The sequence below is a fragment of the Macaca fascicularis genome, chromosome 10 (genome assembly GCF_037993035.2).
Source record: "Macaca fascicularis isolate 582-1 chromosome 10, T2T-MFA8v1.1".
Taxonomy (NCBI): Eukaryota; Metazoa; Chordata; class Mammalia; order Primates; family Cercopithecidae; genus Macaca; species Macaca fascicularis.
The window spans coordinates 69,447,481-69,682,399 of record NC_088384.1 but is presented as its reverse complement, the minus strand read 5'-3'; the positions used below and the strand labels follow the sequence as shown (position 1 = coordinate 69,682,399).

The window sequence follows — 234,919 nt, the reverse complement described above, 5'->3', positions numbered from 1 at the left end:
CTCAAAATGAGTACCCCTGCCCCACTCCTGTGCCTTCAAAGGGCATCAGCCCAGCATGGGGCGCTCAGTCTCGCGGTGTGGCAGGTCGATGGGCGATTCAGTGGCAGCCCTGCTTAGCACACAGGTCTGCCTGTTCCCCACACTCACCGGGGCCCACACCACTGACCTGACCTATGGCCACCCACGTGTAGGGTTCTGCCTCCTGCAGGCGGCCTCCCTCACCCAGAACCTGTGCTCCCACTCAGCCCCCTGTACTAGACGCATGGGGGTGCGGACGCAGAGGGCCCAGTGGCTGTTGCGGGGCACTCAGCCCCGGGTGCTCTTCCCCAGGCTCCCCACATTCCAGAGCCCAGCACTGCCCCGCAAGTACTAACCTCCCAGGCTGTGGGGCCTAGCCACGTGTCAGAGAGGTGGCTTTGAACCTGCCCAGCCTTTAGCCCGGGGAGGGGGGCGGGGTGCACCTCACCGGGAGGACCGAGGGCTCGCTGAGCGCCAGGCACAGGGCTGGGAACGGGCAGCCATCAGGTGTCCTTGCAGGCACTTCCTGCTACTCAGTCCCCCAGCCAGAAGCCAGGATGTCAATGTTCCAAGACCGCGGGATCCCTTTCTGCTTCAGCCTCCTCTAGAGTCTACAACGGGCAGGCTTGGCTCTCCCTACTCAGAAACCTCAATGGCTGTACTGCCTCCCCGGTCCAGCCCCCCTGGCCTTGGTAACCTGGCCCCCCTCCATGCCTCTATGCTGCTGCTGCCTGAGTGCCAGCCTCCCTCACCTCACACACATCTGCTTTTCCTGGGAGCTCAGCTTAAGCCCACTTCTCCAGGGACCTTCCCAGGATTCCCAGCACCAAGAACAGCCATGACACACAGTGCCACACACCACGGCTGGGTGGCCCACAGGCACTTCCTGAGAGCTGGCGCCAGGGCTGGGCCGAGCAGTTTGAGGCTAAGCAGTCCCAGGCTGCAGGCAGAGGCCGTGTGGGGGGCTGAGCAAGGGAGGCAGACAGATGCACACCACAGGGCCTCCCCAGGTCTTGAGGTTGTGAAAACCACCCCCGAGTCACTGCCATCAACTGAAAGGGCCACGTGTGACAGAGATCCCAGAGCAGGCCACCTGCCATGCTCGTAGGCTGTGGAGACCCCGGTTCTTGCTGCCACTGTCCCCGACAGCACCCTTCTCACAATGCCATCCTGCAGGACCTGCCATCCAAGAGCCCAGTTGTCCCCCAGCCAAGTTCGGCCAAGCAGACCCTCTCCCAAGATTCTGAGGCTTGGCAGGGAGATGCAAGTGAACAGTCCTTGGTCAAGGTAGACCCGCCTTCCATTCCGGACTTGGTTGGGGCCCTACTGTGACTGAGCCTCTGACGTCTCTTCGTGGACTAAGCTCCAGGTTCCTATTGCTTACACTCAAAGACACACACTTCTTGGGGCCAAGGACCACGCTGTCAGGGGCCGCTGAGGACACTGGGTCTGAGGGTCGTGGCAAACCTAAGCTGGCTTCTGCAGGTGAAACTCTGCCTCCCAGGGGCAGGCGGTGGGCTGCTCTAGCCCTGGCCCACCCTCTTGGAGTGTGGGTGTTTGTTCAAGCCCCAGCCAGGACAGAGACCCCTTGTGCATTCCCAGACCTCCGTCACACAGCAGCCCAGACCACCAGCCGCACTCACAAACCTCAGCCCCTCCGGGATGCGGGACAGCAGTCAATGTGTCTGGCTCTCAGGCGTAGCAGGCCCTGCTCCCTTATCCTGCCCGGAGGGCACTGAGGTCTGGGAGGTGACAGGGAAAACTGCTGGGGGCCCCAGAAGCAGCGAGTCTCAGCCCCACACTACGCGGAGCTGCAGACACCCTGCCTTCAAAGCAACTGAGGCCCACGCTTGCTCTCTCCCCGAGGACGCCCCCACCCCTTGGTTCTTCATCTTGGGCCCACCAGTGGGTGGGGGAGCCCCAGCAGATGACCAGACGAGACCACAGCACCGGGCACCAACGTTGGTTTTAATGGCATCAACACCCAGGAGGTCGCACGTCAGTTCTCGCTGGCAATGTCTAGGGGTGAGGGGCTGTGGCCTCCAGTCGGCCCCACAGCCTTCGAGAACTGGCTGCCCGGTCCCACCCGCTTCCCGTCCCGCCCCGCTGAAAAAACACGAAACGATTGCACTGACAGACAGACCCCAGAGTGCCCGGCCTCCCACACACCCACGGGGCTGTCAGAGCCAACCAGGACTTTGGCGTCACTCGGTGGTGGCCCAGGGCTGCGCCCAGGATAGTGTTTATCAAACGTGACACAGGTTCGTTTACAAACGGGGACTCTGGAAGGTCTACTTCTGTGGCTGTAAGAGACTCTCGTCTCTCATGGCTTCACTCGGAGCTACCGGAAGTTGGGCCTGGATAACGCTGTGTAGGTTGGTCGGTGTATTTGTAAGGAATGTGTAAGGCATTTTGGTAAGTTGAACAGTAACTTCTCTTTCCACAGAGGAGACTCAGACAGAGGTGCCCTCCTTTGAGCTGCTGCCGTCCTCCTGTGAACGAAGGCAGGTGGCGTGAAGGGGGGCTGGGCCACGAGCCACAGCAGAACCCCCTGCCCTCCCCCTGGGCCATCGGTCCCTCCCTGGACTGACCCCCTCAAGCCACTCCAGTCCCTCGGAGAACAGGAGCCACAGACCCCCGGGGCTGGGGGACAGGGAGGAGTTGGTGGGAGCCGAGGGGAAACCATCATCCTGCAGGGCAGGGGCTGGGGCGCTGGCTAAGGGGCCCACACAGGTACAAAGTGAAGACCTGGGCCAGCAGGGGGACCGGCAAGGGAACCCCAGAAGGGCGGGTGCTGGGCTGGGTGGGCTGAAGCACTCGTTAGGAAGCCTCTGTCCCCACTACCTCCGCCCAGCTCTGCCTCTCCCGGTCCTGCCTCTCCCGGTCCTGCCTCCCCCGGGGCTCCCAGCCCAGTGCTCCCAGCAGCTCGGGCTCCTCCCGCCCTGCTTTGGGGCCAGGCACGCACTGTCTTTTCCAGCTGTTCCTGCAGCTTCTTCACTGTGTCCTTCTCCCTTGCCAGCTGCTCCTGGGTCGTCTTCAGAAGCTCCTGCAGTTTGGTGGCAGCGCGTCCCAGGTCACTTGTTAACTTCTTCTCTTTTTCTAGTCTCTCCTGATGGTCAGAAGGTTGACGGGGGTCAGCCCTTGCACCAGCGAGAGGGCCACCCCAGCGATGCCCACAGGACCCTGATGCCAGGGGCTGGAGCCCTCTGGGGACACAAGGCAGGCAACTGCTGGTCACCCAGAGACAGGTGGTGACCACAGGGAGGAAACCGCCCATGCTGCCCGTCAAGGCTGTGTCCTGCGCTCTCAGCACCACCAGGAGACCTTCCTGGGGCAGGAGCCGTCTACTCTGCACTGTCCGAGGCAGCACAGGAGACACACCTGACTACTGAGCGCCAGACACGTGGCTGAGGAACGCACTTCACGTTCTCCATGATTCACATTTCAACAGCCACCCGGACTAATGGCTGCCATGTCACCATGTGACACTGCAGGGCTAGGAGCCCCCACCCCAGCCCCGGGGAGTGACAAGGGGAACCAGTGCCGAGGGCAGATCCCGGCGGGGTCGGCTCTCCCCTTCCTGGCCCCTTTCCGAGGCCAAGAGTGGCCCCAGCCCCAGAGCAGACCCCACAGGTGTGAGCCCCGCCCCAGCCCCTGCCTGCCTTCAGCTGGGAGGCCTCCTCTGTTTCTGAAGACTCCAGGGGGCCGGCTGTGCGGAGCTTCTCCAACTCTTCTTGTAACCGGCACGCCGAGGTCTGAGCCTTGCCAGAGAGGGAAGTGAGACGTCTTACAAATGGCTGTGCTGTCAAGACCCTACTGAGCACGCCTGGGGACCAGAGGACACCCCCAGCCTGAGGAGCAACAGCTCCATCCTGTAGCTGGAATGAGTGGGCCGGACTCACCAGTCCTGACCCCAGCCCCAGGCCCTCAAGACTCCTTAGGGACGCAGACCACCCACAGGGCTCCCAAGGTGCCTCCAGCCTGTGCTCCACCTGCCCGGGCCCCATCCACTGCTGCCTAGAAGGCCAAGGCCCAGGCCCAGCCAGGTGCTGCTGGGCACAGCCGAGGAGGGCAGGGCTGACCCACTTGTTCCCTGGAGATTCAGGGCCCAGGGACTGATGGGGGCTGAGAGTCACCAGGCAGGGCCTGACCTCCTCAAACTCGGCCGTGAGCTTCTGCCGCTGCGTCTGCTCATCCTCCAGGATGGCTTCTGTCCGCTCCAGTTGCGTCTTCAGCTGTGCAAACACCACAAACATAAGCCAGCAACCCGGTGAGGAACTTTCCGGGGCCCAGGGCTCCAGCACAGGCCCCGCTCTCTCGCTGCTTCTAGCTTCCCCTTTCCTGGCCCAGTGCTCCCCTCGCTGGGGAAATGGCACCTTAGCCCCTGGTACAGACTTGGGTGTGGCTCAGGAGCAGCCGATGGGGCCTCTGCAACCTCAGGGGCCTTTAATGAGACTCACAGGACAAGAAAGATGCCTCCGAGCCCCGGCCCCACGGCCACAACCCCAGCAGCCACACCGCGGCCACCCCAGGGACAGCCCTGCCTCTCGGTGAGGGCTCGTGGTGGCTATCGCCAGGCTCAAAACTCTGGAGGGTGAATATCCTGCTAGCGATGTCCCAGCCGGGGCTGCAGTGGGAGACAGTCCCCTTCGGTGGCTGCAGACCCTGCCCAGGGCTGCTCCCCCAGCCCAGTAGGTGCAGACCCCAAATCGCGGACTCCCTCTTCGAGTCCTACCTCCCCCCACTCCTCCAGCCTCTCCACCTGGCCACCTTCCTGTCCCGTGCTCTGCGGCATTCTCCGAACCTGGGTGACCCACACGGGGCAAAGCAGGTGGGATGGAGAAGCAGCGGAGGCCGGAGCAGCCGGTGTGGGGTTTAGTCAGAACAGGGGCAGCAGAACCTGCATTCTTCCTGGGGTTAGTGATGTGTCTGGGGACCAGCTCACCACCCTAACCTGAGCAGGGTCCTGCTGGGCTGGGGGGGCCTCTGGGGAGGAAGCTGGGGCCCCAGCTATGTCACCATCCTCTACGTGGCTCTTCATTTCACTCAACTGCTGCCTGACCTGGAACAGGAAGGGGTGGTTTGCAAATGCACGGCCAGTCGCACACCTACCATGCTCACTCCTGCAGGGACCCCCTCGGAGGACCGTGGCTGCTCTCGACAGCCAAAGTTCCTTCAGGGGACCTGGCTTGGTAACTGTGACTTAAGTCTGGGTCTCCCCCAGACCCCGCGCCAACCTGAGCCAAACCAAGGCCACCAAACCTCTGGGCTAATGAGACCCATGTGCTCTGCTCCAAGCCCAGCCAGAGGGGAGCCCTCCCTGGGAGTGAGGGGAGCCCTGACGAGCACGGCCCACAGAGCAAATGAATCCCAATGGAACGGGGGGGTGGCCGCCACGCTGTCTACACTCCCCGTTTCTCCTTCAAGGACGCAGTCCACTGCTCAGAGCCCTTTCTGGGGTCTAGAAAACATTGTGAGATGACATTCTTGCCTAACAAGGTCCCCCTATCCCTGAGCTCCATCACCGGGAGTGGGTGACATATCTGGTTGCCCCCAAACCACCGGGCCTGCAATTTGAAGGGCAGGTGTCACTCAAGAGGCTGGGGTAGAGGTTCCAACTGGAGACCTGGGTGGGGCCCTTGGCATAAGCTCCCCAGGGAACATGGGTGGTCTCAGGCCCTGCGCTGAGGGGCCACCCCAGGTACGTGGGAACCCCACACATTCTTCCCTCCCTCTGAACAGCCCCTCCTAACACAAATGCCAAACTGCACAGCTGGAAGACAACACAAACTCCAGGGGGGCTTCTCTGCACACCCCCGGCCTGGGCCACGCCCCCAGGGCCTGTCACCCAGACTTTGCTCAGCCAAGGCTTCAGTGAGTGGCCCCTAGACACAGGAGACCTGGCCTGGGCAGCACTGCCCTCTGGTGTTCTGGCCCGGGTAAGACCCGAATGACCAAGGGGGAGACCCAGGGTGTTGGGAGCGTGTGCCAGACTCACCGGCTGCTGCAGGGGGAATGCCAGCCCATTTTTATTTAAAATCTCCCAATTTCTCCCTGTTGACAACTAATTCAAGATTTAAAAAAACACTGCAGATCAAACAGAACATGTCTGCAGCCTCCCAGGGTGCTGCGCACAGCACCAGTCTTGGGGCGGTACCAGATCCGGTGAGGCTGGGTGGAATCTGCCAAGGAGCTGGGACTTGGCATCAGACACCTGAGCTGAATCCCAGGAGGGACTCAAGAGGCCGCCTGCACAGGCAGAGCTCCTGTGGTCTGCCAACGGGGCTGCTCTCTGCACCTGGCACCGGGCCGGGCGTGGAGCAGGTCTTCCCTGCATGCCTGTGACTTTCACTGAATTGATCTGAGCTGTCACTGAGAAAAACCCACAGAAGGCACGGGACTTGCTGAGAGCCCCAGGGCGATGGGTGGCCAGGTCAGGAGGAACCCCCAGGCTTCCTGGTCTTGTGACGCCAGGGACTGCAATGTCCCTGACGCCCCCAGCTGACTACAATGGGCTCACAGGGAGTGCGGACACCCAGAGCTCTCACTACCTTGAACAGGGGACCAGGTAGCCAGGGGACAGGAGATGGAGTGGGAGCACGCTGGTCCCAACAGCCACAGGCCCAGCTCAGAGTTCTGGGCGAATGTGCAAGAAGGCCCCCAGAAGCTGGCCCCATGCTGCTCAACGGGTGACACTGTCCCTTCCCCAGACTTTGTTTATCTTTGAGTGGACACAGACGCATGACTGGCAAATGCATCTCACACACGCAACACCCCAGGTCACACTCCTGGCATGGGGACATGGAGGCCACCTACCAGGGCAAGCTCATCACTCTGTTTCTGGGCTTCGCTCTTGGCTGCATCAAGCTGAGATTGAGATTCTAGGAGAAGTTGCCTCAGCTTGGGAAGAAAACAGAGGCAGGTGATGGGAAGAAAGGAGAGAAAAGGAGAAAACCAGTCCCCGTGAGTTAGCGCCGAAACATAAAACCTAATACATCCACTTAACCAGAGCCCTGAGGAGGGTCACAGAATCGGGAGGGCACAGGGCTCGCCAGGCTTCCTACAGCTACAATTTCTTTTCTGAGGACTTGCGAAGAATGGTGTTCACTGCACACCTCTTTCAGACCTTCACAAATGTTTATTGATTATCTCTTGCAAAAAAGGGCCAAAAGTTTGAGATTTCTGTTTTTCAGAGATGGTCTCAATCTGTCGTCCATGCTGTTCTTGAACTCTTGGGCTCAGGCAATCCTACTGCGTCAGCCTCCTAAGCAGCTGGGACTGGAGTTGCCCACCACTGTGCCTGGCTAATTTTTTTTTCTTTTTTTTTGGTAGAGATGGGGTCTTGCTATGTTGCCCAGACTGGTCTCAAATTTCTGGCCTCAAGCAATCCACCTGAGCCTTTCAAAGTGCTGGGATTACAGGCATGAGCCGCTGTACCTGGCCCGAAAGTTTGAGATTAAACCAGAATGGGATGCTGGATTTGTGCTTTCTGCTTCTGAAGAGCAGAAAACAGTATCAGATCAAAATCCACTTCCCACCAGATACGATATCAGCAAGCCAGGCAGAGAATCCCCTTGTGGAGGGATAACCTAAAATGCCAAATGCCTCCCTCAGGGCAGGGCTGCCTGGCTCTGCCCCTGCCCTGGCTGGGAGGCTGCCTTTTTGAAACCTGCCCTGAGACACACCTCAGGTCTGACAGCCCAACAAGGGGCCTGCGAGGCTTCGGGCAAATCCGTGAGGACTTGGACTTCAAGGCTTATGTCAACAAGAGCTGCTCCCACAGGGCTGAGGAGAAGCAGCTCAGGGAGGACCGTAGCTCTGCTGGGCAGGGGCTGCGCTCCTCAGGGGGCAGACTCACCCCTGCCACCTCCTTGGCGTAGTTCTGGCACTCGGCGCTGGCGGCTGCCATGTGCTTTTCCAGCTCTGCCTCCAAATGGGACGTGTGCTCCCTCACCTGGACAGACACACAGACAGGCACACACATGCGCCAGCAGCCTCTGCTCAAAGGGCACTAACCCCAGGGAGCAGACTGGCCCTGGGATAGGTGAGGGCTGTCGGGAGATCCCTGAGGCCCATCAGCTACCAAGCGAATGAGAAACTAGTCAGCGGCAAGAGAACCCCTTACTGCAAGTGGCAGGCTGCACCTGAGCACTCCTGGAGGCTGACATGCTCTTAGATTTACTCGCAAAGGTAGGTACCAAGGGTACCTTCTCCAGGGCTCCCTGTGGCGTCTGAAGGGGGCAGTGGGGTCACCTTGACCATAAAAGGCCGTGGCAGGAGCCCTGTTCACCAGGGCTGGGCAGGTCTGCACAGGGCCCGCGGCTGTCTCAGGGTCCTCTGAGGTAGTAAATGTCTCTCATTAAGGAAAAACAGGACGGACAAGATCCCTGGGCTTGAGAGAGAATGCCTCCCTTAAGGCACACGGTCCAAGCAAGTGAAGTGCCCGCTGCAATAATGTCACTTTCAAAGGGCTCTGGGGACAAGAGAAAGAGTTCTCTGAGCCCCCACATACCTGGTCCGAACTTTCAAGTTCTCCTTTTAGCTTCTCTACAATCTCTTCGAGATGTTTCACTGTAACCCGTGACTACAAAGCAAGGGAAAGGCTCCATCAGACATGAGCGCCCAGGGGTGTCTCCTTCCGAGGCCATCTTGGGACCCGAGCAGGACTGACCCGACTTAGGAAGCCCCAGGGGTGCCCACCCCACCCAGCTGGGACAGTCACCCTGGCACCATCTGGCAGCGCCTTCCTAGGCAGTGGCCTCCTGGAGGACGGGCTGAGCTGTCATCCCGCAACTGTGCTTCACAGAGTCGTGGAAAAGCCCCACCGAGACACACGAGTCTCGCAGGTGACAGACAACCCTGTCGACTCTCCCCCGGGCTTCATGTGCTCCACGGTGCCGGGAGGCAGGCAGGGCGGCACATACCTTCTGGAGCTCCTCCTCCGCGGCGCCCACCTTGGCCCTCCACACCTGCTCCTCCTCCTCCACGCTCTTCTGCAGGTCTCTGAGCATGCCCTCCTGGGGGAAACCGAGGTGAGGCAGGGCCCTCTCCCTCCCGGCACCCGCACCACACAACCACATCTTCCTGTCCCTGCAGCCCTGGTCACCTGCCGTGCTTCCCCTGCTGTGACTTCCTGAGCGCCAGCATTAGGTGGGGAGGGAAGGCAGCCACTGTCCTGGGAGGGAGGTCCTCTGGCCAGTGGGCCAGGGTGGCTGCAGTGCCACTCAAGGAAACAAGGTCTGTGACCTGCACGGGACCACTAGGACGCTTGTCACTGCCGGGCTTTGCCACCGGCACCAAGTGTGTCAGTGGCCCGGGATGAGGAGCACGGGACGGGCCAGCCAGAGAGTGGCAGGGCTGGACTTGGCATTGCTCTTGGAGTCACGAAGAAAGGGAGTTCAACCTGGCCGTCACAGCTGCTTACCCCATCCTTCCCCTTCCCCTGCTCAGAGACCGGCCCCAAACCTTCACCTCGGCCCTCTCCTCAGCTTAGAAACAATGACCTCAGAGGGCACCATCCATTCCCTTTGCCATGCAGCCAAAGAACGGGGCCCAGAGTCACAAGGCCAGTGGGCTTTTCCAACACACCAGGCCACCTCCTGCCCCGTAGGCCCTGAGGCTCTCCTTCCCGGCAGCCTCCCAGGGATGCCCAGCTGACAGGTTCCCAGCGCTCACCGTCTCCGCCAGGATGCTGCGGTACTGGTCACACTCGGCCTGCAGCGTGCTCTGTGCCTCCTCGGCCTCCCTCAACTTGGAGGCCAGGTCCTGAGAGGGGGAAGAACAGGTGTCGTTAGCCACACACTGAGGTTTTTCTCTTGGCTTCCCGTTGAAACAACTCGGGGCAGCCCCTCTTCCTGGGGACGGGGAGCCCGACAGAGGGCCCTTGCCAGGCGGCCACACATACTGAGGAGGGCTCCGCGGGAGCTGGCAGGTGCTTCAGCAGCGTGGGGCCTTTCTCTTTGAGATCCTGCAGCCACTCGGTGTAATTCTGCAACAAAACACATTCAGTGAGACCCAGGGACGTTCCCTGGGAACCGTGAGGTCCCCGGGAACCACCCTCCCCTCCTACCTGTTGTGCCAAGACAGAGAGTTCTGGGAGCAGAGTCAGCAGGGCCTCCATGGTCTGTGCCTCAATCAGGTGGAGCTGCTTCTCCGATTCCTCCTGGGGTGGGGGCGGGGAAGAGCAGAAGGTTCAGCTGCGGAGATGTGGGGCACCTCCCCAGGTCTTACTGATATGCCCGGGTCTCTGCCCCAGAAATGGCACATCCTCAGCTCTTCAGGGAAGTGACAAGAATCGAAGGAGCAGATGAGGCTCCACGAGGCTGACTGTAAGCAGAGGGTTACCCAGCCTGTGTCCGGCCCATTTCAAACACACTGAGCTCTGATGAAAGCAGCATACTGCGTCAGGCCAAGATGGCAAGTGCCAGCTCCCGGGACATCTCCCAGCAGGGACGGGGTCTCCACCAGCTCTCATCTCCTGAGCTCTCTGGGTGTGTGTGCATGTGTGTGGGAATTTGGGGGGGGGGCCTGGTTGATGTGTGGGAGCCAGGGCAGGAAAAGGGGATAGGAGGACACTCATGGCCTCCAATGTTCTGGAATCTAGAGCTGTGATGGGGATGGGGGGTGAAGGCAGGGAAGCGGTGCGTCTGCTGGCGGCACCATGGTTAAGCGTTAGTGGCAGCCAGGAAGGGGCAACCCAGAGAGGCTCATCTCCAGCCACCCTGGAGAGGGAGGATCAACATTCCCCCTCTGCAGAGGGAGAAGCCGACTCAGAGGAGGCAGGGACTTTGCACCCTGTGCCATGCTGGGTCGGACACCCCTTCAATCCTCCTGGACAAAGAGCCAGCGGCCCCCATTCTAAGCACAGCAAAGAAAGAAAACAAAGGGGGCCCGAGGGAACCACGAAGCAAAGCCTAGGACCACAGTGTCCCCAGGGAGAGAGGTGGGCCCTCCCACACCCCGAGGGGACAGCTGCTGGGGTCCAGCCTGTGTCTGGCCCTGCCACCACCTGGACAGGCCTGGCCTGAGACCCAGGGCAGCCTCAGGAACTCCACCTGGATCAGAGTCGATGGAGTGTAACTCCCCCGAGCAGAGTCCTGGAATGTGCACGGAGGATGCTGACCATCGGACACCCAGCCTGAGCGCAGCGCCCTCTGGCCTGACGCACACCTGAGAAGCGGGCCCTTCCTGGCTGGCCAAGTTATGCACAGGTATGGCCCGTGCCCCATGTGGACCCTTGCCCTCACCACCACCACCGAGGCCTCCAGTTGTGAGTCAAGGCAAGCTGGAGACCCAGAGGCCACCTTCTATCTGGCTGTGTGACCACAATCAAGTCAGGTGACATCTCTGGTCACAGCTTCATTTACCACATGGTAGCCAGACAGTTTCTGAGGTCACTGGAGGCTACAAGGCCAAGATTCTAGGAGGCTAACTATAGCTCTCACAGTGTGGCCTGAGGCCATCCTTCACCTCCTGCCCCAGCTAGTGGTCCTCATCTGACACAACCCTCGGGCTTCCTGGGAGTCGCTGCAAAGCTCCTGCCGTTGGGGCAGACATTCCCGTGAGGGAGGCTGGGAGGCCAGGCCCTTTCATTAGGTAGGAAAACGTGTGTGACCTCAAAGTGTGGGCGAGGCCTTTAGTTATGGCTGCGGCTGGCCATGTCCCCTGGCCAGAGCCTCCTCACTGGCTCCTGGACAGCCCTGCGCCCCAGAGGCAACCCGTGGGCTCAGACACTGGGAGACGCCTGCACACATCCCACCTGGACGGTGTAGAGCGCGGGGCCAACGTGGCCCCCGTTCCCCGAGTGCTCGCTACAAACAATGTCCTCCCCTCTGGGACTTAAAGACTCTTCATGGGACTGGGCACAGTGGCTCACGCCTGTAATCCCAACACTTTGGGAGGCCAAGGCAGGCAGATCACTTGAGGTCAGGAGTTGGAGACCAACCTGGCCAACATGGCAAAACCCCATCTCTGCAAAAAATGCAAAAATTAGCCGGGCGTGGTGGCGCCTGTAACCCCAGCTACTTGAAAGGCTGAGGCAGGAGAATCGCTTGAACCCAGGAGATAGAGGCTGGAGTGAGCTGAGATCTGGCCACTGTACTCCAGTCTGGGCGACAGAGCAAGACTCCGTCTCAAAAAAAAAAAAATACTCCTCCCGGAGCCCCTGGGCCACGACTCCAGAGGCCCAAGCAGCAGAATCACCCCGACAAAAGGACACACAACAGAAATAACACTACAACAGGTCACCAAGACAGTGCAGCCTCGGGCTCATGTCTCCAGTCCCACCCCAGCAGCTCTGCACCCTCAGCCAGAGGGATCAGCACGGAGAAGCCCATCAGCGGGGCACCCCCATCCCTCTCTCAGGGAAAGGAGCAAGTGAAGAAGGGAAGGAGGGCAGGGAAGGAGGTGGGAGGGGGGAGGCGGATGTAGAGCCGGGGTCTGGTGTGGACTCAGGAGCTCTGAGGCCAAGGCCACTCTGTGTGCACTTAGTGCATCCTAGTGCACCTGTGCGTCTGTGTGTCCTAGTGCATCTGTACGTCCTAGTGCCTGTGTCTGTCCTAGTGCATCTGCGCATCCTAGTGCCTGTGTGTCTGTCCTAGTGCGTCTGTCAGTCCTAGCGTGTCTGTACATCCTAGTGCCTCTGTGTGTCTGTCCTACTGCGTCTGTGAGTCCTAGCATGTCTGTGCGTCCTAGTGCGTCTATGCGTCCTAGTGCTTCTGTGCGTTCCTAATGCCTCTGTGTGACTGTCCTAGTGCATCTGTGTCCTAGGGTAGCTGTATGTCTTAGCGCATTTGTGTGCCTAGTGCACTTTGCATGGTGGGAGCCTGAGTGTGGCCGGGCTCTGACCTTGGCCTGGGTCAGGGAGTGAAGCTTCTCCTTGCAGGCCTGCTCGGCCGTGGCCAGCGCCTCCATGGCCTTCCAGTTCTTCTCCCGGAGGTCCTGGAGGGGACACAGGCGAAAGGTCAGCAGCCTGCGCTGGTCAGTCACTGACACACCCCCACGAGCTGCCTAAGCTGGTGTCAGACAGGACAGGGCCCAGAGACCCTCCCTGATGCCACTCTGGCCCATAGAGGACCTGCCACGGGACAAAATGCCCTTTCCTTGGCCCATGACCATGGCGCCTGAACACAAGGCCTGGGTGCCCCAGCCAGAGGTGGGTAGCATGGCACAGGGTGAAGAGGTGGCGCCTTTTCGATGATGACACCCCTAGCCAGAGGGAGGAGGGAGGGCCAGCCTGTGACCTCAGAGGGAAGAGGTTCCTGCCACCAAATGGTTAGTGCTGATCCCTCGGGCCAGCTCTGGCGGAGCCTGGCACAGGGAGGCCAAGGCCAGAGCCTGCCTTGGGAAGCTGCAGCCTCTGCAGGGAGCAACCGGGCCAGCCAGCAAACCCGGCTCTGTGAGAAGGGGGCAGGAGGGTGTGGCCAAGGCCACACCGGGACAGCAGGCATGCCACCCGCCCAGCTTCTACACCCCCTTCTCCTGGGACCAGGATCCCCACTTATGGCGACCACGTGACTCAGGCCAGGCCACCGGCACACCGTCCCCACCCCAGGGATGACTCCACACTTGAGCGAGTGGCGCAGGCTGATCCACAGGCGGTCAGCTCTGGGTCTCTGGTGGAACTCAGGGGTAAGCAGAAGCACCCCCCACATCCTGGATCCCCACAGCACAACAGGGTGTAGAAACACAACCTTGGCCCTCCTCTGAGTCCGGGGCGGGTGCCACACCGCAGAACCTTTCTCGGCCCTACTTGTGCTGCCCTGGCCCATCCATCCCCGCCTGTGCCTGCCGCACTCACATTGTTCTTCACTTTCTGCTGCTCGACGGCCTCCCTGAGCTCGGTGGCCTCCTTCTCCAGACCCGACACCTGGGACTCCAGCTCCTTGAGGCTGAAGGGACACAGCGAGGTCACCGCCCAGGCTCCAAGAGGCTACATCCCCCACAGATCCCACCTGAGGCCCCATCCAGGGAGGAGCACCTTCGAGGCTGAACCATCTGGCCAGAGATAGTCCCCTACGGCTGCCCCCACCTCACCCAGCATGAGCTCCCAGGGAAGCCTGAGCAGCTCCTTAAGCCCCCCACCCTCCACCCATCCAGACCACTGACCCCAGAGCTGTCACCAGAGCCCTAGTTGGTGACACCGGAGAGTTGGGTTATCAGGCGAGGCGGAATCATGACCCTGCCCTCAGAGCTCTCCTGGGGCCCTCACAGCTTTTCCCTCTAATCCCTGCATCATGTGACAGCCTCCTCCAGCAAACCACCCCAAGAGTGTCCCCAGAAGAATGAGACCCCGAGTAAGAGGCATCAGCAGGCCAGTGGCAAGGACACGTCGACAATCACCCCCTGGGCAGCCACTGCCCGAGTTCCAGAATATCTGGGGCTGAATCCCTCCTCTCTACTCCAGAGCAGGATAACCCAACCCACACACAGCTTTCACATCAGCTTTTTGAAGGAAATAAAACCACCAATTTCTGCCAGACACATCTGCATGATGCAAAAAAAATTCAAATTGATCCTAATGGCAACATGAGTTAATTATCCTAGTAATATGCTGTGTGGCCCAAGAATCTGATCTTAAAACACAAGAGCAAAACAACCACCTCTCTACCCCAACAAACACCATCAGGAGAAACAAAGTTTGCCCATGCATTTTGGGAAAGGAAGGTAGACAAGGTTTGGCTGTGGGTCTTTCTGGGCCCTCGGGGTGGCTGGCTCCCTTTCCCAGTCCCCAAGCTGCAGAGCCCAATGCCAGGGAACACGGGCTGTGGCCCGGGGATCTGCCTCTGCTCAGAGGCACTGGGGGAAGTGCTTCTTTGGTGATGAGGGCCAGGACAAGGGAACTTTGTGAGCTGATGGCCTAGGACACATCTGACCGCGTGTGAGGGAATGTAGGACATCCTCCACGCCTCCCCCACATGCTGCTTCATGGACCCCTAGCCACGGTGGCCAGGAGCTGCCTCCCGAGACTGTGGGCATGTGTTACAGGATGCGAGCCCCAGAAGTGATGGTCACAAGGACTCCGGCCCCTGGCTCGAGCCACCCCACCCAGGTGTTGGCTCCGGCCTTAGCAACAGCAAACACACACTCCCCGAGCATGGCCTGGCACTGGTGCTGCTGACATGGAGGGAAAACAAGGTCTGGCCAGCCGTGAAGTCAACTCATAGATGGAGGAAAACAACCCTGAGACGCTGCCAGCTCTACCCCAACGCCTCAAACCTGTGCTCTGGCAGCAAGCCTGAGTTCGCCATTCTGGGTTGTACAACCATTTTTCCTGTTACATTTCCTGACCTCAGCCCCTAAAATCCCTTGCTTGTAGACATAGAACCTCTGACGAGTCAGTCCCTTCCCACAAGCAATGGACGGGTAGATGGACGGACGGCAGGTGGCAGGGGGTGCTCCCACCCTGGCTGAGGCCAGTCCAGAACAATGAGATCTGGCTCCGTGAGTGTGATCATGGAGCTCTCCGCAAGGCTGCCTGCTTCCCCGCTCAGGCCTGCCCCGTCTTCTAAATCACCGGGAGGATGGGGAAGGGAAGGGAGCCTCTGCAAGGGGCTCTTCTGCAGAGGACCTGAGCACCCTTCTGAAAACCCTGGTCCCCAAGGGTCTTTGGTCCCCCACGCTGAGGCTCAAGTGAGCAGGCAGGGCGCTTCTCCAGCTTACCGAGTCTGCTGCTGGTCAGCCTCCGCCCGGCTGGCCTGGAATGAGAGACAAAAGCTCCTTGGTCTCCAGGAGACTCATCTCATGCAGCGGGACTAGTCCACCCACCTGCTGGATGGAGTTCCCTTTCCTCCCCGCAGCCCCAGGCAGGAGGCTGACCTGGGCGTCCTGGGCGTCCCGCGCCTGGCCTGCCTCCAGCAGGGCCTCAATGGAACGGATTCTCTCTGTGAGCTGGGAGTTCTCCGCCCTGGCCTCCTGGAGCTGCCCGTGGAGACCACTCAGCTCCTCGCATTTGCTGCGCACCTCCGCCTCAGAGGACTGTAACTTGCTGTGCAGCTCTGGTACAGAGGAAGGGAAACAAGAGAAGTTAAAAGGCTGGAAACCCCAGGGGTGGGGTGGGGTGGGTTGGGGGGATGCCCTCTTAGCACACGCGGGGCACAGAGGACTTCCTCCTGCCTCCTCTGTGGGTCTGGGGCTCTTAAGACATACAACTGACCACTGGGGCCTCTTGTGAGCTGTTGAAGAAAGTGCCACTCCGGCATCAATCCTGAGAACTGTCAGTGTACAATGCAACGCTCTCAGGCCACTCATGAGAAAATGATGGAGACTGGAAATGGACTGCTGCTGAGGCTGTTAAAGATTCATCTTCTAGAAGACTCTAGCTCATACTAACTGAGACCAGAAGTTCTTTAGAAAGTGGCTAAGTGGATCCCACTGCCACACCTCCCCCACCTTCCTGGCTGGGTCCCCCCCAACCCCCAAGATCTCTTCACAGTCAAGAAAGGCCAGGGGCTGACTTTTCTTTCCTGGGCCCCTTTCTCCCCTTGAGGTATCCTCCTCCCCAGGTGACCTCAGACAGTGCCGTGCGTCTAAGTGTCATCTTCGTGCCTCTGAGGCTGCACGCTCTCCAACCCCAGGCTGTGCCATCTGCCACTTCTAAATGAAGCTCTAGTAAGACAACGCAAACCCAGCATCCCGACCTCCCAGGACTCCTCATCTTCCTCCCTTGCCCACTGCTGAAGCCTACGAGGCCACACCGCCATCTGCCAAGTTGCCCTCCTCAGTAGCACCTCTGTGGCCACCTGGGCCCTGCCCTGTTGCCTTGGGCCTCAACAACTGCAAGGCTTCATCCCTGTCTCTTTGGGCCACTCCTGCCCCTCTGGTCTGTTCTCCGCTTGGTGCCAGTGTTCAGAAGCGCATATGAGACCGTTTCATCTCCTGCCCCAAGCACTTCTGTCACACTTTCCACAGTGCCCAAGCTCCTCAGAGGGAGGGTGACCTGGCCCTGCCCCGCCACCAGCCTTCTCCTTCCAGCCACACTTGCTGGCCCATTTCTCACACGGGCCGAGTCAGTTCATTCCCACCTCCGGGCCCTGTGCCGGCCTCTTGCCATGCATCCCCTCCTGCCTCAGAGTCTCCAGGACCACATAATCTAAAGCCACGCCCAGGCCTCTGGAGCAGGGGCCGGCAAGCTGGGGCCGTGCCTCCCAACCTCCGTTTTTCCAGGTGGTATCAATGAAGCTTTCTTTGAACACAGCCAGGCCCCTGTTCACCCAGTGTTAATGGGCACTTTTGCCCAGTCTAAACCACTGTGGCAGAGCTGAGCAGTTGTGACAGAGACTGGCCAGAAGCATTCACCATCCATCCCTCACAGAAACAGTTGCCAACCCTGCCCTGAATACAGTCCCTGTGTAGACGGCCCTGCTGTGTAACCCTGTACTTGCAGGTGACTCTGCCGTGTACCCCCTAGTCCAGCCCAGCCCGGCAGCCACGGTGGTGCTTGGCCCGGGGAGTGGCTCGGGAAGCATTGGTGAGCCAAGGGCTGTGGGGCCCCTCACTGGCACCTTCAGCTCCCTTTCTCCAGAGGCTCTTGGCCCTCCATTCCTGTCACCCTTTCCATGACCAACTGGAGCAAGGGAACCACAGGCTGGTAAATCCCACCTGGCCTCCAGAGCTGACTGAGTTGGGAGAGTAGAAAGGCCCAGAACACACATTTAGCTGAGATGCCTCAGGACCTCCTTGGCTCACCCACAGCCAATGGGGACCCAGGCGTGGGAGGGAAGCAGTGACTTCTGCCCCCACAGGCTCCACCCCCACGCACACCAGGCCCTCACAGGCCTTGCCCCCTCCACTTCTAGCCCCTGGAGGTCCCATCCTCGCAGCTCCACCTCTGCATCTCTGGACAGCACCTACAAGCCAACTGTGCCCCCCGCCAGCCCCTAGACTGGGCATAATCCCCTACTCTTTGACTTTCTGAGTGGCAGTCAAGATATCCGTGCTGCCCTCACCCAACAGGCCTAACCCACTGAGTTTTGGCACTGGAAGTGGGGCTGGGCCGGCATGCAGACCCCGCACCCTGCACTGACCCCCTGGCCCCACTGCTGCCGCCCTCACCGGCCATCTGCTGCTGTTGCTCCTGGGCCTTCTCTGCGTCCGCCCGGAGGCTGGCGTGGCTGCTCTGCGCGCGGCACAGCTCCCGGCTGACCTCATCCAGACGCTTCTGCAGGGCCTCCTCACTCTCCCTGTGGGATGCCTGGGACGGGCAGGGGAGTGGGGCGGTGAGGATGTGGAAGGACCAGGCCCTCATCGGCTCTGTGATGGAGGCAGACAGAGCTCTTTACCCCACCAAAGCCCCATGCAGTCTCTGGTCCATGCGGGAAGGAAATGCATCTCTCAAGGTCTAGAACCCGCACAGGCTTCACCTCAGCCAGCACCCTTTCAAGTAGAGAAGGTAGATGCCAGGGACCCACACTCATTTCCCAGTTCTTCTCTGAGTCCCTATTTTTGTATTCTCAAGTGATTCATGAAGACGTGGTTACTGCAAGAGCCCAAAGATACCGATTCAGAGTAAACTAGCAACATTTCCCAATCCAGTCCTCGATTCCTCTCCCAGAGGCGGACAGCTTGGTGGGTCTCCCACCTGCAGCTCCATGTGTTACACACACGCACGGTGCACCACTGCGATCACGCTATAGGGCAGTGCTCTTAGTTCTCAGTGGAACCACATGAAATTGTCAGTGTTTGACCATTTTTACCTACAAAAATGGCAATTTCACATGGTTCAAAAGTATCTCAGAGACATTTCCTCACTCAGGACAGACAGGCCCACTGCACCCTTATTTACGAGCCACACAGAGCTTCAATGTTTGCCAAGTTCCCGACTCAGCATCAGGCAGGCTCTGGCAGTCCCAATCAGTGCTCCACAGGACACCCTCATCCACTTGCAAAGGATTCCCACACACTGGGGCAGAAGTGCTGGCCAAGGCCTCCATTTAACCAACCCTTTGGAGAACTCAGTTCTCCAAAAAGTCCAACCACTGATTATTCATTACCAAGCTTGTCTAGGGGCAGAACCAGGTAAGAGGGGCATCAACAGACAGCTGCTGTTTGACGAAGAGGCTGGGAGTTATCCCTCGTCAATGGCTTTACCAAGCTGATCCCATCCACATGCGTTTTCATTTTCTTTTAGGGCAGTGGCTGCACAACCTGGAGCTAGGGGAACTGCTCAGATGAGCAGCATCCAGGCAGAGGCGCAGCTGGAGCCAGTGAGCCATCGCCAAGGATGTGGCACTAGGCCGTGGTTCACGTGTACTGTGCAGTGAAAACTGGGGGCAGCTTTAGGATGGGCAGTGCTTTCTGCATTAGAACGTAGCAGGGATGACTCAGTTCCAACTCCTAGAGAGGAAAGGAAAGAAAGGAGTGACTGCAAGCTGCTCCCAGAATGCACACCTGCTTCTCCTCTGCCAAGCGTCCCCGGCAGGAGCCTGCCTTGCACCCACTGGTTCCAACACCCTCACACCTCTGCCTCGACCAAGATACTCAGGGCAGGGTCACTGCACAACCGGAAGAAAACACACCAGCTGCTGCTGCTTCTTTTCTTTAAGAAAAGGGACTCCAGCTCAGTCTGCAGGGAGACGGACCGCACATGCTCTTCCGTTTGTTACCAACATTCATTAGAACTCTGATTCCAGCAACAAGCAAACAAAAACCCACGCACCTTCAGGAGCCCCAAGCTTCACATCTTTCATGGAAACCACGTGCCTCCATCTTAAGACCTGAGATGACAACTGTCTTTGCCTTGAAGAGAATGTCATTAGCACAGCCAATCACGCTGAACAATTTCAGAAGCAGGTCCCATGGCTGGGCGGGCCGGCTGGGGACTTTCATAAGACTCTCCCGGATTTCTAAAATTCAGTTCTTCTAGAAGGATGTCATCGGCACCTTCAATGGGTACTTTTTTCCAAGCAGACCCCAAGAGGTCGTCCGGGGAGAGACAGGCAATGGGGGGCAGGGCACCTCCCTGATGCCAGTGCTCCAGGACCCAAGGTCAGCACAGGCCCCCCCGCCCTCATTCCTGCAAAGCTGGCTGGCAGCGAAGGGGCCTCGGGCAAAGGAAGGACGGTCACAATATGGAAAGAGCTCCATTTTCACCTCAGCAAAAAGGAGACACTTTCTACAACCTCAACCGCCAGTCTGACTTGGAGATACCTTGAATGAAATTTTGTAGAGTCACATTGAGCTCTTTTTCTGAAAAGCACTGATCTAGTCCTAGACGCGCTGGGTGTAAGAGCATGGCTAATTCCCGCAGTCACCCTGTAGGACAGCTCCTACTGTCCTGCCCATAGTACAGATGAGGAAACTGAGGCTCTGAAATAACTTGCTAGCAGGTAGAAGAGCCAGGACCTGAACCTGACAGCTGGCGCCAAAGGCCTCACTGTCAATCACAGACTCGACAGGCACAGAATCTTTGGTGTCAGACTGGAGAGCAGGGAATCCTCTGCCCAGCCCCAGGCTGTGGACAAGGACTCTGAGGCTGGAGAGGACAGGAGATACCGGGAGCCTGTGCGCCCTGGCTAGATCCTTCGCAGGAATGACACGAGATGGTGACAAACCAAGCCCAGTTCCAGGCCCAGATGGACCACAACCATCCGGGAGCCTTTAAAACATAACCATAGGCAGGCCCACCCCACAGTTTCTCATCTCACTGTACTGAGTGGGTCTGCTTTACACGAACATCAGAAAACACCAAATTATCCATCTCAATTCCACCTCAATTCAAACTGTTTCTTCGTCCACGTTCTCTTTTAGTCTTTGTACACGCTCAAACATCACTCTTAAAATTTCGTGTCTGTTCTAGTTCCTTCCAAGAGGCAGCACTAATGCCCCCACGCACCACAGCCTGGTTTCAGTGATGGGACAGAAAAAGGGTCCTAAGCCCCTGGGGTCACTGGGGTCTCCTCGTTATCCAGAAAAGTTAAACCCAAAGTGGGCATGACATGAAGGTGCCTCGTGCCTTGGGTAACAGCCCTATGTGGGATCCACCTGCCCAACACAGGCCAGCAGAGGGACGGGAATTCATCAGACAAGGCCTGTGGGCTGTGAAAACACACTGCATGCTGCCTGTGTTCCCCTGGGGACAGGGGGACAATCGTCCTCCCTCTGAAGGAGGACAGGCACCCTCCTGGGAAAACAGGCCTCCAGGCCACACCCAGAGGCTGAGAAAGAAGAAACCCTAACTGGCCTTGAAGCCAGAGGCTGTGTCCACAGCCTGTGAGCTCAGCTGGCTGCTCCAGAGCTGCAGTACCACAGTGGGGACAAGCATGGGAGGAAAAACACGGCTCCAGAGTGAGACTCGGGGTTCAAATTCTGCTTCTGACATGTCCTGGCTGGGTGAACTTGAGGTAGTTGCTGAACTTCTCTGTGCCTCAAACTCCCTTATGGATAAAAATGCAGACACTACCAGTGCCTACCTCATAGGGTTACCAGGAAAAGTGGCTGAGTTAATGCTTGTAAAATGCTCAGAACAGTGCTTAACACACAGCAAGCTCCCACTTGCTACCAGCTATCACTACTACCAAGGAGACTAAGGTGAAGAGTTCGAGCCCCAGCCCTGCGGACACCGTCATCTGTCCCAGTCAAGGCTAGAAACGGGTGCCCAGTGCGGCAGGGCCAGTCTGGACCCATCCCTGCTATGCGGACAGGCTTGCTGGGCAGTGAACAGGGCACTGAGGTGGCCGCCGCCCTGGCTCACCTGCAGCTGCAGGACCTGCTTCTCGAAGGCAGCTGCCTTGGCTTCCAGAGCTTTTCGCTGCTGTTCATCTTGCCGCGCAGCCTCCGTCTTCTCCACCAGCTCTTTGCTGACCTTGCTGAGTTCCTGCCGGAGCTTGGCCAGCTCTGCGTTCTGCCTGCAAGACAGTCACCAGCCCGACTGATGGAAAGAAAAGAGTGATGGGATCGGTGGTCCAAGCCCTCCCTCCAGGACTTCAGCTCTCTTGTAAGTAAGCAATTGCCCACGTCGTGAAGCCATTACCAAAGCCACTTTTCCATTATCAGCTGCGTGGGGTTCAGCATGTGTTTTGTTGAAGACACTGTTTTACCCATATAGTGCATGAACTAGAGACAGCATAGAGCAAATGTGCACTAAAGCATCCCACGGGAGCCCCTGCCAGAAACAGCCAGAAATTCACAGAAAACGGCAACACACTGTTCTGGCTGCAAACCAGCCCCGAGACGAAGACCCACCCGCCTTGACCCCCTGGAGGCAGCAGCCCACAGAGTCCACGCGCCCTCTCACTGGCCAACTGGACCAGGCCCAGGCTGGGGAGGCTGCCTGAAACCAGGGCCTGAGGTGCTTACAAAACAGACCCTTCAGGACTGCACTTCAAAAGCTGGGTCTCAGGAGCTGGGAGGAATGTTCTGGACTTCCAGAAGGAGACTTAAAGGAAAAGGGGGCAGCTGGAGGCCTGCCTTTCCAGCGTGAAGCGTGTGATCAGGATGCCACTCCCTCGCTAGCAGACGCTGCCTCAATGCCAAGGACTGACCGTCCAGCCAAGGGACACCACCAGACAAGACTGTCCCAAACCCTGGGACGCAGCACCAGGCCAGGCGGAGCTGGGAAACCTGGCTGAGGCTAGCTGGGCTCTGCTGCCTGGCGGGTGGCAGGTTCCACCTCTCTGACTTCGGGCTGCCTCATCTGTACGGGGGAGGCCACACCAAAGCCTGCTGTGGGGTCATCAGTTCCATACTTCACAAGGCCAAGGTTCAAGCGACCTGGGAGGGAGGCGGGAGGCCGGGTGGTACCCTCAAGAGGGACTGGGAGCTCTGAAGTGGGCCTGGGAAAACACATCCCGCTGCTGACAGCCACCCACCAGCCAGAGCTTCTGGACTGGCAGGGCCACTGCCTCAGCGTGACAAGTCTCCTGGCTTTAGAGCCTTCCCCAGTAATGAGGCCACAGCAGATCCTATGTGGGGAGACACCAGAGCATTTCTCAGTCCCCACCCTTTGCCTTCTGCTGTGGCTTTTGAGGAAACAGCAGCCACAAACCTCCAACCAGCCGATGGCTCAGGAAGGGGACCCAGAGGGGACAGGCAGAGGGGAAGGTGGCTGCTGGATCTCACTCCACACCAGAGGGAGCCACAGTCAAAACAGACACTTGGCCCGGCTCCCCTCCCTCTCCAGCTCCCGCACTGGACTTCCCCTGACCCGACTCCCAGCATAAGGACTAAGGGTGCTGCCGGCGCACTCTGCTGTGGTCAGCCCCTGTCTTGGTGAGAGCAGAGGCTCTGGGGATAACACAGAGCTCTGCCAAGTCCCTGCAGGACACTTTGGGCCCAGAGAAGGCAAAGAAATGTGCAACAAAAGACGCTGCAGTGGGTTTCCTGAGGGCCGCCACTGGGGTGGTAACGCTCTAATCAGGGAAGCAGAAGTGTAGCTGTACTTAACTCTGGAGGGGAAGTGCACCCTCCGGCCCACTTGCTATGGGCTCCAGTGCTTCAGTGGCTCAGAGACAACACTGAAATGAGAACCCCGCTAGGCGGCTGGGGCCTGTGTGCTGGAAACCCTCCCTAGTACCAGCGCATCTGAAGCAAGGGTGCTGCAGAGCAGGAGGCCGTGCTCCAGGCACAGTCAAGGCCCACCACCAGCCACCGCAGGGACGCTGGGCCACCTGTTGGAAGACTCAGGGGCCCATAACCCAGACAGGAGATGGAGGGTCAGGACGGCTCTGCATACATGTAGGGCCCGTGCCTGGCTCTCGCGCCAGCTGCCCTGGCCGCAGCCTCATGAAGCCTTCCTCGTTCAAAGCCCTTGGGAAGGTGCTGAGGCAGGAAGCTCAGCTTACTTGCTCTCCACCTGGCTTGTGGCCTGGTTCAAGGCATCCCGCAGGATGGAGTTCTCCTGCTGCAGGCGGGCCAGCTGCGTGTTGGGGCCATTCTCCAGCTGCTCCTGAAGAGTCCGGATCTGGAAAGTCACGGGCAAGGGCATCAGAGGCAGCTCGGCCTCATACACAGAACTGACTTCTGAGTCGTGGTTAGTGAAGACACAGCCCACAAAAGAAAACCCCCAGAAGGCACCACCTTTTCCACCTGGAGGTTGAGAGGATCCCATAAAACAAGAGGCCTGAAAATGGCAAGGCTCCACCATCAGGGGCTCGAGGCCAAGCATGACCCCCCACACCCAGCGACACGCCTCTCTCCCTCCCCACTGCTCATGGCCTGCCCGAGGCTGAATACTCAGGCCAGGGTCTCTGACACGCGCCATCAACATCTGCCTCCAAGGTCACATGGTTGACTGTTCTTTTTTTTTTTTTTTAGGTAAAATATTTTTATTTTCTTCTTTGTCACATAATGTTATGCCAGGGTCAAATTGGAAAGTAACTCACGACATATAGGGTTAAATAAAACCCATCTGATGAGAATTTATGGTTGACTGTTCTAAGACAAAGTACATCGCCACAGCCTCTAACCCCCCTTAGGAAGCCTCGTTTCCTGCCCTCTGACCTCCGGCACGTCCTGAGACATGCAGCAGAGAGGAGGTTGAGCCCACTATGAGCAGGGGGTAGGTTTCAGAAGGCAGGGATCAGGCTTTGACTACAGGGCCAGTCTGGGAAGCCCCCCAGGGCTGGCCTGGAGCCCCACGCTAGAGCTGTACGATTTTCAGGCCGCTGGTATTAATGGGATCCTCCCAACCATGTGGAAAGAAGACAGAGCCAGCATTTCTCCAGGTTCATGTGAAAGGTGACAACTTCACAGGCACCCAGGAGGTAGGAAAACAGGGCTGGCCATTTGAGACGAGGCTCTTTGGAAAAGTGTTCTTTCAAATGTATTTCATACCTCCCTGGCTATTAACATTATAGACACACAGTGGACTGCCAGACGCTGTCCAGCCAAATGCAACAGCCCCTGGACCCCCAAACCTGACCAGACCTCACAGACCCCTGTGGGCAACCTCAACCCACTCCTCATGTCTCGCCCTTTGGGCCTCTCTGGTTCCCTCCGTCCTGGACCGGGACTGGGTCCTGTCCCATCCCATGCCCCCGCCAGCCACTGCCTACCTTGCCCTGCAGCTGCTGCACCTCCTTCACGTGCTCCCGGTAGCTGGCCTGCATGCGCGCCTGCACGGCCGTGATCTCCTGCTCCCGGGCCACCAGCTGCTTTTTCACTTTGGCCTCCCCGGCTGCCGCTTTGGCCTTTTCCGCTGCCATCTCCTGGGGGGAAAGTAGCAGAGAGAGGGGCCGGTGAGCCTTGCAGGGGCAGGAGCCTATCAGAAAGGAGCAAAAGCATCACCCGGGCTGGGAGGCTGGACAGCAGAGCACAGACCCCTCCTGCTGGCCGGGTTCTCAGACAGACTCAAGCCAGCGGCAGCGGGAGCACTGACAGACAAGGGATCCCTGGAAACCCTGCTGGCCCTGGCCGGTTGTGGGCTCCACGTCAGGCCTTGGCCACAGTGGAGGTGGCACACGCAGCAGGAACAGCAGAGACACGCGGTACTGTCCCTGGCTCTCCAGGGCACTGGCTCGGCCCTGCTGTGATGACAACACCCCGGCTTGACTCAGTCACCAACATCCAGTCCCCTGGGACACCTACTTCTCCTCAAGTGCCTTCGTCAGGACAGAAAGGCCAAGCCCTGATGGCTAGGGTGGGGGTGGGGCCAGCTGCCCATTCCGCCGTGGCTGGGGTAGGGCATGGGTCTCTGCAGGCAGTCGCTCTGTCCTCCACCCAGGGGGACATCGGCTCCGATCAGTGCCAGATACCCACAGATGAACATGGATGCCGAGTCTGGGGTGTCTGGTATCTCAGGCAGGGACACAGCAGGATGGGACGGCTGGCCATGGTCCATGTCATCCAGGAGGGATGGCTCAACCAGAAGTCACAGGGAGGCAAGATGACAACTGAAGGAAGGGGTTGACACAATGAGCCCCTGGTGAGGGGGTGTTCCCTGTCTAGCAGGCCTGGACAGTCCAGCACCGATGTGGTGTGAATACACATCGCAAACACAGCAGACCTGGGCCACCAGGGCACAAGCGTCCCACGAGCGTCAAGGCTGCTCCGACCAGGGCAGTGGGTCAGGAGTGAGGAAATCCGCCCCCTCCCCAGACCAGGGCTGTAGGGAGGCCCGTCCCAAAGGCCAGAGTGTCCCTCTTGCCTGAGATGGGAAAGAACCCTGAGGTGGAGCCACTGGGTGCTGGTGCTGTTCCATGCTCCTGGCACTCTCTGGGACCTCCTGGGACCCTTGGCCTCACTTTTCAAAGACAATCATCTTTTTGGCTCTGCCCGGGGTGAGAGGTCCACACGAGCCTGCAGGTCCGCTTCACTGATTAGCTACAGAAGTAGGGGGCGGGAGAAGCTGACACTGAGCCCCAGCACTGTCCCATTTAATTCTCTCTGGAAGACGAGGATTACAATCCCTATCCAAGCTGAGGTCACAGAGCCTTGGAGAGGACACACTTTTCCAAGGCTAGGGAGCAGCTCTAAGAGGCAGGGGTGGGGCCTGAACCTAGGACTGTACAAGAACAAGGGGTTCCCAGAAAGGGGAAAAATGAGGACGCCTGCCCCTCTGTGTGGGTCGGGAAGCCCCTGGGGAAAGGGAGGACAGCTCAGCAGTGATTCCAGGACCCCTCTGCACTTCCTCCTCTAACATGCACAGCCCCACCGGCCCACTGCTGGCAGATGGGTGTGGTGGGGATGGCTGGAAGCCTCCAAACACCAGCAGAGAGGAGGCCGCTGTCTTTGCTAGGTTTTCCACACAACAGCCCTTCCAAGTAGATGGTCCAGCCTCACGAAGAAACCAAAGCTCAGAGAGACCAGGCATTCCCACAGCCACATGGATGGCAGGTTGGGAAGCCACACTCGGGTCATCCTCAGCCCTCCTCTGCCACCTGGAGACACCCTTCCCAGCCCTAGGCAGGCCTCGTGCAGTTCCAAGGTCCACCCCGCTCAGGGTCTGCAGACCTCTATCTCCTAGGGGTCAGGGTCCCAAGGCCGCCGGGATTCAATGGCATTTTCCCCCTCCTTTGCCTCTGGCTTTTTAAAGAGCACAGAAAAGTCACTTGTCCTCAGTGCAGCTGTTGAGCTCTCTATGGTTTCTTTTCTCTTTTTCTTTTTTCTTTTTTTATGATTTCTTTTTCTTCAAAGAGCTCAGAATGCCAGGGTTCCTTCGGCTTGTCAAATTCTTAATTCAGTTGCAAGAGTCTGATTTATGTTCTTGAAAAGCATTCCTGATGGTGGTGGAAGGGTCCGGTGCACAAGAAGACAAGGCATGGCACCATCACTAGCATCGGCTAGTGACTCTGTCCCAGCTTCTTCCGGGCTCTGTTCCCTAGGAGTAGTGGGGCTCCTCACGGGGTAAGCTTTGAGGACTGCAGAGAGCCCTCCAACCTGCTTCCCCAGCCAAGCAAGGAAGCAACCTCCACCAAGAAGGCCTGGTAACAGGAACTCCTCCCATGACCCCACCCCCAGGTACACTCTGTGTGGGTCCCAGAGGGCCTTGGGGGCTCCTTCTGATTCACAGCCCCATCTCCTTCTGGGCCCTAAAGCCAGAACATGAGACCAAGCCCAGGATGGGGCCAGTCTGAGGCGTGGCTTCAGCATAGAGGTTCTGCTGCCCGGGAAGATGACAGCTGGAACGTTTTTCCAGAAAGCTGTGCCTTCTTGGCTACATCACTGGAGCTCTGCCTGGATTCCCCAAACCCCCCAAAGATTCTCAGATAGCCAGGACAGACTTCTCAGGGGCGTCTGAGCCCATCAACTCCTGCAGACAGTGTCTGGACTGGTCCTTGAACCCAATTCTGCTGGGATTTTGCACATTTAGGAGACCCGGATACGGCAGATGATCCAAACGTTCTTTCTCAGTATGTCCAGGTCATGCCTTCAGCATCAGAACCCAAGAAACAGATTAATGAAAACTCTTTTCAACTATAAAAACTTCTCTACAAGGACAAAGAAAACATGTCGAAGGGACTGGAACAAGAAATACAGGTTCCATCCGTCTCCCCAGCTCCAGAGGGGGATTAAGGTAAGAGGAACTGCCGTACTCTCAGGAATTTACTGCCTCGGATCATTTCCCTCAGCAGTGCTGGGCAGTTGCAGTGTTACCAGAAGAATGACGTAATCAGGCCAGCGACGGTGGTTCACAGTCCCAAAATCCCAGCACTTTGGGAGGCCGAGGCAGGCGGATCACCTGAGGTCGGGAGTTCGAGACCAGCCCAACCAACATGGAGAAACCCTGTCTCTACTAAAAATACAAAATTAGCTGGGTGTGGTGGTGCATGCCTATAATCTCAGCTACTCGGGAGGCTGAGGCAGGAGAATTGCTTGAACCCAGAAGGTGAAGGTTGCAGTGAGCCAAGATTGTGCTACTGCACTCCAGCCTGGGCAACAACAGTGAAACTCCGTCTCAAAAAAAAAAAAAGAATGAGGTAAACACATCGGCTCTGCTCAGGACTCTCAACGGAGAGCACGAGCATAGGGAAGAGAAACAGCCAAAGGCATCGACTACAAACATTTTACTATTTGCAAGAAGACAATGTAAAATACTCAGAAATGCTTCCAGGCTTCCCCTCAGCTGCGGCCCTCGGTGGCCACTTGTTCACTGGCGGTCTGCTAGGCTGAGCCAGGCAAGACCGCCAGAGAGCATCTGCCCTGCCAGGCTCGAGGGCTGACAGGAGCCAGATGCAGCCAGGTGATGCCTAACTGTACCAATGACCTCCGTGCAGAACAGAACACGGGAGCTCCAGAAGGCTCCTGAGGGAGGGAGACCAAATTGAGTCTGCCAGAGTAAGAAGACAATGTCCAGACATCTAAGCAGGGAAAGGGCATTAGAGGCCAAGGGAAGAGCAAGAGGAGAGCCCCAGAGGAGGCAAGAAAGGGCGCAGCACGTCGGGGCACAGGTAGGGAAAGGGAAGAGGTCAGGCTAGAGGCAGGGTGAGCGGCTGAGCCAGGGCTTGAGGGGCAGACTTAGGTCTGAAGATGAGGGGCCACTGGCAGAGCCTGATGGGGGTCCTCACAGATCAGCATTTGGGAGCCCAAGAGGATTTCTTCCGGCTTAGGGAGGAGGGCGTGGGTGGGAGGGAGGTCATGCACCGTTGACCTTTTCCTCACCTAAAAGCCAAGGCCAGTGGTCTCCGAGGAGGCTGGGTACTGAATGAGGATCCCAGGCTGCCCTGAGCATGCAGCCAGGGAGATACTCTACCACCCCAGCGGGTTTGGGAACAGCATCAAAGAGTGGCCATCTAAGGTGTGTCTTCTGGTCCTGCCCGTCCTCCACCCAGTGAACTTCCCATCTGGCTCAGAGCTGTGACCCTGAATTTGCGACAAAAAGTAAGGCTGCCTTACTTCCAATTCTCTGTGCTCGAGCAGACAAAGGCACCCAGAGGAAGGGCTGTAGCCCAGACACTGTCGGACAGTCCACCATCCAGGCCCTCTCTCTGCGCCCGCTGCCCGGGACGGAGAAGGCAGGGAGGCAGGGAGAGAGCAAGAGCACGCCTGCGGTGCTGCATGGGGCAAAGATGGCTTTCAACAGGGCCTGACCAGTCCCAGAGGGCTAGGAGGCCCCTCACCCTGCCCTTCCTCCAGGAAGGCTGGGGCACCAGGGCCCACCCTCAGAAGCAGAGAGGTGGGGAAAGACCCTGGTGAATTCTGCGGTGGGAAGAGCAGCCCCTATGCCATGGATCACAACACAATCTCAACGTGCCATCAGCCCCGTCCTACTACAGCACCAACCCATCACCGACTGCCATTCAGAGTGCAAATGCTACCTGCCACGCCATCCGCTGATGCGGGGAGCCAGGGTTTCCCTGCACATTCCTCCTCTGACATCAGCAAAAGGGAGAAGAGCAGCCCCTCCAGCTCCCTCCCCAAAAGGTTTTGCACAATTCTCAAGAAAACAACCTTGAATCTACTGTGGGCACCCTCCTTTCCAGGCACAGCCCCTAGAAAGCTGGCCTGTGACTGCAGGACCTGTCTAGTGAAAGCCAGGTCTGGTCCATCCCCATTACAAACTGACGCTGCTTAACTTCCAAGCCCTTGCTTCACTTCCCTGCGTTCTTACACCACCTCGTAGAGCCACGAGCACTGCCAAGGGTGAGCCACCGGCCCTTGGCTCTTTAGGCAGCAGATAAACAGCAGTCCCTACTCAATGGCCTTACAGCCAGCTACGTTCCAGGCAGGCCTGAGCATCTCAGAGCCCGGGATACACAGTGAATGGGGCGGGGGTCCTCAGAGGACGGGGGAGGACAAGCCATCTCTAAGCCCACTTGGGCTGTACCTTGTTGAGCTCCCTCAGTTTGCTCTTGGCGACAGCCGCGTCTTCCTGCTCTGTGGCCAGCAGTTTTTCCTTCTCTTCCAGCTGGCGTTTCAGAATCGCCACAGGGTCACCCTTCTGAGTGGCCTAGAAGTACCCAGAGATGTGTTAACAGAGGGGACAAATGGGACTTGGCTCGTCCCCCGACCCTGGATAAGAGCAGAGGCCCAAGGTCTTGATGATGCAGAGCAGGGGCTTTGAGTCAAGGGTTCCACTGGGACTCCAGATACTTGTGGGGAAAGGCGCCCTGCCTCAGCCATCAGCCTGCCGGGTCCCCAGGTCCAGTGTGTGTTGGGACTGTCAGGGCCAAAGGCTTTGGATCCCTGGAGTGGCGTTTAGGAGTGTGGTGTTGCCAGCTCCTCTGAGGGGTGGCTGGCCACTGTTTCTGGCCTGGAGCCTCCCTGAGCCGGGCGTGCAGCCTGTAGGCCTCTGGCTGTAGCATGGGGGCCGGGTACTCTGGGGACAGTGGCCTGAGCAGAGCCAGGCCTCTCCCTGGTCATCTTGATCTCCTATGGCCACTCATACCCAGTAGAGCCCCCAGTGACGAGTGACAAGCTCTCAGTGCCACTGAGACTATGCAGGATGTGTATGGCCAGGAAGGGAGCGACCCCGCTGGCCTCAGGACACACCTGAGCATCTCTAACCACTAAATTCTCCAGCAAAGTTACCCTGAACTCTGACTCCAGTGGAGGAATGTGCCACGCAGCACTTCTTGGGGACAGCTCTTGGCCAGAGGCACAAGACAGCTCAGAGCGCTTAGCCTCTGAACCAGCACGAGGGAAACCAGGGGCGCTTCTGGGCGGGGGAACCTCAGAGCCCCACACAGTGTGTCCCTATACCTTCCTTTCTACACTCTGAGCTGTGGCCACAAACTGGCTAGGCCCCAGCTCCCTAGATCCCCTGCAATACAGAGCCCTGCCCCGGCCCTAATCATCTCAGGAGCCGGGCCATGGGTGGCTTGACAGAAGACCAAGCACCTGCAAGCGATCCCTCAGGGTGGCAGAATTCTGCCAAGAAAAAGAAGCGGAGGCTGTTTTATGAATGTTCTCTCTGTGGCATGGCAGGGTGCGTGTGGCCATCCTGACAGGCATCTTGGGGTGGTGGGAGGCATGGGGCCCCAGAACCCACGTAACCACTGCAGCTCACTGGCCCCTGAAGGGGAGAGGCACGGGGAAGGGCAAAACCACCCTAGCCAGCTGCAGTGGCCTCTGAGTGTGGCCAGCAGGAGGGTGGGCCCACCTTGTGCCAGGTGTCCTGAATGATGCCAGCCTTCTCAGACAGGATCTCGATGAGCCGCTGGGCCTCGCCCTCGTTGAACACCATGCTCCCAACCGTGGAGACCAGCGTCTTGTAGGGGAGGTAGAGAGGGCCATCGGCATCTGGGGGCCCTGTGCAGCGAGAGGGAAGGAGCTGAGACTTAGGTGTATGCCACAACACACGCGGCCGCAAAGCCCATCACACCAAGAAGGTTCCGGTCACAGCCAAGAAGAGCTCTCCGACTGCCTGGGGTCGGCAGGCTGAGCATGGCGAGTCGGCTCCAGTGTCTCCCGCTCTTTCAGGACACTGAGAAACTGACTCAACGAGGGGTCCCTGCCCCGTCCTAACTCACCCATAGAAGTCCCAGGCTGGGGTGGAAGTAGAGCTCCTCTTTTTTTTATTTCTACCATCAAGATTGGCCTGGAACAAAATTAAGCAAGGCGTACTTTTCCCATGGGCTTTTCTCCCTTCCTTTTTTCTCACAAATGCACTGGTCCTGTTCTCGGCCTGCATGGCTCACCAGGGTTCTCCCCACTGGCCATGACTGAGCTCTGTGGCCTTGTGGGACCTGACTGGGCAGCGAATCCACTGTCCATCACACACAGACACCCAGAGCTACACTCCTGCAGCCACAGGAGGGGCACGGAAGGCAAGGAGAGGCTGATCCCACACATCGGTGCAAACCCTCTATTTCTAGCTCCCTGGATGAAGCTTAAGCAGCGACAGGTTTGGGAGAGGGAAGGCTGGCTGGGTTCCTATAGAATCGGGCCTGTCCACTCGCCAGTCCATGAGTGACTGCCTGGAGGACGGGAAGCCATCTGCCAACAACCAACCGTCACTTCTGAAAACTAAAACTGCCGAGCCCCTCCCACCCCTGCCACACACACACACACACACACACACACACACACACACACACAGAGCTTTGCTCTCACTGGGGCTTGAATGCAGCCTTGGAAGCAAGAAAGGGTGAACCAAGATGCCACGCCTGAGTGCCTGGACTCTTCCACAGCTGAATGACAGCACCAAAAACGAGCCAAATCAGAAAGCGGACCGGCCTACAGCAGTCCCCTCAGCTGAGCCCACCTCGGGAGGACAAAGGAGAGGGCTGGTTTCCATAGCAACCCTCAATTCTCTGGCTTGTCACAATGTTTTCACTTACTAGTCACAATATTTTCATTACAAGTCAAAGCATTTGGCACAATACCTTAATGAGGGGAACGTGGGATGTGGGCGAGCTGGTTGCTATGAGCACCTTTATTTCCTAACTTCTTACTCTGGTGAGGCTCAGGAGATTAAAAATAACCACGCTGACACCAAAGGCCTAAGAGCTCATGGGTGCCATGAAAACAGGTCCCGGCAGAAGCATGCCCCTTCAACCTTCTTTTTACCGAAATATGTGTACGTATATAAAGTAATTTTAATGCACACACACGAGAAAATTCTAACCCAAAAGCCAAAAGAAAATAAAAGCATGCATGGTGCACTCTCAGGAGAAACCCCCGTGTTAGTTCACATTTCGGTTCGCAGCCTTCCCGCCTTCCCCCTCAGCCTGCAGGTGCGTGTCTATTGCCAGCACTTTCCAGGAGACAGAGGCCACTTGTTTCAAAGACACCTCTGTAGTTACAGACTGGGCAGGGCAGCTGCTTCAGGCAGCGTCTAGCTGCTGGCTGCAAAGACATTTTCCCCTCCTGACTCAGAGGAGTCTCCTCCTGTGCCGTCCGATGTGCTGGGCACCTGCCGCGTGTGGCTGCTGGGCACCTGTAACGTGGCTGGCCTGACTCGAGATGTGCCACAAGTGGAAAGTACACATGGAATTTAGAAGATTTGGTATGAAAAAAAAGAATGTGAAGTATCTGTAATAATTTTATATATTGATTGTATGTTGAAACAACATTTTGGATAAACTGCGTCAAATAAAATATATCGTTAACATTCAGTCCATTTGTTTCTTGCTTGCCTTTTTAAATGTGGCTAAAAACATTCACGTCGCATCCATGGCTCACACGTGTGTCGCTAACACTCTATTTCTCCTGGACTGGCTGGCCTATTCCTTCCTTTCCAGACCCGGGGACTCCCAAAGTGCCCCCTGCTGAATTCCTGGCAGCCCCTGGTCCTACAGAGGTTCCAGAGTGACCCAAGAGCTCTGGCCTCTTTTGAACGCTCTCCTGAAAGACCACCCTTCCAGACCCCACGGCCCCTACTGCACTGCCGGGTGGGGAAACATCTGGAGAAGGCAGCTGGAGAGCCCGCGCTCTAGGACGCCGCTTCCTGCACGGGGGTCTGCGTGGCCACATGCTCACCCCTCGCAGGCTCCGTCCACAGAGTGCTCCCGAGACTGTTCTCGGAGTGGCATTCTCATTAAAACTTTCTAATGTAATTCCATTCTATTAGATATCTTAACAGAAAAAAACTTGTAACAAGTGAAACGAACGCAAAGCTGCGTACAGCAAAATTTTAACGCTCTCCTCTGCCATCCCTCATGGCCCCCCAGAAACTTCACAGCCTTTGCCACACTCATACAAACACTACCTTTCATATTATTTTTAGAGAGCTATAACTTCACAAAACATTTTTCACTAAGTATTTTAGGTAAAAACTGTGCTGTCTCAATTGTTCCCAAATCAAGGGCAGCACAACTGAAAGAAAAAAGGAAAGCCCTCAGAAGCAGAGGCAGGATTTCTGGGTCTTTAGATGAGTTGCATTTAAATAACAGACTAACGGGCGAGCCCAGCACATCACTTAGGGCTCCAGCAAATACTTGAAGACACCAGTAATCTTCTGAACTGTGAAATCTTAACACACTAAACTAAGTCTGTCAGACTCAACACCTAGTCTGTGAAATCACGGACTTCAAAAGGCCCAGGGTGCAGTGAATGCTGGAACAGCTCGGCTCACTGAGGACTTGCTCCTGTGGCTAATGCTTTGCCCATCTTGGTGGGTCTGAAATACCAGAGAGGGACAGGCCAGGAGGCCTGGGGAGAGACCAGGGAGCAGGAGACCCCAGAGTAGAGACACAGGCCAGTGTCTCACTTTGATGGATAATCCAGACCTCTGTCTGGCAGGGGACACAGCAACAACCCAGGGGTCAGGCCCTGCAGGAATGGGACAGGTAGTGTGACAAATAACCACATAGGCCTGGGCTCAGGGGGGTGGCCTCTCCTGAGCTGGGTGGCCCTGGGCATGGCACTTCACCTCCAGGTGATGGCTCCCGTGGGGGAATCTGAGCCAGAATCCTCAGAGCCACAGGCCTGCCTAAGAGCCTGGAAATGAGATTTTTAAGTGCTATCTTCTCACCTTTACTGCTGACAGCTAACTCAATAAAAAACAAATGAAAGAATGAATTCATTCATTTATGAATGCACAGATGAAGAAACACATCCGTAGGCCACGTCCAGTCTGCAGGTCACCTCTGTCCTTGGGCAGTGGGGCACCAAGGTCAGAGCAAGGCCTCTGGGACCAGGTGGCCTGGAGTCGAATCCCAGCTCAGCTCCTTCCCACCTGTGTCCTTGGACAAGCAGCTTAACCTTCCTTTGCCTCTGTTTCCTTGCCTACGAAATGGGGATGATCACTGTTCCTCTCACAGCTTGGCTGGAAAGATTAAGTTGCAACATGCTTGGAACCATGCCTGGCACAGGGTAACGCACAGCAAAATAAATCAGCATGGCCGGCCTTCAAGCAGCTCACAGCAGCTCAGCTAATGCACCTCACACTCCAAATTTCAAAACAACTCTCCCTTCTGCGCCCACGCTGGGAGGCTCAGGCACCTAAAATTAAACCCATCTGGCAAACAGACATGTAGTGTTCTCTCTGTCAACTGTGGCGTCCTTGGATGAGGCTTTTCTCTCTGTATAATTTCCAGGATCCCCCATGGCCAGGGCTCAGGCACAGGAGGAGGATCTCAGCCCTAAGGGGCCTCATGCGACTCGGCAGCCAGCCCCCCACATCAGCTGCTGGCGCACCCCTGCACTGTGCACACCCGGCTCTCTCAGTCCACGGAGAGGCTATCGGATCCACTCCAGGAACGGCCGCCTGAGCCCTGGCAACAGCTGGTGGTTAATAGGAGGGGATTATCGCCTCAGCCCTGGGATAGGCCCCACAAAAGGCTCCAGCTCAGCTCCAGCTGCTGCTACAGGTGCCCAGAAGCCCTGGCCAGGGCAGGCAGGGCCAGGTGGTCTCCAGACACAAAGTATGTACCACCTGTGTACCCAGCAGTCCGTAAATTGCTGGGCCTGGAAGGTTAAGTTACAGGTTGGGCTGTGGCCAAGAGAGGCAGCGGACACAGGGCCATAAAGCAGAAGAGTGACACAAGGCGGACCTGGAGAGCCACTGTGGCAGCAATGCCGAGAAAGGCTTTAAGGCTTTGGGCCAAGCATAGCTGGGTATGGACACGGTGAGGGCCTTTGGGCCCTAGCATGTCAGGTTTGCACCTGAGGTTGGACTAGGTCCAAGTTTTCATAGGCCCTCAGAATCTGGATTTTATTCTGTAGGCAATAAGCAATACCTAGAAAGGAATGTTTGAATTTGAGAAAAAGATTTCAGGATGCCCAGGGGGGATGCGGCTGGAAGCAGACAGACCAGCTGGCCCGGACCCTGGTCCTAAGAGCCTGAATCCCCGCTGGGTCCTAAGAGCCCAGGACCAGAGTCCAGGCCCAAGTATTCAGGAAGCTGAGCTGGCGGGAGAGAGGCCCAGGTGTCAACCCAGGGACTCCTGACAGTGGAACCTGAAACGGCGTGCACTTGAGGGCTTGGGGAAGAACTCCATTGGCAAAAACTCTCATTTCCTAAGAGACTGTCCAGATCAGGTTCTGAGGGCACCTCCCCCAGACACACAGATGCAGTCTGAATAGCTGCTGCCTCTGGGCCTGCACAGGCGTGACTCCAGACAGTGCAGACCAAGGGACCCAGCATGGCTGCCCCTGTGGGAAGAAAGCCAGATCGAAATCTTGGCATGCCTTCCACACCTTGCAATCCCCAATCACCCCACCCAAACTCAGGTCTGCTTTAAGAAGGTGAAGACCCTGGGGCCCCAGGAACGGGCTCCCCTGTGCCTCCTGGACGCCCAGCACTGCACAGGTAGTCATCAGCCTCTGCAGACCAAGATTAGGAGGCCGAGGACAAGCTCTCCATTCCTGCTGACCCAAAGTCCAGAGGGCGTCTCTCTCTCTCAACCTGAAGAGCTGGCTCCTTTCAGGGTCCCGCCCCAAGGTGGGACGCAAGACGCTCTCTAGGGAGGAGCTCCAGCCAACATCACTGCTGGCCTCTCCCTAACAGCTCGTTCCTGGACTGCGGCCATGAAGGCTCCTCCTGAGCCTGTGGGGGGAAGTGAGCTTTATGAGACCCTGGAGGAAATGAAGATGTACCAAATGCTCCCGGAGGCAAACTGCAACTCCTGCTCTCACTCACTGCTCATCTGCCCACAGCTGAGGCCGGCCCTGGACAGCACACGAACGGTGGACTCCAGGCCCAGCTCAGGCCACAGAGCCCGGCCTTGCCCAGGCACTGGTCAGCGCTCCTGACAGGAAGCAGGCCAAGGAGGCACAGCTGCACTTGGCTCCAAATGCCACGAACGGTCACACCTGCAGCTTTAAGGGCAATGGAGCTAAGTACAAATAATGTCAAGAACAACCCGATTCGGGCCCTTTTAATCAGTCCTTTTCCTTTGGTTGGAGAAGAAAGTAATCAGCTACCAACTTGGGGAGTTGTATATTTAATGGTATCTAATGGAATTTAAAATATCCTAAAGACTGAAGAACTCTTTTCCTCTTTTAAAGTTTTGGTTTTTCCTCCAAGTTTCAACAAAACTAATTTTATACCTGGAGTTAAAAAAAACCTACATCACAGTATTTTTAAAAGAAAGACAATTCCTGGAGGACCTCTGGGCAAGGCCCTTCCCAGGGCACACAGGCTGGCCCAAGGACGATACGGTTTAGACAGCAATGAAGACTCTACCTAATGCCTGCAGGAAACGGCAGGGGATTTTTAATCCCCGGCTGTCTGACCACAGCCGTCTGGGGCCAGTGACCGGAGTCCCAGCCTCACCATGTTTTCAAGTGACTGAAAAGAGATTTCTGGAAGAGTCTCATCTAGCAGCTTCTCACACTGATACTTGGCTCGCTTCCCTAGGGGATGTTTTTGTTCTTTTTTAGAAAAAGAAGAAAAAAAGAAAAAGTTGGGTTTGAAGAACTTACACAGAAAGTGAATAAAGGCTCCTAAGCCCCAAAGAGTTTTCTTCAGAGCTTCAGACTCTGGGAAACTGAGTTAAGTTCAAAAGAAAAAGTATCTGACTTGATCTCCGTGTACACCTCTCTGTGCATCCGCCAGCGAGAAGGGCACAGGGGCACCTACCGGGCAGGGCGGGGGCCTCGGGAGGGGCTGCCCACACCAGCCGCTCTGCCATCTGCTGGTCATCTGCATGACTTCTGGGAAGTCTGAGCTTTGGTTTCTGCCTTTATCAAACAGGTAAAAATTCAAATCCACCTTAGAGAATTGCACGAGGGAAACCAGCCTCCTAAACTGCACCTCTGAACAAACACCTGGCTGGGGATTGTAGCGGCGTCACACCGGCTGTGCTAAGCAGCGCTGGGCCTGGAGCACAGCAGGCACACGTGGGGAAGACAGGTGTGGGTGGGTGGGTGAGGAGCCGGGAGCAAGGGGTGTTCCCATCACCAAGTCAAATCGTTTAAGATGAGGGCCCTGCTACACTAGACACCTTGAATACTGTTTCCTGGGGGCTTGACAACTCTTCCCCATACCCTGTGACCTGTGACCCCAGCCCCATTAGATTACAGAACAAGACTTCGGATTTTAGGTTGCATTTCCTATTGTGGGGGTAGAATGGGGGCTAGGTGAGACTGCACACTAAACATGGAGCTCACAGGCCCCCTCCCACCAGGGCACTGCCAGGCTCCAGGATGTGGGAACCGCCTTTAACTTCCCACCTTGCCTCAGTTCATGAATGCGTCCCAGGTGCCTGTGTGCCAGGGCGGGGACAGGCACTGGCCTCCTCCTGGCCTCAGAAGAGCTGGCACTGCCTTTCCTCATTCCAGACCCAGACGGAGCAAGGCCCTCCTTGCTGCTCCTCAGAGGATGCAGGGCTGCCTCGAAACACCCAGAAGGATGAGAGTTCCATCAGTTTTGATATAACGAGGGCCTATTTGACTTAGAGACAAATAACGGAGTTTTTGTTTCTTCTCCATAAAAAAAAAAAAAAAAAAAAAAATTATAGAAAAACTGGAAAACGCAGAAGGCTGAAAGGGAGATACTAACATTTACCCAAAATCCTGCCTCCCAAAGGTGGCCTCTTTTTCCCACATGGACTTATCTAACGTGGCAAGAATGGGTCTCTGAAATGCCTGTTTCTGAGTGTTTGCCACCTCATGGAGGTTGGCTGGGTTCTCCTGGGCCAAGACACAAAGGTCCCTCTGGCCACAGAGTAAAACTGGCTTGCATCAGCAGGCTGGGGAAAGAGGGCCCCCGCAGAAAGCAGGCCCACAGGCAAGAGAGAAGTGCCATGCCCCTAGGGTTACCCACCCCCTTCCGTTAGGCAGAAAGGTCACAGGTCCTTGGGTGAGCTCCAGACTCCCCAAGAGTGTAACAAGTACCCTGCATCCCCACATCCCCTGAGTGACGTGCTAGCAGAGGTAAGGAGGAAACACCTGTTTCCACCCAGCAGCAACAATGAGTGAAGCAAGCCCCAGTTAAAAGCATACTGTTCTGGAGCTCACGCTAACTGTGGGGTCTTCAGAATGTACATATGTACTTCCTCAGTCTACGCCCACACTGTAGGATCCAGACTCGATTCCAGGTGCTGGGTGGGACAGCTCTCCTGCCAGTGTAACACCCAGATGGTGATTAGTATGAGATCAGTGCAGCCCAGGGTGGGAGGCAAACCAGCATAATCCTGCAAACAAAGACTCAATCTGGGGATAAAAATAGCTTTTTTAAAAACCAACACCACTGCATACACATACGTCTTGTGCTAGAAACTTGACTTTCCTAATAGACACTGTACATAAGTGCTCAGTTAACTATCAGAGAACAAACCAGCTAAAGCCTGGATGCGCGCGTCAGCTGACAGTACCCCAAACATGGGGAAGCCTCCGTTCTGGGGACTTTCCACTTCTCGAGGATGCCATCAATTTCCTCCTCTCCAAACATTTAATAAAGAATTTGTGCCTTTCTTTCCGAAGGAAGAGGTCTTCTCCTTATCCCACGTCTGGGTTTATAATGCTCCCTCCACCCCAAACTTCCTGAAGTTAGAATCATTTCCAGAGTAGCACAGCAGCATCGTGTGAGGAGCGCTGAGTCAGAAAACAATTGTGTGGGCCTCTCATCGTAAATTGTGGAAGTTTCTGGAGAGCAATGCAGCACTGTCTTCCTAAATTAAAAATGTACCCACCTTTTGACTTGGCAATCACTTATCTAGGAATTTACTTTGTAAAGACACACAACAGTGTATGTACGTCATTGCAGCATTAATTTTAGCTGCAAAATAGCTGCATACTACTTAAATGTCATTTAAATAAATTGCGATACATTCATGCCAGGGAATATTATGCAGCTGAATGTGGCAGTTTCGCAGGTGCAATATGGAAAGATGTCACCAACACACTGTTAAGTAGACAGCAGTGTGCACTGCAGCTCCCGTTTGTGGGTGCCCAGGTGAAGAGCACAGTGAATTTGAGGCCCCCCCCGGCAGGAAGTGGATGGTGACTGGGATGGAGCAAAAAGACTTTCTATTTTCACCTTCCATGCTTCCAGACTGTGAATTCTGTTTACTGGAAACACATATTTATATAATAATAAATTGTAAAAGGCAAGGATTAGGAAGGCAGGCGTTCTCTGTCAAATACAGCCATGGACAAGCGGTAAAACCTGCTGCAGGGCCCCCATCGGCTGTTGGAGGACAGTCAGAGCAGAAGTTCTGGAAGCGGCCCAGCCTGGGTCTGCAAAAGCATGTCCTGGGCCTACCACTCCTGCGGGGTCTCCCTCTGGGACACTTGTCAGGAGGGGGCCCTGCTGGACCAAACAGGTAACAGATAAGGCCAGGAAGACTGAAGAAGCCATTCAAGTCTCTGGTGGAGCCCAGCTCCAGATCTGGTTTTGCTGCTGATCTGTCATGTGCTATGGGCCAGTCACAGCCTCTGTGACCCCTCGCAGCATCCTACTGTGATGTGGAGGTCAGACAGCTCACCCCACCCTGTACTCAGGACACAGCAGCCAGAACAAAGCAGGCAGGAGCAGTGTGCAACAGCACACAGGGCTGCACAGATCTGCCAGTGATCTAAGAGGCCACCTCCTTTCCAACGGTCCTGTTTAGAGCACTGCTGTGGGAAACTTTCTGTTCTGGCCGAGATGATCTGCCTCTGCACTGTGTAAGGGGAGCCACTAGCCACGTGTGCCTAGTAGGCCTTGAAATGTGGCTAGTGTGACTGAGGAATGGAATCTTTTATTTACTTCTGACTAATTTAGGTGATAATTTAAATGCTCCCATGTGACCAGTGTCACCCATATGGGACAGCACAGCCCTAGACTCTAGCCCTTCCCTGCCCAAGTCAAGGCCTCCTGGACTCATGGGAGGAACTCCCGTCCCGGCCTGCTCCACACCGGTGATCCAGAACCCACTCCCAAGCACCTCCCGGATCCCTGCAGCACAGCCCTCATGCCACCTCACCCCTCCCACCCAACACACTCACACCGACAGGTCCCTGTGTTTCTAGACAACCAGGGCCAGTCAGCCCACCCGGAGTTCTGCCTACGGTTGCCTCAGGTTGGGCACACATGACCTCTAGAGAAGATGGCAGGCCCCAGACTGACAGGAAGCTCGGCCCCAGCAGAGGGGTAAGGAGGTACAGGGCAGCCAGTGGGGGCCGCCGCAGCCTTTCCAACAAAGCAAGGAACACGCAGTCTAACGTGTCTCATCCGGGCCTGCTCACCCGGCAACATGGTCACAGCCGCCAATGGTAAGCAGAAATCCGACTAATTCTGGAACACGAAACTCCACATGTAAGACGTAGCTGCAAGGGTGAAGCCAATTCCATGAGCCGCTGGTGAAAACCCATGTTGTGGACTCACAGATTTCTGCCTCATACCCTCGGGCACCACAGTTCACGGCAAACTGAAAACCAAGAAAATCGTCCGAGGGCACAGAGACAAGGTGGGAAATGACTGCGAGTGATGGAGCGAGCCCGGAGCAGAGAAGCGCCTATGCGAGGCAAAAAGGCCAAGCACCCAGAGAGCACCACCAATAACTGGCTCTGCCGTGGTGGGAATTCTGCCAGATGCAGCGACGTGCCCACCATGCCCAGCACGCCCTCGGCCTCTCCCCTGTGCTCGTGTTATTTGTGTGTGGGAAAAGCAGACTAACTGTGAGGAGAGGTGCACACTTCACTGAGCCCACCCAGGGCCTCTGTCCTTTACAGTCAGAGCTGCAAAGCAGCTGGAAGCTGGATGCTATGCAGACAGTCCTTCTTGCCCACGCCACCTGGCAGTGCTTCAGGGGTTGGGCCCCCCACCCATGCTCTTAGCAGGAAGATGGCAGCCACAAATGCATCAAGAAATGTCCCTGGAGTCCGTCAGCTGGAAACAGCAGAAAATACATGTGTGCTAAAGAATAAACAGATTGTGACAGAGTCCAGATGAGGCCAATACATACAGATACAGGCCAAGAACAGCCTGGCCCTGGTCAGGCATGGTGGCTCACGCCTGTAATCCCAGCACTTTGGGAGGCCTTGGCGGGTGGATCCCACCTGAGGTCAGGAGTTCGAGACCAGCTGCCAACATGGTGAAACCCCATCTCTACTAAAAACACAAAAATCAGCTGGGCGTGGTGGTGGGTGCCTACAATCCCAGCTACTTGGGAAGCTGAGGCAGGAGAATCGCTTGAACCCGGGAGGCGGAGGTTGCAGTGAGTCAAGATCACGCCATTACACTCCAACCTGGGTGACAGAGCGAAACTCCATCTCAAAAAAACAAACAAAAAAAAGAACAACCTGGTCCCAAGGTGGGCAGAAAGAGCCACACATGCACGCCTCACAACCCCCAGCCACCAAAGACCAATGCTGATTGGGACATTAATATTAGATACCCACCAGCACAGTCCACAGAAAAGCACACTGTATAGTTAAACAGTAATGCATGAACCGGTTTTTGTCTGTTTTGGTTTGATAATGGCCATGCAGGGTCTGACCACTGAACTAAAGGACACAACAAAAGGACAGGGCCCTCCACCCCAACTGCTACGCGTGCAGACTGGTGTGGGCTGTCCACGTAACACACACCCGACCTCCTCACATCCCAGGGCCAGCGCCCTCCCTTCACAGTCTCCATGCAGGAGGCACCAAGCCATTGCCGTTCCAGGACTCGAATGTCCCCCACATCCTGAGTGTAACCCCATCACGGAACTGGTGGCAGCAGGTGCTGAGTGTGAAGCATCTTAAGCCAGAGTTCTGAATGCTTTTTATTGTACAGATGCTGCTCCCCCAGTGAGAAGATCTCCACCTGGGACCACGAAACTCCAGACACATTAAAGACTTATGGGTTTTCTATGGATAAACTCGGAGCCTTACCAATATGCACTACAGATTCTGTGGAAAAGAAGACTGAATACATGTGCCTGTTAACTGGGATTTCAAATACCTTGAATTTCTGGCCTTACTACCCAATCACGTGTGTTTGCTAGTGACTCCCTTCCATGTTCATAAATGCCTCCTTTCATCTGTCCTGAGCTCTTGATGCTTGAGCATCACGGAATCATGGAGGGTCTCTCCACTGTGGCTGGAGCTCTGGACCTGGTCACCAAGTCCACACTCCCCTATCAACAATCCTGGGTGACTCTATAGCCTGTGCTGCTTTAAAAACCACCCTCAGCCCCTAAGGTCTGTCCACTGTGGCTCTCGGGTCCTTCTCTGCACTTCACCCCAGAACTACTGAGATGAACGCACAGGCAGAGGCCTGCGGTGCTGAGCTACGTCCAGAGACAGCACGCCGGAGCAGGAGTTCCAGCGGCCCCTGCCTTCCAGGGATCTTTCTCAGTTGTTTTAACATCTGGAATTAAGGAAGTATCATTATTCCTTTATTTTTTGCAATGGCAAAGAGAGTATTTTAGAAAATATATCAAGATCCAATTTTATCTCCCTAAAATAATTTCTAAAGGGCATTCTATCAGGAAGGTTTTAATAGGAAATTCTTTGCTTCATCAGTTCGTTGGAATTCCTGTCCCAGCAGCATTACTGAAGGCTTTCCGAAGGGTGTTCCCAGCTCCAGGGGGCGCTGTCACAAACACGAGATCTAGGGTCTTCAGCGTTGCTTTCTGACTTTCATTTTTTTCTTTCTTTTTAAAATTTCTTGTAGAAACCAGGTCTCACTATGTTGCCCAGGCTGGAACTCCTGAGCTCAAGTGATCTTCCTGCCTCGGTCTCCCAGGGTGTGAGGATTAACAGGAGTGAGCCACCACGCCCAGCTGCTTTTTGACTTTTGAAAACGACTACTACATTGAAGAAAAAAATTAGAAAGGAACTAGCGCTCTAATGGGGGTTCTTATATAGTGTATTTCCTACAGTTCTGGTTTATCTTGTTATCACTTATCTAATGTCTCTGCCTTCCATTGTTCTTGAGGCATCTAAAGAATTTGGCACCGGACTTTTCCAATGAAAAGTCACACTGTGACCATGTGACCAGTCTTTGCAGGCTATTATGGGATCTTCCCAGGCATCACTGTTAGTGGCTGCACTGTGTCTGGGTGAGCCGAATGCACCGAGCCCTCAGGGCGGCCCGAGGGATACCCCGGCCACTCACCCACAGACCTGGCTGCCACAGTTTACACTGTTTCCTGAAGGGAGTCTGGGAGAAGAAGAAAAACTACTGGCCCCTTTAAGCCTCTTGATACATTTTACAAAATTGCTTTTCAAAACGGTCACACAATTTACAATGCCAGCATTTAAAAATATATATTATATATTGATATGAACAGGTTTTAAATAAAGCTTATTTGCTTTAATGTGAGTTTTCAAAATTGCTAAATGACAAAGTCTCCCGGATCATGACTGGCCCCACGTGTGGGACCTGGGACCCACAGCATCAGCAGCTCCCAGGAGCTGCTTAGAAATACAGAATCTCAGGCCCCACTTGGGAGCTGCTGAGTCACCGTCTTTATCATAGCAAGATCCTGGGGGACTCATCTGCATACCAAAGTTTAAGAAGCACTTCAGAAGGGGATGTCTCCAGGATCCTCACGGTGTCTGGTGAGTGGCCCGAGTCCACCGCAGATGGCCCTGACGATGCCTTTGTACATCGATCATGGGAAAACAGGCCTGAGATTCCTCAGTGCGAATTCAAGAAACGAAAATGTAAAGTCCAAGAAAGAACTTTCCCCATGTTTTCCAGACTCCCGACACTGTGAAGAAGAAAGAAACCACCCTGCGGGCGGCGTGTCAGTGGCACACGTGGCCCTGCCTCTGCCTCTTCCTTGTGGTTGCGCAGCCCCGCGTGGCTGCGTGTCAAGCTTCCCCATGTCAGCCTTGGTGACTTCTTCTCATGACAATGTCAGAGTGGCCGTCTTCCACCATCTGGGCTAATCCATATTCATTTCTTTTCAAATTAAATCTATTTCATCCAAACTTTAAATTTTTATAGAGGCAAGTGCTTGGTGGGTCTAAGGAGACTTTTCCAAATGATGAATATATGAACACACTGCCCCAGATCATTTGCCGAACGTTTCCTCCCCTACTGCAATATGATGCTTCTCTCATTCAAGTTCTCAGTCAGTTTCTGCGCCTTCTATTCTCCTACTTGTAATTACAACAGTTGGGAGATGTTCACACAATGACAGGACTGGCCTTCTAAAATCCACTTTAAAAAAATCTGTTCAATTATTCTTACCTATTTTTCCCTCAGATGGGACTTTTCGAATAATCCATCAAGTTAGGGGGAAGATCTTATCAAGAAAGTTGGGCTGGAATAATGGTAGACCACTAAATTAACTTGGAAATTACTATCCTTTCATCGATAATATTTAATCTTCTTCTCCTAGAACATGGGGTTTATTTTCTTGGTTGCAACTTTATCACCTCATCAAGCTGTTGTGTTAGGTTGACAGAGGTTACACGTAGATCTCATCCCTAACAAGGTTCTTTATTACCTGCAAATTAGAACAATTTTGTCCTCCTTTCCAATATTATCATCACACTTCTATTTCATATCTTGTTTCAAATGTCTAAAGCCACACGAAGTAACAATGACCACGGGATGCAGGAAGTTGTGGACATCCCTGATGTAGAAGAACCAAGTAAAAGCCGACTCTCAGCAACATCGCCAGCTTTGAATCAAGTGGAACATCATGTTAAAGAAAGGGCAGTGTGTCGCCTGCCAGCCTCTGGAAGTAGGGCTGAGGCCAGAGCGTCTGGGTTTTCAAAGGGCTTTCGAGGCCACCTGATCTGGGCTGGGCAGCTGGTCCCTGGCTTCCCACAGGAGCCTACAGCCACTCACAGGGGACAGGGCCTCTCACACGGAGCAGGGGGCTGCTGTCCTAGCAAATGGCCCAACAAAAACAGCAGGAGAAGGAGGAAACCCCAGGAAGGTAATAGCCTGACAGAGGCAAGATAGGGAAGCCCAGCTAAAGACACAGGGCCTGTGCAACCCGACACCGGTCCAAACATTTCACACCTTCTAAGATACCTTTTGTCAACACAAATGCAATTATTTTTCCAAATCAGCTAGTGGCTATTTAAAAACAAGAAAAGAAAAGGAGAGAAGAGGAGAGGAGAGGAGAGGAGAGGAGAGGAGAGGAGAGGGGAGGAGAGAGAAGTAAAATTGAATGAATGACAAACATGAAACAGGAACTCCCTGGACCAATTTCTACAGTGATATACACGAAAAAGATAAAGGTAAATCAGTGCTCCATATGATCACATATGTATGTAATCCAGTGTCTACATTAATGCTCTATAATGCTATACTAAATGACTAGGGTGGGGCAGGAGAAGGGGAAGGCAGAGGGGGAAAGAATGCAACTGCTCCTTAAAAACACCTTCCTACCGTCATTCACTCAACAAGCACAGATACATGAGTCAGGCTGTACAAAAGCATCAGGTGAGGCAAGAACACGGAACAGGCTGACGGCACACAGCCAGACAGTTAAGAAAGACTTGTCAACACACAGAACTCTTCTAGACTGTGTGGTGGATGGAATTACTGTTCATAATTCCTCACCTCTCCTTGTGCTCCCATATGTTTAAGACATGCCAAGACATGGACCTACTGCTCACTCATCTCTCCTTTCTCACATCACCTTGCAGTCCCTTCTCCCTGGACACAGTGGACTCCCTGCCCCTTGACTCAGGCTCAGACACATCACTTGTTCTGGTCAATGAAACGCAGGCTTGAAATGCCCTTTTGTGCCTCTGCTGTAACCATGAAGGGCCTCTGCCCTAGAGGGCCCCAGAAGGACCACACATGGAACTGACCTGAGCTCAACCTGTAGCAGAGTCACCAACCCAGTTAAAACCAGATTGAGGCAGAGCCACCATCCGAGAAAGCTCACATCTGCTAACCTCCAGAAGCATGAGCAACAATAAATGACCGCTATTGAAAGCCACTCAATTTTTTTTGAATGTTTGTTATGCAGCCTTATTATGACAATTGCTGACTGATACAGGTGGTACTCCCCAAGAGAATCCACAAGTCATTTAAAAACAGCCTTTCCTTCTAAGTTCATAAAGAAATCAGTTACTTACCAGGCTCACCTTTTTTCTTTGAACCAGACTTCTTCTTGGCAGGAGCCTCTTGTTTTGGTGCCTCTGGGCTCTGGGCCACATCTGTATTTCTGCCCTGGACAGAAGCTGACTCTGTCTTTTTACCCTGATTGGCAGCTGCGTCTGCCTTTTTGCCCTGGTTGGGGGACCCTTCTGCCTTTTTGCCTTGACTGGGGGACCCTTCTGTTTTTTTCCCCTGGTTTGTAACACCCTCTACCTTTGCGCCCTGATTAGCAACCGAATCTGCCTTTTTGCCCTGGTTAGGAGCTCCGTCTCCTTTTTTGCCTTGGTTGGGACTCCCCTCTGCCTTTTTGCCCTGAGCCCCTTCTGTCTTTTTACCCTGGTTCTGGGCTCCCTCGGCCTTTTTGCCCTGGTTCTGGGCCCCCTCGGCCTTCTTGCCCTGGTTCTGGGCCCCTTCTGCTTTTTTGCCCTGGTTCTGAGCGCCTTCAGCCTTCTTGCCCTGGTTCTGGGCCCCCTCGGCCTTCTTGCCCTGGTTCTGGGCCCCCTCGGTCTTTTTGCCCTGATTCTGGGCCCCCTCGGTCTTTTTACCCTGGTTCTGGGCCCCTTCAGCCTTTTTGCCCTGGTTCTGGGCCCCCTCTGCTTTTCTGCCCTGGTTCTGAGCCCCCTCTGCCTTTTTGCCCTGGTTCTGGGCCCCCTCAGCCTTCTTGCCCTGGTTCTGGGCCCCCTCGGCCTTCTTGCCCTGGTTCTGGGCCCCCTCTGCCTTCTTGCCCTGGTTCTGGGCCCCCTCAGCCTTCTTGCCCTGACCCTGGGCCCCCTCTGCCTTCTTGCCCTGACTCTGGGCCCCCTCTGCCTTTTTGCCCTGATTCTGGGCCCCCTCTCCCTTTTTGCCCTGATTCTGGGCCCCCTCTCCCTTTTTGCCCTGATTCTGGGCCCCCTCTGCCTTTTTGTCCTGACTCTGGGCCCCCTCTGCCTTTTTGCCCTGGTTCTGGGCCCCCTCGGCCTTTTTGCCCTGGTTCTGGGCCCCCTCGGTCTTTTTGCCCTGGTTCTGGGCCCCTTCTACCTTTCTGGCCTGGTTCTGAGACCCCTCAGCCTTTTTGCCCTGTGTTGAGGTCCCCTCCGCCTTTTTCCCCTGGTTTGGGGTTGTATCTACCTTTTTACCCTGGTTCTGGGCCCCCTCCACCTTTTTGCCTTGGTTTGGAGTTCCTTCTGCCTTTTTGCCTTGGTTTGGGGTTCCCTCTGCCTTCTTCCCTTGGTTTGGGGTTCCCTCTGCCTTCTTCCCTTGGTTTGGGGTTCCCTCTGTCTTTTTGCCCTGGTTTGGGGTTCCCTCTGCCTTTCTGCCCTGATTTGGGGCTCCTTCTGTCTTTTTGCTTTGGTTCTGAGCCCCCTCCGCCTTTTTGCCCTGAGTAGTGCCAGTGGCTGGTGCATTGCCCTTGGCACCCACTGGGGGCACCACCACCATTGGCACCTCCTTGGGAGCAGTTTCTAAGATGGCAGCCTTCGAAGTGAGAACCTGGATGGAATTCACTACAGAGCTGACAGCTGGTTCCACTTTTGCCACTTTTTTCTCCTTCTTCTTTTTGTCCTTGGGAGAGGAGGCCAGCTTCTCCTGGGGCGTGGCTGGAACTGTGGCGACAGGAGCAATGATAATGGGGGGCTGGACTGGGGTTGGAGCCACAGCCACAGCAGGAGCCCGCACTGGTTCTCGGAGGAGGACAGTCACATTGGGCGCCGGATCGTGATCAGGTATCTTCCCATTAGGCTTCTCTTCCTTTTTCTTGGTCTTTCCTTTCTTCTCCACTGTTTTGTCCTTCTTTTTCTTCTCTACTTTCTGGTGGTGAGTTTTCGCCATCTCCTTGCGCTGGTTGGCTAGGGCTTCTTCATACGACGTTTCCTTCATGGAGAAAGTCGACACCAGGAAGATGCCAATGGCAGAAACAACCATGAATCCTCCAAAGACCACAACTCCCAAGGTTTGAGTGTCGTAAATATCCATCCTGGCTTGCTTTCCTTTCACCTGTCAAATACACACATGGAGGTTACTATTTGTAGAAATCGAGGCATTCAACAGTTTCCATCCCCACCAAACTTCAGGTTTCACTAATTCTTTCTTCAGACTAATAAATTCAGAGAAGAAACAAACCCAGGCATTCTCTGATGTCCCACATTCTCTCCTGCTCCTCTTTAGGAGTGAGCGATTCATACCTACGGCAGGAGCAGTCCCCACACAAAGCAGCAGTAGAGTCAGAGCAGAGTGCAGGTCTACCTCTGTAGCACACACGCCCAGGAGCCTCCGCAGCCAGGTCCCCCATGCAAGATGTTCCCCACCACAAAGTCAAAGATGCACAGGAGCACAAATGCAGGCCAGGTGTGAGACCACGGGCAGTGGTGGAGACCGGAGCAAAAACACCCGCCCCCACCTAAAATTAGGCAGTGACACTCCGTCATGGCCGACTGCCCTAGAAATGTGATTGCTGAGTTGGGAGATGTTTTGATTTTTCATGTTAGGCCAGATATCTTTTGAATATTTTTTCTCTCAATGTGAAATTGACTGATTTAAAAACCATGTGAACCAAACCAAACACATCTGCAGGCTTTCAGCCACATGCATTTTAGCCAGCAGGCCCACAGTGTGCCATCTCCACTCGGTTGCTTCCCTCTTCCCCAGTGCCAATAAATGCCGCTACCCAGGATCAGAGATAAAAACTTCTGCATTACAATCCTGAAACGTGTTCAAGAATTCAGTGAGGGAAAATAGCCTTTTGCCAGCAACAGCTCCTGAGGAGTTATGGAGCCTATAATTTGCATGTTGGGAAACAGGAAGAATCAGTCTTGGGAGGCCCAGAAGATGCCAGGTTTGGAATTTCACATCCAGAAGGTGCACAGAGGGTGAGGAGACAGTGTCACCAGGCGCTCTGTCAGACAACGCTCCCCAAACCACGAGGACGAACGCCACGATTCTCACTGCCTATGGACCAAAGTCCAATGGCTCAGAGGCAACCAGGTTCATACACCTTCCTGCCACAGCCCAGGCTAAGTTTCACTTCACTGAGGAACTCCAGGAGGTATATGTATTTGGATACATTCAACTGAGTCCCGAGTCCCTCTAACAAAGATCGATGGAATGAGCAAAGAGAACACAAGGGTAAGAAGGGGTGGGTAAGGGGAAGTAGAAAGAGGTGGAAGAGGAGAGGAGGGGAAGTGGACAGGCCTCCCCCAACATTACCCTGCAAAACCTCTAGATGCTGTGGGAGGCTGGGTCCAGGCTACTTAGTGGCTCAGATATTGAGATTCTTCTCGTAAGAAATTGAGATCCCCACTCCTCTTGAATGGATACAGAGAAGGGAAACAGAGCAGGAATCAAACGCAAATTTTGACATGAGGGCATTTTAAAGAAGGGACTGAGAAGGGAGACTGTTTTCAACGTCTTGGTGTCGTGTTCTAAGACAAACCACTCTCGGCCGGGCGCGGTGACTCACGCCTGTAATCCCAGCACTTTCGGAGGCCAAGGCTGGCAGATCACGAGGTCAGGAGATTGAGACCATCCTGGCTAACACGGTGAAACCCCGACTCTACTAAAAATACAAAAACTTAGCCGGGTGTGGCGGCTGGCGCCTGTAGTCCCAGCTACTTGAGAGGCTGAGGCAGGAGAATGGCGTGAACCTGGGAGGCGGAGCTTGCAGTGAGCCGAGATGGTGCCACTGCACTCCAGGCTGGGCAACAGAGTGAAGACTCCATCTTAAAAAAAAAAAAAAAAAAAAAATTCACTCTCACTCTCATCACAGAAGGAACACATTACTTTGGCCTTTCTAAGACTTTTGCAGGAAGAGGGTTTAAAACACTCATGACAAGAAAACTTCCCAGCATATGCTCTCCCTGGGGACAACTCTATCAGCCGCGTGGCAACACACTTCTCCCACGCTGTCACTCTGCACTGAGCGGGACCGAGTCACACTTTTCATTCCAGTCTTAACCTCTACAAACAAAGTCTTAGGGGAGCTCATGGAGGCCTTTGAATCCTGGGTCAGGCAGCATTTATGTTTCCAAATGGGTTCTGACCTCTGTCTGTGGGCAGTAGCAGTGTGATCCACAGCCAGGGCACTCTCACGTCTGATCATCGAGGGAAAGTACCAGGAACTGGCCTTCCGAGAACACATTCTCAAGTGGGGTGTTAAAAAGGAAATCACACCCTGCTCAGCTGTGCATGGATTCAGTGGGTAGGAGGATGGGGACAAGCAGGTCTGGAACATGGTACAGTCAATCCTCACTTTTTGGCAGGTACCCACCAACCAAAACTCCTCTGAGTACTTACAAGATTTCTCAGAACTCTGCCAAAATGGACATCACATTATAATCACTACATTCAAAAATCCTAAGGCCAGGCGTGGTGGTACAAGCCTGTGATCTCAGCACTTTGGGAAGCTGAGGCAGGAGGATCGCCTGAGCTCTGGAGTTCAAGGCCAACCCAGGCAACACAGGAGACCTCATCTCTATTAAAAAAAATAAAAAATCCTCTAAAACATTCCCCTTCTCTAGAGAAACGAACATTCAGGGCCTGGGTCACCCTCACCGAGGCTCCGTAAACCCCAAATGGTTTCCCAACAACCATGTGCTCGAGAGGTGGTCTCCACGGAGTCGCGGCTGGCACTGGTTGCAGACCGTGATGCAGTGAACGTCCATGCACAAAGCGGGGCCTGTTCACAGCTGAGGACTGTGGGGCTCTGTGCAGCCTTGTGGTTTCCAACTTCTAAACTCTGGCAGAAAAGCCAAGGCTGGAAAATGAACTTTTAATCTCACTCAACATAGGCAAACACAGAATACAAAAATATATTCTCTGTTGGGACCCAGAATCGAGAAAAGCAAACTCGGGAGAATATTTTTCCTTTACAACGCACACAAATATATGTTTTATAGCAGCACAAATGTGTCTTCCCAACTTTTGCAGAAAAAGAAATTACATCCCCACCACTAATTTCCAAGTTAGAATTTTTTAAAAGAAATCTTTCACAAGAAAATGAAAAGCCCTAGTCTTAAGTAGTAATACACTGAAACATTTAAGGCTAAGGCAATACCACCACGGACAGCAAAGAAATCGAAATGAAAAACAGCCTTTCTGCTGCTTTGCAGAGTCAGCTTTGGTGGGGCATAAACATCACGCTGGGAGATCCCTGATTCACAGAAATGATGAAGCCAGGGATGCCTCTCAAATTCGGTTCTCACAATCAGCATTCCGGGAGTTCTGCTCCTGAAATCCACACCATGATAAGAGGCCCCCAACAGAAACCTTTTCTAGGGGTTCCTCCATCGCACCAAAGAGTTAGGGCAGATGTGTGCCCACCCACATCTTGTAGGGTCTGACCACAGGGATCTATATTCTGTCAATTTCAGAAACTTCTGTCAAATATGTAAATATGTACTTTTACTCGCTGTAGTGGTCCTCCCTTATCTTCTGGGAAACATCCCAACAGCCCCAGTGGGTCTGAAACTGCAGTAATACTGAACCCTATATACACTATTTTTTTTTTCTTATACCTACATACCTATGATAAAATTTAATTTAGAAATTAGCCACAGTACGACATTAACAATAATAAAATAGAACAATTATAACCATATGCTAGCATCACCACTCCTGTACTTTGGGGCAATGATTAAGTAAAATAAGGGTGACTCAAACAAACGCACTGTGATACCAGACAGTGGATCTGAGAGCCCAGAGGGCCACCAAGTGACGCACAGGCAGGTAACATAGACGGCGTGAATCCACTGCACACGGGATGGTTCACACCCTGGGCAAGACGCTACTCAGAATGGCATGCAACTTAAAACTCAGGAAGAGTTTCTTTCTGAAATTTTCCATTCAATATTTTCAGACCACAGCTTTCTGCTGGTAACTGAAACCACAAAGTGAAACCATAGATAAAGGGGGACTACGATATTGCCAACACACTCAGACTGTAAGACAAAAAGATGAAGGCCCCAAGAGGGAAGGATGTAGGAGGCTGCCCAGAGTTCAACGCACTGAACTCTCTGGCCCACCTCTAAGGTCTCGAGAGAACGGCTCTTCTTCTGTTCTTAAGATTCGGGGAACAAAAGTAAGAGGAAGCCCCAAACTCTTTAGACACAGAAGCTATTTGCTAATTCGCATGGCCCGGCCAAGTCAGTTGGGTCCAATTTGGCAGCTGGGATTTTGGTAGGTTTTGTGAAAGGACCCTCAACAGCTCCCAGGGCTCTGTCTCATTACTAAGCAGCAGCTCCACGGGGGACCCTGTGTGGAAGCTTGGAGAAGCCGTGGGGTAGGGGTGGTCAAAGAAAACAAACCCCCAGATCCATTTCCTGGGCGTAGCATAAGGTGACCTGCTAGGAAGGTACAAAACTAAAACAGAATGACAATAAAAGAGACCCTAGTAGACATGGCTACATCAGAATCAACAGCTCCTAATTTTTAAAATATTATGAAATGACTCATACAAAAGACTAAGAAGAAAAATATGAACATCCATTAGCCTACCACCCAGGTTCACCAAACCCTAATTTTGCCATATGCACTTCAGATATTTATATATATGTATGTGTGTGTGTGTATATATATATGTGGGGGGGGACACACATGTGTATAAGTATATATATGCCATCTCCCTTCTAGAGGGGGACAACACTCTGAATGGGTCACTTACCACTTCCACCTGCTTATGCTTCTATTACATGTATCTCTACAAACAAAATACAGCCGTTGCTTTGTGTGTTGGTAATTGCTGTGTAAGTGACATTGTTCTAGGTGCTATTTGGTAACATTTTTTGACTAAACTTTGTGAGATTTGTTCATATAAATACACATAGCTTTGGTTTATTCTTTTTTTTTTTTTTTTTCTTTTTTGAGACAGTCTCTCTCTGTTGCCCAGGCTGGAGCTCAGTGGCACGATCCTAGCTCACTGCAACTTCTGCCTCTCAGGTTCAAGCCATTCTTGTGCCTCAGCCTCTTGAGTAGCTGGGATTACAGGCCTGCGCCACCACGCCCAGCTAATTTTTGTAGTTTTTAGTAGAGATGGGGTTTCACCATATTGGCCAAGGTGCGGTTTATTTATTTTCACTCCTATATTACATAGCTGAACCACAAATTATTATCCATACTTCTATGCTTTTAGGTTTTAAAAATGTATGCTATCACACAAAACTGTAGTGTGGCATGTCTACCATACAGAGTGAAAAATCTCCTTTATAGCCCTGATGCCAGCCACTCAGGGTTGCTTCCTGGAGACAACCATTGCGACAGAAGTCATTTCACTGTTCATATGTTATTTTCTTCAAAAGACTTTGGTACTGCATTTCAAAGTCAGGTTCTCAATCACCAGGAATTTACTTTGGTATGTGACAGGAAACAGTGATAAAACTTTCCCCATCAGTTTAATTACCCAGCACCATTTCCTGACTGGTCTTTTCCTTCCCCCACAGACTCAGATGGCCGTCTCTGTGCCATTCAGTGGATCTGCTTCTAGATTCTACATTTTGTTCCACTGTTATATTTATGCCCAACATCAATACCACACTTTCAGCTTAAGCATCCCCTACAAAACCTCTACTGGAATTTGTATTTGAATCACACTGAGTTTATACATGAATGTAGGAAAGACTGCTATTTCTAACTATAGAAGCTATCTGTCAATGAATATGGTATGCTAGAGCACTACATTGATTTAAATGTTTTCTTCGAAGCCAGGCAGTGGTTCACGTCTGTAGTCTGAGCTACTTGGGGCGGAGGCAGGAGATCACTTGAGCCTTGGAGTTGAACACCAGCCTGAGCATCATAGCAAGACCGTGTCTCTTAAAAAAAAAAAAAGTTTTCTTCCATACTTCTATAAGATTTTAATGATTTTCTCCATAAAAGTCTTACATGTTGTTTTGTTGATGGTTAGAACATCTTTTGTAAATTACTTCTTCTATTTCCCAGCTATAGACAACCAACAAAGTAATTCATTTCTGCATATGTATCAATTACCCAGCTATCATCTACGCTCTTGCAAAATCTAGGATTTTGTAGATTCTTTCTGATTTTTTTTTTAATAAGAAGCTGTGGAAAAAAAGACAGTATTGTTTCTTGCTTTCCAAACCATATGATCTCATTTCTTTTTCTTGGCTTAACAGAGCTGGCTGAGAACTCTGGTGCAGTACTGAGCAGAGTCTGTGCGATAAGCTGCCTTGTGGCATTCCCAAGTCACTGCTTCTAATGTTTTACTACCAGTGTTGTACCAACTGTAGGTTTCCAACAGAAATCTTTCTTCAGGTTAAGTAGCATGTCTTATATTCCTAGTTATCTTTTTAATATAATTGAGTATTGGATTTTACCAATTGCTTTGTCTTTACCAGTTGACATTTTCTCCTTTAATCTGAAATATATGGAATTAGAGTAATGCACAGTCTAATGCCAGTTCATAAAGTTTCTATGGTATAAATGTTTTCTTGAAGGAGATTCTAATATATCACTAGATTTGGTTTGTTCACATTTTTATGTGAGATTTCTATGTGTATTTTAAAATGAGAACAATCAGTGGTAATTCTCAGACTGTTCTCTGATCTTGGTATTAGAGTCACTTGAGTCTCATAGAATGACCTAAAAATCATTCCTTTTCCCTTATTCTTTGGGATAGTTTGTGTAAAGTTAGGGTTATCTATTCTTTGTAGATCTGGAAGAACTTGACCATAAAACTGTCAGGATTAGTGTTCTGAGATCTTTTCTTTAAAAGGGGGAAGGGTGGCTAGAGTGCTGATTTTTAACAATTTCTATACAATTTAACAACATCAATTTCATCGATGATTCTGGGACCAGCTGTTGGGTTTGTGATCCAATCTATAAAATTAATATTCATTATTCCTTCCTCCCTCCTTCCATTGGTTTATTCTGTCTTTTCTAACTTCCTGACATGGCCATTTATTAACTTTCAGTCGTTTCTCTTTTCTGGCAGCAAATATTTAAGGCAATAAATTTCTCCCTAAGTACTGCTATCGCTTCATCCTACAAGCTGTGATGCTAACACAGCTTCCTAACATCCATACATGACTGAATTTCACAAATGTCTCCAGCTGCCTCCCCAGTGGTCGAACCACCTACAAGGTCTTAGGTCTGCTGCCCTTCCCCGCGACATGAGCCCCCATCACACACACATATGGACTAGTCAGTGTTGTTTGGTTCCGGACAGCTGATACTTGCTTGTTTACCCAAACGCTGGCCATCTGCTCATCACTGCTTCTTGCATCTCATTCCTTTTTTTAGGGTCTTGCCAAAGTACATCCTTGAGTAGATCTTTCAGCAAGGATCTCTCCTTCATAAACTTTCTCAGTCCTTAAAGCCCTGAGAAAATTTACTTCACCTTCATGGATTAACTGAGAACAGAATTCCATGCTGACAGTTTTCTCTCACCACGTTGAAGATATTATTTCACTTGTCTTCCAGCCTTTTCTTGATGGTATGTTTAGAAACACACTGTCGGTCTATTTGTCATTCCCTTGTAATATCTTTTTAATCTCTCATTAGTTTTAAGACCCATTTCTGGGGTCCTAAGGACTCAGCAAAATGTTTTTAAGTGTGTATTTAACTTATTCAGGTTCACCGTACTGAGTGTGAAGAGTTATGTTTTTCTTCAATTCTGGAAAATCCTTGGCCACTCAGTTCTTGGAAAATGGTCTGGTCCCTATTCCTTCCTGGTAGAGCTAATTAGACCTCAATCTCTCTGTGCTACCATTTGGAGAACTCGTTAGACCTACACTCCAGTCTTCAGCCGAATCTCACCAGCTCTATAATCAGTCCTTTGAGTTATTCAATTTGTTTTTTAAGTCTGACTGGCTTTTCTATTTTCATTGTCTTCTTTTCTACCTTTAATAGTAATTTTATATTATATCTTTGGTGGGGCTTTATCACTGGCAACCCTTAATGGGCTGAGTTGTGGGCCTGCCTCTAATGAGTTGTTTTATCTTTGCTTCAACTAGGCCCTCAGGGAAGACCAGCCAGGGACTAACTTTTATAGGAGGCATGGTCTCCTCTTACAAATTATCAGGAGACCATGCCTCCCTTGCCCAGGACAAAACAGATAAATTCTTACCTGTCATCTCCCCTTGCTACTACTGGGTAGGTGTTCCTTCTAGTCTGCCCTCCCATTGAGGGTACAGCCCCCTTCAAGGGTTCAAGTCTTACAGGGGGATGTGAGAGAAGGCTCAGTTCCCATTCCCAATCTCAGACAAAATCCCATTCCCCCGGACGTTAAAGCCAAAGACTCAGATGACTTCGACTGATAATACCGCACCCCTACCCCTGTTCCAGGGTCAGCTCACTGCAGGCCCCAGTCACTCTCCGCAACCTTGGCTTGTCAACTCTGGTCATCTCTTTCCCTACCTTGTGAATGCACTACTATGCATTGTAAAGAGTGCTTACTAACTACGTAACGTTTCTAAGTGTTGGAGAAGTGGGTTTCAGATCAGTTGATCTAAAATTTTAAGTGTAATCTCTGATTTTTTTTTTTAACCCAAAGGAACTAAGAGAAAATGCAGTAACGAAGACAGAGTCTGAAAAAATTTATTTCATTTCTAAGAGGATACATATAATGGACTTCCTATTTTAAAGAAACAATGTTACTCATTTTAAAGAAGAGCTGAAACACTAAAAATAGAAATGTATTCTATTATAAGCCTTTGCTTATTCATCAGCCATTTCAGATTCAATTTCTATGCCTGAAGGGGAAAAAAATAAAGAATTGACAATTTTTGGTGTCTCTCCAAATAACAGTCTTTGGAAAGTAAGTACTTAAACAGACCTAAATCTTCTGCGAACTTCCAAGAAGCCTACAGGCTTCACCTTATTGAGGAAGACAGCATGCCTAGGTGGTAGGAATCAAGAACTGATGTCTCAAACTGGATATGAACAGTTAAGATGTGCTAGCCCACAAGGGAGTTCTTAGTGCGGTAAACATTTGTCTCCCCAAAGCAGGGGTCAATCTCATCTGTATTGTATCCAATCAAACCTCACCACATGAAATATGGTGATGAATCAATCGTCTACTCAATATCATATCAGGATCATATGTGCTAATGTATACCATTATAAGGATCAGATCTAAATAGAACACCCCAAGTATCCAGATGGAAAATAATACACCCCATGGAGTCTTACATGTTTTCAGAGTGACTTCTTAGTTTTTCATAGTTTTCACACTCTAAAGGTAGCTCTGAAGTTTCATTTTCTGCTTGTTGCTGGTATACGGAAACGTAACTGATTCCAGGAGGGTGATTTATTTCCCCCACAGCAACTTGCCTAATTCTAGTAATGTATCTGTTGATTAAAAAAAAAAAAAAAAAACTACACGTATAAGCATATGAATCTCAGTTTTGTTCCCTTCTTCCCAATTTCCTATTGCTTGCTTAATTTTTCTTGAATTTTTGCACAGGGGAGGACCTTCAACACAGTGCTGAAGAGAAGGAATGACAGCAAGTTTTTCTCATATCGAAGGGAAAGATTTAGGTGCCTCTCTCTTTAGTGTGAGGTTTGCTAAGCCTTTTTGTAGACATCCTTTATCAGGTTAAAGAGGTGGCTTTCTTATTCCTAGTTTACATAAGTACATGTTGAATTTTATCAAATGCTTTATCTGTACTTATTAAGATAATCATACTATTCTACTATAACCTGTAGGTGTGGAAGGTGAATATAAGCTTATTTTTAAACGTTAAACCAGGTTTGAACTCCTAGAATAAAACGATTTAGTCATACATACTGCTGGATTTGGTTTTTCTTTTCAGGTATTAGATCTGACTGACGGTTTTCTTTCCTCCTACTAGTCTTGTCAAGTTTTGTAACAAGGTTGGCTGGCATCAAAATCAGTACTGTAGGACTCCTTTTTTTTCCCCCCCATTGTTTCTACTCTTTAGCAATTACCTTTAAAAAAAAAACAAAAGTAACACACAGCACTCACAAAATTCAAAGTTAAATCTTTACCCTCCCCCCATTAATTCTATTATCCCTTCCAACTTAGATGTTACTGTTTTCATGTATTTAATCTGATCCTTGTTCCAGCCTCTCCAACATTATTCTTTTGAATGTATTTAGAATTGTCCAAATATTTACCACTTTCTTTACTCATCATTGCTTGTTATATCTCTCTTTTCCCCCTTTCCATCACTTTCCTTCCAAGAATACCCTTGAGAAGTTCCTTTAGCAAAGATCTGTCAGTAGCTATCTTGGGTTTTTATCTTAAAACGATCTTTTCACTCTCGCTGTTGAATTTTTCCCTCGAGTTGCTGTATCGCTAATGTCTACATGTGGATTTATTTTTATTTATCCTGCTTGGGTTTTGGTTTGGTGTCTTATGCATTCCGCAAAATTCTCAGTCATTAGCTCTTCAAGTACTGGCTCTGTCCTCGCTCCTCTCCTGGAACCCCAATTAGACACACTTCTGAATCTACTCTTTCTGAATCTTAATTGGTCTTACAAATTATTCATCTACGTGATTCTCTAAGATAAATTGTATATATTTCTTCTTCTCTACTTTCCAGTTCATTCACTCTCTTCAGTTTTATGTAATCTGCTAGTAAACCCAGCAGTTAGATTTTTACTACAAAGACATGAATTTTTCATGTCTACAAGTTGTTCCTGGTTCCTTTTTCAAATTTGTTAGGTCATTGTATAGTTTCCTCTTCTTCGTAGATATTTTCAATCTTGCCTATTAGTTTGAGTAAGGCCTTTAAAATCTCCGTCAACAAGTCCATTATCTTACGTTTTCCGAGATCTGTTCCTGCTGGTCCTCATTCAGTGCTTTCATTCTTTGCATTTAGTTGTTCCTAACTATGGACTGTTCTCTTTCATTTGATAATTACACCTGGGCATTTGGTGATCCCAGGATAAAGGTGCAGTCCTTCAAAGATCTGCTTGCCCCTGGACTGGCCCAGGAGTACTAGCTGTGCAGGTCCGCTCTCAAATAAAGAATCTTCAAATCAGCTTGGAGTTTCCCACTACTCAGGCCACGGGATCTGCATGAGGGACAACTTGTGATACCCACGTCTCAGAATGTGCCCCTCCCTACCCTGCCTGTAGGGTGAGAATGGGCTTACCTCTGACTCCCCTTCTCCCTGAAGGTGTCATGGCCCCTTGCGGTTCCAACTCAGGGAGCCCGTTTCCTATCACACTGCCAGCATGAATCTCTGCCCCCGTGCCTGGAGATGCTATCAGAACTTAAGAGTTTGCCCATTTCGCCAAAGGCCCTCAGGGTTGTCCTTATCCTCTTGGGTCACTCATTTCACCGCCTGCCTCAGTGTCTTCCATTCTAGGCTTGTCAGAAGGTATTTCTAATGTCATTTACCTCTTGTCCAGGCCATCCAGCAAATTAGAAGACTGGTTCAGGCCACCCAGCCTATCCTATCAGCAGAAACCCACTGTTGTCACCCCCAACAGCCAAACCAAATCCCAGCCAACCGTGCTCTTCAAAGAAAAGGGAGCACGTGGCTGCCATGTGCCAGGAGGCTGGCTGTGCCAGGGAGACTACTGCCAACTCTGGACCTGGATATACCATTCTTCATGACTAGGTGGACCAGGGAGGAAGGGCTCCTGCAGGAGTATCCCGACACCGCCAAACCCTGGAGGTTAGCAGAGCTTCTAATTAGAAACGCATGGGCCAGAGCTAAATGAGGTCTGGTACCCAACTGTTGGTTCTTTTGTTTTTAAGAAATTAACTCTGGGGGAAGAGTTCTGATGAAGAATTCAATCTCAAGATATGAGCTTCGCTGAATTCCCTTCCATTAACTCCTTTGAGAAGAGCTGCGTTTCCACTCAGGTTTATATTAGGAAGTATCACCTGCTCATCAGCAATAAAATCTGACCGTCTCACAAGCCCTTTGCAAAGGCCCACCTTTGATTAACGAATTCTGTCAGCCAAACATCCTATCTCCGTGACAGCGGAGAACTTCAGCCTGAGTGAGTCATTTCTTATTTATTATCAACGGTAACTCAAAATTCATTTTGGTTCCCTTTTAGAATCAATCACTTTATAATATATTCCAAGGTCTCATTCATATACTGTTGGTGGGAGTATAAATTAGTACAAGCACTTCAAACAAAAAGTCTGGCACTTTCTTTTAAAGCCGAGCACCTACCTCCTTCTGGTCCTGCAATTCCACTCCTAGGTGTACTGACCCAATGGAAATGTGTATAGACATTCACCAAAAGTCTGTGGCATGACTGTTCACGTAAGTATTATTTATAATAGCCCCAAACCGGAAACTCCCCAAGTAGCCACCTACAGTAACATGAATACACTCATATATTGACATGCTGGAATAATGAACAATGAGAACAAACAAACTACAATTACCCCAACAACCTGACAAGTCTTACACATAATGTTGAAAGACACGAAAGAGCATATGCCGTTCGAGTCCATTTACATCAAGTTCAAACACAGCAAAATCAATCACTGGTATTAAGAAGAGAGCAGGTATTCCCTGCCCAGGGATGGGCAGCAGCTGGAAGCTGGGCACAAAGGGAGGTTGGGGAGGTCGGGAATAATCTATTTCTTGATCTGCTGGTTAAACAGGCGTGTTTAGTTTGTGGATACTTATTGTGTAGACCCATGATAGTGCATTTTTCTGTATATATTTTACTTGAAAGAGTTTAAAACGTGTGTCATATTTCCTTGGAAAACGTGCCCCACAGATCCTGGAGGAGGAGCATCTTTAAGGCCCGAAGAATCTGTTAGGGAGCCCTGTTACTACTGCCACTTCCCAGCGCTCACACCCACACAGGATCGCTTCCTTCAGACAGGAAGCAACTGGAGCCAGGGTCAAGGCAGGCAGTCACCTCCTAACCTGACAGGGCAGTGACTCAGTGGGACCCACAGCCCTTTATGATCCTGTGGCCATGCCACCATGCTCTCCTGAAGTCTTTCTTTCTTTCGTTTTTTGAGATGGAGTCTCACTCTGTCGCCCAGGCTGGAGTGCAGTGGTGTGAACCTCCGCCTCCCTGGTTCAAGCGATTCTCCTGCCTCAGCCTCCCGAGTAGCTGGGATTACAGACATGTACCACCATGCCCAGCTAATTTTGTATTTTTAGTAGAGACGGGGTTTCACCATGTTGGCCAGGCTGGTCTCGAACTCCTGACCTCAGGTGATCCGCCCTCCTTAGCCTCCCAAAGTGCTGGGACTACAGGCTGAGCCACCATGCCCGGCCCACCTGCAGTCCTTTAAAAAATCAAACTGTACAGAATAAGTCTTCAGATCTTCCAACTTAAGAGGGATATGACTTAAGAAGGAAAAGACTAGCTGAGCTTCAGAGCAGTGACTAAAGTTGACCTTTTAAGAGTCCTTTGACACATCACCAATATGACTTTTCATTAAGAGTTTCAGTAACTCATTTATTCTTCAGCATTGACTCCCTCCTCTCCTCAATCACTGTGATTACTATTCTGAAAATTAAGACTTTCCTTTCTAATTACTACAAATACCTAGAACTACCAAGGAAATAAAAATGTATTCATAAAACTAAAGCTACATCTAATTCCTATTCAGGATCAGACTTAATTAAAAACCAATTTAATGCAGTTGAGCTGTATACTTTAATCACTGAATGAGAACTTCATAAAAACACACCACTTGAGTTTGAACAAGGGTCTTTCACCTTTCCAAGTAAAATGAGTAGGTCGGACATTCCCGTTAGAAAGGGCTAGAATCTAATATCTACTCTTCTTCACCTAAAATCAACAGGAGAGAAGAGGAGAAACGAAGGATGGGGCTGGACCTGGTATTGCCTCTTCCCAATCAGACCACCTGCCTCAGCCATTGCTCCTCCTGCTTAGCGGACTGCCACACAAAATTCCTCTGAGAAAAGAAAACCACCATGAGGTGAGGCAGAGACGAACCTTGTCCCCTCCCTCACTTCCTAGCATGATGAGGACTGACCAAGAGAAAAGAAAATGTAATGCCAACTATAAGAATTCTCCCTTCTCCCGCTAAGGAACACTTTTGCTCACTAAACACAAAATCTACCTCTTTTCAGAGCAAGCCAGCACACTGTTCACACCCAAAACACACGTTCTGTTTCCTGGTGAGTGTGTCGTCACTGAGATGCTCAGTTACTCTGCAAGGCCCACCTCACACTCGTTGGTTGTACAAGGAATTAAAGGATGCTCACAGCCAAGTCTCCTCCCCAGAACTGGTGCAAGCACCTGGGAAGGGCCCAGTCCTGTCAAGGTGCCACGCATGATGGACTCCCAGAGACACTGGGATGAATCTAACCAGGCTGGAGACTGAGGGCTCCCAGGAGAGAGCCAACATCCACATCACCTCCTAAGGCTCACTTCAAACCCCAGCCTCCACTGGCAGGGCAGGATGTCCACATTTAACAGTGCCTGCCGCATGTGACTGTCAATTTCTCAACTGGAGCCAGGCTGGAGGGAATCAAAACTTCACTTGCATTTGGCTCTGGAATATGTTTTTGTGTTTGTATTTGATGCTCTAGGAATCCAGACTCCTTCGGGCTACATGATATACTCACAGAACACCAGCGTTACAAAATCATCTCCATTAGCCAGCAAGAATGGGCACCTACTGCGTGCCAGTCACTGCCCTCGACACTGGGTATACCTCAGGAAACAAAAGCTACATCCCTGCACTGGTAAAGCTTACGCTTCAGAGGGGGAGATGACAAAGTCAGTCAAATACGGGACATGTCAGGTGGTGATGAAGAGAAAGTGATGCAGAGAAGCGGGGCAGGGAATGGGGGTAGGGGAGCATCAGAGGCTGTCACTCCACACAGGGTAGCCAACAGGCCTGAAGGAGACAAGAGAGCCAGCCATGTGCCATCTAAGGAAAAGCTCTCAGGGTTAGGCCAAAGTAGGCTCAAAGGCCCTGAGGCAGAAGCATGCCTGAGGAACAGAGGCCACCACGGCTGGAGCAGAGGGCAGGGAGACGATAGGAGTGAAGCCAGAGCAAAAATGGTGCCCTGAGAGGCCACTGGAGACCTTGACCAAGGAGGGTCTTGAACACAGGAGTGACATGGTCTGCTGTGGCAACAGACTAGCAGGCAGGGAGTTCATAGGCAAAGGCAGTGAGCCCACCAGAGGCTGGTGAAGTAGCCCAGGGCAGAGGTGAGAGCAGGCTGGGCATGCTGGCTCACGCCTACAATCCTGGCACTTTGGGAGGCCAAGGCAGGAGGACTGCTTTAGCCCAAGAGTTCAAGACTAGCCTGGGTAACATGGTGAGACACCATTTCTACCAAAAAAAAAAAAAAAAAACTTACAAAAATTCACTGGGTGTGGTAGCGTGCACTTATGGTACCAGCTACCTGGGAGGCTGAGGCAGGAGGATTAACTGAGCCCGCAATGTTGAAACTGCAGTGAGCAGTGGCTGAGGCAGGAGGATTAACTGAGTCTGCAATGTTGAAACTGCAGTGAGCAGTGATTGCGCCATTGTACTCCAGCCTGGGTGACAGAACAAGACCCTCTCAGAAACAAAAAATCAAAAGGTAAGAGCTGTTTGGACCAGGGAGAAGGCAGAAGTGGTGAGAACGGTCACTCTGGCTCTGTCCAGAAGGTAGAGCTGATGGGACCTGCTGTGTACAGGGTACGGGTATGAGACGGTGAGGAGTTAAGGATAAACCGAGGTTTGCGGCCTGAAAGGTGGAGCTAGCCGGCCTAGTTTCACTTTATAGGAGGAGAAAACTGAAGCCCAGGGAAGAGAAGTCGTGTCCAAAGTCACTCACTTATTCCAGGGATTAGAATACCCAACCAGTGCTTCTCCCACTGCTCCACACAGCAGCTCCATGGGACATGCTGATGACTAGTCCAGTCACACCGGACAGCCCCCAGCCCCTGAGGGACTGCCAATACCCAAGCACGTCACATAAATTGGGGTAGGATGCTGGGCACTGAGGGCGCAGGCCCCGCCCAGAGAGGACAACCACAGTCCACGGCTGCCACATAAGTCAACCTGGTATAGCCAGAAATTCCCATTTTCTCCCAGAGAACCCAAAAATCTAGATTTTGGTTTTTTTATTTTGAGACAGTCTCACTGTCGCCTAGGCTGGAGTGTAGTAGTGTGATCTTGGCTCACTGCAACATCCACCTTCCAGGTTCAAACGATCCTCCCGCCTCAGCCACCTGAGTAGCTGGGACTACAGGCACATGCCGCCATGCCTGGCTAATTTTTGTATTCTTTATAGAGATGGGGTTTTGCCATGTTGCCCAGGCTGGTCTCAAACTCCTGGGCTCAAATGATCCACCCGCCTTGGCCTTCCAAAGTGCTGGGATTACAGGGATGAGTCGCTGTGCCCAGCCCAAACAAATCTAGATTTTAATGAAAAAAAAAAACAAAACTAAAAATTTCCAGTTTTAAAAGGTGACTCAATTGCTTAATAACATGAGGTCAGTGAAACAAACTGCATATGGAGGCCAAGTTCAGTTCACACAGGGCACCAGTTTGGAATTCCTCTCAAGACAGCCTAACAGACCTTGTTTGCTTATACCTTGCCCAGGGTACAGAATTAAAGATTTGAATTCAAGACGGTCTTTTATTCCAACTTTTGAGTCAGCAGATGATATTCATTATCACTATAAATAGTCGGTAACTTCCAGTAGTCTCAGTGGGCCTCCTTTCTGACCAGAAAGAGATCAAGTGGCTGTCCATCATTCAGCTTCTTCCTTTAAAGTTAAACTTTGGTTTTATGTTATTCTTTACAGAGTACTAATACTAAGATGAGCCCAGAAGTACAACCAATAATTCAAAAATTCTTCCCCAATACTACCCAATTATCCTTTCAAAGTTATATGGAGGCCGGGCACGGTGGCTCACGCCTACAATCCCAGCACTTTGGGAGGCTGAGGAGGGCAGATCACCTGAGGTCAGGAGTTCTAGACTAGCCTGACCAACATGGCGAAACCCCGTCTCTACTAAAAATACAAAATGAGCCGGGCATGGTGGCGCATGCCTGTAATCCCAGCTACTCAGGAGGCTGAGGCAGGAGAATCGCTTGAACCCGGGGAGGGGGGAAGTTGCGGTAAATGGAGATCACGCCATTGGACTCCAGCCTGGGCAACAAGAGCGAAACTTCGTCTCAAAAAAAAGAAAAAAAAGTTAAATGGAGAATAACAGAGCTGTGTAAATAGTCACCAGTGTAGGAACCAATTTATGACACCCAAGAACACTGGAACTCCAACACTTTGGAACTGAAAAGGTTTTGGGACTGGACAGGTATTCTAGTCTTGCCAAAAAAAATCTAAGTTAGAAATCACAAAATGTTTTTGATAAGTTAAAGTTGCTGCCCACTGTTTACGGGTGGAACACATATGTTACTGAATGCACACAAAGGACACACAGATATGTCTGGTTTTGGCTTCAGGAGACTTGGGCAGAATTTGTCTGCCTAAGAAAACAGTCTCCTAGGAGGACCCTGAACTAATTTTCTATATGCTAAGTGAGAGTGCCTCCTTGCCTAGGCACTGTCACTTAGAATTAAATATTTACCTTCCCTTACAAGCCATCACTTTCTACCTAATATCTATGTATTTTCTGTCTTTGTTATAAGTCACCATTTTGATGCCGAGGGCATTGGGTAAAAAAATCTCTCCAGGGCAGGGCCACCATCTGTGCAGCCCCCATCCCACTCCTTTTTCTTGGAATGCAGTTTACAATGCACGCAAAGAGGTGGGACTAATGCTTTCTCAGGGTGAGATCTTATCAGATGAAGTGTATCAACTGCCACTAGTCAACTGGTTTTAACCTACAGAATGGGCAGTTTCGTGTGGTTCAACATATTACCACATGATCAAGAGGAACAGAGACATGAATGTTTAGAGAACACCAGCTACCTCTAGACCAGCGCTTGTCCAGTAGAACTTTCTGTGATGGTGGAAACCATCGACACCCACACTGACCGACTTGTGACTATCGAGCACCTGAAGTGTGGCTAATTTGACTCAGATATTGAATTTTTAATTTTACTTAATTTGAACTGTTTTAAACTTAAATTGCTACTTGTGGCGACTGTATTGGACAACACAGTTCTAGACAGCGGCTTTTTCAGGCAAGAACTAGGTCTCACTTGCAGTGTTTGAACGCCCACCACACAGGAGACCCTTGGTGAAAAAGATGAAATGAAAAACACCTTCTGCATTGCCAGATTTTCAAATGCCTCCCCACCTTCCTGCCACTGAAGCTCTTAATTTTGATCTTCAAGTTCTGTGTCTTCCCTTAGGTAATTACTGCCCCAGGAAGGTGGAGGTGTACAGCCAGGAGGGAACATGTGGAAGGCTGGGCCCGCACTGCCTAGCAACTAGGCAACAGGAACTGACCTGACAACCTCCTGACCGGCAGGGCCTCCACCTTCTCATCCACTGAATGGGTGACAACCATTCCTACCCTCTAGAACAGTTATTGTAAGGCCTAAATGTAAACCACAGTTGTGGAATCTGATTCTAAAAAGTGAACCTTAAAAACCAAGTTGGACTCAGCTTCATTTATCCAATGAGACAGTTGGGAATAGTTTAACATGTTACGGCTGTCACCTGAAGTGATAATATTTACGATGTTATAGGCCGGGTCTTAACCACTGCAGGCCCAGCATGCACAGATGGACATCACAGTCCCTGCCTTCATCATTCCGACTTGACCATTATTTTTGTTTCTCCTGAAACAAGGTTTTAGCAAAGAAAAACTTGCTGTCTCAACAGAACTGTTGATCCTCTATGTGTCATTCATCTATTAGTTAAAATTCCTAGGGCTAAAAAGACAAGAAGAGTCTGGGTCCCGACACTTTTAAAAGGTGTCCCTGCTACATAATAAACCAATACTCCAATCACTGGCATTCAACCATTTAAACTGAGTTTGGTGCCATGTAATTATTGCAGCCTGTTGAGTTAGGGCTCATTTCAGCAAAGAGCATAATTGCTCAAATGTGACTTGATTTAAGATTTACTTAAAACTCTACCATCACCAAAAAATATTCATACACCATACCACTGTAACTTCTTAATCTCTCTGTAAATGTTCAGAGACAGATTCCTAAGTATGAAAGGTAAGAGTTGTTACAGTGCCTAGAGCTCTAAACCTCTGCTTCTAAACCCCAAGATCCCTTTCTGGTCTCCCTTCCCCCAACCTTAGCCTCCTCCAGGCCTCCACTGGCCCAGGAGCCCTGCAAGCCGGCTTTGCGGTGCTCCATGCAAAAGGAAAACTTCACCTACTAGGAGGTCTGCCCCCGCCTTTGCTTCAACAGAGAGGGAAATGGCACCTCCAGGACCTCAGAACCGGAAGCTTCTTTCTGGAAGGGAAAGAGGTTGGCAGATCATAGTGGGAGTGACCTTTGGCAAGTTCATAAACGAGTCAAGACATCACACAGTAAGTGGCATGCTGCAGGGTCACAGATTTCTCTAGGTGTCAGATTAACAGGAAGTTAAATCAAACAAGGAGAGTGAGGAGGGAGGCAGGGGCAGTGGGAGAATGTCCCCCAGCTGCACAGGGCCGGGTAACATTCGCAGTTGTTCTTCCTGCGAGTGCCGGACAGACGTCCTGGGTCTCTGGGGACACCCAGTTCTGAAGAGGTATCTAATGTGACATGTGAGGCCCTACTAGATCTATTTCTCCAAATTCCTGAAAATGCCATCCGGATGGCCCCTACCCTGAAGGTTTCAGCACACAGAGTGAATAGCTGAGCAGTGACGTGAGAGGCTCCCCAGGTCCCTCAGAGTTTCATTTCCTTGGTGCTTCTCAGTCTCTCCTAAACTCTGACCTCCCAGAGTAATTGCCAAATTGCCTTCTGTTTGTACAAGGTCCCAGCACTTCCCGGCGTGGCTCCCTACCCTGTGAGTGGGTGGTGCTGTCTCCAGGCCACAGATAAGAAACTCGGGTTTATAGGGGCCATGGGACCTGCGAGTAGGCGGCCAGTACGTGGCCCCGGGTGTAGAACCCTGGCTGTGCTACTTCTGCAGCCCCGTGCCCGCCGCAGTGCCGGAGCCAGGCCCCACCTCCCTCCCGTGTCCCGCACTTCCCTACAAACGCATCCCAACTGAACAGCCAACACTTGTGGCTCCTTCCTACAAGTGCTGGGTCTCCACAGCTTTTCTCGCAAATCGAAGCCAACAGGAGCCCCGATTTGCAGACGGGGAAATGGAAACCCCGAACGAAACAACTTGGTCGGTGTCACCCTCGCAGGCCGGGACACTGTAGAGCTAAAACTCGCGACTTATCACCCGGGGATGGGGTTCCTGAAGCATCGCGGGCGCCCCACTGGAAGCGCAGACCCCGGCCTGCCTCCCCTACTCAGGGCGCCGCGGGGAAGCCGGGCGGGCCGGGGCGGGCGCCAGGCCGGGTGCCAGCGCGTTTGGCCGGCCCGGAGGTGTCCGCTTCCGCCCGGGGCTGGCACCGCCGGCCCATTCATCGTGGCCGCGGGCGGGGCGGGCCGGGCCCCGGATGCCCTCGTCCCCCCGCCGGGAGCCCTCGAGCCAGGCTCCGCGCCGCCTAGTCGGGGAAACGGTGGCCCCAGCCCCGCCACCAGGGGGAGCAGGGAGCCGCCTCCCGCACTCCGGGAAGTTGCCACCGCGGCCGCCCGGCGTCCGTGCCATGGACAGACCCCGGGTCCCGGCGCCGCGAGCCCTGCGACCCCGGCCCGCCCCGTCGGGGGCCGTCCCAGCTTCGCGAAGCACCAGCGGGCCGCGGCCCGGGACCGGCGCGCTCGGCCCGTGGGCCCCCATTCAATCCCGCCCTCCTCCCCTCGGCCGGCCTCAGCCGCCTTCCGCCCGCACCCCCACCCCTCCGGCCCGGACTCCAGCCCGGCAACGTCATCCGGCTGCTTCCCGAAACTTAACCCCTTCCTCCGCCAGCTGTGCGCCGCCCCGCCCCGCCGCCAACTTTTTTCGCCCAACTTCGCAGCGCGCTGGCCGGACCGACGGCCCTGCCGGGAGGGAGAGAGGCAGGGAGGGGTCGCCACGTAGCGCCCTCCGGCCGCCGCAAGTCCCCCGCCGGCGAGGGCCGCGGGGTCCACACCACGGGGCGCGCCCTGCCTACGCCCCTGCACGGCGCTCGCCCGGCACCCCCGCCCCGAGTTAGACCCCGACCCCGATGGTGCACGGCCGCGGCGGCGGGCGGCGGGCGGGCCGGGGGAGGGGCCGCCGAGAAGACGTGTCACTCGCGGCGCAGCGCGGCCGGCCCCGGCCCCTCGACGGCCCGGCCCGCGCGCGGCAGCTGCAGGGCCCGGCCAAGTTTTTTACCTGCAGCCAGAGACACGAGAGGGAGAGCGAGAGGGCAGGAGCCGCCGCCTTCGCCGCCGCCGCGGAGCCGGGAGAGAGGAGCCGGCCGAGCCTCCACCAAGAAACCGCCCCCGAGCAGCTGTAGACGCCGCGACCCTGACGCCGCCCGTCCTGTCCGCCGTCCGCTCCGGCCGCTCGCTGGCTGCGTGCGCGCGTGTGGAGTCGTGGCACTTTCTGCCTCGGAGCTGGCGAACGGCCCCCTCCGCCGGGATCGCCGCCTCCTGCCTTCCCCACCCGGGCCAGCCATTCATCGAGCCGCCTCTTCCTATTGGTCCGCACCCCGCCACTCTGTCTGTAGCTGGCCAGTCAGGACGCGGACGGCCGAGCCGCGGCGGCGGCCATTGGGCAGAGAGGAGGGTCTCCACCTCGGCCAATGGGAGAGAGGAGGAGCTGCAGGGAGGTGAAGGGGGCAGGGCCGGGGAGGGGCGGGGCCGAGCGGCGCGGCGCTCGGCTGTGCGCGGGGCGGGGCGGAGCAGGAACTCCCCGCCCACCGAGGGGGGGGGTCTGCGGCCAGCTCCGCCCACTCTGGGCCCGCGGCACTCCCAGCAGTCTATGAGCCGGCTTTGCCTAGGCGGGAAGCGGAAGGTTCGGGTCCCGTCGGCCCCGGGCCTGCGCCTCTGGATACCGCTGGGCTGACATGGTGGTGGCTGAACAGGGTTGCGCAACCGCGAACAGCCAAGGAAGCTGCGTTATTTAAACCCAACTAACTTCCCCCGAAGCAGCGCCCCCTCGGGCCGCGGGGTATGAGGACAAGCTCTGCTGGGGGTCAGCCCAGGGAGGACGAGTTCTTATCATCGAAGAGATTGCAATCAGCACCAGAAGGAATTTCCTTGAGTAAATGGAGGAATTGGGGTGGAAGAGCCAGAAGGTGCACAAGGAATTGTAGCGGATGTCATAGCCCTCGTTGTTAGGGAGGGTACAACTGAGGCACGGTCTGTTTAAGATACTCATCCAAACCACAGCCGGCAGAGCAATAATTACAGTTCCCTCTGTGGCCTTTGATTCCATGCGATGGGGAAGGTGAGAGGTTCTGACCTAAGAAAACTCACCCGTGTCACACAAAAGGGAGCAACTGGTTCTTCCTCATTCCCTAACTTTCTCCCCAATATCAGCCAACACTCAGTCTTCATAATCAATCTAGTCTTTAAATTAAAATAATTTGAGGCTTGATTTTTAACCATTATGTCAGCGTCTCTTAAAGCCAACCCTTTGAACATAAGCCAAAGACAGCTTCTTTGGAATTTTGGATTCTGAGAGACCAAAGGCTGCCTAGACTGCCCCCCATCACTTCCCCAGCTCCCGTTGCTGCAGAATACCGTACCTAACATCTATTTCTTGGATAATTTTCAATCTTCCCCGCCCCCATTTGTCACTAGTACTGTACTAGCTGTTGTTAGAAAGATGTGAAAAATACAAGCCTTCATGGGGAATAAAGAGGGATTGGGTTGAAATTAAACTGTTCATTCCTATTTTTAATCTTGGCGGTTCCTTAGCCCATTAATGATTAATCAACAGGAATTAACCTGGATTAACTCTGGAACACTCAGTCATTTTCCAGCAGTGAGACCCGGCTTCAAATGAAAGTTAACAATCCCAGCTTCTGGCTGGCAATTGCTACCAATGAGTCCTACTTGACCAGGGCTGGGCCATCTAACCTTTCTGAACATACCCTGGAGGGTATACTCCTCTGGACAATCACTCCTTCCTCTGGGTTTTAGGGAGGAAATTCATTCATTCATTCATTCATTCATTCACTGGTGTTTGTGGAGTGCCTGGTATACAGTGCTAAGCTGGGCAAGCAACCTAGAGTGACACATAGGTCCAGTGAAGACCCAGCTGCCCTCAAGGGCCTGTCCAGGGTCAGGGACCTCCTTTATCCTGTTCACTGTTTATCTTTTCCCAGAAGCAGATCTTGGCAGTGGGTTTTGTTCAATCATTCATTCGGGGGATAATCATAAGAAACACTGGTGGAGGAGTGGGATGAGAAAGAGCCAGTAAGAGGACCAACATCAAGCCTGTGACTGGCGTGGGCACACAGGGCTTGGCATCTCTGGGGATGCTGTGAAACTGTGTAGAACACACCCCAGAGATGTCCCAGCTGAGGGGTGAGGACCTGGTTATTTGTCCACCCACTCCCAGTCCTCACTGGTTAACAGCTCCTTCTGGGGGGACTTTAACCCCTGCGCCTACTCAAGCTGGAGAAAGCCTTGCAGCAAGAGGCCCTTGGCAGAATGGTGAGTGTCCAGAGGCACGTCAGGGGCCACAGCAGTGTCTCCCACACTGTGAGCCAGCATCTGACACAGCACCTGCACAGAATAGAGGCTCTGTGAATATACATGTTCTGTAAATATTGTCCCATGAGCGATAACATTACAAAGTCCTTAGGAGCGAGGAGTGTTTACAGAAAAGGGACTCCCTGTCTAGTCCCTCACATAACTTAACATTTGATTTGGCCTCAACACAATATTTGTTTCGGGATGGAAGAGCAGCCCTGTCTAAGCCTTTGCATTTCCTCTGTCCCTGCCCCTTGTCTGCCCACAGTCAGCCCCAACGTGCTGTGAAGACTTCCAGCCTCATCATCCTCATGCCCTTTGAGCAAAGAAATCAGTCCCGCTGTACCAGGCTCTGTCAGGGCTGATTTGCCCACCCTCAGGGTGGCCCGACTTTGACAGCCACTGATGTGCCTGCGGACACCCATCTTTAACTCCCTGTAGCCTCCTCAGCTCTTCCAAGGCATATCTGGGAAAAACCAGATTCATCCCCAGGACTAGAAGGACAGGGGTTGCCTGTGGCAGGAGTGAGAGGCATCCCCCCAGGCTCAAGTCTTCTGCTAAATCATGCAGCCCTCCAGCAGCGTGAGAAAGCCCATCCCACAGTCCAGCCTCCAGGCTCTAGCTGCCCAGTGCCAGATTCAGGCCACATCCTAGGAAACAGGTCCCTGCCATCCCCCAATGGCAGTGCAATGAGGGGCTCTCAGATGGGCACAGGTCATTTCAACTCAAAGTCAGCAGTTGGGAGCCCCTGGCCAGGGGAGTTACCCCACCCTGAGGGTAGCAGAGGGTGACAGCAGAGGCTTGAAGAAGTGGAAGGTAGTCAGGCCAAAAAGGGCACACTGGCGAGGAACAGCATGGGTAAAGTAAGGCATGATGTTAGCCAAGTGTGGTGGTGTGCCCCTGCAGCTCCAGCTAGCAGCAGGATTGCTTGAGCCCAGGAGTTCCAGGTTGGAAGAAGAAGGAGAAGGAGAAACAGGAGGAGGAGAGGGGGAGGGGGGGTGGGGGGGATGATCTGAAATCACATCATCTCAGTTTATCTATTGAACAACTCGGTTGTTGGCAAAGCCTGAACGGTGAAGGAGAGGCTGGGAAGAGCTGATTCTACACAGGTGATCATAAGGGAAACAGGGAACTTCCCTGGGGTGGTGCAGATGTTTCATATCTGGATTATAGTGATGGTTACATGGCTGTGGTAAAACTCATCAGATTGTACACTCTTAAAAAGGATACATTTGGTTTGGAAGCAAATTATGCTTCAATCAACCTGACTCAAAAAAAGGAAGCATTTGGTTTTAGTTGCATATTAAAAACAAAGCATTATTATTAGAAAAAATTAAACATACAAGAATAATTACCTAATATGGTCCATTAACTCATGACAATAAATTGCAAATATTATCTGAAAGCGTAGACAGAAAGATGAGAATCTATTATATCTTACAATTTAAAAAGAGATTTTGCTTTGTCAACAATGATGAAAAGATGACAAATGACAAGTACAATAAAATATGTGAAAATAAAAGCCACTGTGATAATATAGAACATGTTTAGGTCTCTTGTGCCAGGTACCATTTGAGACATGCTACAAATATGTAAGGTTATTTAACTCTCAGTATAACCGTATAAGGGAGGCAGAGTTATTATTTCCATTTTAGAGATGAGGAGACTGAGGCACAGAGCGATCAAGGAACCTGTCTGTGTCACAGGGCTCGTTGGAGGAGGAACATTGGGCCCCAGGGCTCATGGCATAACTCTTGCATTCAGCACCAGGTCGCCGAAGGTGTGCTGTGCCTGTAGAAGGGGCAAGGTTCGAGCCTAATACTTTGAGAGTGGCAACTCAAGGAAGGTTTGTGATTGATGACAGCTGCGATGACTCCTTTGCCATTCTATATTTTGGGTGGATGCTAGGTTTGGGGCCCACAGGGTTGGAAGACCCACAATAGCTCAGGTGAGAGGTGACAAGGGCTGGAATGGGGCAGTGGCAGGGGTAGGAGGTGCAAGGTCCTTCAGGAGGGGTATTAGGACATGAAGTGGTAGCAAGTGAGGCTTGGGGATCAGCAGGTGTGAAGGAGAGAGGGGTTACCTGTGAGCCCCTGCTTCTGGCCTGAGTGATAGGGAGCATGGTGGTGTCACTGCTGGAGCAGGGCACACAAAAGAATGAACAGGTCGAGTACAGAAGCTGGGGGAAACGTTGTATTGTATGTTGACATGTTGGATTTCAGGAGCCTGAGGAAAATCCAGGTGGAGACAGTGTTTCTGTAGGTCTGAGGCTCAGGGGTTGATGTCAGGGTCAGCGATGCAATTAGGAAACCTAAGCATACCCTTGGAGGTTCAGACCCCAAGAACAACAGAAATGACCATACCCAGCGGATAGCATGTGGATGGGAACAGGAGAAAATGCTTGAGTCCTGAACAGAGAAAGGAAAAAACCCACGAAAGAGTATGTAACAACCAGCTTTTGCTACGTAACAAGCTACTCCCAAACTCAGTGGTTTAAAACAAGTATGGTTTATTGTTAGAGCTCACACATCTGTGGGTCAGCTGAGGCTTGGCTGGTCTTGATTGGCTCACTTATAGGTCTGTGGATGGCCCGGGAGCTCACCTCCAGCCTGGGCTTGACTAGGGCACCTTATAAGCTCTGCTGCACCTGGCTCACCCCCTCTTCCTGTGATCAGCAAGCTACAAGGGGCATTCCCTTCTCGTGGTGATGGTTGAAGGAAAAGAAAATAAGCAGAAATACATATACAAGGTATATTGGATAGGTGAGCCCAGATTCAAGGGGTGGGAAATACAGGGAGGGGTAAAGCAATGGCACCAGTGATGTAATCAACTACTGAGTCCAAGGAGAGATGGAAAAGGTAAATCAGGTGAGGATGGCCTTAGTGAGGCAAGAGAGTTTCAAGAATTGGGGGATGGTAAGCGCTGTTAAATGTGAAAATCCAGCAAGATGAAGACCAGGGCACCTGGCAACCTAGGAGTCACCAGGGACCTTGGGGAAACAGCTTTAGAGGAGGGGTGTTTGATAAGGAGACCACCAGATCATGGAGGGCTAAGAAATGAATGGGAGTGGAGAAGGTAGAAGGAATGTACATCCATTCTTCCAACAGATGAATCCAGCTGAGGACCCACTATGTGTCAGTCACTGTTCTAGGCGCTGGGGAGGGAGCCACGAACAAAGGAAGGGTCTTCTCTCACGGAGCTCATTCTAGTGGGAAGAGAGACAGTAGACAAAGCAACCAATAAATAAGTAAGATTAATAGAAGTGGTGCAAAGGGCTACAAGGAAATGAGAATGGGCTCAGTTGATGGAGAGGGACAGGGATTTGGAGACGGTGAGTGCAGTGGATGTGAAGAAGATGGACAGAGAAAGCCTCTCTGAGGAGGTGATGGTTGAGTTGAAACTTAAACGATGAAAAGAAGCTGATCTTGTCTTGGGAAAAGGAAGGGTAAGTGCAAAAATCCTGGGTCAGGGAGGAGCTTGGCAGCTGGTTCAGGGAACAGAAAGAAGGTTGTGTAGCTGGAGCTCACGGACAAGTGGAAGGGAGAGAAAGGAAGGGGGTCTGCAGGCAGGAAGATACCAGACCACGGAGGCCTGAGGATACCATGGGATGCTGAGGTTGGGTGGGAGCTTTAAGCAGAAGAATGATGCAATCTGATGTGCATTTTCAAAGATCACTTTAGCAGCAATATGCAGGATAGACTGGACAGTGTAATGGAAGATTCAGGACTCAAATTAGGAGACTGTTCCAAGATTCCAGGCAAGACATGGTTGATGATGTGCTGGTAAATATTTAACAACTGGCTCTCAGAGGTGCAGATGGGGATGGGGGCACTCCCTGATTTACAGCATCTGCCAGTTTCTGTGGTGTAAATATTCCCATCAGAGCCAATTGATTTCAAGCTATGGAGTCATTGAAGGCAAAGATGGGAAGAAATTTGCAGTAGCACACCACTGTCTACTCTTTCTACCATAAAAATACAAGAGACACAAATCATTCCGAGAGTATAGATAACAGTAAAATGTAGTAATTAGGAAGTGATGATTTTGAGTATTTATTACCTTTGTTTTTAATATGATCTATTTCATTTTAAGTTTATATAATTTAATTTTTAATAATGACCATGTTTAACAAACTGCTGGAAAAATTCCTAAAAATGTAACAATCAGCTTTCATAAGCAGGCTGGCTCTACCATACCACTAAATACAATAGTCATGTGAATCAGAGTGGAGTGTGTGTGTGTATCTGTGTGTGTGTGTGCATGTGCACATGCACGCCTGAGTGCATGAGAAAGAGAGAGAGAGAGAGACCCAGCAGGATTTTTAAATATTAGAAGAATGAGATGTGCATGTTCATGTTGGCATTTCTGCACACATATCATCTCCCTGTCTGAACTGTGGATTCGTTAGGGTCAGTGGCTCTACCCAATGTCTAATTAAGAACACCTAGTCCCATGCCTTTGTCCTGGTAAGAATTCGCCCTAGGTTAGATCTCCCCAGAAGCAGACCCTGAAAAAAAGGGTTGGAGTGAAAGCAGTTGGAAGGTGAGCCCAGGAATCACCAGTAGAGAAGTGGGGAAGTGAGACAGGAAATGTAAGAGAGTCAGTGAACAGTGCATCAACAGCAAGTTACCACTGTGAGTAGCTGACATGTAATCCCATTGAGGAACTCCCTTCCAAACTGAGAAGCAAGGAAGCAGAGTACTTATTCACCAATTCCTATTCATCACTGGTTGAAGGCTGCTCCTGGAGGCATTAGCTCTCTGGTATTTCCAGCCCATACCCCAGAGAAAGCACTTAGGAAGAAGGTTGCTGGTGTTTGCAATTACAGGCTGTTGATATGCACAGGAATGGCAGAAGGGATGTGGGCAAGGTGCCAACAGTGTCTGCTCCAAAACTCATAAATATTTATTTAATGAATGAACAAATGAATGAATGAGTGTAGGACCATTTGAGCTTATTTAAAAACTGACTTAGAATTTTAATACAGAATGGAGGCTGGGCACGGTGACTCACTCCTGTAATTCCAGCACTTTGGGAGGCCGAGGTGGGCGGATCACCTGAGGTTAGGAGCTCGAGACTGGCCTGGCCAACATGGTGAAACCCCCTCTCTACTAAAAATACAAAAAATTAGCTGGGCATGGTGGCAGGTGCCTATAATCTCAGCTACTCAGGAGGCTGAGGCAGGAGAATCACTTAAACCCGGGAGGCAGAGGTTGCAGTGATCTGAGATCGCACCATTGAACTCCAGCCTGGGCAACAGAGCAAGACTCCGTCTAAAACAAACAAACAAACAAACAAACAAAAAACATAAAACAGAATGGAGAGCCTTCCATTTCATAGTCAGCACATGTATCATGCACTTTTGCAAAATTTAGATCGGAGGACATATGTGATATCCCAGACAATTAAAATTCTGCAATACTTTTACTCAAAACCAGAGCAATGTTGTTACATAAGAAAAATCTCTATAGACTATAGTAATTGTCTAAACAAAAATAAAATATACACAAAGGAAATAGACGTAAGTGTGAACCCAAGTTGCCAATTTTTGTGGCTGCAAGTGGTAGTAAAAGAGAACTTGGGAGAAGAATATTTGGTTTGTTCTGCAAGTGATGTTAGAAGTGAGCTTACAGATAGGAGTTTTTGCAAAAAATGACAATGATTGACTTAGTGGCTGGTGGTGAGTCCCCAAAGAAAACAAGAAAAACCAAAATAATTGATGTATCTGACACTTTTCTGTTTGTAAAGTGCTTTGTACTAATTCTTACTATAACCATTATTATTATCCTCAGTTCACAGGTGAGGAGCTGAGGTTTGGAGACGTACAGTTGCTTGCTGAAGGCTTCACATTTATAGATAACAAAGTTAAATAAGCCCTGAAGACTCCAGAAATGGCATATTTCTAGGATACATCTCTCTGCCTCTCACACAGAAATGCCAATGGAGAAATGAGCAGGTATAACAGACCCTACGTGAGTTAATGAAACCCTTCTCCTTTCTATTGTCCTTCTAGGATGCTACGCATCTTCCCTTCAGTGCACTCACTGGATAGTAGCAAGCACTTGATAAGCTGTCAAAAATGTTTTAATTGAACCAATGACACTGCCTAGCTGTGCTGTCCAGTTATGGTGTCTTAAGAATTTTGGATTCACAACTCCCCATCTCAGATGGGAAGTATCAGTTGGAAGAAACATTTCATGGCCCTGAGGTGTGCCTGGCATGACTAGATGCCTCACATTGGACATCTTGGGATAAAATCCAAGGTCCACTGGGTTGGAAGGCACAATGGGGCTTCATCTATCCATCCCTGAGCAGAAGGCGTTCTTAACTAGTCCAGCCAGTTAGACAACTTGGCTCTTCTCTAAGATTACCAGAGATGAAGAGCTCAGGACTTTGACCTGTAGTCTAGAACTTCATCTCCCATTCCTGGTTTAGTATACTCATTCATTCAATACATATTTATAGAGCACTGCTGCATGCTACAGTCTATATGAGCTGCTAAGAATTCAGCAGAGAACAAGACAAATAGGACACCTACCCTCAGTGGGTTGATAGTCTATTGGTGATGGGGGATGGGGGAAGCAATCAGCATTTCAACAGATGGATGCTTAATTTGTGGTCAGTACTCCAAAGTAAATTCACAGGGTGAAGTGGTATACAGAAACTGTGAAGGACCAAGCTGTCTTTTTTCCCCCCTGCTTTCTCTTTCCAATCCATCCTGCTCACATTTAGGAAACTTAACATTCCAAAACCGCTACTTCTATCTTTTCTTGTCTCCCCTTCAGGAGCCTAAAATGGTACCCACCATGGCAAGTCTCTGTTTCTCTGCCTGACTTTTGTGGACCTCCATATACCAGTGCCCCCCGACATTCACCAAGCTCCTCCTCTTCCCATTTGTACCCCATATGCCTCTGCCCAAAGCACACTCCGTATAGCCTTGCATGCTATTCTCGCCCTCTCATCTTTCAAGAGCTGTCTTTGGTCATTTATCCTGTAGTTGGTGCTAAGTTCGCCAGGCACCCTCTTGTTGATAGGGGTGCAAAGTTGGATTGAACTTGGTTATTCTCTGTCCTCGAAGAGCCTATGGAGCTGATTCCTCCACAGGACTCCTGAATACATAGCTACCACTCTTTTCCTCTGCCCCACCGACTCCCTTTGGAGACCACCACAACACAACTGGGCACCTGAGTTCACTGCTAGACTCTGTACATAGCAATCCTGACTCTTCAACCAAAAAAAGCTTATAAAAGGCCTGAGTCATACTTGTTTTTTCCTTCTGAACTCCCTGTGATTTCAGTTCTGCAATGAGTTGCTTTTAGCTTCAGGAAGTCCTTTCTTATGTCTACCTTAAATCACTTCTACATCACTGTGCACTTATTTCTTACAGTCTTATTCTTCATGGCTTTAGGGCAGAGCTTTGGCACTCTGCTCAATACTGGGTCTCTGCTAAGTGTTCACAAAGTGCCTGTCACTTGATTAGTAAGTGCCTGGTACTTAAAAATCATTATTTGATTCCCTCCTCCAGGTTCTTCCCTCCAGACTTAAAAACTGCAGCTTCTTAAACCTTTCTTCCCTAGTCACTTAATTATCACGTGACGCTTCTCAAATTCTGTTAATCAGCATTTTTTTCTTTATTTTTAAATGATTAGTGAGAGTTTTAAAGAAGGTCCTTAAACCAGAGGCAAAAAAAGAAAATATAAAATGGAATTCAGAAAGGGTCCGCCAGGGCAATTGAGTTCAGCTCCCTGTCTTTGGCCCTGCAGGCCCTTCTGCCAGCTAATAGATCAGGCCAACTGTCCCAGCTCAGCACAATCGCCCCAGCCTCTGATATGAATGTGCACTGCAGAAAAACTAGATTTGAAGGGATGAGAGCATAGCCCACAGCCACATTGGTACTCTTCTTCAGAATGCTACTCGTCACTGTGGTCAGAAAACCCCAGGCCAGGGCAAAATTTACTTAGGTGGTCGAATTTAGGCAACTTTTCATTCTTCCTTCCAGTGCCATTTCCTGGTGAATCCGCAGATTCTTATGAAATTTTAGGTGCCGTGTGTGTGTTTGTGTGTGTGTGTGTGTGTGTGTGTGTTTGTGTGAGAGAGAAAGAGAGAGAGAGAGATTACCTCAGATAGACTAATTTGCACTAAAGTTTTACTGACTTACCATGCAATGCCTTTCAAGCATTTTTGCCACAATACCTCTAATGTCAGACAAGAGTGAATGTGGACACCAAGGAGGGGCATGGCCTTTAAGCTATCTGTCCCAGAAGACATTAAAGTAACCATTAAACACTCATATGATTTTTTTCTCTTTTTCTGAGACACAGTTTCACTGTCGCCCAGTGTGGAGTGCAATGGTGTGATCTCAGTTCACTGCAACCTCTGCTTCCTGGGTTCAGGCAATTCTTGTGTCCCAGCCTCCTGAGTAGCTGGGATTATAGGTATGTGCCGCCACGCCCAGCTAACTTTTGCATTATCAGTAGAGGCGAGGTTTCACCATGTTGGCTGGGCTGGCCTCAAACTCCTGACTTCGAGGGATCCACCCGCCTCAGCCTCCCAAAGTGCCAGGATTACAGGTGTGAGCCACCGCGCCCGGCCCCATGTGATTGTTTATTCTTCCTCAAGCTATTTCCACATAAGCTGGTTTTCTAAAAATGGAAATAGTATCATTGTTATTTTTATGACATAAGAGTAATACATTTGAATGCATCATACAGATAATACAAGACAAGATATCAAAAATAATGTAAAAATCACAAGAAGTCCCAACCCCCTGATGTGATAGTTTAATTTTTTTTCCCTTCTACACTATTTTCTAAGACACATTCCTTGATTTAATATAAAAAAGTTTTAAATCACTTAATACTACACAAAGGGACTCTGGCTTATCTTTGTGGTAGCATCAGGTCCAGGCCCTGGGGAACTGGCCCAGCCTGATTTCCACTTTGAAAAGCTGGCACCCATGTGTGATCTCTCCAGGAACCGTAGACATTTCAGAAGAGAGGGGAAGAGGCAGGGCAGAAGAACTTTCTGGAAATGTACTGGATGGACACTTTTGAGAGGAGCGGGTACTTTCCTACCTTTGCTCAAGTCACCCACAGGCAGCGGGCAGCCATTGGCTTGGACAACGATTTTTGCAGTGTGCTGGTGTTTCCCTGAATGACCTACCTACAAACCTAGATTAATCTTCCTTGCAGGGAGGCTTCACCCTCCTTCAGCAGAGCGCTAAATACGCCAATTTCTAAAGAAGTGTTTTCTTTCTTTCAGGCACGAAAATTAATGAGCTCCATCTTTGGCATGGGCTAGAAAATTCCACTGTGGCATTGGCAGGGTTTATGCAGCACCAGAACTTTAAAGCAACCCTGCGCTGAACGCTGCGAGGAACAAAGGTAAGGCAGATTGGTCTGACTTCCTTGCCCACAGTGGGGAAGAGACAAAGAAAGGAGGCAAGGACAAATCACCTGGCCGGGAGAGGTGTGTCCAGTCGGAGGAGGTGCTCTCTCGAATTGTTTTCGGAACGTGTCTCTGCAGGCAGCACAATGCCCTCCTTATTCCTCCATCCTCACACCATGGTGGCTGACTTGGAGCCTGACGGGCAGTGGCAAGCGTTCAGATCTGTGGCCGACGGGCACGTCTTGGACGGATTCCTTCAGCCACTGGGGTGGGAACAAGCAGCGTTTGCCTCACAGTCTCGCCTTGTTCCAATGAGTTGGCAGATTGAACTGAATACATACAACGTGTGGCCTAATTGTCAATAAGTACTTGTTCGTTCATTCAGTAAATGATTTTTGAGCACCTACTGTGCTCCAGGGGCTGGACATACAGCAGTGAACAAAACTGATGCAAAGCCTCTCCACAAGGAGCTGTGGGATGGGAGGTGGACAGTCAGCACAAAACCAAGACAATTTCAAGTACTCATAAAACAGAGTGATGGGACAGAGTGGGAGGAAGCTATTTTGGGATGATTAGGTAAAGCCCCAAGAGACACTGGAGCTGAAATCTGAATCACCCGAGGGAACCAACTGTTGAAGATGCGGGAGCAGAGGTCTTCTAGGTGCAGGGATCAGCATGTGCAAAGGCCCTGAGGCAGGAGTGTATTAGAAAATCTTAGGAACTGAGTGGAAGCTGGTGAGGAAGTAGTACTCATAAGCAAGGGGTTAAGAGGTCAGAAACAAAGGCAAGGCCTGGATTTATTAATGTATTGTGTGAAACATTACATCTAACATTATAGTGCTTTATCGTTTGCAGAGGGCTTTCTTTCTTTCTTTCTTTCTTTCCTTTTTTCTTTTTTTTTTTTTTGAGACAGGGTCTTGCTTTGTTGCCCAGGCTGGAGTGCAGTCATGCCATCACAGCTCACTGTAGCCTTGACCTCCCAGGCTCAAGTGATTCTCCTCTCTTAGACTCCCAAATAGAAATAGAGGTTCATGCCACCAGGCCTGGATAAGTTTTAAAAATTTTTCTGTAGAGGCAGGGTCTCACTCTGTTGTCCAGGTTGGTCTTGAACTCCTGGACTCAAGCAATCTTCCTGCCTCATCCTCCCAAAGTGCTGGGCTTATAGGTGTGAGCCACCGCACCCTGCCCGCAGAGGGCTTTGAACATACATTATCCTAATTCAATCATTCCAACAAACCAATTATATAGATAAGAAAACTGAGGCTCATGAAATAACTTCCTTTAGGTCATAAAATGAGGAAGTAGTGGGACAGGGACTTTGACCAAGGACTCTGTTTGCACAACTCCAGATTGTTATGGACCACCATAAGCACTTGCCTTTAGCAGCTTGAAATTTTAAAAAATGAACATTTTTCATTCTATTATTTAAAAAGTAAGGCTGGGTGTGGTGGTGTAATCCTAGAACTTTGGGAGGCAGAGACTGGAGAACTGCTTGAGCCCAGGGGTTTGAGACCAGCCTGGTCAACATAGGGAAGACCCCATCTCTACAAACAATAATTAAAAAAAAAAAAGTTAGCTGGGTGTGGTGGTGCATGCCTGTAATTACTTGGGAGGCTGAAGCAGGAGGATTGCTTGAGCCTGGGAGGTCAAGAATACAGTAAGCCATGTTCACAGTCCTGCACTCCAACCTGGGGTACAGAGCAAGACCCTGTCTCAAAAAAAAAAAAAAAAAAAAGGTGGAATCGCATAGGTAAAATGTTGGTGAATTTAAGAAGAGAAAAAAATTATCTACAATCTCATCTGTGAAACATAACGACTTATGCATTTTAGCATATTCTTTCTAGTTTTTTCTCCTAGAAAAACCTGGGGGGGGGTGTGTGTGTATTACACATTACATATACACACACCACACATACATATATGTGTATATTGTCACCTTTATTGAGGTGTAATTTACATGCTCTAAAATTCACACATTAATTGTACAAGTTGATGAATTTTGACAAATGTATACACCTGAGTAATCATCGCCATGATAGAGATCTGGAATATTCCCTTCATCCCACGGAGTCACCTGTGCTGTTTAGCCTGTTCCCCCATCCCCCACTCCAGGCAATCTTTGACCTTATCTCTGTAGCTTCAGGTCAGTTTTGTTTATTCCCAGATTTCATATAATGGCAACCATGTGTGTACTCTTTTATGTCTGGCCTCTGTTGCTCAGCATAATGTTTTCAAGGTTTATCATGTTATCATATACGCATCAATAGTTTGTTCCTTTTGTTGCTGATTAATATTTCATTATAAGAATATACATTCACTTGTTAATGGACATTCACCTGTTAATGGACATTTGGGTGTTTTTGGTTTGGGGCTATGATGAGTAAAGCAGTTATGACCATTCTTGCACAAATCTTTTTGTGGACATGTTTTCTTTATTCTTATTTATTGTAGAGTTAGGGTCTTTCTATATTGCTCAGGCTGGTCTTGAGCTCCTGGCCTCAAATGATCCTCCTGCCTTGGCCTCCCAAAGTACCAAGATTACAGGCATGAGTCACCACACCCAGCTTGTAGACATGTTTTCATTTGTCTTGGGTAATTACACAGGAGTAGAATCCTTGGTCATGGGGTAGTTCTTTATGTTTAATTTTATAAGAAACTACCAGACAATTTTCCAAAGTGGTTATATTATATTACATTATATGAGAGTTCCAGTTGCCCCACATCTTTGTCAACACTTAGTATTGTTGCTCTTTTTAATATTAGCCATTCTGGTGAGCATGTAGAGGTTTTAATTTGCATTTCCCTTATTGCTAATAATGTTGAACATTTTTTCAGAGGTAAGTGTTTTTATGGTTGTAATTCTTTGTCTAGAGGCAGAGCTAAAGACTGTTTGAGGCAATTTTTTGAGTCCTGGGTATTACTGAAAATATCGATATTGTTATTGATGCAATGCTCTGGTACAGTAGGCTTCATTCTTCCTCTAGCCAAGTTGAAATGTGGAGGAAAAGAACGCTGGGTGCCATGTTGCCCAAGAATGATTTGTGTGAATGACCAGCCAAGCAGTGACTGGATCTTTTCAGCGGCGATTCCAGAATTTCAGTACATGCCGTGTCTGATTGGAAGAATGGGAACTGGACTTGAAGAGTGCTTTCTCCCCATATGGTGTTTTCATTGGGATTGTATGTGTGTTAGCAGGATCTCTAAGAGATCTGATGGTGGTGATAATGATGATGATGATGATGATGATGATGATGGGGAGGAGAATGTGGAAGGAGTTAGGGTAGAAACTAACGCCCACTGCAAAAGCAATGGCAGAGTTGGATTAATCCTACCATAGTGCAGGTGTGAGGCTGGGCATAGTATGGTATTGAGCAGAGCACCTAGGAAAGCATATTAATCCTAACAGGCCAGCAGATATCCCAAGCAAGCCTTCTGTAAGCACCCGAAACTCCCCAAAAAGCATGAACAAGAGCCATATTTAATATGGTGCTAGTTCCACCTCAATATTCTTATTCCAGGGGGAATTGTCCAGGGAGGTGGAAAACACGTGGAGTTTGTGTAGCAAATCAGTCCCCTGGGAGGTAGGGCATTCAGGACTCCCTGTACGGAAGAAAAGGCCTTTGGGCCAGGTTGCCAGGCCTCCCCCTGAGCATATCAGTTCATGTATTTCCTCAAGACATTCTTGATGATACTCCAAAGGCCAACCAGCAGAACACCTCCATCTGCCCTGAGACCTGACACTCACCAGTTCCCAGACATTCTGAATTGTGCCAAGCCAGTTTATATACTTTCTCCAAAGAACAGAAACCATTTCTTATTTATAAAGTCTTAGTTTGGGTTCCCGCTGAAGCAGACCCTGAAACAAGGATTTGAGTGGAAGTAGTTTATTTGCAAGTTGATCCCAGGAAACACAGGAAGGGGAGTGGGGAGGTAAGGCAGGGGATATGGGCAGCAATGTAGGGTATGTTAGCAAGCCAGCTGCCACTGTGGGCACTGATATGGTTTGAATATTTGTCCCCTCCAAATCTCACATTGAAATGTGATCGCAATGTTGGAGGTGGGGCCTGGTGGGTGGTGTTTGGGTCCTGGGGGCAGATCCCTCGTGAATGTCTTGGTGCTGTCCTCATGATAGTGAGTTATTGTGAGATCTGGTTGTTTAAAAGTGTGTGGTACCTGGCTGGCAGCGGTGGCTCATGCCTGTAATCCCAACACTTTGGGAGGCCGGGATGGGCGGATCACCTGAGGTCAGGAGTTTGAGACCAGCCTGGCCAAAGGTGAAACTCCATCTCTACTAAAAATACAAAAAAATTAGCTGGGAGTGGTGGTGGGTGCCTGTAATCCCAGCTACTTTGGAGGTTGAGGCAAGAGAATTGCTTGAACCTGGGAGGCGGAGGTTGCAGTGAGCCAAGATCGTGCCATTGCATTCCAGCCTGGGCAACAAGAGTGAGACTCTGCCTCAAAAAAAAATTTTTTTTTTTAATTGAAAAGTGTGTGGTACCTCCCATGCCTTGTTCCCACTCTTGCCATGTGATACACTGGCTCCCTGTTTGCCTTCAGACCTAATTGTCAGCTCCTTAAGGCCTCATTGGAAGCAAAGCAGGTGCTGGCGCCATGCTTCCTGAACAGCCTGCAGAACTGTGAGCCAATTAAACCTCTTTTCTTTGGAAATTACCCAGCCTCAGATATTTCTTTATAGCAACAGAATGACCTACCATAGGCACCTACAGGTGGGTCCTGTGGGTCCTCTGGGCCATGGTACAGAACATGACTCCAAGTTATTCCACCTGAGCAGGGAGGGAGCTGGGGTATTTATCTACCAACTCATAATAGTCATTGAATGAGTATTGCTGCCCGCTTGTAGGCAGGGTAGACTCCAGCAGCTGGTAAAAGCCCTCAAGTAAAGATTTGCAGGTGCTGGTAGCTGGGAGTCAGACTACCTTTGTACAGTGAAGTTGTAAGGCCAAGAGGCTATGGGCAGGGCACTGACAATGTCCATTGTGCTTCCCCAAAACATGGCTCAGTTCTGGCAATGAACAGATCCTCAGTAAAGCGTGCTGGTTGAACCCAGAGAGACCAGCCAGCATTGGTCCCAAAGCTACAGCTCCTGTTTATTCTCCAGCAACCCCTGAACACTGCCATCAGTTGGCAATACTATTTCAGGATCAAACCTAAGATACCAGCACCCTTACATGTTCTTAAAGTGTGTGGTCTCAGAGCAAGCAGCCTCAATGTCATGTGGGAATGTGTAAGAAATGTGAATTATTGGGTTCTCCACCAGACCTACTGAGTCAGAAACTCTGGGAGTGGGGCCCAGGAATCTGTATTTTAACAAGTCTTCCAGGTCATTCTAATGCAACCTAAAGTTTAAGATCCACTGTTTTGGACTCTAAAATTTAGGGCCACTCAACAGTTTCCAAAGCGAAGCCGTTTGCTCTTGGTTAGAACTCCTCCACCCCCAATCCCAAGCACCAGTGGCAAAAGGGGATGGAACCTCCAGAAACATTTTATACTTTGCCCCCTTTTTTGAGTTTTTCTTTTCTTTTTCGGCTTAGTAAATATACATTGTACCAAGTTATCAATTACCAACAACGGAAAGTAGGCCAGGCATATGTGCTATAGAAGATAACCTAGAGGACACCTGTGTTGAATTTAACTTGAAGGTGGGAGGATTTATATTTCTGCTTGTTTTCCTGAGCTAATATTTAAGTTACTTCTCTTTCCTTGAGTCCCTACCAGGTGGGCAGTAGGGGGAAAGTCACGGGTATACCAGTAGAAGAAAAAGCTGCCCTGGAATTTTAAGTCCATCACAGCAGATGTGCAAGGAGCAGGGGGTACCCACAGAAGTTGCTCTGTGCGGGAAAACTGTATGAAGGATGGATTTGGTTTTACTGAAGTGACCCAGGCCAGGTGAGAATAGAAACTGTGGCAGGAAGTGGCAGCGGATGGATTCATCAGCAGTCTTCCAGGCTGATGTTTTCTGTACAGCAGACATCCCTCACTCCTTCCCAGCAACCTCAGCTGAGAACAGCACCTAGATAGGCCGATTGCTTCTGGAGAGGCCTGAGGCTCTCGCTCCTGCCCTGCCCTGTGCCCTGATGCCAGCAGCCACAGCAGCCCTTCCTGTGCCCACCCCTGACCCGTGGAGTGACATCACAATGTAGTCCATTCAGGATCTTGGGACTGATTGCTCCGTGGGCCTGGGACATAAGCTGAACCTCTGGCCTGCAGTTCTAGATCCAAGGGGACTGAGACAAACTGCCGGCTGCCACTGGCTTGTCAGGAGCACCTGGTGAGTATTCAGAACTTCCCCCAGCAGCATGGAAGGAGATACAGACAACAGCTGGCTGTCTTAGCACTTTAGGGTCTCATTCTCACACAGGTTTAGATGGGCCAAACCGGTGGCTGGGGGTTTGCCAGGTAAGCCCCAAACTCTTCCTAGGAAAGCTGACTGACCTGATGCACACACCCCTTCCCAGCCTCTTCCTGCTGTGTCACCATCTGTGGGAGGTGGTACTCTCTTCTCCCCTAAGACTCAGCTTGCCACCTGCACCAGCTCCCTGGGCAAAGGTCACCTGTGTTCTGAATAGACAGAGCAGAGAGGCCAGGCTTTCGGATGGCAAATTCACTAGAGCATCACTTCTAGCCTGAATTGAGGTCAGGGACAGCCATTGGCCAAATGACACACCACATAGCAGGATAAGCAGAGGTAGCTGACGCAGCCACCTCCCATCCAAAATGTGTACGACGGCCCTTCCTTTCTGTAAAAGGCCTTCCTGCTTTGGCTGTTTTTAAATCTCCACCTCCCGGTGACCCGCTTGTATATCAAATCGCTTCCTTTCCTTTCAGGACAGCAAGAGAGCTTTGGGATGGTGACGGGAAATGAGTAGATGGATTAGAACACCAGGAAAGCGGGCAAAATCTAAGGTGGGGGGATGGGGACAGAGGCCAAAGCCATCTCTCAAAGAGGATGCTGGCTCTTTCCATATGGGCCACCTGCACTCGGTCGAGGGTGGTTTGAGGCCCAAGGTCTTCTACAGCAAACAGTGGGGACCCGTTCTGGGCCCCAGGAGGTACAGCTGCCTTCCCCACCATGGCCCATTCGTGTTTTCCCACAGTCTGTCCATGGTCCATTCACCATCTGTGAGTGCCAACACGTCCACACAGCTGCAGCTGAGTCCCTTCTCCCACGAAGGAGTGGCTTCTGTAGGGACCCCATGATTTTGAGAAGGCTCCTAGCTCTCCCTGACTGTAAGGTAGAAAGGGAGGTGGGGGTGGGGGAATCAGAGAAATATTTTACCTTTAGGGTTTGCCATTCCTCCTTAGTTTTATATGTGATGGGCTGAAGCCAACCTCTGCTTCACACACAAGTCTAAGATGCCAATGGTTCACCAAGCATGCTAAGAACATTTTAGCCCAGGTTAGGCCCCACTGGAAAAGGGAAAAAGACAGTAGAGGGGCCAGTGCTAGAGCAACCTGTGGTCCGCGTCCTGCAGCAGGTTTAATTTGGGGAGGAGAAAGGGAGCAAACGCTGAACCTCCCATACCAGACCCGCCACCTATGTTGTCGCTCTTAATTCCGACCTCTGTGAAGCAGGTGTTCTCAGGTTCATTCTACAGACACAGAAACTGAAGACTGTTCTGTGCTGGTGGCACGTCTAAAGAGGGCCATTAACCTGGAGCACGCATTCACTCTCTATCGACCATCCCCAACATTAGAGCTCTCTGAAAAGAGAATGGGCTGCTTTGCAAGGCAGCAAGAGTGTGCAGGCCCTGGTTCTTCAGTCAGCATGGAAGGGAACGGGATTCTTGTCATCACCTGGGAGCCGGACCAAAAGATCTTTAAAGGCCGTTTCCAAATCCAAGATTGTAGGATTCTGGGTCTTAGTACTTTGCCCAGCCTCTGCGATTGAACTCAGATGAGTCACGCCTTAAGGGCAGCTGCAAACTTTCTGTTAGGCAAGGAGAACTGCAAAGAACCACAGAGATCAGCTACGGGCCCCAGGTAGGAAAGAGGAACCTAGACTGGTTGAGGGAGTTTTCCAAGGCTCCAGAGCCAATCTGCAGAGTTAACCTGTGTCGACTGAACAAATGGAGGAGCCAGGTCTGAGTGCTGATCAAACGTCCCCATGCCCATCTCTCTCGTTCATCTGGTTCTTTCCTATCAAGATTATGATTCAGCCACTATTTACAGAATACCTGCTGCATGTCAAGTATGTTTCCAGAGATTATTTCACATACTCCTCCCCAACTCCATGAGGTGGGTGTCATCGGCCCCGTTTCTCAGATGAGCATGGTTAGGTAACCACCCCAGAGGTTCAGGTACTTGTGGAGATGTCATAAATACTACATGACAAAGCAGGTCTTTCCAACCCCAAGGAGAACTTCTGTCTCCATCTGCCGCCTCCTAGCTTGTGCAAGGAAGCAGGAAGCACTCTCCTTTCTTAGCTTTTTCCTAAGACAAACTGCCACTGACATGCCAAGTTCCACAGTGCCTATTTCCAGCCCCTCCTGGACATTGTCCTGATGGATGCTGAACTCCCTGTGGGCCCGCCTGGTTCACTGGCCCAGCCCCTCACTCTGACAGGGCAAGATGGAGCGATGTCTATACACGGACAGATGTTATACACCAAGGAAGAAAATCTGCTGATCGAAAGCAGCTTTGGCTAATTGTGGCACTCTCCCTTCTGCGTGGTGCCCTGAAATAGTAGCCATGCTCTGTTCTTTTTTCACATCAGGGAGCCCCAATTGGCAACTTAAATGAGGTTGCAAAGAAGTCAGTTACACAGACCTCTGCCGCCAGTTTCCATGGACGAGGCCTTGCTGATGATGTTCCTTGGGTAGGACCCGTGTGCAACTGTCTGTGGACTTGGCTTCTTGCTGTGGATAATTTGGACTCACTGTCAGGCTGCAAAAGCCTCATTTAACCCTGGGGAAAACTGGAACGTCCAGAAATTTAATGGAATACTAAGCCCAAGAGCACATGGTCTGACCTTGAACTCTGGTTCTGATCTGCTTCTGAGTTATTCTATAGCCATCTCAGCCAGCAGAACCGTCACAGGAATATTCTGTCTCTGTGTTGCCCAATATGATAGCCACTAGCCACACAGGGCCACTGGGCACTTGGGATGTGGCCAGTGGGGCTGAGGAGTTGCACTTGTTGTTTAAATGGAAGCTTAGATTACAGAGCCGTGGGTGGCTGGTGGCTGGTGTGCTAGACGCTGCTGCTCTGGCCCCTGCTGACTTTTGTGACTTCATCTCTGATCTCATTCCCCTCTCCTGGCTTTCCCTTTCCCTCTGCCTTCACTCCCAGACCTCCTGCACTTTTTGATTTTTGCATTTGCTGTTCTCTCTGCCAGCATCACTTTTTCCTCTGATCATTTCATGGCTTGCCCCTGTTCAACAGGAGGGCCTTGGATCAAGTGTGTGTCTTCAGAAAGACCTTCCCTATTCTATCTAACAGTGTCTCCAGCCCCATTCCAAATTTCTCCTTATCTCTCTGAAGTTATCGTGTTTGTCTGTTTTCTTGTCTACTGCCCTCTCCCTGGATACGAATCCCAGTTTCACCAGAGCAGGGATGCAGTCTGCCCTCTTCCACTCCATCTCTGTGCCTGGAACAGTGCCTGACAGGCAGAAAGTGCTCAGTATGGTTCTCAGAATGCAGGAACTTTCTGCAGGGCAGCCCCCTCCTTCAGTGAGGAGGAAAGACAGTCACAGCCCCAGTAACTTCTGCTGTGTGACAAAATAACACAAGCATAGTGGCCTGGAACAGCAAAGATTCGTATTTCTTCCACTTCTCTGGGTCTGGAATGTGAGCAGGACTCAGTTCCACATTGTGTCAGTGAGGGTCACTCAGCTGGGGGCTGGGCTGGACGGGGTGGCCCAAGAAGGCCTCACTCACACAGCTGGGACTTTTGGGCCCTCCAGGAAACATCTCTCTATGCGGTTCGTCTGGGTTTTCTTACAGCATGGAGGTCTCAGGGCAAGTGGCTGACTTTTTGTTGTATTTTGAGACGGTGTCTTGCTCTGTTGCCCAGGTTGGAGTGCAGTGGCATGATCTTAGCTCACTGCAACCTCTGCCTCCTGGGTTCAAGCGATTCTTCTGCTTCAGCCTCCCGAGTAGCTGGGATTGCAGGTGCCCACCACAATGCCCAGCTAATTTTTGTGTTTTTAGTAGAGATGGGGTTTCACCATGTTGGCCAGGCTGATCTTGAACTCCTGACCTCAAGCCTCTGCCTCAGCCTCACAAAGTGCTAGGATTACAGGTGTGAGCCACCGCACCCATCTGGCTTCTGAAAGAGGAAGCAGAGGCTACCAGGCGCAGAACTGGCAGCACCATTTTCATCACCTTCTACCCGGCTAACTAAGCCACAGGGTGAGAGCCCAGATAAAAGGGGAGGGGAAACTGTCCACCTCCCGGTGGGTTGGCAGCATGTTCATATCAGCAGGAAGGGATCTATGGACACACTACACAGTCACTTCAACAATGCTGTGGTGGTACTTCTCAGCTTTGATCATGCACATGGGCCATCTGGGGTCTGGTTAAGATGCAGATTCAGTAGGTCTGGAGTGGAGCCTGAGATTCTGCATTCCCAACAAACTCCAAGAGACATCAAAGCTGCAGGCCCACAGGCTGCACGTGGAGTAGCAAGGCTGTATTAGAACGCATCCTATCTGAACCTGTGCTTAGGTTTGACATTGCAGGGCCCCCAATTCCACTTCTAGAGTGGACATCACTTCTTCGCGTTAAGCGTTACCCATTGTTGCTGAGGTCTACATAATCGGTCCCTTCTTCCCTGGCATCTGGACTTGTGCCCACATGATGCCATGGGGTAACTGTCCCATTCTACCTCTCAAGCATTTCTCATGTCTTGCTTTATTTACCAGGCTTTAAGGCCCCTTCCTTCTTTAACATTTCGTTCTCATCGTGGTGGAATGGGGCTCTTTCAGTTAGGATTAGAAACTAAACTCAAACTAGTTAAAAGGCAAAGGATTGATTGGAGCATGTATGGCTTCAGGACTGGCTGTATCTAGGCCCTCAAATGATGTTGTTAAGAAACTATTTGTCACCATCTCCAGTTCTGCATCGCCAGGATCTCTCTGACAGGATCCCCCACAAGTGAAAGAAGAGACGAACACTCGCTTAGCAACCCCAGCAAGAAGGGGGCACCACTTCTTGCCTAATCTTTCTGGCAAAAGTGCCAGGATTCTCTCTGGCTGGCCCAGCTGAGGTCATGTGTCCACAATGATGCAGTCATTGTGGCCAGGAGGATGTGTTACCTCATTGGCCAGGCCTGGTCATGTGTGTATCCCTGGAGCTAAGTGGGAGACTGGCCCCACCCAAGCCACATTGGATGAAAGCAGGAAGAGGTGATTCTCCATGTAAAATTGGAGAGAAGAGAGAGCAGTTAGGAAGCTAAAAAATTGTCCCAGTTGATCATGAGAACAGGTGTTGGAGTCCTTGTGTGATGGCTGAGAAAGCAGAGGGAAGGAACCTCATAAATTCCAGAGGGCCCACAGCTAACCAGGCCTCCCGACCCCTAGCACAGACTTAAAGGGGCTGTCGAATTAAAGATCTTTAGCACCAGAAGAATCTTGGAAATTAGCCAACGCATGTTCCACAGGACATTGGTTCAAGGGAAGCTAACTGATGTTACTTAAAAGGCTGTCTGGTCTAGGAAAGGTAAAAGACAATGGGCTAGGCCAGGTCAGCAGTTTCCTTGCTTTATAGGACTTTTCAGAGCTGTAAATAGGCTGGTGTACATTGTGAATCCCCGAGAATGGGGGAGGCCTAGGGACCATTGTTTGGAAAATTAGTAACCTAACTCTGTTCCTCCCCATTTTATAGATGAAGCAACTAAGGCCAAGAAGGGAAAGTGATTTGGGCAAGGTTATGCAACTAGTTCATCCTGGGATTACCCCAAATGCTGTGCTGAGACATACTTCATGCCCTGCAGAAGCATCTCTTTGTACCTCAGGGTAGCCCTGTCCTCCTGGTTGTGCTCCTGCTGTCTGGAGTGTGTGCGTTTTCCTTTCTCCCACATATCCTTGCATAAGGGTTTGTGGGCTTCTACAGCACTGCTCCTGCGAGGGCCCATGGGCACCCAGAGTGCCCAACCCCTGCCTGGGACATGGCCCTCACTGCTGCATGCCTGAGGGAACTACTGAGAGGCACAGAAAACCACATGGGTCTGTACTTAGGAAAACACAGCCACCCAACTGGCAAGGTGACGGCATTGATGAGGTTGAAGGGGCTTGAAGGTTGGCCAAATCCGGAGAGTCAGCACAGACAGACACCAAGAGTGCCAGGCTGAAGGGTGGAGGGAAAGGAAGGTTCCTAGAGCCAAGCACACACTTTAAATATAGGGAGAGATTGTCGGTCAGGGCTGGGGTGTGCTGACGTGAGGGCGACTGTTATAGCAACATTACCTTTGAGACCCTTATTCATCTGGGCACTTCATATGAACTCATTCTAAGCCACTCAGTGACCCGGGCTGGGGATTATCATGACCCATATAGATCAAGAAGAGAAAAGTAGCTGTTGGTTAGTTGGCTGAACTCGTGGGTATGAGCTAAACACGAAGGATTCAAGCTCTGGCTCTTCTCCTCGCCAAGTACATGATCTTGGACATGTTACTAAACTGTCTGAGCCTCCATTTCCTTGTCTGGCAAATGAGACTCAGATACGTTCCCACATCATAGCTTTGTTTTGAGGATTAAATAAGATGTCTGTGAATTAGCAAGACACCTAGCACATCCGTGGTAGGGTATCCTTAGGTGATGGCAGGAATGGAGAGGTAGGAACAGATCCACCAAGTAAAGGGTAAAGCCAAGATCAAACACAGGTCCAGCCAGCTGTGGTTCCTTCTGCCTCTTCACTGCCACTAAGAGAGGCGGAGCATTCAATGAGCAGATGGCAGTGGCTCAGAGTGCAGATCAGTGCAAAGGGCTTTCTCATCTTCTCTGCAAAGAAGGAGGGATGGCATATGTGTATCTTTGGTCATTTCCAGGTGACTCTATCCAAAGTCCATGCAGAAAAGTAGACGCTGTGAGCAGGATGGAATATACATATCCAAACCTCTAGAGCAGAGCCCGGGCCAGGCATGACTTGATCAACATCTAAATGCCACCAACACCCAAGGGCCACGCAGAGGGCAGAGACCAGGGACCACATCTTGGCACTTTCAGATGGGTTTACAAGCACTGGAAATCAAAGCTTCACCAGGGATGCTTTAAGGATGAAAATCCTGGCCGGGCGTGGTGGCTCACACCTGCAATCCCAGCACTTTGTTTGGAGGCCAAGGCGGGTGGATCACAAGGTCAGGAGATCGAGACCATCCTGGCCAACATGGTGAAACCCCGTCTCTACTAAAAAAAAAAATACAAAAAGTTGGTCAGGCGTGGTGGCGGGCACCTGAAGTCCCAGCTACTTGGGAGGCTGAGGCAGGAGAATGGCGTGAACCTGGGAGGCGGAGCTTGCAGTGAGCTGAGATCACACCACTGTACTCCAGCCTAGGCGACAGAGCAAGACTCTGTCTCAAAAAAGAAAAGAAAAGAAAAGAAAATCCCAGCAGGGATTTAAGGGAAGATGCTGGGACCTGGGAGTAGCATGTGGCCCCTGAGTAGGAAGATGGAAGTACAGCAGAGGCAAGAATGGCAGTCCATGTTTGTAGATGTTTTTCACAGGGAAGGTCAGAACACGTCCCAGGGAAACCATGTCCAAGATTCAAGATGAGAACCACCTGACCACATATGACTCTCTCTCTCTCTCTCTCTCTCTCTATATATATATATATATATATTTTTTTTTTTTTGAGATGGAGTTTTGCTCTTATTGCCCAGGCTGGAGTGCAATGGCATGATCTCGGCTCACTGCCATATCCACCTCCTGGGTTCAAGTGATTCTCCTGCCTCAGCTTCTGGAATAGATGGGATTACAGGCATGTGCCACCACACCTGGCTACTTTCTTTGTATTTAGTAGAGATGAAGTTTCACCATGTTGGCCAGGTTGGTCTCAAACTTCTGACCTCAGATGATCCACCCACCTTGGCCTCCCAAAGTGTTGAGATTACAGGCATGAGCCACTGCACCCAGCCCCAGTCAAGATTGTTTTCTAAGAATCAAAACTTGACTACAGGCTGGACATGGTGTCTCACGCCTGTAATCCTAGCACTTTGGGAGGCCGAGGCAGGTGGATCACTTGAGGTCAGGAGTTTGAGACCAGCCTGGCCAACATGGTGAAACCTTGTCTCTACTAAAAATACAAAAAAAAAAAAGCAAAAAAAAAAAAAAAAAAAAAAAAAAAAGCCAGGTGTTGCGGTGCATGCCTGTAATCCCAGCTACTCGAGAGGTTGAGACAGAAGAATCACTTGAACCCAGGATGCAGAGGTTGTGGTGAGCTGAGATCATGCCACTGCACTCCAGCCTGGACAACAAAGTGATATGTCTGAAAAAAACAAAAACGAACAGAAAAAAACCTGAGATCCCTGATCCACAAAAGCCTGAAATATGATGTCAAATTGTATTTATATATGCAAGGGGACATTTTTCCTGAAGGAAGGTGCATAGCAGGAGAGGCAAACTGTGGCATGGCTTTGTTTTGTTGGGTCCACATAGCATTATGAATATTTGAATGATCTCCCAACATTTAAAAATTGGGTACTAGTACATAAAAATCTAAATGTTGGGCTCCTCTTGAAAAGACTCATAAGATCCAGTCACGTGGGACCCACATTCCAGAAATGGGTGGCCTCCTTTAGATGGGGTGTGTGGGACCACAGTCAGCTACACAGTCCATAGCACTTTTGTGACCTCCCCAGTGGATGGCCAATGTTGGTCCTCATTTGCCAGCACTCTTGCACTGTTTTCTTCACTGCTTTATTTTTTTAATTTGCCTGGTCCCTCTGGCTTTTTCATTTGCAACCCATGATTTGAACTTCTAATAGATGCTCAAAGGGTGGCTGATTTTAAGAAGATCATTGAAACTGAGATCTTTTTTCCAGCTTAAACTCTTTCCCCACAATCCAGTGTTGAAACCGACCCTTAGTAGAGGCAGAACACCACCTTTCCCAGGCCCAGAAACACAGATTCTTTTCCTCCTAAGGAATATGTATATGCTGTTTGTCCAAGGGCATGTTTACAAATGGCAAGCTTATCTTCTGATGTTATATAACACCAAAAGCTATTTAGAAATTACTGAAACTCCTATCTGTAGTCTCTGCAAGATACTGCTCAGGTGATAATGCAATCAATGAAAGCAATGACAATCTGGGAAATCCTTTCTTTATAACCTTGAGAATTTGGCTTTGAATGGAGACAAATCAGACAGATAGAACTCTTGCTCCGGCCCCTTTTCTAAAGCCAGAGCCAACAAGCCTAGCTTTCTTTTGAAAGGGTCTTAAGTAGGTCTTTGCATTTGGGAAGATCAGGCAAGTCACTTAGAGTCGATTTCTGAACTGAGACTCAGAGATGCGCATACTCACACCTGCGTATCCGGAGACATGTGGACCTGGAGGGCTGGAGGAACTCAGCTGCCTTGGTCCTTAGGAGGCTCCAGAACCACCGTGCTGAGGCCCAGCAGGCAAGGGCAGGACGCACAAAATGTGAGAGCAGAGGAATGAAGGAAAATTAAATCTTGGGCGAGGCATTCTGTCCAGCAAAGAACGGGAGGTGAATACATGGCACGTGGGCCTTCAGTATCCTATGAGTGGAATGAAGGCAATGCTTAAAACACTGCACCACCACACAGCTCCACCTGTACACAAGATGTCCCCTTGTTTTGGGGCAGCCGACTGCTGCGTCCCCTGTTTATATTTGCACCCAAGCAGAGGAAGTCAGTCCAAAGCTAGAAGGAGAGAAAATGATTGTCCAGAAGCTCAATGGAAGCCTTGATTAATACCTCAGTGGTTGAGAACACAGATAATAGGCTGATACCCACTCGGTTTGAGGCCTGGCAATGCCACAGGTCAGTTAATTTATCTTATCTGTGAAATGGGATAATCATAGAACCTATCTCATCCCAAGGGCAGGTGGGTGGATGAAATGAGATGATCTTGGTGCGGAGCTTAGCACGGTGCCTTGGTAAGCCTGGATAAGCATGAGCTGCTTTCTTAGGTGGATTTCCCGGTTGCTGACCTGATAATCTAACTGCAGTGCAAGTAGTTGATATGGAAAGGGTTCCTGGTCCCATGAGGGAGGGAGTGAGGATGTTAGACCGGAAAGGGAAGGTGGTCTTGAGCAGTTACTGCCATGAGCACTGGGGGCTCCCTCCCGCTGGGGATGTCTGGATATCACCTAATGTGGGACAGGCCACAGAGCTGTGCCACCTGAGGGGTGTGGGGCTGGATACTTACCCACCTACTCACATCCTGGCCGAGGGCTGCTCCCAGGGTGTCTTGTCCCCAGCCCTGCCCACTTGCAGGGCAAAGAGCCCCCCATGGAAACCGTGAGCCCTGGGGGGCATGGGCAGGGCAGGGACAGCATCTGCTAAAACTGTCCTTGTTGTTCTGACTCCTGTCCTGGAGAGGGAAGACCTGGGCTTTGGAACCACCCAGACCTCAGCCTGTAGCTTATCACCGCCTTTTACTAGATAGGTGGCCCCCTTTGCCTCTTTGGGCCTCCATTTTCACATCTCTTAAAATAGGACCAATTCTCTAACATTGCAGAACTGTTTTTGAGGACTCTGTGTGACAATGGCCATACAGACGCAGGCATGTAGTAGGTGCTCAGTTACCGTGAGCCCCCTTACTCGCCAGCTCAGTTTGGTTCCATTTCTCCTGCTTGCCTGTGATCCTTATTCTGTTTCTAGTCCCGGGGTGAGCCCAGGCCGGCACCAGACTTCTTTCCATGTGAGCAGGGACAAGCTGACATCGAGACTAGTGCTTGCCTCCCAGGTGACTTCTGAGTGACAGGCTGTTGCAGTGATCTCCCAAGCTGGGTATTATCATCCTGTTTCCACCTTAGCTTTGAGTCTCAACAGTCTGTGGCTTTCATCAGATCCAGAGTGGGTAGAATAACCGGCCGGCCTAACGGCGGCTGAGCCAGGAGTGGAATCCCAGCAGAAAGAACTTCGGACCCTTGCAGCTTCCCTGGCAGCCCAGGGCTGGGTGTGTGGGCAGATCTGGGGGCTTCTGCTGAGTCAGACTGTGTGGGAATGTTGTGGCGGGGGCAGGGGCGCCGCCAGATGAAATCAGGATGCCCAGTGAAATTTACATTTCAGATAAACAAGAAAAAACCCCTTTTGTATAAGTACAGTCTGGGAAATACTTGGGCCATACTTATACTAAAAAGTTATGTAGTGTTTATCTGAAATTCAAATTTCACTGGGCATCTGACATTTTTATGACCTAAATCTGGCAACACTACTCTGGTGGGAACGGAGAACAAACCTCCTGGGAGGTCTGGGTTAGAGATCAGCACAGCAACCGTCCTGCAGGCAAAGGCCAGTGTGGAGCCACTGCCTGCCCCCAGATGGCCTTCCTCGGGATCCCCTCCAGGGCCTGTAAAGCCCTCATGAGAGTCACTTTTGCCTGAAGACATTGTTTAACTACACAGTGGAGTCAGTTACAGATTCACTCTCACCACACTTACCCGTAGAAAGAAAATACGATTCTTTATTCTTAGGCACCTCCACACAATGTGGTAAGAACAGAGTAGCTGCAAATTGTGTATGTGTTGGGTGGGGTTCCCTGGAAGCAGAGCCTGAGACCTGGGTTCCAGTGCCCCTGATCTGGTGAAGGAAGCAGGAGAGGGCAGGGGAGGAGCTGAGAGGTGTGGACCGGGGCACTCAGCTTCTGTCTGACCCCCTGGGGGGCTCTGGAGCCGGAATGGTACCAGACAGTTGGCTCCACCTTGAGACAAGGGAGTTAGGGTTTTGTGCTTCTGCATCCACAGGCCATTAGCTGCCCTCAGGCAGGGGGCTGGGCCTTGCAACCTCCCAGGTGTCTCCAGGTGTAGCAGCTTCCACAGCAGAGGTGACAGTCCAGAGAAAGCCACGACCACACATTGAGGATCCCCGCAACACTGGTAGCAGCTGGGTGCACCAACTGGTCCAGTAGACCTGGGCATGGCACCGATGGCACCTACTAGGCTCTGTCTCCTTGCAATGTAATAGTCAGATTCTCTCCAGGCTGCGTTAAAGAGTCCCTATTGGGAGGTGCAGTCTCCTTAGGGACTGCTCTGCCCCTCCTCTGTCCTTCCTAAAGAGTGATGGCTGTGTGTGGAGACAGATGCTGACTGTGTCTTCAAGGCAGTGGGGAGAGGGGACTTTGAATACTCGTGAGATCTGCAGGATGATGGCCTGAGCCTGTGGCAGTGTGACTGCTGGAATCTGCTCCCTGCTGTGGAGGGGTGACCAGCCCCTTTTTGTCTTTTAGGGCTATCTTAGTTTCCACTGCTGCAGCCTGTGGCCTGGTCATTTGCCCATGGTGGTATGGTCCCCATGCATGGGACTTCTTCATCCTGACTCCAGGCTTCTGTTCATCCATCAGGGCTTAAAGCATCTTCTGCCCTATCATGCCCTGAACTTTTTGCTGCAAAAAGCCAAGGGCACTGGCTCAAGCTTATCTTCCCAGCCACTGTTTACTGCTGCTACACTGCTGCCCAAGACACTTCAGAAGTGACCGTTGTTGTCATCTCCTGCCAAGTCCCGGAAGGCAAGCCACCAAGTCCCATGCACCATTCCCACAGCCCAACAACCTTCCCGACTCTACCCACTGGAATCTAAAGAGTCTGCCCACTTCTGGATGTTTGTTCAGGTAGGGAAGTTCAAGCCCCATGCCCATGAACATTCATCTTTCTTTACTCTTCCACCTTCCCTGGGAGGGTAGTGTGGATACTGAGGTGAGCCTTCTTCCTCTTTCTAGAATCCATGGGGCGGAGAAGGTAGATTCTCCCTTCCTCTCTTCTGGGGAAACTCCTTCTCCCTCAAGCCAACATTGCTTTCTCCTTCTCTGTGGGGTTATAATGGCAGAGAAAGATGGGATCAAAATGCTCTAGTCATAAGGGGGTGTACATTGAGAGGTTTAGAAACATGTTAGAGTGCCCCTGTGTTTATAGCACCATTAGTCACAATGGCCAGAAGGTGGAAGTAACCCAGGTTCCCATGATGGATGAATGGAGGAGCAAAATGTGCTGTATACGGTGGAATGTTGTTTAGTCTTAGAAAGAGGAAAAATCCTGGCTGGGCACGGTGGCTCATGCCTGTAATCCTAGTATTTTGGGAGATCAAAGAGGGAGGATTGCTTGAGGCCAGGTGATCAAGACTAGCCTGGGCAACTTAGGGAGACCCCCAATCTCTACAAAAAAATTAAAAAATTAGCTGAGCATGGTGGTGCACATCTGTAGTCCCAGCTACTCGGGTGGCTGAGGCGGGAGGATGGAGGATCACATAACCCCGGAGTTCAAGGCTGCAGTGAGCTATGATTGCACTCCAGCCTGGTGATGGAGCAAGACTCCATCTTAAAAAGAAAGACTGAGAGAGACAGAGAGAGAGAGAGAGAGAGAGAGACAGAGAGACAGAGAGACAGAGAGAGATCCTGTTGCATGGATGCACCTTGAGGACATCAAGCTGAGTAAAATAGGCCAATCACCAAAAGACAACTCCTGTGTGATTCCACTTCCATGAGGCATCTAGAGTAGTCAGCTTCATAAAGACAGAAAGTAGAATGGTGTTTGTCGGGCTAGGAGGAGGGGGAAATGGTGAGCTGTTGTGTATTAGGTATGAGAATGTTCTGAAGATTAGCACAACATGAATACATTGAACACTACTGCACTGTGCACTTAAAGGTGACTAAGATAGTCCGGGCGCAGTGGCTCATGCCTGTAATCCCAGCACTTTGCAAGGCAGAGGCAGGAGGATCACTTGAGGCCAGGAGTTTGAGACCGGCCTGGGCAACATAGCAAGACCTCATCTTTACAGAAATATTAAAAAATTACCCAGGTGTGGTGGCTCGTGCCTATGGTCCCAGCTACTCATGAGGCCGAAACGAGAGGATTGCTTGAACCCAGGAGTTTGAGACTGCAGTGAGCTATAATCAGGCCACTGCACTCCAGCCTGGGTGACAGAGTGGGACTCCATCTCAAAAATAAAAAAATAAATAATAAATAATAAATAATATCAAATAAATAAATAAATAAATGTTAAGATGGTAAGAATTTAAGTTGTGTATTTTACCACAATTAAGAACAAAAAAGTGGTCTGAGTGCAGTGGCTCATGCCTGTAATCCCAACACTTTGGGAGGCTGAGGCAGGCAGATCACCTGTAGTCAGGAGTTCAAGACCCGCCTGGACAACATGGTGAAAACCCATCTCTACCAAAAATACAAAAATTAGCCGGGCATGGTGACAGGTGCCTATAATCCCAGCTACTCGGGAGGCTTACGTACAAGAGGCAGAAATTTTAGTGAGCCAAGATTGCACCACTGCACTCCAGCAGCCTGGGCGACAGAGTGAGACTCCGTCAAAACAAAAAAAGAAAGAAAGAAAGCAAAAAGAAAGAAAAAGAAGAATAAAAGGTGAAAAAAAATACATCTGTTACAAATGTAGATATTTCATCCATGGAAGGTGAACTAATAGGCTTGTCCATTCTTTATATGACTTACTCTATTTCATCAGCTCCTGATCCTTTGCAGATAACAGGGCCCCAAAGGGAAGGGAATATTTTCATGAAGGAAAAATGCAACCAGAAATAGTCTTAGCTAGAACCACTATCAGACAAGCATGTCCAGCCTAGATGGAATTTTATAGACAAGGGACAATGCTATTCACAAAGGTTGGGAGACAGAGTCCTGGGACAACAAAGGTGGAGGTTGGACAAGCTGGGAGACAAGCTGGCTTCTTCATGGATCCTTGCAGTTTACCTTGGCTGCAGGCACGGTGATCTTAGCACACATCCATAAAACCTTACTTAGAATTGCTGGGGCCAGAAGTTCTAGGGAACTCAAAAAAAATTTTTTTTTTTTTTAATGTGCAATGTGATGCCTCTTTTGTATATTACAGAACATTCCTAGTGGAGCCTGGCTCAGCACCCTGTAAACCCATTAATATTCCTGTGGTGGAGTGTATAAATATTCACACTAACTGGGATAATAAAGACTATAAATAGCCTCATGTCAGTTCAGGCCAGCGTTCGCTGCCAAGTAAGTCTCCCCCCGCCCTGTGCCCCCAAAAAGAATTTCTGGATTTCAGAGCATTTGGGATATGAAAATGGTAGCTTAGGGATTGTGGACCTGTATGAATTTTATATCATCTAGAGACTGTAAAAGAACAGAGACAGGCCGGGCGCGGTGGCTCAAGCCTGTAATCCCAGCACTTTGGGAGGCCGAGGCGGGTGGATCACGAGGTCAGGAGATCGAGACTATCCTGGCTAACATGGTGAAACCCCGTCTCTACTAAAAATACAAAAAACTAGCCGGGCGTGGTGGCGGGCGCCTGTAGTCTCAGCTACTTGGGAGGCTGAGGCGGGAGAATGGCGTGAACCCGGGAGGCGGAGCTTGCAGTGAGACGAGATCACGCCACTGCACTCCAGCCTGGGAGACACAGCGAGACTCCGTCTCAAAAAAAAAAAAAAAAAAAAAGAACAGAGACAAAATGTAGGAAGGAACCAGAAGGATGAGGTCAGTGAATTCAACGCTGATCTTATAAATAAGAAATGGAGGTGACTGGCCCAAGGTCGCTCTGCTGGACATTGGTGGAGCTAAGGTCAGACAAGGATCTCCTACCCTCAGCCTAGCTCCTCCAGCAGGAGTTAACGGGAACCTCCAGACCCGGAGTCCATGAAGCTGAGCCGCCCCCTCCATCCTAGTTCCCTGAAAAAGGGAGCCCTGCCTTTGGGAATGCCTCCTTATGGCTAGTACACCATGTATGGTGTGCCCCACCGTGGGCTGGTTCTGTTTTCTCTGGGAGTGGTATCTGCAGAAGACATTGTCCCGAGGGTTCATACACTTAGCTCAAGGCCTTGCATACAGATGGCACTCAGTGGACGTCTGAGGAACTGTGGAATGTATTTGGTTATTCATCACCTGTAGACCCATCAAGATAAGGATGTATCATCAAAGGGCCATATGTAAGACAGCCAACAAGGAGCAGAGAAAGAAAAGATCTTTTTTTTTTTTTTTTTTTGAGACGGAGTCTTGCTCCGTCGCCCAGGCTGGAGTGCAGTGGCGCAATCTCGGCTCACCGCAAGCTCCGCCTCCCGGGTTCACGCCATTCTCCTGCCTCAGCCTCCTGAGTAGCTGGGACCACAGGCGCCCACAACCGCGCCCGGCTAATTTTTTGTATTTTTAGTAGAGACGGGGTTTCACCGTGGTCTCGATCTCCTGACCTTGTGATCCGCCCGCCTCGGCCTCCCAAAGTGCTGGGACTACAGGCGTGAGCCACCGCGCCCGGAAAGAAAAGATCTTGTTTCCCACTGCGGAATCGGAGCTAACGGCGAGGAAGGCAAATATTGCTTTATTTTTGAACAACGAGCATTAACGGTCTTTGGAAAGTGGTTTGTTTCATTCCTGATGCCTAAGCCATGGGCCTGACCCCGCCCCATCCCTCTGGGTGGAATGGGGAAGCCTTTGTGCCCAGCACAGTGCTCGGTACACAAAGGGTGCGCCCAGAACACTTGTTGGATGAGTGAGTGAGAGATGAGTATTAGGGGTCATTAGTTAGAACTCTGTTATAAAAGGCACAATCCTAACTTAAACTGAAGTAAGCAAAAATGCCTATTTTGTGTATTTTGCCTGACATAATTGAAAAGTCCAAGGGTAGGCGCCTTCAGGCATGTCTAAATCCAGGCCTGCAGATGATTACTGGGGAATCTGTCTCTTCCCTTCTCTCAGAGCTGCTTTCCTCCACACGGGCTTCTTTCTCAGCTGAGCTCTCCACAGGTGTGGCAACCATGGCCACAGCAGGCTCAGGCCAAGCAGCCCTCACAGGAAGTGATTCATGGCCCAAGAAAGTGAGGGGTGGTCACTTGCCCACCCCAGGATACTGTGGTGAGCGTGGTACACCCTGAAAAGTAGTTCCTGAGTGGATTGTACAAAATGGAGCCCTGTGGAAGCTCTTGAGGCCATCCAAAATGGGGGGCATTTCTCCCTCCAATGCATGAGTGCAGCCTGACAGGGTCTCCTCAGACCCTTAACAGCCTAGGTGGGAGAGGGCCCTTCAGAGTCCGACCCTCAGTGTTATAGGAAGGTTACCCCTGTTCTTTTCTTTTTCTTTTTCTTCTTCTTCTTCTTCTTTTTTTTTTTTTTTTTTTGAGACAGGGTCTCCCTCTTATGCCCAGGCTGGAGTGCAGTGGTGAGACCACGGCTCACTGCAGCCTCTACCTCCCCAGGCCCAGGCAATTCTCCCACCTTAGCTGCCCAAGTAGCTGGGACCACAGGTGTGTGCCACCACGCCTGGCTAATTTTTGTAATTTTCGTAAAGACAAGGTTGTGGCATGTTGCCCAGGTTCACCCATCTTTCCTTTCTATTTTTTTTTTTTTTTAAAAGAAAGAGACAGGTCAGGTGCAGTGGCTCACACCTGTAATCCCGGCACTTTGGGAGGCCGAGGAGAGTGGATCACTGGAGCTCAGGAGGTCAAGACCAGGCTGGCCAACATGGTGAAACCCTGTCTCTACCAAAAATTAGCCAGGTGGGGTGGCGTGCATCTGTGGTCCCAGCTACTCGGGAGGCTGAGGCAGGAGAATCTCTTGAGCCCAGGAGGCAGATGTTGCGGTGAGCCAAGATTGCACCACTGCACTTCAGCCAGAGCAACAGAGCAAGACCCCGTCTCAAAAAAAAAAAAAAAAAAGAAAAAAGAAAAAGAAAAGAAAAAAAAGAAAGAAAGAAAGAAAAAAGAAAAAGAGAGACAGGGTCTTGCTCGGTTGCCCAGGCTGGTCTTGAACTCCTGGGCTCAAGTGATGATCCTCCTGCCTTGGCCTCCCAAATTGTTGGGATTACAGGAGTGAGTGACGGCACCAGGCCAGCCACCCTCATTTTCATTCTTTCTCAGGTCATTTGAAGGGAGAACATTGGTCATTTGAAGGGAGAAACTGCAATTCTGGGGAGTGTGGGTAGAGGTACAGGGAGCCAGGAAGCAGCATTGACAGACAGTATTCCTTCAGATTCTGAGGGGTGAGCATCTGGGCTCCCTTGGGCTCTACTCCATCAGTGCAGAGGTCCCTTTGTCCTCTCACTGCAGACTGAAGGCACAGCAGGCCTCCAAGGAACAACCCTGGGGTCATTCTTACCCTCATGCTCTCCCTGCCGCTTGGTGCTACAAGACTGGAGTGTTCCCAGGGCATAGGGGTAGATGCTCTGTTTTCTTATAAATCTGCTTGGTTTGGGAGATACTTATATTCTCCATATCTTTGAGGTGTTAACTATGTAATAAAGTAGCTTTTAATAATGGATGTCAGTGCTTTGAATATATGAATCTACATTTTAAAATAAAAGCAGAAAGAGAAAATGAAGGCACTGAGCAAAAGAAGCAAATTTAACTACAAAGTGAAAGAGCTGTTCATCTAGGCTAGTTTCCCTATGCCGTCATTAGGGTTAGCTCAGAGCTTCCTAGTAGGCCAAGTAAAAAGGGAAATAAGATCTTTACAAATTACTTTTTATCATAAAGGTAGAAATATACCAATTTTGAAAGGCATGCTTTTTTCTTGGTATTAAGTTCCAAAAGAAATATGTCATGTGGGATAATTTATAAAACAAAATGTGAGTAGCAACAGTCTCAACCATGTTCCCACAGGTGCAGATTCCCCTACCCAACCCCTGTAATATACCTTGTGACTACCCTCTATAATAGGTGAGGGAAAAACACTAATTTTAAGTATTAACATCCCACTTTCCTGGGGTGGGCAATACCATATGTGTCTAAATATAAAGCAAACATGGAAAATAAGATAATCTCACAGTTTCTCAGCAAGAAAATCTCCAAAAATGCTTTTTGGCCACTTGAATATATAAATTTTAGGGATACAGAAAAAAAAGGCTTACATCTACCGTTTGATTTCATAATTTAATTACACACATTTGAAATCACATATTACATAAAATAATATTTAGAAATGTTCATGCAGCAATCTGTTAATGGCAAAATAATATATGAAAATATTGCACTTTTCCCATTGACCTTTTGCAAAAACAATGGTATTCTAATGGGAGTCACTTTCTGTGTTGTAGAATTTTTTTGTTTTTTGCGATGGAGTCTCGCTCTGTTGCCCAGGCTGAAGTGCAATGGCGAGATCTCAGCTCACTGCAACCTCTGCCTCCCGGGTTCAAGCAATTCTCCTACCTCAGCCTCCCAGGTAGCTGGGATTACAGGCAGCCGCCATCACGCCTGGCTAATTTTTGTATTTTTAGTGGAGACAGGGCTCCTGACCTCAGGTGATCCACCCGCCTCGGCCTCCCAAAGTACTGGGATTACAGGCGTGAGCTACCACGCATTGTAGAATTTTTAGAGAATAACAACTTCACTTCCAGCCAGTGGTGGAAGAGATGTCCCTTTTTGAATCCATGTATAATGTCCCCACTGGAAATTGTATCTCAAGCCCCAAATAGCCATTTGTATGGCATTAGAGCAGTTCCCCCATCCTCACCCCATTTATCTGATAGAGGGGGAATATTTGTGATCACCTCCTTATGAAGACCTGTCACACAGCTTTTAAAAATAACCTTAAAGGATGTCAAACATTTGCAACTGGGAGATCATTCCTTTGGGAATTGAGATTAAATTCGACTGATTCCTTTACTCCTTTTTTAAAAAGGTGACTCTCTAAGCATCTAAAACCGGAATTGATTGTGGTCATTCCCTGCCATTGTGTTCTCCCCAAACAGGACTTTGTGGTTCAAAATGCAGTAGGGTCATTGACAGAACACCCTGTAATACAAGAACTTTTACAGGGCAGGATTATGTTGAGGCATCTGCTTAGTTCTGTTGTATGATGGCCAAGTGCTTAAGCTGTCCATAATGCACCCAACCCTGCAGCTCACCCAGGGTTACAAGAGGGATGCCTTAGAAGAGGGGCGCTCCCCTGGAAGACGGAGAGCTAGTGTGCTTTGCCAGGTGCATGGTTGTTGTTTTGTTTTGTTTTGTTTTTGAGATGGAGTTTCACTCTTGTCACCCAGGCTGGAGTGCAATGGCTTGATCTCGGCTCACTGCAACCTCCGCCTCCCGGGTTCAAGTGAGTCTCCCGTCTCAGCCTCTCAAGTAGCTGGAATTACGGGTGTCTGCCACCACACCCAGCTAATTTTCTTTTGTAGTTTTAGTAGAGACGAGATTTCACCATGTTGGCCAGGCTGATCTCGAACCCCTGACCTCAGGTGATCCACCTCAGCCTCCCAAAGTGCTGGGATTATAGGCGTGAGCCACCACACCCGGCCCGGGTGCATTGTCTTGAACAGGTCATTTACTTTCTTGGGCCTTGGTTTTCTTATGGGAGAAATGAGGGGTTTAGGCTAGATTAGAGAAGGATTTTGGGGAGCACAAAGGGGGCATGGGGAGGGCATCATGTATTGGGGGGCTCTAGTGCCCTCTTCTCATTCCCAAGTCAACAGAGAGTAATTCTGCTTTGATCTATTTTATATCAAGGAATTCCAGGTAAAATTTCCTTTGAAGTAAAGATCTTTTTTTTTTAATTAAAAAAAAAAAAAAAAAGAGGAGCAGCTTGTTATTGAGGTCTGTCTTCTCTGAAGTTCTCTGACTTCAAAGCCATTGGGGTCATAGTTGTCTTCCTATTGATGGCTAATGAGGACATGATGCGCCTGGTGATTTGGGGGTAGATGCAGCCTGGGAGCTGCGAGCGTGCACCATATGGCAGCACAGACGCTGCAGATCCCACCACTAAGGCCCATTTAGCTGGAACCCCATCATCCCAGCAAATCTGCTTGGAATTTTATCAGATAGAAGCAAAGGACAAGACATGGTCCTCCAATTTTGCAACATACTTGAGTCACTTGGGGAGTTTTTTAAACTTCTGATGTCCAGGGCATACCCTATGCTAATGAAATCAAACTCTGGAGGTGGGATCCAAGCATCAGTAATTTGTAACTCTCCCCATGTGAGGCCTAATGTGCTGTCAAGTTTAAGAATAAGTGCCACTGGTACAGTCGCTTGGAAAACAGTATGGCAATTCCTCGAAAAATTAAAAATAGAACTACCATATGATCCAGCAATTTCACTTCTGGGTATATACCCAAAAGAATTGAATACAGGTTCTCAAAGAGATATTTGTGTACCCATGTTCGTAGCAGTATTATTCACAATAGCCATAAGGTGGGAGCAACGCAAACATCTAGCAATAGATGAAGAATAAACAAAATGTGTTGTGCACATACAATGGAATATAGTTCAGCCTTAAAAAGGCAAGACATTCCGAGACATGCTGCAGCATGGATGAATCTTGAGAACATTATGCTAAGTGAAATAAGCCAGACACAAAACGACAGATATTATATAATTCCACTTAAATTTTTTTTTTCTTTTCAAATTACCTGCAGGGCAAGTTCTACACAGTTCCACTTATATGTAAGTTCCACTTATATGAGGTATCTAGAGTAGTCATTTTAACAGAAACAGAAAGTAGAATAGTGGTTGCCAGGGGTTGCAGGGAGAGATGGAGACTTGCTGTTCAATGGGTATGGAGTTTCAATTTTGCAAGTTGAAAAGAGTTCTGGAGATCGGTTGCACAACAATGTGAATGCACTTCACATTACTGAACCGTGCACTTAAAAATAATTGAAATGGGACATTTTATGTTAGATATATTTTACCACAATTCACGCAATAACATACAAAGAGTAAGTGGCATCATGAATGTCTTGCCGGTGAAAGTGAGGTCTGCGGGCAGCAGCGTCACCTCTCCTCGGAGCTGGTCACACACACAGTATCTGAGGCCTGTCCCAGACCTGCTGAGTCAGCACCTGCATTTTTAAACAAAAAACCCCCAGGTGGTTCGTGCACTCACTCCACTTTGAGAAGTGCTAGAGTTGTAATGAACCAAATATTAGACCAGGGTTTAGGAGATCAGAAGATGTAGCAGACATTGTTGTTTGCCTACCCAGCATTCATTTCCTTCCTTCCTTCCTTCCTTCCTTCCTTCCTTCCTTCCTTCCTTCCTTCCTCCCTCTCTCCCTCCCTCCCTCCCTCCCTCCCTCCCTCCCTCCTTCCTTCCTTCCTTCCTTCCTTCCTTCTTACAGAAACTGACATTCTCTGAGTAGCCTCATGTTTCAGAGGGGGCTCACCTCATCCACCCCCATAGCGGTCCCACTCCCCTGACCAGTGGCTGCTTTACAGGTGGGCATGTTGCCTGGTTCTGGCCAATGAAACTAAAGGAAGTTCCACTGGAGAGTTTCTGGGAGAGGTTGCCTCTCCTTCCTTTGGAAGTTTTTTTTTTTTTTTTTGAGACGGAGTCTCACTCTGTTTTCCAGGCTGGAGTGCAGTGGCGTGATCTTGGCTCACTGCAACCTCCACCTCCCAGGTTCAAGTGATTCTCCTGCCTCAGCCTCCCGAGTAGTTGGGATTGCAGGCGCATGCCACTATGTCTGGCTAATTTTTGTGTTTTTAGTAGAGATGGGGTTTCACCATGTTGGCCAGGCTGGTCTCCAATTCCTGACCTCAAGTGATCTGCTTGCCTCAGCCTCCCAAAGTGCTGAGATTACAGGTGTGAGCCACCACGCCCAGCCTCTTTGGAAGTTTGCACATTGGAATGGGACCCAAGCAAATTCTGGAGGCATCTTGGGACCTTGGGAGCAGCTATCCTGGCCCTTGTTCACACAGAGTTATTGACTGATAAGATCCTGGGTCCACCTCATCAAAGGATTTCTTGTCATATGAGATTAGAAATGCATTTATTGTTTCAGACCACATGAGGCAGGATTTTTCATTACTTGCAGCCCAGGGTTTCTTAACCTCTAGGCTATTGACACTTAGAGCCAGATAATTCTTTGTTGTGGGGTGGTTGTGTACCTAGGGCCAGATAATTCTTTGTTGTGGGGTGGTTGTGTACCTAGGGCCAGATAATTCTTTGTTGTGTGTTGGTTGTGTGCATGGCAGGATGCCATGCCCTGGCCTCTGCCCCCTAGAGCCAATAGTCCTTCCCCCTCTCCCAGGCGTGACAACTTGAATGTCTCTGGACATTACCAATGTTCCCTGGGGATGGGGGCCAATGGCCCCCAGTTGAGCACGACTGTTGCAGCCAAAGGAGTGGTAAAGAATGTGAAGACCTTTTTATTCTGACCTCCGACGTTGCTGGAGAGCCCCAGGAGGGCAAAAATCACTGCCTATGTCCCCGCCCCAGAGGTGTTGCAAGGATCAAAGTGAGATCAGGTGTGTGAGAAAAGCAAACACACACAAGGTGTTACTAACCATTACCCGTCTTTGATGCTGCTGATGCATTGATAGCAATGTTGTAGTTTCCATTTATTCTTAGATTTCATAGGCAGAGATGTTTAACTTAACAGATGGCCAGCATGGATAGTGAATGGAATTTTCCCTCAGCAAAGGCAGAGCGGCTCATGAGACTTTCAGGCTTTTACTTGCTCAGAAATTCTGGATTCTCACCCAATTCATCAACCCCAATTCTCAATCCCAATTCATCATCCCATAAAGCCATGGGTGCCGAGGCGTTCTCCTGTTAACACCTGTGTTAAACACCATCTTGTACTTACGAAACATATTTTCACAGATGAAGAGACAGATTCCTATTTAGCTGCTGAAGAGAGGTCGATGCCCTCGGCTCACACATCTGTGGATTTAAGACCCACAGAGTCAGGGGACCCTGAACAACCTCTCATTGTCTTTTCTCCCCTTCCTAGAATCTGCTGACACATCAAGGCCACTTTTCTTAGGAGCCCCCTGACTACCAAAATCAGTGCCTTTGGATTCATCTCTTCTGGGAGAGTTCAGTGTCTTCTGAAGTGTTACAAAACGTACTTCGGGGCAAGAAGGCATACACGAGGAGCTCGACTTTATAGAAAGGTCTGGAGGAGAATGGGGAGGGTGGGGACAGGAGAGGGGACGGGGCTGTGAAAGGGAGGCGTTGGATGCACCTGATCATTTACGTCATCGAATACTTGCCATGTGCTCGGCAGAGGGCTGGTGTTGGAGTGGGGAGCAAAGGCCATTAGGAGGCAGCTGCAGCCCTTGGGGGCCTCATGATCTACTGGGGAATGTGTGGAGGACATTGGGTCATTCCTGTAACATAGTCCCAGATGGTGTGGGGTAACTATCCCCAGGAACAGGAGAACTATCTTGATTTTGGTTCCCCCAGCCCCACCTCTGCAACCCATGGGCTTTGAGGGGCACCGACTGCCTTGCTGAGCCCAGAGGTAGAACACACAGACCATAATTTTTGTTTTAGGGGTTGGCATATTACGGTTTGAACCAGAGAGGGCATTTGTTGGGGGCCTCTAGGAAAAGACAGCTTTGTGTTTCTTTTGGGGAGAAGGCTGTGGCTTGCAAAAGCGATGCTGCAGCCCAGTTACTTCCGCGAAGGAGTTAAGCTGAGGACTGAGCCCATTCACAAAGAAAGACTGAGTCGAGAGAGCTGCCGGGAAATCAAGTTGGAGCCTTGCTCAAGCCACATCTGATCTACCTCTGGACTTTTTGGTAGTATGTGCTAATAACACCTCCTTATTATGTAAACTGATTTACACTGAGTTTTCTGATACTTTCATCATAAACTGTCCAAACTGGCACAGAATTTTGTACCAGGAAGGGGATGCTACAATGAACAAACCTTAAACGTGGATTGGTTAAGAGACATTCAGGCGGAGAGCAGCAAAGATGTCTCTATCCAACTAGGAAGATGGCGGCCGGGCGCGGTAGCTCATGCCTGTAATGCACTTTGGGAGACCGAGGTGGGCGGATCACCTGAGATCAGGAGTTCAAGACCAGCCCGGTCAACACGGTGAAACCTTGTCTCTACTAAAAATACAAAAATTACCCAGGCGCGGTGGCGCACACCGGTAATCCCAGCTACTTGGGAGGCTGAGGCAAGAGAATCGCTTGAACCCAGGAGGCAGTGGTTGCGGTGAGCCAAGATCATGCCATTGCATTCCAGCCTGGGCAACAAGAGTGAAACTTCATCACAAAAACAAAACAAAACAAAAAACTAGGAAGATGGTAACCCTCATTTAACAAAATGGCCAGTTTTGCCGGCATGCAGACCTAATGCTTATGGAGCCCATGATATTTTGAGATCTTCCAGGAAATATTCAGGATGTTGGCTACCTCTGGCAGTCTTCATTAAGGTCCTAGGAAACTCAACTTCTGGGAGATGGTGGTCCATTTAAAAGTGGAGAGGGATGAAAATAGTTCTGCTAAGAGAGAGAGTCTTTTTGCCTGGGGCCTGCAATCTGCAGTTGCAGGAAATTGATGAGCAAGTCCTGCTGTTTGGGAAAGCTGATTTATCTGGCTAAAGTTGGAGCACAGGCAACAAATGAGGCGACTTAAGCAAAAGCCATCTTCTCTTCCTTCTTTCGGGGTGGAGTTGGTGAGGCCGATGAGTGCTGGAGCAGCTCTTTCACCAGTGTGAGGGGAGCCAAGCAAGAATAAAGCCAACACAAGGAGGGAAAGCTGGAGAATCCCCAAGGAATGAAGCTGCGACCCGTTGCCACCTGCAGGCTTTGGATTTCTAGAATGTGTTCTTTACGATTTGAGCCAGTGTGAAGAGTTTCTAGCGAGTTTACACTATTATAGAGTGTGATGAACACTGAAATAAAAGTATGACTAAAGTGTTGGGTGGTTAAGAGAGAAGGTGGGTTAATTAGCTAAGAGAAGCAAGTTGTTGCTTTAGGCATTTAGAATGGAGTGAGTTGGAAAAAACCCACCGCAGTTCTTAATATTAAGCACACTATTTTCATGGAAATTTATTCAACTCATCTGTGGCCATCATTAGGCCTCTCTTGGTCCATCCAGGTAGGAATGGATGTGTGAAGGTGCACCTGCATTTAGCAGACCCCAGGAAATGCTGGATGACGGAAAGAATTCTGCCATCTGTTGCCCCAGTCCCTGGTGGGCTGAGGGAGTTCCCCAGTGTCCATGCACACTGGGAGCAGTCAGGTATCTGCTAATCCTCCTCTCTCCCCACTGCTGTCGCAGGAGATGGACCACATGTCTCCCAGGCTGAGAGCCTTCCTCTCTGAACCCATTGGAGAAAAGGATGTCTGCTGGGTGGATGGCATCAGCCATGAGCTCGCAATCAATTTGGTCACCAAAGGTATCAACAAGGTAATTCATTCTTTCTTACTTCTCTGACTTCTCTTCCTTACCTTTCTTCCCCTAGTCCTGCCAGATGGCAGTTCCTGCCACGTGTCCCTGTGAAGGGCCATCAGAGAGCAAAGCTGCCGCTTGGCGGGGTGCCACATGCTTTCATGCTATTGACCCCACATGCTCAGGCAGCCTCAAGGGCCTGCAGATGATGGGCACATACACACAGAATGGTTTCAGCTCAGAGCAGCTGGGCTGGGCATGATTCACTTGGTGTTCAAACACTCAGGGGTCAACAGAAGTAGGTCAGCCGCCGGGGTCTGAGGCGAACTGTCAGAATGGGTGATTTAGGTGCACTCCACACCCCCATGAAGGGACCCATGGCATCTCGCTTGCCCCTGCCAGGGCACCAGCCTGGCAATAGCAAGTGAAGAAACAGGAGCCTGTGGTCTACACCAGAGTGAGTTATTCTATGATGTCACTCTCAGCCCAAGAATGACCTCAAGGATATCCAGTGGAATTGGAATATCCTTTTCTATGTCATTGTTTGTTGGTTTTTTTTTTTTTTTGGGGGGGGGGTTTGTTTTTGTTTTTTTTTTTTTTTTTTTTGAGACGGAGTCTCGCTCTGTCGCCCAGGCTGGAGTGCAGGGGCGTGATCTCGGCTCACTGCAAGCTCTGCCTCCCGGGTTCACGCCATTCTCCTGCCTCAGCCTCCGGAGTAGCTGGGACTACAGGCACCCGCCATCATGCCCGGCTAGTTGTTTTTTTTTTTTTTTTGTATTTTTAGTAGAGACGGGGTTTCACTGTGTGAGGCGGGATGGGATGGTCTCGATCTCCTGACCTCGTGATCCGCCCGCCTCGGCCTCCCAAGGTGCTGGGATTACAGGCGTGAGCCACCGCGCCCGGCCATCATTGTTTGTTTTTATGGGGCTTTTAAAAAGCTGCTTAGGGCCTCAGGAGAGGAAGAGACAGTCCCAAAGAAAACGCAAAGAGAGTGAGCATAGACAAGGCAGGCTGTGAACTCACAGAACATGGCACGCCCGGTCAGGAGAGGCACCAACTAGAGCTGTTGCTATTCATTCTCCTCTGTGCCCCAGTCAGTCTACCAGGCAGGACAGTGTTACAGAAACACCCAAAGAGGCTGGGAACTACTGCACACATGACCGATGACGAGTTTGGTTTGCATCTAAATCTGAACCATGAGAGCTGTGGTTTTCTGATTACCCCACAGCTCTGCACTAGCTGGTAAATATTCGGAATAACGCCCCAATCTGCGAGCCAGTTTAATGTCCAGTAGATGCTATCGTCAGAAACGGAAGCGCCCTATTGGATAGATTGGATTCTTTCCTTCCAGATGGAGGAGGGAGAACTATTCCCTAGGGAACAAATTTTAAATGAAAAAAATTTGTGTACTTTTATTATTTATTTATTTATTTAAGACAGGGTCTCACTCTGTTGCTCAGGCTGGAGTGCAGTGGTGCCATCTAGGCTGACTGCAACCTCTGCCTCCCAGGCTCAAGTGATCCTCTCACCTCAGCCTCCCATGTAGCTGGGACTACAGGTGTGTGCCACCACGCCTGGTTAATTTTTTGTATTTCTTGTACAGACAGGGTTTTGGCATGTTGCTCGGGTTGGTCTCAAACTCCTGGACTCAAGTGATCCATGCACCTCGGCCTCCCAAAGTGCTAGAATTATAGGTGCGAGCCATCAGGCCCAGCAAAAATTCCTTTTTTAGAAAAAGAAATAATTGTTCTTTTTACTTTCCTGTTGTGATGTAACATACCTAGGAGAATATGTGTTGATAAAAAGGGTACAGATCAATGAATTTTTACACATATATGTACACCCATGTACCCACTACCCAGATCTAGCAATCAGATGTCTCCAAAATTCCAGATGGTTCTCTTGTGCCTCTTCTTGGCCAAGGCTATCCCCTATCCTTAGAGGTAACCACTCTTCTGATGTCGAACACCATTGATTAAACGTGTCCATAATTGTGGGGTTTTGTTGTTGTTGTTCAGCTGTACTCATTATTTTAAAAATGTTTTTATTAAGGTATAATGGACATACATACAGTAAATTTCACCCTTTGTAGTACATAGTTCTACGAGTTTTGACACATGCATGCAGTGATGCAGCTGCTACCATAGTCAAGACACAGAGCAATCCCGTTACTCAAAATACTCATTCCCTTGTGCTCTTCATATTCACCAGCCTCAGTCCCTGGCAACCACTGGTTTATTTTCTGTCTCTGTAGTGTTGCCTTTTCCAGTTTAAGTCTGTGTGTACGAATAGCTTAACTGTGTTTTAAATGAGGATTATAGGTGGGTGGGTTTTAGAACAAAAAATGAATGAATAATGGAAAAATGTCAGGCATCTGAAAACTTGCCTGTAGAGCCAGGGCTGTGGGGACGGTTTGTCTGTGTGCAGCCGGGTCCCTGGAGATGTGCTCCTCTTGTGTCCATGACCTCCTGGCCAGTGCAGTGAGCACTTTCCTAGAGCTGCTAATTTTAGGCACTGGCACTGGGGCTGTCACCTGCATTCTTTGCTTTGAGGCACCCACACCTGTGATTGAGATGAGGGTCCCTCTCTCCACTTTACCCATGAGGAGACAAGGGCTCCGAGGAGTAGTGCCTTGTCCGCTCCCAGGTGAGGACTGGAGCAACCGTGGATTGTACCATCACAAATTGCACAAGAAGATCCATGGCCAGGTGGTCATGCCCAGCAGGGAGGAGGCTTAGACTAAATTTGGCGGTGAGACCCCGTATCAGGGTCTGGAGTCTGGCGGGGCCTGTAGTGAGACCCAGGAGGAGACCCAGATGTGGCCCCTCCAAGATGGGCAAGTGCTTCAGGGTGAGGACCCATCTGAAGTCAGGGCCAGCAATGACAGCATCCCGGGCGGGCAGATCCTGGCAAGACAGGGTTCTCAGATTCAGCCAATAAAGATGCCGGCTCTTGGTGGTTTTTATTTAGTTTTGTTTTTTTGGTTTTGTTTTTGTTTTGAGACAGTCTCATTGTATTGTCCAGGCTGGGGTGCAGTGATGTGATCTCAGTTCACTGCAACCTCCTCATCCTGGGCGCAACCACCTCAGCTTGCCAAGTAGCTAGGACTAGAGGCATGCACTACCATGCCCAGCTAATTTTTTGTGTTTTTTTGTTTGTTTGTTTGTTTGTTTGTTTTTGTTTTATTTTTTTGTAGAGACACAGTTTCGCCATGTTGTCCAGGCTGGTCTCAGCTCCTGGGCTCAGGTGATCCTCCCAAAGTGGTGGGATTACAGGCATGAGCCAGCACGCCCGGCCTCTTGTATTTTCATACCTTGCCTGCAGGAGACCTAATCCTGGCACAGAGAGGGGTATCTTTCTCGGCCTCACGCGACCTCCTGTCTTTGCTGGCTTCTGCCAAGGTGCAGCCATCACCCTCCCCTTCTCCCCGTCCCACCCCAGGCTGGGGCTCAGCCTCAGTTTCTTTGCTGTGCACAAAGCCACCTTGGGTTCCACCCTTGCTTATGACAGCGTTCCTGGCCTCATCCCATGGGCTCTGCTCTCTCAGCCCTTTCTGCACCCTCTCTGTGCACCTGCTGGAATGCAGACCTGTGGGCCACCCTCACACTTACCTCCCTGGGCTCCTCACTCAGCCATCGGCTCTCTCCAGAGACCCCAGGGTGCTAGATGCCCTGGGGGAGATGAGACACTGCCACCCCCCCACCACCACCAATTTATCTGGCTGTCCTGTCACCTCTCTGGGAGCCCCCTTCTCAAATTCTTACCAACCCCTACATCGAGTACCTTCTCCATTCCTCCTCTCGCACAGGTCTTTCAGCTTTTTTAAATGGAAGATGTGGGGTGCTGGGAGGGGACTGTTCTTACTGCCTGTCCCCATTTTCCCCAGAGCTTTAGTTTATGGCATGAACTGGTCTCCGGCTCCTGGTTTAAGTCAGGACTTTCAAAACTATTGATTCTGCCATGGATCTACCTAAGCCTCTTCAGGAGCTTAAAAGCCATATGTGATGGCCTTCTTCTGGGTGTTTTGTATCTGCCCTTCCCAGGGGCAATCGGCTGTGGCCTGAGGATCTAGATCCAGACAGCGGCCGCAGGTGCCTGTGCCCTCGTCCAAACTGAGATGTACTAGAAATATAAAACATACCCTGCAGTGTTAAAGACTGAGCCCGAAAAAGGAACATAAAATAGCTCATCCGTAATTATTTTATTGATTACATGTTGAAATGATAGTATTTTGGAAATATGAGAGAAAATATGTTATTAGAATGAATTTCACCTGTTTCCTTCCCCTTTTTTACTGTGGCTACTAGGAAAATCAAAATCACATATGTGGCTAACTCACTTATTTCTGCTGGACAGCACTGCTCTAGATGTAAGAGTGAAAGAGCTGTAAGGGAGAAAGGAACTATGGAAACAGAAAATTAATGGTGCACATGGCAATGAGGCTTGCTGTGCCTGGCTCTAGCTCTGTCTTATATTCTCTGTCCCCCTACCCCATCCCTGACCCCTATACTACAGCCAGACTGTCCACGAACCACCCTCCTGCTAACCTGGAGCCTCTCTTGAAACAGGTTTTGATCCCCTTCAAGACCCTACTCACAGCCCACCTCCCCTGGGAAGCCTTCTTTCTGCCACCCCACCCAACAGGGTCCTTTTTCTGAGCAGTTTGGGTTTTTGGTGGGAGCCCCTTATTGTGACATCCGACAAAAGGTCTACTCTGGCTGGGCATGGTGACTCACGCCTGTAATCCCAGCACTTTGGGAGGCCAAGTCAGGCAGATCACTTGAGGTTAGGAGTTCGAAACCAGCCTGGCCAACGTGGTGAAACCCCGTCTCTACTAAAACTACAGAAATTAACTGGGTGTGATGGCGCGTGCCTGTAGTCCCAGCTACTTGGGAAGCTGAGGTGGGAGGATCACTTGAACCCAGGACACAGAGGTTGCAGTGACCTGAGATTGCACCACTGCACTCCAGTCTGGGTGACAGAGGGAGACTCCATCTCAAAATAAAATAAAATAAAATAAAATAAAATAAAATAATAAAGGTTGACTCTAGTTTTTCTGCACATGCCCCAAGAGTCCACAAAATGTTAGAGGCACAACTTGCCTCTGCTTTTCTCCTTAAGTTCCTTGGAGGCAGAGGATGGGTCTGTGTTCTTTGTACTTCTCCCTGTGAAAACCCCATTTAGGGGTAGGTGAACTTCCAGACATCCCCTGAATGCGGAACTGTGGGGCAGGGCCCTGTGCTTGAGTTCTCCCACAGTGCAGAAGTAAGTTTAGCATCGCAGAGAATCTGGTTTGGTTCAATGCTCTTTGCAGACGCTATAAAGCCATATCCTTGAGCCTAAATCTTCCTCCTAAGAGCTGCCTGGAGGATGAGACTGGAGGAGAAGCAACACTTGGCATTTGCTTCATGTCAAGCACCTCTAAGTGCATTACGTATATTTATCTCATTTAATTGTAAAAAACAATCCTACAAAGTACACTATTTCATTTCCATTTTCCTGATTAGAAAGTGGAGGCACATAGAGACCACATGTGGATTGCTCAAGATCACATGGGGTGAAAGAGATGAAATTTGAATCTGGGCGGATAGGCTGCAGGGTCTGGACACTAAGCCATTGTGCCGTCTGCCCCTGAAACTGAAACTGAGGAAGGTGTTTCTCGCCTGGCTGCTCTTACCTCCTTACCGGCAATGCTCTGCTCTCCCTCGCCCTCACCTCCTTGCCTGCGAGGCTTTGCTGTCCCTCGCCTTCTTCTCTTTACCTGCGAGGCTCTGCTCTCCCTCGCCCTCACCTCCTTACTGGCGTAGCTTGCTCTGCTCTCTCTCGCCCTCACCTCCTTATCAGCGAGGCTCTAGTCTCCCTCCCCCTCACCTCCTTACCTGCAAGGCTCGCTCTGCTGTCTCTCGCCCTCACCTCCTTACTGCGAGGTTCTGCTCCCTCTCGCCCTCACCTCCTTACAGGAGGGGCTCTGCTCTGTCTGGCATGTCTGCCTGCAGCCAATCGTAGCCCCACCTGTAGACTCTCCATGCGCAGGGACTTCCCATCTCCTCCCTCCGTTGCTTCGTGGCCATTGGTGGACAGGAGCGAGACTGAGTTCAGGACCAGAAGGCCCCAGCGTGGCCAGGCCCTGCCTCCATCATGTCCCCAGGTCTCCACAGCGAAGCCTCTGAAGGCTCCAACTCCTTTCTGTCCACTCTGCTGGGTGAGCGGTGAGGCGCTGCGCTCCACTGACTGATGTCTGAGCCCCACAAGGGGCCAGTCACGTAAGTTTGGGGTTTTTCTGCCTAGGGGTGCCAGATCAAATACAAGGTGTGCAGTTAAATTTAAATTTCAGATAAGCAAATAATTTTCTTAGTGTAAAATTAAAAGACAGGGAGGAGGAAGAAGGAGTAAACATTCCCTGAAGTGAGGGTTCACACTAAAGACACAGAGTTTAAGCCGGGCGGGGTAGCTCATGTCTATAATCCCAGCACTTTGGGAGGATCACTTGAGGTCAGGAGTTCAAGACCAGCCTGGCCAACATGGTGAAATCCTGTCTCTACAGAAAATACAAAAATTAGCCAGGCATGGTCATGGTGGCGCATGCCTGTAATCCCAGCTACTTGGGAGGCTGAGGCAGGAGAATCACTTGAACCTGGAAGGTGGAGGTTGCAGTGAGCTGCAATCGTGCCACTGCACTCCAGCCTGGGCAATAGAGTGAGACTCCATCTCAAAAAAGACGGAGAAGAAGGAGGAGGAGGAGGAGGAGGAGGAGGAGGAGGAGGAGAAGAAGAAGAAGAAGAAGAAGAAGAAGAAGAAGAAGAAGAAGAAGAAGAAGAAGAAGAAGAAGAAGAAGAAGAAGAAGAAGAAGAGTTTAAACCTGAAATGACATGAAGACCTAGGCGAAGGAGAAGAAGGAGAAGAAGGAGAAGGAGGAGGAGGAGGAGGAGGAGGAGGAGGAGGAGGAGGAGAGAGTTTAAACCTGAAATGACGTGAAGACCTAGGCGACTGGCGAGAGAGAATCAGAGAAAGTTGTGTCACTGCACCATGGAGTCTTATGGTGATTGAAGTCCGTTCAGCACAGGTGCTCAGGACCTGCGGACTTGGGCAGAGGGCATTGTAAGCAGCTAGAGAACACGAGAAGGCCGAGACAGCTTATCTCTGTTTGACAAGGCCCGGCATTATGGTGAGGACTGAGCATTTTAATGAGTGTGGATCTCAGCCAGCTATTTAATTTTTAGGGCCCACTGTAAAATGAACATGCGAGACCTCTAGTTCAAATTTATTAGGAGGTGTGGTGGCACGTGCTTGTAGTCCCAGCTACTCGGGAGGCTGAGGTGGGAGGATCATTTAAGCCCAGGAATTTATAGTTGCAAAGAGCTACTGCACGCTACTGAACTCTAGCCTGGGTGATGGAATGAGATCCCGTCTCTTAGGAAAAAAAAAAAAAAAAGTAGGCTGGGCGCAGTAGCTCATGCCTGTAATCCCAGCACTTTCGGAGGCCGAGGCAGGCGGATCATGAGGTCAGGGGATCGAGACCATCGTGGCTAACATGGTGAAACCCCGTCTCTACTAAAAATACTAGAAATGAACCAAGTGTGGTGGCACACACCCGTAGTCCCAGCTACTTGGGAGGCTGAGGCAGGAGAGTCGCTTGAACCTGGGAGGCAGAGGTTGCAGTGAGCCAAGATCGTGCCACTGCACTCCAGCCTGGGCGACAGAGGGAGACTCCATTTAAAAAAAAGAAAGAAAGAAAGAAAGAAAAGTATTTAATAAAAAAAAAAAGAAATTTAGTAAAAATTTCAAGATGCCAAGAGCCGAGTGTTAAACCAGGTGGGGGGGGGGCTTTTAGCACCAGGTGCTGTGTGAAAACATGGCTCAGAAGCAAGGGAACCCAACCCTGGCATAGGCTCAAACTGCTGCTGTTTAGCAAGGAGTGGGCACTGCAAACTGGAGGGTAATTCCTCCCCTGCTTGGGGGCCGGCCTCTGGAGGAACCTCACTGTTTGCACTTGGAGTTGAGGGGCATCCTGCCCTTGAGCCCTCATCCTTTATTTTGTTTGTTTGTTTCGAGACAGAGTCTCACTCTGCTGCCCAGGCTGGAGTGCAGTGGCACAATCTCGGCTCACTGCAACCTCCGCCTCCCGGGTTCTCCTGCCCCAGCCTCCCAAGTAGCTGGGATTACAGGCGCCTGCCGCCATACCAGCCTAATTTTTATATTTTTAGTAGAGACGGGGTTTCACTATGTTGGCCAGGCTGGTCTTGAACTCCTGACCTCAGGTGATCTGCCCGCTCAGCCTCCCACAGTGCTGGGATTATAGGCATGAGCCCCTGCGCCTAACTGAGCCCCTCATCTTACTGCTGCAGGAAGGAATGTAATTCCCTGGCTTGGCCATGGCCACGGCCACTGTACAGGGTGGCAGGACAGGGACATCTGCTCAGGGTTTCTGTGTTTCTATGTCACCCCTCCCACCCCAGTAACTGAATTCTGGGGAGCTGTGGCCCAAGGAGGGAAAGGGGCAGCATCTTTTCTCCTTGATTAGGGGGCTTTCTGGAGCCGGGGGAGAAAGCAGGCGGGCATCTGGCAGGGCCGTGATGGGAGCCCACGACTCCAGCTTCCCTGGGGAGCAGGGTGAAGTGCTCAGGGATGCAGGGAGAAGGGAAGTCAACTTTCCCTCCTGGACGATGGAGACAGGAGACAGGAGGGAAAACTGAGGAGGGAGTGTCAGGTGGCCACTTGGCTCCAGAGGCTGCAAGATGGGGGCCTTTCTTCCTGTAGCATTCCTGGAAGGTTTGCCCAGGGTCCACATGTTCCCAGGCATCCTGGCTGCTGAGCCTGTGGGTACGTGGAGGCTCTCACTAACAGGCCAGCTGATGCCGGCAGTGCCACTTCTAAGATGGGCAGGGGATGCATTAGCCTCCAGGCCAGACTGCAGACAGTTGGGACATGCAAGAACAGTGCAGAAGAAAATAGGAGACTTAGTGCCTCTACCTGGGGAATGAGGGGGGTGAGTGCATGTGAGGATCAGGTGGATTAAAACATGTCAGGTGTCTAGCAGCATGTGGCCGACAGAAGTGCTAAAAAGTGCTACTTAGCGTTCATCATTATTATTAAGTATTATCATGAACGTTTCTCCTTATGGAGAAAGCTTTGTGTAAACCACTTACTATTAATTATTGTTAATTATTATCAATGTTCTCTCTCCTTGGACACGGCTCTATGTCTCTTGTTTCTGTTACCTTCACCTTGGCATCTCCCACACCTACATCTACTGGCTCAATTAACACTTAATAAATGTTATTTTTCAAAAACATTCATTTAAATACATCTCAGTAAAATGAACCATTCAAAATGGGAGGATACTGATAAAGTAAAATGAGATCACGCCAAGCAACTAAATTGCTTTTTTAAAAAAAAGATTAAAGTAGCAGTTCAAAATCATCACAAAAACCTGGCTTTTTTCTCTTGTCAACAACTGGACCGTGACTAAAAATAAAACCCCCCAAATTCAATGCTTGGGTATATTTTATGACTGGGATTCAGCTTTTATTTAATTTCTCTTCTTAAAAAATATGTTGTTTTTGGTTAAGATGAGCATAACTTAGTTTTACATAACTAAAAGTAAACAGACACCAGTGGGTTTTCCTGGAAAGGGCCCAGAACTCGGGCATGGCTAGACGCTGGTTCTCGTTGGTTCCAGGCTGGAGAGCCCCCAAAATCAGCCCTGAGAGATGGGTGTGTTTTTTTTTTTTTTTTGAGACGGAGTCTCACTCTGTCGCCCAGGCTGGAGTGCAGTGGCCGGATCTCAGCTCACTGCAAGCTCCGCCTCCCGGGTTCACGCCATTCTCCTGCCTCAGCCTCCCGAGTAGCTGGGACTACAGGCGCCCGCCGCCTCGCCCGGCTAGTTTTTTGTATTTTTTAGTAGAGACGGGGTTTCACCGTGTTAGCCAGGATGGTCTCGATCTCCTGACCTCGTGATCCGCCCGTCTCGGCCTCCCAAAGTGCTGGGATTACAGGCTTGAGCCACCGCGCCCGGCCGAGATGGGTGTTTAATGTGACCTGAGATCTCCAGCCTCCACCATTTAGTGGCTTGGCTCGTTCCTGGCTACGTGGCCTTGGGAATTCCCTTCCTCCATGTGGTCCTTGTGCCTTGTCAATAATGGTGTAATAAAACTATAAAAAATGAATTAGAAGCCTCGGGGGCAAGTATTAATAGCTAGAAAGCTTGAGAATGCCACAGAAATATAAATCATGGTGCATTGAGTGTGTATCTTCCATGTATTTTTCATCCACAGAGACTCAGGAAGGGGAAGGTGGACAAGGTTTAGCATGTTTTAAACCTTCTATGCTCCTCCTACAGGGCTATGGCTCCCAGTATGAGAGAGGAATTTACATTTTTTGAATGCCTTCCCATTTAATTCACTTAATTTAATTTGCAGAGCACACCATGTGCCTTAGGAAGGTGCAGAAACTGAGATCCAGGTTCTGTGGGTTCTTACTTCAGGTTACATGTGTTGCCTGAGATCACACAGGTGGTTTGTAAAAACAAATCGATGCTAAGATGCCATTCATCTGTCAGCCCCATGTGCAGTGGTTCTCAGCCCAGGGAGATTTTGCCCCCAAGGGGACGTTTGGCAATGTTTGGAGATGGTTATGATTGTCACTGCTTGGGTGGGGGAGGGAGGGTGTCACTGACATGGGTAGAGATCAGGGGTGCTGCTGAACATCCTGCAATGCACAGGACAGCCTCCCCTAACATTTCAAGCATTGTCCAAAATACGAATAGTGCCGAGGTTTAGAAACCCTGTGCTATGGGCGCAGTGGCTCATGCCTATAATCCCAGCACTTTGGGAGGCCAAGGCAAGTGGATCATCTGAGGTCAGGAGTTCGAGACCAGCCTGGCCAACATAGCAAAACCCTGTCTCTACTAAAAATATGAAAATTAGCTGGGCATGGTGGCCGGCACCTGTAATCCCAGCTACTTGGGAGGCTGAGGCAGGAGAATCGCTTGAAACCGGAAGGCAGAGGTTGCAGTGTGCTGAGATGGCGCCATTGCATTCCAGCCTGGTGACAGAGCAAGACTCTGTCTTAAAAAAGAAAAGAAAAGAAAAGAAAAGAAAAGAAAAGAAAAGAAAAGAAACCCCGCACTAAACAATTGCAGAAGTAGTGGGGCGGGAACGTCTCTTACTCTGTCTGAGCTGTGTATGTGTTTCTAAGAGAAATGCTTCACTGGAGGTCTGAGTGTGCTAGGCCCCGGTTACTCAAACTGTTGTCCCTGGATCAGCAGCAGCCTGGAGCATGTTAGAAACGCAGGCCTCTCCCTGGACTTAGACTTCCAGAGCCTGCATTTTAACAAGCTCCCACATGATTCATGTGCTTGTTAAAGTTCGAGGAGGGCAGGGTCTGATTCATTCCAGGCTGAACGGCCCGCAAACCAGCCCTGAGAGATGGGCATTTAACTTGTCCTTAGCTCTCACCGGGGCTAAGACCCATGCCAGGGCTTCAGGGACTGACAGGCTCCCTTGAATCTGCCCTGCTCCCCCTCCTTTGATTGTCACGTGAGCCCTGGTGGTTGGGGAGGAAGAGCGCATCTGAACTGGCTTATGCTAACCTTTCCCGCTTTCCTCCCTGCCTCATCCCCTCCCCAGGCCTACATCCTGCTGGGACAATTCCTTCTGATGCACAAGAATGAAGCCGAGTTTCAGAGGTGGCTCATCTGCTGTTGTGGTGCCACTGAGTGTGAGGCCCAGCAGAGTTCTAACTGCCTCAAGGAGTGGTGCGCCTGCTTCCTGTAGACACAAACCTCATCGCTGCCCCCCACCCCCTGGGGAAAATGACGCCCTCTCCACCTATGCCCAGGCTCTGAGTCCTCATTTGTGTTTTTAATTGTAATGATACACTCCCATTATAAACAGTGGGTCAAGAACAGAACACAGGACAAATGCAAGAGATATGACTCTCAAACCCACCACCCCAGAAACCGTAGTCACACCCTTTAGATGAATATCGTGTCAAATATCTTTCAGCAAAAAATCTGTATGAAAAAATGGATAATTTTATTTAAAAACAGGAATTGAATTTTAAGTCAGTGTATTAGTGATCTATTGCTGCATAACAAATAATCCCAACATATAGCAGCTTCTCAAAACAAACAATGATGCTATCTCACAGGGTTTCTGAGGGTCAGGAATCTGAGAGTTGTCAGGAACCTGCCAGCTGGTTCTGTCTCAGGGTCTCTCATGAGGTTACTCACTGTTGGCCCAGCAGCAGTCTGAAGGCTGGACCAGGGCTGGAAGACCCACCTCCAAGATGGCTGCCTCGCATGGCTGCTGGCAAGATATCTTGGTTCCTCACCACGTGGGCCTTCCCATCGGGCTGCTCGTGGCATGGCATCTGGCTTCCCCCAAAGCTGGTAACTTAAGAGAGAGAGAGAGAGCAAGCAGGAAGCCACGGTGCCTTTTATGACCTTGTCTCTGACACATGCAGTATACTCACTTCTGCCTTATTCTATTTGTTAGAAGCAAGTCACTAAGTCCTCAAGGGAGGATAATGAAACATTCTTCAAATAATATGCATGCACATTTGTAAAATCACAGTTTCTTGAGGCCTCATTTACATATAGTAAAACTTACCCTTTTCAGGTGTGCATTCTATAAATTTTGACAAATTCACCACCATAATCAAGATGTAAGACACTGTCATTACCCCAGGAAGTTCCCTCGTGCCTCTCTGTAGTCATCGCTTCTCCCTTCCCAGCCCCTGGCAACCATGAATCTGTTTTCCATCCTTACAGCTTAGATTTTTCCAGGAAGTCATATAAATGGAATCGTATAATATGTAACCTTTTCAGGTGGGCTTCTCTCACTTAGCATAATTCATCTGAGATTAGTCTATTATATAGGCTTTTTAAACTCAAAAAAGGTTTATTAGATGCTATCGGTGCCCGGCCCACATCCTTTTGGTATTTGTGTTCTGGTAGAGTCCAGTGACTTCCCCTAGCAAACACCTGAATGTCTTCTGCCTGAGGGTCTCTCTGGCTACAAAAGCGGGATCAGCCCACACATAGGGCAGAGGGAAAGTGGCAAGCAGTTGATGCCCAGTAGAGCCCACAGTGATGGGTGAACAATGATGGATAAATGTGCTAGCTTACCCTGCAGATAGGACAAACTCTGAGACAGTCTGTTTGAGCTCCCTAGTGGTATTGAGCCCTAGTTTCCCACAGTGGTCACCTGCTCTTGAATAGCTCATACTTCTTTCCTTCCTTGTCTTATTTCCCCACTCCACTACCAGTGTTTCCTGGGATCATCCCCCTACTCCTACTCCCTAGAAAATACTCAAATTTTAGATTCAGGTTCTGTTTCTGGGAGAACCCAACCTAAGACAAAAGTGTTGGAATTTAGTTTTATTTTAATGAGAGAAAAAATTGAAACTGAAAGAATTGTTGAAATTTGATGAATTTTTTCTTCATCTCTGAGTGTAGTCATAAATTATTCAATTTCCTTTGAATTTCAGAATAATATTGAGGAAAACAGAGGTTCATATCATTAGGTTTATTTTAAACTCTGGTTTTCAGTGAAAGATCACGTGATGGCTAATACTGAGTGTCAACTTGATTGGACTGAAGGGTGCAAAGTATTGATCCTGTGTGTGTCTGTGAGGGCATTGCCAAAGGAAATGAACATTTGAGTCAGTGGGCTGGGAAAGGCAGGCCCACCCTTAATTTGAGTGGACACCATCTAATCAGCTGCCAGTGAGGCTAGAATATAAAGCAGGCAGAAAAATGTGAACAGACTAGATTGGCCTAGCCTCCCAGCCTACATCCCATGCTGGCTTCGTGCCCTCGAACATCAGATTCCAAGTTCTTCAGTTTTGGGACTCAGACTGGCTCTCCTTGCTCCTCAGCTTGCAGACAGTCTATTGTGGGACCTTGTGATGATATGAGTTAATAAACTCCCCTTTCTGTCCCTCTAGAGAACGCTGACTAATACAGCTGGTATGAATTCCTGCTATAAAAGTAAAAAGAAATTGATATTCATGATTCTTCTCTACTTTCCTCCTACTTTTATTGGCTTTATTATTACTTTTAATTTGTCAAGGTTTATAGCATTTACATTCTTCCCACAATTGTTTAGTCCTAGTTGTATATCTAAGAGCTTATCACCAATCCTTGTTAGTATCCTTATTTTAAAGATCATATCTTTGTCATTCCTGAATTATTTATTTTGATAATGTCTTTATTGGTTGACTTGCATCAGTGTATCTATCTGTCAGAATAGGCCAGGTTCTGCTTCTGTAACAAACTTTCCCCACGTCTCAGTGATTTATCCAACACAGGTTGACTTCTCTCTCATGCTATGTGTCCAGTACATGTCATCAGGGAGCTCTGTCTCTTGTAGTCACTCTGAGGCTTTGGTTAATGGAGATACCCTCTCAACACACACTTCCATGATTACCACGGTGGTGGGAAGGAGCCATGCTGAATGACATACTTACTGTCTGTAAAAGCCTCTGTCTCAAAGTAATACATTCTATTTGCACTCACATTTCATTGACCAAAGGAAATCATATGGCCACACCTAACTCCAAAGGGTCAAGGTCCCTTCTGAATGCAGGAGAAGGCGGAACATTTAGTGGCAGCACTAATCAAGATCACTGTCATCAATTAAGTTTATAACTTTTTTGCTTGCTAATGTTTTCTTGAAAAAACAGAAACCAACCAAAGGTTATTATTTTTCTCCTGAAAGCCTTGCAGGTGTTATGTTTAAGGTGATAAATATTTCCTAAATTTGTAAAGTGACTGGAATATTTCTACTGGAGTCTGTTAGCTCTTTCTAGCTCTGCTTTTCTTGCTCTCTCCAAGGAGAAACCAAAGAATCAAGAATTCCAGGAGAGCCAGTGTGGCCCAAAGATTAAAATAGCTTCATCTTCTGAGAGCTCTGGGTCTCAACAGCCAGAAGCTTTCCTTTGCTACTTCTTGCATGGCCCACCCTTGGACTAATTCTTCACTGAAATAGTCATGGTATTTAGAGGTCACTAATTTTCTAAGACATAAGCTGGATGGCTCCAGGGAAAGGAAAGAGAGAGGTACCTTCATCTCTCAGTCTATTTCCACATGCCTCCAACATTGCTGAAATTCATCCTTCTAGCCGAGTTGATGTCCAGGATCACGTAGGAGGACCAGGGAGCTGAGAAACCTGGAAGAGATGGGGCCCCCAAGACTGAAAAGCCTTTATAAGATGGACCCTATCACAGATAATGAAGACGAGTAGCTGTTCCCTATTTAGTGTAAACATCTTCCCAAAGGCACTAGGAACTTTCCCCATCAGTCTTTCATTCCCTGTGTTGATTTTTGTCATCTTTGTAGATAATTATGGTCTAAATTCTTCCCTTCTCCCTGCATTCCCCATGTTTGTCATGTGACTTTGCAGTTCCTCCCACTAGAGGTAGAGTGTAACTCCCAGCTCCTTGACTTAGACTTGGCCATATGACTTGCTTTGGACAATGGTATGTGGCCAAAGTGGAAGTGTGCCAGTTCTGAGCCCCATCACTCATTTCTACTTGCTCTCTTGTGCCTCCAAGAGGAGAGCTACTCCCTTGTATAACTGCTGCCCCTTCAGCCTGGGCTTCGGAATGAAACCAGGTGAAGCTGACCGGAGCCAACCTGCTGCCGGGACCCAAGTCCAGCCAGCCCTGCAGCTTGATGCAAAGCCGCCCAACTGAGCCCAGCCTCCATCAGCCAACCCTCAGCCAACTCATAGGTTTGCGAAGGAGAACAAAGGATTGCTATTTAAAGCCAGTGATGTTTGGGACAGTTGGTTATGCAGCAATAGCTAACGGATACATTCTTTATAGTCTAAAATGTCCTTACCCTGCCAAAGTGTGCCACATCGAAGGCCAACACAACCTTTAGATGGAGAAGTAGCCTAGGGTGGGGTGAAAAACTTTGCTTCTGGAGCCAGCCAGGCGTGAGTGTGAATTCCAGTTCTACCAATCCCTACCTTATCCTGTGTGAGCTACTTCAACCTTGCTGAGCCTCTGTCTCTTCATCTGTAAAATGGGTCAAGAAGGTAACAACCCTGCCCTGCAAGGTGGATCAACAAAAATGCACATGTAGACCAGGCACAGTGGCTCACGCCTGTAATCCCAGCACTTTAGGAGGCCGAGGTGGGTGAATCACTTGAGGCCAGGAGTTCGAGACCAGCCTGGCCTGTCTCTACTAAAAATACAAAAATTAGCTGAGTGTGGTGGTACATGCCTGTAATCCCAGCTACTCAGGAGGCTGAGGCAGGAGAATCACTTGAACCCAGGAGGTGGAGGTTGCAGGGAGCCAAGGTCACGCCACTGCACTCCAGCCTGGGTGACAAAGCGAGACTCTGTTTCAAAAAAAAAAAAAAAAAAAAAAAGAAAGCACATAAAAGATAAGGTGAATAGGAACATCATGAATGACCACTAACGGCTGTTTTCTTAGAGCTCTCCTTCCAGTCCTTGCCTCTTGCACTCTTGGTCCTCTCATGGCCCTTGGGAGAGAATTCACAGCTGTGAGTTGAAAGGGAGCCGAGATATCAACTTATCCAAACTACTCCAATTTTGTCCCACCATGTGAGTACTGGACACTGTATAGCTTAAGGACTAGACACTCTTTAATGGGCAGGTAAGAAATAGCAACAGATGAAAATCAAGTTACCTCAGATTTTGACTGTGGTCTCGTAGGGTCCCACTAGCCCACTGATCCCCAAATACATTTTGCAGTGTGCACAAGAGGAGTGGGCTTGCACACACCCCCCCAGTCCTGCCAGTGGCACCTCTTCTGCTTCTCGGGGCCATTGATTATTTGGGAAAGGGTTAGTGCCTGAGAACATTTCTTGATTGTCACAGATTTGACCAGCTTCTTAAACTATAGATGAAATGTCTTCAAGGAAGAGGGATTGGATGCCTCTTCCTGGCCTAATATCTGTAGTTTGGAGGTATCCATGAATCAATCAATGATTTTGATTAGGATTTACAGAATGTGTGAGTATCCACAGGCGCTGTGGGAGAGGGAGGGGTAGTAAGTGTGAGTCTCTGGCTTCCAGGGGTGACTGATTGTGAGAATGCAGGGCCACGTGGCCAAGGGGTTGAGAGGTGTGTCTTCCTTTGGGCTTTCCCAGAAGCAGACCCTGAGACAAAGATCTGAGTGAAGGTGGTGGATTTGGGAGCTGCTACCAGGAAAGGGCAGGCAGGGGAGTAAGGCAGAGAGGGGAGGCAGCCAAAAAAAGGTGATATCACCACTTATCACAGCGGGCAACTGGTGTCCAGTCCTGCTGGCTGTTCTGGGAACCAGTGTAGAACAAGCATTGGAAGCTACCCCACCCTCGGATGTCTAAGCACCACTCTTGCCAGTCATTTGTGGAAGGCTGCTCCTGCAGGAAGTTCATTCCTCAGCTCCTGGAGCCTGCTACCTGGGAAATGAACCTGTGAACAAGTGCTCAGGCAAAGAAATGCAGACCTTGGCAGTGGAAGGTGGGCTGGCCCCTGTCCTGAAGTAGCAAGGGGCTCTGAGGGACTGCCAGCCCCTGCCACAGGTGGGTTTTGGAATAGGACAGGCCTGGCTTTGAAAACAGAACCCATCCCTTCCCTCCCATTATGAGACCTTTGGAAAACCACCCTCTCAGCCCAGCTGCCCAACTGTAGAATGGTGATAATAGTATCTGCTCAAGTGTTAGGAAGATTAAAATCCTTGCGCCCAGTAAAAGCTTTATGCACAGTATATCTAAAAACCTATGTATTAAAAGGTGCCGCACTACTTTTAGCCAAATATGGGACCAACCTTAGTGCCCACTAGTGGATGAATGAATAGAGAAAACGTGGTATAGATACACCACGAAATATTATTCAGTCATCAAAAAGAATGAAATCCTGTCACTGCCGCAACACGGATGGAAACGGAGGTCATTATGCTAAGTGAAATAAGCCAAGCATAGAATGACAAATACTGCATGTTCTCACTCACACATGTGGGAGCTAAGAACATGGATCTCATGGAAGGGGAGAATAGAACAATGGTTACCAGAGGCTGGGAAAGGGATGGGGGAGGTGGGGATGAGAAGATGTTGATGTATGGGTACAAAAATACAATTAGAAGGAATGAGACCTAAGTCAGTAGAGTGAATACAGTAAACAGTAATCTTCTGTATATTTCAAAGTAGCTAGTAGTGAATAATTCAAATGTTCCCAGCATAGCAAAAGACAAACGTTTAAGGTGATGGATATTTCAATTAAGGGTTATCAATCGGGGATTTGATTATTATACGTTATATGAATGTATCAAAATATCACATATGCCCTGAAAATATGTATATTATGTGTCAATAAAAAATAATCTTTAAAAATGTGCGGCACTGATTGTGTATTGTTATTTAAAGAAAGGAGAAATTGGTGCAGACCAGAGTGGTCAGGGGAGGCTCCTTGTTGGAAATGACATTTAAGCTTCTGTTAAAAGGGGAGCTCTGGGGCTGGGTGACGGCTGGTGCCTGTAATCCCAGCACTGTGGGAGGCCAAGGCAGGGTTATTGCTTAAGGCCAGGAATTTGACACCAGCCTAGGCAACACAGCAAGGAGAGGTGAGGGTTGAATAAGCTGCGGACAGAGAAGAGGGAGGAGGAGAAGGGACAGAGAAAGGTCTGTGACAGGGAAGACAAACCCAATTGGCCTAGAGGGAGTGAGCTGTGGGAACCAAGGAACAGGTTAGGGGTGGGGCTGAATCCTGTAGGGCCAAGAGGCTTCTTCCCACTTCCCCTCCCAGTGGCAGGTGAGCTGGTAGTCGGCGCAGTCTGATAAGCCAGTCATTGCAGGATTGCCATCCTGGGGAAAGGTTTGTGTTCTGCAGCTGTCAGTGGGGATCAGGGACTCCGTCTGTGCTGACAACCCAGAACATGGCAGGCCTGCTCCTCATGCCTGAGAAAGATCCTGTAGTAACGGATCCTAAAAATACTCACAATCCTTCAATCTTCCTTGTACCCACACCCTTTACCCAACTTCTCAGCTCCTCAAGCCAAGAAGTAGAGTCTAACTCCCTACCATTGAACTAGGAGTCTAACTCCCTATTATTGAATCTGGACTAACCTTGCAACTTGCTTTGGCCAAAAGAATATGGTGGGTGAGACGCTGTGAGAGCTGTCAGCCTGGGCTCCTGCTTGTGCCTTGTACCCTTGTAACAACCATGTGAACAAGCCAGGGCCAGCTTGCTGGAGGATGGGAGACACACAGCCCGGTTGTCTCCATGGCCTCAGCCAGCAGTTATCCAACCTCCAGATATGTGAGTGGGGACATTCTAGACCAGCCAACACATCAGCTGACCTCAGATCCATGAGAGAACCCAGCCAAGATCAGCCAAACCTGGCACAGACCAGAAAAACCATCTAACTAACCCACACACTCATATACATGAACCAATGTTTTAAGCCACTACATTTTGGGGGTGTTTTGTTGTACAGCTAGAGCTAACTGATACAAGTCCCATGTGAAGCCTTAGAGTGTGGAGTATCTCCTGCTATCAATGGGAACCTCCTATTTTATCTTTTAGAGAGCACCCTGGGTGGTGTCCAGGCATATGATAATAGAAGGATCACCACTACTCACAGGCAGAAACCAAGCGACTGCAGTGGGCATGGAGTGGACGGAGCAATAAAAGCTAACCACTGAACAGAGTCATTTTCAAAAAGCGTGACTCCCAGAAGAAGGAGGTAGGACAAAACCGTGACTGAATCTCAGAAGGTGAAATAAGAGTTATCGATGGTGTGACCAGCTGTGGGTGGCCTGGGTGATTTATTCCTGGAAACCTCGGAAAGAAAGCTGACTCATGGAGATAAACCCTTAGCAAGTGTGTCTGGAAATGTATGTATAAGTTTTGAATATTTGGTGTTCTACATGAAGGTGAAGGTTTTATTCAGCACCACGCTTTATTCACTTTAGCCCCAGGAGGCTTTGGGGATGCTGACACTTTACTAACACCCCCAAAGCCTCCCAGGACTGAGATGAGGGGTATTTTTTCCGTCTCAAAGGCAGAGAAACTTAACCAAAGAGGTTAACACAGCTACGATGATTTGGTTGGTGATTTCACTCTAGGTCTGCCTGGCATTGAAGCTGTGCCTGCTGTCTGCAGAGTCCCCATTGGTGGTGGGGAGCAATCTGGTGATTCCGAGACGCTCTTGGGATCTCGAAGGGAGCACTGACCAAGGACAGACAGGCATTGCAAGGAATGAGAAAGACTCGTTGCAATGGTGATGGAAAGAGGACCATTAATGCATTAAGGGGGAAGCAGTTAACTAAAAATCACTCCACAAATGTTTACTGAGCACCTACTACGTGCCTGGAACAGTTCTAGGTGCAACTGAGAATAGGGCAGACAAAATCATCATTCCTTAGGAGCTGACATTCTATGGATGAGGCAGAAAAGAAGGGTTAAATAAAATAAATATTAATATGAATCATGAAATTGGCACTTTTTTGGTTGAAAGTAGCTGAATAGGGCCGGGTGCAGTGGCTCATGCCTGTAATCCCAACACTTTGGGATGCCAAGGCGGGCAAATCACCTGAGGTCGGGAGTTCAAGACCAGCCCAACCAACATGGAGAAACCCCGTCTCTACTAAAAATACAAAATTAGTTGGGTGTGGTGGCACATGCCTGTAATCTCAGCTACTCGGGAGGCTGAAGCAGGAGAATCACTTGAACCCGGGAGGCAGAGGTTGTGGTGAGCCAAGATCGCGCCATTGCACTCTAGCCTGGGCAACAAGACTGAAACTCTATCTCAAAAAAAAAAAAAAAAAAAAAGGAAAGTAGCTGAATATAGGCCATTTCATATGGTTCAACATGATACTATGTTAGTTTCATGATGGGTCCTATGAGGAAAATAAAGCAAAGGAAGGAGGTCAAGAAGGTGAAGGAGAGTGGGGGTTTTAAGTAGAGTAGTCACAGGAGGCCTCACTGCAAAGGTTAGAGTCAAGTAAGCAGTGAGGCTGAGAGCAGTGGGGTAGTTGGGAGAAGACCATTCCAGGCTGAGGGAACAGCCCACACGAAGGCTCTGGGATGGGATGGGCCCAAGGAGTGGAGGGAGCCAGTTGAAAAGAAAATGGGTGGGATGAGATTGCATGGGGCCTTGAGGGTCATCGACAAGACATTGGCTTTTACTCCAGCTGAGCCTGAAATTCACTGGAGGGCCACAAGATCAGACATAGATTTTTGAAGGATCACTTTATGTTGTTTAGAACACTCTGGAGGAGCAAGCACGAGAAGAGAGACCAGTTAGGAGGCTACGGCATGAACCCAGGGGGGAAGTGACGGTGGGTTAGGCCAGGATGAGAGCTGTGTCCTGGTGAAAGTGATCAGATTCTGCATCTATTTTGAAGGTAGGGCTCCTGGAGTGAGTGTGGGAAGAAAAAAGTAGAGGTCAAGGCCTGAGCCCTGCACATACCAATGTTTAAAAGGCAGAGAGATGACCAAGGAGGAGCGGGGGTTCCTGAATGCCGTGCGAAGAAGGTGTTTCCAGGAGGAGGGAGCGAGCAACTGTGCCAAATGCTGCCGATGGGTCAGACAAGGGGAGGACTGGGAATCGATGAAGGACAGTGTTTTTGCAGGCTGTGCAAGAGATCCCGGGGCATGCAAGAGATCCTCGGGTTGAGGTGGGGGGAGTGAAGCGGGGAACTTTGGGGATGCGGGAGAGAGGGAAGAGCTGCTGCAGCATGTCCTCGAGTAGACAATAGGTTTGGGATCCAGGACACAGAAGGAAAGACTGGCCTTGGCTCGGAGGACACCCACAGTGGGCCACAGGAGGGAAGGCAGAGCAGGCAGCCCTGATGCAGAGAAGAAGGTGTGGTAGTGTGAGTTTAAGGAATTTCTCTTCAGGTAGCTTCCATTTTCTCAGTGCAACAGGCAGCAAGATGGCAGGTTATGAATGCGAATGGGGAGTAAAGATTAAGTGTGAGCTACTTGTCTAGGACAGTGGAAAGGTGGATGCATTTTTATAAAGAGCTAGCCAGATAGATAGATAGATAGATAGATAGATAGATAGATAGATAGACAGACAGATATAGATGGATTGGATGATAGATAGATAGACAGATAGACAAATAGATAGATAGATAGATAGATAGATAGATAGATAGATAGATAGATAGATAGATAGATAGATATCCATTATCCATAGCATAGATACTGGCTGTACTATGATACATGCATAGAAAAAACTGTGGAAAGAAAGATGCTGAACTGTCAGCAGTGGTTATCCTTGAGGGATGTGATTAAAAGACCCTTTCACTCTCCACTCTATGCAATAGTCCAGCATTTAAATTTTTGCAATAAGTATTACTTTTACAAATCAGAAAAAAGCAAGACAGACAGTTCGATTTTGGAACACAAAGCATTAGAACTGTAGAGAGCAGGGGGATGAGGCCCTGGGACAGCTTTCTGTGGCCCGCACCCATCCTTCTCCCTCTGTGTTGCTGTTTCGCATCAGGAGCTCTCTTTCTAAGCCGAAGCGAGCTCCTCCTATAATTCTGTGTCTTGGAGACTTTTGGATCACCTTACACCTTCCAATTTTAATTCTCTGCTTACTTTCCCAAGACCAATGTAACCTTGGAGAAATGGAGAGTGGCTGTCTTCCTTGACTCATTTCTTTATGCCTGTTTCTAGAAGATTCTTCACAGCTGTACATGGTGCCCCCTCGATAGTAAAGTCTCTGGTTTATTTTAAGGATAATCTTTAACTGCACAAACTATGCTGCTTTGGTGCTTGGCCTGGTGATTGATTCTTCTTGGACCAGATTGAGAAGCCACTGTAGCCAGGACACTGGGCAGAGAGTTAGAGGGCCGGATAATGCCACGAAGTGGGTGGGGGATCAATGACAAAACACTTAATTTGTCTCATTGCTGTTTGTTGGACTGTTAAATGAGAAAAATATCTGATTTTCTTACCTCCTAGCTTTGTTTTGAAGAAAGCTCAAAAGTAGACATGAAGGCATTTTAAATAGAAAAGGAGGTGAGGTGGCTGAGTCTGGTGGCTCACACCTGTAATCCCAGCACTTTGAGAGGCTGAGGTGGGTGGATCACAAGGTCAAGAGTTCAAGACCAGCCTGGCCAACATGGTGAAACCCCATGTCTACTAAAAATACAAATATTAGCAGGGTGTGGTGGCACGTTCCTGTAATCCCAGCTATTCAGAAGGCTAAGGCAGAATTGCTTGAACCCAGAAGGAAGAGGCTGTAGTGAGCCAAGATCGCACCACCGCTCTCCAGCCTAGGTGACAGAGCAAGACTCTGTCTCAAAACAAAACAAAACAACAACGAAAAAAAGCAAAGGAGGTGAGGTGCTGTGCAGCAATGGAACATGCAGTTATCGATATATTTCACTTTGGACAGCAGCTGCAGATGACTAACATTGGTGGCAGCTCTTCAGACCTCACCGTCTGTGTGCACGAGTCAGTGCAGGCTACACTGTGCTGTCATAACAACAACCACTTCCAGGTGCTCAGTGGCTTAGGACTGCAAAGCTTTCTATCTCATGCCCATTCCGTGCCCATCTCAGGTCCGCTGGGACAGCTCTGTGTTGTCCTGCCTCCATGACCTGAGCTGACACAGCAACCTCATCTTGAATGCATGCAGGATACTTTAGCAGAAAGAAGAGTCTCACGTTATCCATTAAATGCTCTCGCTCGAAAGTGACATGTCACTTTCATTAACAAACCACCGGTCAGCACCAGTCACATGGCCCCACCCAACCCCAAGGGGACAAGGTAGTGCTGTCTACTGGGAGAGGAGAGAATGGAAAATTGGGGTGAACATCACAAATCACTACCATGCGAACCTATCTTGGGAGTGGGGGTGACAGTCACAGGAAGTCCCCGAGAAGGCTCTGTTATAGGCAATGTTTGCCCCTTTTCTTCATTTTTTACAGATTTACAACAGTAACTGAGTTTCTTAACCAATGTGTGTGGGTATGATGAATAAATAGTGGATTTACATTGTGAAAACTTTGGAAAATATAGAGGAATGTATAGAAGAAAATGAACAAATTAGGAAAAAACCCTACCATCTAATATTTTGTCAGATTTCTTTCGAGTCTCTTTTCAATTGCATATAGGTACATTTTTAAATAATAGCTTTATTTCAATAAAATTTGTATACCATAACATTTATTCTTTTAAAGTGTACAAGTTGGTGGTTTTTAGTATATTCACAGAGTTGATACAACCCTCACCACTATTTGATTTTAGAATATTTTCATCACCCCAAAAAGACATCCCCCTAGCAGTTGCCCCACTCCCCCAGCCCAACCCAGCCCCTGGCGATCACAAATGGACTCTGTGTTTCTATGGATTTGCCTGTCCTGGACCTTTCATGTAAATGGAATCCCATGCTCTGTAGTCTTTTGTGACTGGTTTCTTTCACTTAGCATCATGTTTTCAAGGCAAATCAATGTCACATGTATGCTGTATATTTCCAAAAACAAATTGAGAGTCTGGGCGCGGTGGCTCATGCCTATAATCCCAACACTTTGGGAGGCCAAGGCGGGTGGATCACGTGAAGCGATGAGTTCGAGACCAGCCTGGCCAACATGGTGAAATCCTGTCTCTACTAAAAATGCAAAAAAAAAAAAAAATTAGCTGGGCTTGGTGGCGCACACCTGTAATCCCAGCTACTTAGGAGGCTGAGGTAGGAGAATCACTTGAACCCAGGAGGCAGAGGATGCAGTGAGCCGAGATCTCACCACTGCACTCCGGCTTTGGGGACAGAGATATCTCAAAAAATAATTTAATAAATAAATAGGCCGGGCGCGGTGGCTCACGCCTGTAATCCCAGCACTTTGGGAGGCCAAGGCGGGCGGATCACAAGGTCAGGAGATCGAGACCACGGTGAAACCCCGTCTCTACTAAAAATACAAAAAATTAGCCGGGCGCGGTGGCGGGCACCTGTAGTCCCAGCTACTCGGGAGGCTGAGGCAGGAGAATGGCGTGAACCCGGGAGGCGGAGCTTGCGGTGAGCTGAGATCCGGCCACTGCACTCCAGCCTGGGCTACAGAGCAAGACTCTGTCTCAAAAAAAATAAATAAATAAATAAATAAATAAATAAATAAAATAAAATAAAGTTTTAAATGATCATATCAAACATAAGTTATCCTGTTTCTTTCATTTGTATGCTTTAAACATTTTCCCTCCTCATTAAATCTTTCTGGAAAAATGGTTGTTGTTGTTGTTTTTTTTAAGACAGAGTCCTGCTGTGCAGCCCAGGCTGGAGTGCACTGGCCCGATCTCGGCTCACTGCAACTTCTGCCTCCCGGGTTCAAGTGATTCTCCTGCCTCAGCTTCCCGAGTAGCTGGGACTTCAGGCACACACCACCACACCAGGCTTATTTTTGTATTTTTAGTATACACGGGGTTTCACCATGTTGGCCAGGCTGGTCTCAAACTCCTGACATCAGGTGATTCACCCACCTCGGCCTCCCAAAGTGCTGGGATTACAGGCGTGAGCCACCGTGCCCAGCCTGAAAAATGGCTTTTAACAGCTATGTGATTAACAGTCCATCAAATGTGTGTGCAATAATGTGTTGATTTGTGCCTTCTATTTTTGACTTTTAGGCTTTCAGTTTTTTTCACCATTACAAAGCTTTTATGAGCAGCTACATATGTGTTTTTTAAAAATGAATGAATGTATTCTTAAATAGAAATCTTTGCAATATTTCCCATTCTTTTTTTAAGGAAGATGCCTAAGAATACATTTAACTACATAAAAAAGCACAGACATTTTTAAGGCTTTTGATTCTTACTGCAGCTGGTTTTTCTAGTCACCAACCTGGCAACTGGCTTCACGTTAGTCTGATGACATCCTACCCCATCTCAGAGTAAAACCAAATTTCTTAAGATGGCCTGGAAGACCCTGCACAATCTGGGCCTGTTCCTTCTCTCATCTCCTCTCCACCCTGGCCATACTGGCCCCTTGTTTGTCCTCAAACACACCAGACCTGCTTTTCGGCATGGAGGCCTCCCAGCCTCTGCACGGCTCCTCCTGGGCCTGGAACAGCCTTCCCCAGCCTCCACCCAGCTCACTCACCTCTTTAAGACTCTGCTTACACTTTCTCAGGAGGTCCTGTCATTAAAAACACCACCCCTATCTCCGCCACCAGCTGTATTTTTGTTGTTTCTTCACAGCAGCCCTTATCATCTTCTAATATAATTTTAAAATGTACTTATTTTATTATGTCAACCCATTCAAATTAATCACTAGGGCCTGGCCCTGTGCCTAGTATGAGTAGGCACGCAATAAGTCAGTGTTGAATCAAGCCAATGGCCAGCACTGAGAGCTGGGGGCCTCTCCCGCCCAGCCATCGACCCTCTTCCCCCGCCATCAGTAGGAGCTCTGGCCTTCCACCGAGTCCTGTCAGCTGTTCTTTCTTGACTCAACTCTGGAGCAAACTAGAAAGACAACTGCCTCAAGGGTTGTTTGTTCTGCCTTGTGGTGAAACCTGGAAGAGGTTGATCCTGACAGAAAAATGCGCTGGTGACTGGGGTGAGCAAAGGTTTGTTTCTGGGAGGCGTGCAAAGCCTCCCAGGGCTCACACAGAGCAGAGTCCTCCAGGGAACCCCAGTGGCCCACCCACCTTCCAGACCCTGACTGCCCATGGGGCAGACTCAGGTGCTGTGACCTCACCAGGACCTGCCAGGGATCAAACTCCCATGCCCAAACAAGAGCCGACAGCCCCCCGGTGCTCCTGAAAGCAGGCAGTTTCCTGAACAGCCACAGTGTGACCCAGGCAACCGGGCGGGAGAGGAAAACCTGAGGGAAGCAGGGAAATCCCTTGGCTGGCTGAGTCTGGCAAAGCTGCGGGGAACTCTCGGGAACTTCCCCATTGTGTAACACTTCCGGCCAGGCTCCTTGGGCTTCCAGGGCAGGCACAGGATCAAAATTCCCAAACCTAATACAGTTATGTTTTTAAAGTGTCCATAAGTCAATGGACAAACAATGCCCCATAATTAATGGCCTCAGGGTTGGGCCCTCAGCAAAGGAAGCAAATTCAGAGCTGCTCTGGGTCACCCATAGGCAAGCAGGCCCCTCCTTAGAGCCAAAGGGCTTCTCTCTCATTCCCCATAAGAATGTTGTCCACCTAGGCCCCTGGGTTACCCAGCCACTGCTGAGGCTACCCACTCCCGGCTCAGAACATTCTGGAATTCCTCCTTTGGAATGGCCACTAGAGCCCCAAAGTGATTCTCTATACTAGTCTCAACATGGTGACGACCGATTTGATCTATTCTCAACATGTCTTCTGAAGAACAGTTAAGTGACTGCGTTATGGAATATGGTCTCTTACAAAACTCTGTTGAAGTGTAATACCCACAGAAAGACGTACAAATTATCAGCAAACAGTGCAATGAATTTTCAGAAGTGAACACAGCCACTTAACTACCACCCAGGTCAAGAACAGGACATTACTGGCAGGCCCCTGGGGCCCTGTCTCAGACAGGTCTACCTTCCCACAGCTGACATCTAGCAACAGAGATCGTTTAGTCTATTTTCAAACTTTATATAAATGGGTGCGTAAAACATGTGCAGTTCTGTGCCTGGCTCCTTTCAATGTTATGTTGGTGTGATTCATCCATGATATTGTGTGCAGTAATAATTCACTCTTTTTCATGGCTGTATAGTATTCCATTGTATGAATAGACTACTTATTGGCTATGATAGACAGTGCTACTAAGCATATTCTTGTGTGTCTCTTTTGGTAAACATATGCTCCCGTTTTTCTTGGGCGTACTTCAAAGTGGAATTGCTGGGTAACAAAGCGTAGGTATGTTAATTTTATTGGACACTGCCAAACAGATGCCCAACATGGTTGGACCAATTTATACTCCTGTCAGCCATGTACGGGAAGTCTGCTTGCCCCAAATCCTTATCAACACTTGGTGGGTCGGTCTTTTTAGTCTTGTCAATTCTCGGGGAGGTGTAGTAGCAACAAATTTTTCAGGATTTTTAAAGTTAAATTTAAATTTTTTTAGAGGGAGAGTCTTGCTCTGTGACCCAGGCTGGAGTTCAGTGATGCAATTATAGCTCACTGCAGCTTCAAATTCCTGGGCTCAAGTGATTCTTCCGCCTCAGCCTCCGGAGTAGCTGGGATTATAGGTGTGTGCCACCACAGCCACAGTTTTCAGTTTTAATTTGCATTTAGAAATATGGTCTTCATTGTTAAAAATCTTAACGTGTGGTTGTAAAAGAAGGAAAGGGACACCCGCATTGTAACCAAAAGGCTGGTGGGTCAGTCACTTGCTACCTGCAGAGTCCAGTGAACAAGAGCGAGGTCCACTATAAAGAAATTGATTACTGTTCAAAGCTAGATTACAGGACGAAGCACAGGTGTCCACCTTGTCTTTGAATGTATCACTTCATTTTTGGAGCAGAAAGTGGGCACTTTTAAAAGGCAGGGAAGGGGCTGGGCATGGTGGCTCACACCTGTAATCCCAGCACTTTGGGATGCTGAGGCAGGCGGATTGCTTGAGTCTGAGACCAGCCTGGGCAACATGATGAAACCCCATCTCTACAAAAAATACAAAAAAAGTTAGCTGGGTGTGGTGGCGTGCACCTGTAGTCCCAGCTATTTGCAAGGCTGAGGTTGTAAGATTGCTTGAGCCTAGGAGGTGGAGGTTGCAGTAAGTGGAGATCGCACCATGGCACTCCAGCCTGGGTGACAGAGTGAGACCCCATCTCCAAAAAAAAAAAAAAAAAAAGAAAAATAATTTAAAAGGCAGAGGAGGAAGCAGGCAGGCAAAGTGAGGGGTCCGAGTGTTAGCTTGGTGTCTAGGTGGTTGAGCTGGTGGTGGTACCAGGTGGTTGAGCTGGTGACTGCTGGTGCCCGAATGGGCAGGCTGTTCTCTTTTGAGGCAACCTCCTAGAGGGTGAGAGTTCCTTAAGGGGCACGCTTTGGTTTATAAATTGACTGTTAACTCTCAAGAGTTCTGTCTTGCAGCGTGTAGGTGAATTTGCCCTGTAGGGAGTCTGGTGAAGGGGAGGAAAAGGATATATTTGCATTTCTAAAGGGCTAAGTAGGAAGTGGGAAACCAGAGGAATGGGAAAAGAAGACATAGAAACAAAAAATACTTAAACCATCTCTTAGGAAAATGGGGGTACTTACTTACAGTGCTGGGTTTGTAATGGGGCTCTAAAGACATCCCCAGTACCTGGAATCAGGGCAGCACCATGGCAGTAAGTGCCCAACAGGTCCACGCACCAGGAGCAGAAGGTCTGATATCACTACTACTACATCAGTCCTGTACCATCTAAGCTTGCTTCAAAAATTCCAATCTTCCAGGGGCTTTCAGAGACAAACAAAAAAAGGACAGTTCTGAGGTCTGTTAAAGTTCCCTTTCCCAGGATTTGCAGACACTTGGGCTGCAGAATGCAGTGCTTTTCCAGGGGCTGGGGGCTGGAGAGGGACCATGGAGTACTCTGCTCATGCAGGCACTCAGAATCCCTAGAAATAGTCTCTCACACTACCTATCTCTCCCTCAGCCTCAAGAATCTGGAATGCCCGTGGAGAGAAGCTTGGCCCCTGTTCCAAAAAGTCTGTGTGATGGTGAGGGTGCCGCCTCCCCAGGAGGGTCTCCAGGCACTGTCCTAATATCCCAGGCAGGCCATTGAGGATGAAGGGGTGACAAGTAACAGCCCCTTTTTGGGGAATTACCAGTGGCTCAGCCCAGAAGTGATTATGTTTGTCAACCTTAAAGGTGTAGTCTCCCCTCCTCTCCCACCCATGTCCTGTTCAACATTAGTCCTGTCCACTCCCACTCCAGAATGTACCGCCCATCTTCCCACTTCCATAGCTCATGCCACACACTACTTTTAGCTGGAAGATGTCAACTTTTCTCCACCAGCCCTGTTTTCACACCTTCCCTTCTATTCCCCTCCCTACCCCAGGCCTTTGATCCGCTGCCCAGCAGCCAGAAGAATTATTTAAAAACCAAATTAGATGATGCAGTCACATCTTTAAAACTGCAATGCCCTTTCATTGCACTTGGAGTAAAATCGAAGTTCTCTGGGGCTTCCCTGGGTCCCATGTGACCTGTGCCTGTCTCTTTCTCAGACCTTGTCTTGGCCTCTCCCCTTATCTTCATCAAGACTTCTTTCTGATCCTTGAGGTAGACCAGTTAGTTCCTGCCTCAGTGTCTTTGCATATTCTGTTCTCTCCACCTGCAATGCCTTTTCCACTGGTATCTGCATAAAGTACAAATGTTGTCTCTTCAAAAAGGCCTTTCCTAACCACTCACCTTCCAGTCATCTCCTCCTGTGGCTACTCTGTCATATCACCCTCTTTATTTTCTTAATAGTGCTTATCACCCTCTAAAAAGATCTCGATTTGCTTCTAAAATGTCTGTCTCCCCATCTCCAGAATGTAAGGTGGTATATCCCCAGCACCCTTAAGTGTGGCCAGCATTCTGCAGAAAACCCATAGGTATTTGCTGGATGAATTCTAACATGCTTCCAGTAGTGGCAGGAGCTGATCCTATGGGTCTCCTCCCTTTCTCTGGTTCCAACAACTTGCGGTTGAATCCGTACCATGGCTCACAAGCCACTGGCTTTTCCTACCTCAGCTATAGCAGTACCAGGAAGGTGAGCTGTCCCTACTCACATATTTGGGAGGCAAATTGAGAGGATCTGCTCCACTCCTGCAGAGTGCGTCTGTGTCCATCACAGAGCTGGAACTGCCTTTGTGTTGATATAAGCAAACTGAGGGACACACACTTTTTTAAAAAGTTGAGTACTTGCATGCCAGGCACAGTGCTAGGCACCAGAGTTAAAGCAAGAAAGTTCACAGTCCCTATTCTGAAGATGCTCACAGTTTAGGGTTGGGGAAGAAAAATAACCAGATAAGGGCAACGCTATTGGGTTCAGAGGTTGCAAACGTGAGTGTCTGTGGGGGCCAGGCAGATGCTGTGTCCCCTCGCCCACCTCGGGGCTCGCCGGTGATGCAGTGAACACCCTCAGATGCACTGCAGCTCCCTGCTTCTCTAAGGGCTTGCTGTGCTTTGCATACTTGGCAAGCTGAGAGGACCAGGGATGGATCACCCCAGGGGTGGCCTACAGTCAACAAGAGATGACAGCTGGCAATAAATACCCCAGCCACCGCACCCCTAGTAGGACCATTCTGAAGCATGTTCTATGATGTTTCTCAGAGGTGCCCAGTAGCATTGAGCCCCATTTTCCTATGGGATAACTGGTCCATTAGCACCCTGTTTACAGGCTTTCTCTCCTCCCTGTCTCCCTTCTCCAATCCCTCCCCTGTGCTTCCTGGATTCACCTCCTAAATAAACTACTTGTACCCAAGTTCTCATCTCAGGGTCTGGTTTGGGGGGAATTCACACTAAGGCAGTGTGAAGCAGCTGGGTGTCATACAATAGGGAATGGTGGGGACTGTGGTGAACTTCTGTGCTCCCTGAAAGGTAGCAGTTGACACTCAGCTCCTGGCTGGTGGTGGCCAGGTTGCCATCTCCTTCCGTTTTTCAAGAGTTGCATCCAGATTTTCACGTGATATCTCTCAACTTTTTAAAGTCATAATAAATTCAGAATAAATGTAAAATACTATACAGGGCAAATAAAGCACATCAATAGCTATAATCTGCCATATAGACCATAAATTTGCTGCCCCTGGTGAGCTCAATTGAGATGTGTAGAGGGATCATGGTGACTCCAACCTAGCCCTGCCCAGCCGGAGAGTAGGTAAGGGAAGCTTCCTGAAGGGTGTGATCTTTGAGTGGGGTCTTGAGAAGGAGACAGCTAGGGGAAGAAGATGGGAAAGGGCAGGAAGGGAACGTCAGGCAGGGAAGAGAAAATGGCATGAGCAATGTGGGGAGAATTAAAAAGGGGCTTGGAGCACTGGGGGATGGGGAGAGAGACCATGGATTGTTCAGAAAGATGAGAGAGATGAGTAACAGTCCACTAGATGCCAGGCATGGTATTAAGCACTTGTGTGCATTTTTCATTGCATCTTCCTAACAGAAGTTGAAATTATTATTGTTCACTTTACATATGGAGAAATTGAGACATAGAGAGGTTATTTGCTCAAGGTCACACAGTCAGTCAATGGAGGAACCTGGGCTGGATCAGAGCCTTCTTATGCTTAGGTGGAATGGGGCCAGCTCATTCAACACCTCACGTATTACTCTCAGATCTTTACATTTTATTCCAACCATGGTGGGGAGACCTCGCAGAATTTAAGCAGGGAGGGTAACGTCACTATGACCACAGCAGGGGGAAGGCAGAGGGTGGGAGGCAGAATTGGGGGGCGATTGCATGAATCAAAGTCAGAAATGGTGGGGTCTCAGCTAAGTCGGTGTTGGGGCGTGAAATAAAGGAGAGAGATTCAGGTGCAGGGGACACTAATATGTTCTATTTTGGACACATAGAGCTGGAGGTACCTCTGCAGCATCTCAGGGTCAGCACTCTGTAAGCAGATGGTTCTATGGGTCTGGAAGGCAGGAAGAGACTTGGAGTCATTAGGACACAGGCAGAAGACATGGCTGTGGGTGATGTTTCCATCAGGGAAGGTGGGAAGCGGAAAGTCACTGAGACAGAATCCTGGGGACCTCCAAGGTTTCAGGGCGAAAGGATGTAGAAGAAGGCACAAAGAACACCAAAAAGTAAGAGCCAGAGAAGCAGAAGGGGACCAGAAGAGAGCAGTTCCATGGGCCACTGAGAGAGGAGAGTTCCCAAAAGGCAGCATCAAATTCTTCCGAGGTCAAGCAAGAAAATGACTGAAAGTGTCCATGAGATTTGGCAACAAGGAAGCCATTGGTGACCTTAGCAAGCATTACTTCAGTGGGGACAGAGGCAGATTGGGGTGGGGTAAGGAGTGAACAGGAGGCGGGGCTGGGGAGACGGTGAAAGTAGAAATGATTCTATAGGCTGCCTCACCCAGGGAGAGACCTAGGTAGGCTCCAAAGCGAGAGGCTGTTCAGCCTTCAGTTCACTTGTGCAATGCTGCGTGTGCAATGGGTATTTAAAAACGTGTATTTCTGCTTTCTAATTCCAGCAGGTAAACAAAAAAAAAAAAAAAAAAGGGAAAAGAAAATTTGTGTTTGTGTGTCAACAACTTCCTCTGCTTGGCTAAGTTTTGGGAGAACACCTTCTCTCCTTCTTTTACTCTTTTACTCTTCTTTTACTTTTTCTCTCTTGGAAAGTGCTTACACCTGCTTACGAAGTGAGTGTCTGCTCTTGATCCCTTTGAGTCCTTAGATGATTTTAAACCTTCATTAGAGGTGAGGGGGTGGGCAGGATCCATATCTTTCTGCTTCTCCCTTCAGATAAGTAACCTAGAGTGGCACGTGCGCACTGATCATCAGTACCCACCTGCTAGAGTCATGGAGCCTTGCCTTGCCGTCCTCTATCGTAGACTGCATCACAAGATTGACAGGAGACCTCCACATCCGGTCTGGGAGAGGTCACCACCACCTGCTGCACTGCTCACGTGTGACCCAGCAGCCACTGTCATTGGCTTGAGAAGGAAGCTAAGGTGTTAGAAAATGTAATGCAGTGACTCCTGTCATTCGCTATTTTGTTCCTGCGTATAGGAAAAACAAGAAGTAGAGCCTATGACAGGCAGGACCCTCTAATCAGGCTGGTATAGGAGGAAAGTGGATTTATCTAAGTCCGTCCTTTTGGGATAGTCCTCAGTACTTTAGTAGCTGATACTTGAAACCAATTATCTAGGGATATCTTCACACAGATTCATTCATTCATCCAACAAATCTTTGTGAGATCTATTGCAGACTTTTTTCAGTGGCTACAAATTATTTGACAGTCTTTCCATCAGTAACTGAGGTGTAGATTCCCTAGTAACTACTGTGGCCAACAGAGGATTGTGGAAGTTCTGCTTTGTGTTCAGGGCTACATAGCTTTAGCCTAGTTCCCTGAGAGGTAAGCCATCTGACTGTCGTGAGGTTGCCAGGCTGGGGCCACCTGCAGGTCCCAGTCCACATTCCCAACTGAGCCCAGTGTCTCAGCCATTCCAGCCCAGGGCCCAGCCAAGAGAGGGAGGTAGACCTCTTGGAAGTAGACCCTCCAGTCCCAGCTCTTCAAGTCACCCCCAGCCAGTCCAGTTTTCATGAGGTCTCAGACATCATGAAACAGAAACACGCTATTCCTCCTGGGCCCTGCCCGAATCTGCAGGCACAATAAAATGCTTGTTGTTTTAGACCTCTACATTTGAAAAGGCCGTTATGCATAATAGATGGCTGAAATAAGAACCTACTGTCATTAGGTGCTGCTCCAGGCCCTGCAGATAAGCAATAAGCAAGGTAGAACAGTCCCTCGCTTTGTGGGGCTAACACTGTCACTGAGGAAGACAGATAATGAAAACAAGCACTGAAGCAGTGAGTCAATGCTTTAGAAAAATAAAACCAGGGACCATGAGAGTGACTGTTGGACAACTTGGGGAGTGGTAGAATCAAGGAAGTCTATCTCAGGAGGTGATATTTGGGCTGAAACCTTAACAAGAGCAGGAGGATCAGACAGAACAGCAAGAACAAAGGTGCTAAGGAGGCTGGAGGAGCAGACAGCAGTTGGGGAAAGTAGAGAGTGGTGAGGAAGGGCCTGAGTGAAATGAGATGAAGCTGGGGAGGAAGGTGGGCTACCCTGCAGGGCCTGTGGGCCAGGGAAGGAAGCCTGTACTTTAAAGAGACGGCCCTGGCTGATGTGCGGGGGATGAGTGAGGGTGGAAGCAGGGTCACTGGTAAGGAGCCTCCTATAGTAATCCAGGTCACAGACAGTGGTGGCTGGACAAAAGGTCATAGTAGAGACAGGAAGAAGATGAAGTGACGCTGTGTATTGAGGTTGAACTGACAGCTCTCATGAATGGATTGACTGCAGAAAGCAAGAGACAGAGAAGAATCAAGGAGAGCTCCTAGGTTTTCCCATGTCTAATAATTTTGAATTGTATTCTAGGCATTGTGGATGTTATTTAGCAGTGACTCTGGATTCTATCATATTTCTGAAGAGCATTGATGCTTGTTTGTCTGCTTACTTGTTTTATAAAGCTGTACACTTGGCTCTCTCCACTCCAGCTGCCAACTCTGCCTCTCGGGCAGTAAGTTGAACCTCAGCTCAGTTCTCTTAGTCTTGACTGGGCTGTTGGAAGTCTTCCACACACATACACAGTTGAGGGATCAGCCAGAGATTTGTACAGAGAAAACACACAGAATTCAGGGCTTCTCCTCACTGGTCCTCACCTTTCTGGGGCTCCCCTCTTACTTTCTAGCAGCTGGGTTTGCCCAGACTCTAACTTTTGGCTGTCCAAGCCAGAAAGATGGCAAGTTTTCTTTTTTTTCTTTTCTTTTCTTTTCTTTTCTTTTTTTTTTTTTTTAAGACGGAGTTCCGTTCTTGTTGCTCAGGTTGGAGTGCAATGGTGTGGTCTTGGCTCACTGTAACCTCCACCTCCTGGGTTTAAGCAATTTTCCTGCCTCAGCCTCCCATGTAGCTGGAATTACAAGCACCTGCCACCACGCCCAGCTAATTTTCATATTTTTAGTAGAGACAGGGTTTCGCCATGTTGGCCAGGCTGGTCTCGAACACCTGACCTCAAGTGGTCTGCTGGCCTCAGCATCCCAAAGTACTGGGATTACATATGAGAGCCACTGAGCCCAGCAGACGGCAGGTTTTCTATAGGAATTTTGACCACCCTGCATAGTTCAGGCTGAGAACTGCTTTTAGGCTAAAAGTCATAAAAACAAAACCAGCAACCTCTTTCTACGCCATTCCTTTCTTCCAAGTGCAGAGCCTCCTCCTGTTTCTGCCTGCTTTTGTTCACTCTGTAATGCCTTTGGGCAGTTGTTATTTTTATTTTGAGATAATTACATAATCACATGCAATTGTAAGAAGTAACACAGAGATACTCCCTGTACTCTTCACTCGTTTCGCCCATTGGCAACATCTTGCCAAACTATAGTACGACATCACCACAGGATATTGACACTGACACAGTCCAGATACAGAACACTTCCATCTCCACAGGGACCCCTCATGTTGCCCTTCCACAGCCACACCCTCTTTCCTTCCACATTACTCTTCCTTTAACTCCTTGTAACCACTAATAAGTTATCCATTTATAAAACTTTATTATTTCAAAAATGTTATGTAAATGGAATCATACAGTATGTAACCTTTGGGGGAATTTCTGTTGTTGCTTTTTTCTTAGCATGATTTCCTGGAGATTCATTGAAGTTGCATGTATCAATGGTTCTTTCCTTTATTTCATGGCATGGATGTGCCACAGTTTAACCACTCACTGGATGAGGTCCCTCTGGGCTGATTTCAGCTTTTGGCTACTATAAATAAAGCTGCTATGAACATTCGTGTCCAGGTTTTTGTGTGAGCATAAGTTTCCATTTCTCTGGAATAAATGCCTAGGAGTGCAATTGCTGAGTCACATGGTAGTTGCATGTTTGGTTTTCTAAAGAAATTGCCAACTTATTTTCCACAGTGGTTGTACCATTGTAAAGACTACTAATCATGAGTGAGTGATCAAGGTTTTTGCATCCTCACCAGCATTTGGTGTTTGTCACTAATTTCTGTTTTAGCCTTTCTGATAGGTGTATAATATCTTCTCGTGACTTTAATTTGCATTTGTCTAATAGCTAAAAATATTGAGCATTTTGTCATGTGCTCATTTGCCATCTGTATATCCTCTTTGGTTAAATATCTGTTCGTTTCTGAGCTTTGTTTTTATAAAGCAAAACAACATACACAATTCTAATAGATACGTATCCTACAAACCTTCACATTTCTAGTCTCTCTGTCTTCTTCCAGTGAGGCTGCCACAGTCAGGACATTTTGCCCTAGGGTTCAGGAGATGATTGTGAGTCTAAATCACCCTCAGGTCAGTGAGGATGGCCAGGAAGAGAGGAGGGAGCAGGAAGACTTTCTGGTGTCCTTAAGCAGAGGCCTGTGGATAAGATTTATCCTCTCTCTCTCTATTCCATTCCCCATTTTCTGATGGTAAACAGAGGCTCCTAGCCCAGTTGTCAGTTCCCATCCCTTCAATATCTTCCTTGGGCATCCTTTCCCACAGCCCCTCTCAAAGTCACAAAAGCTGACCCCATTGTATTGTACATAGTAGATACTCCAAAAATATTTGGGTTTGGTGGATAGAGTTTAGTTGGAATTCTTGGTGTGGTATCACAGAAATGCGTTTGGAGCTTGCCTGGTCCAGAGGGGGCATTTGTCAGAAACAGTCATTTCTGAGATATATTAAGTCAGTGTGGGAAGGATGGGAACAAGCCTGGGTCTCAGGCAGCTGGAATCTGCAGTCCAACCCAGTCACTACTCTGTTTCTCATCTCTGTCCTCTGCTCATCAGCTTTTATGCTCTGTGACTACAGATTGCCACTTCCACAATGCAAGCAACATGGTGCCACCAGCCCTGGAGCCTCCCAGAAACAGAGGGCCTGACCCTGTTCCAGTATTTAAAGTCCTGGAGAGAGCAAGGACAGGCTCAGTAGTGGCAAAGGGGTGGGGCACCATGATGGACAGTTTATCAAATTGTGGGGGTGGGAGAGCAAGAGGTCCTCAAAGTGGGCAGGCCTTGCAACCATAGCTGTTCGCTCTGAGTTTACTGCAAACATTGAATGTTCCAGTGAGACCCTTGGAAGGCACATGAAGCTCACTCTCCCAGTCGGGAAAGTCTGCTTGACTCCAGCCCAAATCTGACCCAAGTTTTGAGGGGCCATTCAGGTCAGCCTCCTCTGTGACCTACTTCCTGGGGTCTAACTCTCCACAGCATCCTCTGTGAGTCAGGATAACACTATCTGCTGTAACAAATAAGCCCCTCCCTTGCAGTGGGTTAACGCAATGCAAGTATTTTCTTGACTCACTTAAAAGTCTAACAGGTGTGTTTGAAGTTGATCCAGGGATGGAAATTTTCCTCTGATCTTGTGGCTCCACATTTCCCCATCTCAGAGTCCTCTGCATTTAGCCAGGAAAATGGGGAAAGATAATGGAGAAGACCCTTTCTTAACCACCTCACTCCCATTCACATTCTATTGGTGGGAGCTGGTCACATGGCCCTGCAAGGTGCAAGGGGTGATGGGAAATGTAGTTCATGGTGCACAACTGCTTCCCAGCCATGACGTTATACCACGTAAGGAGGAATGTATGTTTTGGTGGATTGTTGGCTGACTTGCCACCCCACCTCTTGCCCACACAGTCAGCTATCCATGGACGAGTGCCTCGACCTCTCTCCCTGCCTGCTATTCTCAGTGTCCAAAACACCTGGAGTCTTTGCCTCTTGTTACACCCAGACACCCAGCAGGCCAATGGAATCAAGAAAGAAGATGATTGGTCTAATCCAATAGCTTTTAAAAATCAAATTGGCAAGCTACAGCCTGCAGGCCAGCTGCTTAGTTTTGTAAATTAGGATTTATTGGAACCAGGTGAGGATGAGGGTGAGGTGAGTGAGGCAGTGTCAGGCCAGTGCAGGATTCAATCCTGTCTTTATTTAAAATTTTGACATTTTGCTCATTATGGATTTATTTTTTGCATTCATTTTCATTTTTAAAAATATTACTAAAAATATTATTTGTCTTATTTACCAAGTTTCTTGGTGCCCCCTTCAATGCTGCACCAAGGCCTCTTGCCTAACCTAGCCCCGGCTTCACCTTCCCATCACAGTTTCCTACTCTGAATGCCTGGCATTTGAGAGTGTGCCCAGCTCTGTCTGAGTGAGGCTGGCGCAGCAAGAAGAGGCTGCTGCTTTACAAGCAGGAGGAGAGCACAGGCTGCCATAGGTGCAGGGCTGGTGCCTGAGGGGAGGGGCTGGGCCAGAGGCTGCTGAGAAACCCACCATGGGCCTGTTGCTTGTCCTAGAGAAGAATTACTCTCCTGTCCTGGAGAAGAATTACTCTCCTGTAGCCTCCTTTCACCCAGTCCCTTCACTGCGCTTGGCCTGCAGGACCAGAAGGCCTTGGCTATCTAAGGACTGTGGTGGAAAGGTCCTGGCTGGCTCCTAGGAGGCCTCCCTCCACCTTCCAAGGCTCCTGCTGCCTCTGAAGTAGCCAGAGGCCTCGCTTATCTCATTTCCTTGAAGTTATGTTGAGTTGAGCTCTGTGAGCCTTTCAAATTGAAGTCACATCTCACAATTATTTGGTAGAAAAACACAATTGTCCCCTGTTTGAAGATACAGATTTTTTTCCCAGAGTTATTTGGTTTCACGTCACAGGCCCCAGGTTTCATTCCTTTTTGCTTTGTAGCTAAATTCGTCTTTGTGGTTCTTTCTCTGTCTTTCCCTCTTTCTGTCTTCGTCTCTCTCAGTGTGTCTCCTTCTCTCTTAATCTCTCTCCCAGTCTTTACTCTCCTCTCTCCCTCTTTTTCTTTCTCCCTCCCTCCTTCTCTTTCTCTTGCCTTTCTTTCTCTCATTCTGTATTTCTATCAGCCGTTATCTCTCTCCACCTTCTCAGTCTTTTGTCTCTGTCTTGGCCTCTCACTCTCGCTCTTTCTCAGTCTCTGTCTCTGAATTTCTCTGTCTATCTCTCTTGCTAAGTTTGGGTGGTGCAGACAACAAGGCACTAAGTAGGACCTCAGGGTTCTGTCTCCTCCCAACACCATAATCCCATTTCCTTCCCCTCCCTCCAGCGCTGGGGAGGAGGAAGGAATGTGGTCCTGCAGGATCCAGGCTCTGGCAGTCCTTTCTGTGAAGGTCACGGGGAGAAGAGGAAGTGGCAACTTTCTTTAATATGAAAACAAGAACATTTTCCAACTAAACCATACACCTTGTACCCCAAATGGGAAGGACTGAAAGCCTTAGAAAACCACAGGCTGCCCTTTCCCCCAAAGAAAACAAACCACGTTCCATGAGTTAATGGAAGTTGACCTGCCACATACACTCACCCCATGCCCCTGCAATTCTCTCCTGGACATACCTAAGAGGAAAGCATTTTGACCAGGCACAGTGGCTCATGCCTGTAATCCTAGCACTTTGGGAGGCCAAGGCGGGTGGATGATGTGGTCAGGAGTTCAAGACCAGCCTGGCCAAGATGGTAAAACCCAGTCTCTACTAAAAATACAAAAATTAGCCAGGTGCAGTGGCAGGTGCCTGTAATCCCAGCTACTCAAGAGGCTGAGGCAGGAGAATCTCTTGAACCCGGGGGGGTGGAGGTTTCAGTGAGCCAACATCGCACCACTGCACTCCAGCCTGGGTGACAGAGTGAGACTCCGTCTCAAAAAAAAAAAAAAATTAGAAAGCATTTATATGGTCATCAAAACATCAAAAGACATAATCAAGAAGGCTCACAGGGGCATTACTCACAATCGCCTCAAATCAGAAACTACTCAAATGTCCATGAACGATAAGATGAATAAATGCATTGAATAAATAATAATCATAGTAAACAGATCAATCAATCCTATTTGATGGAATATTCTCCAGTAATGAGAATAAGCAGCCTAAAACTTTACACAAATACTTCTGCCATTAAAGCCACGAGCCCTACTCCTGCCCTCCCAGCCATGAGGCTGGGTCGTCTGGGTAGAGTTAGGGTCTCAGGTCTCCAGGCTGTGACCAGATGGAGCATGAGCTCTGGGTGAAAATCTCCCGTCAGCCCCATTTGTTCCTTCCCTGGTGGGGAAGGGACTACCTGGGGGAGAAGAAGTGCCAGGTAGGTGCCAGCTATGCAAAGACCCAGAGGGAGAACATTCAGAGAAGATGGAATGGCAGGTGCCAAGACCCTGAGGTAGGATGGAGTTTACAGAAAGAAGGCCAGTGTGGCTGGAGCAGAGTGGGGTAAGCAGGGAAGATTATGCAGTTCTTAGAGAAATGAAGGCTTTATTTTCAGAGAAGTGGGGACCTACTGGATGGGTTTTGGTTTCTTCTGTATTGAGGTATGATTAACAGACAATAAAATGCACCAGTCTTAAGTGTACAGATCAACACATTTTACACATATCTACACTCATGAAAGCACCACCAGAGCGAGACAGAACATCTTCAGCCCCCTCAAGGGCTCCCTATGCCCCCTCTTAGTCAAAAGCCCCCTCTAGTATGACCACTATTCCAATATCTATCATCGAAGGTTTGCTCTGCCTGTTTTTGAACTTCCTATAAATGGAAACATGTGGCTATGTGCTCTCTTACATCTGGCTTCTTCCTTTCAACATTGTATCTGTAAGTCACCCATTTTACCACATGTAGCAGCATGTACATCATGGAAGTGTGCATGTCATATCTTTTAATTGCTATGTAAATATCCCGTTGTGTGAATATATCCCAATGTATTTATCCAATCTCCTGTTGATAGGCAGTTGGGTTGTTCCCAGTTGGGGGCCATAGTGAAAGACGTGGCTACGAGTATTCTTGGATAAGTCTGCTGGTGGTCACGGTGCCGTCTCTGTGGGGTATATAGCCAGGAGTGGAACTGCTAGATCATAGAGTAGATTTATGGTGACCTTAGTAGATTCCGCCAAAGAGTATTCCTGGGTGGTTTGAGAATTTGATGGAGAGTTCCCAGTGGGAGCCTGGTATGACCTGATTTATATTTAGGGAAGATCAGCTTGGCGCTTTGTAGAGAAGAGCTGTAAGGGGGTCAGAGTGGAGGTGAGGAGACCAGCTAGGAAGTGATGAAAGGGTCTGGGTAAGCCATGACGGAGCCACAGCTGTGGTTGGTAGCAATGAAAGGAAGAAAAGATGTCACCTGCCCTTCAGTGGGAAGGACCCAGGGATAAGCTGACTTGTCCACAAGGTCGAGCACAAAACCAGTCCTTGAACCCAGGGATTCTAGCATAACCAAGCATTCCTCCCCACAGATCTCTCTTGGGTTCAGGGCCCTGTCTCCTCTCTAAAACTCTTTTAACTATGGGATGGCAGCCCCCATGGCTCACAGAGCTGGTATAGGAAGCTTCAGGGAGAATAAAAGACCTACTGAAGACAAGCAAACCTCTCTTTCCCCCGAAGCCTGGAAGTCACTTGAATGTCCACTTGTTTTTACACATTTTTTTCTTTTGAGACAAAATCTCGCTCCCTCACCCAGAATGGAATACAGTGGCGCTATCTTGGCTCACTGCAGCCTCGACCTCCTGGATTCAAGAAATTCTCCCACCTCAGCCTCCTGAGTAGCTGAGATTACAGGTGCCTGCCACTACACCTGGCTAATTTTTGTATTTTCAGTAGAGATAGGATTTCGCCATGTTGGCCAGGCTGGTTTTGAACTCCTGATCTCAGGTGATCCACCTGCCTCAGCCTCCATAAGTGCTGCAATTACAGGCACGAGGCACTGCACCCAGCTTTACATATTTATTGATAGCCCCTGCTCTGTTCCCAAAATGCCCCATCTCCTCTTGGCTGCCCTGGGCTCTCTCTGGGGTTGGGATCCCAGTAGCAAACACCCATAGTTTCCTTAAGTGCTGTTCACACTCCGCACCAAGGGCACGTGCTGCACACTGGGAAGGGAGGCCATCTCCTGGGCTCTCTTCTGGCACCTGTGAGCAGCCAGGTATAGTGTAGGCAGCGTAGTCCTCCTCCACCCTTAATGCACAGAGCCTGGGAGTCCAACAACATGTGGGCTTCCTCTAGGGCCTGGTCAAAATCCTCCTAACATTGGGACCGATCTGGAAATGAACTGCCCTTACTGCTCACTATGTAGTAGTGATGTCTTTCTATGTAGCTTTGTTCTTTCTTATCCTTTGGGGGTCCTCTGGAGGTGTCAGTGCAGGGTATGACCAGGGCTTTCTATGATAGGGCCAGAAATCCCATTCTAACTGGTGTAAACAGTAACACAATAAATGTGTTGGTTTATATACCCGGGAAACCGGGGTGTTGACTTCAGGAATAGCAGGCTCCAGGTCCTCAGAAATATCAGAAAGCTCCTACTCTCTCCATTTTCCTCTCTTCTTTTATCTCTTTAGGCTGCACTTTCAAGCTACTTTTCTCCATGTGATAAAAGGCATGGCCACCAACAGTACAAGCATGTCTTGCCTGCTTATTAATACCGTTGAAAAGGGAAGGGCTTCTTTCCCAAGCAGTTCCCAGGAGTAGCTTCCCTTAGTCTAACCTGGGTTGTGTGCTCAGCCTGAGCCAATCACTGTGGCCAAGGGCACCGATGTGCTGAGTTGCCACCCGGGAGCCAGAGGGTGCACTAAGAGAGAAGGAGGGGTTCCCCCAAAGGAAACTGGAGGCTGTTTCCAGACAAAGGAGAAGTGGCAAATGAACAGCCCCACACAACAGATTTTAAAAATTAAAAAAAAATAAAAATAAAAATATGGTGTGAAATGATGTGGTTAGAAAAATATAAAATAAAATAATATCGAGTGGTCTTATGCTTTCCTTTCGGGAAAGTTGCTGGTAAATCATTCGAGGCAGCTTAAGAAGAATGGATGGATCAATAAATAGATGAAAAAGGGAACAAATATGTATTGGTCAGAATATTTTAAGCTACTTGAGAGCCAGAGGGATACATTTTCCAGGGCCTAGCCCAGGGCTTGGCACAGTATTAGATCTGGGGCAACTAATGCCTGCCATTCACATGGAAGACAAGATCAGGAGATAGCGGTTCTCTGTCCTGCTGAGTCCAGACCAGCCTCAGAATCCTTCTCAACACAACACTCCAGATGAAATTAATTGCCATCCTTTTCACATGCATCACCTCCCCTCAGAACCTGCCGCAGTCCCCTAGCAAGAGGTCAACAAAAGCTTATTGATATGGACGAGGTATCCACCGTGGTCCACACCCTGTGACAGGCACATTTGAACACTAACAGCTTTATAATGGAAAGCTATCTGCCGCTGCATCCCTTTCCCTGTCAATCTTATCTTTGCCTAAGTTCTGATAAGTGTTGACAGCATCTATTTCCACAGTGTGTTTGCACACGTTTAAAATGGCAACTGTCTCTGTATCCTCAGAGTCCTAGGGAAGACCTTACAGCCATGGTGTGGTGGTACATGTGCAACAACCAGCTCTCAAAAAAAAATTTTAATAAAAAGTCCTATTTATAGCATCTGCCAATTTCCATGATGTACATGCTCCTACCATGGTCAGTTTCAGGCTATCAACCTGATCTCGCTAAAAGCAGAGTTGAGAAAAGATGCACACAATTGGCTCTTGAGACCTGGCATGAGCTGGCTCCAGCGTGACACAGTCTTCGAGTCCATTTTGTTTGCCACACGACTCTAGAACCACATCAGAATTTTCTTCGAGGTTGTGTTACCAACAGTCACTCAGGAACACTTGCTGACAATCCAAGACAGAAACCTAAATTCTCTTGTAGAACTTAGAGCCACTTCCAAAATCAAGATAAATGCTACTTTAGGCTCTAGAGTGAAATGTGCAGAACGAGATGTCACCTGACATTGTAAAATTTACTCCCAGGTATTGCCTGCCTTCAGCACGCCACTTGGTTCCGCTCTTATTCTGTCATGCACATTCAATCCGCTCATTGACAAAAGCAACTTTCAAAGCTTTCCCTCAACATTTTATTACAGAAAAGGTTTAGCATTTATAAAAAGAGTGTACAACTAGGCTGGACACGGTGGCTCACACCTGTAATCCCGGCACTTTGGGAGGCTAAGGTGGGTGGATGACTTGAGGTCAGGAGTTTGAGACCAGCCTGCCTAACATGGTGAAATCTTGTCTCTACAAAAAATACAAAAATTAGCCGGATGTGGTGGCCCACGCCTGTAATCCCAGCTACTCGGGAGGCTGAGGCACAAGAATTGCTTGAACCCAGGAGGCGGAGGTTGCACTGAGCCAAGGTCGTGCCACTACACTCCAGCCGGGGCGACACAGTGATACTCCGTCTCAAAAAATAAAATAAATAAAATAAAATAAAATAAAACAAAATAAAAAGTAGTGTACGACTATTGTGACCCAATTTAATTCTTATCAATCCATGACCAATCTTTCTGTATCTATACTTGACCCACTTTTCACCTCCTATATTACCTTAAAACAAATCCCAAACATCATTCATCTGTAAAGATTTCACTAAAAAGCAATAATATTTTAATCTGAAAAACTCACATAAACTGAGGTATTTTGCAACTTTTCAGTATAATAAAAAAAAGAAAAAAGTAAGCTGAGGTATAATCAACTGAGGAGGAGTAAATTGTCAGCTCTCTCTGACTTCGTGGAATTTTTATTTTTATTTTTGAGACACAGTCTCACTCTGTCACCTAGGCTGGAATGCAGTGACGTGATTTCTGCTCACTGCAACCTCTGCCTCCTGGTTTCAAGCAACTCTTATGCCTCAGTCTCCCGAGTAGCTGGGATTACAGGTATGCGCCACCACACCTAGTTAATTTTTTTGTATCTTTAGTAGATAAGGAACTTTGACATGTTGTATAGGCTAGTCTCGAACTCCTGGCCTCAAGTGATCTGCCCACGTTGGCCAAGGCAGGAGGATTGTTTGATTGAGTCCAGGAATGAGAGATCAGCCTAGGCAACATACGGAGACCCCATCTCAACAAAAATTTTAAAAATTAGCTGGGTGCGGTGGTGTATGCCTGTGGTCCCAGCTACTTAGGAGGCTGAGGCAGGAGGATCGCTTGGGCCCAGGAAGGTGAGGCTGCAGTGAGCCATGATCACACCACTGCACTCCAGCCTGGGCGAGAGAGTGAGACCTTGTTTCCAAAAAAAAAAAAAGGGAAAAGAAAACTGGGGATCATTTGTCAATACTTAGTACTTGGGAGATTTTTCTATAAAAATCCTGTGGAGGCCAACCCAACAGATTCTCTCCCCAGCTTTAAGCAGGGCTGACTGGAGACTCAACCCCCTACTCCCTCCCAAGACACCTCTGGCCAATGAGGAACGGATGTTGGTGGAATAAATACTCCAGGTTCCTTGCCCCTCAGGCAGGCTGCTGTGAAGAATGTCCCTGCTGTCTCCCAGGGCCCCTGCAGTACTGAGTCCTGCTTGTCCACGGTGCTAACTGCCCATCAATACTCTGAACAGGTTTGTCTCCCTTCCCCACTCCCCAGGGCGGGGCTTCCAGTAATGAGTTTCCAAACAGTCTTCTGAACTCCATCCTTCTCTACTTCTGGGAGAATTCAACCCAAGATCTGGTCCGCCAGCTCTCAGCCCAGGTCCTCCCAGTTACCAGCTCTACCCTTGGTGGGGCACGTTCATCCGGAGCGCTGCTGTGAGCCAGTCATTGTGCAAGGGCGCCGTGCTGCAAAGATCAAAGAAGCCTCTGCATTCTGGAAAATATTGGGTCAAATAGCATGTCATTTTAGAAAAGCTCTCAAGTATGGCATTTCCTGAGCACTGCAATTACAGCCTCTTTCTATGTTGGCTTTAAATGCCCGTGTAAGCAGCTATTTACTCCCTGGCTCAGGGCACCACTAAAGGGTTCGTTCTAAATATATCATGGCAAACTCATAACCCTCAGGCTGCCTGAATGTACATTTGTGAGAGTCAGCCACCGTGCTTGTGGTTGAGTGCGTCTACATAAAACTGTGCCCCGAGTGCAGTTCAAAGCCAAGCAGGGCCTCTTCCCTACTTTCCCCTTTGCAGCCCCCCTTCCCAGGAGAAGTCATGAGGAATTTCTATGGAGAGAAAAAAGCAGCAGGACTTTGAGATTCATTGTTAGACTGGCTCCAAGGGCAAGAGCTTCCTAGAGTTTAACAACAGGCCTGGCACTTAAAATATGTGCCAACAAATATTTGTCAAATTCTGAACTATATTGGTGGATTGCTTTCCCTACTTCCCTTCCTCCTCCCTTTTCTTTCTCTTTTTTTGTTCCTTCTTTTTCTCTTTCTTCTACTTTCTTCCTTCCTGTCTTTCTTCCCTTCTCTTTGCCTTCCCTCCTTCCTTCCTTTCAAAAGTATGCACATGTCATTGCTTGTAATAGACAAAAAACTGGATTGAACCTTCGCGCCCACAGACAATGGCAGGTTAAGTCCTGTATATCCACCTAATGGAATATTCTGTGGCCTTTTCAAAGAGGGCTCTTTACACTGTGAGGTGGAGGTGCCTCCCAGACATATTGTTAAGTGAAAGAAGCCGCATGCTGAAGAGCATGTCCGGTGCGTTATCACCTGTGAAAAGAGAAAAAAATGCCTGTGAATGCATGAAATACCTCAGGAAAGCTAAAAAAGAAACTAACAAAGCTTGCTCCTGGGGAGAAGTGGAATGTAGGGGTTCGAGGTGAGAAGGAAACTTTACTTTGTATATTTTATTGATTGTACGTATGTATTTTTCAAATGCAACATCGATAAAAAGAAAGATGAAAGAGACTGTTTTCCAGTCTGAGTGCACTCACTGGGGTGTGCATTTTCACAATGGGTTTTGGAATCCTGTGTGCACCCCCAGCAAAGTGCCTGCCTCAGCGTACGTAACAGATAGATCTGCCTTGAGTGAAGCAGGTGGTGTTCTCACCAGTGGTTCCCATCTACCAAGTTCAGGCTGGCAACTTGACCTTCTTTAGGCAGAAACATCACAAATTAGAAGAAAGCATTCTCACAAGAGCACAGTGGACACACCTTCATTCACTCTGGACACATCTGCTAAGCACCTACCATGTGCCGCACAGTGTTCCAGGCTCTAGGGTATAGCAGAGCCAGATGGGTAAAAACCCTGCCCTTCTTGCTTTCTAGCTGGAGGTAAAAACCTTGCCCTTCTTGCCTTCTAGCTTGCCTTCTAGCTGGAGGAGGAGGGGATGTAAACAATCAACAAGTTAAGTACATCGATGGAGGCTGGGCATGGTGGCTCATGCCTGTAATCCCAGCACTTTGGGAGGCCAAGGCGGGTGGATGTCTTGAGCCCAGGAGTTTGAGATCAGCCTGGGCAACATGGCAAAACCCCATCTCTACAAAAAATACAAAACTTAGCTGGGCGTGGTGGCGGGCACCTGTAGTCCTAGCCACTCACTGAGCCTGGGAGGTCGAGGCTGTGGTGAGCCGTGATCATGCCACTGCATGCCAGCCTGAGTGAGAGTGAGACCCTATCTCAAGTAAATAAATAAACAAATAAATAAATAAGAAAGTAAGTAAGTAGATGGAGTATATTAAATCCAGGTGCGGGCTCAGGAGGGGAAACAGCAGGAAAAGTGAATACGAGATGGTGGGGGTGGGGGCAAGGCTGTGACTTCAAGGTGATCAGGGAAGTCCTCACAGAGAAGGCCAAGGCCTGAGGAGGGGTGGCAGTGGCTCTGGAGATATCTGGGGGAGGAGCTGGAAGGATCCGCATGTGCAGGGACGAAGCTCCTCCACCGTTGGTAGCGGGGTCTGGGTGCCCAGGAGCTCCCGGGAACCCCCCTGAGGCCTGGTTTTGTAGGAACTTGGTTTCTTTGAACTTGGATCCATCAGCCCTGTGCTCAGAATTAGGTGGAGTCAAATGCAAAAAGAGATCCAGGGCTGCGTGGCTCACGCTGAGAACGATGCCCCACCGGCCCGACCTCCACTGCAGGCTCAGATTTGGAGGAAATAGGCTCCGGAGACTAAAACAATAATACGTGTTCCAAGAATACTTCAAAATAGTCCTCCTCACAGACTTTCCCAGTGTGGGTTCTCCAGCCCACAAAACACTGTGCCGAGAGAAAGTGGCTTCTAGGGGGCCTTTTGGAGACTGACCGAGGCTCCAACAAGTCCTGAGTAAGAAAACCTAACTCACTCTGTTCATTTGGGTGTTTCCTAAACTTCGTTGATGAAAGAAGCTTTTTTTTTTTTTTTTTTTCTAAGTTACTGCTATTAATATTCCTGGACACAAATGTCCATGGACTCCTCTGAGCGACATTGAATTAGGAGGTTTCGGAGGATTTATCCCGGGATAAATCATTTTATGAATCAAAAACAGAAGTCTTTGCTTTCTGTTATTTTCCCTGTAAGAGTCTCTTTCAAGACTGTTACCCAAAAAAGAAAAAAGGAAAAACCAAAAAGAAGGTAAGCCTTAAAAGAACAAGAGCGTGCTATTTCCAGTTCAGTGGGATGCCTGTGTCCATTTACGGACAGTGAGTGGGCATCTCGGCTGTGGACAGACCCCGTGCCCGGCAAGTGGGCAACTGTCCAGCTGTGAGATCACATTCAGCGTAAGGATGTCCCATTCCCCATTGCCCCTAAATCTTCCCTGTTGCCTAAGAATGGGGGAAGGTGGAAGAGAACTTCCTAGAAATGAAGCCTGGAAATTCTTTTCCTAGGTATATGCCTACCAGAAACCAGTGCTTGTGCTGCATGCAAGCTTCCTAAGACACGTACGAGAATACACACAGCAGCACTACTCATCATGTCCCCAAACAGGAAACAACCCAAACGCCCATCAGCAGGAGGAGATGTAAATTATGTGTGTGTGTTCATACGACGGAACGCAACACAATGAGAAAAAGCATAAACTACCGCCACGCACAGCAGCATGAGGAACCTCTGGAAGCTTGCTGTGGGATTCCTTTGTTTGAAGGTCAAGGACGGGCGAGACTGCCCTATGATGACAAAGGTCAGAACCATGGCTACAGGGGGCAGCGCGAGAGACCCTGCTGGAAGCTGAAACTATGCAAAAATCCAGTAAGTTGCCCACTTATAATTCATGCCCTTTACCCTAAGTTATATGCCAATAAAGAAGTCAACAAGTTGAGAAGTAAAAACATAAAAGTAAAGGCTGGAAAAGGGGAAGAGGTAGCCCACAGCTGCCTGCTTTTCTCGCCCTATTAGGGATCCCCTAAATGCCATCGAGAAGCAAAGGTTGTTTTTTCTCCGGCCTCTGCTACTGTCCCCAATCCAAGCCACCATCACCTTCAGCCCCAGGTAGGTCTCCCCACTACCCCTGCTGCACCCATCCCCCTCCACGTCAGTGTTTACACAGCCATTAGAGAAATCTTTCCAATACACGAATCTGGGGGAATCTGAGGAAGCCACTCGCATGATACATTCTTCAGCATCTTACCTTTGTTCTCAAGCTAAACATCTCAATGCCTTAATAGGGTTTACAGGACCTCTCCAGAGCTGACTGCAGCCTCCTCTGTCACCACCCTTCCTCTTCTTTTCCACACCTCACTCTTCCCTATAGAATCCACTTCAGGTCCCTAAATGGGTCACGTGGGCTCCCTCTCACCTTTGCATAGATCATTTCCCCTGCCAGGAACAGTACTCTTCCCAATGCACCAGCCCACCCCTGCAGCTGCCCATCACTTCTCCCAGGTCACCCTTCACCTCTCAGCTGCAACATCTCTTCCTCCAAGAAGGCTTCCCTGTTTCCACCTGGGTGCTCCTCTAGCAACCTCCTCAGAGCATCCACGGTGCTGTTGTGCAATCACCTGTGTAAGTATCTTCATCTCCTGCCAGATCTAGCCCCAAGAGGGCAGGGGCTGCCTGTCTTGCCCACCATCAGAGCCCCAGCCACTAGCACTCGGTCCAACACAGGGATATGACCAGCATGAGGTAAATGGATGGGTGTGTAGAGCTCCTTGGAAGGTGGCTATGGCAGGTGTGGCAGACTCCATCTACTGGGGTCTGTGTCTTTTTACATTAAAGCTTTCTCTGAAGCCTCAGAAGGCTGCTCTGCCCATGCCCAGGGCACAGTGGAAGGGCCAGGGGAATCAACCTCTGCCCCCCACAACCTTCAGCCCATGACTGATGGGAGTTGGTGTATAAACACCTCAGTTCCCTCTCCTTGGGGGTAATTCTGAGGGAGGGCTCCACTGCTTCCCTGAGTTTCCCCCGCAGTTGAGCTCCCTTTGACTACAGTGGTAACCTGTGTGGGGGCCACGACCCTGGGCCCCCTAAAGGCTTGCTGAAAAATTTTTTGCTGAAAAATCACTGACACGAGGCAGATTGATTAACAATAGAACAGGGGCCAGGTGCTGTGACTCATGCCTGTAATCCCAACACTTTGGGAGGGTAAGGTGGGCTGATCACTTGAGGCCAGGAGTTTGAGACCAGCCTGGCCAACATGGCGGAACCCTGTTTTTACAAAAAATACAAAAAAATTAGCCAGGCGTGGTGGTGTGTGCCTGAAATCCCAGCTACTCAGGAGAGGATCACTTGAACCCAGGTGGCAGAGGCTGCAGTGAGCCGAGATCACACCACTGCACTTCAGCCTGGGCAACAGAGTGAGACTCTGTTTCAAAAAAAAAAAAAAAAAGAAGAAAAAATTATTTAACACATATACATGAGAGCCTTCAGAATGAGACCCCAAGCCCATGGCAGCTCAGACGCTTATATACTGGATATACCATCCTGCCAAAGTGGGAGGGGCAATGAGAAATGCTTCTGAGGGGATTTCTAGGGAGAATGACAAGTCTTACAGGGAGGGTAAGGAAAAAACAATTATTCTCATTGGTGGGTCTGGGTCTTAGGCAGATAAAGGGACTTCAGTTTCTTTGAGAGAGACAGTGGGGGTGGGGGGAAGGTCAGAGAGACCTGGAGGCCTCTTCATGTTGTTTCAAATGTTCAATTTCCCAAAAATTTTAAACATTATTTCCAACATTCAGTTGAGCATGTCAAAATGCCGTATTTTGGGGTATAGGTTTCTAAGCCCCAGAACCTACTTCCTAAGACACCTCTTTCCCTTCCTTGTCTCACTCCTATCAATATCTCCGAGGGCCACGTCCCAAATAAACATCTTGCCCTTGAATCCTTGCCTCAGGGACCACTTCTGGGGCCCTGTATTCAATAGCAGGACTTCCCTTGTCCATTCCCTATCTGGCCCCAAGCTGCATGTGGGCCTCTTGGCCCAGGCCCCTTGCCAGGACACCCTCTACAGCACACACAGGGCGGGGATCAGATGGACACAGGCCAGTAAGGACCTGGGAAAGGAAAGGCAGTGCCTGCCAAACTGAGAGGAGCAGCCAGGATGCTGGGGATAAAGGAAAATATGTGGCCACAGGGACGTGGTAAAGAGTGGTTGACATAGAAATTAAGGTTGGAAATGCAACACCTTCAACAGAGGCTCGATGTGTGCCTGGAAGGGGCTGGGCTTCTGCCTTGGGTTCTGTAGGTTGAATGAAGCTCACTGCCCGAACTTATGAAATGCAGCAGAAGCCCATGTACCTCCCTCCAGTCCAGCCTCTGAAGGCCCAGGAGTCCTACAAGGTGCCAGTAAAGCATGAAGCAACGCCCTGGAAAGCACTAGGAGCCCTGAGAGACTTGATAAAGATGTCTAAGAGATAAGGGACCCTGGGTGGACCTTCCCAGGTTCCCAGCTGGAGGATCCAAGCCTCAGACAGCCAGGGGACCACAGCCTCTATTTGAAGATGGGACCAAGGTCTGAACTTGCACATATGGGATCCCAAGTTAAAGATGGTCCCTGGCATCAGAGGTGGATGGGTGGACATGCACGGCTGATAAGGATGAGAGGTGGGCACCAGGAATACCAGCAATGGAGGCTGCGAGTCTGAGAAGCATGAGTCCTTCTAGGATGCCTTCCCCACACCCACAGGCTATGGGATTTGGGCCCAAACCCTGAATGAGGCCGTAGGAGACCAGAGTGGGATCTGTGCTCACCCCACTGGCTCAGCGTCCCTGGTTCAGTCACAGGTCTGCTGACCCTTCAGTTGGGCTACTAGACATCTATTTAAACAACTACAAGTCACATTGAATTAGCCAGATATTTACACTGCCCGGGACCCCAAAAGATATCCCTAAGTATGGAGAAGAGGTGGGCAGAGAAACTCCCGAGGAGAGTAGAGGGGTGCCTAGGGTGAAAGATTTGAAATGTCTACTTTGAGGTAGCTCTTTGGGCTGCTCTTAACTGGTCTTAGCTTGCACCGATTTGCATGGCTATATTAACTCCATCGATACCGGTGCTGTCCAATACACACGTGACCAGTGGGCATGTGAAATGCAGCTAGTCCAACTGCCATGTGCAGTGAGGGTGGAGCACACACTGACTTCAAGACCTGGAAGGAAAAAAAAGATACAGTATCCTATTAATAGTCTTATATCAATTGCACATTGAAAGGATAATATTTCAGACAGATTGGGTAAAATGAAATATATTATTAAAATTTATCTCATTGTCTTATGTGTTGAATTGCGGTCCCCAAAAAGATATGTTGGAGTGCTGATCCCTAGTATCTCAGAATGCTACCTTATTTGAAAATAGAGTTGTTGCAGATGTAATTAGTTGAGATAAGGTTGATACGGTTTGGTCTGTGTTCCTGCCCAAATATCATGTCTAATTGGCATTCCCAATGTTGGAGGTCAGGCCTGGTGGGAGGTGACTGGATCATGGGGGTGGTTTCTTATGAATGGTTTAGCATCATCCCCTTGGTGCTGTTCTTGTGAGAGTGAGTGAATGAGTTATCACGAGATCTGGCTGTTTAAAAGTGTGTAGCACCTCTCCCCTTCTTCTCTTCCCTCTGGCCACATAAGATGTGCCTGCTTCCCCTTCACTTTCTGCTATAATTGTAAGTTTTCTGAGGCCTCCCCAGAAGCAGAAGCCACCATGCTTCCTCTCCAGCCTGCTGAACTGTGAGCCAATGAGACATCTTGTCTTTATAAATTACCCTCAGGTATTTCTTTACAGCAGTGTGAAGACGGACTCATACAAAGGTCATACTGAAATAGGGTGGGCCCTCAATCCAATATGATTGGTGTTCTTATAAAAAGAAAAGACACAGACACAGCAAAAACATAACCATGTGACGACGGAGACAGAGACTGGAGTGAGGCAGCTGCCAGCCAAGGAATCCCACGATTGCCAGCAAGCACCGTGTGTTCGGGGAGAGGAAGGAAAGGATTCTCCCCTACAGGCATCACACAGGCCACGGCTCTGCGGGCACCCTGATTTTGTCCTTCTGGTCTCCAGAGCTGCGAGACCATAAATGTCTGTTGTCTTAGGCCACCCGCTTTGTGGCATATTGTGACAGCAGCCCTAGGAAAGGAACATACCCTGTTTCGTTTTACTTATTTAACATGGATACTAGAACCTTGTGAAGTACGCACACCATGATTTCCTCTTTCCAGAGGAGGAAGCCGAGACTCAGAGAGGCCAAATGGTGTGTGTAAAGGTGACAAAGCCCCCAGGCGACAGATACAAATTCAGACACCCCCCTTCAGACCTCAGTGTTCTTTCTGGAACTGCATCCAACCTATTGGTTTCACTTTTATGTAACAAAGTTGTGAGGTGTTTTTCAGTAGCCAAGGACCCTCAGGTCAAGTAACATAAGCATGCCCAGATGGCTTCAGTGTGCAACCTGGGAGAGAAGGGATCCTAAGTTCTGGGATGGAGGATCCAATCAGATCGAGCTCTGGCGTCACCCCGTGGCAGGATCCAGTCATATTACGCCTCCTGGCATCACCTGTTTGCAGGATCCAATCAGATCTCACCTCATTACCCTATGCTTATAAAACCTTCCCCAGCCCCCAACTCGGGGAGATGCTGCTTTGGGAACTATCCCTGGTGGTCTCCTTACTTCTTACAAGTAATAACATCCCCTTGCTAAGTCCTCCTTGGTTGTAGTCATTGGACTGATATCTCTCAAGTGACTGAACCTGCTGGTTGTGTGGGTGACACTTCCATTGCTCATTTGTTTGTTTAACATGATTTATTAAGCACCTACAATTTGCCAGGCACTGCTCTCAGCATTTCAGTTAGACAGATAAACCAAACACAGATCCCTGCCTTGTGGAGCTTACATCGCAGCAGGAAACGACAGACGTTAAATAATAAACATAAGGAATAAGTACTTTTTTTGGTATGTTAGAAAGGCTTCATGCTATAAGAAAATAAGTAGAACAGGGTAAGGGGGATTGGGAGTGAAGGGTGGTCAGTTTGCAGTATGACATAGGGGGATCGGGGTCAGCCCCGTGAGGTGGTGAAGCTCAGCAAAGATGTGAAGGAGCTGAGGGAGTGACCCCTGCTGAAATCTGGGGGGAAAGTGTCCCAGACATAGGGAACAGTCAGTGCTAAGTGGCAGCATGAAGATCTAAGACATGTCCAAGGGAAAACAAAGCAGCTTTTCAGGTGGGTTTTTGTTACTTGTTGGAATTTCTGCATCTAAGTGCTTTCTTCACGTCCCTTCATGAGGCTTGACCAAAGGCCTTTCCCAGAGAAGGGTCCTAGAAGGGTCATGTGGGTTGTCTTGCCTGGGCAGATGTCTCAGCAGCAGTGGAAACCTCTCATCTGTGGCAGAGATTCTGGGGCCCCCACCAAGCCAGGCTTCCCTGGTGGATCACCAGCCTAGTGCATGAGGAGGTCAGGACCAGCCCCACTGAATGGCATTAAACACGCGGCAGCTCTTAAATCTGGAAATGGGCTGAGCAGGGTGGGAGCCAGGGAGAGAGGGGACCATGTTCCTTAACCTGAATAACCTGGAAGTGTAATGACAAGTGTGTTATTATCAGTGGTTAGGGTGACAATAAGAGAAGATGATTTGTTTAAGGCAGTTCCAACCCCAAGTGTGTCAAGTAGGTATGATGTGGGGAGTATTTCTAAAAGATATCCCAACAAGAAAAGTCTGAGATCAAGTTAAATGTTCCTTCTCTCACAGAACAGGATGTAAATCCGATAGTCCCTGGGCTTTAGAGAAAATGATACTGCTGGATATTAAATTGTATAGCGTCACTATTTATTATTTATTCCTGTAAGAATGCTATCACCCTTATCAGACGCCTACGTTTTATATTCACAAACTTCCCTGACCAGGGCCAAGAACAGAAACTCAACAGTTAGAGACTCCGCCAAGTGCAGGGGACAGGGCAGTGTTACACGGCGGTCCTCACAGGCATAGGCAGTGTAGTGGGGCATTGGCAAGATTAACTAATTATGACTTCTGGACTTGATAAATAAGATGATCTCCAATTGTCCTGGCCAGAGTGGGCAAGGCCAAGAGGTGGTTTCATTTCTAAGCAGTCAGAGAAGGGAAAAATAGCCTCTCCTCCCACCTCTGCACCACACCTGCATTCTGTTTGCTACTCATCCCTGTCCTTTTTCTGGTCCAGCTTTGCTAGACAAGATGGTGGCTGTGGAGATGACAAGATGGAGTCTTTCTCATGGCTGGATGAAACGAGGTATGGGATGGGGGTCTAGAGTCAGCGTCTTCAACTTCTCACCCCATCCCTAGGGTTCCCCACATGAGTCTAGTTTAATGCAACCCTCACTTTGCACATAGGGAGATGGAGACCCAAAGGGAGCCAGAACCTGCCCATGTCATGCTTAGGTCAAGGCAACCTGACCTCCAAGCTCATGTCCTCCCATTGCCTCACACTCCCTCACTCACTGAGCTCTGTCTCCTTAGGATGGGAAACAACTTTCAGGAAAATAAAACTCATCCAGGCCTCAAAACTTGAGAGAGGCTGGAGAACAGCCCACTTTTTTCATAAGTGGCTAGACCAAGGGACTTCAACTACATTCCAAGGAATCCCCTGAATGCCTTATAGTGGTTTCTGGAGCTGTGACATGGGGCTGTGTTTCCCCACCCCACCTCTACTCCTCCTGGCCTCACCAGATCTCAGTCCTCATCTGTTTTATGTTTTGAGGTTCTACACTGGATATCATTGCTTTTCCATATCTGAAAAGCAAGCTTGGGATAAATGCATGGTTCAGAATGCATGGAATACTCCTCAGCAACAGCACGGATGAATCCAAAATGGGTTATGCTAAATGAAAGATGCCAGGCCTGAAAGACTACATACTGTATGATTCCATCGACACAACATTCTAGCAAAGACAAAACTAATGGGGACAAAAAGCAGCTCAGCAGTTGCCAGGATTTGGGAAGGAAGGGCTGACCACAAAGCGTCGCGGGGTTCTGTCTTAACAGGGATGTTTCATATCCTGATAGTGGCAGTGGTTACATGACTGTCAGCATTTGTCAAAACTCATAGAACTATGCACTTACCGTGTATAAATTACACCTCAATAAAACTCGACTTTAACGAAAAAGCTTGGAGATCACTTCTCGAACATATTTTTATTCTAAGATCTTTATGAACAGTTAAAAAAGGAAGCAAAAGCTATCGGCCTTTGGGTGTGTAGGGTGGGAAGGAGATGGCCACCCTCTGGGGCCTCCTGCATGTCAGACAACCAGCTCATCACTTTAGCTCATCTTTTAAAATGCACACGTTCACACGTACATATAATCATCACAGTAATTCTATGGAGAAGCTGAAACCTGACAGGCTCAGTGTGGCGGATAATATTTTCCAGAACAGCAGAAGATAATATTAAAAATAAATAAAATAACACAATGCAGTGTTTTAAGCCACCAGGTTTTGGGGATGATTTGCTGCACAGCAATAGATAAATGGAACACCAGGTAACCCACCCGAGGCATCTCCGCAGCCAGATAGACGCGGTTCTCTATCCCAGGTCTGCCCCTTCTCTCTGCTCTGCCTTGTTCCTGAATCAGGTAGCGCAATCCAAGCCCCACACACAGCTACAGAAAGAAACTCTAAATGCATCCCTTTCCAGAGCAGTGGGACCCAGCCCCTCTCTGGGAGCCAGGTGCCCGGCCTACAATAGGACAGTCTAAGGAAGATTCTAAAATGCTGAGACCCCCAGGCCTGGGGTAGTGCCTGTCATACAATAGGTGCTCAATAGATCTTTGGGAAATAAAGGAAGCAATTCCAGGCCTGTCCTAGGAGCTGACAGGACAATGAAGCAGACATAGTTCCTTGTTCATGGTGGGGTTGGTGGGGGGTGGGGAGGAGATTGCTCTTTAGGGAGGAGACGGCAATAAGCAAGCAATTCAGATGACTTTAGACACTAAGTGTGGTGAATGAACAGGGCTCTGTGATGGGGAGTGGCTGGATGTATAGGGAGGCCAGGGAAGTCCTCTTTAGGAGATGATACGGGAATGTGTGAATGAGACCTGAAAGACAGAAAGATGCCAGCTTTGGGCAGATGAGAACGTGTCCTCCTGACAAAGGGGTGGCCAAATGAAAAGCTAAAAGAGGTACAAACACACATGTGCACGTGTTCATATTCTAGAGCAGAGCAAATAAAACAAACAATATGAGAACATGGAATAAACTGTAGGGCATCAGTTAGGAGTTCAACTTTGCCACCAGTTCCCCAAGTGACCTTGGAGCGGCTGTTTTCTCTCCCTGGGCTTCTGTGTTTCCTGCTATAGGACGACGAGGTTGGGTGTAATCAATGACAAGCTAGACCGGCACACCCCCGCCTGTGACAGCAGACTGTGCGCGTCTCCTCCCAGCTCCATATTCCGTAGTGTCACCTTGGTAGGTGGAAACTGGCCATAGTGGAAGCAGTTATACCATGGCAATTGGCAAATGCCACCAATCTGATTTTTTTTCTTTTTTTGAGAGTTAGTTGATAAATATTTACCAGCACACCACTAGACTAGATGGGTGCTTCTCAAACTCTTTTGCTAATGTTTCCTAGTGGCAGAGAACAGCTGATACATAACCCCAGAGGCCTGGGGTCTCAGCATTTTAGAATCTTCCTTAGACTGTCCTATTGTAGGCCGGGCACAGTGACTGATGCCTGTAATCCCAACTGAGGCAGGCAGATCACTTGAGGTCAGAAGTTCAAGACCAGCCTGGCTGACATGGTGAAATCCCATCTCTACTAAAAATACAAAAATTAGCCAGATGTGGTGGCACACGCTTGTAATCTCAGCTACTCAGGAGGCTGAGGCACGAGAATCCCCTGAACCCGGGAGGCGGAGGTTGCAGTGAGCCAAGATTAGATCACTGCACTTCAGCCTGGGCGACAGAGCGAGACTCTGTCTCAAAAACAAAAAAGAAAGAATCTCCTGTTGTAGTTTTTAAAGCTACAGTTAATTTAACCTTCTGCACCTCAATGTGCCTGCGTATCAAAATATAAAATTTTACTTTCGTAACTTCTGGAAGATGTATCTTGTTGGTCCTATGGGTTTTTTAAATCATGCTCACACACACACACACACACACACACACACACACACACGCAGCCCTTCTCAGGTCAGTGTGGCCCTGTGTCATTAGTCCTCTAGGTGGAAGGCCTCCTCCTCTCCCATCCCTCTTCTTTCCTTTCCCCTTCTCCTTTCAAACCCATGGCCCGCCCTGACTTGGAATTGAAATGGGCATTGGGTGAGGAGAAAACCAGAGCTTGCAGCTGATTCATGAGGCCCTGGGACCCGGAATAGAGGTTCACAGGGCCTGCTCTTGACGGTGGGCCCAGGCCTGGTCAGAGATACTTCCCACCCTCTCATGACAGAGCAGCTGCTGGCTCCTTGCAGGTGTCTCCACCGGCCCTGCCAGCACCCAAGGGCGATTTCCCTGCAGACAGAAAGGAATGAGAGTTTCCTTTTCCTGCTCCTTGTCTGAAAGCGAGTGGGCTTAGATCATCACACTGGGAGACTTGAAGCTACCACAGACTTCCTGGCTGACCTTGGACAAACAGTTCTGTTTTTTTTCTGTGCCTCTTTTTCCACCACCAGCTGCTGCAAACTTCACTGCTGGGGATGGCTGAGTGGATGTCTGAGACCGCCTTGGGAAGGGGCCAACAGTGTTTCCAAACACAGAGCTGGGCCCATGGCCCGTGGTTCCACAGCACTGAGAGAAGGGCAGAGACCCAGCCTCTCCAGGATGCCAGACTCTGGGGTGCTAGAACACTCATTGTGGAAAATTCCAGAAAAAAGTACAAAGCAACAGCATCCCCCAAAGGAGACTTGAGAGCTCTGTGGAGGGGAGGAGGCAGTGTGTGATGGGAACCGGTATGGGGACATGGGGGAGGGGACAATCTGATATTGAAGGGACCCTCTCCTCCGCTTCTCCTCTAAGGTTCTCAAAACACCTCCTGGGTCTGCACTGGCACCTTGGCCCTTTGGGACTGCCCACCCCGCAAGTATTCCACCAAATTTCCACTGAGGGCCTCTTCAACACTCAATTCAATGACGATTTTCCAGAACTGAGCTCACTGTCTGCTCCGTCCTGTGTGAAACAACCTCTCACTCTCTTTCACTTAAAACCCTCTAATCTCACGGTGTATTTGTATTTGTATTGTATTCTCCCAAAGCAGAGACCTGAGACAAAGCCCTGCATGCAGCCAGTGTATGTAGGGGGTGATCCTGGGAAGCGGTGGGGAGATGCCAGGAAAGCAAGCCCAGGAAAAAGTGTGTGTTACTGGGCTGGGCACTGCTGTGGACACCCGGGGCTGGAAGCCTGCTGGGACCCTCCGAGGGGCTGTGTAGAATGCACCTGAGAACTGTCCCTCCAAAGGCTGCAGGGCAGGAGCATTGGTCTGGACCCCATGAGTTGAAGGTCACTTCCCAGGGATATTAACTCCTGAGGCAGAAAAACAGAGAGCCACGGGGATGCGTAAGGTGGGAAGCCCTTCGCATGCACAGGAACTGTCCACACCGCATCTGCGGCCAGTGTGGCCCTGAGGATGAGACCAGCCTGTCTTCCGGACATGGCCTCCATGACAGCCAGCTCCTGGGCTTCTCCTCCTGCTCATGGGGCCACACTCTCCACCTGCTTCCAGGGCCTCTTCCCTCCACCCCGCGGCACCGAGCCTCCCTTAACCTGCGACGCTTCTCACTGACACCTGCTTGCCTCCCTCCACACCCAATGTCTTTGGCTTCTCTCCATCACTGCACAGAACACACTGGGTTCACATTTCTTTATGTTTTTTCTCCTCTAGGAAACTTCTTGTCGGCAGGAACAAGTATTGTTCTGTGGGCCTGTGGCCTAACACCGTGTCTGATACATAGCAGGAGCTCAGAAAGCTCAGGAGGAGGGAGGAAGCTCCTCTCTCTGGCCTGTATAATGCCTGTCAATGGTGGCCTTAGGAATCCACCTTCATGGCCCTTAAGAGCCCACATGAAGGCTGCCTACTGGTTTCTACTCTCCCCTGATTTCTGAAGAACACAGGACCCTGGGATGGTGCAAGCTGCCACTTTTTCTCTCAGGAATTCCAACCCGGCAGGTGATCTCCATCTGGCTGGGACATTGCCCCCCGAAAATCCCCCATTCCAGAACTCCACCACCCTGCCCCTCCCCACCCCTTACATTTTCATAAGGCTTGGCAAATGTGCAATTCCGTGTGCCTTCCCAGCAAGTTAGGGCTAGCTGGAACCCTGTACCCCATAAAGCAGTTCTTCCCCATCCCCCCTCTCCCAGCCCCTGGAACCCACCAATCTGCCTTCTGTCTCTATGAATTTTACCTATTCTGGATTTTTTTTTTTTTTTTTTGGAAATAAAGTTGTATGATATGTGACTGGCTTCTTTCACTGAGCATAATGTTTCCAAGGTTCATCCATGTTAGCACGTATCAGTACTTCATTTCTTTTTCATGACTGAATAATGTTCTAGATATACCACAATTAGTTTATCCAATCATCCACTGAGGTACATTTGGGTTATTTCTACCTTTTAGCTATTGTGAATAGTCCTGCTATAAGCACACATGTGGGTGTATTTGTTTGAGCACCAGTTTTCAATTCTTTTGAGTATACAGGCAAGGGTGGAATCACTGGGTCGTATGATAATTCCATGTTTAACTTTTGAGGAACCATCAAACCATTTTCCACTGAGGCTGACCCATGAGGCTGGGTTCCAACCAGCCCTAACCTATATTCCCCCCAGCGATATACAAAGGGTCCAATTTTTCCAAACCCTTGCTAACACTTCTTATTTTCCATTTTTTTTTAAACATCATTCTACTGGATGTGAAGTGCTAACTTACTGTGGTTTTGATTTGGATTTCCCTAATAATGAATAATCTTAAGCATCTTTTCACGCGCTTGCTGGCCATTTGTATATCTTCTCTGGAGGAATGTCTATTTGATTAGTTTACCCAAGTCCTTTTCAAAATCAGGCTGTTTGTCCTTTTGTTATTGAGTTGTAAGAGTTCTTTACATATTCTGGGATGGGAGCGGTGGCTCACGCCTGTAATCCCAGCACTTTGGGAGGCCAAGGCAGGCGGATCACGAGATCGGGAGATCAAGACCATCCTGGCTAACATGGTGAAACCCTGTCTCTACTAAAAATACAAAAAAAAAAAAAAAAAAAATTAGCCGGGCATGGTGGTGGGCACCTGTAGTCCCAGCTACTTGGGAGGCTGAGGCAGGAGAATGGCATGAACCTGGGAGGCGGAGGTTGCAGTGAGCCAAGATTGCACCACTGCACTCCAGCCTGGGCGACAGAGCAAGAGAGACTCCATCTCAAAAGAAAAAAGGAAAAAGAAAAAAGATTCTTTATGTATTCTGAATACCAGACTCTTACCAAAAATACGACTTGCAAATACTCTCTCTCATGTTGTTAGCTGTCTTTACAATTTCTAGAAAATGTCCTTTGGTGCACAAAAGTGTTTAATTTTGAAGCCCATTTATCTAGCTTTTCTTTTGTCACACATGTTTTGGTGTCATATCTAAGAATTTATTGCTAAATCCAAGGTCAAAGATTTCCCATGTTTTCTTCTAAGAGTCTTATGGTTGGTTCATTTTGAGTAAATTTTTTGCACATGGTGTGAGGTAGGGGTGCAACTTTATTCTTTTGCATGTAGATATACAACTGAATATTCTCTTTGACTTCCCACATCAACCCACGAGAGAAGCAGTGTTATTAACTCCATTTTACAGATGGGAAAACTGAGGTTTTCCAAGGTAAAAAAGCTACCCAAAACAGCAGAGATAGCACATGGTACCACTGAGATCTGGTCTTGGGCCTAAGTAAGAACCAGCACATCTGACCATTTTGACTGATGCTCTGGAACCTGGCCCTGGCCCTTTCACACCCTGATTTTGGCCTGGCTGTAGGGGGTCAGTGCATGTGCACAGCCGACATCCCTTCTCAGCTGTGCTGCAGCATCTCTCTGCTCTCCCATTGCGGGGTTTTTCCTGAAGCCTTGAGAGGCAGCAAAGTCCACATACAGGCACAGTTCTGGGAGGTGACACCCTTCCAGTGGGAGAATTCTACATGCTTTCTCTGTGGATGGAGCTGCCACGCCCACCTCATGAAGCCTCTCAATGAAGCATCCTCCCCCTCTCAGCCTCTCCACACTGCACCCTTGCCTGCTGGGATCCCCACCCAGATAAACCACCTGCATCTAAGTCCTTGCTCAGCTCTGCTTTTGAGGAATCCAACTAAGGTATCCACCCAAATTTGCGGGAAAGGCCTCTGACACTTGCCAACTCCCCTTCCATCAGAGCACTCCAAGCCTCAGCCTGGCCACAAAACAGAAGTCCTCTGTCGCCCAGCCCAGGCCACAGCTCCTGCTGACCCCATATCTGACCTGGAGGCCAGAAGGAGTAATTTTACCACAGCTCTGAGCTCATCTACAAGAAAGGATGCAAATCCTGTTTGGGCTGATGTTGCCAAAACCCAAACAAGAATTCTGCCTCAAGGCGCTTCTTTTTTCAAGAACACATGCACAGCTGGGCTTCCCCGCAAAATCATAGCTCTCAGCACTCAACATTCGTCCACCCGGCACCCTCCCCGGAAAGGCCTCCTGGCAAAAAGGAAGCCACTAGGAAGGAATAGGGATAAGACAAGTGTCCAGGAGCCTGCATAACTTTTGTTCCAGAGTTTCATTGCCTCACAGTTTTTCCAGATATAAATGACCTTTCCTAATAGAGGGGCTTGGACCAAGAGACTACTCTGAGCTCTGCCTCCAGAAATCAGGAGAGTCCCACAGCAGCCTTCTGATAGCCTGGAGATATGAGTGGTCACCCACTGTGCTCCCCTCTCTGCCAGTAGCACAGGGTACAGGGGCTTCCCCTCTAGTGGGCAGGAGAGCAAATTCCTGACATATCTCCCAGGCCCTAACTCCCAACTCTTAAAAGTGTGCTCAGCCTGCAAGGGGTCGGGGACAGTGTGATTGTGGGTTATGAACCAGAGAGCCACATTCAGGTTTATGATTTGGGGTTATCCAAATAGTTACTGGACCCATCCTAAGCACTCAGGGTCAGGCTGACATCCTGCATTCCCAAATGGGAAGGCAGGATATGAGGATGCTGACCTCTCGGAAGCTGCAACTTCCTCAACTTTTTTTTTTTTTAAGATGGAGTCTCACTCTGTCACCCAAGCTGGAGTGCAGTGGTGCAATCTCAGCTCACTGCAACCTCCGCCTCCCGAGTTCAAGCGATTCTCCTGCCTCAGCCTCTTGAGTAGCTGGTATTACAGGTGTGCGACACCACACCCGGCTAATTTTTTGTATTTTTATTAGAGATAGGGTTTCACTACGTTGGTCAGGCTAGTCTCGAACTCCTGACCTCTTGATCCACCTGCCTCGGCCTCCCAAACTGCTGGGAATACAGGCATGAGCCACTGCGCCCAGCCCAACTTCCTCAACTTTTAATGGCTTCTCTTTAAAGCCTGTCTTGGGTGTTGTTCTCCTCCCATACCTTTTCTCCCTCTGCACAGATGGCAACACACACAGAGCTGTAGTCCCTTGTCCACATGCCAAAACCCCTGGGAGACACAGCTCTGCATTCGCATGGCCCACCCGACTCCGTGTGGAACATGTTGTCAGGGCTCGATGGATGTCTGTGGAATGGATTGTGTGCCAGCCACACACACAGGCCACTCGCCACAGATACAGCAGCTCTCAATCTTGGCTGCACATCTGAATCACTTGAGAAGCTCAAAAAAGCACTGAAGCCCGGTCCTACCCCAGAGATCCTGATTTGATCGGTCTGGGTTGGGACCCAGGTAATGAGATTTTCAAAAGAATTACCCAGATGATTCCAGGGTGTGTACAACAGGAGTTCTCAAACTTGAGCCACATCAGGATCCCTTGGTCCCAGGGGGGCTTGTTAAAACACAAATTGCTGCTCCTCCAACCTCCGCCCAGAGATTCAGTAGATCAGCAGTGGGATTCCAGAATCCATGCTTTGGATTTGTGTGTGTGTGTGTGTGTTTTAAAAGGCAATGTCCCACTCTGTTGCCCAGGCTGGAATGCAGTGGTACGGTGACAGCTCACTGCAGTCTCCAACTCCTGGGCTAAGTGATTCTCCCACCTCAGCTTCTGGAGTAGGGGAAGCTACAGGTATGCCCCACCATACCTGGCTAACAGAATCTGCACTTCTAACAAGTGATGCAGGAGAGTTCCTGAAAACAGGGGCAATCTGTTCTTTGGGGAGAGAGCTGGGAATAGAAATGCAGAGTACGGAGGGATTTGGGGAGATGCCAGGGCAGGGTGTGCCTCAGGTAAAGCATGAAGGACATGGTCAAGGGGGAAGGACATGGGAAAGGAGGTGGGCAGGGGAGGAAACGGTGGACCCTGTGGGATTTGAGAACCCAGGAGGTGAGGTGGGCAGCTGAGCTGAGGTCTCTGCTCTGCTCGCTGAGAGCATTCCTTCTGGGATCCTGAGAACATGAGTGGTGCAGGCCCACCCACTACCTTTACCTGTCCCCTGGACGATGGCTTAGCCTCCCCTCTGGCCTTCCTGTCCCCTCTCAGGCCCCACCACATCCATTCTATCCTCTGCAACCAGAGTGACCATTCAATATGGTCAATCTGGCCGTGTCATGTTGTCCCTCTGCTTAAATCCTCCTAGGAGTTTCCCAGCCTACCAGTGATGAAGTTCAAATTCTATGTCCTGTTTACCCCACCATTCTGTAGGGGCCATAAGGCTTCCGAGTTCAGGGAGCGTACCACATTTGCACAGAGGCTGTGCCACAGGCTGCACCTGCCAATGACCAAACATGGTGGGGATACTGGGGCAGGCTCACTTCTCAGAGACATGGGGCTCCCAAAAAGCCCTGCTGAGTCTTCCTTAGACTGCATAGGGGTCTGGGGCACTTCCACTCAACCTCTCCTCTCTCAGAGGCAGCCTTACCTAAAACCTCTGAAATTTCTTCCAGGCTTCTCCGTAACTAAGGGAGGAGCTGGACTCACAGCCTGCAATCCTAGGTAAGGGGTTCAGAGGAAGCACCAGCCACTTAAGTGATCCTTTCTTGCACATGGGGACCCCCACTGTCTCAGGGCAGGTTCCTAAGAGTCCATGCAGATGTTTGTGAAGGAAATACCCTCAAGGGAAACCAGTTTGGGCAGGAGACAAGCAGGACAGGGAAAGGGAAGGGGTTAAAGAGGCGTCTGTTTCCACTGAGGTCTGCATGGGAACGACTCCTCTGTGGTGCCCTGGATATCTCACATGTGTCCGAATAGGCCATGGAGGCAAAAGTTTGACCCACGGCCAATCTGAATGTGGTGGGTGAAATAATGCCCCATGCCCCTACATCTGTGTCTTAATCCATGGAATCTGTGAATATGTTACCTTATATGCAAAAAGGATGTGAGTAAATTAAAGATATTGAGATGGGGAGATTATCCTGGATTTCCCAGAGGGGCCCAATGTAATCACAAGCGGCAGTGAGAGGGAGATGTGAGGACAGAAGCAGAGTTTGGAGGGATGTGCTTGCTGGGGCCATGAGCCAAGGAATGCAGGCGTCCTCTAGAAACTGGAAAAGGCAAGAAAAAGGATTCTTCCCTAGATCCTTCAGAAGGAACCAGCCTTGCTGACACCTTGATTTTAGCCCAGGGAAGCTCATTTTGGGCTTCTGACCTCCAGCACTATAAGATAACTTTGTGTTAAGCCACTAATCTGTGACAGCTTGTTGGAGCAGCAACAAGAATTGAACACACTGAGTGCTGGCTGAATGTTTCATGGTCCTCCTGGAACAGAAGTGGGTGGGAGGCAGAGGTTGCAGAGTTCCAGGCCATCTCCCCATCACCTCCCAGTCCCTGGAGAGCTGCCATGGGTCTGTTTGTCATCCCTCCTGGGTTCTGCTGAGTGATGGGGCTCCCTGTCCCACCTCCACTCAGCCTCAGTCTAGAATTGGCATCTCAGCCAAGGGGCGGCCCCAGCTCACATGACAGTCACCCGGCCTCTCTTGTTTGGGTGCCCTCCTTTTTGGTGTGCCAAATGAGGACCCGGGGCACTGGCACCTTTGGCTTACTCTTCATTGTCTGTGTAGGTAATAAACAGTCTGAATCGATTATAAAAGCCCTGAATCAGGGCTTGGGGTTGCCCTGAATTATATGCACCTGAGCTTGACAAAGCCCCAGTGCATAATCCTGCAGGGAGCCTTGGAGTCGGGGTGACAGCAAAGGAGCTTGGCTTTTGTCCTCATGACCGCCAGTCATGGCCATGGGCTGCCCGGGAGCCCCAGTGCCCACGGGCAGGTCCCTGAAGGTTTTAGGGGTGAGCCATTCACAGCAAAGCACACAAACTTTGGAAAAGGATCCCAGTGGACCTGGAAGTGGGAGAGGAGATGAGGGCATACAGTTCATTGCATTCACCAATAATTCATATAAGATGCTGCAGCATTCATTGCTGGGGCACTGGATTTTGACCCCACAGAGAGAAAATGGATATGGTAGCCCAGCATACATAGCTGTAGGGACATTGCCTAGACCCCAGCTTCTAGGGCAGCCAACAAGGGTGCAATTTAACATTCCTGCCAATGTCCAGGCAGGCAGCAGTGGTTGTCCATGGACCAGGAAAAGGCAATTGTTTTCTTCATGAAAAATGCAAGGCCCCAAGCCAGCACTTTTCATGCCAAACTACGGGCAGAAGCCAGCGGGCAGCCAGCCATGCCAGGGTTCTTGGAGCACAGAACCAAGCAAGGTGGCTCAGCCCCCAGCTGGATGCCAGGATAGGCTGGCTGGCGGAGGTCTCTAAGTACCACCATGGCCATTCAGTGACAGCACAAAAGGATGCCTCGGTCCTCTCCTCTGGGTGCCCCTTGACCTTTTCTTTGAGAACCCCGGTTCCCCACTCGTCTGCCTCCTCCCACCTCTACCTCTGTCACGATGTCTTCATTCCTTGTATTTTCCTCCTGGCTTTTCTCCTGCTCTTCTCCCGCCTTAGGGATGCAGAAGGCCCACCGGCAGTTGGAGCATTGCTCAGCCACACAGGCCCCTCAGGGACAAAGAGAAATTTCTCTCATGACCTGGAAGACAAGATGGAGGGAAGGAGGGAAATTTAATCACAAGGTGGCAAGAATGTTTTTCTATTAAGAACCTGACAGAAAATATTTTAGACTTTGCAGGCCATATGGTCTCTATTACAACTACCCAGTTCCACCATTGTAGCATGAAAGCAGCCATAGACAATGCATAAATGAACAGGCCTTTGAATGGCAGTGTTCTAATAAAACTTCATTGACACAAACAGGCAGAGGGCCAGCTTTGACCTTTGGATGTAGTTTGCAGGCACTTGGTTTACATGTTCTCAGAATCTGACATGTTAGAATTAAAAGGAACTTTAGAGCTCGTCCAGGCCAGGGACAGCAGACAGGTTTCAAACCCATGTGCCAACTCTGAGTGCTCAGTGATGATTCCCTGGTTTGCTGTATTGAGGATTCTGAGGCCAACATCTAGCTTGGAGGGAAAGTGCCATAATAGTACCCTATGCGTGCCGTGGGCAGGGAGAGAGGAGTGGCAGCACCAGTGCCCCAGATTAGCTGCTTGATTAACCAAACCCTTTCGTTTCACATACAAACAGCTGGATCCCAGAGACGTTAAGCGACTTGCCCAAGGCCACGGAACTGGCCAGGGAGTTGCTTGTCAACCGGCTTCTTCATGTTACTCTAGAGCAAAATGGAAAGTTGCATTTATTCCATTGCCTCATCACCACACATCTAAGCCAAATAATTTGCCCTGGTCCCTTGAGAGCAAAGGGCCAGAAGCCAGGGCCCCAGTCAGTCCTTGATTTGCAAGAATTGATGTTTTGGGGGCTTTCACAACTGTAAAAAAAAAAAAAAGTCGCATTTGTGATGTCTGAAAAATTAGGAGACTGGCTTCAGAGAGTGCTGCCTGACAGATCCTGGTCATGGTCGGGCATGAAGTAGCCCCAGCATAAAGCTGTCGCTTCCCTTTTCAGCAAGAAATGCTTTGCAAGCACCACAGTCACTGTCTTATGAACCCCGTAAGGCTAATGCCAATCAGGCATCACGTTCTGGTATTTCTCACCCATGTGTCTATTTCCTAAGATTCGCAACAGTTGTGACTATCAGATAATAACTGCCATGGTCTTTATTAACCTTGATTAATAAGCAACTGTAGTAACAACTCTGAAAACAGGATGCAGGTTGAGGTTTTGGAAGAAACTTTGAAAACCCTGGACTCTGTAAACTAGGTCATTTTTTAAAAATCAGACTGTCTACTGTTAGAGTACGTCTGGTGGCAGAGCTTTGAAATTGTTTGGGCGTCAGTTACTTGGCTCTTACATGGAGTAATGCTTACCTCATGGGCTGTTGCAACGTTCAATTAAATAACAGATGACAGCCAAAGCCCACGGGCCCAGGCCCCCTCTGGAGGTCACTTACAGCTGCTGTTGGCAGTCCAGACCATGCCAAGGGCTGTTTCCAGCACCTGCATCTATCTCTTCAGGTGTTCTCTACGCCCCTGCCTCAGTACCTCCCACCCCACAGTGTTCAGCTCACACTCAGCACAGGCTAGAGAAACAGGACAAGACTGCTCCCAGGCGCAGCCTCCAAGCAAGGAGGGCTGCTAGGAGGTGGTGAAAAGGACTCTAGTGTCCTTGCCTCTCTGGGTACAGTTTTGAGGGATAGTTTGGTTTGATAAAACTTTATACAGCGTCTTAGAAGGTCCACAGGGATACCTGAGCCCTATTTCCTTCTCTTACACACCGCTTTCTTGATTTTCTTTCCTTCCCTGCCTCACTTCTTCCCTCCCAGTGCATCCTGAGGTCATCTCTCAGATAAATGATCTAAGCTCAAGTATTTGTGTCAGGGGCATCCTGAGATACATTTAATTGTAATTTTGATTTTTTAGAGATGGGGCCTCACTGTGTTGTCCTGTCTGGTCTTGAACTCCTAGCCTCCAGTGATCTTCCTGCATCAGCCTCTCAAGTTGCTGGGATCACAGGCATGTACCACTGCATCTAGGTCGGAGATACATTTACATTTAGGAAAGGGAGTGGCTGGAAAGGAAGCAAGAACATGCGTGTGTCCCCCACCCCAACACTGTGGAAGAGGATGAGAGGGTTAAAGCTGCCAGCAGCTACAGGGCATCTGATAATGCAATACAGGAACTATCCCTGTCAATGAGCCAGGAAGCTGACAGGGCTAATAGCAGCCAAGCAACTGTCTTTCCAGGCTGCTTTTCTATTCCTCTTCTGCTGGTTCCTCTGGGTAGCTCCCATTCATAACACAGTCCTGGTGGGTTTGAAAATCACGACACCCAACTCCACCACATCAAACACTCTGAAGCTGATATGGCAGAGACCGTAAAGGAAGCTTGTACACCTGGGTTATACACTGGGAGGGTGGAGCTGCAAATGCCCGGCATTTTGTCTGCCATGTGAACAGAGCTTGCATGCAGAATGAAGGTAAATAGAGATAAGATGAGACCAGAGAGAGAGCCCATATCATCAGAGCCACTGAATCCAGCTGTGACTTTGGAATCTGGTGGTTACTAGAGTCAACACAAACACATTCCCTTTACGTTTATTTGAGTTGCATTTCTGTCACTTGCAACCGAAAGTGTCCTGACCAAAGAAAGACATTTCAGTTGTGCCTACCTGGAATTATTTCTTTTCCTGAAAAAGCCACGTTGTTCGGCATAACTGCTTTCCTCCTGCACCAGCTCTCTACTGATGGGTAGTAAAGGAAAACAATGTCACTTAATTTCCAGGACTGCACAGAGCTAAGCAGAAGCTAGTAGAAGCCAAAATAGCTACAACTATTAATAAATTAGCCCAGACTTTATTAGTGACCTTTGAACAATTACAGAATAGCAGACGGAAGAGCTGAGAAGTCAACAATTAGTGTGAAGTGGCTTTCTAATGTGGAGTCAGAAGGTAAAAGAAGAGAATCTAGGAAAACCCAAAATAGATATTAGCCACAAGGGATAAGAATTTAATCAATTACTTAACATGGAGAGATTGAAGCTTTACCCATCCACGTTTCCATTCAGTGACCCATCCATCTGTTTCTTATTTAAAGGTCTTATCAAGCGTGTGTTTTAATTTGTGTTCTCTCAAAACAAACCCTGGTGCAAGGATTCAGTTCTGAGAGTAGTGAACTGCTCAGGCAGACTTGCCTGGGACCTCCTCATCCACTCATCCTGTAGTGCTGTACCAGATGAAATTTACTTAACTACAAAGAACAGGACATCTCAGTAACACTGGCTGAAAAAAAATGAAAACACAATTATTTCATAAAATAAGAAGGCTGTGCAAGGAGATTTTGCAGTAGCAGCCCAATGACAAGGAAAAGGACCCTGGGTTTTTCCATCATTTCTCCACTGCTGACCTCAGTGTGCTGGTTTGTCAGCCTCTTGCTTATCACCTTCTGGTCACAAGATGGCTGCTGCAGCCCCAGACATCACAACCACATACAAGGTCAGGAAGCATAGTGGGGCAGGGGCATTATAGCAGATATTGTTGGAGTTCCTCCCCTATCCCTCCATTGTATTATTTCAGTAGGCTCCACTCAATTCCAAATTGCCTTAACCTGAGGGCTGTTCCCTAAAACCTCAGAAAACTGCTCTGCCCGTGAACATCAGGTCAAAAATGCCCCCAAAAAATTCATATCCCTCCAGAGAAAGTCCTAACCAATGATTGAGAGGGAGTAGCTATATAAGTACCTTAGTTCCCTCATTGCTCCAAGGGATAACCCCAAGGCATGTGACTTACACCTTTTCCAAAAATGTCCCTGCATGATTAAGCTTAGTTCTCCACAGTAAAACCTGCTCTATAATGCACACTTTGTTAAATATTTTTCCTTCTCTGTCTCACTTCCCTACTCCCTTGCTAGTGTTTCCTGGGATTATGTTCCCAGAAAACCACTTACCCTATAATTCTTGTTTCAGGGAATGCTGTGGTGAGGGTTTGGGGATGGAGACAAAGTAACGCAGCTCTTCCTTTTATCAAGGAGGGAAAATGTTGCCAGAAATTCCCCAGTAGACTTCCTCTTGACCATACCTGAGTTACCTGCCCCACCCCTGTCTCCAGCTGTCCTGGAGGAGCTGAAACAATGAGCATTTGCAAAGTGCAGCAGCGCAGTTACCTCTTCGGAAGTTGAGCTCACTCTCCAGTCCCCCGCCCCCAAATCAGGGTTTAGTCAGCAAAATGAACGAAATGGGCAATGACTGTTGAGTGGGCAACTTATGGAATGCCAGGTTCTGTTCAATCATTTTAAATCAGTGACTGAGATAATAAGGTAAAGTTCATTCTTGGCAAGTATGCAGTAGTCAGGAAACCATGGGGAGTAGCAAGTGTGCTGAGCAACAGAGTGAGGAGCCTCAATAAACTCTGCAGAGCAGTGGACTGAAGGATCCTGCTGCAGGCCAGTGGAAGTTAGTGTAACAGCCTGCAGCTAGGGCCCAAAAGGAAAACAAAAACAACACAAGCACAAGATGGACAAGTGAAGGCTTATCAAGAACACACTGATGGGCTGGGCACAGTGGCTAAAACCTGTAATCCCAGCACTCCGGGAAGCCGAGGCAGGCGGATTGCTTGAGGTCAAGAGTCTGAGACCAGCCTGGCCAACATGGTGAAACGCCGTCTCTACTGAAAATACAAAAATTAGCCAAGCGTGATGTCTTGCACCTGTAATCCCAACTACTCATGAGCCGAGATGGCACCACGGCACTCCAACTTGGGTGTATTTTGAGAAGAGTAAGACTCCTTCTCAAAATACAAAAACAAAACAAAACAAAACACTGACAAAGACATATGGGGTAGCTTCAAGTGTCTGCAATGTGGTGTACCTGCTGACTTCCAGCAGCATCACAGGTGCTGTGAACTAAATATCTGTATCCCTCCAAATTCATGTGTTGATCCCTAATCCCCAATGCAATGATGCTTGGAGGTAAGGCCTTTGGGAGGTCCTTTGGGTTAGATTAGGTCGTGAGAGTAGGTCCCTTATAATGGAATTAATATTAATACCATTATAAAAAGAGGAGGCGACAAGAGATATCTCTCTCTCCACCATGTGAGGACAATGCAAGAAGGTGGTCCCTCTGTAAACTAAGTGAGCCCTCAACCAAATTGACTGGCAGCTTGATTTTGAACTTCCCATCCTCCAGAACCATGAAAGATAAATGTCTGTGGTTTAAGCCACCTAGTCCATGGCATGGAGTCCCAGATGAACTAAGACAATAGGTTAATCCCATGAAGGCTGGTGTGAAGGTGGAGGAAGGTGAAAGTTCCCTTGTGCTTGTCCTTGTCCTGGATGGATCACAGCTGGGGCCCATCCAACTGTGGGTGCCACTTGAAACAAGCAGTAGCCAAATGAAGTGTGCTCAGAGGAAAGTAGCTAGGATGGAGGCAGACCTGGAAGCCACAAGATAAGAGAAGAGGCATTTGATGCAGGGCTGAGGAAATGTGACATGATAAAGATAAAACTGGAAGAGAACAGTATAGCCATGCTCAAATATTTGCTGTTACCTGGAAGATACGTAAATCTTTATACAACTCTAGTAATTCCCTAATAGTGTGTCAATCAGTGTCCAGTCAGGGAAATAGGAACCTTTTAGATATCTCAAACAGAAGGAATTGAATATAGGGAACTGGATACAAAAGTATTGAGAGAGTTGGAAAGGTAAAGATAGCCAAAGATTAATAACTGGAGGAAGTCACAGTCAACCTTGGGGCTAGAAGAGCAACAGGAAAAATAGAATACCCAGAGCTATCAGTTCAGTAGACTGCTGGAGCTGCCAGAGCAGGAACCCAGGGATTTGTGTTCATTGCTGCTTCTGCTGGAGGGTCAGTCTGAAACAGAGAGAACAACATTAGCTTCCCCTTCTTCTGCCTTCCAGTATCTCTCCAGTGCCTCCCATTGACTAAGCCGAGGCCGAAGCCAGCTGGCAAGATAATCTGGGAAATGCAGGGTTCCAGCCCCTTTGGCAGAGAGCAGAGCACAGAGGACAGGAATGGAGCCAAAAGCCAATGAGTGAGTGCTTCACGGTACAGGGTGGCAGGTGTAGAGAGAGTATGTGGATGAATGTAAGGAAGGCCTATCAAACCACCAGACTGGACAAAGATGAGAGAGAGGAAACAGTTCCCCTCTTCTGAGCCATTTCAGCAGAAGTGTAACAGGGAAGTTCCAATGTATGATAGGTCACTAGACAAGATATCTTATAGGGTTCCTTTAATACCCGAGAGCCTTAGATGCCAATTATCTACTGCCCACATTCACATTTCTGCAACTGTCTTCTGTTGCACGGTTTTATGCATTTCACAGGGGGGTTGATTATGTGGTCCCCATTAGACATGAATCTCCCTGGGAACTGGGCTCACAGCTAACTTCTCATCCTCTTGCCTCCCAACCACTTTGTGCAGCCTTGGTTAATGTTATCACCAGGCTGGTGGGCTTCTCTGTGTGGGAAATTATTTACAATTCCACTCGGCTCTTGAAATGTGCCCAGAGTTTTAAAGGAAAGAGCCCTTCCAGAAAATGGACAGACACCGAAAATAAACTACCCAGAAAAATAAAACCTCTATCCTCAGCACAAAGGAAATTTAAAAGCTCATTAGCCTTAGGAATAAATGGTATTTTCTAATGTGTGAAACCACCAGCAGGCAGAACATGAATATTCATAAGCATGCTCCTGAAATGAAGGTATTTGAAACTTTCCTTTAGGTACTGCCCATTTGGGGGAAAGTATGTTTACTATTCATAGTCTGATTGATTCAAAATGCTCTTAAAATAGGACTTCTGGCATTTTTGTTGGAACTTGTGTTCTGACACAAAATTCCTAGTGAAAGCAATGGGAAAAACTGGCCAAACTACCAACTATGGATCAAAAGTCTGGGATTAAGGAGACATCCAGGCAGTTTTATGAACTCTACTCTCCCTAACCACATTTAATAACTCTTTCCACCTTGGCTTCCACACTGTTCTATTCCCCGACCACAGGAGCTAACTAGATGCAGAAAGTCCCATGGGACCAAACCAGCAAGGGGACGGGGTGCAGCAGAGCATACTGAATGTCTGATTAAGAACCTCCTGGGTCTCATTGACTAAGCCTTGAGTTATTTCCCTTCCTGGGTCTGGGTCTTTTTTTTTTAGGAGGTGGGCAGGGTGGAGTTGGAGTAAGCCAATGGTTCTAAACCTTGACAGCACATTAGAATCACCTTTGGAGCTTTGAAATATCATAATAACCAGGCCACACTCCAGATCATCAATTGCTGCAGTCTCTGGGGATGCACCTGGCCTCTGTTTTATCACTCAGGTGAAATCACTCAGGGAATTTCAATGTTCAGCCGAGGTAGATGTGGTAGCCAGTCTCTAAGACAATGCCATCAGTTCCCACCCTTCCTGACAGGCATGCTATTCTCCCATAAAGAAAGGGAGTGCGTTTTCTACCTTCTTGAATCTGGGCAGACATGACACATGCCAGTTCTAGTCTAGCTTGTAAGAGAAGTGACACTTTCTGCTCTCTTCCTTTTGAAAGATTTGCTCTTGGAATATTCCTTCTCAGATGCCAGCTGTTATGCTTTGAGGCCCAAGCCATGTGCAGAGACCACATGAAGAGGGGTTGAGTGTATAGCTCAGCTACACTCCCAGCATTAACTGCTGACCATGTTGGGGGGCCCTCCTGGAGGTCCGGCCCAGTTGAGCCTTCAGATGACTGCAACCCCCATTGACATCCGACAGTAACTATATGAGAGACTCTAAGTGAAAACTGCCCTGCTGAGCCCAGTCAACTGGAAAGATGACAAATTATTGTTTTAAGCCAGTAGGCTTTGAGGTTAGTGTCTATTATACAGCATAGTCAACTGGAGCAGTTGGAAACCACTGGATCAAGACTAACCATCCACAAGTAAACATTCTCCTAAGGTACTTACTGTCCATAAGGAACTAAGATACAATCTGCCTCAACAGGGTCAACTCCATCCACATACTTAGTCTTGCACCACTCCTACCCTCCAGCTATGCACTGTGAGAGCACAACAGCCTGCTTGGTAGGGACAGCAGTGGGCCAAAGGGCCCTTCTAGTCCAAACTGGAATCTATTATTAATTTTTAAATATCAGGTTAAAATTCATAGAGTTCTTGGTCTTATTTGGTTATTTTGATAACACTGGAAAGAAAGATGATAAATGGTACCTTTTGCAGAAGAGGAACCTGAAGCCTCAGAGAGATTATACGACTTTGCCCTGTTGATGTATCCAGTAATAGAGAAATAGGAAAATAAGTCTATGGGTCTTAAGTTTAATACAGGATTCTTTCTGCTAAATTCTGTCCCTCCGAGGGAACACACACACACACACATGCACTTAGAGGGCGTGGTAGAAACTACTGGTTGCTCCTTAATATTTATTTTCCCTTTGTGGCTTGATAACAGAATGTTGATTTTACTCAGGGAAGCAATGTATCTAGCCAAAACCAAATTTCCCAATCTCTCTTGCAGCTAGTGTGGGCATGTGACTAGTGAGATGTAAACCTTTATGTTGTGTGGGGTTTCCAGGAAGCCTGCTTTAGAGAAACCTGTCTCAATTGAGAAAAATACCCCTTTTTCCTTACCTCGTTCTCGCCTATATCTCATCGAATGGCTGGAGCTCCAGCAGCTATATTGGACCATGAGGTCAGCCTGAGGATAGAAGCTACATGTTGCAGACAATGGAGCAGAAAGACATAACAAGCTTGGGTCCTGCCCTGGATTGCCTATCTCCAAACTTCCTAACAAATTAGAGAATAAATACTTGGGGATTTAAGCCACTATTTTTCAGGTCTCTATTTTAGCCAACTACAATTTTAAATTCATAAAGTGTACATAATTGATTATTCTGAAATTCCCGTGGAAATTATATTTGATGGTACAACTAACCCTTAGGACACCAGAAACCTATTTTCCATGACACAGCTTTAAACTTAGGCCTTGATTCCAGCCGCCATGCCTAACCTCACAGGAGGAAATGGTCCATCTGGTGTGTAGTGGATGTACATCCAATATTTATTGGAGGGACAAAGACTTTTATTGTACCTATTTCTGATAACCACATGCCTGTTCCCTGGCATCCTTTTAAAGACTTGAGAAATACATCACAACTTTGACCTCGGTTGGCCCAAGGATAAGAGGAAGCTCAGACAGATATTCCAGCCAGCAGCCCCAGCCCTCAGTCCCTAGTGACCTTATCTCCTCTTTCCTCTGGTGGCCTTGATTTACCTCTGCACTGGATGTGATGCAAGATGAGATTTTAAAGATGCTTGTGTGATCTCCCTCCCATGATTTTCCACCAGATAGTTACTGCCCTTTGGCTTAGGCTCCAGAATGAGGTCATGTAGAACATCCTGAACCCAATCAGAAGTCTGACCCAGACAAGCCCAGATAAGCCCATTCAAGATCAGCCAACGGCAGCCAGCCTTCAGTCTCATGGATGTGAAATAGAATCTTCGTTGATGTAAACCACTGAGACTGTGGGCTTACTGGTTATGCAGCATTATCACAGAGGTAACTGACAGAACACCATCATTGAGAGGACCACACTAGAAACTGGATGTCATCCTTTACTCATCATGACTTTCCCTCATGCCTCACTTCCAAGCCCCAAATCCTAAATATCCCTTGAAGCCGCTCCCTCCTCTCCAGCCCAAATTCAGGCCTGCCTCATCTCTCTGGATTAGAATGGCCTTCCTCCCTTTAGACTGGTACCCCACCATTCTACTTTCCCCACTGTAGCCAGGATGAGTTTTCTGAAGTATAAATCTGATCATGAGCCTCCCTTACTTAAGACCATGTTGTGGGTTTTAGTGAGGGGAGCATCCATGGGTCTTAAGAAGGGGCATGTCCACAGCTTCCGTGGGCAGATGCCACTCTCCACCCTGAACATGACTTAGTGCCAGCATTCCCTGCACTGAGTTGATCACTTTTCCCCCTTACATAACACACAGCCAGGATAGGCTCTTGCTGGGTGCTACCTGACCAAGTGCCCCGTTCTTAGCCCTAGGCCGCCCTTTAGGGCGCTATTTAAATAGCCTATGGTTCTGTTGGTGGGAATTGAATTAGGACAGTCACACGAAGGTTGCTTTAAAAACTGATAGAGTTACCGTATCCGGCAGTCCCGTCACTGAGCATAAAGCCAAAGGAAATGAAGTCAGTGTGTCTGAGATGTTTGGTTCCCATGCTCATCGAGCGCTATTCTCAGTAGCCAATATATGGAACCAACCTGTGTCTATCGACAGAGGAAGAGATAGGGAAAAGGTGATTATATGCACAATGGAGCACTATTAACCCTTTAAAAAGAATAATATCCTGTCATTTGTGACAACATGGGTGAACCTGGAAGGCACTGTGCTTAGTGAAATAAGCCAGGCACAGGGAGACAAATAGCACAAGATTTCACTAATCTGAGTATCTAAAACGGTTGAATTTATAACAGCAGAGCATGGAATGGTGGTTAGCAGGAGCTGGGGGAAGGGGAGGAGGGGTTGACCAAATAATATGAATTTCCAGTTAGACTGAAGGAATAAGTTTTTAAGAGCTATTGCACAGCATGAAGACCACAGTTAATAATAAAGGACTGTGTATTTCAAAATTACTAAAATAATAGATTTTAAATGTTTTCACTACAAAAATAATGATATTATGTGATGTGATAGATATGCTAATTAGCTTGATATAATCATTGCACAATGTATACGCATAGCAAAACATCACATCATAACCCATACATATATACAATTATTGTTTTTAAATTAAAGAAAAAATTTAAAAGCAACACATGGTCGGGTGCAGTGGCTCACACCTGTAATCCTAGCACTATGGGAGGCTGAAGCAGGGAGACTGCTTGATGCCAAGAGTTTAAAACCTGCCTGGGCAACATAGCGAGACCCTATCTCAACAAAAAAAAATTAAAAATTAGCCCGGTGTGGCGGGGTGTGCCTGTTGTCCCCGCTACTTGGGAGGCTGAAGCAGGAGAATTGCTTTAGCCCAGGAAGTTGAGGCTGCAGTGAGCCAAGAGTGCCACTGCACTCCAGCCTGAGCCACAGAGCAAGACCATGTCTCAAACAAACAATCAAACAAATAGCACATATGTACACATAAAATTGCTTGTGGCTTGTCTGGCTCTCTCATAAACCGTGAGCTCTCTGAGAACAGCACCTGAACACATTTTCCCTGAATAAAGTGAGCACATTTCCAGCCCCAAAACCTGAGCCACTGTTCCACATCCCATTCAGGAAGAGGGGGTTGGCCTAGAAGTAGCAGATCTGACTCAAAAACTCAAGGCAGGAGGGACAAGAATGCCAGAGAGAGAAGTAGTAGGGTAAGGAGGAGAAAGAAAGAGAGAAGGAGAGGGAATGGAGCGAGAAGGAAAGGAATGAGAAATGTAAAAATGGAGGAGTGAGGAAGGAATTCAGGAAAGACAAGGAATCGGCACAGGCAGACGTGGCTTTATCAGCTCTCTCCCTTCCAGCTCACTCCTCTCCACTCCCCCACAGAACTGCTCAGGCCATGTGTGCATTTGGCTCAGGACTCCAGTTCTGGTGCCAGAATCATAAACCAGAGGGTGGGAGCTGCGTGGGGCCCAGACGAGGCGAGCCCTGTGGCCGGGCCCTCAGGACATGGGGCCAGGCTGTTCCTCCCAGCCGCCCCGGGGTGCAGACCAAGAATTCTAGAAACCCTCTGCGGGGGAGAGCCCGAGGAGGCCCTGGCTGGGGTGACATCCCGAAAGCCCAGAGGGCCTGCTGCAGGCAGCGAGGAAGAAGGAGGCCGAGGTCAAGGTTGTGGTGCAGAGGGCTGAGGAGGAAGTGAACCCCAGCTACAGGGTGCCTGGGGAAGGGCTGGAGACACGGGGAATGTTGTGGCGGGGACTACATTTGAAGCAGCTCAGAACACAAGGGGTTTTGTCCCAAAGGAGTCTCTGAACAGAGCTGCAGGCCCCGTCCTGGGAAAGCTGCTTGAGGGCACACCTGGCTGCTGTGTCCCAGAGCTGCTGACGTCACCGTCACCTGGGGCAGAGAGGGGACTGACGAGCTGTACTGTTTTTTTTAAGTTTCCAATGATTATAAAAAGCAGCAAATGTGGGAACCATTGAACTGGATCAGGGTCAGCAAAACTTTTCTGTAAAGAGCCAGATGGTAAATATTTCAGGCTTTGCAGGCCAGGATGGTCGGTCCCTGTCTCGGCGACTTGATTCCGTCGTTGCACTGAGAAAGCAGTCACATATGTGCAAAGTAATGAGCATGGCTCTATCTCGAAGAAACTTTTCAAAGTTGAATTTCGTTGATTTTTGAGATTTGAATTTCATGGAATTTTCATGTCATGAAACATTGTTCTGATTTTTTCTCCCATCCATTTAAAACATAAAAACCATCCTTAGCTCACATCTAGTGGTAGGCAGGATTTGGCCCAAGGGCTGTAGTTTGGTGATCATGATCAGGCCAGTTCTGCTATAAAGAAATCAGTGTGGAAGCAGAGTAATTGCTTAGAAACTTTTAGAGCCATCTGACATTGCTCTGGCACCCAAGCAAGTGTCTGCTGGACTCGACATGACCCAGGTGGGGTGACAGTGAACCCACAAGGTCAGTGACGCTGCTTCATATGTGGTCAGGGATGGGTTGGAAATTTTAAAAACCAGGTCCTTTACTCCAGAAGATTTGAAAAGTAGGGATCTCAAATCATTCCTTTGACCCCAGGGAGAGTTTGAATCTTCCCACCCTGATCATACAATCACCCTAAAATACATAGTTATAACTATAGCAGGCAAACAAAAATATACATTTTTTGTGCATAGGAAAAAAGAATTGAAAAGGACTATAGCAAACGTTTAGTGAAGATTCTTTGAGTAGAATGACAATGCATTTTTCCTTCTTTATATTCATCTGTGTTTTCCAAGTTTTCTTTAAGGAATATGTGTGAATTTTATAATTAAGAGTTTTATGTGTTTTCTTAAAAATAAGTGGCTTTTAAGAAATTCTCTGGAGAATAATTTCTCCATTGGACAATCCTTCCCAGTGTCTCCCAAGCGTTCAGGAAGTGTTTTTTCATATTTAATCCACTTTTAGAGAAGCAGGGAAGAGAAGGAAGAAAATGGAAAACATATGTTGTCCTTCTGACTGCAGAGCCCCAGTTCTTGTCGTTCATTGTTATTTTTAACATGAGACTCATGGGCAGTAGTGGGGGTGGGGGATCAAGGCTGGAGATGTCATGAATGGTCATGAGTCCATCGTCACGGGACCAGAGCGAGCAGAGCCTCCTACGCTGACCTCTCAACTCCGGTGTCCCAGCAACCAGAGCCCAGTGTATGTCCGGTTACTCAGGAACTGCGAGAAAAAGTGTGGGAGAAAGTTCACGGCCGCAGCACTTACTTCCAAGGAAAAAGCTCAACTCTGAGTGCTGGGGATCATGGGCCTCAGTGGACCTGAGTTCGAATCCTGACTTGACCACTTTTTCACTGAGAAGCCCAGGCAGAGCACTGACATTTGCTGAGCCTCAGTTTCCTCCCCAAGATAAGGCCAGGCGGGGGGTAAATACACAGCCCCCAAGCCGAGTGTCCCAGAAGAGAAGACTGCTTGCATGAAAGCTCTTGACACTAGCAGACATTAAATCGTGAGCTCTTCCTGGCTGCTCTGATGACCAGGGTCAAGGTCATCACCCCAGGCCAAGGGCAGGGCATAAACCTCTGCAACTTGGGCTCAATCCTAGAAAAGACTTCAGCCAGAGGAGAAGCCACTGCTGCTTTCTTTCTGGACTCCAGCCGTGTGTGACACACACCTGGGCACCCATGTAACAGTGCATATACCTACGTCCCAAACTCAACCCCATCCAGAGGCAGCCCAAGTTCAGGGTGTCCTTTGCTCATAAGCTGCACTGCCCAAGTCAGTACCCATATGTGGCTTCGTGTAAAGATTTACATTAATTTGATTTAAATGAAATTAAACATTTAATTTCTCGGTCACAGTACCCACATGTTGCGTGCTCAGCGACCACACGTGGCTGCTGTAGTGAACAGTGTAGATGTGCAAGAACATTGCCATCATTGCAGAAGGTTCTATCAGACGGCGCTGCTCGGTGGCTCAGTGCGGCCCCGGAAGACACCCCTAGGAAGTGCAGACTTCTGGCCATTTGCAAAAGTGTCCTCTCATTTCTGCAATAACAACTTCGCTATATAGGGAAACAGAAACCTATAAAAATGTCATCTAGTGTCTGGAGTGTTTGCAGGATGTGCCTATGAGAAAGCAGCTCCCTGGGTGGGTGAGGTCTGAGGGTCCCCCTGCAAGTCTCAGGCCCTGAAGCTGAAAGAAGCTTCTGCTCACTGGCTGACTGCTGTTAAAATATAGTCGATAAAGAGATGGTACTTCTTGTTTCTTTAAACAAAAACTATTTTAAGGAATTCTTGTTTCAAAATGGCTTGGTGCTATTCACAGGAAGGAAAGAAAAAGGGCAGCCTTATGCAGTGAGGCTCTCTGGGATCCACAGCCAGGACAGCTCTGTGGGGGCTGAAACAAACTCAGGAGTCCCAGGTCCTACAGAGTGGGGCTCCACATCCTCTAAGCTCCAGCCCAGGCTCTTGGTGCCCAGAGGCCTGCTGTGGCTTGGCCGCGTGGCAGGACAACCTGTCTCCACAGGGTGGATTTGCCTGGAATGTGGATGGGATGGGCTTGTGCTGAGTTATAATAAACCTTCTCTCACTTTGCATCCAGCTTTGCTTGCCCAGCCTTCTCTCGAGAGCCTTTTGGAATCTTCTTTTCAATTGCAGCCCTGGCTCCTGCCACATGGAACAGTTTGAACAATCTATTCCAGCCTTAGATAGGCTGTGTTCCTCCCCCAGGACGTGTAGCGGCTGCTGCAGTGCCTACCCATGCCCTCAGGCCATGCCACATCAGGGAGTATGAACTCACCTTGGCTGCCACCACCTGTGTCTCTTCTCCTGAGCTCTCCTCACCCACATGCAGATACGGCCGGCCAGTGGTGTCCAAATTGTGTGCAACAACGGATGATAACACATGTGGCTACCCCCTCGCTCCTTAGGGGAATAACTCAGGCATTGCCCCAGAGTCCCCAGCGCTGGAGCCTCAGTTGTCCACGGTGGTCATGTGATCAATCCCGGTCTTTATACCATTACTTCCTGGGATCACCTCCCGAATCAAATGTTTATCTTCAACATTCTTGTTACAGGGCCTGCTTCTGGGAAAATCCCACCGACCACTAAAGCTCCAAACAATTAACCTTAGGTTGGGTTCTGGGAGAAGCTAAGACTGAAGTGCACCAGAAAGTTCTAGAATCAAGTGAGAAATGTGTGATTGAAATGGGAGGAGATGGCATGTCTTTTGAAATCCACAGAGAAGAGGATCTGAGGGATTTCTCAGTGAAGGAGACCAGCTGCTTCTCTGTGGAGTTTGGAGTCGCTTATTCGGGGGTCCCCAAGACTCAAGAGGATCCCCAAGTTTCAAATATGCTCTTCCAGACACTCAGACTGGTAATCATGTAGTGGAATCTGCCTATTTCTTCCAAATAATAGTCCTGGGGGGTTGAAAGGAACAAGAAAGAGGCACAAACTTCTCCCCGGTGAGGTCAATTTCAAGTCCTCACCTAAGCGGGGCCTGGACTCCTAGCAGAGGCTCAGCCCACAGTGGTGCCGAGCCCAGGGTGGTGCCGAGCTCACAGGGGTGCCCAGTCGACAGGGGTGCCCGGCCCAGGGGGGTGCCCAGCCCTTGGGCCCCAGGTCCAATCATTGCTCCTCTGCCGTATGTCAAGCAAGGGAGGCCCCTCAGGAGGCCTGGCGAGCACCAGAACTCACTGGAAACCAGAAGGCTTGGGTGCCTGAACACTGTGGTCCCAGGTGGGGATGGGGGGATGGGGGTCACAGGGAGGGAAGAGGCAGGCATATCAAGTCCATCGCTAGTGCCTGTGCAGGAGGAGACAGCAGGCTGCCATTACCCCATCTCTTCGCCACAGAGAGATGATCCTCTTTCTGCCTTCCTCCTCTTTTTGGCGAGGCTGACACCCTCCCTGGGCTCAGTCAGAGCGCCCCCCATCCTTTCATCCCTCCAGCACACCAGGAAGGCAACTCACAAAGAGGCCACAGCGCCTGGGCACGTTCACACCCCAGCCCAGTGCCCTCCTGAAACCAGGGAGCGCAGCCGTCCTCTGGTGGGAGAGTGAGAACTTAAAAATGTCCTCATTGGCTGCAATTCAATGTCTCTGGAAAAGCATTCACAACCAGCCCATTCCTGTGTGGAAGCTTTCATCCATAAATGCTAATAACAGCCTGAAGGCTGAATCCCAGGACCAAGGGTTTCCTCTCCCTGCAGAACCAAATTGTTATGTCTAATTCTCGGTTGACTTTTCCAGGCGGCTCCGCGGGTCCTTCAGTGTGGTGGCACTGGTGGCCCATGGGAGGCAGCTGGCTGACAGCACAGACTGTCTTTGAGCTGGAAGAGTCAGATGAGTTGCTTGGTGTCTGGGAAAGGGGCTAGGTCTGTTCAGAGAAGCAAGTCCTACCTGTGTTTACCTGCCTGGCCCAGGATCACGCTCCCTCCTTTCCAGGGTCCACTGAGCACAGAGGAAAAGGAGCCAGGTAGCTCACTGCCTGGCTTATTGGGTTGTTTTGGCTTTTAACTTTTAATTTTAAATTAGTTTAATTCTAGATTTAGAGAAAAGCTACAAAAAATAGTACAGAGAGTTCCCTTATATTCTTCAGCCTGCTTCCCCTAGCATCTGACATAAACACAGCACGATTACAAGAACATTATCACGGGGGAATTTAAGTTAATGTTAGTTAACTAAATAGCAGGCCTTACTTAAATTTCACCAATTTTTCTAAAAATGTCCTTTTTCTGTTGCAGAATTTTATTCATGATCCCATACTGCATTTGTAGTTAGTTTTTCTTTGTCTCCTGTGGTCTGTGACAGTTCCTCAGTCTTTTCTTGTCTCTAATGACTTTGACACTTTTGAAGAGTACTGGTCAGTAATTTTGTAGAATATCCCTCAGTTTGGGTTTGTTCAGTGTTTTCTCATGATTGGAGTGAGAGTATGCATTTTCGGCAAGAATGCCATTAAAATGACGTATGTCCTTATATCAAAGAGCTCGCGATGTTGATATGTCTTATTACTAATGATGTTAACCTGATCATGTGGCTAACTTGGTGTCTACCAGGTTTCTCCACTATAAATGGAGTAATACAATATGTACTCTTTGGTGCCTTTTTTCTCAATAATAGTTTTTAGATTCATTCATCCATAATGTTGTGTGTATTGTTTGTTCCTTTTTATTGCTGTAAAGTGTCCCATTGTGTGACTATACCAGCACCTCTCTCTACCTCCCGGACAGGTGAGGAACATCAGCTATCTTTCTCTCCATTGCCTACAGCAGTATTTACAATGGTACCACTGAGTACAATTGTATGGTGCACAAGTAGTGCAGCTAAACATGGCAAGCTGAAATCCAAGGACTGCCTGAATCACCATGCAAGTTCTCAGATTTCTTTACCCCCAGAGGATTGATTCTATTGCATGCTGTCATTTGGGAAACTCAGGGTAAAGTCCATACTCCAGTATGGCAGTATGGTAAAGTGGTTCATGAACATGAGCCCTGGCTCTGGGTTCAAATCTTGTTCTTGCCACTCATGAGCTAGGTGACCTTGAGCAAGTTACTTCCTCTCTGTGATTGTTCCATCAGTAAAACAGGTTTAATGACGATAGTACCTGTGCCATAAGGCTACTCCAAGGATTAAATTTAATTTAATTTTTAAAAAGCCTTGGCCAGGTGTGGTGGCTCACATCTGTAATTCCAGCACTTTGGGAGGCCGAGGTGGGCGGATCACCCAAGGTCAGGAGTTTGAGACCAGCCTGGCCAACATGGTGAAACCCCATCTCTACTAAAAATACAAAAATAGCTGGGAGTGGTGGCGAGCACCTGTAATCCTAGCTACTCAGGAGGCTGAGGCAAGAGAATCACTTGAACCTGGGAGGTGGAGGTTGCAATGAGTCGAGATTGTGCCACTGCACTCCAGCCTGGGTGGCAGAGCAAGACTCCATCTCAAAAAAAAAAAAAAAGAAACAAAGAAAAAAAGAAAAAAAAGCATTTAGTATGGTGTCTGGCATAGAATAAACACTCAACGAACAGCATTATTGTTAATAAACATTATTGTTGGCCGGGCGTGGTGGCTTACAGCTGTAATCTCAGCACTTTGGGAGGCCGAGGTGGGCAGATCACCTGAGGTCGGCGGTTCGAGATCACTCTGACCAACAGGGAGAAACTCCATCTGTACTAAAAATATAAAATTAGCCAGGCATGGTGGCACATGCCTATAATCCCAGCTACTCAGGAGTCTGAGGCAGGAGAATCACTTGAACCTGGGAGGCAGAGGTTGCAGTGAGCCGAGATTGCGCCATTGCACTCCAGCCTGGGCAACAAGAGCAAAACTCGATCTCAAAAATAAATAAATAAATAAATAAATAAATAAATAAACAAACAAACATCATTGTTGATTTTTATGGATTATTTATTTCTTGTTATTAATATTATACTACTACTCATTAGCTTTGCAGCTTCCATCTCTGACGGCATGGTTTGAATAAGAATGTATCCCTAAGAGCTGCCAGCAAACAGAAGAAGAGTTCCTCTACCTCTTGGTACCTGAATGGTCCAGGGTCACCAACAAATAATAATACTCACAGTGTGGGGTGTTCATCAGGGTTCTACAGAGACATAGAACCATTGGGGTGTGTGTGTCTGCGTGTGTGTGCGCGCACATATGCATGTGTGGAGAGAGGAGGAAAGAGAGAGACAGGGGCTTATGTTAAGGAATTGGCTCATGTGACTGTGGAGGCTGGTGGAACTCCCTCCTCCTGCAGGGAGTTAGTTAGTCTTTGTTCTCTGAAGACCTTCAACTGATTGGATGAGGCCCACCCACATTATGGAGGGCGATCTGCTTTCATCAAAGTCCACTGACATAGCTGTTACTCTCACCTAAAAGAAATTAACTTCACAACATCTAGACTAGTGTTTGACCAAATATTTGGATGCCGTGGCCTAGCCAAGCTGACGTATAACATTAACTATCACAGCAGGCTACAGTTTGTGATGTAGTGGTGAAGTGGCCCCCCTTCACATATAGAGGTTGACAACTCGAAAGCCCTACAGCAGTCAGTGCAGATAAAAATGGGGGGGCTCACCAGGCGGACTTGCCTTGGGGCATGGGGGGACTTGGGCTGCCTGGCAGTCCCTGCATTGAATCATGGTGGCCCATGCTTGGACCCAGGCCAAGACATATCAGGAGTGCCAGACAGTATTATTTCAAATAATAACAAAATCTGAATTTCTAGGTGGTATTTTCTATTTCTTTAATACTGACAACTAGTTAAATGTTTTTAAATGTGTGCAGGACAAATGTACAAACCCAAGGGAAAGACGCGCCCTTGGGCAGCCCATTTGCAATCATGTCCTGCACGATCTTACCAAGTCTGTCAGCTTCCTTGTTTTAGGTATTCATAGAGCTTCTAGTCATAAAAATTGTAGTTTTATAGGGGTGTTAGTGAGTTCTTTGAAAGCAGGGTTTCTCTGCAGATCCGGAGCAGTGCTTCCCACGCTTTAGCATAGAATCCCGGGAGGGCTGTGAAACAGCCACCACACCTCACCCTCATTTCTGATTCAGTGGGTAGGGGGTGGGCACAGAAAATCTGCTTTTCTAACAAGCTCCCAGGAGGTACTGATGTTGCTCGTCCAGGGACCAGGCTTTAAGAACTGCTGGTCTAGAGGGGAAAAAAGAACATGGGTGGACTGCATGGAGAAGACATGGTGACAAGACAGGGCAGATCCTGCAAGAGGAGGAGCTGGGAGTATTGCTTTGGATTCATCACCGTTCTCAGTCCTGTCTGCCTCCTTTTCTGACATCCTGATCCTCACATCTCCACCAGGATAGTGAACTCTGTGGTAGAGGTATCTTCCGTAAGACGCTTTACCCGTGAAGGACACTCTGAGGCCCGAGGGGCCTAAGAATGAGTCTTCTTGTTTCGTTTTCGTGAAAGATGATACGGATAACGCACAACCATCTGAGTGTGCTTAACGCCACTGAATTCCACATTTAAAAATGGCTAAAGTGGGGCCAGGCACGGTGGCTCACACCTGTCATCCCACTTTGGGAGGCTGAGGCAGGTGGATTGCTTGAGCCCAGGAGTTTGAGACCAACCTGGGCAACATAATGAGACTCCATCTCTACAAAAAAAATACAAGACTCAGCTGGGTGTGGTGGCGCACACCTGTGGTCCTAGCTTCTCAGGAGGCTGAGGCGGGTTGAGGCTGCAGTGAGCCGTGATGATGCCGCTGCAGTGAGCCTGGGTGACAGAGAGAGAGACCCTGGCTCAAAACAAAACAAAAAGGTTAAAATATTGAATTTTATGTTATGTGTATTTTACTACAATAAAATATGTGTTCTATGCATAGAGATATGTATATTTGTAAAGCCCTGGAGTAGACCCAAATCAGCAGCATAGATGCTGAGGGACCGACAGGATTTGCGCTGGGAATGTGCCAGAAGGAAGAAACCCTTGAGCTCACCTAGCCATTCTGCAGAGGAGCTGACAGGTCCAGGGTGGTCACCTTTGCTGTCAGGACTGGAACCTCAGGTGCATCCTCACTGAGCATCTGAGGACATTGCCAGGTACCTGTTCGTAAGAACCCTCCAGAAAGCGCTAAATAGTGCTCCCTTCCCAAACACAAGGGATATGTTCATGTTCTAAAGCCCAGAACCTGTGAGTGTGACCCTATTTGCAAAACAAGGACTCTGCAGATATAATTCAGTGAAGGTGCCAGGATGAGATCATCTTGGATTATCCAGGTGGGCCCTAAATCTAACAACAAATGTCCTCATTAGAGCTACGCAGTGGAGAGACTCATAAGTGAGAGGGGAGAGGCCTTGGGAAGATGGAGGCAGAGAACAGACTGATGCAGCGACAAGCCAAGGAGCACCCGGGGCCACTGGAAGCTGGAAGAGAAAAGGAAGATCCTCCCCGGAGTCCTGTGGAGCGGCACGGCCTAGCCAACACCTTGATGCTGGACTCCTGGCGCCCAGAGCCGTGAGGGGATGAATTTCTCTGTTGTTGGCCACGTGACTTGTGGTGGTTTGTCACAGCAGTCCTGGAAAACAAACGACCTCCATAAATGGCTGAAAACTGAAGGGAGGAGAAGGGGAAGGTGCTGGTGGAGGTGGCAAGTACTGTGGAAATAGATTCATCCTGTCTGGGCTTCTCAAACCTGAGCTGGCCTCTCCAACAACGGCAAGGTAGTCACTGTATTCCCAGGGAGTCATCTCGACACTCCTTCAAGCCCTCGCCCCCAAGTCACTTGACTCAACCTCCACGTGGCTCGCTGGAAAGCCAGCTGGGAGCAGAACTCTTACCTCCAAGCAGCTACCTCATACATACCACCCCAGGCCCTCAAGAGGCTGAAGCCGGAATCCCCAAGTCACCCTGGGTGGGCTCCGTGACACCCATAGGAAAAAGAGTGGAAAATCCTACAGAATTCCTGTGCGATCACAGTGGGGTGAAGTCCTGCCTCCACTGGCCCACCCAACCCAAAAGGAAGTCAAGTGATGGCAGTAAGGGACACCCCAGCTCGCCTGCAGGAAACAGGATTTGCCCTGCTGAAATGCCCGGCCCTGCCCTGCCCGGCTGGGGTCTACCAGAGGCTTTCCTGCAAGGCCGAGAGTCAGAAGTCCAGCACTGCTCTCTGCCACTCTTGGCTGTGGTGCCAGCAGGTCTCCCCAGCATCCTGCCGAGTCTCTGCCCTCCTCCAGGCACAAACCAGGGTCTCCACAGCTAAGCCAACGTGGGATTGGTCCTCTCCAGCCTAATCCAGCTGAACCGCCCCCTCTGAATTAGAAAGGGCCCCAGGGCCCACATCTAATTGGACACTCACAGTGACCAGAAAATCAGGAAGAATGGACCCCAAACTGCTCACAAATGCCCCATTCTCCACTCTCAAGGAGGCCCTGTCCACAAACAAATGGACAAGCAGCAGGCCCTTTCCCCAACCTCCTGGTGGGATGATGCCCTGGCGACGCCACACATTCCTTCTTGCCCAGACGCAGTTACCTCATGTGCCCAGCATTTCCTATGAAGAGGAAAAAGCCATCCCAAGCCCATCTCAGGAAACATGATCTCTGGCCAGAGAGGCAACAGTCTGAGAGGACCAGCCTCCTGCCACGTGGCCCCCAGAAGGCCAGGGAAACTCTGGGCTCTCAATCCACAGCCCTCACCTGAAAACAAAAGTCAAAACCCACTGATTTCAAAAAGAATTTCATATCCTCAGAGTTTCTGTCTCTGTTTGATTCTTTACACTTTAACCAAATATCTTTTGCATTTATCCTTTGACTGGGAGACACATGCTTCCCAGGGAAGCACTCACCAATATCCGGTCTCCTGGCCTGTGCGCCAGCCGGTGCCATCCACACCCTTTGCCAGCCAGCAAGGGGGCAAACAGATCGCCCAGGCGTGGACTTGAAGCTGCCGCCTGCGGTGTGAGATGTGGTTCTTGGATCCAGAGAAAGCCACGGATGCGCCCAAGGCAGGCATCTGGTCTCCTCCTCCTGCCACTTGTCTCAGCCTGTCAGTGGCTTGTCATGAAGGGGGTCAGGAGGGGGCCCTAAAGGCATGCTCTCTCCCACGTGGATGGTCCCACGAGCAGCTGGAGTCCCTAAATCCAGCATCCTAGTGGTCACCAGGTTCTGCAGCCACTTGTCTTTGGTCCAAGTTAGAAATGAGTTTGAGATGCTACAGTACTGGTAGCAGAACTCTTATTTTTTTATTTTTATTTTTTGTTTTGAGACAGGGTCTCACTCTGCAGTGGTGCAATCATAGCTCACTGGAGCCTGGAACTCCTGGATTCAAGTGATCCCCTTGCTTTAGCCTCCCAAGTAGCTGGGACTATAGGTGTACACCACCACACCTGGTTAATAGTGTACTTAAAAGCACTAATATCTACATCTCCTCTTAGCCCATCCACCCCACTATCTCCACTCTTCTCTGGGCAATAAGCTTGGAGGGATCCCGTGTGGTGGCCCTGGGCTCCAGCCCTGGCTCAGTCATGGTAGCTGTGCAGGGAGGCCTGGGTCACGGGTCCAAACGGCGGCCCATGTACCATATGTCTGAGTGTTTAAACACTATAAATCAAGCAAACAAACTGTTCAATAAATTATGTTCCGTGCTCCTACTTTGACATATATGACCCGTGAGGCTGGATTTGAGTTCAGGATTCTAGGGCTCTGCACAGTTCTACTCCAGAGTGTGGCAGTCTAAGAAGAGTTCACCCTGGCCACGGCCTGGCCTCTTGCCTGTCCCACAACAATTCTGTCTGGTATTGCAGGGGGTCTTGTGTGCATGCACACAGACACTCAGCCTGAAATCCAAGGCCCATCCACACGTCCACAAAGAGCTACCATTTGATAGCTCCTGCACCTACATGCTCTATAGGTCTCAGTTCACTTTTGGGGAGACACACCTAGAAAGGAGACCAACATGGGTCCTGGGAGGAGGCTCCATGCCATGTGGGCAGAAAATCCAGGGTCGGGCTGGGCGTGGTGGCTCCTGACTATAATCCCAGAACTTTGTGAGGCCAAGGCGGGAGGATTGCTTCAGCCCAGGAGTTCCAGACCAGTCTGGGCAACATAATGGGACTTAGCTCTGCAAAAAAAAAAATTTTTAATTAGCTGGGCATGGTGACACGTGTCTGTGGTCCCAGCTACTCAGAAGGTTGAAGTGGGAGGATCGCTTGAGCCCAGGAGGTCAAGGCTGAAGTGAGCTATGATCACACCACTGCACTCCAGCCCAGGCAACAGAACAAGATTGTATCTTAAAAAACAAACAAACAAAAAATCCAGGGCCCCAGGTACACGAAATATGGCCCAGAAGGTCTCAGGCCCTGAGTAGACATGATCCCACAGCTCCAGACTCCTCAGTCTACGGGTAGGGGCAAGGCCAGAGCAGGGCCAGAGAAGGGCCCTCTACAATACTGGGCGCAGGGTAGGGCCCCCTACTTGTGAGGGTCTCGGGCTGTATTGGTATGACCTTGGGATGCTCTCAATGTGTGAGTCTGCTCAGGCTGCCATCACAAACATCACGGACTGGGTGGCTTAAACAGAAACGTATTCTTATAGTTCTGGAGGCTGGAAGTTCAAGATCAAGGTGTCAGCAGGGCTGGTTTATCCTATGCCTCCCTCTTTGGCTTGGCTTCTTACTGTGTCTTCGTGGCTTTTTCTCTGTGCATATGAATCCCACATCCCAACAAGAAGAGTAGCAAAGAATGTGTGGCCATTTTTAACCTACCACAGCACCCAGGAAATATTAACTATTATCATTTTTCAAACATGGAAGGTAAAAAGCAGGAGGCCACAAGAGTGGCCTTGGAGTCCTTGGTGGTCTTTGACACCTGGAATAGAAAAGGGTTAGTTTTTGGTACATTTAGTGTTCAGAGCCTCTCTCCTCTCTCATGACTCCACTACCTTACCCATCTCATGTCCAGTTTCAGGGACCCTTGCATCACACGAGTTAAACTTCAGCTTAAAGTTCCTGTTGAGTGTGGTGCTTGTCAAGAGCTGTTGGTGGGAGACACATGGGCTTGCAGAGCAGCCCCGCCCTCCCTCATGAAGCTCGCGTCCAGCCCAGGGAATAGGAAGATAAGCAGTGCTGTGCTGGTAGCCAGCTTTCTGGGGGATGGGAGGACCCCGATTTGTAACATTTGCTGATTTTCCCGGCATAAGTAAACCAGGACTGATTTCAAACTGCCAAAATGACTTCAATGAACCCAGAGTTGAGAAGAGATGCCCAAAACTGGCTCTTGCAAGCTGATGCGTGCTTGTTCCAAAGACGGAAACAAGGCAGGGTCTGGTGAATGCCAAGCATAAACTGCAGGAGAGAGCGGGTCCAATTGGGGGTAGGATGATGGGGAGGAGGCATTCGGGATGAGGCTTGGAGGATGGGTAGAAATTACTGAAGGAGGACGTTGCAAACAGGAGGAACAGCTTTAAAAAAGACCTAAAGGGCCAGGTGCGGTAGCTCACGCCTGTAATCTCAACACTTTGGGAGGCCAACGCAGGTGGATCACGAGGTCAGATCGAGAACATCCTGGCTAACACGGTGAAACCTCGTCTCTACTAAAAATACAAAAAATTAGCCAGGTGTGGTGGCGGGCACCAGCTACTTGGGAGGCTGAGGCAGGAGAATTGCTTGAACCTGGGAGGCAGAGGTTGCAGTGAGCCAAGATTGCACCACTGCACTCCAGCCTGGGCAACAGAGCAAGACTCTGTCTCAAAAAAACAAAACAAAACAAAACAAAAAACCCAGAGGCAGGAAAACCCAAGGTACACCAAAGAACATCGAGAGGCAGGGTTTGGAGTGTACAGCACATGAAGGAAGGTTAAAGATCTGGGTAGAAGGCCAGGTGTGGTGGCTCATGCCTGTAATCCCAGCACTGTGGGAAGCCAAGGCGTGTGAATCACTTGAGGCCAGGAGTTCTAGACCAGCCTGGCCAACATGGCAAAACCTGGCTCCACTAAAAATACAAAAAATCTGCTGGGCGTGGTGGCGGGCACCTGTAATCTCAGCTACTCAGGAGGCTGAGGCAGGAGAATCACTTGAACCCAAGAGGCAGAGGTTGCAGTGAGCTGAGATCTTGCCACTACACTCCAGCCTGGGTGATAAAGTGGGGGAAAAAAAAGATCTTGCTGGAAAAGGTGAGGTGGGCTCTAATGATGAAGGGACTTGAGAGCAAAGCCGGGGGTTTAATATTGTTAAAAGAAAAACTTTAGACACGTTTAATAAAGTTTAATTGAGCAAGGAAGAATTCTTGAATCAGGCAGCCCCCCAAACCAGAGTAGGTTCAGAGAGACTCCAGTGCTGCCACACGGTCAGTGAGGATTTATGGACAGAAAAAAAGAAAGCTGCAGCCAGAAGAAGGAAGTGTGGTGCAGAAACAGCTGGACTGGTTACAACTGGGAGTTTGCCTTATTTAACAGTTGGCTGCTTGTGATTGGCTGAAGCTGGGTGATTGGCACAAGAGTAGGGTACAGTCTGTTTACACATCCAGCTAGGTTACGGTTCACTGTGTCTGGAGAAACCTTTAGGCTCAACTTAAGAGATGCAGCTTTAGGCCTAACCTAGCATACTTAATTTACTAGGAAGGGCGTCAGAAGGCTTTTGAGCAGGGATTGACATGATCTAGAAAGATGAAGCAGGCGGCTGGCTGGAGGCTGCATTGGAAGTGGGGTGAACTTGGAAAGGGGGACCCCCTGAAAGGAGATGAGAAGATGGGACTGCGGGTGGAGCAGAGGAGAGAGGGCCCAGCTGCATAGACTGGCTCTACCATGAAGATGCCAAAGGCCATGGGCTGCGAGGCTGAAAGCCAGGATGGGGGATGATTTGCCCCAAGGAGCTGTTCTCCAGGGAAATCAGAAATCTTCATGGTCAAGTCTTGAAAAGTTTTGGTCTCCAGACAAAGGTTTCCAGTGGCAGCTCCTGGGGAAAATCTGGAAGCTGGGGACTTCCCCAAGGCTGTAAGCAGCCCCCTGCAGCCACCACACAGCCCCCCTCAGGCCTCAGGTCCCTCTTGGGCCCGTCTCCACTGTGACAAGGGGAAGCCAGGACAGGGAAAGCTCAGGGCGAGTTTGAACTTGAGGTGCCTGGGGCTGGCAGGTCAGTGCTTTGTTTCTCTGTCCTGTAGTATTCCACTACCCCCAGCACTGTCCTGAATGACACGTGTGTTCCTTACATGTGTGCCATGCTCTACAGCCCACCTAATGCCTCTGGAGGCAGCATCCCATTTAATCCGTGCACATCCTGTCTGACAGCCAATATTTATAAGCCCATTTCATAGGTGAAGGAGCTGAGGCCCAAAGAGGTGAGGGGCTTCAACAGGCAGTATGTGGCAGAACGAGGGCTCACAGGGCCTAACGCTTGTGCCTCGGAAGGTTCAGCCTATCCAGGGACACAAAACTTGCACTCACGAAATAACTGGAGAGAAATAAAGAAGAGCTCTTTCCAACTCAGCAACTCTGACAACCCTGGCTCTAAAAGCCCCTTGGGGAACCCTGCCAGGACACCCTGTTTCATCGATAAGTGTTTATTACACAAACAGATCTCTTATCCTTGATCCAAATGAAATCACTGCCATTCATATGTAACCAGGATATAACTGGGCCGTGCTGGGGCCCATCTAAACACAGTGGCCTTTGAATAAACACAGACCTCTCCCAAAGCCCCGAAAACCTTTTTTTTTTCCTCAAGTCCCTTGAGCAGGCAAACATAGGAGGAGAGGAAAGAGTTGGGGGTGGGGAGCCATGTGCCAAACCCAACGCTGCCCACTGCAAACTTCTCACAGAGTCCCTTTGTCTGTCTCTGTCTCCAAAGCCCATGCCACAGGGCAGGGGCCCGCCTGGCCCTGTCACCCTCAAACTCTCTGCCCTGCTAGCGTCCTGTCTCACTCCCCCTTCTCCCTCCTCCCACTCCTACAAGCCCTCTTCCAGAGCTTTCCCTTCTGAGAGCAGTTCTAGGGGCTTTTTTTTTTTGAAAAATCGAGGTAACCTGTTACCCCAGTTAGCACAACGAAGGGCTGGGTTAGGAAGCGGGTGCAGAGCCCTCCAGAGGCCAAGGGAGAGGGGAAGTGTCTGTGAAAGTCCCTTCTTTTACCAGGTGTGGTGAAAAAGATGCTCAGTGGCAGCTAAGGGTACCTGGACTTAGCTCAGTCATTAAGTGTGCGACCTTGAGTAGGTGATTTCACCCTTGGACCTAAGAATAGAAACTGGGTATAGTGGCTCCTCCCTGAGGAGGGTAGAGGGAAGAGAGACGCTGTGAACTTTGAACCCGCTAGGTTTGGAGATGAAGAGTGGTTCCTGCCAGTGGCACAGCTTTAATCTGATCATAAGGAAACAGACAGACCGGAACTCGAGAGCATTTCCCAAAGCAATGGGTCCTTTAAAATGCGAGGGTCATGAAGGACAAAGAAAAAAGACCAAAAGACAAGCCAGTGGAGGGCAAGGTGTAATCCGGGATCGAATCCTTGACTTGGGGAGGGAGTTTCTATAAGGGACTGCACATGAGATAGCAGCTATGAGTCAGTGTGCTATCTCTTGAATTTGATAAATTGCACCACGGGTATGTAAAAAGATGCCTTAGTGTTTAGGAGATAGACGCTGAAATATTTAAGGATAGAGGGGCAGGAGGTCTCCAACTTTCTAAAGTAGTTTCAGAAATTAATAACAGTTTGAGTATATATATGTGAGTGTGCGTATATATACACATATATGAGAGAGAGAGGCAAATGTTAACAGTTGGGAAATCTGGATGATTTTTGTCTCATTTTTATAAGTTTTTTCTAAGCGTGAAAGTATTTCAAAACAAAAAGTTAAAAACTAAAAATTGAAAAAAGCAGCCATACATAAGTGCTCTGAGTTTTATGAATTTTAATCAATTAAGGAAGCTTGTTGTTACTCCATTCATTCATTCAACAAATATTGACTGAGCTCCTACTCTGTGTGGGATACTGTGCTAGGTGTCAGGATGCAGGAACAAAAGGCCTGGCCTAGCAACCAGACCAAGGTTGGGTCTGCAGTGCATTCCAGGGGCCTCCGCATAATCCCCAACCCCTCCCGCTTTGAGACCCAGGCTCTCCTTGCCCTAGAGGCCAGGCTTTCACTGCTGCCAGGGAGCCCTTCCTGAGAACTGCCCTCACCTGAAGAGACCCACTTTGACCAAGCTTATGTCCCCTCTTGGCTTCCAATGTCTGGTCATTTGGGCCCCCTTGCCTGGACAGGAATAACTCCAAAGACTATCTCAGCTTCAGATCTCCCACAGGGCCAGCTCCAGCCCTCATGGTGACACCATCACAGTTCAACTCCTCCCTTTGCCCAAGAGCACTGTCCGAAAACTTCCTGCACATAACCTCTGTCTCAGAGTTTGTGTCCGAGGAACACGGTCATTACAGAGTCCCAACAGGAAACAAATGTCACAATCAAATTAAGAGAATTCCAGATGACGTATTAAAAGGACTGTTTACAAAGGTATGGGCAGGGTGTAGTAGGACCACCAAGAATGATGCAGTGACCTGGGTCTAGGAACAATTAAGCCTTTACCAAAGGAGACAGCCACCGTCAGGGGAGTAAGGTCCTTCAGCTGAGACTCAGCCAGCCTGAGATGACCCAGCAGAGATGGAGCCACGGGAATAAACAAATGCCCTTCCTCACTGTCCTCTTCCCCCTCCCGCTACTCCTGCCAGGGCCCCGCATTGGCCACACCCAGCCAGAAGTCTGAAGAAGGATGAGGGTGGCTCTGGTGGAGGACGGAAGACCTCAGTACGGAGTCCCTTACAGCACCCAAGCTTGACCCCTCTGGGAGTATCTGATGAAAGCTCTGGACTCGCCCCAGGAAATGGATCATAAATACACACACGCAATTTTACACTTAATTTTAAGGAATTCATGGCTGCTTTCCCAGGAAGCCCAGGCACCTGAGATTAAACACCACAGTGCTATGAAGTGGTAGAAGCAGAGCCACAAAACATGGGTGATTGAAGGGAAGAGAAAAGCAGAAAGAAAAGGAGGGGCACTGATATCCTCATCTTACAGAGCTGGGGATCAGCAACTGCTGTCAGAAGAGGAAATGCTCATGCAGGAGTCAAAAATAGTCATGAAAGTTCAGACATTGGGAGTAGTGAGCTAAATGCTCATCTTAGATATTGGGGAGTGAATAGCTGTTGTCTAAAGATGGTAACTGAGGGATGGAGGTATAAGTATGTGATTTGGAGTCTGGAGAAAATCCATAAACAGCAACTGGCAAAAGATGTTGTCTTGGAGGAGTAGGACTGGGAGGCAACAGGGGCAAGTAGAGCAGGAGAGACATGATTGCTTTTCATTGTAAGCCTTTCTGATGTAACTGAGTTGTTGCCACTATATATATATAAAACTTTGATAAATATATTTTTTGTAAGGAAACCTTTCCCTATTAGGATCTTCCAGCATGTCTAACCTTACAAGGCCTCAGAGCCAGGTCAACCCACATACCCTTCCAACAGACTGGCCTGTGCCCACCTGCAGAGCAGAAGTGGCCCTGCTTCAGCCACCTATTTCTGAGTCACAAAATACCCTGAAACTTGGTGACTCAAAACAACAAAAATGTATCATTTCTCTCCATTCTGTGGGTTGACCAGGTGGTTCCTCTGCTTCACCTAGTGTCAGCTGGGACCCTGGATGACTAGAAGGTGCAGAATGGCCTCACTCACATGGCTCCACCAGGCTACTGGCTGGGGATCTGTGGAATTGTTGACTGGCAGCCTTGGTTCCTCTCCGTGTGGGCCTCTCCACTTGGCTGCTTGGGCTTCCTCACAGAATGGCAGTGAGGGTCCAAGAAGGAGCCGTTAAAGAAGCAAAGGCAGAGGCTGAAAATGACTGAAACCATGGTACTTACATAGCATCCCTTGCACTGCATTGTAGTCATCAAAAGAAGTCAAAGACCTCCTTAGGTCCAAGAGCACGGAATTAGATTCAATCTCTGAATGACAGCAGTGGCAGAAACAGGAAGGCTTCATGGCAGAGGAAAAAGACTCCACATGACCCTCCCATTGCTCCAACGATTCTCCCACCAGCCACACCTCCACGAACTGCCTGCTGGAGGCTTCCCATCCAAACTTGTGCTTCTGCACACATCCCAGCCCTCTTAGACGCATCCTCTCAGTCTTCTCTGTCCAGTGCAACCCATGGTTCCAGACTGACATGATCACCTTGGCTTTTGGTGTTTTTATTGTTATCTTAGTCTTCATCAGATTTTATTTATTTATTTTTTAAATTTATAATCATCCTTTTGAGAATGATTCGCCAGATTTTAAAATCCCAGGTGATATAAACTAAGTCTTCTAAAACACTCTGTATATCCTAGTGAACATCATTTCCATCCCTCCCACTGAGAATTATAGTGAACAGATGCAATCAATGTTTAAAGTATGTATCTATGAATATGTAACGTATATATCCATACTTACAAGGCTGCCACATTGCATAACTCCAGGGAGGCACTTCTGTGTTATAGGCTATGCCAATGGTGTCCCCTGGAGGTATGCAGTGTGCAGCTCATACAACCAAATATGGCCTTCCTAGATATGGATGTTTGGGAAGAGTATGTCTTTTATTCGACCTCTCTAGTGCATACTCATTTTAGGGTAGTGGCTCTCAATCTGCACATTATAATCACCTGGGCAGGTCACACTGCCAAGCACTTAAATCTGAATCACCTCATGGTGGGACCCAGGCATTTGGTGTGTTTAAAGTTCCCTAGGTGATTTTAACATGTAGTCAAGGTTTAGAACCGGTACTCTCAGGGGATGCATACAGAATCCTTGAAAAGGATTTTGTCTTTGGTAAAAGTGTAAAAATAATTGGCATTCATGTATAGAAAAAAATAGAAAGTTGCAGGAAACTAAAAAACAAAATAAAACAAAACCAGTTCCATGCACTGAAGAAAAACCCTGTTGTGGTTTTTCTTTCTTTTCTCCATGAATAGCCTTTGCCCCCTGCAGTCACACAGTACAGAAAGCTTTGCTGGGCTTCACCCTGCCTCTCACTTCAGGTGAGAAGTGGGGAGGGAGCTTGGGGCTTTTGTCAGTGAACTTTGCTTTTCCCTCTGGACTTAGGCCAAAAATGTGAAACTTTTTTGTTTGCAGAGATTGTCCTGTTCCTCCCTTAAACAACCTTTCCTGGCCCAACGGACACTGTAGGACTTAGCTGGGTCAATGTCATGGTCTATACTTTCTGCGGCCTGAGCTGGCTCCAGACATTGGAGAGAGAATTGTATTAGTTTTGCTGGGCCTCGGCCCTGCCCTCTCCGTGGGGCATCTCCAGTGCAGGACCCTGGCTGATGGCCAGGCCTCTACACATCCATTCTGTCATTATCCAGAGCAACCGCCCGCACCCCAGCCCCAGGTCTCCCTCCTCATTTGGTTGGGTCCCTTGTTCCTGACCGGATGCCTGGTCTGGTTCTCCTCTTCCTCTCCTAGGAACTCGCTTGCTCCTTTAGGAACTCTGAGCCTCAGACCTGGCAGAGCAGGAGCGTTACCCACTGGCAACATCCAGCTGGCCCCATCGCAGACCACCTACCACCTTTGGGACATTTGGCTCCTTATCTTGACCCTGGGTTTGACCTGCTAGTGCTGCACCATCAGAGAGAACCTTCCTCAGCAGCCAGCCCTGGGGTTCCTCTACTCCCACCTCCAACCCTGGCTCCGGCCCCGCCTTCTGTGATGCAAGGGATTCATGAGCGCATTTGCTTTCTCCACAAATGTTCACTGAAAGCCAATTATGCACCAGGCACAGCACTTGGTGCCCACATTAGAAAAAGTTCCTCCCTCCTACAGCAGAGAGGGAATACAGTGTCCCTGAGAGGGACACTACCGGGTGATAGGACCCTGCCTGGGATTTGGAGACCACTTCCCAGAGGAAAAGGGGCTGGGAGCCGAGACATGCAGGATGATGATAAGCTGATGGGGTAAGGGAGCAAAAGCCTTCCAGAGAGAGAGAATGGCATATCCTAGGGTCTGTGCGGAGGCTGGAGGGAGGCCATCGTGGTAGGGTCTCTCCAAGCTCTCCAAGCCAGAGAGTAGAACCGAATGAGGCTGTGAGGTGGGCCGGGCCAGAGCACCAGATTCTGCGGGCCAAGCAAGATCTTAGCCGGCCTTCCAAGACCCTTCCACGGTTTCTAGGCAAGAGAGTGACACAATCAGACACACCCACCCATCAAAATATCCAGCTGCAGATGCAGGAACCACCATTAAACACTCCCCTTGTGTCATCTGTGGAAGGAGACAGACACTGGGAATGTGATTTGCCTGCCAAGATGGGAACTGGGTCACCCACTGGGGGGCAAGAGAAGAAGAAAGACTCTAGTATGTGTATGTTTGTACACCTTCTTGGCCAGGCATGGTGGCTTACTCCTGTAATTCCACTGCTTTGGGAGGCTGAGATGGGAGGATTGCTTGAGGCCAGGAGTTCAAAACTAGCCTGGGCAACATAGTGAGACCCCACCTCTAAAAAAATAAAAAGTAATTAGCTGAGTGCATTGGCAGACATCTGTAGTCCCAGGTACTCAGGAAGCTGAGGTAGGAGGATCACTTGAGCCCAGCAGTTCAAGGCTGCAGTGAACTATGACTAGTCATAGTTCAGTCAACTATGACTGAGTGACTGAGCCACTGCACTCCAGCCTAGAGGACAGAGTGAGACCCACCTCTAAAAAGGATACACACGCACACAAATAGAACAAAAATTATGGCTAATCCTGTCCCTTCAAAAAGCTTAACTTTGCTATGGTTTGAAGGTTTGTCTCCTTTGATATTCATTTTAAAACTTAATTCCTAATATGGCAGCATTGAGAGGTGGGGCCTTTAAAAAGGGACTGGATCGTCAGGGCCATTCATGTATTTAATAGGTTCTTGGGTTATCACGGCAGTCGGTCATTAAAAAGCCAGCTTGACTCTTGCTCCTACCTCTGCCACAAGATCCCCTGCAGCACCTCAGGACTCAGCAGAGAGGCCCCACCAGCAAGAAGGCCCTCACCAGATGCAGCTCCTCAGCCTTGAACTTCCCAGCTCCAGAACTGTAAGAAATAAATTTCATTTCTTTACAAATTACCCAGGCCCAGATATTCAGTTATAGCAAGAGAAAACAGACTAACACAAGCCCGAATCTCTCCCTGAAGACCAATCAGTCAAATCCAAATTGAGGCACAGTCTGCCAAACAAATGACCAAATGCTTTGAAATATCAGGGTCATGAAAGACAAGACAGGCCCAGAGGTGGCTCCAGGTGAGAGAAGCTTGAGCGGAGGCACAACATAGGGAGGCGGGTCCTGGCTGGGTCCTGGATAAAGAGGGACACAGGCATGACAAGGACAACTTGCAACATTTGGACGTGGGCCATGTAAAGAGACCAGGCTTGTATCCACATTAAATTCATTGAGGGTGGTCATGGTTTCGTTGTTACGTGAGAAAATGCCTACTATCTTAGAAGAGACATGTGGAAATATCTGGATAAAATCTCAAAGTATCTGCAACTATTCTCAAATATATGAAGAAACTAAAAGGCCTGGTGCAGTGGCTCACACATGTCATCCCACCATTTTGCTAGGCCAAGACAGGGCGATTGCTTGAGGCCAGGAGTTTGAGACCAGCATAGGCAACATAGTGAGATCCCATCTCTATAAAGAATAAAAAAATTAGCCAGCTGTGGTAGTGCACATCTGTAGTCCTGGCTACTCAGGAGGCTGAGGCAGGAGGATCGCTTGAACCAGGAGTTCAAAGTTGCAGTGAGCTATGATCATGCCACTGTACTCCAGCCTGGGAAACAGGGTGAGACCCTGTCTCTAAAAATATAAGTAAATAAAAAGAAGAGGAAAGGATAAAAAAGGAAACAAAGAAGGTGGGGTAGGAGGCGAAAGAGAAAGGTGATGGGGGAGAGGAGAGAAGGGAAGGAAAGATACTTATTTTTTTTTTTTTTTGACCAATGACTATGTTTATAGAGAGAGAGAGATAGCAAATGTGGCAAAATATTAACTGCCGGTAAATTTCATAGTTACTATTCTTGCAAATTTTCTATGGCTTAAAATTTTTCAAGATGAAAAGTCTGGGAATATTAAGATGAACACAAAATAAAAACACTTTTTAAACAATTGTTCATGATTGGAAAAAAAAAAAAAAAAAGAATCTGACTGTTGACAGATTCCAGGACCACTGCAACTCTTCATATTTTAAGAAAAAACAAATCTCTCCCATTAAGCCTGGTGGCTGGGCGATCTATCCCAACCCCTACGGATGACAGGATGTAAAAATCACTCACTTTGGACTCCATGAAATGGGTGAAACACCCTACTGTGAAGAGGTTGGGGAAGCTACAGATTCAGAGGACTCTTGGTTCTTTTCACGCACGTAGACGTTTCCAGCAGTGTAATGTCCTGACCTTTCTCACATGCCAAGCTAAAGTCATTTTTCTTTGAATAAGCTGAGATTTAGAAAAAGAAAACAATGATCCAGGTGGCCTTTAAAGAGTGAATGTTGTAAAGGGCATTCCCCGCACTGGGGCTGGAGGCCAGGGTGAGGGCTGGTGGTCTGGGTCACATGGGTTCCAATGACGCTGCTCCCATCACGTGCAGCAGCAGTTGGCCTCACCCGGGAGCCTGGGACTGGCCACTGTGTTGCCTTCACTCGTAGAACTGGAGATAATGAAAACTAGAACTCATTACATCTGTAGGTGCCCAACATCAAGTGTGCCATGTGGGCATGGGTCTGGGGAGAGGAGCATGTTGACAGTGCTCCTAAGAACCCAAAGGAAGACAGTGGCCCAGGGAGTGGCGTTCTGGTTGGCTGGTAGGGCCTGCGGTGGGTGTGCACACAGCCATGGCTTCTAGGGGAGCCCTGAGATGCAATGAGAACGGGGGACACTGACAACAATACTCTTGTTCCTGCCCTCTCAGGCCACCCGACTGCTCTTAGTGCTGCCGGAGCATCTGAGACACGTGCAGGTTCTGCTTTCTGATGACAGCATCCTAGGGAGCCAAGAGTTCAGGCTCTGGAATTGAGAGCTAGTTCAAATACTGCACTTGTTACCCGTAGGCTGGGACTTGGGAAGGCTGAACCTCTCCAAGCCTGTCTTCGTCATCCCTGAGATGGGGTAGAATGAGGAGTGCGCTGATGATTAAACGAGACGAAGCCTCTTACTCTCACACACGATGCAGATCAGAGCCCCCAGCGGGCGCCCCATAGGTGGTAGCCCAGCCAGGAAGCTGACCAGGGCAGCAACCCAGAAATATGACAAGATGGAGCAAATCACACTCTCCAGAGATTGGAAGGAGCGCTTCGTCCAACTGTGGGGATGAAGCACCAAGCATCCCCACAGTGCGGGGGATGTGGGACAGAGCAGTACCAAGCATCACTAGGCTGCCTTCTGGGGAGAGAAGGACTCTGCAACTGGAGGGCCTTTCCTTTTCTGAATAGAGTTTCCAAGTTTGGCTTCTGAACTGAACCATCTGAGAAGATAATGCTGAGGCAAAGGCACATTCAGCCATTCTCCTCTTCTCCGCCTCCCTTCTAAATACCATCAGGTGCTGCATACGCTATGGTGGTCCCACAAGATGACCACGGAGCTGGAAAAGTTCCTGCCAAGGAAGTCGAGGCTGCAATCAGCCATGTTTGCATCTCTGCACTCCAGCTTGAGCAACAGGGCGAGACCCTGTCTCAAAAAAAAAATTCCTGTCCCCTAATGACGTCATAGCTGTCATCATGTTGTAGTACAATGCGTTACTCGTGTTTTTGTGGGGATGCTGGTGTAAACAAATCTACCGCAGTGCCAGTCATATAAAAGTCCAGCATATATAAATACTGTATGTGCAGTGCATATTTGATAATGATGATAAACTATGTTACTGGTTTATGTATTTGCTATAATTTTAATCACTATTTAGAGTGTATACCTTCTACTAATTTAAAAAAAATCGTTAATTGTAAAACAGCCTCAGGCAGGTCCTTTGGGAGGTGTTCCAGAAGAAGGAAGGCATTGTTATCCTAGGAGATGACAGCTCCATGCATGTTACTGCACCAGAAGCCCTTCCAGTGGGACAAGATGTGGAGGTGGAAGACAGTGATATTGATGACCCTGACCCTAGATCTAGGCTAATGTGTGAGTCTGTGTCTTTGTTTTTAACAAAAAAGTTCAAACTGTTAAAAAAATTAAAAATGAGAAAAACTCATAGACTAAGGATGTAAAGAAAGTATTTTTGTACAGATGTACGAATGCACTTGTGTTTTAAGATAAGGGTTATTACGAAAGAGTCAAAAGTTAAAACAAATTAAAAAGTTTATAAGATGGAAAAGTTATAATAAGCTAAGGTTAATTTATTATTGACAAAAGAAAAACATATTTTCCAAATTAGCCTCAGTGTACAGTGTTTCTGAAGTCTACCGTAGTGTACAGTAATGTCCGAGGACTTCACATTCACTCACCACTCAGCCACATACTCACCCAGAGCAACTTCCAGTCCTGCAAGCTCCATTCACGGCCAGTGCTCCACAGAAGTGGACACTTTTCATCTTTTATACCATATTCTCACCGTACTTTTTCTCTGTGTAGATATATAAACACTTACATTGTGTTACAACTGCTTGCAGTATTCAGGACAAAGACATACTGTGCAGGTCTGTAACCTGGGAGCAACAGACTATACCACATAGCCTAGGTGTGTAGCAGGCTGTACAGTCCAGGTTTGTGTAAGTCAGTCTGTGATATTCACACAAGGAAATTGCCTAATAATGCATTTCCCAGAACATATCCCCCCAGTAAAGGGACACATGACTGTACATGCTAAGGAAACATTTAAGGAGCATCCGTTTCAAAATTTACATCAGTGGAGAAAAGAAAGATTATTCAAAAGATGCCAATTCAGCTGGGCGCAGTGGCTCATGCCTGTAATCCCAGCACTTTAGGAGGCCAAGGCAGGCAAATTACTTGAGGCCAAGAGTTCAAGACCAGCCTGACCAACATGGTGAAATCCCATCTCTACTAAAAATACAAACATTAGCTGGACGTGGAGGCGGGTGCCTGTAATCACAGCTACTTGGGAGGGAGAGGGAGGAGAATCACTTGAACCCAGGAGGTGGAGGTTGCCATGAGCCGAGATCGCACCACTGCACTCCAGCCTGGGCAACAGAGTGAGACTCCAACTCAAAACAAACACACAAACAAACAAATAAAAGATCCCAATTCGATGGGACAACCAGTGGTCAACTGCGAAAAATTAAAGCTGAATCCCTACCTTACTCCTCACACCAAAATGAATTCCAGATGGATCAGAAATTTAATCCCTGAAACTAAAACCAAAAAAGCATTAAAAATCGAATACTTAAAAAAAAAATCTCAGAGTAAGAAAGATCTTTCTTAACGTAACACAAAATCTGGAACACATTTTAAAAAATAATAATACATTTGATTACATTTAAAAAATGTAATTCAAATGTCAAATGAAAGTCGAAACACAATCAACAAAGCAAAAAAGGTGTTTACAACACATGCAGTTGGCAAAGGTCAATTTCCTTAATATATAAAGCACTTCTAGAATCAGTAAGAAAAAGAACAACCACCCAACAGGAAAGAAATGGCAAAGGATGGAGCAAAGCTCATAGAAATGGACCCACAAGTGACCTTTTTTTTTTTTTGGAGACCAAGTCTCACTCTGTTGCCCAGGCTGGAGTGCAGTGGTGCAATCTTGGCTCATTGCAACCTCCACCTCCCGGGCTCAAGCAATTCTCCTGCCTCAGCCTCCAGAGTAGCTGGGATTAGAGGTGCACGCCACCACACTCGGTTAATTTTTATATTTTAGTAGAGACGGGTTTCATCATGTTGGCCAGGCTGGTCTCGAACTCTTGACCTCAGGTGATCCACCCCCCCTGGGCCTCTCAAAGTGCTGGGATTACAGGAGTGAGCCACCTTACCCGGCCTCACAACTGACTTTTCAACGTAGGAGAAGATGCTTGACCACACTTGTATTAAAAGCAAAAATTAGAAATATGATTGTGTCCCAATTGCTTTTAGCTAATAGACTGGCAAAAAGTTTCATAGCACCATGTGTTGATGAGAGTATAGAGAGACAGACATTCTCAAATATTATTACCGGGAGTAAAAAATCAGTACTATTACTCTAGAGGGCATTTTGACAACATTTATAAAAATTTAAAATGAACGTATCTTTTGGCTAAGCAATCCTGCTTCTGGGATTTATCCTACAGACACATGGGCACACATGCCAAACAATCTAGTTACAAAGCTTTCTGAGAGAGCAACACTGGAAGCAATCCAAGTCCTTGGCAATAAGAAATTGGTTAAATAAATGTACCATCCTGCAAGGGAATACTAGCAACCATTTTTTGAACGAAGCAGTACTTTATGTGCTGATATGAAATTATCTTCAAAATATATTAACATATATATATGCTCTTGCTTGCATAAAATATCTCTGGAAAATGCACAGGGCACTGGTTGCCTCTGCAGGGGGGAAATGGAAGCAGGGAGAGAGGCCACTTATGTTCATGTTTGATTGCATTAACATGCACATGTATTACCTATTTTTAAAAATAACATTTCTATAGCTATTGCACTTGGGTAGGTCAGCCATGGCTTCCCTAAGGATAAGGTTAGTCTCTTGATTCAGGAGCCAAATGCCAAAAGGACTCCAACAGTGATTCAGGTTTGGAAACAGGGAGCCCGTGGGAGTCTGTGCTGACCCATCAGAGAGCCCAGTGGAACATGGCAGCTCCAAGGCAGAGCCAGCCTGAAACCCTGTGAATGTGCTTTAGGCCAACCAGACGGGTAGAGCGATTTGGGGTGGGGGTGGGGGGCACCTTGAGCCAAGGAGCCAGTGACTTCCAGGAGAAGAGTGAGGAGAAAATTCAAGGCTTTCCTCAGGAAAGGAGGCAGAGCCGGGACAACATTCAAGGAGGCCAGGGGGATGCTGAGGGGGCCTGGCCGGGGTCCTGGCAGGAGCATGGAGAGCCCCTTCCCAGACAAAGACCTGGGCCCAGTCTCTGAGAAGCACTGAGGTACCCACCAGGCTGGAAGCAGAGCCCTTCCTGCCTCTGCCCCGGCCACATGCACAGTTTGGGGGCATTTGCTGGCCTCCAGCATAGGCCCAGCTGAGTCAAGGAATTCCAGGGAACAGCCACCTCTTCCCACGCCCACCAAGCCGACCTTCCATGGTTTCCATGGGACGTTTGGTCACACTGGGCTCAGAAATCTGCACTCTGTAAACTCACCGGTTTCTCCGTGACTGGGGTTTCCCTTCGTGCCTAAGTGTTCCTTTGGGAAATGTTCAACCTTTTTTTGGCCTAGTTAAGGAGAAAGGAATTTTTCCAGACTCAGTCAAAGATGTTGGCTCAGCTTGATTGGGAGGGAAAGGTGATTTTAATAAGGCTGGGGGTGGTGGTGGGGACAATGTGTGACCCCCCCCCCCCAGAAAGTGGGACCGCACACGGCCCTGGGGTGGGCAGTTCTGGCTCCTCCTGACCTGGTCGTCCCTCCCCAGTGCCATGAGTGCTGAGCCTGGTTGCCTTGGTGACCCGTTGTCAGTCCTTGCTCACCCCCTAACCACCTCATGTTCTCTCGAGCCTCCTTCCATCCCCAGCACAGTTCACACACAGTGTAAGTGCTCAAAAGCCTGTAGCACTGAGTTGAGGGGCCCTCGGCCGCCGCGGTGAGCCCTGGTGTCTCATCACCGTTTCCCCACGGCTGTCTCCACCCCTCTTCCAGAAAAGCTATTGAGAAATAGAACTCTTTGACATCACCTCTAGCTAAAGTAGCTGAAACAGCTCAAAGGAGTGAATTCCATAGAGTCCTATGCCCCGCCTAGATTCCTGGGGCTTCTTGTCTCATGGGGTCTGCAGAGCCAGCGTCCAGACCCCTCATCCTGGACCCCTACCCGGCATCGGCCTCCTCCACGTAGTCTTCTTGCTCCCACTGCACGCTGACTTTCTGCCAAACCATCTCCCTCCTGGCTTCAAACTTTTGTCGGGAAAGAGATGAAATCAGCACTTGGAGAGCTGGAAAGGGAAAAAACAGCTGCTTTTCACAAAATGGGCTGGGGCAGGGAAGGGGGAGCAGCACAGCTGGATCTTGGTGGGAAAGCCAGAGTCTGGTGGGAACGTACAGCTCACAGCAGGAGAGACAAACACACACACCTAGAGGGGCCCAGCGGCACCAGCTCAGGGGCTTGCTCGCCAATGGCACCTTGTGCCGTATTCTTCAGATACAGACACATCTCATATCCACATTAACCGTCCTAGGGCTGTAGAGATTTTCTCCATTTTGGAGACGTAGGCACACACAAAAAAGATTTCTCTTTCCCTTAGTTCTCCTATAAGGATAATTACAGTGCACGTGCTTGGAACACAACAGAGAGTGGTTGGGGCCTGTGGCATCAAGGCTGCCAGGTAAAATTGCTCAGGTTGGGCAGACTCTGTGGCATCTTGCAACTGTGGCCGTGTGACTTTGTGGGCCTCTGATAACAACTATGATTTTTCAAGAGGAGCCAGGTATCTGGATTTCTGTGTAAAAATCACCTGAGATTCAAACATTGGCAACTAATTCAGAAGCTTTACGGTATTAAGCAGTCATTAATACAGTAGTACATTGTGGGCCAAGCAAAGCATGTCTGTGGGTAGAGTTGGGGTTGAGGGCTAGAGTTTGAGGCCTCATTTATGGACGAGAACTGACACGTGTACCCCAGCCAGGAGCAGGCATTGTCGACACTCTACCCATCCCCCAAATCCCTTCCTCCCCTTTTTGTGTCCGTGACCCCTCCAGCTCCTAAGTGCTTTCGCTTCCTGCAGTGTGCACCTCACTTAGCTCATGGTATAACCTGTTTCTTACCATTCCACTTTTCACCTGCCTTCCTCAATGATAACTCTAATATAATAGTTGTTTTCTGGGGTTTTTTTGTTTTGTTTTGTTTTGAGACAGAGTCTCACTGTCGCCCAGGCTGGAGTGCAGTGGTACAATCTCAGCTTACTGCAATTCTCCTGCCTCAGCCTCCCGAGTAACTGGGACTAAGGTGCCCGCCACTCCATCCAGCTAATTTTTTGTATTTTTAGTAGAAATGGGGTTTTGCCATGTTGGCCAGGCCGGTCTTGAACTCCTGACCTCAAGTGATTCGCCCACCTCGGCCTCTCAAAGTGCTGGGATTATAGATGTGAGCCACTGTGCCTGGTCTAATATAAGAGTATTTTAAAATATCAGTGGCTTATCACGCATGATGCTAGGTGCTTGACATAAATATTTGTTTAAAATCAACATATCTAAGGGAGATCACATTAATGCTTCATTTACTAAATGTCTAATGGCTTTTGAGTTGTAAGGCAAGGTTTCAAAAGCCTAATCTATATATATATATATTTATGTTTTTTATATATATAAATATAAATATAAAGTTAACATATCCACATCCTTATGATGCAGGTAATGGGATTATTCACTTTTTTTTTCTTTTTTTCCAGACGGGGTCTGGCACTATCACCCGGGCTGGAGGGCAATGGCGCAATCTTGCCTCACTGCAACCTACACCTTCCAGGTTCACGCAATTCTCCTGCCTCAGCCTCCCAAGTAGCTAGGATTTCAGGTGCCCGCCACCACACTCAGCTAATTGTTTTTATTTTTAGTAGAGACTGGGTTTCACTATGTTGGCCAGGCTGGTCTTGAACTCCTGATCTCGTGATCTGCCTGCCTCAGCCTCCCAAAGTGCTGGGATTACAGGCGTGAGCCACCATGCCCGGCCTATTCACATTTTATGTATAAGGAAAGTGAGGCCCAAAGAGATCTGAACACAGCTTATAAGCAGCATTTCCTGGGGGCCTTCTTCAGAGGGCTCCCTTCACCTTGCTTGGAGGGACAGAGAGCCCAAGGTGCCTAGAAATTTGCATTCTCCTCCCACACCTGCAACCCTTGTCCAATGACTAATGGGCACAAGAATTTGAAAGTCCAGCTCCCTTTCTTTGGGTTAAGATAACTGAAGTGTCCCCTGCACTCAGAGTTCCCCCTCAGGATCAGGCTGAAGCCGTCATCTGTAGGACGTCATCTGTAGGCCAGCCCTGTGATCACCCTTGGCTTGGTTTCCTCTCTACCCCATCCTGCTTCCTTCAGCCCCTTCCCAGTTTGCCCTGGGAGCACTACCTTAATAAATCACAGGTACACGAGTCCTTGTCCCAGATCTGTTCTGGAAGAATCAACACTTAGGCACAGCCAAGGCTAGTGGGCAACTCCTCTTACAGTAGAAAAAGAATCACTCTGCCAGGGGCTGGTACAATTGTTTGAGAGCCTCAGAGGACACAGGCTATAAAAGGACATTGCTTTCTCTGAGAACCAAGTAGCATGCTGGGACCCCTCCTGCAGCCTCTCTGCTCTGCCACCCCACCCCTTCCTCCACACATCACCCCTCCATATAGATGTATGGTTGCTGCCAAGCATCCTTCCACCCCTCCCCCTGCCCTGGCAACCATGAAGATGGTGTGTGTCTGACCCTGCCCCAGCCCCAGAGTCCTGACTGGAGTAAGTCCTAGCTACCTTGTCATAGTGGTTGGTACAAATAACCCAGACTGAAGTCACTTCGCATATGAGATTCCCATGGAACACCACAGGGAGTGGCCCAGAGGCTGGGAACACAAATTCAATCTCGAGGGTGTACAGGCTTGGAACGTGGGGAACGCCAGCAGAAAATCAAGTGGATCTACAGAAATGGGCAGACGAGAAGAGTAAAAGGAAAGGACACCAGAGCGCAAATCTGGCTTCTGTTGCTTGCCGACAAAAGCATTGTGACAATTCCCAGGACTCCCAGCGATCTGTTGTATGTTTCGGAAATTCACAGAGCACCTAAGACTGAGCAGAAATACAGAAGAGGTAGACACTGGTCCAGTGTGGTTGGTAGATGCTGACAGTGGGAAGCACAGGATCTGCCCAGGGTGTTGGGTGCTTCTGCAGAAGGGCCAGTCCTGCCACCAACATGAAAACCCCTTGCCTGATCCCTGCAGCTCCAGTCAGCCACGAAATGACAGCCATGTGACTACTGTGCGTGATGGGCTCACCAAGTGCATCCGATACAGCGTGCGAACTCAAGGACCTTGCAATCCGGTTAAAGGGACCACATTGGCTGCATAAGGTGGGGGTAAGGGCATGGATTGGGGATCAGATGGACTTGGGTCTGGGTAGCACCAAATCTCTGTGGGCCTCAAGTTCCTTATATGTAAATGAGAGATAATATCATTATCTACACCATAAGGATGTGTTGACTTTAAAAATATATGTTTTTATAATTAATCAGGCTTTGAAACCTTGACTTGCATATAATTCAAAATCATTAGACATTTTGTAAATGAAACATTCATATGATCTTCGTTAGATGTGCTGACTTTTAAACAATATTTATGTCAAGTACCCAGCATCATGCCTGATGAGCAATTAATGTTTTAAAATATTGACTATTATATTAGAGTTATCATTAATGAAGGCAGGGGAAAAGTGAAATGGTAAGAAACAGCTTATTCTGTGCCCTAAGCAAGAGACACAGACAAGTGGGGAGGTCTTTGCGATTGTTGGTCTAGGAAAGCTTAGGAAGAGAGAGGCTTGTGCCTCCTTTAAAAGAGGGGGTGAGGGGGAACTAATGCTGTTACAAGGGCCTCCACCTCTGATCAGAGAAGTGCTGGGAGCCACATGAGGAAAGAGGGTTTGCATGGGCAGGACTCCATTACCAATTGGAGCTTCAAGCCCAACATGGCTTTCGTTCCAAGGTCTTCATCCAGAAGTCTGGTTTGAGGGATAAGAATCAGGGAAATGTCTTGGCTCCCACATTAGTGTATGTGACGAAAAGAGACAGGAACTGGCATTTACTGGACCTCTACAATGTACCAGGCCCTGTGTCGGTGTTTTTATAAATAGTGTATCTGTCAGCTATTCCCACAATAAAGCTGTGTAACAAAATTCACAGCATACAACATGGAATTTGGCTGGCCTAAGCGGGGCTCAGCTGGGCCTAACTCCAGGCCATGGGATGGGTTCAATTCTGCTTAGCATGTTTCTTATACTTCTGGAACCAGCAGCTATCTAAAAAATTATTTTCTGCAATGACGGTAAAAAAAGTGCAGGAGCCAGCTCAACAGCACAAGCCCACTCAAGCCTTCACTTACATCATGTCTGTCAACATCATTGACCATAGCAAGTCACGTGGCTAAGACCAAAGCTAAGGGACATTAAGTACACTCTGCCACCCAAGGCCATAGCAAGAGTGTGGACATCTAATATTAATGCTACTACAGGGAAGTAAAAATAGGAAATTATTATTCTACCTTCTACAGAAGCTGTTTTATTCTATCCTCTTCAACAACCCCAACAGGCAGCCATTATTAACCCCAATGTAGAGATTTTAAAAACCCAGGCTCGGAAAATGCCACAGTAATTTAGAATGTCTAAGCCACCAAACTAAGATTTGTGCCTTGTCTGCCTGGCTCCAAAAACTGGGGTCTTCTACCATTCTGGTAGCCTGTTAAATTGAGAGTTTGCATTTTAAACCATCCATCTGTGGGCAACAGTGACCTCTCATAAACCACCGTCAAAACCAGAGAGAAGGATTTGAGTACAAGTAGGTGATTTGGGAGGTGATCTCAGGAAGCACCATAGAGAAATGTGGAAGAGAAACAGGGAAGGGAAGCCAAGAAAGGGGCTTTCTGGAGCCAGTTACTGCTATGGGAAGATGGACTACCAAGGACAGGGGTGACCAATACGAGAGGGTCACACACTTCAGAGTTGTTGCAACCAACAGGCGGGGAGCTGGGGTCCTTGTCCATCAACTTCCAGGAGCCATTGAGAAGCACCACCCTGGTTCACTGGGTCTCAATCTAAAATCATCTGGGAGTTTGTTGTTGTTGTTGAGACAGAGTCTCACTCTGTCACCCAGGCTGGAGTGCAGTGGTGCGATCTCGGCTCACTGCAACCTACCTCCACCTCCCCGGTTCAAGCGATTCTCCTGCCTCTGCCTCCAGAGTAGTGCGTGCCACCACGCTCGGTTAAATTTTATACTTTTAGTAGAGATGGGAGTTCACCATATTGGCCAGGCTGATCTTGAACTCCTGACCTCAAGTGATCCATCTGCCTCGGCCTCTCAAAGTTCTGGGATTATGAGCCACCACACCTGGCCAAGTTTTTTTGGTGGTTGTTGTTGGTTTTTTGTTGTTGTTGTTGTTGTTGTTGTTGTTGTTTTTTGTGTGTGTGTGTGTGTGTGTGTGTGTGTGTGAGATGCCTGGGTCTCACCTCCAGTGATTTTGAGCTAATGAGGCTGTGTCAGTGTGAGCATGGGACTGGTGAAAGCTCCACTGGTGACCTGTTGGACATGGTAGTTTGGGAAGCTCTGGTCTTGCTCGTTCCTCAGATCCTTCTGAGCCTACAAGTTCGAGGCCTCTTTGAACAAGCTCAGCTGAGGATGGAAACCCTGAGAAAGTGGCCAGTGCAGCTGGAGATAAATCATTCATTGGCCAGGGCTGCAGCTGGTGGCGGCTTGAGAAATGAGCTTTTTGGCTTTAACTCCGCTGTTTGTGCTCCCGTGACCATAAGGGAACTCGACGCACAGATTTTCTTTTTAGAAAGAAAAAATAATGTCAAGCATATTTTCCAAGGTTTAATTTCCCTCCAATGTCCTGAAGAAACCTTTCGAAAAGCTTAGACTGCCTCAACCCCAGTCTCTAGTAATAACATCAAAGACTTTGAAATGGAGACCCAGTGTGACTTTGCTTAAGTAAATAAAACCCAGGAAAGGAGATAAATTAAAAAGAGCATGGGTTTAAGAGAAGTCAAATTTCCACCAAAAAGGTGGAAGACGGAAGCTGGTTGGTGGGGTAGGATGGGAGGCAGATGCTGAATTCCAAGCGTTTAAAATTCAGGAAAAGAAGAGAGATGCACTGTCTTTGCCAGATTTAGCAAATAAAAATATGGGATGCCTAGTTCAATTTGAATTTCAGATAAACAATGAATTTTTTTTAGTGTGTGTCCTGTGCAATATTTGGGACATACTTATACTAAAAATATTATGCATTGCCCATCTGAAATTCAAATTGAACTGGGCATCCTGGATTTTATCTGGCAACCCTAAAACATACAAAAATTGGTCTCAACTGGTCAGGACACCCCTAGCCAGGTGTCTCTGAGTTAAATTGGGTGCCTCTGTGCTAAACGAGATGTCTCTGGTCTTAACTGGGCATCCCCGGCCTTCTCCCATTTGTAACTGGAGTGCAAATACCCATAAAGGAAGATGAGGAAATAAATGGATGGAAACGGGAGGAGACAGAGGAAAAGGGGGTCTTCATGGGAAGGGCAGAGGCGCCAGCATCCCTCTGCCTGCTTTCTCCTGCCCCTGAGCTCTCAGCACAGCTGAGGGACGTGAGGTCAGAGTCCCCGTCCGGAGTGAGAATCGCCTTTCCCTCTGTGAGCTGAGGATTTGGAGGAGGGTCTGCAGAAATCAGGAGGGCTGTCTGCCCCAGCCCCAGAGAAATGAGATGGGGCACTGGAGGTTTAACCCCCATGCATGTACTTGGGACCACCCCTTCCCCATCGCCTGCCCTCCTTTGCCCAATCCTTTCCTCCACGTGCTGCCTCCATCCACCCTCTTCTCTTCTCCTCCCTCCTCATCTCTTACCCTCCAAATAAGGAAGCCAAAGGCAGTGGTGTGGTCAGGGAGGATGCCTGCAGGTCTGGTCCCCGCCCCCAGGCAGAATCCAGTTGCCAACGAGGCAGCTGGGGAGGGTTTGGAGGAGGGGCTGTGGGTGCTGGGTGGTGCTGGAGATCCTAGCTCGCTGACCGCACAGGGCCCCACCGCTGGCTCCAAAGGACTCAGTGCAGCTGTCCCAGGCCTGCCAAGGTGCCTGCATTGGAGCCACGTCAAGGTGAGAAGAGGGCCTGGCCTGCAAGGCAGCAAAGAACAGCTTCACTCCTTCACTGCCAGCGGCTCTGGGAGGTGCAAGATGACGTGGCCCAGTCATTCCACTCCCAGGAACTGAACCAAAGAAAATAATCCAGCCCAAGAAAAGAGATCTGTGCTCAGAAATATTCACAGCAACGTAAGGGAAGTGGTTTCACAAACACTGGCATGTCAGCACCGTGGAATGTTCCTTTATTTCAGCCGACATTTAAGTGACCACTTGGTGACAGGCATCCTGCCGGCTACTGGGTACACAAAGGGAGGGTATAAGCAGATCCTTTTCCTCTGGGGTTCACTAGCAAAATGAGGGACGTTGAGAATGCAGCCTCCAGAGTCAGGTAGCGATGGGTCTGCCCACCTGTCTGTCCCCTCATCTGTAAAGTGGTAACATCCCAGAGGAAGTGGTAAGGGCCAGTGGGGTGACACGCATCATGCACGCAGCACAGTGCCTGACACGCAGTGAGTGCTCAGCAGTTACCAAGTACCCTCATGGCTCCTCCTACTCCTGCAGGGGTGTGACAGGCATGGTGGCGGGAGGATGTGTGAGCCGTTAGGAGTGCACAGAAGAGGATGTGTAGGCGCCACCACTGAAGCATGCGCAAGTGCTGAGAGCACAGGGAATGAGGGGTTTCATTCTACTGGAGATGTCACCAAAGGTCACCATAAGCCTTAACTCAGCTGGATCTTGAAGGATGTATAGAAGTTTGTTGGATGCACAAGAAACGAAAAGACATGCCAGGTAGAAGCAAACCTGTGGGCCCAATACGGGCAAATTCCATTCAGCCAGGCTCAGCTCTCCATCATGGTCCCCAGCCTTTTGGTGATGATCTCAGTCTGCTCAAGACATTTTCAGGCCAACATTGAAAGGGAAGGTTCTGGGTCTCTACCCTTTTCTTCCCATGATTCTTAGCTCCTGTGCAAATGTTCCCACCTTTCCTAGCAGTCTTTGCACTCTTCATATCAAGAGATATTAGAAAGACCAGGAGTGAGCCATTTCGATGTCCACTCACCCACAAACAGGTGAAAAGATCCCACGTTCTTGAAGGAAGGGTCTGTGGTGATAATATTGATCACAACAGTCAACAAACACAACATCTGACTTTTTTTTCTTTTCCTTTTTTTCTTTTTTGAGAACAGGGTCTCTTGCCCACCTGGAGTGCAATTGCACAATCACAGCTCACTGCAGCCTCCAACTTCTAGGCTACAGCCATCTTCCCACCTCAACCTCGGAAGTAGCTGGGATTACTGGGCTCTGGAGTAGGGCAGCCCTGGGTTTGAACCTAGATTCACTATTACTAGTTGGGTGACCTTGAGTAGGTTAAGCATGCACCACCACACCTGGCTAATTGTCTATCTGTCTCTTTCTTTCTTTCTTTCTTGTTTCTTTCTCTCTTTCTCTCTCTCTCTCTCTGTCTCTTTCTTTCTTTCCTTCTTTCTTTTTTTAAGAGATGGGATCTTGCTATGTTGCCCAGGCTGGTCTATAACTCCTGGGCTTGCTCTTTCTTTCTTTCTTTCTTTCTTTCTTTCTTTCTTTCTTTCTTTCTTTCTTTCTTTCTTTCTTTCTTTCTTTCTTTCTTCCTTCCTTCTTTCTTTCTTTCTTTCTTCTTTCTCTCTCTCTTTCTTTCTTTCTTTTCTTTTTTTAGAGATGGGATCTTGCTATGTTTCCCAGGCTGGTCTGTAACTCCTAGGCTTGGTCTTTCTCTCTCTCTCTCTCTCTTTCTTTCTTTTCTTTTTTTAGATATGGAATCTTGCTATGTTGCCCAGGCTGGTCTCTAACTTCTGGGCTCAAGCAATCTTCCCACTTCAGTCTCCCAAAGTGTTAGGATTACAGGCGTGAGCCCTCACACCTGACAGTTTACTCTCTATCAAGTACTTTACAAACCCCATCTTTGTGTATTAGGTATTCTTATCCCCTGAGCTTAGATAATGCAGCTGAGTTGACATGACCTGCTGAAGGTCACCAGCTACTAATAGTGAATCTAGGTTCAAATCCAGGGCTGCCAGAGCCCATTCCCTTACACTGGGTAATGTTACTAAAAATACCAAAAGAGGCCGGGGGCGGTGGCTTACACATGTAATCCCAGCACTTTGGGAGGCCGAGCAGGGTGGATCACAAGGTCAGGAGATCAAGACCATCCTGGCCAATATGGTGAAACCCCGTCTCTACTAAAAATACAAAAAATTAGCCGGGCATGGTAGCAGGCACCTGTAGTCCCAGCTACTCAGGAGGCTGAGGCAGGAGAATGGTGTGAACCCGGGAGGTGGAGCTTGCAGTGAGCCAAGATCGCACCACTGCACTCCAGCCTGGGAGACAGAGCGAGACTCCGTCTGAAAAACAAACAAACAAACAAAAAATACAAAAATTAGCTGGGTGTGGTGGCCGCGCTTGTAGTCCCAGCTACTCGGGAGGCTGAGGCAGAAGAATCACTTGAACCCAGGAGGTGGAGACTGTAGTGAGCCAAAATCACGCCACTGCACTCCAGCCTGGGAAACAGAGCAAGACTCCGTCTCAAAAAAATTTAAAAAATGCCTAAGAGCTAAGTCAGGGCTTTGATCAAAAGACGGGAGAAGGCAGGGTTGAGCTCTTCATTGAGAGAAGGGGTTAGCTGGTGATGTTGTGGTAAGTCCACGAGGGGCCACAGCTCTAGACCTGAGTGCTACACATTAACCCTCCTCTTGGCACCAGACACTGCCCTGCTTGTCGTTTCTGTATGGATCAGGGTCCCAGCACAAAACCAAAATCATGCTAGATCTTCCAACCCAAGGAGTTTTATAGAGGGAACTTGTTTTGCAGCTTTGAACTGATGAACAGCCATATAAGGATGTCGAGGTCACCCAAGGTTTAGTAATAACAGGAAGCCACTGCTACCATCACTGGGGCTGGGACAGGAAGGGACAAAGGGACAAGATGGGGTCATCAGAGCTGATGGTTCTGGGGCCTCTGGCAGGAGCTGGAGCCGCAGCAGAGAGGCAGCCACTGCCTGACACACCCCCACAAGCAGAGCGGCGAGACACAACCCTGACCTCTCCCCGCATCTGTCCTCCAGGCTTCTACTCCTTTGGCCAAGCGTATCTGAAGCCAGAGGGCAGCAGCACTGGAAGTGACCCCCTCCACAGTGTAGAGCGTAAAGCAGAAAGGAGAGAAAAGGGTCTGAGAGAAAACAGGAGGAGGCCAGGCACAATGTCTACCCCCAGCAACTGCCCTTCAAGGTCACTGTTTTTATCCCATTGTAGAGATGAGGAAACTGAGGAAACACTCATATCCACACATGCACCTACACATGGACACATCACATACACATATGTACACACACAACCGTTATGCACATACATCATACACGCAGGTTCACTGCTTCACTCTGAAGAGGTTAAATGACTGAGCCAGCCAAGATGAGGCAACTTTTAGGTTGGTGGAGACCTAATTTAAACCCAGGTCACTGTATCAGTTTTCACAGCTCAGGCCAAGCTGGTCACCTCCAGGACTTTGTGAATCATGAAGAATCCAACCACAACAAAACAACAGCAACAATAACAAAAACAACAACATAACGATGTAGGGGGCCTTGAAGTTCCAAAGGCTTAGCCAGTGTGGGGCCATGATCAAGGGCCCTCGGGTGACCATGGTGCTCGTGTTTCCCTCTCCTCCTCAGCTCCCTAAGTCCCAGCTGTAGAAGAACATTCTATTAAGCCACAGTCAGCACTCTGGGTTTTTATTTCCCAGAGAAGGCAATTTTTATTTCCTTCTTTGTGCTCTTCTCTATTTTCCAGAAGGTTTTGTTGTTGTCGTTTTGGGGGGTTTTTTTGTTTGCTTGTTTTGAGACAGGGTCTGGCTCTGTCGCCCAGGCTGGAGTGCAGTGATGTGATCTTGGCTCACTGTAACCTCCGCTTCCGGGGCTCAAACCATCCTCCCACTTCAGCCTCCCGACTAGCTGGGACTACAGGTGCATGCCATGCCATTGGCTAATTTTGTATTTTTGGTTTTGCCATATTGCCCAGGCTGGTCTCGAACTCCTGGGCTCAAGCAATCCTCCTGCCTTGGCCTCCCAAAGTGCTGGGATTACAGGTGTGAGCCACTGCACCTGGCCTATTTTCCAGTTTTTACAAGGAGCATGCACTGCTTTGTTACTGGGAAGGACAGATCATCTTTAGGTAATATTACACGGTAGCAGGCCCCAGATGAAGGCTTAGCAGAAAGAAAATTGGGACAAAAGAATGGTGGCAGGAAAGAGGACTGGCCAGTACAGATGGTGTGTCACTGTCCTGCCCGCTCCTTCCCTGGAAGGGGACAAAGCCAGGCACCATTCACATGCCATGGTCTGGGCTATTCTTAACATACACTCACACATATGCACACAAACCTCAGGTGCACAAATAGACACATGCAGTTATGCATATGACACACATAAATATACACACACAAGCACACACACACACGCCCTCACAAGCATGCCTGCCCATGATGCATGTGCATACATACACACACATATTTGCTCACACATACACACATAAATACACCTCTCATGCACAAACACACTCATATATCCACACGTGCACCTACACATGTACATATCACATACGTACATGTACACACACAACCATTATGCACAGCATACACACAGGCTCGCTGCTTCGCTTTGAAAATGGGATTTGGCAAACTTTCCCGGCACAATCATCTCACAAGGGTGCCTCTGGCCTCCTCTGAGCAGCTCCTGATAATGCCTTCCAGGAGCAGGGGTGCCTTTTGTCTGAGCCCCAGAAAACGCATTGCAGGTGTTGTCTCAGGGGTGGGCTGCAGAGAGCATTTCCCTTTGTAACCACAGGCTGGGAGGCCCAGCCCATCCCCTTGAGCACTGGGCAACCCATCAGCACCCAGGAGCTCAGCCCTCAGGAAGGCTTCCAGAATCTCCCTTCAAAACCTCACAAGCAGCTCCATACCCTAAGAAGAGGCTGCAGTTTGCAGAGTTCACACTTCCCCAGAGGAAGCCTATGAAGCCAGATCCACCTGGGCCCTCAGAAAGGCCCTTGGAGTCAGAATGCTGGGATCCAGTCCCTGCTCCTCTCTGAGCCTTGGTTTTCTCATCAGTAATGGAACAGACCTTTGAGCTCTCATCAAGGGCTTGTAGCTAATGCTATAGACCGAGCCTCTCAACCTTCAAGGCAGCTGGAGAGGAGTTTAATTCAGAAGATAACATACACCCAAAGTCCTTAGCCATCAGTATTTATTGCTGGGGGTTCCACAGTCCCTGCTGGTATAAATATATAGGTAACTGTAACTTGCTCCCCCAGAGAGCCCAGAAGGCTGGGAGGAGGAGGGGAACCCCACACACCTGTGCAGTCACCCCCACCACCCCCACAGGTTAGCCACAGC

The 234,919-nt window shown here is 49.2% G+C and overlaps 2 protein-coding genes across 12 annotated transcripts; one reads left to right on the top strand and one right to left on the bottom strand.

The window, feature by feature from the left end:
* Window positions 1-1,966: 1,966 nt before the first annotated feature.
* On the bottom strand, window positions 1,967-70,659 carry RRBP1 (ribosome binding protein 1). 9 transcript variants are annotated; one of them, XM_065522734.2, is made up of 25 exons: window positions 70,445-70,659; window positions 68,423-68,499; window positions 47,245-49,237; window positions 31,493-31,641; window positions 30,218-30,340; window positions 25,008-25,160; window positions 23,796-23,914; window positions 21,707-21,860; window positions 18,070-18,208; window positions 15,835-16,013; window positions 15,679-15,713; window positions 13,817-13,907; window positions 12,865-12,957; window positions 10,088-10,180; window positions 9,923-10,006; window positions 9,694-9,783; window positions 8,943-9,035; window positions 8,531-8,602; window positions 7,877-7,972; window positions 6,835-6,918; window positions 4,973-5,080; window positions 4,170-4,253; window positions 3,681-3,779; window positions 2,984-3,127; window positions 1,967-2,510 (listed from the first exon to the last, which is right to left on the bottom strand). In XM_065522734.2, exons 3-25 carry the CDS (start codon window positions 49,214-49,216, stop codon window positions 2,472-2,474), a joined length of 4,293 nt encoding a protein of 1,430 aa, XP_065378806.1. In that variant the 5' UTR covers window positions 49,217-49,237; window positions 68,423-68,499; window positions 70,445-70,659; the 3' UTR covers window positions 1,967-2,471. The 9 variants fall into 9 exon arrangements, 8 of the variants coding, with proteins under 8 accessions (XP_065378806.1, XP_073860823.1, XP_005568345.3 ...); XM_074004722.1 differs by lacking the exon at window positions 4,973-5,080; XM_005568288.5 differs by lacking the exon at window positions 68,423-68,499.
* Window positions 70,660-88,344: 17,685 nt separating this feature from the next.
* On the top strand, window positions 88,345-126,374 carry BANF2 (BANF family member 2). Of its 3 annotated transcripts, XM_005568282.4 has the most exons (4): window positions 88,345-88,432; window positions 111,932-112,094; window positions 114,219-114,347; window positions 125,957-126,374. In XM_005568282.4, the coding sequence occupies exons 3-4, from the start codon at window positions 114,222-114,224 to the stop codon at window positions 126,101-126,103; spliced, it is 273 nt and encodes a 90-aa protein (XP_005568339.1). In that variant the 5' UTR covers window positions 88,345-88,432; window positions 111,932-112,094; window positions 114,219-114,221; the 3' UTR covers window positions 126,104-126,374. The 3 variants fall into 3 exon arrangements, 2 of the variants coding, with proteins under 2 accessions (XP_005568339.1, XP_045218403.1); XM_045362468.2 differs by lacking the exon at window positions 111,932-112,094; XR_006689789.2 differs by lacking the exons at window positions 88,345-88,432; window positions 111,932-112,094; window positions 114,219-114,347 and adding an exon at window positions 119,877-120,592 and having other exon boundaries at window positions 125,957-126,097.
* The last annotated feature ends 108,545 nt before the right edge of the window (window positions 126,375-234,919 follow it).

Bases quoted from the DNA above. Each gene is read 5' to 3' on its own strand.
- RRBP1 (XM_065522734.2), bottom strand. From the start codon at position 49,216: ATGGATATTTACGACACTCAAACCTTGGGAGTTGTGGTCTTTGGAGGA. The intron at 21,861-23,795 runs GTAAGCTGAGCT...ACTGTCTTGCAG, and splicing joins ACAAGCCAGGTGGAGAGCAA to GCAGAACGCAGAGCTGGCCA. The intron at 5,081-6,834 runs GTAGGTGGCCTC...TTCCTGTTCCAG, and splicing joins AGAGTGATGAGCTTGCCCTG to GTCAGGCAGCAGTTGAGTGA.
- BANF2 (XM_045362468.2), top strand. From the start codon at position 114,222: ATGGACCACATGTCTCCCAGGCTGAGAGCCTTCCTCTCTGAACCCATT. The intron at 114,348-125,956 runs GTAATTCATTCT...TCCCCTCCCCAG, and splicing joins TCACCAAAGGTATCAACAAG to GCCTACATCCTGCTGGGACA.